At 36.6% G+C, this 243,510-nt stretch overlaps 5 protein-coding genes across 12 annotated transcripts in view; 4 read left to right on the top strand and 1 right to left on the bottom strand.

Annotated features, from left to right (window-relative positions):
* si:ch211-207e14.4 (interleukin-17 receptor D) overlaps window positions 1-6,682 on the top strand; it is a 34,647-nt gene extending 27,965 nt beyond the window's left edge. The window contains exons 8-12 of the mRNA XM_059333469.1: window positions 1-22; window positions 1,011-1,077; window positions 1,934-2,080; window positions 2,851-3,023; window positions 5,979-6,682. The exon at window positions 1-22 is cut by the window's left edge and continues 53 nt beyond it. Coding sequence (XP_059189452.1) covers window positions 1-22; window positions 1,011-1,077; window positions 1,934-2,080; window positions 2,851-3,023; window positions 5,979-6,515 — 946 coding nt within the window. The 3' untranslated portion in view covers window positions 6,516-6,682. The remainder of the gene's footprint in view (window positions 23-1,010; window positions 1,078-1,933; window positions 2,081-2,850; window positions 3,024-5,978) is intronic.
* A 3,334-nt stretch (window positions 6,683-10,016) lies between these two features.
* sars1 (seryl-tRNA synthetase 1) lies at window positions 10,017-27,664 on the top strand. Its single transcript, XM_059333198.1, has 11 exons — window positions 10,017-10,182; window positions 11,824-11,894; window positions 14,771-14,851; window positions 14,978-15,136; window positions 18,510-18,653; window positions 20,006-20,161; window positions 21,141-21,362; window positions 22,337-22,466; window positions 22,742-22,899; window positions 23,671-23,800; window positions 26,724-27,664. Exons 1-11 carry the CDS (start codon window positions 10,047-10,049, stop codon window positions 26,888-26,890), a joined length of 1,554 nt encoding a protein of 517 aa, XP_059189181.1. The 5' UTR covers window positions 10,017-10,046; the 3' UTR covers window positions 26,891-27,664.
* Window positions 27,665-30,862: 3,198 nt separating this feature from the next.
* LOC131971665 (PTB domain-containing engulfment adapter protein 1-like) lies at window positions 30,863-38,485 on the top strand. Of its 2 annotated transcripts, XM_059333202.1 has the most exons (6): window positions 30,863-30,944; window positions 31,891-31,962; window positions 34,735-34,833; window positions 34,943-35,080; window positions 36,622-36,726; window positions 36,897-38,485. In XM_059333202.1, the coding sequence occupies exons 1-6, from the start codon at window positions 30,900-30,902 to the stop codon at window positions 36,957-36,959; spliced, it is 522 nt and encodes a 173-aa protein (XP_059189185.1). In that variant the 5' UTR covers window positions 30,863-30,899; the 3' UTR covers window positions 36,960-38,485. The 2 variants fall into 2 exon arrangements, with proteins under 2 accessions (XP_059189185.1, XP_059189184.1); XM_059333201.1 differs by having other exon boundaries at window positions 36,622-38,485.
* A 1,956-nt stretch (window positions 38,486-40,441) lies between these two features.
* On the top strand, window positions 40,442-51,940 carry tmem106c (transmembrane protein 106C). The gene is made up of 8 exons (XM_059333199.1): window positions 40,442-40,545; window positions 41,077-41,345; window positions 43,096-43,159; window positions 44,623-44,782; window positions 45,545-45,685; window positions 49,018-49,067; window positions 50,016-50,069; window positions 51,576-51,940. The coding sequence occupies exons 2-8, from the start codon at window positions 41,132-41,134 to the stop codon at window positions 51,739-51,741; spliced, it is 849 nt and encodes a 282-aa protein (XP_059189182.1). The 5' UTR covers window positions 40,442-40,545; window positions 41,077-41,131; the 3' UTR covers window positions 51,742-51,940.
* A 6,005-nt stretch (window positions 51,941-57,945) lies between these two features.
* Window positions 57,946-173,950, bottom strand: tns2a (tensin 2a). 7 transcript variants are annotated; one of them, XM_059333193.1, is made up of 28 exons: window positions 173,755-173,950; window positions 141,193-141,298; window positions 138,565-138,602; window positions 101,734-101,772; window positions 101,283-101,324; window positions 98,189-98,238; window positions 94,963-95,146; window positions 93,401-93,451; window positions 93,168-93,290; window positions 87,382-87,446; window positions 86,878-86,961; window positions 84,470-84,582; window positions 82,477-82,537; window positions 80,566-80,641; window positions 79,336-79,465; window positions 77,498-77,563; window positions 76,477-76,593; window positions 74,355-75,941; window positions 73,902-74,067; window positions 71,449-72,716; window positions 69,747-69,878; window positions 68,058-68,153; window positions 67,864-67,941; window positions 65,905-65,982; window positions 65,654-65,822; window positions 63,935-64,003; window positions 63,600-63,629; window positions 57,946-62,306 (listed from the first exon to the last, which is right to left on the bottom strand). In XM_059333193.1, exons 1-28 carry the CDS (start codon window positions 173,881-173,883, stop codon window positions 62,168-62,170), a joined length of 5,286 nt encoding a protein of 1,761 aa, XP_059189176.1. In that variant the 5' UTR covers window positions 173,884-173,950; the 3' UTR covers window positions 57,946-62,167. The 7 variants fall into 7 exon arrangements, 5 of the variants coding, with proteins under 5 accessions (XP_059189176.1, XP_059189177.1, XP_059189180.1 ...); XM_059333194.1 differs by having other exon boundaries at window positions 101,283-101,321; XM_059333197.1 differs by lacking the exon at window positions 173,755-173,950 and adding an exon at window positions 161,062-161,133.
* Window positions 173,951-243,510: the final 69,560 nt, after the last annotated feature.

The following is a 243,510-nucleotide window of genomic DNA, read 5'->3' as shown; positions in this document are numbered from 1 at the left end:
GGGAACCAACTACACCTGTGAGGTAATATAAAAATTATAATTGTTCTATAATTGGCACTGCTTACATGATATAAACATACTACATTTCAACAGAAACTCAGGGGACTTTGTGTTTAAGTGATCATTCAATACCAGTCTGAAATAAATATATGATATACGGGCTGTGCTTAGTGATATATATATATATTTTTTTAATTCTTTCATTGTCTTGAAAAATTATATCTTGTAGTTTGACGAAATAATCTTAATTGTCGGTTCACTTAGCTTTTCACCACATTTTATGGACATCCGTGTTTGCTCAGTTGTCATGGAGATGGGCAGGTTGTCATTATTTCACCTAAGTGCGGAACATTATGAGATGTGGTTGAAAAGCTACAGAAAAAAGCAAGTAAGTAGCAACTACAGTAAAATTAACTCTTACTTTGTGTTGATTTTGGCCACCCCTGTGGTCAAAGGTGGTATTGTTTCCTTGAGCTCCACCGCCTAGTGTTGTAAAGGTCTTGATTGCCTGGCGGTCATCACACTAATAATCACAGAAGCTCATATGTGTCGTTATGGGAGCTATTGACAAACGATCTATTCTGTCGTTTGGGTTTGGAGATCTTGTTGTACTGTGACACTCTGTCAATGCTGTGTTTAAAGCATAGACTGTATAAATAATGGACGTAGTGACCATGACGTCACCCACTGGTTTGTTGACTGCCTGTTTGAGGCATCGAATTCAGTATTACACTCGTCGCCAACTGGCGTCGCCATCTAGCTCTTAGCCAATCGTATCAGTTATACCAAATGACGTATGTAGAGAGACAGAAATTGATGTTTACATAGCCAGACCAGCCCATCTCTACTTTGAGACTAAAATGAGGTTGCCGCCTGGTTTCTAGCTTGCTGTGCTGCCCCCAAGTGGCCAAAATAATGTATTAATGCCGGGTTCAGAATATTTTGTCAAACAACAATTTCGAAGGTCAAACTCATTCATTCATTTTTATGTTTAACATCTTCTGTCACAGATTGCAGCCAATGAAGTGGATGCAGTCAGGAAAACATTCAATGTTCAGGTCTTGCACATTAAAAAAGGTAGGAGAAGTCGTTTTGTTGCTGTTTATCCACCTGATGTAGAAGTTTTATTGTTGTGGAGATGCGGAAATAAAGTGAAAGAAATAAAAAATGCATATTTCTTACGTTTATGTCCCACAAAAAGTCTGACCTCTGCTATTGCTAGTGATGTCCAAATAGATCTTCATTAACTATTAGTTCTTCTACTATTTGTTGACCCCACTAGATGGAGCCTGTTAGTTAAAAACAAACAAACAAAGAATGGCAACTCAATGTGCTTTCAACCCTTTGGGGGAACAGAGCATCATCTATTGGGCTCAGAAAATGAAGAAAATTAGAAAAAAGACTCATCTGTAGCTCAAACATGTTGGGCTGAACTAGAAGCTGATACTACCCCAGCAGTCTACAGATCAGGAGCTGCTTGCACTTCTGCAAATCTAGAATTTATCAATTCTGCACATATTCCATGAATCAGAGAGTGTTATTACATATTTTTAAACAAGCCTGGAGAAGGGACTTAAAGTCATACTATGAAATGTTGCGAAATATTTTAATTAGCTTTCCTTTCAGGAGTTAGATGAGAAAGATTCATTCTAATTACTAAGCGGGTGCCAGGAGGCAAACATCTGTCTGCTCTCTCTCTCAAAAAGTAAAAATGACACCTACCAACACTGCTCAATAATAAACAGTATCTCATTTGCATAATCCATGCTCAGATATAAATATAAAAAGGACAGTTTGTGGTTTTACAGGAAGTTATGTGGTATAACTATTTCTTGACATCCAGGATAAATGTTCTTTACTCTCTGCAGTAAAGCAAATAAGCCCAAAATGTCACCGCCTGAATCATCATGTAATTACACCTTCCCATCCCCAGGAGGTTCCCCGCCAGCGTCCTCCGCTCCATCATTGGCTCTGCTGCTTCCTCTGGGTCTGGCTGTGGGAGCCATACTTATATTCTCACTGGCTGCTCTCACCAGGAGAAGGTCCCGGTTGCAGACGAAGAAACTGGACATAAAACCAGGTGCAAAGTCAATCCAAGTACTTTATGTAATTCACTGTTTGCATTCTTTACCCGGAAACAGGTTTTGGAAGAAGTGAAGACCAGCCAAAATGTCCCCACACCCAAAAAAAGTCCTCACTCTGTTGATTAAAAACTTATTCCAGTCCCCTCTATGTAGGAAGTACAAGGAAACACACACACACACACACACACACACATAAACACACACACAATAATTTGAGTTCACAGAGTGAAATGCTTCAGGGTGCGTTTTAACCCTCTGGAGTCCCTGAGGATGACTTCTTCATGACGTCAAAAAAAGACACAAAAAGACAAAAAAAGACACAAAATAACTAAAAAAAGACACAACAACAGAAACATAATGACCAAAAAAGACACAACAACAGACACAAAATGACCAAAAAAGACACAAAATGACAAAAAAGACAAAATAACTAAAAAAAGACAACAAAAAAAAGACACAAAAAAGACAAAATAACAACAAAAAAAGACACAACAACAGACACAAAATGACCAAAAAAGACACAAAAAGGCATGAAAAGGATTCAAAAATGGACAAAATAGAAGTAGAAGTTAAAGCTTTCAACTCTATTTACGGTGCATATACTTTTGTCTTCATATATCTTTCAGTCAGACATAAAAGCTAATCCATAGAAAATCATTTTATGTTTTTACATAATTAGACAAATAACTGTTCTTTTGCCTCCGATCTGCCTCTTTCTCTTCATCAACATCCTGTGAAACCAGATATCTTTTTGTTATCCATTCAGATATTTTGAAGCAGCATCAAGAAAGCGGAACTCAAGAGGAAGTGACGCCATTGCCCAGAAACAGAGTGACCCCTCCTCGTCTTCTTATTTGCTACAGCAGCTATGACGGCCCTGCTCATGTCAAAGCCGTGATGCAGTTAGGGGTCTTCATACAACAGCACATGGCGACTCAGGTACACTGCAAAAAAAGAAAAGTTGGGTGAACTCAAAATTTCAAGGCAACAAACTTTGATAAAATTTTAAGTTGGACAATTAAACGAAATATTTTAAGTTTTGTTTTTTGAGTTTGCTCAAATATAAGTTTTTTGTCAACACTATCACGGTTTGCTGAGCAAGGTGCATCCATAATTCACTGATATTAATTGGGATGTAAATTTTGGCCAGGGTAAAACAGGCTTAAAACAACATATACTTACCAAAAAAAAGAGCAACCAACTCCTTGGAGTGTCTTTAATGTTCATGAACAAAAGTTTAAAATTTTAGGTGTACACAATGCTGTGGGTACAATTTGCTCTATCCTGATTGATAAGTCATACAGTATTTTATCATTATTTTACTCTAAAAGGGAGCATAATTTATTAAATAAGTATCATGCTGTATTGAAGAAGACTTTACATTAGTGATTGAAGCTGTGAACTTGTCATAGAAAAGTTTAATGGCATAACAAATCCAATGAAAAGAAGGCTCATTTTCACATTGACATTAGGTTGCCCCCTGCTGGCAGCTGCTCAGTTAGTCACTCAAATTAATTTATGTAGCACATTTCATACGGCAGGTGTAAACTCAATGTGCTTAAAGTAAAAATCATACATGACAGAAATATACAATATACATACACTAAACATTGCATTAACATATATATATATAAAACAGATAAAATAAACCATAAAATAATGTGACATACATGAAAACATATAATGCAGCGTAAAAAATGAGGGTAGAGTAGGGTAAGAGGTATTGTCATGTTAAAAGAAACAACAATAGTAGTGCTTTTAAAATATCTTTTTCTCAAGCTTTGAGTTAGGTAAAGGGTAAAAGGCTGTGTTTTTAGTCTGCTTTTAACCGAAGACACTGTTGTAACAGACCTGAGTTCATGTGGTAAAGAATTCCAGAGAGTAGGACCAGAATGACCGAAGGCACCATGAGCTGCTTTAGTGTTTATTCTGGGTTTGGTGAGGAAACCTTTATTTTTACAATACAATATTTTACAATATAATGAAATGGACAGACAGACAAATAGTGCAATAATACAATACAGTGACTTAGACAGTCAGGGGGTGAATATTAAACAACAATAATGGTACCCCTGTGTGTGTGTCTGTGTGTGTGTGTGTGTGTGCGTGTGTGTGTGTGTGTGCGTGTGCGTGTTTCAGTTATAGATCTAGTAGTTAAGTATTAATATATGATAATAAATATTATGTATCATTATTAGGCAGAGAAAGCGGTACTACTAAAATGTAAATAGAATAAATAAAATAAAATAAAAAACATATATATACAATAAAACATAAATATATACGTAGTATTATTATTATTATTATTATTATATATAATATAATATAATATATTAGTATTTAATAATATATATTAACATAACATATATATATATATATATATATATATATAAATTAGCAGCAAAGACAATAACAATAATTACAAACATAATTACAGGAGACCTTTATTTGATGATCTCAAGGATCTGTCTGGCGTGTATTCAGAGAGCATGTCAACAACATAAGAGGCAGCGAGGCCATTCGTAGCTTTTGTAAAGCTTTTTGTAGCTTTTGTAAAGCTACGAATGGCGAAAAAACGAATACGAAAAAACGTATTGATTGCCCTCTAGGGTGCCCCTTTATGCAATAAATTATGATGATGTGCCCTCTAGAAATTCTATAATACGGTATCACCTAACTGTGAATAATGTTATGTGAGATTTTTGCTCTCATTTAGCTCTCAAAGTGCACAAAATAGATGCATTTTACTTAAAAATGTAAAAATTTTCTCCCGGGGGGGCCATGCCCCCAGACCCCCCTAGATGGTTTGGTTAGATGGTTTTTGTCAGTACCATATCATTAATTACTTTGATCTGGATCTCCTTTTAACTTAATGCTAATATTTCATCATACATGATGCATCATAGCTTTTTGCTGCTGGTGGGGCCCCATGTTGTGCAGAATGTTTTTATTTTTGTCGCCCCTGCCCTTCAAACAGTCTGAGTCCGCCACTGTGTTCACACCTTCTGGTTTGGGTTAAAACTCTGGCAGTAGCATTCTGAATAAGCTTAAGCAGTTGTGACACTTGTTAGAAAAATTGCATGAGGAAACCTTGAAAATTGATAATCTGTCACCAACAGAAAAAACCTCACCATTTTTCTGCACATTCGTTGATGGGGAAATGAAGAGCTGGAGACGTCCAAGTTCTCAGTTTAACAAAAGTTTTATTACAATACGTCAAAAAATGTGCACTTTACAGAGATCTCCGGGTTCAAAAACTCATGTCCCTGAATACAAACAGACGTGTTTCAGTTCGTGAAGTCTGAACCACGACTCTCTCCCTGGAACCCATTAAAATAACCTTACAATTGTTTACAAAACATGCTGGTCGATTTCCTCCAGGAAGTCCCGCCCTCTTGATCGCTGATTCGCCAGTTTTAATTAATACAACGGCACGTCAATGCCAGCTGGGCATACGATCTTGCTGCCCCGGACAAGGCCATCCTGGCCTCTTCTCCAGAACATTCAACAAAAAACATTCTGTCTTGTTATTGTGTCTCACAAAGATAGTATGTCTACAGAGTCAAAGGAATTTCACTATCTCACATAGATTCTAAAAGTCTAAAAAATATGAAACAGACAATGAAATATATGTAGTCAAAGTTTCTAAGCCAAAATTAACACACAAACATAATCATTGTATCAAATCATATTGACTGACTTAATATAAATGCACAGAGATATTTATTACACTCAAGGTTTGACCTTTGATAGTGACCTGCGTCACTCACAGAGACAGAGAACAGAGACAGACCACAGAGAGTCAAACAGAGAAGCAGAAATCAAGCATAAAATAATTTACCAATATAGAAAATAATCAATTATTTTAACACACTATTATCTCTTTCTTCCCAGGTGGTCCTGGACCTGTGGGACTCTCTGAGCGTAGCTGAGGAGGGCAGTATGGCCTGGCACTGCCGGCAGATCCGGGATTGTGACTTCATCTTGGTGATGTGTTCTCGGGGCCTCAACCACAGACCTAAGCCTCCTCACAAAGACGAGGAGGAGGACAGATTGCTGAGCTTCGGCTCCAACATCTTCAGCTCTGTCGCAGTTGTCCAACTTATTGGAGAGGAGGTGGGCCGAGCCAAAGCCAGGGGCCAGGACCTATCCAAATACATGGCGGCCATGTTTGAGTATTGTGAAGAAACAGACATCCCCACAGAGCTGAGGTTGGTATCTCACTACAGGCTAACCAGAGACTTACAGCTGCTCTTCTCCCATCTCCATGGAGTGGCTCTGCACAGGCCAGGGCATTACCTGCAGATCAACAATATCTCAGAGGAAGGTTTTACTCAGTTACCAGCCGGTGCAGCTCTGCAGTGGGCTATCTATGAGGCTCAGATGGCAATGTCGGAAAAAAGGCAACATTCTATGGAAGGAAGGGACTAAAAAAGGAATCCATACACCCTGACATAATGGCACTTCTCATCGGGGGGGAGGGGCTAAAGTGCCCTCAAGAGTGGTGAAAACGAGAGGAAGTGATGCCTTATTGGCTGCCCTTTACACATGCAAAAAATGATATTGGTGCCCTCTAGGGTGCTCCTTCATATAATAAATTATGATGATGTGCCCTCAAGAGCAAGAAAATTTGATAACGTGCCTTAATGAGTTCCCTTCTAGTGCCTTTCTGGTGCCTCCATGGTTGAAAAGGTGTTGCTAAAGTGCCCTCTAGATGGGGAAAACTGGAGAAAGTGCCTTATTGGCTGCCCTTTATACATGAAAAAAATTATAGGGTGCCCCTTCATACAATTAATTATGATGATGTGCCCTCTAGAGCAAGAATAAGGCAAACTGAAAAAACATGTTGTGGTTAGCTAATGAGGTGCAGACGTTCCCGTCTTTGGTAGCCGCCGAACGGGGAATGCCTCTGGACCCCCCTACATGGTTTGGTTCAATGGTTTTAATTGTCAGTACCATATCATTAATTACTTTGATCTGGATCTCCTTTAACCTAATGCTAATCGTATTCAAGGATGAGGACTATTTCATCATACATCATGCATCATAGCTTTTTGCTGCTAGTGGGCCCCATGTTGTGCAGATTGTGCCCTTTTTTCCCCGCCCCTGCCCTTCAAATAGTCTGAGTCTGACTGCGACCTGGTATAATAGAAAGGTTGGCCTGATGATGATGATGGCCACAAACTTCCAGACAAACTGGCCAAACAGGAGAAGCTGTTTGACTCATACATCTTCAATCTCTTCATGTGCCCTGAAGCAATCAACCAGCTAACCACTTGTGCCTCAATTGTGCTGCAAATGCAGCGTTCGTGCACTTTAACCTCTAAAAGTTGTGTTTACATGATATATACATGTGTGTACAGGAAGGATTTGTAAGGAAAAAAACAATAATGTCCAGTAATATGTGTAATAGTGTTGAGAAATGCATTAAGGAAACCTTTAAAATTAAGTTATCTGACTCCAACACAAAATCCTCATCTATTTCTCTGCTCCGATCGTTTGATGGGGAATGATGAGCAGGAGACGGCTGACTTCTCACTTTAACTTAATTTTATAACAATATGTCAAGAAATGTGCAGTTACAGAGTCTCTGGGTTCAATCTACACGTCCCTGACATCACATTAGGCTACCTTCCCTTGAACCCTTTTTTATATTCTAACAGAGGTTTAATAAGAATGGAGGTAGAACTCTCCAGAAGTCGCCTCCTCGATCCGTTGATTTGTCAGTTTATTTCATACGTGGACACGTCATATCACCAAGCAGAGAAGACAGTTATATTTCTGTTCAGCACATCATGTCCGTGACCTGACCTGTTAACAAAACTTTCAAAACACAAACTCCTGCCTTGATAGGACTTGCAGAGATATTATTGGTGACACAGATTTTGCAACAAAACAAACATAAAATATATATTTTTGTGATTATAGAATCTTACTCTAAATAGGCCAGATGAAGTTTTAGCAGATGCAGTACATTTATTTAGTTTAATCATAGTTTTAAAACAATATTAGCACATGATAATTGTATCAAAGCATCTTGCATGCATAGACACACACATATAGTGAATTACGCATGCATAGATAGTGATGTTCGTCACACAGAGACAGACAACAGAGACAGAATCACAGATTATTCTAACAATGGTCAATAAAGTTATCTTACAAATGTATATGGCAAACGTGAATTAGTAATATAAACATTGTACATAACTATAATATCATACATGAGTTATTGAAGTTACTGGAATAATGTTTGCATGAAGTACACATTTTTTTACATGTATGTTTACAGTCTTGCTACTTAAAAAGTATGTATGCATGTGCATATCTCATATACATAGGAATTGATTGAGAGGTCTTATCATTTTTAATGCTGATGTGAGCATTTTTAATCATTTTTCTGTCATATAAATGTTCTATCTATTCTATTATCTAATCATCTAATAAAATAACAATTTAAACAACAAGTGTTCTTTGGTTCATCAAATATATTCGATTAATTCATGACTTTTATGCAGGGCCGGCTCGAGGCAAAGGCCACATAGGCGGCCGCCTAGAGCGCCATTTGCTGGAGGGGCGCCGCCAGTCAATTTTCGATGCCCATTGTCGCCCGACCTTCGTGTTTTGTCTTGACTATAATAAATATTAACAAAAATAAAGAAACAGATAAACAATGACGTTTTCTCACTTGTGGTGCTGAGTCATGTGACGTGTGGTCATTGCCTTGCCCCCCTTTAGACGGTCAGACCTGGGTCACAGAGGTCAGGTCACGTCAAGTGACAGACACGTTATGTTTTGATAAATCTTGCAAAATGAAATGTTTTATTTGTATTAGCTTGCTAGCTAGGTTGAAATAAAGCAACGTTAGCTTAACACAGTTAAGTAAATTTTTTGCACAGTTTGCACTTTCGTTGTTTCTAACTTTGTTAACGGTCTCCAGTTGTGCTTCTTTGCAAATTTACTTGTAAGTTACTAATTATATATATATATATATATATATATATATATATATATATATATATATATATATATATATACACTACTGGTCAAAAGTTTTAGAACACACCAACTTTTCCAGAATTTAATTGAAAATGATGCAGTTTAATGTCTCAGTGTACTCTGAAATGAATGCACATTTGGAACATTTAAAATTCTTTATTGAGCATGATAGTGTTTTGAAAGTAAAAAAAAGATTCAAAATCACATTTTATGTTGAACTAAAGGACTAAAAAAGACACAAAATGACAAAAAAGACACAGAATGACAAAAAAGACACAAAAATGACTAAAAAAAGACACAAAATGACAAAAAAGACACCAAAAGACACAAAATGACTAAAAAAAGACACAAAATGACCAAAAAAAGACACCAAATGACTTACAAAGACATGAAAAGAATTCAAAAATGGACAAAATAGCCCAAGACTCCATAGAGTTACTTGTATAATTCTGAAATGTACGTTATATTTTACCTTTTTTTATTTACCTCTGGAAGTTCACCACTTACCTTTGTACCCTTTCAAGCTGTTCATTTGACTTGAACTGCTTCATTTTCAATAAAAAAAATGGAAAAATCGGGGTGTTCTAAAACTTTTGACCGGTAGTGTATATATACAGTATATATATATATATATATATAGCTTTTATGTGTGATTCTGTTGATCAGTGAATGAGATGTGCAGGTATTGCGGACGCTGTAGGTTGCCAGGTTGGTTGGAAACCTCCAATCTTTTGTATATTAAAAAAACTTAAAAACTGATCAACCTAATCTGAATACAGTTGAATTAGTTGCGTGCCACTGCCAGTGATTGTTTTGTTAATAATAAACCATTCGTGTATGTATCAGTAACCACTCAAGTTATTTTTTACGGTTTAGGGGCTTGAGCAACAGGACCTGGCAACCCGGGTGGAGGAGTCGCCGCTGTGAGCCCCGTCAGCTCTCTCTGACAGACAGCGTGGAAAGATGGTGCTCGATCTGGACCAGTTTCGCACAGACAAGGGTGGAGACCCAGAAGTCATCCGCGAGACCCAAAGGAAGAGATTTAAAGATGTAACACTCGTTGATAAACTGGTGGCCGCAGATACAGAGTGGAGAAAATGTAAGAGCCTCTTCATTTCTCTTCTTTCACTCAGCGGCGCTAAGGTTAGCGCGGCGGCTAAAGATGCTAATGTCGGCTAGCAGCTCACGCCCAACTCCATCCAAAAATATGGACTTTTATTGTTAGCATGCGAATGCTGCTTTCGCTTTCATCCTATCTGGAAAATTGAATGGTTTTACATATTTTCAGGACAATGTCTTATATTCGGCACTTTAAAATACAGAAATCAGTTGAGAATAATGTCTTTTAACAATGAATTTGCTAATAACTCAGCGCTGGGTGACCGCAGTAACATCTCGGTAAACGACAGCTAACAACACCGCAGTGGACTGCGGATCATCTCACAAACTTAACTACTGTAACATTTAACATGTAGCTTGGTGTATTATATTAATGCCGAATTCACCAGTGGATGTTAGTTTAACAGAATTCACCCTGTACAAGACGTGAGTGCTTGGTGTTGTATTTTGCAACAGTTTATAGCCAGATTTGAATGAACTCTTGTATGATGTTCACCAGAGGAGGAGACTAGCCCGCAGAGGCGCTAATGTTAGCATTAACATTTAGCCAACCCAAATGAGCCATATGGTTGATCTCCACGTAGTGAACGAGCTACTTATTATAAGTTTTAATATAAAGATACCAAGCTCTAGTTATTTACCCATTTTCATGGTTTTATTGGCATATATTAAGGAAGTTGGTTAGTGCTGTGTTAGCTTAGCGATGCCGGTAATAACGTGCAATCTGATGCAATCCCAGTCAAGCCAGCATGACAAGTCAGCCAACCCGCCCTGCAGTGAAGCTGAGACAAAGTCACTCTGACCCAGACTATCATAACCATAACCATGATAGTTTTTCCTCCAGTAGATTGTTGCTACTGTTTAAATTAAAACTGCCTATTCCCTGTGATGACAATTTCCCTGTTCAATCTATTGTATTGTATTGTTGTTAATTCTGTGTATTTATTGTTGTTTCTTTTTCTATCTTTTTGTACTGTGTCCTTGAGTGCCAAGAAATGCGCCTTCCAAATAAAATGTATCATTATTATTAATAAATGGCAGCAGTAGAGTGTTTACATTGTTACCATTGCTTTTCATCCCATGGGAATGAGTTGCTGACAGCAACACCTGTGACCAGGTTACTGCTGCTGCAGCACACACACACACACACACGCATGCACGCACGTGCACACACACATCACATAGCCTACACAATTCACTCACACTGGGGCTCTTCACATTACAGGGGAAGGGTACCTGACCTGCCTATAACGCAAGCTATTGCAATAAGTGCAATAAACAGCTGCAGGATGTTGATCAGTGAGACTGTTGCAGTGCTGTGTGCTGTCTGTCTTTATGCATATTATCTACAGCTGCAGGTAAACAAAACTACTCACAATAAAGTAGTTCAATGCAATATGATACAGTACAATGACACTGATACAGCACATCTAATAAATAGTTATCCACATTTTTACACTTTGACTTGCTGCATTTTGTCTTACAGCTCCATATTTCTGTTGCACTCACATCACCAACAAACTTTTTTTTTTCCCAGGTTGTGGAACTGTGATTGAATCAGAATCGTTTTTTCATTGCCAATGTCCACTGTACTGATCAGCTGTGATTTCCCTCTTAACAGGTCGCTTCACTGCAGACAACCTGAATAAAGCAAAGAACCTCTGCAGCAAGAGCATTGGGGAGAAAATGAAGGTACAGAAAAGTTAATTTATTACAGCATTTGCATAAAAAAGGAGTTTGAAATGGGCATATGCCAATTTCAAAGCATAGATTGGGATTTACAAAAGACAAAAAATTGAAACTCTGATCAATGCATACGCACATTAAGGAGACAGGGAAAACTGCTGACATAACTGACACAACTGCTGACAGATGCTGAAGTGCAAGGAATTATACATCTAGAGCAGTGGTTCTCAAATGGGGGTACGTGTACCCCTGGGGGTACGTGAAGGCACTCCAGGGGGAACGTGAGATTTTAAAATATACATTTAAATGGTAGCATCCATGCAAAAATCTTTAAAAATAATTATTTAATAAGTATTTTAGGAAAATGTAAGTATAAGTTCATAAAATGAATTTTATATTCAGTAGGCTATTCAATTTAATTCTCCTAAAAACCCAGAGTGTCCCCCATACCAGGATGGTTGGACCCAACCTGTCATATGCCACCTGGCATCACCTGTCAATCACCTGAAAACTCAAAGATGGAGTCGTGGTTGAAGCGTAGCAGTTATAGTTTTAAATGTTTATATGCTCACTGTTTTTACTACATTAGTTTCAATCACTACATTTTAGTGATGAGAAATATTTGCAATAAATGTAGTCATGGATTATTAACATTTAAAATGTTTGAAATTGTTTTTTTTTTTTTTTTTCAAATGTTTGAATTTTGTATGTGTTTTATCAGTTCCAAAGTTTAATAAATCAGACACTGATGATACAGCGCTCTGTTTTTAAGGCTTTTTTTTTTTTCAACCAACAATGCTTTGCCCTGGTTAGGGGGTACTTGGCTGAAAAAATATTTCACAGGAGGTACATCACTGAAAAAAGGTTGAGAACCACTGATCTAAAGAGCCCTCCTACACATTTAGTTTAACTTGCTATCACATTAATTATAGATCCAATTTATCATAAACATTCAAACAAGTAGTGTCATTTGTGCTTGTGCTCGTTAGCCATAACCATTCAATAAAAACCTTTTTAACTGCAAAAATTAAATTAAATCAGAGTCAACCTAATATTAAATCATTGCTGTATCGGCCAGACTGTACCATAACTAATTGAGAAATCATATCAAATAGAATAAAATAATTGTAGAACAGAGCATCAATAGTTTTTAATATGTGTTGTATTCTCAGGGTTTGAAAAGTGCTTGGATTCTGGATAAAGTGCTTGAAAATGCTTGAAATTCTTACTGTATTTCTCGTGCAATCTAAAACCATCGCTGTTGGTAAGGTTGAGTGAAATTCCCCCTTTTAGCATCTAAGTACTCAACAAAAACATGCAACTTACAACTGTTAAAAGGTCCTGGAAAAGCTTGAAAATGGACCTTAAAAGTCCTTGAAAAGTGCTTGAATTTGACCACTCAAAAAGTGTACGAACCTTGAATAATGTCTTCCAAAACCGTGCTTACATCTCAGAGTATGATTCAGTTCAGCTTTTTTTTAAATTTCGAACATGTGTGCGAGTAACACAACAAAGTAAACTCAAAAACAAACAAATCCAATAATAATCAAAACAAAAAATAGCAGTAGTCAAAACAAAAACTAAAATGTTAACGCAACATGTCCGAAAAGGAGTAGAATGATGCATAATATGCTTATTTAAACCTTCTCCACTACTCAATTAACACACTTTTTCCCCCCTAAACATACATATTTACATAATACATATTTACAAAAAAATAAAAAAAATAAATAGATTAAATAAACAAATACATGAATAATAGTAATTTCTCATTTATGAAAACACCCGGTTGTTAAAGCCCATAGTTTTCATATAGTTTTTGTGTGTAAACTCAATGCAAACTAGTAAATGTTAAATGGAAAAGGGGGAAAAAAATAAATGGGGTTCACCGATCCAACTTCCATCCTCAAATGCTTTCCCAGTGTGGGGGAACTACGGATTATCTTAATGTTTAAATCAATCCGTCTGATTGATTTAAACATACTAATGCTGTGGTGACACTAATGCTTTGTGATGGATGCGCTGTCATTTGTGGCATATTCACCTTAATGAACCATTGATCTGTAGGCTAATTCCTCATGCATCAGCACTCATGAGGCATGTTTATATTATTTATGGTTGAATGTTGACATGTAGAGGGTGGCTTATGAGACTGATCCAAGTTCATTTGGGATTTACAAAGAGAGAATTGTGTTGTGGCTTTATAAGTTATTTTTTGTGTATATAAATGTCTCCAATTGTGCATACCAAGGTTATAATAGTTTTGGATTTATATGAGTTTTTAGAGCGAGTTTGCTAGTTTTAATTCGTTTTTATTTTTTGGAAAATGCTTAGTTTTAGTTTTTATTAGTTTTAGTGTTTTTTTGTAATGGGGTATTTGTTGGGTGCCAGATTCAAAAAAGGTCAGCATAAATGTTTCCTTTATTTCCTTTGTCTGATCCATCTCAGCCCCAATAAGTTTATTAAGTCATAAAACCAGATAGATGAAATAGATTTCATATCAACCAAAAAGATTTACGCATGAAAAAAGTTGACAAAGACGAAAACGAAGGACATTTTCACTATAATTTTAGTTAGTTTTGTAACCACAAAATACAGTTTCAGTTAGATATCGTCTTTTAAAAACTCTCGTTTTTATTTTTACTTCTGTTAACAAAAATGTTTTTTCAATTCTAGTTTTCGTTATTTGGTTAGTTTTCATTAACTATAATAACCCTGGTGCATACACAAGCATTTAGTGTGGATTCTATGTAGAGTTGAATAAATGAGGCCCCTAAATGTCTTAACATTTCAGTGTCATTTTAGACTGGGACATGAGAAAAAAAAGTGTCAGTTTAAACTAGTTTTGCCTTCTTTTATATCTTTATTGGTTGTGAATTCAGAGGAAGGAACCCGTCGGGGAGGACGAGTCTGTACCTGAAGAAACACAGAACCTGGAGTCCCTAACAGCTGAAGCACTATCGGTATGACTGTCTTTGGCTCTAATCTCACCTGTCTGGCACTGTTATTGCATGTTGTTACACAAATATTTGAAGACGGAGCCAACAAATTACTTCTTCTCACCTGTATACTTTATTATTCTGCACCAGGCCCTGACGGTAACCCAGATCAAGAAGGTGCGTTTGTTGGTGGACGAGGCGGTGGAGAAATGTGACGGTGAGAGGATAAAACTGGAGGCAGAACGCTTCGAGTACCTGAGGGAGATCGGCAACCTCCTCCACCCCTCTGTACCCATCAGCAATGATGAGGTGAGTGCTTTGCTACAGGCTGGTTATAACAAGTGCTGATTATCCTCAAATAAAAACATAAAATACCTTTTTCAGAATCAGAATCACTTTATTAGTCCCTTGAAGGGAGATTATAGTCAGGTGTCTTAGCTAAATAAAGGGGACACGTCGGACAAAAGCACCACATTTTTTCCACATACTCTCTATCACCATAGGTTTAAATTTTTGGTAGGAGCCACTTCATCAAGATTACAGATTGGAGATGGCAGCCATATAAAATCTATGAGAACCAGTATATCTTCCAAGTCACTTAGAAGGTCAATCTGGGTGTCAAAATCTACATTTTCTGGGTCCAGGAATCATTTAAAGCTATTGAGAATATCGCTAGATGATTATTTGATCAAATAGATATGTTCGTTTTTACCCAGACTGGTAGGTCTTCAAGTGCTGCAACAGGGAATCCTGAGTTGAAAATGTTTGAAATCTATGTTCACGGGAGAGTGAGGATTAGCTGCCATGTACACTGCTCAAAAAAATCAAGGTAAAGCTTTCATCTCATGTCAGATCTTGTAGATACATTTTTCCCAACAGAAAATGTAGATTTTGACACCAAGATTGACCTTCTAAGTGGCTTTGAAGATATATTGGTTCTCATAGATTTTATATGGCTGCCATCTCCGATCCACAATCTTGATGAAGTGGCTCCTACCAAAAATGGAAACTTATGGTGACAGAGAGCATGTAGAAAAAATGCGGTGCTTTTGTCCGACGTGTCCCCTTTCTTCTTAAATCTGGTCCTAAACCGCCTGACTACCGTACTTTCCGCACTATAAGGCGCACCGGAGTATAAGCTGCAGCAGCTAAATTGAATGATGTGTACATATATAAGCCGCACTGGACTATAAGCCGCAGGTGTTTTAATGTTTAATTACCATATGTAAGGGTTCGTGCACAGAGGGGAAATTTTCGGGAAAGAGATGGCTGCTTGAGGAAGCTTCTTTTACAGACAGATTGACTGTCTTTAACTTAAAAGCTGCATCATATGCATTTCTACGTTTGTTTTCCATAATGAGGGTTTGTGCATGAAAACTTCCTTTGCACAAACTATCTCTCTCTCGTAATGTCGGTCTGTCTCTCGTACCACTCTTGGTTTCACTTTTACTTTTGCGCACTGCCTGTTTCACTCTTTTCCGGCGCCCTGCCAGATTGGCTCGGGGTCCTTCGTCTGCCGCTTATTACGTTTCACAAAACGCTACGGCACGGCGACTCCGACAAACTAAGTAGCTTTCGACACAAATACACAAGTGATTTTTCAAGTGAAAAATAGCTTAAAAGTATATGAAGGACCCCGAGCCGATCTGGCAGCCGAGCCGATCTGGTACGTACACCTGCCTCCAGCTTTTCCTGCTGGAGCCCGCCGCTCCTCGCGGACCGGTCATAGAGCCCATAGAGTTAAAGTTGGTGGACTGTAACCTGTAAAATCCATAGATTTAGGAGGTAACCTAGTGGCCGTTAGCTGTAAAAATCTATAGATTAGCCGCACCGTTATATAAGCCGCAGAATCGAAAAATGGGGGAAAAGGCGTGGCTTATAGTCCGAAAAATTACGGTATTAGTTTTGCAGCAGGACACACAAGACAAGGTACACAACTATAATAGAATAAGACCCAATAAAAGTCTAATAAACACAGTCAAAGAAACGCCATAGGCATATATAAAATCACTGACACATTTACATTACAGAGCTAATACCCCTAAATGGAGAGTTAATACCTGGTATAGGCGAAAAGTGCAATGTAAAGATGTGCAAAAAGCAGACTTGTGAAGATGAGCAATTTGGGGGCTACTTTCTATTAGTTAAATAAATGGCAGTTAAATAAATGGCAGTTGGTATAAATGAGACCTGGAGTCTTTTAGTCCTCCACCTAGGGGCCCTAAGACAACGGCCTGAGGGCAGAGCTCAAATTCATTCTGAAGAGGGTGATCAGGACAATCCATAATGGCGTTAGCCTTCCTCAGGACCTGTCTGTTATAGAGACATAACACCTTCCTGCCCACTTCCTGAAATCCTTCCAGCAGTATTGACCAGCCTACCAAGGCCATTCTTGTTGGACAATTTCAGGTTTCCAAACCATGCCACAATACAAAAGGTTAAAACGGATTCAATAAAACTTCTGTAAAAGAGAGTCATCATCTCAGAGGAGACAGTTTGGCACACTGAGTGTAGCTGCAAAAAAAAGCTATAACAAGGAAATGGCTTAAGCCAGACAGCCCATCTATAGACGAGTGGTATGACATCATCTATGAAATTTTTGTAATGGAAAGAATCACTTTCTCTGTGAGGCTTCAGAAAGTCAAATTTGAGGAAATTATGTAACTTTCATTTTTTTATTTTTTTATCTGTTTTATTGCTTGCTGTAGATGGAATCACCCCCAAGTTCTGTTCGTTTGTTTATAACTAGATAAAAATCTGAAAATATGGATCACAATGCCAATTATCATAACGGTGATGACTGTTGTAATGTGCTATTGAAATGTGATTCTAAATAGAGTTAAATGTAAAAAAAATTTAAAAAAAAAGTACTGATTATATTACTTGGATTGATTTAATCCATTTGAAGGAGCTCTAAATCCATTTCATATCGATTGACATTTTCAACAAAAAAAGCTCATGAGATGACACATGATCCAGCTATTTTGAGAGCAAACCGTGCTCAAATTTTAATGTATTTGCCAGTTATTTTTAAGAACTCCAAATTGGAAGGAAGAAAAACTAAACTAATGCACTCTTAGTAATAAAATTAAATAAAAAATAAAACTATCTAACTAACTAACTAACTTTCATTCCAGCTCAAAAGAAAAATGACTACAGGTGCATCTTAATAAATTAGAATAATCATAGAAAAGATTATTTATGTCAATAATTCAATTAAAAAAATGTGAAATAACACATTATATAGATCCATTACACGCAGAATCAAACATTTCATGTCTTATTTATTTAATTTCTTCTAATTATAATGATTATGGCTTACATTTAATGAAGACCTGAAATTCCCTTTTTAAAAAAAATTGAAGATTACAAAAGCCTTACTTTAAAAAGCATGTTTAATGTGTGAACATGTAAATGTTGTCTCTGAAAAGTATGTCATCTATATGACTCAATACTTGGTTGAGGCTGTTTGACTTGAACTACTGGAAATTGACTTTTCCAGCATATTCTAATGTATTGAGATGCTCCTGTATATCGCCCGACATCAAAGTTATTGATTAATTTTCCCCCTCTAAAATCAGTAGGGGCATCCGTCTCAAAAATCCCATATTGCTCAGGCTCTCTATTTTTCAGTCAGTGGTGGTCAGTGGACCATTCATGTTGATGTTAAACTTGCTGACAGGATGCAGACAACAAGGTGGAGCGTACCTGGGGCGACTGCAGCGTCCAGAAGAAGTACTCCCACGTTGACCTGGTGGTGATGATCGATGGCTTTGAGGGAGAGAAGGGAGCTATTGTGGCTGGGAGCAGAGGGTACTTTCTGAAGGTGAGTCCAAATATAATGTCCAACACATATATAACACATTATATATATATATATATATATATATATATATATATATATATGTAACGCATGCACCACATAAACAAGTCAATCACTGCAGACAGAATAGGGCTGGGCGGTATATCCATATAAAAGATATATCGATTTATTTTTAAAAGTTAGACCATTTTGCATATATTGATATAGTTCAGTATTTTTTCTTTCTTTATATATAAATGTTACCCTTACTAGGGTTTGTCATATTTAGTTCTTTTGTAATGTTTGTTATTCTTTTCCCATATAAATATATTTACTTCAGAAAAAGATTGGTCTATTTTATTTCATTGGTTATTTTTCTTTAAGATATTTGTTTTATTTGAATGTGCACCTTTTGGAGCTTTGATTTAAAAAACAAAACAAAAAAACAGGTACTCCTGTTGTTAGACAGCATGGGTCTCAAACTCGCGGCCCGCGGGCCAATTGTGGCCCTCGTGACGATATTTTGTGGCCCCCACCTTGATATGAAAGTTTAATGTGAGTTTTATATGAATGTGTCTTTACCGTGTTGTGTGTGGAAGGTCCCTTTATTGCTCCAGCTGGAGCTTTGTTTCACTTGTTTCTATGACAACGTTAACAAAAAGAAAGGCAGCTGCTACCGGACCGTTGTGTTGTTGTTACCGAAAGGAGTGGAAATGTTATGTAATGTAATTTTGTAACTTTTTAAAATAATTTTGTCTCTTTTTTTTTTAAGTAATTTTGTGTCTTTTTTTGGTAATTTTGTGTCTTTTTCTAATAATTTTGTGTCTTTTTTAGTAATTGTGTATATTTTTTGGGTCATGTTGTGTCTTTTGTTGGTCATTTTGTGTCGTTTTTAAGTAATTTAGTGTTTTTTCAGTCATTTTTTGTCTTTTTTTTGGTCATTTTGTGTGTCTTTTTTAAAATAATTTTGTGTCTTTTTTTTGTCATTTTGATACTGCCTCCAGCGGCCTTCAAGTAATTTGAGTTTGAGACCCCTGTTATACAGTATTTATGTTCACTTAAATTTACGGTTTCAATAAACTACTTGTGACATGTCATATTTGACTTTGAACATTTGCTCTCACTTTGCGATAAAAATATCAGGATATATATCGTATATCCATATGCAGCCTAAATTTATTGGGATATGACTTTTGGTCCATATTGCCCAGCCCTAAGACAGACCAACCCTCTTTTTCCCTTTTAAGCCTTTTTTCCTACCAAAACAAGACATTTAATTTACAGACACAGAGCAACCGTGACTGGCCTTTTGCTTCCTGACCCTCAAATCAAGAAACCAGCTGTTAAGTTGTTTTCCTCTCTTATGTTGTGTTCAGGGACCGCTGGTGTTCCTGGAGCAGGCTCTGATCAATTACGCCTTAAGGATCCTCTACAGCAAGAAGTACACCATGCTCTACACGCCCTTCTTCATGAGGAAAGAGGTCATGCAGGAAGTGGCCCAGCTCAGCCAGTTTGACGAAGAGCTCTACAAGGTACAGAAGCTTTTACTGGATTCCTCAACTTTTTCTCCTAACTTGTATTTAACTTAAAGTGTTGTTATGGAACGTAAACTGTGAGATATTCTGACCTGCATAGTGCAACACTGAGCAGTATAACAATTAGATTACTTCATTTAATGTAGTCTGAACATCAGACTGTAAATAATAAAAGAATCAAATCCAGAATTCAAAGTTCTTTTTACAAAACAAAAGTTTATCAGGTTCTCTAAACCGACCTGCCAGGGTAGGGTTAGGATTTTGAGTTTATATATGATGCTTCATTTGAAAGGCTTCTTCTTCCAGTTTCTGCAATTGCAGTTATTAATTAGCATGTGGTTAAACACAACAGAGAATACACCAGTTGAAAATAAGCTTTTGGGGTCTACCCTACCTTTAACCAACGGCAGCATTTATATATACATATAAAAAGAAAAAATATTGGAACTATTTCAAGATATGCGATAAGGTCTAATTCCATGTCTCGCATGGCACATGACCGGAGTAGAGCTGCAACAATTATTCGATTAATCGATTATTAAATTAATCGTCAACTATTTTGATAATGGAATATTTGGTTTCAGCCGTTTTTTTAAAGACAATAATTCCAAATTCTCTGATTTCAGCTTCTTCAATGTGAATATTTCTCGTTTCTTTTTTCCTTTATGACAATAAACTGAATATCTCTTTGGTTTGTGGACAAAACAAGAGATTTGAGGACGTCATCTTGTGGTTTGGAAACACTCATTGATATTTTAACAACTACCCGATTAATCGTTTAAATAATCAACGGATTAATGATAAATGATAAATGAATAATGAAAATAATCGTGAGTTGCAGCCCTAGACCGGAGTATAATTGATACCTTTGCAATTACAAAATCGCGTTCTATCATATTGTGATATAATTAGATTAATGGTTCAGCCCTAGTGCAGTCCATTCCCCCTTCCCAACCGCTGCATGTCTCTACACCAGGTCATCGGTAAAAGCAGTGAGAAGTCAGACGACAGCTCCGTAGATGAGAAGTACCTCATCGCCACCTCGGAGCAGCCCATCGCAGCCTTCCTGAGGGACGAGTGGCTCAAACCCGAGGACCTGCCCATCCGCTACGCCGGCTTCTCCACCTGCTTCAGACAGGAAGTGGGCTCCCATGGCCGAGACACCCGCGGGATCTTCAGGGTGCACCAGTTTGAGAAGGTCAGTTATGGAAGTAATGTGTTTTTGTATTATTTTCAGGGCCGGGACTTTAACGCGTTAATTAAGATTAATTAATTACACAAAAATTAACGCGTTAAAAAAGTTGACGCACTTTAATCGCACTTAGTTTTGCACCGTGGAACGTTTCTCACTGGATGAGTTTCAGGAGGACCGATTATACTGGAGCACCAACTAGCGTTGATGAGTTGAGACAACAACAAACCACAGTGAACATGAAGGAAGAAGCTGATGAGACCTTTGGTTGGCCCCGTGGATGATGGGACATTTAGTTACTAAAAACCAACGGATGGAAGCGTCCATAAGAGCATGGTTGTGTTGCTAGGCAACAAGGAATTCACATATCACCGCAGCACATCGAGCCTCAAGTATCACCTCAATGCTAAACATATAGCAGCTAGCGGCTAGTGTGCTAGCTAGCTTGGATTGTGTTTTACTTCAAAAACCAAAGTATTCTAGTTTACAGAAGGTCTACCTACCTATAGGCTACCTGGATTTATGAAATGTACTATATTTATAAATATGCTATTGCTACACTTAATGACAAAAATTGCACTGGTCTGTTGGACTTGAACAAAAATAAACAATATTTTTGTTGCTTAAGCTTATGTATTCAGTCATTATTCAATGGTATACTAAAAATCCATGTGAAAAATATTACTTCTCACTGTTCTCAGGTCAAATATTTATATGCGATTAAAATGCGATTAATTAATTACAAAGCCTCTAATTAATTAGATTAATTTTTTTTAATCGAGTCCCAGCCGTAATTATTTTTCATTGTCAATACATAAATAAATATCCCCTTTTTGTAATCGAACACTAAAGTAGTTTGAATGAGAGTCATGATTAGTATACAAACTAACTGTCTATCACGGTTTGGGATACATGATTGATTATCCTTTTTTGTTTTTTTTGGCATGTGTGTTAAAAGTGTGATGACATTTCCTTTGCAGATTGAGCAGTTTGTCTATGCCTCCCCACATGATGGCAAATCATGGGAGATGTTTGATGAGATGATCGGGACGGCAGAAGAGTTCTACCAGTCACTAGGAATCCCTTACCGCATCGTCAACATCGTCTCCGGTAAGTCCCATTCTCACACTCGTACAGCAGTCCCACCACCAAGTCCTGAGAATTACAAACTAAAGACGTACTCCAGAAATAGAAGTTTCTAATGCATTCACATAGGGCTGGGCAATATGGACCAAAAGTCATATCCCAATATATTTAGGCTGAATATCGATATACGATATATATCCTGATATTTTTATTTCAAAGTGAGAGCAAATGTTCAGTGAAAGCCAAGTATGACATGACATTTTGAATTTTGAATTTGCCTTGCTGCTCTGTCATCACAGGTGCCCTAAACCATGCAGCCAGTAAGAAGCTGGATCTGGAGGCCTGGTTCCCTGGCTCCGGAGCCTTCAGAGAGCTGGTCTCCTGCTCAAACTGCACCGACTACCAGGCCAGACGCCTCCGCATCCGCTACGGACAGACCAAGAAGATGATGGACAAGGTGAGTGCTCTGTTCCAACACAGCTGAGCAGCTGAAAGCAACCTCGCCTGATGTTCCACAGCTCAGCTATTCTCAACCTTGGGGTCCCGACCCCAATTGGGGTCACGAGATGATTTCTGGGGCTCGCCAAATCATTTTGGAAGTCAGCTCTGTCTCCACTGTGTTAAAGTGTTCATGTGTGAATGTGTTTTAGTCTTTTTGGTCATTTAATGTCTTTTTTTTTTGTCATTTTGTGTCTTTTTTTGGTCTATTTGTGTATTTGTGTGGTCATTTTTTGTCATTTTGTGGTCAATTTGAGTCCCTTTTTGCTTAATTTTATGTCATTTTTTGGATATTTTCTGTCTTTTTGTGGTCATTTTTTTTCATTTTGTGGTCAGTTTGATTATTTTTGGGGTATTTTGTGTCTTTTCTGACAAATCCCAAATTAGCAAGTTTTTACTTTCCAAGGAGTCTCTGGCTTACACTCAGGAGGTCAGAATGGAATTTTAAACTTATAGAAAAGGACTTAAAAGTAACAATAAAATATAAAAAAATATATAACGCACATAGTTGTTGTCTACTTCATTATTTGTCCAAAATTCAGCTAAATATCAGCTGAGTTTGTATGATCTGAACTGTGCGTGTGAGATTGTGTTCAGTGAGCGGGGGTCGCGGACAACATGCATGTTAAATTGGGGGTCGCGACTCAAAAAGGTTGAGAACTACTGCCATAGCTTATATACGACAGATGTTTTTTCCCTTCTGTAACTTCCTCTTCTGTATGTTTGGCAGGCTGACTTTGTGCACATGTTGAACGCGACCATGTGCGCCACCACTCGTGTGATGTGTGCCATCTTGGAGAATTACCAGACAGAAGAGGGCATCGTTATTCCAGAGAAGCTCAGGGACTTCATGCCTCCTGGTGAGCTGTGCTAAATGCTTTCACATCTGGGCATCCAAAAACCAAACAGACCACCCTTGTTTTCTTCAGTTTCTTGTCCATTTTAATGCCTGATTCAACTAAAGGTACATTAGTTCAGACAAATTCAATGATAGCAATACAAATAGCTCATAAGAGTTTAATTTAAGAGCTGATATCTACACATTTTCAATGGTTTTCTTGATAATGAGTTTGGTTATTTTCCAGAAAAAAATGTCTAGATATCAGCTATAAACTCAAAATTTTTTCCATGACTATATAAACTCCAAGGTGATCACATGCAAATATTAGACTAAAAAAATGACTGTGCATGAAGCAAATACACAATATTAATTACAGCTCTGCCAGGCCGCTACATCAGCCAATATTAATTTCTTGCAAAGATATCTTATCAATGTATATCTTGGTTGATTACAAACAAGGAATTGCAGAACACGGATACAAAACTAGCTTAGAACGGGTGTCACCATGACATTGGTGATTTTGACATAAAATGACCCACTCTGTGAATATCTTGATCACAATTAATTAATTTTAAGTCACAAACATTACATGCAATAGGAAAAATATTGGGAAAAAAAAGTAATCCTTCAGGAAATAATCATTGGACTAGATCACCATTGTAACCTCTGTCGCCTTTGTGTTTACGTGTTCGATTGCAAACCCTTTAGCAGCGTTATGCAACTCAGTTCAGACATTAAATATGATAAAAAGATTGTAATGACTTTATACTCTTAACTGATCATTAACTGTTAGCGATAAGAACAGTGGCTTGCATGCAGGGATGCTGTGGTTGAATAACGATAAACACAATAACCACAAGAAACACTCGAAGTATTTACTAAAATCCCTTACTAAAGGAAAAGTACCAATACTACACTGTGAAATTACTCCACAACAAAGTCCTGCATTTCAAAAGTAAAAGTACTCAGTATGCAGAACAGCCCCACTCAGATTGTTATATATTTTCTAGGGCCGAGACTCGATTAAAAAAATGAATCTAATTAATTAGAGGCTTTGTAATTAATTTATTGAAATTAATCGCATTTTAATCGCATATAAATATTTGACCTGAGAACAGTGAGAAGTAATTTTTTTCACATGGATTTTTAGTATACCATTGAATAATGACTGAATACATAAGCTTAAGCAAGAAAAATATTGTTTATTTTTGCTCAAGTCCAACAGACAATTTTCGACGCTTCTATCCATTGGTTTTTAGTAACTAAATGTCCCATCATCCACGGGGCCAACCAAAGGTCTCATCAGCTTCTTCCTTCATGTTCACTGTGGTTTGTTGTTGTCTCAACTCATCAACGCTAGTTGGTGCTCCAGTATAATCGGTCCTCCTGAAACTCATCCAGTGAGAAACTTTCTGCGGTGCAAAAATGCAAAAAAAAAAGTGCGATTAAAATGCATCAATTTTTTTAACGCATTAATTTTTGTGTATTTAATTCATGTTAATTAACACGTTAAAGTCCCGGACCTGATATTTTCTAAATATATTACTGGATAATGTACTTGATCAGGGTTGCAGCTGGGTTTTATAAAGTATTAAAAGGTAGTAAATTAAATTAGCCAAAAATAAGGCCATTAAAAAGTATTAAAAAGTAATAAACGTCATCTGGTATTACATTTTTCCTGCAGCAGCACCGTCCAAAAGACCTCAACGGGAGACAGCAAAGTTTGTGCGCAGCTTCAACATTGCGAGCTGAGCTCATTCCAGAGTTTCCACCACATTCATTGTGTTCAGCACTATGTTATGCCAGACAAACACTTGAGATGTCATAACAGCCGTAACAGCGCTAGCACTCTCTTAGCATTACTCCAGGTTCTGAGTGAGGTCAGACTGCCTGTTAGAACGAATGACTAGATAACGTTACTGGAAGAGAACAAAGCACACTGCAGTCAGTCAGCCTCCACTTGTTTTCCCGGTGCTTTTATTTACTAAGCGTTACGGTAAGAGCTTGTTAGACCCGCCTTCAAAATAAAAGCAAACACATGTAGCTTTCAAAATAAGAGCACATGGATGTGTTAACAGAGTCCACCACAGAATTTACAAGAAAGACTGTCAAAATAATATGCCTTGAAAAAAACCATAAAAAAATAATTCATTTAAATATGCTATCATTAAGATGGAATAGCTGCATTACAATGTGTGAGAGGCCAACAAATTTAGGCTTTCAGGGTAGGGAGCACTCCCCTACTTTGTTCGCGTCCCCCCATTATAGTCTCAGAAAATCCTGTGGGAAACACTGGTTCTAAAGCTTCTTTTGGGTCAGTGCTGCTATTAAAGCAAAACGTATCAAGTAACTGCATTATTACACTTACTTACTCAGAAAAGAAAAATACAGTACTCAGTTACTTTATAATTAGTTACCCCCAACACTGCAGTTAAAAAGCTTGCAGCTACAGTTGCAGATCAATGTTGTGTTGGTATTAAAAAATATTCTGAAGGTATTAAAAAAAGGTATTAAAATGTATTAAAGTCAACTTTCTGTATATACCCTGTTGATGCATTTATGTAAGTAGCTTTTTTACATTTTGTAAAGGTAATAAGCTAATTTAAACTGCTTAATATGCGGTTATGAAGTTTAATCAAAATTTTATGTAGAATCCTGACCAGAAAAGTGAGCTGACAGCTAAATGTAGTGGAGTAAAAGATAAAATATTTGCCTCAAAATTGTACTAAAACTAAAAGTACCTGAGTAAATGTGCTTTGTTACATTCCACCAATACCGTCCCCCTTCTGTCAACCAATCAGAGGCTGAGTTTTTAACTTGTCGACCAATCAGAAGCTGTATAGCCTATTTTTCTTTTACCAGGCAACAAACTTTTCTTAATGTTGCTTTTTGTTTGTTGTATTTATTCGTCTGAAAGCTTAAATGCATCTTTTCACCTCCAGGTTTGACAGAGATGATTAAGTTTGTGAAGCCCGCTCCCATTGACGAGGAGATGTCCAAGAAATCAAAGAAACAGCAGGAGGGAGGCAAGAAGAAGAAGAAGCAGGGAGGAGGAGGAGACCAGAACCTGCCCGGCGACATGGAGAACATGTCCGTCAACGACTCGTAGACCTGCAGGACGCCACCACCGAGTCTCTCCACCAACCGATCAGATAGACCCTGATTGAATAGAGCCTCATGTGTCATGATTGGGGGTCAGCTTTTTGGTTTAGTCACTTTGTTAATGAAAACGGGCTCTTTCCCATGTGTTTCTATCTGAACGGACGGTGTTGTTCATCTCAGCTGTTCTTCCCATATTCACATTAAGTCCATTGAAAAAGGGATCTTTCTGTGCTCTCATCTGCAGTTACCTTCAGAGTAAACTGACCACCTGTCTGTCTGTCTGTCTGTCTGTCTGTCTGTCTGTCTGTCTTTTTCTCACATCTGCAGCAACACTGAGCCTAAAACAAACAGATACGACTACTTGAGCTAAATAAACCAAACATGTTTGTCTCTAGGGATCTGTAATTGGAATTAAAAGGCTAAAAGGTTATTTTTTCTACAGCTGATATCTTCATTCATCTAATTTTTGTCGAGAACAAATTCTGCGGTTAAACGTGATTTATTACTTCATGTTTGAAATGGTTTAAAGTTGATCTAACTTCTATTATTCAGAAATCAGTGTTGTTAACATGACGAAGTGTTTGAACTGTCTGTTTTGGGCTTGTCTTTATATCTTTTCTGACCACAATCACCATCTCCGACCATCATTGTAATGCTTTTCACTGGCTTATGATTGAGACATTGACATTGGATGATCTCGCTAATATACAAATATATATATATGATTGAGCATTGATGAAGTGGCACTCTGTAAACACATTAAATACAGTTGATATGGAAATTCTTTGTGCGTTTGTTTTGTTAGTTAGTGCAGATCAACAGTTTATTGCTTGACGTCTGTACACAAAAAAGGACACTGAAATATGTATCTCAGTATGAGAATGAACTTGCCAATAACCCTGAAAACCCATACAGCTCTAATGTATAAATCTATTTCACCAAGTGAAGCATCAAACTGCCTGAACAGTGACTTTTTGTTACTGTACTACATCTGATTACCGCCTTAATCATCAAAATGAAAACAAAAACAAGGCCTGGAATATATCATTTTATGTCTATTGAATCTAGAATATATTAAAATTCCACTTGAATCAAATTACAGAAAAAAAACTTCCATGATATTACATTTTTTAAAGATGTACCTGCTGCACAGGGAATTGTGGGTCAGGATAGCGAACGTGTCATTCTTGGCATACAACTTACTAAATAGTAGTGTTGGGACAATGAGACTTTGTGAAGCTTTTGCCTTTTTTTTGACCCCACTAGATGGCGGACTTGGTTTAAAAAAAGGCTTTAGCATTGATAATTGAGTGTGCTTTTAGTAGTGTTGGGACAGCAAAGCTTCATGAAGCGTTTGCTTTATTTAAGGAGCCCACTAGATCAGTAGTTCTCAACCTTTTTGAGTCGCGACCCCCAATTTAACATGCATGTTGTCCGCGACCCCCGCTCACTGAACACAATCTCACACGCACAGTTCAGATCACCCTAAAAACAGACAAAATGACCAAAAAAAGTAAACAAAATGACCAAAAAAGACACAAAATGACCAAAAAAAGACACAAAATAACCCAAACAAGAAAAAAAAAGACACAAAATGACCAAAAAAAGAAAACAAAATGACCAAAAAAGACACAAAATGAACAAAAAAAGAAACAAAATAACCCAAAAAAGAAAAAAAATTACCTAAAAAACCCCACAAAATTACCAAAAAAAGAAACAAAATAACCCAAAAAAGAAAATAAATTACCTAAAAAACCCCACAAAATTACCAGGGGCGGACCCCAATTGGGGTCCCGACCCCAAGGCTGAGAACAGCTGCACTAGATGGCGCTCTTTTTTTAACAAAGGGCTGAAAACACTCAATTATCAATGCTGAAGCCTTTTTTGTTCAGTGTAAAATAGATGTGAGTGGTAGCTGCTGACCTTTAGGCTCTGAACGGCTTCAGATAGGACCTGTAGTCCATCAGGGCGGACCACCTCCACTCGGCCCAGAAACTATGGTCAGAAAAGGAAAAACACACCAACATGCTGCACATAATGTATAGATAATATATATCAGAGAGAGGAGCCGTCCACTGCTGTTTTTTTGGTCCATAAAGGTTTTGTGTAGCAGATGATCTGGGTATTTCAGGATGGCCTCCAACATGTTGACAGGTCATCTCTCCACCACCTCCTCCAGTGTGTCCAACCTGGCTCCAACCACAGAACCAGCTCTTTAGACCAGTCTGATCATCTCTGTGTGTGATGCTGCCTCCCCAGCAGACTGCAGCATAAAACAACACACTACCACCACAGACTGATAAAACATCTGCAGCATCGCACTACATATGTCCAGAGATCTGAGCTTCAAGAAGAAAAAGAGGAGGCTCCGCCCCTTTTTGTAGAGAGCGTCTGTGTTTAGGGACCAGTCCAACTTATTATCCAGGTATACACCTAGATACTTAGAACTTGGCACCACCTCCATGTCCACCCCACAGGTATTCACTGGCTGAAGAGGGGCTTGAACCTGCAGAAATCTCTGATCATTCCTCAGTCTTTGAGGTGTTCAGTAGGAGATAGTTCTTGTGACTCCAGTCACTGAAGGCTTTTATCAGATCCCTACATTCAGATTGCTGTCCATTCCTGATACACGCCACAATAGCAGTGTTGTCTGAGTACTTCTGGATGTGGCAGGACTCAGAGTTGTATTTGAAGTCCGCTGTGTACAGTGTGAACAGGAGTGGAGCCAGTACAGTGCCTTGTGGAGCCCCTGTGCTGCTCATTAATGTCCCAGAAACACAGTTCCCAAACCTGACATACTGTGGTCTTCCTGTCAGGTAATCTGTGATCCAGGAGATGAAGGACAGATCCACTCCCATCTCTGTGAGCTTGTTTTTCAGTATGTTGGGTTGGATGGTGTTGAATGCGCTTGAAAAATCAAAGAACATGATTCTCACCTAAGCACCAATTTCCTCCAGATGAGCAAGGACACGGTGAAGCATGTAGAGGACAGCATCGTTCACTCCAATGTGTTATATGGTAATATATGTTAATGAGGTTTGAATATGGTCCGAGGTCTCTTTGCTGCATGTCTTCCCCTCTGTCTCCCATTTCCATTCTCTCTGTCACTATTGATAAAGCATGAAGGGGATATGGAACCACAGTGTTTAGGCCTTATATTGGTGAAAGAACCCTAAATTGCCCAAATGCTGTCTCCAGTCACAGTATCAGGGGGAACTCATCAAACACCATGTTAACCTTTAACCCTCTGGAGTCCACGAAAGCGCCGGAGCACGACACAAAAGACAAAAAAAAGACACAAAATGACTAGAAAAACATATACACAATGAGACCATAAGAGACACAGAAGACAAAATGACAAAAAAAGAGACAAAATGACCAAAAAAGACACAAAATAACTAAAAAAAAGACACAACAGACACATAATGTCCAAAAAAGACACAACAGACACAAAATGACAAAAACAGACACAAAATAACTAAAAAAAGACAACAACAGACACAAAAAAGACATGAAAAGGATTCGAATGGACAAAATAGTCTAAGACTCCATAGCGTTAAATTCATGCAATCTTTAGACATGTAATGCAGAAATGTTTTTCATAGATAATATAGCAAGATAGTCAACTAAATGAGTCATTAGTTAAGAGTCTAAAAATCAACGCACATACTATTAAACTAAAGACAAGAGGATGATTTTAAATGTTGACAGCCTTGTCCTGATGTTGATGAATCATGGCGTGTTTCCGGAACATTTCCAGGACGTCTGATAAAGACCAATAAGGAAGACATGACAGTTACTCATTAACTCCAATAGACTTTACACCCATCCACTGGTAATGCAATAAGAAGCCCATACACTCTGGGGAAGTACATTTACACAAAGGTAAGATGAATTTACTGTTGTTGTTTTTTTTTTCCAATAATTCAAACATTAAATGTCCCTGAATGTCTCTAGACTCATCTTCATCTTCTTTGTCAGTCTGCAGGGTTTAGTTTGGCACCAGAAGAGTTAAAATGAGTGACACTGAGGATGATAATGAGATCTCCTTTCCTGTAAAGGTAAATACTGACTTCTCCCTTTGTCCAAGGTCTCTGGATTGAGATTTGTAACTTTATTGCAAGCAATATTAACCCTTTGATGCACAACATATTGACCCCCCTTCTAATGCACAACATGGGTCAAAAATGACCCGCATTCATATATCATGTTATTTAATGCTGCTGTGTGTTTCTGTGCTCTATCTTTTGATATCAACTTATTTTATGATTGAATATTCCAAGTATTCTTTAAATATCTTGTTTTTGATAACAACAGATCATTATTTCCATTTTGCTTCTCATACTTTATGAAAAAAAAGTTTTTGTATTATTACATTGCTAACTATTTGACTAAGTAGCTAGCTATTTAGCCAAGAAGTTAGCTAAGTATTTAGCTAAGCAAGCTACTTAGCTAAAAAATGGGTCATTTTTGACCCATGTTGTGCATTAGAAGAGAAATGACACAAAAAGGAATATTATTTAAAAAATAATGAAGGAAAACATGAAAATTAGGATGTATGATGATCATAACAAACTAATTGAGGAAAACCTGGAATTCTGAATGATGAAAATAATTTATTGCAAAGATATAGAACATAAAAACTCTGTCGGGTCACTTTAGACCCATGTTGTGCATCAAAGGGTTAATAAAGATTTTAAGTTGTTTTGGAGGGATGTACTATTTGGGCTCTTTGACAAAAATAAAGAAAAACTCAACGAAATATTTATTATAAACCTGATCATACTGATGGCGAAATTTCATATTCATAAATGCAAATTTGTTCGAAGAAAACCATCTTTTGTTGCCTTTCACCATGAGCTCAGGCAGTACATCGCCTCTATTAAATTGTCCAAAAACCAAAAAGCTATTAAAACAGTTGATATTTGTGAACTATTAAATATTATTATTATTATTATTACACATTATGTGCAGCATGTTGGTGTGTTTTTGCTTTTCTGACCATAGTTTCTGGGCCGAGTGGAGGTGGTCCGCCCTGATGGACTACAGGTCCTATCTGAAGCCGTTCAGAGCCTAAAGGTCAGCAGCTACCACTCACATCTATTTTACACTGTACAAAAAGGGCTTTAGCATTGATAATTGAGCCCTTTGTTAAACAAAGCGCGCCATCTAGTGGGGTCAAAAACAAGGCAAATGCTTCACAAAGCCTCATTGTCCCAACACCATTTAGTATGTAGAATGACACATTCACTATTCTGACCCACAATTCTCTGTGCAGCAGGTACATCTTTAAAAAATTGAATATCATGGAAAAAAATTTTTGTTTTCTGTAATTTGATTCAAGTGGAATTTTAATCTATTCTAGATTCCTTAGACATAAAATGATATATTTCAGGCCTCGTTTTTGTTTTCATTTTGATGATTAAAGCGGTAATCAGATGTAGTACGGTAACAAAAAGTCACTGTTCAGGCTGTTTGATGCTTCTCTTCGTGAAATAGATTTATACATTAGAGCTGTATGGGTCACAGGGTTATTGGTAAGTTCATTCTCATACTGAGATCATGACTGAGATACATATTTCAGTGTCCTTTTTTGTGTACAGACGTCAGCAGCTACCACTCATATCCTATTTCAGACTGGACACTAGAACATGCACTGCTCAGTCTTTAGGCTATTCTGCCCTACAGAGTCTAACAGCAGTAACTATGGAAAGAGTAAAACTGAGAAAAACTGCTTTAGAGGGTTTTAATGTTTTTTTTTTTACTGCACTGCAAAAAAGGTGTGCCTAAAAACAAGATAAAAACACTAAATCTGAGGGAAATGATCTTGCTGCATGGACAGATAATTTCACTTGACAAGGTTTCTTAAATTAAGATGATTAAATCTAGAAATAAGCATGTTGAACACTTAAAATAAGAAATTAACTCTTAAACAAGAATTATACATTTTTTAAATTGAAAGCTCGCTGATAAAATATATTTTTATTTTTAATTTTTTTGAGCTTTATTGCCTTTATGCACATTAACAGGCAATTGACATCACAGAGAAAAACAAATCAAAACATCTTGAGATTGGGTCTCATCTGTCACACAAATAGCATTGTAAAGGGTATTGCACATATTTTATCTGGTTCAGTATTAAAAAAAAAAAGGGAGTCTTAAGCGATATATAGTGGGTAACTGGGTCCACCTTCTCATAAAAACAGCTACTTTTAGCTGTAATTAGTCAGTCATATATTCCATCATGTAGACATGTTTTACTTTCTGTAACCACTGAGTGATCATGGGGGGTCAGTCTTCATCCAATTTATAGTAATTATTTTTCTTGCAATCATCAACAAAATGTGTAATATATAACATTGTTCTGTGGTAAACAGGTGGTCTTTCCAGTTCTTCTTTGACATTTTTCCAAAATGTTTGTATTTTCGGGCAGTCCCAAAATATATGAGTATGGTCACCGACCATGCCACAGTTCCTCCAACATTTGTTGCTGGGATTGTTCTTGGAAACAAAGGTTGTTTAAAATATATCAATTATTATTGATATATTTAAATATATCATATAATATATATATAATATATATAATATATCATATTAAACATCAAATTCTCTACTCATATCACTAAACGAGAGGGGTCAGAAGATCATAAATGTAAAAAATATATATTAGAAAAAAAAAATATATATATATATATATATATGTAAAAAATAAAATTGAAAGCGAGCTGATAAAAGTTACAGTGCAGTAAAGGTGGTGGCAAACAGAAAAGTCTTTAGTCTTGATTTTATTTTTATTTTTTATTTTATTTTATTTTATTTTATTTTATTTTTATTTTATTTTATTTTATTTTATTTTATTATTTATTTATTTTTTATTTGTGAGCAGGATAGTTTGTTTTTAATTAATTATATATTTTTTCACAATTAATCAACAGGTTACAGAGGATATGGACAGAAATCCAACCCCCACAACTCATATTCCCTCACATAGGGTAAATCAAAATAGATCTAATAATATGCACAGAAAAACAAACTTGCCAAAGTCAAAAACTTATTAGAGAAAGCAACCCTCAACACACAACAGACATTGTTACACAGCATAAATAAGGAACAAATAAAACAGATGAGAAAAAAAGAACAGATGAGAACAAAAAAAACAAACAAACAAACAAACAAAACACAACAACACAAACTATTACACTCAAATTTTGCCATTTCTACTACGCCTTATATTGACCCAGAGTGCTCTTAAAGTCAAATTCCATATGAGATTGCCAAATTTTTAAAAGTCTTGATTTTAAAGAGTTGAGAGTTGCAGAATCATCAGAAATGTATTTCGGCCCAAGAGCATTCAGTGCTTTGTAGACCAGGGATGGGCAACTGGAGGCCCAGGGGCCACATACGGCCCGCTCCCTCACTTCATTTTACTTCTACATGCATTTTAGCATGAAATCTTAAAAGTTCAGTGTAAAAATGCACAAAATGACTTCTTGTAATTAATGTTGGTCTGCTGTTCTTGCACTGAAAAAAAAAAGAAATCACAGAAAGTGGTTATTTTTTATTTGCTTCAAACCTTTTGTATTCCTATTTATACTGTTAAACATGCATTTGAGCATGAAATATGTGAAGTTCCTGCACTGTAAACATATTTAAAATTGCAGTTTCATCATATCTGGTCAAGTGTACGCTCCTATATGTGGCCCTGTGGTAGTGAACATGAAAAATTGTGGCCCCCTGCAGCATTTAAGTTGTAGACCAACAATAGTAAAGTAACCAGTTGTTTGCAAAGCAATGCTTTCAAAGTAGCTTCCCAAAAGTGCTGACATGTATTCCCTCCACTCTCTTCTCTAGACACCAGATACATTCTCCTCAGAAAAAGCAGCAAGGAAGAGCAAAGTCCATCTCTTCCTGTCGCTGGGCGGGATAGACATTTTGGAAAACAAAACTAAGGTGTGTGAGTGTTCTAGTTATGATACCAGCCCTAGTATGTGTAAGATTTAATACTCTCTCTGGTCTTGAATTTTCAATATGAATCTTCTCGTTGTCTTTCCCACAACAGTTTTTGTTGTACTCGTGTCCTCTGTCCACCATCTCCTTCTGTGCCGTCATGCCGTCTTCACCCAAAGTCTTTGGATTTGTGGCCAAACACCCTGCGGCTGACATGAACCACTGCTATCTGTTCCAGAGCAAGACTTTTGTGAGCATCTCACTTCATGCATTCCCTAAAGCAGTGGTCTCAAACTCAAATTACCTGGAGGCCGCTGGAGGCAGTATCAAAATGACCAAAAAAAGACAAAATTACAAAAAAAGACACAAAATGACCAAAGAAAGACACAAAATGATCAAAAAAAGACACAAAATGACCAGAAAGACACAAAATGACTGAAAAAACACTAATTTACTTTAAAAAGGCACAAAATGACCAAAAAAGACACAAAATGACAAAAAAAGACACAAAATGACAAAAAAAGACACAAAATGACCAACAAATACACAAAATGACAAAAAAAAGACACAAAATGACCAACAAATACACAAAATGACTGAAATAGCACTAACTTTCTTTAAAAAAAGACACAAAATTATTTTAAAAAAGACACAAAATTATTTTTAAAAAGTAATTAAAGGGACCTTCCACACACAACGTGGTTAAGTGCCAACAAAGACACAAGATGACTGAAAAAACACAAAATTACTTAAAACAGACACAAAATGACCAAAAGAAATACACAATATTACTAAAAGAAAGACACAAAATGACCAAAAAAGATACAAAATGACTGAAAAACACTAAATTACTTTAAAAAGACACAAAATTACCAAAAAATACACAAAATTACCAACAAAGACACAAAATGACTGAAAAAACACAAAATTACTTAAAAAAGACACAAAATTACTTAAAAAAAGACACAAAATGACCAAAAAAAAGACACAAAATTACTGAAAAAACAATGAATTACTTAAAACAGACACAAAATGAACAAAAAGACACAAAATTACTAAAAGAAAGACACAAAATGACCAAAAAAAAGACTAAATGACAAAAAGACACAAAATCACTGAAAAAACACTAAATTACTTAAAAAAGGCACAAAATGACCAAAAAAAGACACAAAATGACTAAAACAAAGACACAAAATGACCAAAAAAGACACAAAATGACTGAAAAAAAGAAACAACATGACCAAAAAATACACAGAATTACTAAAAGAATGACACAAAATGACCAAAAAAGACACAACATGACTGAAAAACAATAAATTACTTAAAACAGACACAAAATTACCAAAAAAGACACAAAATGACTGAAAAACACTAAAGTTCTTAAAACAGACACAAAATGACTGAAAAAACAATAAATTACTTAAAACAGACACAAAATGACCAAAAAAGACACAAAAATGACTGAAAAAAAGACACAACATTATTTTAAAAAAGACACAAAATGACCAACAAAGACAAAATGACTGAAAAAACACTGAATTACTTTAAAAAAGACACAAAGTGACAAAAAAAGACACAAATTTTTTAAAAAAGTAATTAAAGGGACCTTCCACACACAGCATGGTTAAGTGCCATTCGTATAAAACTCACATTAAACTTTCATGTAAAGGTGAGGGCCACAAAATAGCCGCGAGTTTGAGACCCATGCCCTAAAGGAACAATATCATGATTTGTTGTTGTTATTTATGCTTAAAAATCCCTGATATTAACATTGTAAATATGGATTTCCAGTCCCACGTGCTGGTGTCAGTGATCGGTGAAGCCTTCAGAGCTTCTAAGAAGGAGGAGAACATCCGGGGAGGAAGAGACCTGATAGTGGAAGCTCTCAGACATAAGGTCAGCTCTACTTGGCATTTTCTGCTCAGTTCAGGTCTTTCCATTTACTTTGTCATAATGTTGAATTGATTTTATTTCATGTTTCTCAGTTTCCCTTCATGGCAGAACTGAAAGAGTGTTGAGCAGTGAATGGTGCCGCGTCTTTTTCATTCATTTCTTTTTATTTTCAGAATAAAATGCTGCAAAGAGAGAACGATGAGCTGAAGAGGAGGCTTGCAGGACAGATAAACTGATGAACTCTACCAATATTTGTGGTTGCACTTATGCACACATTGTATATGTGCACAACATTTATAACACGGAAACTACTGTCCTGTTATACACGCTTTACTGTTAAATGTTCCAGCAGGATGAGGAAGGAAGGATGTAAATGAATAAAACACTAAATTACTTTAAAAAGACACTAAATTACTAAAAGAAAGACACAAAATTACCAAAAAAAAAGACACAAAATGACTGAAAAAACACTAAATTACATTAGAAATACACAAAATGACAGAAAAAAGACACAACATGACCACAAAATACACAGAATTACAAAAAAATGACACAAAATGACCAAAAAGACACAAAGTGACTGAAAAAACACGTAAACTACTGTCCTGTTATACACGCTTTACTGTTAAATGTTCCAGCAGGATGAGGAAGGAAGGATGTAAATGAATGCACACACACACTTCTGAAAATAATAATAATAATAATAATAATAATAATAATAATATAAATGTCCTAATTTTATAATTATACAGGTGCATCTCAATACATTAGTCAAGTCAAGTCAAAGTTTATTTATAGAGCACATTTAAAAACAACCTCAGTTGACCAAAGTGCTGTACAGATATTAAAATACAATAAAAATCATACACAAATATAGTTATAAATAAAAACAATGAAAACAATAAAATACTAAAAACAGTAAAACAATAAAATGGTAATACAAACGCAATCTAAAAAAAAAAAGAGTTAAAAAAGAAAATAAAAGAGTCAAATAAATAAAATAAATAAAATAATGACCTAAGCGCTCTGGAAGTACTGTGGGGTTTTAAAATCTCTGACAAATAAGACAGTCCCAGACCATTTAAACACTTAAAAACAATTAATAAAACCTTAAACTGAACCCTAAAATTTACAGGTAGCCAGTGCATTAGAATATGATGAAAAAGTCAATTTCCTGCAGTTCAAGTCAAAGAGCCCCAACCAAGCATTGAGTCATATAGATGACATACTTTTCAGAAACCAAAATTTCCATATTAAACATACTTTTTAAAATTGGTCTTTTGTAATATTCAATTTTTTTTTGAGACACTGAATTTTAGGTCTTCATTAAATGTAAGCCATAATCATTATAATTAGAAGAAATTAAATAAACTAAGACATGAAATGTTTGATTCTGTGTGTAATGGATCTATATAATGTGTTATTTCGACTTTTTGAATTGAATTACTGACATAAATAAACTTTTCTATGCTATTCTAATTAATTGAGATGGATCTGTACCTTTAAATTGTAAATGCGCATCCATACCAGCAGAGGGCAGCAGTAAGAAACCAAGAACTACATGGTGAGTTCAAATGCTGTCGGGAATATTAATGTAATTATTTTTGCCTTCGTGAAGAACCAGTCTTTTCATATGACAGTCGACTTTTGCTGTTTGACTTGTAATAGCTCTTAAGAACTGTGAATTTATTTCAGAAAGTAATGAGAGAATAATTATTGTAACTGTTCAGCAACTGGACAATAAATCAATAAATCAAACCTGCATGCCTGGTTATCTGTATTTTATTGCTTGTAGTAGTGGTTCTAGAGCAATTTTACTGTGAGGGCCAAGGAGGGGCCAATGTTTAATCAGAGGGGCACATTAAAGAACGGCAAAGATGATATTTAAGCATTCAAAACCTTTATTTTAGCTTATTTAAAAATTTTATTTAAGTATATTTGGAAGACACAAAAACATTGATTGAAACAATGAGACTTACCAACAATAACAACTATTTTTGTACAACAATGGCATTTGTCATTTTTGTGCAAAATTACTTTTTTATTTTGAAAGTGCAGTACAGTCAGAATGATCTTTATATATATATATATATATATGTGTGTGTGTGTGTGTGTGTGTGTGTGTGTGTGTATATTATAGCATAGCATATCAGCATATAATCAGCACATAATAGCATTATAGCATATTATAGCATTATATATATATATGTGTGTGTGTGTATATATATATATATATATATTATAGCATAGCATATCAGCATATAATCAGCACATAGGGTATAAGGTGCTTACTTTTATACTATTTTGTGGTTTGTGGTGGAAAATAAGCTTTTCAATTGTAGCAGAGTGTGTTCACATTTCTTATTTGACATCAACTCTAAAGTCTCCATACAATTTCAATTCTATTGTAAAAACACTAAAGTTAGGGAGGGATTTGGAAAACTTCATCTCATGGATGTGAAACTTACCCATCAGAGCATAAGATTTGTTATAAAGCATACTGTTTTGTTATTAGATTCAAATGTTGAGATAATATCTTTAGGTTGAAAGAAAAATGATGGGCTGTCCAGTCTTATTGAGTATGAATTTTTCCATTTCCCTCCAAAATATAGATGACAATGGGCCAAGGTTATTATAGTTAATGAAAACTAACGAAACAGCCAGATAACAGTTTTGTCAGACCACAGGACATTTCTCCAAAAATGAAGGTCTTTTTGTCCCTGTGTGCATTTGCAAACTGTAATCTGGCTGTTTTATGTTTCTTTTGGAGTAATGTCTTCTTCCTGGCAGAGTGGCCTCCAGCCCATGTCTCAGGACTCGTTTCACTGTGGATAATGACACACTCTTACCAGCATCAGCCAGCATCTTCACAAGGTCTTTTGCTTTTGTTCTTGGATTGATATGCACATTTTGGACCAAAGCACGTTCATCTCTGGGACACAGAGCCCGTCTCCTTCCTGAGCGGTATGATGGCTGGACATTCCCATGGTGTTTATACTTGGGTATAATTATTAATGTGGAACCTGCAGGCATCTGGAAATTGCACCCAAGGATGAACCAGACTTGTGCAAGTCCACAATTCTCTTCCTGGTATCGTGGTTGATTTCTTTTGACTTTCCCATGATGTTACACAAAGAAGCAGTGTGTGTCAGGTGTGCCTTAAAATACATCCACAGGTGTGTCTCTCATTAACTCTAATGTTGTCAATAAACCTATCAGAAGCTTCCAAAGACATGACAGCATCATCTGGGCTTTCCCAAATTGTTTCAAGGCATAATAATGTTAGTGCATGTAAACTTCTGACTTTGAAGAAAGTAATAAAAAAATGTCTGAAAAAATCCTTCTCTCATTATTCTGGCATTTAGCAAATAGAAATAATTTTGGTAATCCTAACGGACCTAAAACAGGAAAAGTGATTGTCTGATTTCATGTCAGACAGTGAGAAAAAAAGCATTTGTGTCTTTTTATATAGTGTATGTAAACTTCTGGTTTCAACTGTACATCATTACACAATCTACTAACACATAATACATATCATATTGTATATACATTTATTCTACAGCATATACATTATAATAACACATATCATATATCTATAGAAATATGCTACATACATATAAATATACCATGTTTCTCACTTTTGACCCCAGGAGGAGGCAGTAATGCGACGTTCAGGATGCTAAAAGCCCCGGGAAAATGTTACGCAGGGTACGTGAAGGCACCACAGCATGAACACAAACTTTAGTGTGACAGCAGACAGAGACAGCTCGCTGGTGTAACACTGACTCTGGGATGGCGACGTTGAGTTGTTTAGTCTAAAAGGTAAGTAAAAGGTACAGTTTGTGCAATGGCGCTAGCTAATGTTACACATGCTACAGTCTCTGGAAGCTAAAGCTAAGCTGCTACAGACAGCCGTGTTAGCAAACAGCTAGCTCAGAGACGCCACGCCTGACAACACTGAGTCCTTCTAACGTGTTTTTGGACTCTGTCAGCAGATTTCTCTTTATTACCGAGATGGTCCCGGTTATTACCGGCGGACACAGTGGCAGTCTTTGTAACACAGCCGATCTATGGCTCCTGAGTCACCCACTTGGTTTGCTGGCATGCTGTTTTTTGGCTGTGAATGGCTGCTTCTCATCCACCGGCAGACCCGGTGTTATGGTTCAACTGGTGACCGAGTTAACTGGTGACCACCGCCAAATGAACCTGTGGTTAAAAACACACTTAATCTTTTTTATGTACACTGTTTTATGAATACTCCAGAGATAACATTTTACTTTGTAATAAAAATACCTAGATAAGGACACCACGTGTTCTGTTTTTGTTTCTAACGGCTGCCCTCCCTGTCACCAGTTAAACCGGTCACCAGTTGGACCGTAACACCGGCAGCGGTCGGAGCTGAGCCGCCATGGGGACTCGGTGGTCCCGCAGCGACAGCAGCCTGTCGCTGCTCCCGGAGAGGGAGAACCCTGAGCGGCGAGGAGAGGACAGAGACTCCGATAACGACTCTTTGGACGGGCTGGTCAGACGGGAGGACATAGCTCAGTTTCCCTACGTGGAGTTCACCGGCAGGGACAGCATAACATGTCCAACATGCCAAGGCACTGGAAGAATCCCCTCAGGTGAGTAAAACAACTTTACCCCACTGGAGATGGACTCTAGCTAGGGCTGGGCGACATGGACCAAAAATCATATCCAGATATATTTAGGCTGAGAAGAAAGGGGACACGCCGGACAAAAGCACCAAAATTTTTCCACATGCTTTCTATCACCATAGGTTTCAATTTTTGGTAGAAGCCACTTCATCAAGATTGCGGATCGGAGATGGCAGCCATATAAAGTCTATGAGAAACAATAAATCTTCCAAGCCACTTAGAAGGTCAATCTTGGTGTCAAAATCTACATTTTCTGGGTCAAGGAATCATTTAAAGCTATTGAAAATATCACTAGATGACTCACTTTAAATAATGTGTTGATCAAGATCTGACATGAGATGAAAGCGTTCCCTCAGTTTTTTTGAGCAGTGTACATGGCAGCTAATCCACACTCTCCCGTGAACATAGATTCCAAACATTTTCAACTCAGGATTCCCTGCTGCAGCACTTGAAGACCTACCAGTCTGGGTGAAAATGAACATATCTATTTGATCAAATAATCATCTAGTGATGTTCTCAATAGCTTTAAATTATTTCTTGACCCAGAAAATGTAGAATTTGACACCAAGATTGACCTTCTAAGTGGCTTGGAAGATATAGCATTTCTCATAGACTTTATATGGCTGCCATCTCCGATCCGCAATCTTGATGAAGTGGCTCCTACCAAAAATTGAAACCTATGGTGATAGAGAGTATGTGGAAAAAATTTGGTGCTTTTGTCCGGCGTGACCCCTTTATTTAGCTAAGCCGCCTGACTAATATGTATCCTGATATTTTTATTGCAAAGTAAGCGCAAATGTTTAGCCAAAGTCAAATATAACATGTCACAATTAGAGTTATTGTAACCATTTATTTAAGTGAACATAAATACTGTATAACAACAGGAGTACTTTTTTTTTTTTTAAATCAAAGCTCCATAAAGTGCACATTTAAATAAATAAAAACATAAAATAAAAAAGCCTATGAAATAAAAGGGTCTATCTTTTTCTGAAATAAATATATTTATATGAGAAAAGAATAACGAACATTACAAAAAAAACTAAATATGACAAACGTACGTATGACGCTAGTAAGGGCAGCATTTATATGTAAAAGAAAAAAATTGAACTATATCGATATATGCAATATGGTTTAATTCCATATCACATTTTAAGATATATCGATACATTTTTAATATATCAATATATCGCCCAGCTCTAACTCCAGCCTGGAAAAGGTTTGGTAAACAAACTTAGACGAAGCCCTAAAACATTATCACAGTTAAAACATGTTTAATAAATATACGTTTAAGAATGCATGCAATCACTTTGACCAATATAGACATCGATTTTAGAGAGTAAAAAACATTACGACATGACATGGCAGCTAATATAATGTATTTTTGAGAATGAAAATGGATGTTTTCTTTGTAGATATTTGCACTCTTTGCTTTATGATGACTATGCACAGGTGTATTTCTTTAACACATAACTTTATTAAAGAATATTTACCATTGTTGTACAAAATTATATAGTAGGTCAACCAACTATAGAAATGGAAAAAATGATAATAAATAAAGTAAACCATTCAATATTAGTCAGTTGATGACCATTTCAATAAGGAGTGACCAAATAAAATGAAAAAGGCATTTGACACCATTTCTAAATCCCCCCCCAAACATTGTGTATTGGTTATTCTAATCAATATGTTGCATAACCTGTTATCTCTTCCCTGATAGAGCAAGTGAATGAACTGGTGGCATTGATCCCATACAGCGACCAAAGGCTGCGGCCTCAAAGAACGTAAGCAAGCTCACTAGTAGTTTGTGCTTGGATTGTGCTTCTCTACCCACTGTACATGTATTACTGTAGTATAGTCTAGACGGATTTCAGAATAAAGGCCTCCTATAAGAAGTGAGGAGCATTTATGGGTACAAGTCAGGAACCGGCCTACCTTACATATCTCAAGGGTGCTGAGTCCAAAAAAAAAAGGTTCCCAAGCGAAATTTTGAGTTTTTGACCTTCTAATTTGTATATCAAATGGCCAGTTGCCCATCTTGCACAGTCATTGGACCATTTCCCCTTAGTTTTTTTGTAAGTAGGCAATCAAGATGAGGAAATTAAGTTTCTGGATCTATAGTCTAGGGTCAGAGCAAGGATATAGTGGAGGCTCGGTGCCTTTTTTATGTATATATATGTATGCAAAATACCAACTGGAACATTTAAAAGTGATATTGATTGAATATTTATGTCGGCCTTAAAAAAACACAAATATTGCTTAATTTCACCTTAAAAGTTGGTATTTTGCATACATATATATACATAAAAAAAGGCACTGAGCCTCCACTATATCCTTGCTCTGACCCTAGACTATAGATCTAGAAAACTTAATTTCCTCATCTTTGATTGCCTACTGACGCCTGGATTCCACTGGATGCGTAACGGCTGCAGATCCGTCGTCGGAGCCGTTACGCACCCATTATAATCAATGTGTGAGATTCCACCGACTGCAGATCCACTGTGTAATGAGTCCGACAACGCATGGCCATCCGACAGCCCTCGCAACACTTGCGCAGAGCTTCTATTTTTGTCAGACGACGGAGCACTACGCATAAATTCAGCACAGAGCAGATCGTTCGGGACAGGAAGTCTTGCACAGACACAAAATAAAACACCGGTATATTTTCAAAATAAAATACCTCGGGTTCGCTAAGGAGGTCGGCCGGCTCGTTAACAAGGCGGCCGACCTCGTTAGCGCTTGTTAAGACGGAGTCGCTGGATTTGTCTCCAGTCATTAACGAGGAGATGTTGATTATCTTCCAGTTATATCAATTGATTAGGCGTGAATTCGCGAGATCTCGTGCGTCCTCGGGACTCTGCTGTCCGCAACAGCTCCGACACAGACGGATCCGGTGGGTGTTGACGGACTGCGTAGATACGCAGCCGTTGCGGACAGACCCCTGTCGGAGTCGTTACGCATCCAGTGGAATCCAGGCGTTACAAAACATGGGGAAAATGGTCCAACAACTGAGCCAGATGGGCAATTTGGCCGCCATATTGATATGCAAATGAGAAGGTAAAAAACTCAAAATTTCGCTTGGGAACCATTTTTTTTGGATTCAGCACCCTTGAAATAAGTAAAGTAGGCCGGTGCCTGACTTGTACCCATAAATGCTCCTCACTTTCACTTTTTGGACAATTCCGTATAGACTAGTACTCAAAGTGGTATTTATATGCTGTTAAGACACTAATCTTGTGTGTGGTAGGAAGCTGTATGTGGTCCTGTCGGTTGTGTTGTGCCTCCTGGCTTCTTCACTCGTGGCCTTCTTCCTCTTCCCTCGCTCCGTGGTTGTGGTGGATGATGGGATACACTCAGTGTCTGTACGCTTCGACAACTACAACATGAAGGTCTTAATGAACATGACGGTAGGTTTTCTCTCATTATACAAACTTGTACTCAGTTGCCAATTTATTAGCTAACACAGTGTAATACAACGCAACTGCAATTTAGTTTATAAATTATTATATATATATATATACACACAAATTTCCACACTGGAGTGGAAATTGGTTTCACAATAGACATTTCTCAAAACAACAGAATAAATAGTAAAACAATAAAGAAAAAACATTTCGAGGATGGAAAAAATATAAAATAGCCTACAGCTATAACTGTACTTCTCTCATCACGCATTCAAGTACAACATTTTATAAAAGTATGTATGTATGTATGTATATATATGTGTATATATATATATATATATATATATATATATATATATATATATATATACACATACATAAGTAGAAAATAGCTAAATATACAGACATAACAAATACTAAAAAATAATTTTGCACACTATTGTACAAATAAGCAGCAGGTCATATCTGACAGGCCCTGGTCATAAGGTCTGTATGGATAAATTATGATTGCCATGTTCACATATTATTTGACTGAGCAATCAGTTGATTTAATCTAAAAGACGAACAAAGAAAATAATTATTAGTTGCAGCCCTAATCTAAATGCAGACCAAGACAAATGCAGACCGATACAATTCTTTTAATGTATTTTGAACCTGTTATCCAATTCAGTACTGCTGAAAGACATGTTTCCTTTTGTGAAGCTTCTCTGTGGTTTGTTTCATTGTGTGTCTTTTCTAATACATATCAACTTTCTATTTTCTCAGAGCACTCTGAACTTGAGCAACCCAAACTTCTTCTCGGTGCTGGTGCAGAGCGTGAGCAGCCAGGTCCTCTACATGAAGACTGTGGTGGGAATCCTGCAGCTCGACAACGTCACCACCATTCTTCCTCTCAGCCAGAGTCAGGTAAAGCTCTCATTCAAAGTAAATGCATGTCAACAAGTAAGACAACGTTCAGTCTATGTCATTCATATGGAATGTTTTTACTTATTTTATAATAAGACATTTGTTAAAGCCCTTTGCAAATACTGCTTTGTGTACATTTTGCATATTAATAAACATTATCAGTGGTTGGTGCAGACGGGTTTCCTGGTGCAAAGTTCAGTATGCAAACAAAGCTGTCATGCTGGAGGCGTGCCTGCTGCAGGATGTGGTCTCTGTTTGATACTGTTTTGAACCCAGGCATGGCTCTACCACACCAACACTGCTGCTAAAAGTGAAAACAGTAGTGTCCCTGTACTGTCACTGACAGACTAATGATTAGAAAGATTAGACACAGTTTTTGAGGCTGAAATTTGGCATGGAGATCAATCAAAAATTAATCAAAATTACTTAATTTATCCCCAAGGGTAAATTCAGTTAGTCTGGTAGAATCTCTGTTAGAATGAGACAGCCTGATGAGAGAGAGAGTTTTTATTTTTTTTGGTCCATAAAGGTTTTGTGCAGCACAGCTATTCTCAACCTTGGGGTCGGGACCCGATTTCTGGGGGTCGCCAAATCATTTTGGAAGTCAGCTCTGTCTCCACTGTGTTAAAGTGTTCATGTGTTTTAGTCTTTTTGGTCACTTAATGTCATTTTGTGTCTTTTTTTGATAATTTTGTGGTCAATTTGTGTCTTTTTGGGTAATTTTGTTTCCTTTTTTTGGTCATTTTGTGTCTTTGTTGGTCATTTTGTGTCTTTTCTGGTCATTTTGTGTCTTTTTTGGGTGATCTGAACTGTGCGTGTGAGATTGTGTTCAGTGAGCGGGGGTCGCAGACAACATGCATGTTAAATTGGGGGTCGCGATTTAAAAAGGTTGAGAACTACTGGTGTAGCAGATGATCTGGTATTTCAGGATGGACTGGAACATGTTGACAGGTCATCTCTCCACCACCTCCTCCAGTGTGTCCAACCTGGCTAAAGTGTTTGTGTTTGTGAAGGCATGAACATATGGATGCACATCTGTACACTATCGTAGCTGTAGCTAGTTCATGCTTGTTTTGAATTGATCCAATGGACACAACCCTGCTGCCACAAATACTACTTGGATAATAAAGTACATCTGCAAAATTGGCTTACTGTTTGATAAATACTGTAGTTCCCAGCTGTTTTAGGAAGTTTTCTCATTTAAAGAACAAATCATAGTATATGTTTGTGGCCCTTTTTTTAAGATGCACATCTTTATTAGCATTAGAAGTCAGCTACAAATTGTTTCTCTGTTTCCAACGGCTAAACCAAATGCGTTTATTGTTGTCGTAGTTCGTCAGTAGCCAGTTGACACATGTATTAATCCGTAACAAAGGCTAACTAAAACCCGTTTCATAGTGGCAAATGCCCCACTGTATTGCCAGAAAGATCTTTTTGCCTTAGGTTGTTCAAAGTGATTCCGCCAAGACGCGATATTTGTGCCCATTCAGTGCAGTCTGCCGTCGCAGAACGAGGTGGGAGGATAGTGGGAGGAGACGATAGTGGGAGGAGACGATAGTGACGTTGGACAGAGCAGCAGCAATGCTGCGCAGTAGCACAGTGCTAACAGGCTAACAGTTAGCTCTGTAGCAGTACAGTGTGTATGTGCTGCAGCAGAATGTGTTCACTTAGCGACCGCCGTTTGTTTACAACAACCACCAGACAATCTGTGCACAGTAAGCGATGCCGGTTTGTTTACGATCAGCGGCGGACACTACGTGTACAGTTAGCATGCAGGTTTGTTTACAATAAGCGATGGACAATGAGCTAAGGTAGCAAAGGCGTTTTAGTCTTTTTGGTCATTTGGTGTCTTTTTTTTGTGGTCATTTTGTTTCTTTTTTTCTCATTTTGTGGTCAATTTGTGTCTTTTGTGTCATTTTGTTTCTTTATGGGGTCTTTTTTGGTCAAATTGTGTCTTCTTTTGGTCATTTTGTTTATTTTTTGGGTCATTTTGTGTCTTTTTTGTTTATTTTTGTCTTTTGTGGTCAAATTGATTCTTTTTTGGGATAATTTTGTGTCTTTTCTGACAAATCCCAAAGTATTAAGTTATTACTTTCCAAGGAGTCACTGTCTTGAAGCTGACTGTTACACACTCAGGAGGTCAGAATGGATCTTTAAACTGATAGCAAAGCACTTAGATTAAAAGTAACAATAGAATATAAAAAAATATATAAATGCACAGACAGAGAGATGTGTTAGTTGTTGTCTGCTTCATTATTTGTCCAAAATTCGTCGTATCAACTGAGTCTGTAAGATCTGAACTGTGCGTGGAGACGGACAACGTGCATGTTAAATTGGGGGTCGAGACTCAAAAAGGTTGAGAATAGCTGCCCCTAGTCTAACAGACTGGGGTCTGTTGGTGAGGAAGTCCAGAACCCAGTTGAAGAGGGAAGTGTTGATACCCAGGTGGTGGAGTTAGGTGATGATGGTATTGAAAGCTGAACTGAAGTCGATGAACAGCATTCTCACATAGGTGTTGTTATTGTTCAGGTGAGAAAGGGTGGAGTGTGGTGCTGTAAATGGTAAATGGACCTGCAATAGCGCTTTTTCTAGTCACTTTTGCGACCACTCACTTTACACTACAGACTGTGCTCATTCACCCGTTCACACACACATTCATACTGGTGGCAGAGGCTACCCTAAACTGTGCCACCTGCCACCATTGGGAATTCATTCACACACCGATGAACGCAGCATCAGGAGCAATTTGGGGTTCAGTATCTTGCTCAAGGATACTTCGACATGTAGGCTGCCATGGTCAGGGATCGAACCACCAACCCTTCGGTTGGGGGCCAACCAACTCTCCCAACTGAGCCACAGCCGCCCCTAGATTAGCTGTGGAGAGTAGTTTGCAGATTGGTTCTCATAACAGGTTGTGTGGGTGTGTATTGAAAAACCCTTCTCCACCCAAGCCTGCCCAACCTTAGTCTTCAGGAATTTAGTTCAGCTGGACAAATTTGAAATCTTTTGTCATGTGTCATGCTCTCAGAAGACAGAGGAAAAAATAATGTCATATCTTTTCTGTTGGGATACATTCAAATATGCATACAGATATGTAAAGTGAATGGAACATGCCTCCTGCTGATAAAGCACTTTGAGAGTGTTTGGTTTTATTGGCATGCAAGTTTCATGAAGTATTTTAACATTGATCAAAGTTAGCATATAGACAGACCTTTATACACAGTACACCACCTCAACTCATTGTCACGCTGATAGAATGTGTTTACATACCATTAAGTTACTTGTTCATCAGCTCCAGAGAACATGTTGTGTAACATATTTGTCTTCTGCAGGTCAACTACACTGTGAGGGTGGAGATTGGCAGCAGTGCACCGTATGTCTAGTAAGTGTTTCTGCCTAAACCTTCCTAAACTGTCCAAACAGCTTGTCAGCATCACTGTGAAAAACTACATTTTCTAAAAGTCTATTTAGAGCAGTAAAGTCTCACTAGCTTAAAGGGGAACTCCAGCAATTTAAGTATAGACTGTCATAAAGTGAGCGGACCTGAGAGAGATCTAGTTAATAAAAGAAGTCCATAGGATGTATATATCGATATAAAACATATATTGATATATTTTTAAATGTGGTATTGAATTAGACCATATCGCAAATATCGATATAGTTCAAAAAATGTCTTTATATTGAAATGCTGCCCTTACTGGGCTTTGTCATATTTAGTTATTTTGTAATTCTTCTTTAGTAATGTCCGTTATTCTTTTCTCATATATATATATATATATATATATATATATATATTTATTTCAGAAAAAGATTGGCGTACTTAATATAATAGGCTATTTTTATTTAAGATATTTTTTTTATTTAAATGTGCACTTTATGGAGCTTTGATTAAAAAAAAAAAAAAAAACTTTAACCACCTAAACAAAGGTCCAGCCTGACAACATTTTACCTGTTTATGTCAATGCTTTATTTAGAATACATCCACTTTTTTTTTTTTCTGCTGCTTTCCACATCGGTTTCATTTGGCACTACTTTTTTCAGCCGTAGAACTCAACTGTGTTCTTGCACATTCTTACAAAGATATGCTTCGTACACTGTAAGTAAGTAATTAAGTTATCTAATCCAGCTTTCTATCCAGTCAATGGTTTAGATATTATCCAAAGTCGTACTTCTCATCACAGGTAAACTTGTATGTAAAATGAGTGGAGTGCCCCTTTAACTTAAGGCAACTGATTACAGCTTTTTTTTCAGTTACACAAAGAGAAGAAAGGGTAGAATAATGTTTCTAGTGAGTGTTGTAATCCTTTGTCTGCTTTTGTTTCTTTTTCAGTGCCTTCTGCACCATGCCCAGCATTAAGGTCCACAACATTGTTGTATTTATGCAGTAAGTATGTCTTTCCCTTTTCATCGTCACAGGGGTGGAAGAAGGTAAAAATACTGACACAATAGTGTGAACATATTGTGTGTCATGTTAAGTAACACTATGAGACAGTATTACAACATAAACCACTTCCTCATGGTCATTGCTAGGGTGTTTGTGGTTCACCATTACTTGCTCCTTTTAAAAAAAAAAAAAAACATTTTTTTAGCTCTTGTTGCTTTATAGTTTAGATCAGTAGTTCTCAACCTTTTTGGGTCGCGACCCCCAATTTAACATGCATGTTGTCCACGACCCCCGCTCACTGAACAGAATCTCACACGCACAGTTCAGATCATACAAACTCAGTTGATATGACAAATTTTGGACAAATAATGAAGCAGACAACAACTAAAACACCTCTCAGACCAAAATGACCAAAAAAGTACATAAAATTAAGCAAGAAATGACTCAAATTGACCAGAAAAAGACACAAAATGGCCCTAAAAAGAAAAAAATGACCAAAAAGGCAAAAAAAGACTAAAAAAAGACATAAAATGATCAAAAAAAGGAAACAAAATGACCACAAAAGACCCAAATTGACCACAAAATGACAAAAAATGATCACAAAAAGACACAAATTGATCAAAAAAGACACAAAATGATCAAAGAAGACACTAAACGACTAAAAACCCCCCACAAAGTGACCAAAAAAAGACAAAATGACAAAAAAGACTAAAACACATTAACACATGAACACTTTAACACAGTGGAGACAGAGCTGACTTCAAAATGATTTGGCGACCCCCAGAAATCATCTCGCGACCCCAATTGGGGTCCCGATCCCAAGGTTGAGAATAACTGGTTTAGACAAGATAGCCATCACTGTTATAAGAATTTTTCTTAGACTGACCTTTCAATAAAGACAGTCGGATTCAGAGTATCAAAGTTGAATTTAATATTTTTGTACAAGAAGGAGCGTTTCACAGTGCAACACAACAAGTGAGGCTACAGAGAAAGAGCCTGAGCAGTTAGTTTATATGCTTCTTACAATGGGTCATTTCTGATGGAATTCCACATAATTCAATCATGCGTTTACTCAGATGTTAATCAGTTATCCCTCATAGCTTTTTTGTCCGAAACCAGGGGGAAACCTCTTAGCCCATCTCTGACCCCAAAGATGTCATGTGTGCCTCCCTTCTCCACAAAGTTTGACCCTTATCTGAACCAGCCAGCTTAACAGAGAAAGTGTCAGTGGAGCACTGAAGCCTTATCTCAGACATATACAGTTGTGTTCAAAATAATAGCAGTCCAATGTGACTAACCAGATTAATCCAGGTTTTCAGTATATTTTTTATTGCTACATGGCAAACAAGGTACCAGTAGGTGCAGTAGATTCTCAGAAAACCAACAAGAGCCAGCATTCATGATATGCAGCTCTTAAGGCTGTGACATTGGGCAATTAGTTGAAAGGGATAAATCTAGAGAGTTGGCTATTGATCATGGTTTCTGTACTGTCTTGCTTGTTTCCAGAACCTCAGTGAAAACCTCCTACATGGTGCGAACCTCCCAGAACAGCCTGGAGGCCTACCGCTACATAGACTGTGGTTCCAACACCACCCGCCACCACACCGCCAGGCAGCGCTGGCACCTCTCGGCCCACCCACCAGCCACGTCCCTCAGCCCCCCTCTGCTGTGAGGACACACACCTCTTCTCAACATCATCACACACTCCTGGAGGGATTAGCACAAAAAACCCACCAGCCGCCTAAAACCAAAACGGTGCTTTTTTTTTCTAAGCTCAAACAGAATGAGTAACATCAAGTAGCTATTCACTTGTGCCATCGAATGATGAAGCTGGAAAACAGGGCTGTGGGTGTTTTAGTCTAGATACAAGTCAGGAACCGGCCTACCTTACATATCTCAAGGGTGCTGAGTCCAAAAAAATGGTTCCCAAGCGAAATTTTGAGTTTTTGACCTTCTAATTTGTATATCAAATGGCCAATTGCCCATCTTGCTCAGTCGTTGGACCATTTCCTCTTAGTTTTTTTGTAAGTAGGCAATCAAGATGAGGAAATTAAGTTTCTGGATCTATAGTCTAGGGTCAGAGCAAGAATATAGTGGAGGCTCAGTGTCTTTTTTATGTATATGTATATATGCAAAATACCAACTGGAACATTTAAAAGTGATATTGATTGGCCTTGAAAAAAACAATGCTTTATTTCACCTTAAAAGTTGGTATTTTGCATATATATAAATATACATAAAAAAGACACTGAGCCTCCACTATATCCTTGCTCTGACCCTAGACTATAGATCTAGAAACTTAATTTCCTCATCTTTGATTGCCTACTTACAAAAAAACTTGGGAAAATGGTCCAACAACTGAGCAAGATGGGCAATTTGGCCGCCATATTGATATGCAAATGAGAAGGTCAAAAACTAAAAATTTCGCTTGGGAACCATTTTTTTGGATTCAGCACCCTTGAAATAAGTAAAGTAGGCCGGTTCCTGACTTGTACCCCATAAATGCTCCTCACTTTCACTTTTGGACAATTCTGTCTAGACTATTTACAGGGCTTTTCATTCATCAGCCCAGAGGGAACAGATCCAGCTTTTGGTTTTACTTTAATCCGTGGAAGTGGAGCTTCCTGAACTCATCATGTCGAACATACAAGTTTAAAAAAAAAAAGTCAGTTTTGCTATTTTAAACTTGCTGACACAATGCGTCACATGCTCTATTGGTGAAATGGAGTGAGCAGTCATTGACAGCACAGAGTCTGTGGCTGCTGTCTGCAAACAGGACAAAGGTCACAGAAAGCTCTTTTCTTTAAGGCAGGGGTGGGCAACCTGAGGCTCTGGGGCCACATGAGGCCCTTCAGGCCGTCTGCAGGGGCTCCAAGTGGCTGTGACAAAATAATTATACCAAATGAATACTGATTTCTCTCCAGTTTTATTTTTATTTATCGGCCCATTGGAATTAGTATTCTTCAATTGTAAAAAATGTGCAGCTAATATGTGGCATGGCATTAAAAAGTCAACTATAATCTGCATCATAGCTTACGAAACTTCAAGTCTAGTTTTGAGTTTTTCTAGCTCGGCGAGCTTTCGATTCCAAATTTTTTTTCCTGAGATCTTTCTTCGGTGTCCAGCCTCTTATTTGCACTTTGGCCTTTGTTGCATTCTTCATATTAATAAACGCTCATTATGGCATATTAGTCATGTTGATAGGCGAATTTAGACTTAGTAAGGCTGTTTTATCCTTAATGTTCGGCTCAAAATAAGTTTTGCGGTTCCATTCTGACATTTTTTCTCTTTTTTCGGCCTCTTTTCTTAGTAAAGGTTGCAGACCCCTGCTGTAAGGGAATGGAGATATAGTGCCAGTGAGTGCGTTTTTGCGATAGCTTGAATTAACGCTGCACACCTCTGCTGCTGTTGTAACATCAGGAGAGAATTCTTCAGCCTGGCTTGATTGACTCTTGGTATTGTAACACTGTGTTGGACTGAAGGCTGCTGACTGTTTGAGGGAACTGGTCTGCTGTTTCTATGTAGGAGGGACAATTTAATGATTGTTTTTGCACTTTGAACCCGGGAAATACTGTTCAACATATTGCTTTTGCTGTGTTATTTAACTGTTTGGAAATTGAAATTCTGCATTTACACATTGAACCTCTCAGATGTTTTTAAATGAACGGATAAGTTATTTTTTGGTACCAAGTCTATGCACACACTGTAATTAATAACTAATTCTTCCTTTTCAATACAACAAAGATTTGTGCAAAAAGTCATTTTAACCTAGAATATTGAGTCAAATAGCAAGATTCATTTGAGTTAACTCCATTGTCTTTGTTGTCTTGACATAAAATTGTTTTGCAACATCGACATTCAAATATTTAAGTTGAAACAACAAGTTGGATTTTACAGTGCACTGATTTTAGATTCAGGGTTTATGTCCATGTAAGTCACAAAGAGGAAAACTGTTCTCATGATTTTCTATTAAGTATCAGTGTTGATATTAACTAATATACTATGGAGGGAATTACAATATCAGTGAGTTCTTTATCATTTACACTCCTGACTAAGCTGCTGGAAGGAATATAATATGCATTGTTGAACATATGTATCCAGTATCCTCTCCACTACGGCCTGATAAATCCAGATGTGCAACAGCATTTCAACACCACGGCTGAAAGCTTGTGTGTATTATAACAGTGTTATTTTGGTTTGCTTATTCTTCATCTGTATGTTTTAATCAATCCTTTGTCTTGCATCAGTCAAACATTTCATCTCTGTGGATCATTTCAGAAACTTTACACATCACACAACATTCTTAAATGACTTTTGTCACAGGATCTGTTCTGTATTGACGTCTTTGTCATAAGGTTGTTTTTTTTTCTTTTCTTTTTTTTTTTTTAAAAGGGACCCTTGTTTGTAAATTTGTGATTGAAAGATTTTACCAGGCTTTTAAAAAAAACGACAGTATATACTGTCATGGTTAAAAAGATATTAAAGGGATGTGTTAATAAATAAAACTTGTAATGAACAACAAAGTGCTGAACCTGTTCTTCCAGTTTCTGTGGATTTGCTGCTGATTTCCATTTTTATTCTATTTTTTCCCATTTAATCTTTATGCCTCACTTTAGACCAGAAGTTCTCAACCTTTTTGAGTCACGACCCCCAATTTAACATGCATGTTGTCCGTGACCCCCGCTCACTGAACACAATCTCACATGGACAGTTCAGATCATACAAAAAAGAAACAAAATGACCAAAAAAAGGAAACAAAATGACTAAAATAGACACAAAATGACCAAAACAGACACAAAATGACAAAAAAGGGAGACAAAATGACCAAAAAGACACAAAATGACAAAAAAAAGACAAAATTACCAAAAAAGACACAAAATGATTTAAAAAAAAGACAAAATTACCAAAAAAGACACAAAATGATTTTAAAAAAAGACATTAAGTGACCAAAAAGACTAAAACACATTAAGACATGAACACTTTAACACAGTGGAGACAGAGCTGACTTCCAAAATGATTTGGCGACCCCCAGAAATGCTTTCATTTTGGAAATCATTTTGGAAGTCAGTTGTTTTAGTCTTTTTGGTCACTTAATGTCTTTTTTTTTTTGGGTCATTTTGTGTCTTTTTTGGTCATTTTGTTTCCTTTTTTGGTCATTTTCTCTCTTTTTTTTAGTCATTTTGTGTCTTTTTGGTAATTTTGTCTTTTTTTTGGTAATTTTGTGTCTTTTTGGTGATTTTGTGTCTTTTTTATCATTTTGTGTCTTTTTTATCATTTTGTGGTCAATTTTGTCTTTTTTTTGGTAATTTTGTGTCTTTTTGGTGATTTTGTGTCTTTTTTATCATTTTGTGTCTTTTTTATCATTTTGTGGTCAATTTATGTCTTTTTTTGGTAATTTTGTTTCTTTTTTGTATGATCTGAACTGTGCGTGTGAGATTGTGTTCAGTGAGCGGGGGTCGCGGACAACATGCATGTTAAATTGGGGGTCGCGACTCAAAAAGGTTGAGAACTACTGGTCTAGATAGTGATTAAGTAAGAAAAAAGTGAGTTTGAATTATATTAAAACTAAAATATAACATTACTTTATAATTTTAAGTCCAAAATACACAAATCTTTGAATAGAGTTGTTAAGCTCTTTTAAATACATTTATAACAAATCAATTTGAAAATATAAAAGCTTGCAGTAACTACATTTTTGGGGTCAAAGGAGCATAAATATTACATCATCAACACAAGTAGAAATAAGTGTCATATCACTTATCTACATATAACCCATTTGGCTGACCATTTAAAAAAAATGTTAAAAAACTTTAAAGCAGTTTTTCTCAGTTTAACCCTTGGAGTAGTTACTGCAGTTAGACTTTGTAGGACAGAATAGTTCTGATCAAAATTGTAAACATTTACATGCCTGTTTGTTTACATCAGCTGTTCTCAACCTTGGGGTCGGGACCCCAATTGGGGGTCGCCAAATCATTTTGGAAGTCAGCTCTGTCTCCACTGTGTTAAAGTGTTCATGTGTTTTAGTCTTTTCGGTCACTTAATGTCTTTTTTGGTCATTTTGTGTCTTGTTTGGTCATTTTGTGTATTTTTTTTTGGTCATTTTGTGGTCAATTTGTGTCTTTTTTGGTCAGTTTGTTTCCTTTTTTTTGACATTTTGTGTCCTTTTTGGTCAGTTTGTGTCTTTTTTGCTCATTTTTGTCTTTTTTGCTAATTTTGTGGTCAATTTTTGTCTTTTTTGCTCATTTTGTTTCCTTTTTTTGGTCATTTTGTTTCTTTTTTTGGGTGATCTGAACTGTGCGTGTGAGATTGTGTTCAGTGAGCGGGGGTCGCGGACAACATGCATGTTAAATTGGGGGTCGCGACTCAAAAAAGGTTGAGAACTACTGGTTTACATAATGCCATTTTGTTTCTGAAAAAAAGAGAGTTGTATATACCATGTAGATGGTGGGAGAATGTTTCCACAGTCTGGGTTATATCAGTGATTATCAGCAGTATAGCAGCAGCACGCCCTAGTGGAAACTAGAAAAATAGCATGTATTTCATTTTCAGAATGGACTTTTTTATTACTAATAAAATAAAGAGGGACTTAATTTCCGAATACTAAATGCTATTGCAATTTTTTCCCCAACAAATTGGGATATATTTTAGTAAATATCAATACAGCAGCAGTAACTAGTCGAAACCAGGAAAATAGATTTTTTTTTTGCTTTTAAGGGCAAACATGATAACAATCTGGTGAAAAATAGTAAAAAAAAATAATTAAATTAAAAAAGGGGGGTTTTGAAGCTAGGACTGAAAGCCTGATGGAACCGAACGCATGACTTCATGCTGAAATGGCCGTGCGATAAAGAATTATGTTTTCAATGTGTTTCAGTTTTCATCCTTAAGGGGTTGAGTGTCTGTATTCTGGCTAAACAGTTCACTATAGACAAAAAGAATTTACTTCTAAAAAAAAAAAAAAATTTAAAGCAAGAAAATGCACATAGTAAGTCAGCGTTAATATTATATGACAGCGGGATATTCATTGCAAATAATATTTATTAGCGATTATTTACCCAAAATGCTTCACTGTGCCCTTGCTCATCTGGAGGAAACTGGTTTGATTTTTCAAGCCCATTCAACACCATCCAACCCAACATACTCAAAAACAAGCTGACAGAGATGGAGTGGATCTTTCCTTCATCTCCTGGATCACAGATTACCTGACAGGAAGACCACAGTATGTCAGGTTGGGGAACTGTGTTTCTGGGACATTAATGAGCAGCACAGGGGCTCCACAAGGAACTGTTCTGGCTCCATTCCTGTTCACACTGTACACAGCGGACTTCAAATACAACTCTGAGTCCTGCCACATCCAGAAGTACTCCGATGACACTGCTATTGTTGCGTGTATCAGGAATGGACAGGAATCTGATAATAGGGATCTGATAAAAGCCTTCAGTGACTGGAGTCACAAGAACTATCTCCTACTGAACACCTCAAAGACTAAGGAAATGATTAGAGATTTCTGCAGGTTCAAGCCCCCCTTCAGCCAGTGAATACCTGTGGGGTGGACATGGAGGTGGTGCCAAGTTCTAAGTATCTAGGTGTATACCTGGATAATAAGTTGGACTGGTCCCTAAACACAGACGCTCTCTACAAAAAGGGGCAGAGCCGCCTCTTTTTCTTCTTGAAGCTCAGATCTCTGGACATGTGTAGTAAGATGCTGCAGATGTTTTATCAGTCTGTGGTGGTAGTGTGTTGTTTTACAGCCATCAGACTGTCTCATTCTTCAAGAGAATCTACCAGACTAACTGAATTTACCCTCTGGGATAAATAAAGTAATTTTGATTCGATTTTTGTTTTGATTTGAAAATAACCAGTGACACAAAAGCACTTTAGGTACCACATCATTTCAGTTTATTCTTCATTTTTTTTGCATACAAAATAGCATCATGTCCTTTTCAAACAAACAAATGTTTCCTTTTTTATGTCTCATACACTGTCCTATAGCTGCATGTGAAAATATATTACTACATAATATAGAGATCAACAAGAAAACAGACCACAATATATTATCGCTGTAATACAAGTAGTGTTTTTCTATGTTTTTTTTTTTTTTTTTTTTACCAAACAAGGCAACACACTAAATAAATGCATAGTCAAAACACAAGAAGCAATAAGTACAAAAATATAGTTGGATAAACAGCTTATTAATACAAGAGTGCTTCGTCTTTGGTTAGGTTCGTCTGTCTTTAGGCCACTGCTTTGCTCGTGTGTGTTTACCGGTCTTAACTTAATATAGAATGAATTTCACAATCACAACATGTGAAGCAGTGAATGAACACCAAACGTTTCACAGCAACAGTGTGCTTGAACACTGTACGTCCTTCTCAATCTAGCTTTTTCCCCGTTTCACATACATGTCTTTTAAAATGGACGTTAACAATACCTTACCCAACGTATTAACCTAAATACCCTCAACACACACACATACGGTGGCCCTGAGAGCTCACATCGCTGCAATTTAAGAAAACACATGCACTACTCAAAACACAAGCAAACTGAGAAAACATCTTCATCAATTTGACAACACAAGCGCAACATTTAGAAAACGCTGCAAAGACCACAACACAACAGAAGTGTTTCCAGAGGACACTTAAAAGTGATGCACACCTCTGGACACACTTGTGATATTATCACATTATTTCAAGAAAATGATAATTTCACGTTCTGACATTATAACGTGAAATGATCACGTTATTTCATGATAACTTCATAATAACTTCATGATATTTTCACGTTATAACGTGATATATAGCGTTAGCCCGCTAGCGTTAGCCCACTAGCCCGTATCAATCACATTGCAGTTAAACAAATCAAATAAATGAACGATACACATTTTAGTTGGTCGCTTTCAGCGGCACCGAGTTGGTCTTGCTAGCCCGCTAACACTAGCACGCTATTGATTGCTGACTAACGTTAGCACGCTATGACTGTTATAAAAATGTAAACAAAAGTTACAAAATTATCATTATCTTGAAATAACACGATAATATTACAAGCATGTCCAGATGTGTGCATCACTTTTAAGTGTCCTCTGGAAACACTTCTGTTGTGTTGTGGTCTTTGTTATCTAAATGCTGCGCTTGTGTTGTCAAATTGATGATGTTTTCTCAATTTGCTTGTGTTTTGTTTATTTGCATGTGTTTTCTTAAGCTGCAGTGCTGTGAGCTCTGAGGGCCACCATACACACACACAAACACACACACCAAGGCCACTCCCTCCCTCTCTCTTTCTCTCTCACACACACACACACATATTCGTTAAAAGTTAGAAACCTCACTTTCATGTTTACTTTCATCAGAGAGTTAAGTCTCTCGCTCGATCCGTTTATTAAATGTACGTGAGTGAAAAAAAACATGATTGTCGATTATGATAAAATGTGTTACACTCAAAAAGGTGCTGTTGTAGGGTTGAAGGCAAGAGTGGCTGTAAATATGCTGTACATACATCTGGATACCTGAACATCTCTACATATAGAAACTAAATTACATCACCAGGGCTTTGGCCATTTCTTTACACAAAGAAAAATAAGGTTTTTTGTCAGAAAATATAAACACCTGCTGTTTATGAATGCAGTTATTATGTCGAAGTGTTGAACATTATAGGGCTTTGGTGCCCAGAAACAGTGCAAGGGAAGGCCCTCTTAACCCAGTCTGCTTTAATACTGAACACCAGTCTGAGCCAGTCCATAACGTTGTATTTAGCCATCATTTAACCAGGGACCTGTCTCATGAGTTGAGTTTAACTCAGTCTGGTTACTGGTATCATGAAGCTGTAACAGAATCAGAACCTTGAGTTACATACTTGAAGCTCCTGAAAACTTAGATTAGCAGCATCAAATAGTATTTATTTATTAAAAATAAATATATATATATACACTACCGTTCAAAAGTTTTAGAACACCCCAATTTTTCCAGTTTTTTATTGAAATTCAAGCAGTTCAAGTCAAATGAACAGCTTGAAAGGGTACAAAGGTAAGTAGTGAACTGCCAGAGGTAAATAAAAAAAGGTAAGGTTAACCAAAACTGAAAAATAATGTACATTTCAGAATTATACAAGTAGGCCTTTTTCAGGGAACAATAAATGGGTTAACAACTTAACTCTATGGAGTCTTGGGCTATTTTTTCCTTTTTTGAATTATTTTCATGTCTTTATAAGTCATTTTGTGTCTTTTTTTGGTCATTTTGTGTCTTTTTTAGTCATTTTGTGTCTTTTGGTGTCTTTTTTAGTCATTTTGTGTCTTTTTTTGGTCATTTTGTGTCTTTTTTTAGTCCTTTAGTCCAACATAAAATGTGATTTTGAATCTTTCTTTACTTTCAAAACACTATCATGCTCAATAAAGAATTTTAAAAGTTGCAAATGTGCATTAACTTCAGAGTACACTGAGACATTAAACTGCATCATTTTCAATTAAATTCTGGAAAAGTTGGTGTGTTCTAAAACTTTTGACCAGTAGTGTATATATATATATATATATATATATATATATATATGAAGCATAACATGATCATTAATAATAGTAGTTAATGTGAAATTTTGATATAATCTTAGCCAAAAGGTGTCTGATATGTGATACTGTTACGTAACCTGTATTCATGTGGTTTGGTTCAAATATTCCACCAACTGTCATCTGATTCTTAATCCCATACCTGTTTTGTTCTACCCATTTTGAATAAGTGAAAAATCTCTTTTTGAAGCCAGAAGTGACCATATTTAAATGAGGGTGAGAGCTACCAGCTGAAGCTAACCATGGCTAGCTACTCGGTCAGCAAGGTGCCTCCTTAATTCCTGTTTACTGTGATATTCATTAGGATGCTAATTATAGCAAACAAAAGCAGGCTTAAAACATGTAATGTTGCTATGGTTGCGAGTTGTCATTCAAAAGTTAGCTACATCCTAAAGCACACTCTGCTTTATTGTCTATTTGACTCTAAATGGGACCATACTTTACAAAATGAACATCATGCTGTATTAAAGAAGACTTTAAATTAGTGATTGAGACCATAAACTTCTTCTTCACAGACGATGAATGACGGAACAATTCTTACCTATTTTTTCTTCAAACAATATCTCATTGTACACAAAAGGAACCCAAAATGTGTACATTGTGTAGTTAAATAAAAGCAATAAAAGCTTGTGTATATTAAAAAAAAATGATAATTCTCACTGTACTGCACTTTCAAAACAAAAAAAAGTAATTGTGCACAAAGATGAGAAATACCGTTGTCGTACAAAAATAACTGTTCTTGTTGGAAAGTCTCATTGTTTCAATCAATGTATTTGTATCTTCCAAAAATACTAAATAATAAGGTAAAATAAAGGTTTTGAATGCTTAAATATCATCTTTGCCGTTTTTAAATAAGCCCCTCTGATTAACCCTTTATCAGGCAAATAACTATATTTGGTAACTTCAGATAATATTTACAGAAAAAAAGCTGCAGATTTAAGAGATTTAAAGAGGCAAATCTGCACGAAAACAGTCGCAGATTTACGAGAAAAAAGTGGGGGAAAAAAGAACTTTTTTCTCCCGGATTCACCACTTTAAATCTTATAAATCTGCACATTTTTTTTTTTGTTGATTTGCCACTTTAATCTCGTAAACTTTTTTTCTCAAAATATTATTTTCGTATGTTTTTTTAAACATTCTGGCTGTATGTAATATCCTCCAATATTCTCTAGGGTTGAAATTTGGAATTTGCAAGTATTTCAATGAGTTTCCTATTAAGGGTTAAACACTGGCCCCTCCTTGGCCCCCACAGCAAAATTGGTCTAGAACCGCCACTGGCCAGCTTCATGACACCATTAAACCTGAGTTATGCCCAAAGAAAGCTGGACGGCCCACTAACCTTTCTCATGACATAGACCCCGGGTAGATGTACAAGACTGGTTCATTCTTGGAAAGCAACTGTGGAAGTTTCCTCTGAAGCATCCTTGTCCTTAGTATTAACACAATTAACATGGCTTTATTTGAACACATTTGTTTTCCTCCAACACTATTTAACTGTATTATAAAATGAAGTGTTTGGGGTCAAAGGGGGGCTGGCTGTCTCCCTCTATCGGCGCTGTGACAACATGACTTTGTTGATAAAGTTGACGATGGCAGAAGCAGGTTGTTCGGGGTCCAACTCAGCAAACAGGTGGCAAACGTTCTCTGCCAAGCTGCCCGGCTTCTTGGCTACGAAACCAAACACCCTGAGGAGAGAGGATGTGAAGAAACACGTTAGTGAGCATGAGAGGAAGCGAGAGAGGTAATGACGCACATATTTTGTTCTAGTAGTACTCTCTGTACCAGCCTACAGGGTTAACTACTATGGAAGAATTAGTGTTATGTAACATGGGGTCATGTGAGACTTGATTTTCATTGTTAAATCATGTTTGCTGGAGGCTCACACGCAATCTGAGGCCATGCAGAGGTTCTAATGTCACTGACTGACTCCTCAGCCTTTTAAAATACACACAAGATACATGCACACACCTTTACTTTGTCTCAGTCATCACTAGGCTTGTCACCATAATCAATATATCGACTTATTGTTCCATAAACAAAAATGGACACGATCGTTTTTCCAGACTCAATAAATTGTCGTTTACATCCGTGTTTGTCCGATGTAAATAATGATATTTTGAAAAATGAATTCAAAAATCTTCAAAATCGAGGATGCACACGGTCAGAGAGATATGCCCCCCACACACACACACACACACTCTTGTACTTCTATCTTTGTGAGGACCCTCATTGGAACAGTGAATTCCCTATCAAGGTTATAATAGTTTTTAATTTTTCATTAGTTTTAGTTTTAATTGAGTTGTGAATTTTTGTTTTCAAATTCAGTTAGTTTTAATGAGTTTTTAGAATGAGTTTGCTAGTTTTAGTTTAGTATTTATTTGTTTTAGTTTTTTGTAATGGGGTATTTGTTGGGTGGGAGATTAAAAGAGGTCACAGTGAATTTTGCCTTTATTTCCTTTGTCTTATCCATCTTCATTATGTATGAAAAAAGTTGACAAAGACAAAAACAAAGGACATTTTCACTATAATTTTAGTTCGTTTTGTAACCACACAATACAGTTTCAGTTAATTATCATTATCATGTAACCTTTAACCCTTAAAACAAAGTCTGAAATCTCAAAAAAAAAGCCTTTAAAGAAGTGAGGACCAGCCGAAATGTCCTCACTTTGCAAAAATGTCCTCACTCTGTAGGAAGTACAAGAACACATACACACACACACACACACACTTGCTTTTAATTAATTTTGACTTTTGATAGGCAGTCGTTCCAGCATTTCAATGCCAATGTTCAATATTCTTGAGAATTAAAAGTGAATTGCTCTTAAAATTATTATGCTCTAATATCATTATATCAGCGGCATAAAAAAACCCCATCAACAATACTATCGTTTATCGTCATAGTTTCTGAGAAAATATACCGTCCTAAAAAGTGTGTTATGGTGACAGGCCTAGTCATCACACGCAAACAGAGCACTTACTTTACATTGGTGTTGTCTGAGTTAGTCCACCTACAGCAGAGAGAGAGAGACACCAGACTCAGACAGACACACAGAGGCAGAGCAGCCAAACAGGCCGATGCAGCTGCAGCCTCAGCCACAGCCAGCATGCTCACAGGACACTGTTCCCTCATGCACACTAACCAAACACGCAGCTCCATGCCAGAGTTCACAGCCACAAATGCAGTGAATGATCTTGGGTGCATTGAGTGATTGATTGTGGTGATGTGTGTATGATTTCTGCAGATCTGAGGTTAGTTTTGGTTCAAACTACAGCCGCAGAAAAAAAAGCTTTTTATTGTCTTTAAGCTGCCTACCGCCTGTCTTTAGGGTCGATGCTGCTGAAGGTTACGCTGTTCACTGGGTAGTGTCTCCTGAAGAAAACCCTAGAAGAAGAAAGAGTGAGATAGGAGAGAAGAGATAATAAAATTAAAATGCATATTAGCCTTCTTGACAAAAACTTCCCCTTCTTAAAACTGCCACAATAATACTAATATTAGTTTCCACCTTCAATTAAAAGCAACAAACATCAGTTCTGACCATTTCTAGGCAGTAGGGCTGGGCGAAATATCGATATAAAAAATATATTGATATATTTTTAAATCTATCCATCCATCCATCCATCCATCCATCCATCCATCCATCCATCCATCCATCCATCCATCCATCCATCCATCATCCATCCATCCATCCATCCATCCATCCATCCATCCTCCATCCATCCATCCATCCAACCATCCATCCATCCATCATCCATCCATCCATCTATCCATCCTCCATCCATCCATCCATCCATCCATCATCCATCCATCCATTCATCATCCATCCATCCATCCATCCATTTTCTTCCGCTTATCCGGGGCCGGGTCGCGGGGGCAGCAGGCTAAGTGGGGCACTCCAGGCGCCCCTCTCCCCGGCCACAACGTCCAGCTCATATCGCATATATATCGATGTAGTTCAATTTTTTTTGCTTTTTTCAAATATATATATAAATGCTGCCCTTACTAGGGTTTGTCATATTAAGTTCTTTTGTAATGTTCGTTATTCTTTTCTCATATAAATATAAACATTTCTGGCCATATGATGCTCTAATATGTTCCAGAAGACTATAATTCAACTTTTTTCTGAAAGGGTCATTTTTGGACAACCCATAATACGATGTTTTCTGTCATTTCTGGCCATATTATTCTCTAATGCAGCTATTCTCAACCTTGGGGTCCCGACCCCAATTGGGGTCACGAGATGATTTCTGGGGGTCGCCAAATCATTTTGGGAGTCAGCTCTGTCTCCACTGTGTTAAAGTGTTCATGTGTTAATGTGTTTTAGTCTTTTTGGTCATTTAGTGTCTTTTAGGGTAATTTTGTGTCTTTTTTGGGTAATTTTGTGTCTTTTTTGGGTCATTTTTTGTCTTTTTGGGTCATTGTGTGTCTTTTTTGGTCATTTTATGTATTTTCTGGTCATTTTGTGTCTCTTTTGGTCATTTTGTGTCTTTTTTTGTCAATTTGTGTCTTTTTGTGGTCATTTTTTGTCATTTTGTGGTCAATTTGAGTCCTTTTTTGCTTAATTTTATGTAATGTTTTGGTCATTTTGTTAAAAGTAACAATAAAATATAAAAAATATATATAAATGCACAGACAGAGAGATGTTTTAGTTGTTGTCTGCTTCATTATTTGTCCAAAATTCATCGTATCAGAAAAAAATGGACTTCTGTTGTTATACAGTATTTATGTTCATGTAAATAAAAAGTTTCAATAAAACTACTTGTGACATGTCAGATTTGGCTTTGACTGAACATTTGCTCTCACTTTGCAATAAAAATATCAGGATATATATCGTATATCGATATCCAGCCTAAATATATGGGGCTATGACTTTAGGTCCATATCGCCCAGCCCTAATAGGCAGGCATAAGAAGTGTAAACTTTTTACTAGACTTTATATTAGATAAAATGAATGTGATCCCTACAGGCAAACTGTTTCATTTAACAAAAATAATGACGTCACAGTAGTAGTACCTGATCCAGGTAATGTCTTACCTGCGCTGGCTGTCGGTCAGTGTGATGCCCTGTGATGTCACCTTGAACTGGACCACGGTGGCAGCGGGACGCGGGCTCCGACCCAGGGAAGCATCTGTTGCCTTGGCGATGGCCTGGGGGCCGGTTAGAGACTCTGTTTCCACAGAGTTCAGGTAGAGGACGTTACAGGCTGTGGGACGAGGGACAGACAGAGACAGGTGAGTTACTGAACACACCTAAGAGTTTCTCTGTGTTTTAGAAAGAGACGTCACCTGCTCCTTGTTTCAGCAGGTCGGCAGCCGTGCTGATGTTATTCACTGGTAGAACCTCCGGCACTTCTCCGATCAGATCTGAGAGAAATAAAATCATAATCAGGGTTTTTTTTTTACATGCATTTCATGCTCTAGGGCAGCAGAGAATGTTAATATTGTATAAAAACAAACTCAAGAACTGTCTTATTAATCTTGCTTTAAATTGAGCTGTATTTATTTACCTTTTTTTTTTTAAATTGTATTTTACCTTTTTAGTCTGATCTTTAATTGAGCTTCATTTATTTACCTATTTTATTTATTTATTTATTTTATTGTATTTTACCTTTTTAGTCAGGCCTTAAATTGAGCTTTATTTTTTTATTTACCTATTTTATTTTAATTTTTATTGTATTTTACCTTTTAAGTCTGACCAGTAATTGAGCTTTATTTATTTACCTATTTTATTAATTTATTTATTTAATTGGATTTTCCCTTTTTTAGTCTGATCTTTAATTGAGCTTTATTTATTTACCTATTTTATTTATTTATTTATTTTAATGGATTTTACCTTTTTAGTCAGGCCTTAAATTGAGCTTTATTTTTTTATTTACCTATTTTATTTTAATTTTTATCTTTTAAGTCCGACCAGTAATTGAGCTTTAGCAGTAATTTATTTACCTATTTTATTTTTTCATTTCTTTTATTGTATTTTATCTTTTTAGTCCAGCCTTTATTCATTAACCTAGTTTATTTATTATTATAATTGATTGTATTTTACCTTTTAAGTCAGGCCTTAAATTGAGCTTTATTTTTTTATTTACATATTTTATTTTAATTTTTTATTGTATTTTACCTTTTAAGTCTGACCAGTAATTGAGCTTTATTTATTTATCTATTTTATTAATTCATTTATTTAATTGGATTTTCCCTTTTTTAGTCTGATCTTTAATTGAGCTTCATTTATTTACCTATTTTATTTTTTTATTTATTTTATTGTATTTTACCTTTTTAGTCTGGCCTAAATTGAGCTTTACTTATTTATTTACCTATTTTATTTATTTATTTAATTTTATTTTAAATTTTTTAGTCAGGCCTTAAATTGAGCTTTATTTTTTTATTTACCTATTTTATTTTAATTTTTATTGTATCTTACCTTTTAAGTCTGATCTTTAATTGAGCTTCATTCATTTACCTATTTTATTTATTTATTTTATTGTATTTTACCTTTTTAGTCTGGCCTAAATTGAGCTTTATTTATTTATTTACCTATTTTATTTATTTATTTAACTGTATTTTAAATTTTTTAGTCAGGCCTTAAATTGAGCTTTATTTTTTTATTTACCTGTTTTATTTTAATTTTTATTGTATTTTACCCTTTAAGTCTGACCAGTAATTGAGCTTTAGCAGTAATTTATTTACTTATTTTATTTTTTCATTTCTTTTATTGTATTTTACCTTTTTAGTCCAGCCTTTATTCATTAACCTAGTTTATTTATTATTTTAATTGATTGTATTTTACCTTTTAAGTCTGATGTTTAATTAAGCTTTATTTATTTGCCTATTTTATTTTATGTATTTATTTTATTGGATTTTACCTTTTTTAGTCTGATCTTTAATTGAGCTTTATTTATTTACCTATTTTATTAATTTATTTATTTAATTGGATTTTCCCTTTTTAGTCCAGCCTTAATTGAGCTTTATTTGTATGTATCTGTATATTACAAAGCACTTTGTGTTACAGTTTATTTGTATGGAAAATGCAATGTAAATAAAGTCTGATTGATTGATTGATCAATCTGTTTGCTCATTCAATTAGTGGCTCAACAGAAAATTAAAAATCCAATATTTCAACAATTGTTTTTTAAGCAATAATGTATACATTTATAGACAAAAGTTTCATCAAGAACATAACCAGGACATTAATTGTTTATGGAAATATTAATAGTTGAAACCTCTTCAGAAAATCTAAGGACTACCAACCTTTTTCAGGGATCTTGAGAGCGCAGGGCAGAGAGATGGGAGTGATGGAGTGTTGGTACACTAATGCAGACAGACTCCCTGAGGAGGACACAGAACATCTCTTACATTTCCTACAGATAATGATCTTAATGATACAAATAATCCTTGACAGGCAGACATGAGAAGCATCCTGCAGCTGGACGAGGAGAACTCACCAAAGTAAGGCTCATTCTGACATCCTTTAATCTTGACTCCTCTTGGGCCTGTTTCTATCAGGAAGTGTCTGACCAGCTGCTCCAGAGGGTCACTCACTGGAACAGCAGAGATTTACTGTCAACAAGCTGCAAGTATCGTTGTCTACCAAAGGAAAAATCAACTGCTTATAGGGGTGTGACGATACTCTCAGCTCACGAGACGAGGCGAGACCAGATTTTAAGAATACGACAATGACACAATATATGACTGGACCAACAGACTTATATTTAACAGAGTTGCACATGCATTTTGAAATGTTTTATTTTTACTCTTTACATACATGATGTAAGCATGAGCTTTTAATAAACTTCTTCTTCCACAAATTTAAACTAAAACTAACATTTATAAAAGTTAAAATAAGATTTAAAAAAATAAAAAAATAGAATCCCCCAGAGGGATTAATGAGACTCCGGAGGTGACGTATGCATGTACGTATGTATGATCACATACACAATGGATTAAACACGGGAGACGCAACTGTGGCCTCCGTCGCTAACTGCACAACATCAGCGGCTGATCAAAACAAAGCAGCATGGCTAATTATCATAAACATAGCTTCTTGAATTAACCGGCTTCGCTAACTGTGCAGTATCCAGTGCTTGTTGTAAACAAACAGAGATCGCTAAGTGAACACCTCCTGCAGCAGCAGCACATACACACTGTACTACTACAGAGCTAACTGTTAGCCTGTTAGCACATACACACTGTACTGCTACAGAGCTAACTGTTAGCCTGTTAGCACATACACACTGTACTGCTACAGAGCTAACTGTTAGCCTGTGAGCACATACACACTGTACTGCTACAGAGCTAACTGTTAGCCTGTGAGCACATACACACTGTACTGCTACAGAGCTAACTGTTAGCCTGTTAGCACATACACACTGTACTACTACAGAGCTAACTGTTAGCCTGTTGGCACATACACACTGTACTGCTACAGAGCTAACTGTTAGCCTGTTAGCACATACACACTGTACTGCTACAGAGCTAACTGTTAGCCTATTAACACATACACACTGTACTGCTACAGAGCTAACTGTTAGCCTATTAGCACATACACACTTTACTGCTACAGAGCTAACTGTTAGCCTATTAGCAGGACTGCGCTTCGATTCGTTCTTACCTATTTATTCTCCTTGGCGTTCAGTCCCAGCTAGGCAAGCATCCTTGGCTTTCTTTCTACTTTTTTTTACCCTTTTATTTGTCTTTTTTATCTCTAACTCTGTTTTGGATTGAGTTTTTATCACTATTTTATTGTTTTACTGTTTTAAGTATTTTATTGTTTCATTGTTTTTATTTATACCTGTTTGTGTGTGATTTATTCTATTTTAATAACTGTACAGCACTTTGGTCAACTGAGGTTGTTTTTAAATGTGCTCTATAAATAAACATTGACTTGACTTGACTCTTCTTAACGAGCCCCTGCGATGTCATTCTGGCTGCTTGCTGCTTCCCCTCCTTCTCCTCCTCTTCTTCTTTTCATTCTACTGCCCCCACAGGTCACAAATAGTTTGGATAACTCACCAATCTCGCGAGACTGATTTTAACAACGAGAAATATCGCGGCGTTTAATCTCGCGAGATCTCGTCACACCCCTAACTGCTTAATAAGTCAAATGTCAGAAACATTTCAATAGTCATTCTAACCTTTGCCGCTGTGGTTGTTGACATTGACAGGAGGTGTAGCCACCTTCAGGGCGAGGCCGTAGGCTCCCTGGAAGGAGTTACTGTCCCTGATCAGGAAGGTTCCCGGCTCTCTTTCCTTTAGCGCTGCGATAGCTACAGCCAAACACAACCAACATGTCAGGGCATTGTCAGAGGTGGAAGAAGTATTTAGATCTCTTACTTCAGTAAAAGTACTAATACCACACTGTGAAATGACTCCACTACAGTAAAAGTCCTGCATTCAAAACTTACTGAAGTAAAAGTACAAAAGTATCAGCATCAAAATGTAAAGTATCAAAAGTAAAAGTACTTGTTATGCAGAATGGATCAGATTGTTTTATCTCAGACTAGCCTATCCCTAATATATTCATCCATCCATCCATCCATCCATCCATTTTCTTCCGCTTATCCGGGGCCGGGTCACGGGGGCATTATTATTATTATTATTATTATTATTATTATTATTATTATTATATATTTTAAATATATTATTAGATTATATGTATGTATTCATGCATTTATGTAAGCAGCATTTTAATTTAGTAAAGATAGGACTCATTGTTAAATCTGGACTGTAAGTAACTAAAGCTGTGAGCTAAATGTAGTGGAGTAAAAAGTACAATATCTGCCTAAAAATGTAGTTAAGTAGAAGTATAAAGTTACATAAAACGGAAATACTCCAGTAAAGTACAAGTACCTCAAATCTATATAATGTGTTATTTTCACATAATAACCCAGACCTATTTATCCCTGAAAGAAAATTATGCGGGATATACCACAGACCAAGTGAACCACATAGAACACATTTATGATTTAAAAAAAAAAATACTATCCCTAAATGTCAAAGATCTGTGATGTGACATATATGTGGTTTATGGTATTTATTTTTTATAATATTTCTTATTTTAATATAAATAAACGTGACACCTTTTCTGCTTACAGAAACTCAAATTTGCCTTTTTCTCTGCATCTCAACAACATTTATCAAAATTATGATATTAAATGTGCTGTTTAACAACAACGCCTTTTTCAGACTTGTTTTTAAGTAACAAAAATATAATAAATTCATAATAAATAAAAACAAATAAACTCTAATAGGGATAAATGCAATAAAGGGCACCCTACTTAATGAGTTAAGGTGAAGCATAAAGCTATATATGGGAGATTATAGAACATTTAAAGTGTTTGTTACACCATGGGTTATTTAGGTCAGCTATTCTCAACCTTGGGGTTACGACCCCAATTGGGGTCGCGAGATGATTTCTGGGGGTCACCAAATCATTTTGGACGTCAGTTCTGTCTCCACTGTGTTAAAGTGTTCATGTGTTAATGTGTTTTTGGTCATTTAATGTCTTTTTTTTTGGTAATTTTGTGTCTTTTTTAGTCATTTTGTGTCTTTTTTTGGTCATTTTGTTTCTTTTTTGGGTGAACTGTGCGTGTGAGATTCTGTTCAGTGAGCGGGGGTCGCGGACAACATGCATGTTAAATTGGGGGTCGCGACTCAAAAAGGTTGAGAACTACTGATTTAGGTCAATTGAATTACTGACAAAAATAAACTTTTCTATGATATTCTTATCTACTGAGAGCAACCTGTATGTACTGACATTATGTTTGATCACAGCGAACAATAATTTTCATTAAAATTAGGCGGGGAAAAAAAACATCAAAGGGATTTAAAACATACCTTGCTCTCTGGAGATGCCAGGTTTATACCAGAACCTTGAACTGTCCTGGACAAACTTCACACTGACCCGCGTCCCATTCTCAGCCTCCACAGATGCCACTTCGTCATTTTTGCCTGCTGGTGGTGCAATTTCCCCCACGGTGGGAGAGAAGGTGACATGGTGCTGATGTTGGGCGGGGCTGGCGTTGGAGGCGGGCACATGGCCCACTGCTGCTCTCAGAGCCCCCAACCCATCGTTGGGTGACCCTGGCTGCACCGGCGGGTGGCGCTTCTCCGGCAGCGGCGGCTGGGGGTGAGGGAGGGGGATGGAGATGGTGGAGTAGTTGGAGTAGGAGGATGGGTGGAGCTGAGGAGTGTGAGCGGAGTAGCAGGGCCTCTTGTTAGCGTCTGGAGCAGAAGTGTGCTCCATGTTTCCTGGGTAGTGGTGGTGGTGGGGGGCTCCGTGCTGCTGGATGTGGTTTGGATGATTGGGGTCAGACCCGCCCCCCAACATCAACCTCCTACCCAAAGTGGCAAAGCCAGGAACTGGGGTATCAGAGACCGGGGAGCCCTCCATGCTGCTGGAGGCCGGCTGGGGGGATAACGGTGAAGCTGGGGAGGGGGATGCTGGGGCGGAGGTGGTGTTGGGGCTGGGGGTGGGTTTGGTGGTTTCTGGGTTAGCTCCCCTGGTTGGAGAAGATGGGGTTGTAATCCCGGCAGCTTGGGTTTGGCTCTGGCTCTGAGGCTGGGGCAGTGCTGGTGCCACAATGGACGGCAGAGCAGCAGCCTCTGAATGGTGGGGGGTCTGGAGGGGGACAGGGCCGGGCTGGTGGGGGGTCTGGAGGGGGACAAGGCCGGGCTGGTGGGGGGTTTCTGGAGCAGCTCTGATGGGGGAGGAAGGAGCCTGGCAGAATCCCTGGTTTGATGTGGCTGGTGTTGCAGAGTCAAAAGAAGCGTTCTGCGTTGTGGGAGCTGACGGTGTATGTGGGCTACAGTGCTGCTGTTGGGGGGCCGGGGGGGGCAGGGCTGGTGGAGCAGTGCAGTGGTTGTGGGCTTCTGTTTGTACAGGTGTGGTTGCATGTGAATGCGTATGTCTGGCTGTTTGTGGCACAGATGGAGGCTCTGTGCTGCTTCTTTGGCTTTCCAGGGATTCCTGGGCAATCACATCAACACGGTAGTGCTGGTCCTGGTCCTGGTCCTGGTCCTGGTCCTGGGGCTGCGAAGCCTCGTAGTCACTGCTGAGGATGTCTGTGGTCCGGATCTCGTACTCTCTGCCTCCTGGACTGGGACTGAAATGGACAAACATGAGTGTTACTGGCACAGACTGGCTTGTGTCAAAGAGAAAAGTTTATCAATACTATACTAACTTATTGAATATATATATATATATATATATATATATATATATACATATATATATATATATATATATATATATATGTATATATATATATATATATATATATATAGGGCAGCATGATTATGGCCAAAAACAAAATTACTCATTGACTTTGGAAACATCCTTCATTCATTTCACTCAACTTTTTCTTTAACTTCTTCTTGAGATAAATCCAACAATTTTTCATATTTATTACTATATTTGTGTATAATTTTATTGTATTTTAATAACTGTACAGCACTTTGGTCAACTGAGGTTGCTTTTGAATAAACTTTGACTTGACTTGATTTGACTAATATATTTCCCTCTATGGTACGGTGTTGCCCTCAGGCAACATACCCATTTTTCAAAATTTCAAAATGTTTTTGAGTGATGCAATACTTTAAAAAAGAGGGAGGAGTATAGGGAACCAATAGCAATGCTTTAATTTGTCACATGACCTCCAGGAGGCCATATTGATATTTTGCAGCCTTTTACAAAGGAAACAGCTTTGCCATTTTTGCACCACAAAAAATCACTCAAAATGTCATTTTCTGGCTTTTTTCCATCTGGAAAAAAAAATATTCCTACTGATAGGTGAGTAAACCTTCTTTTTTGATAATTTCATACACTGTTCAAGACATTAATTTCAATGGGTCGTTGGTTCAATGATGCCTACATGCAAAATTCATACAAGAAACCGGTTAAAAATGTTCCTTTTATAACGTTATTAAATTTAAAATGTTATGTATTGTACCCTGTTGAAGCTACTGAATCTTTTACACATGTTTATTAAATAAATTATGTAAAAATTAAAAAAAACTTTATTTTTCACTTGTGCACCGATATGGTACAATGTTGCCTCTGGACAACAAACCCCAATAACTTCCAAAAATAAAAAAATTATATCATTTCTTCAGATTATGTTTATTTAGGACAAAGATTTTATTTTAAGACAAACACTCCAAACATTTTTTTCCTAACTGGCATCATAATGCGTACCACAGAGGGATATACGCACACAACCGTCGACCATCAACCTCAGCCTAACCCCTAACCATTATATTAGATATATTGTATTTTAAGAGTGGAATACCTCTCCTGTGTACGCAGGGGGCTGCTGGTGTGGACAGGAGTGGACGGTCCAGACATGTCAGATGGCGTGGAGCATGCAGCATGGGCGTCTCTGTGGACCCTCTTAAAGGAACCATGTGTAATGTGATCCCTCCAGGCAACACTTTCACCAGAGCTCCGAAGGCCATCTGAAAAGGAAATAAACATTTAGTTAAACATAAGCTCAGTTAAGAAATATCAGCTGGTCAAAGTATATCCTTTGCTGCCAATGTTTACTTAAAATTCAATGTTTGCTTTTTTGCCGTCAAGTCATAAAAACATCAAGAAATGGTGGCAAGACGTGACAATTTGTGAGTATTGTGGAAGGCATCCGTCTAGTTAAGCATAAATAATTTGGTGCATGCTGTTGCTGATTATGGATAATTCATACAAGTTGCTGAGGGGAAACACATGTCTCTGTTTTAACGTGACTCACCAGTGTGTGAGTCAGAGCCGTATGACTGCTGAGAGTCTGGATGGTGATGGTGGTGGTTGTGGTTATGCTCCACTGGGCCGTTGCTATGGCTGCAGGGCCCTGTCATGGAGGAAGCCGGGGGCAGCGGGGACGTGGACTCGGACTGGTAGCCAGAGGCGTAGCCTCTGCTTTCAGATGGCGAGGGCTGGTAAGGCGAGCAGGGGCACGCCTGGCGGGGCGTCTGGTAACCGCTGCTGCTGCTGCTGTACTTCAGGTCCAGGTGGGAATGAGCATGGGACCTTGAGGCCTCTGGGTAAGCTGGGTGACCCGATGGCAAGGGGTCGAATGTGAAGGCTGGGAGATCGTGACCCTGTGGGCCATAGGAGGCTACGGTGGCCCTCCTGTGCCAATATTCAGCCTCTCGGTCCCTCTCCCACTGCAGCTCAACCTCCCTGTCTCTCTCCCAGTGGAGGGACAACTCTCTGCCTCGTCTCAACCCAGGATCCCTCTCCCAGTGGAGCTCCGACCCTCTGGGTAACTCTGCCTCCCTGCTTCTCCTAAGCCCCACCTCCCTCTGCTGAAGCTCCGCCTCTCTATCCCAGTGGAAACCATCACCTTGGTCCAGCCTCAGGCTGTGATAGGCCGCCGAGTCTTCTCTCCTGATGCTGCAGTCTCTGCAGGGGCAGCCAGGGGGCGGCAGACCATCCATCAGCATTATATCATGGTAGGTGGGGCTGGTGGAGGGTTTGGGGTGGTGTGGGTGGGGATGGTGGTGGCTGTGAGGTGGAGGAGGGTGATGATAGGGACCGTAGTCGTCTTCTCTACAGCAGAGGCGAGGCGGGGCAGACAGAGGGTGGTGATGTGGGTGGTTGTGAGGGTGAGGGGTGAGGTCTGGTGATGGGTATGGGCAGATATGTCGAGGTGTGGGAGCCTCGGAGCAGGAGCGGTGCAGGTAGTGCGGAGGGCCACTCTGGCGGTCCCAAACCAGATCTGGAGGTGGAAGGGACTGGTGGGAGTGGGGGGTGTAGTGCTGGCACAGATCCATGTGTGACGGAGGAGCAGCTGGGTTGGGGCTGGCAGAAGGGGTCGCCCCATGGTGCCCGTTGGTGCCTGGGGCCCGGTCCAGGCAGTAACCATTGGGCATGAGGAGGGTGCGGTCACAGCCAGGCTCGGCACAACGCTGGGACCGGTAACCATCCCGGCAGGAACAGGAGCGACTCAGCCTCAGTGTCCCGGTCCTCTCGGAGGGCAAAGAATCTCCATCGTCCAAGATGGCGGTCTCTCGCTCTCCATCCCGGTTTCCCTCTATACCTCCAAGAAGACGTTCAAGCTCCTCTCTCTCCTGTCTGGTTGGGGGCATTGGGCGAATGGCTTCCTCCTGGCGCTCAGGATTGGTAGATGATTGGTTTAAATGGGCAGAATGGCCAGAATGGGCTGACAGGGCGGAGTCAGAACCTTGAATGATGTGATGATCCGGCCTATCTTCTACAAGGCCTGCCCCTGGGCTGCTGCCATTGGTTGAGGTGAGGGAACCAGAGCCGGGACCTCTGCGCTTCTTTATCTGAGCATAAAGACTGCCATCTAGAGGACCTCTGGTGTGGGCAATATCTAAAAGAAAAAAACAGAAATAAGATCAGCTTTCAAACTGTATTCATTGAGTTTTACACCTCGAGAATGGACAAAAATACCTTCAAAATACCACACGAAGACACCAAGAACTTGAGGAAGACCATTTAAAATCAATGCTTTGATTTGCTATCAAACAGTTTCTCTTAACTGCTGAGCCATATGTCCTCTGAATGCTCTAAGTCTCTAGTTTGTGGTTGTAAAGTTTCATGAGGCCGCTCCTGCTCCTGCCTAGAGGTCACAAAAGTTATTTTTATACCGTGAGGTCAAGTTTCTTATTGAATCCACAAGCCAAACCAAATGTATGCAATTCAAATACTGTTCAGGGACTCCAGTATGCAGAAATATTCAATACAACAGGGGAAAATACCACATCCATACTGCATGAGAAAAACGGCATGGTTTTTGAAAAAAAAAATGCATTGCATTAGCAAAAAGTGGGCATGTCTGTCAGACTCTTCTTCTACCATCTTGTTGTAATTAACCCTATATATGAAGAGAAGTGTTAGTGTGTTACCCTCCAGGCTGTCCTGGTATCGCTGGTTAAAGTTCTCATAGGAGTCCCAGCGGACCACTGGATCAGCAGTGTTGTAGTCGACTGTGACAGCTGGGTCGTTCTTCTGGTACTCACGGCCTGAGGAAGGGAAATATAGGTTAATTTGCATTTATTGAGTATTTTTGGTTTTTGAAAGCTTTATTGCCCAGTTTATTTGCAGAGGGACAGCCCAGCATTTACAGATTTTTTTCTTTTTCCCATTTGACAATGATGAACTCAACTAGAGCTTCCTAAAGAAATTTTGAGTGTGCTTGACTCTGGCCCATGACTCTCACCCATACATTAGATTACAATTTGAACTTTATGCCCAAACTATAACTCTGACAGATTTAGCAGACCAATGTCAGTGAGAAGACCAATTTTCCTAAGTTTCTATGTATAAATTATTTCTGTAGAGTGGCATCTGCGGCCTCAAGCGCAGTTTCCAAATTAATTTTTCAACAAATTTTTCTTTCCCTCCTCCCTCTAGCTATGATGTCATCCACTCTTGCCTCTCCATAAGGTAACATTGGGGTGATTTTTTTGGCGTTTTTGCCAAATAATTTAAAAACTGTTAGAAACCCTTAGAAGAGTCATAGCATACTTGTCATGGCCGAGCCGGTCGATTTGATACCTTTTTAGTGTATGTGCGACCAAAACTCTGGGAGGAGTAGTCGACCGAAAGAAAACACGGAACAAACGGAAGAGTAATAAAATTAGTAAAAAGCCCGGTGAATAATATATAGTAGTGTTATGACAACAAAGCTTTGTGAAGCATTTGCTTTATTTACTGAGCCCAAGAGATGGTGCTTTTTGTTCAATGAAGTTCTGAAAACACATTCAATCACCACTACTCAAGCCCTTTTTTTAAGCCAAGACTGCCATCTAGTGGGGTCAAAAGATAATGCAATTGCTTCATGAAGCTTCGTTGTGCCTTCATTACTATAAATTGTTCTTTTTCAAGCACACTCAATTACTAGAATTTCAAGTAAAGGGAACCAACCTTTGATTTTCTCAGGTCCAGAGGAGAAGACAAACTCAACTGTGGCATCAGACGGGAAACGCTCATCTATGGAGAAGAAAAGGAAAAAAAAATATACGAGGAAAAACATGTTAAGATCATGGCAGATTTACAGATAAAAATACACTTATGTAAGTTTTCAATTATCTCTACAACATTACAGTCTTCCACAGCTAAAGTAATCTCGCTATGAGACTATGACAGCATGTGCTTCACTGATGTGGGGAACACCCTGAAAGGAATCATTTCTGCTCCAATATATCAAATATACTAATACCTTCCCCAGATGTGTTCTGAGTTGCATGAACCCACAATGCTGTGTTTATGTACACTTGTGTTGCCTCATTTAGTGCAATTGAATGACGACCACAGACACAACAGACCTTCTCAGCTATGTATTCTGTCATTTCAGAGAAAGTGAAACCAAACAGGAAATTAGCTAATGAGCATATTCATTATGGAGTGAAGAAACAGACCAGTCCTTATTTGGCCTCTTATGCTCTCTCTGAGGGATAGTAAGAGACACTGAAAAAAAGACACAAAAATGACCAGAAAGACACAAAAATTACCAAAAAAAGACATACAATTACCAAGAGACATAATATAACAAAGAAAATACATAAAATGACCAAAAATAGATGCAAAAATGACCCAAAAAGAGACACAAATTACCAACTGTGGACTCCAAAATTGAACTTTTTCCACAATATTCTAATTTTCTGAGACACTGAGTTTTGTGTTTTCATTAGGATAGTAAGAGACACTGGCTCACTCCATGCAGTACAAGTCATTCTCAATATATTCACCTCCAGGGAGCTGTTATTATGTCCAGGTTGGGGATTATGCTCCTACTATTAAAGGATTCATTCAACCACAGTATTATTAAGCTATTCTAGATAGCAAACAATACATTCCCACAATGCTACATCTTAAAGTTTATGTCGGTTAGTTGTATGTGAGAATTTCCCTGCAACAATTAATTGTGCCTGAATGAAAATTTAAGTACCTGAAGAAACAAAATCAGGCAAAATCCAGTTCGAGTGACACTGCTTCTTTTTTGCCTCAGCTTTTGAAATAAGTAAGTGTAAATAATGGCCCCATTTAGAAGAAAATAGAAGATAAAGAATCGTATGATTTGGGGCGGGGCTACCTTTGATTGATAGGTGGCTAACAAGGCAAGCTGTCACCAGGAAAGAAGCAGAACAATGTGTACCCACGGCAACGTGTCAATAATGTTATATATAACATTATATAGACGTTTACCGATTTGGTCTCAGTATGTAGATAATAATTTCCCTATCAAATAAACTTATAATTTTCTATTATTCTTGTCTTCACTATTCAACACAATGAAGAAATACAAGACTACACTGTATCAAAGTCAAATCAGACCGTGGTAAGTGAACTTACTGTGGTCTGCTTTGGTTTTGAGTTGGATTTTGTAGTTACTGCAATTTTAATATAATTATTTCTTTGCAATAGAGCGAAATTGAAATCTAAAACTTTGTCACAAGATAAAACAGACATCAATGAGTTCATTTCTAGTTATAACTCAATTTTGACCAAAAATGTAGTTAGGCTTTGTAGAGCAGTACAGACCTAACCATTTATTTTAAAAACAGTCTGTATAAAGTTAAGTGGAGCTGGATGATAGTAGTCGTATAAAACATGCTGATTAAGGAGATATTGATACACATATAACTATTGTACGTGCCCCATACGACACAGTGTTCCTGCTCTCCTGGACTTCCCTGAGGAAATGCGTCAGAACCAACAGGCACAAGATTCAGAAATGCTCTATACCACCTAAATAAACTTACCAGCACAAGCTTCGTCCAACTCCCCTTTGCCAAACCACAGCTGGGACCCGTGGATGGTGCAGGTGTGGAACTGCAGCCTGAACACAGTGTCTCTGTCAGCGCTCTGGGCTCGCCTGTGGTAGCATTTGACCTGCAGAGGGCAGCAGAGAGGGGAGAAGGCACACGGTTCAGGATGCATGTGGGATGATGACTGGGTTTGTGTCCAAACTGAGTGAAACCTACACTTTCCAAATGACTGACTGCACACAACGGACAAATTAGGATTCCTTGTTAACAAAGTGACAAAAGCTTTTTCCAGACCAAAATGTGTATCTTAGAGACAAAATATGGCAATTGTAAATATGCAAGTATATTACAGTATATATATACTATTTATTAGTTACAGGAACACCCCAAAAAATTAGTATAACGTAAAAAAGTTCAATATTTTTAAGTGTTTAAGTGTATATTATATAGATTCATTACACATAGAGTGAAATATTTCAAGCCTGTTTTTCTTGTAATTTTGATGATTCTGGCTTAGAGATAATGAAAACACAAAACTCCGTCTCAGAATATTACATAAGATCAATTAAAAAAAAGGATATTTAAACACTAATGTCATGCTTCTGAAAAGTCTGTTCATTTCTATCCATCAATACTTGGTTGGGCTCCTTTTGAATCATGAATTACTGCATTAATACTTGGTGTCATGGAGGAGATCAGCCTACAGCACCATGTTGCTTTTATAGCAGCCTTCAGCTCATCTGGTGTCTCTCACCTTCCTCTTGGCAACAGCCCATAGACTCCTATGGGCTTCAGGTCAGCCCAGTTATGTGGCCAGTCCAGCCCAGTAACACCATGGTCACTGAAGCAGGCCCCAAACCACCACTGACCCAGGACCAGCACATTACACTGACCAGCAATATTCTACTTGTATACTGACACACTGAGTTGGTGTTTTCATTATCTCTAAGCCAGAATCATCATTTAAAATTACAAGAAAAACAGGCTTGAAATATTTCACTCTATGTATAATGAATCTATATAATGTATGAGTTTCACTTTATGAAATGATTGACAAAAAATATTGAACTTTTTCATGATATTCTAATGTTTTGAGATGTACCTGTTAGTGTTACTTCTTTCTGTTGAAGATAAAAAGTTTTTAGATCTGGTTACCTATAAGCCCACCTATACCCATCACATGGCCCCTCTATTTGTCATTTGTCCGTTGCCATGGTAACTCACCATGATGTCACCCTTTAGCAGCAGTGCTGGTTCGATGGTCACACACAGCCGCCTGCCTCCAGTGCCCTGAAGGTCGCTGTAGAAAACACCAAGTACACAAACAAGCCTGTTAGATAACCAAATGATAAAAAGAACGCAAGCAGACAAGTTGGACAAAGTGACGAATTGTGAAAGACTGATCTGTTTGTGTCATGTCACAGCTTCATGCTGGCTTTATCACATATATTAACCCTGAATAGGGCACTGAAATACTTGCAAATTCCAAATTTCAACCCTAGAGAACATTGGAGTTTACGAGATCAAAGTGGCAAATCTACGAGAAAAAAATGTGCAGAATTATGAGGTTTAAAGTGGTGAATCTGCAAGAAAATAGTTGCCTTTTTCCACTTTTTTCCTTGTAAATCTGTGACTTTTTTCATGCAGATTTGTCACTTTAAAGCTCGTAAATCTGCAACTTTTTTTCTTGTAGATTTGCCACTTTAATCTAGTAAATTTGCAACTTTTTTCTCGAAATATAACCTCTAATATACCGTCATATTCAAGTTCTCCTCGTGCAAGTCACTGAAGAATAACTCTGTTTGTACGACTGTTTGTTGCAGATTTTCTTTTTTAATTTCAATTTTTACATCGGAGGTCAAGGGCAATAAAGTTGGTTGGTTGGTTTTTAAATACTTTTCATTCTGCACAACCATACCTATATGACCTGATTATATTTTTTTCACTTTGACTTAATGGATAAACATTTTGAACCCAAAAAAAAGTTACAAAAGTGAACACAGTTTGCGATTATTACATATAAGAGATAAAATGAGGATAACATCTAGTTCCATACTTTTATGCTAAATATATTGCCCCTTCTCTGGTTTTAATTGGCCTATCATCAAACAAGCTGGCAGGGAGTTTCGAGCCACTTCTTTACAAGAAAGTTGACGGCAGAGGTCAACGTTGCTTCATTTTTACGCATGGCTTTATGAAGAAGACATGTTATTTGATTACGCTGGTGTCATCGTGGACTCCAGAGGGTTAACTTCAGTTGAAAAAAGCCTTGAGGTGAACAATTAAGTTTCGAGGATAAGTGAAAAAAAAAGATGCTGTGGGGACTTAACTGTAGTTTCTGTAAAAACAACCGGAGACTCCTTTTCTTCGTTTTAACTTTTACTGAACAAACGTGCAGTATTACAGAGGAAAAAATGAACGGCATAACACGACTGAAAACATTGTTTTTTCTGACTTCTTCTCCAAAAACAACACTTCTTCTTAACCTTTTACTCCAGAGTAGAACGCTACTGCCACCTTGTGGTCTGTATGAGTCACTGTACACAGTATTTTAACTTGCGTAAACATTAATGAAATGAATGACTCCTCGTAAATATTTTATCCCTTTTTAATCTTTTTAACTAACACATGAATTACTCATTGATGAACTATTAAATTAATAACTATATCAATGAAATAAATAAAATAATTGATATGTGCAAAACACTCAATTTACCTCATGTATAAATTATAGCATTTTAAGTAGCCATTTATTTATTTTTATACTTATTTATTACATCACATGTCCTTGTTCTTGTTTTTGTCCTTGTTTAGCTCGGTATTTTTTAAAATGTTTTTACTCATGTTGTTTTGTGTTATGATTGTCATAACTATGCACCTTATGCAGTGGCACTTTCAATTTCGTTGTATAGTGAACTATATAATGACAATAAAGACTATTTGATTTGATTTGATTTGATTTGATTTGATTAAAGATACAACAGATGCTCTTTGTGCTCCTGTCTCTTTAATTACCCTGTGACAGTGTTGAAACATCAGCTCATGAAAGAAAACACCCCGGAGCAAGAGAAATACGTCTGGCCTTATCTGTGTATCAGCTTATCAGTTGGCCATATGACAGCAGGAGAGACTCACTATATGCCGGACGTGTAGACCAACTGCATGGACTGGTAGATCTTCAAGAAGGGGTAGTAACCTAAGAGGAGGAGGAGGAGGAGTGATATTCAGACATAGCGAACATTATCAACATGAAGATAGAGGAATGTGCTGTCTGCCACCCCCTCCTGCTCTACTTGATCAGCAGATTAAAGATAAACAGAGTAGTTTGTGTGGGTGGAGGGTGAATGTGAGCGCTCATGAGAGTTGTGCAGTCAGCAACATTGCTGTGATGCAGTAGGAAAGCCTGTTAGAGGACCACTGCATGTACATTTTTATCTGCACAGTCAGATCAGACCAAAGCCAGAGGGTACATCTTGATTCACTTAATAGTGTTCATGTCTCCCTTTGTCATGTCTTTCCACTGAAGACATCTTAAGACCAAATGTGAAGTAAGTAATGCCACAATTCCACTTAAAATCCATCCGCACATGTAGGCCTGTCGCGATAATTACTATATCGACTCATTGTTCAATATATGAAAATGGACACGATAGTTTCTGTGGACTCTGTAATAGTTGTTTACATAAACCATCAACAGTTTTGCCGGTCGTGCGGCTTTAGCTGAAGCATAGTGATTGTGTTACTCGAAGTTAAGTTTCCCGACGGCTGCACAACTCCAGAAAGTTTGGTGGAATAAATGGAATTGGTGCCAAAGCCAGAGTGGTGTAGGAACATTTCCTATTTTACTGTAGCCGCCATCGCTAACTGCACGGCATCTGCCGCTTAAATGGTAAATGGAGCACTTGGGGGCGGCTGTGGCTCAGTTGGTAGAGCGGGTCTATCCCTGACCAAGGCAGCCTACATGTGAATGAATTCCCAATGGTGGCAGGTGGGACCGTTTAGGGTAGCCTCTGCCACCAGTATGAATGTGTGTGTGAAAGGGTGAATGAGTCAGTCTGTAGTGTAAAGCGCTTTGAGTGGTCGCAAACGACTAGAAAAAAGCTAAATATAAGTGTAGGTTCCATTACCACTTTTATCCAAAGAGACTGCGCTCATTCACCCGTTCACACACATATTCATACTGGTGGCAGAGGCTACCCTAAACAGTGCCACCTGCCACCATTGGGAATTCATTCACACACCGATGAACGCAGCATCAGGAGCAATTTGGGGTCAGTATCTTGCTCAAGGATACTTCGACATGTAGGCTGCCATGGTCAGGGATCAAACCACCGGCCTTCCAATCAGTAGGTAACCACTCTACAAACTGTGCCACAGCCGCCCGCTTATCGTAAACAAACCAGCAGACTAACTATACATGTGGTGTCTGCTGATGATCATAAACAAACCGGCATCGATAACTGTACACAGAGTGTCCAGAGTGTATTGTAAAAAAAAACAGCATCGCTAACTGTGTCCAGTGCTTGTTGTAAACAAACGGATGTCGCTAAGTGAAACATACTGCTGCAGCACATACACACTGTACTGCTACAGAGCTAACTGTTAGCCTGTTAGCACTGACTGGCCAGCCTCTTAAAGGAGCCACGCCTCTCATACAGTGGACGCATTATAACGCAGACTTTTTGAAATATTTAAGTAATACTGCAAATGTTTTACAGGCAGTAGGAATTGCCAAAAAAAAAATCTTTGAAACAGCTGGTTATATATTATTTATAATATATTATAATATCATATTTATCTCAGTGCAATTTCTGTTAAAAGAGCTAGAGAATCTATTTTATTTGTTTTGATTGCAGTTTATTTATTTATGTTTTATTTATCTAGGATCAAATATTAATTAATTATCAAATATTTACCACATTTCAATTCCAATGTTGTAATATTCTTGAGATTTAATAATTCCTTGCTGTGGAAAAGGATGTACTCCAAAATACTATTGTTTATCGTCATAGTTTCAGGGAAAAATATATCGTCCTAAAAAGTTGTTATCGTGACAGGCCTACACACATGATTTAAAAACTTTTTAAAAATTCTTATACTGGCTAAAAAGGCAACAAAACAAACACACCTCCTTCACCCTGGAAGTTGGGGAGCGATGGAATGAGGACTTGGTGGAGGAAGAGAGGGCTGCTGTTCATCTTGATGGCACCGGACAGAAGGCCCCCAAAGTAATAGATATACCTGAAACAGACAGATTGTTGGGATATGAGTGAGATAAAAATCGGCGAATAACAATAACAGATGGAGCCTTGAGATCATGAACAAGTGTCTTTAAAAGAGAGGAGAAAAATGCAAACAGCCCCGAAGCAGACGATGCTGTTGTCAGATAGCCAGCCAACAGTGGTTTCTTCAAAGGAGGAAGAGAGGCAGGTAAAGAGAAAAGAAAACATATTTTCCAGAGTCTAAATATTTCATTCAACGATTTGCCCGTTGGTTAAAATATTTCTTGTCTGTCGCAGTTGAACTTGATTTAGGAACGCTCTTGAGTCAGCTTTCATTTTCTTGACACAGCTTTATATAAGTCTTAAATATATAATAATACATTTCAGGCAGCTTTCCGTCTTCATGCTAAGCTAAGCTAACTCTGCTAGCTGCATATTTAGCCAAGTGGATCTGAAAAGAAAAGCTAATACAGAAGTGCCTTGAAATTGCATTTTTCTAATGGCCAGCAGGGGGCGACTCCACTGCCACTGCCACTCCACTTGCAAAAAGAAGTCTGATTGCATAGAAGTCTATGAAAAAATCACCCTACTTCTCACTTGATTGATTATTTCAAATTTAACGCTTTCCTAATGAGTTTATGGTCTCAATGACTAGTTTCAAATCTTAGTCAGTATAGTATGATGTATTATTATGGTCCAATTTAAAGTAAAATAGTGAAAAAGGCATAAAGGTATGCTTTAGGGCATAATGTTAAAACAATGTTTGAGAATATAAATGTATTGTTGTGTATCATTCTCTCTAGTCTACATCAACTGGACATGTTTTTGCAGTGAATAAAACAAGGATGGCTTTGTCAGAGCTACGAGCTTACTTTTAACTTCATTACATTTTGTCATTATTTTTATTATGCATTAATATTTTCTTTACACTCAAGGATTTAAAAAAATCACAAAGCTTCACAAGCAAAAATAACTTATTAACTTATTAACACTTGAAATGATGAAGGCACTTGCAAATGACAAGGTAGTACAATATGTGAACCGCACTTTGATGTTTCATTTTCTCTTAATCTTAATCTTTCATTAAACATATATATATATTTTTTTTACAAAAATTAACCAAAACACTGACAAACGAGGGATATCTTGGGTCGATAATAATGACAATAAATATGAGACAAAAAAAGCTTGTTTATATAAGATATTTTGTTGATGCTGATCAATGGATGAAGCCATAAAGTGCATGGGAAAAACAACAGTGGATGGAAATTCGATTGACTCTCCCAGCCCATAAAGAATTTATAAACAGTTTGGGTTAGCTTACATTAGTTTTTGGACGGTTTTAAATGCTGATTAGCGATGATTACAACCACAAACAAACAAAACAATCTGTTTTTCACCAGTTTTTGAGGCTTAAGTCACTTGGTAAAATTATCTTTTTTTCCCACCTGTTTAACCCTCTGAAATCTTCGGCTATTATTAGCAGCTAAATGGAATTTATCCATCATTAATCTTATTATTTACACCTACACTACAAAAAAAGAAAAGTTGGGTGAACTCAAAATGTCAAGGCAACAAACTTCGATGAAATTTTAAGTTGGACAATTAAACTAAATATTTTGAGTTTTGTTTTTTGAGTTTGCTCAAGTCAGATTTTTGTCAACTCAACTGTAAGTTGTACTAACTTCTAATTTTACATTGTAATAACTTTTAATCCTTACTTCTGCTAACTTCTGCAATGTGCTGAATTGGCACGATTGTAACGCCGCTATGAAATGTCAGCTAATGTTGCGACTAAAATTTTGAGTTAGCATTGATACGCTAATGGCTACGCTTGTAGCTGTAACAAGCAGCGTCGCTAGCATCAGTTAGCAGCTAGCATTTGCTAATGACCGAATTTCACCGCTTTCCTGCATTTCACAACAAAGAAATAAGAGTTAGCAGAACTATTGTCCCTTGTTTTGAACCCCAACTTAAAGATATAAGTAACAACAACTCACTAACTTGTTTTTGAGCAGACAACTGGCTTCCTTTGTTGTGCTAACTTACATTATTTATTACCTAAATGTCAATAATTTATATTTCCAAGTTTTACCAACATAAATCACTGTTTAAGGCCAAAAAATACAAGTTGGCTTTTTTGCAGTGTACTGTGACATGTCACAATGTCTGATGTAGAAATAAAGAAGCAGTTTTCTCTTCCCCTTGAATAGGATGCATTGAATAAACTCTGCTATGATGTGGGACTCCCTCAACCCCTCCCCCACTCTACACCCCCTGCCAATTTCCCCTCATGTCATCCCGTGGCCTCTACCTGTTTTGCGACGGCTGGAGGGAAGAGGACACCTTATCTTCACAGAACTTCCTCATGGCGAGAGTACTGAGAGCCTGGTCCGCCCTGCACGCACACACACACATTCAGACACAGATATATATGCCTTGAGCCAACTATTTCCATCATGGGACTTGCACCAGAGCCTCTAGATGCCAGAAAGTACATGGAGAGGATACAGCTGGCATTGGCCACAGGATAAACCAGTTTCCAGTGTTCCTGTGCAAAATCCTCTGGGCTTAATTTATCAAACGACTTATCAACAAAGCCAAATGGAAATCATTGAGCTACATATACTTGAATTACAACCCACCAGATATACTGGTGCAATAAGTTTTTATATTTGGCATGCACATGTGAACACTTGAATTTCCAATATGTATTTTCAAGTCAAGTTCAATAATTTTTAATATGTTCCATGTGTGGATATTCTGATGAACAAAATAAAAGTCAAATTATGGCTTTGGATGTCTCACAGACACTCACCCTGCAGAGATCTTGCTGTAGTGCATGTAGGCTGCAATAATCACGCCTGTTTTACCTTTATTGCCCTGTAGGGGGAGAGGAGCACAAAGGCAGAGTCATGAGTGCAATGGGACAGATCATTTTCACAGATTATAATACATGACATTATAAATTATATTCTTTTGATGCAAGGTTTTTGATAGAGAGACCGTAGCGGTATCAATAGCACATGCTTTACTAGCAGTGCATACTAATTCAGCCAAAATGTATGTAGGATGCAATCACTGCAAGAAAGGTGTGTCTAAAAACAAGATAAAACAGTAAATCTGAGGGAAATGATCTTGTTGCATGGACAGATAATTTACCTTGACAAGATTTCTTAAATTAAGATTATTAAATCTAGAAATAAGCATGTTGAATGCTTAAAATAAGAAATTAACTCTTAAAACAAGATAAATTATCAAACATTTCTAAATCTAAAGTTTTTTTTATCTTGGTAAGAAACAAATAATTGTCAGGTCACTCTGCTCGGGCCAGTTCATCGCTGCTTGGAGCTTTAATTTATCTTGTTTTAAGTGTGGTATTAGTACTTTTACTGAAGTAAAGGATCTGAATACTTCTTCCACCACTGAATGTATCCCTCTTTTTATTTCTATATCAGCTCTTTGAAGGTGCCACAATGGAGAACTAGATTCAATCTTTGAACTCGACTGAGACTCAACCTTTATGACTTGTGACTCGGACTTGAACTCAGGTCATGATGACTTAACTTTGACTTGACTCAGGCTCTTCTCTGGTGACTTGGACTCAAACACTGGGGACTCGAGATTGACTAGGACTTGAGATGTTTGTGACTGGACTACAACACTGGCAGAGAGAAGGGATGGTGACAAACCAGGGACAGAGAGATGTGGACAAGCAGTCTGAATCCAAATTAAAAAACTCCCTGTGGTGTTTTTTTCACACCGGCTGCTCCGTACTTCCTGACACATTCCAAAGACATTCCACCCTCGAATTCCTAATGCGACCCCTCCAGATACCAAGAAGGAGGCTGCACCTCCGCACTGAGCACAAATTAACCCTCTATGGTACAGTGTTGCCCTCAGGCAACATCCCCCTTTCTGGCCTGTCAAATTTCTACAATGCATCTTTTTGAGTGATGCAATACTTTAAATACAGCTTTGCCATTTTGCGCCACAAGAAAATCACTCAAAACGTCATTACCTGGCCCTTTTCCATCTGGAAAAAAAAATATTCCTACTAAAAGGAGAGTAAATGCTAATGATAAATGGACTTATATATCGCTTTTCTAGTCGATTTGCGACCACTGAAAGCGATTTACACTACAGACTGCGCTCATTAACCCACACATTCATACTGGTGGCAGAAGCTACCCTAAACGGTGCCACCTGCCACCATCAGGAGCAGTTTGGGGTTCAGTATCTTGCTCAAGGATACTTTGATATCTAGGCTGCCATTGTCAGGGATCGAACCACCAACCCTCCGATCGGTGGGTAACCACACTACCAACTGAGCCACAGCTGCCCCCCCAAACCTTAATTTCCTTCAACCTTCAATTTATTTTCTAATTAAATAATGGAAACTTGTCAAAATGCAACTGTTGCCCTGAGGCAACAACGTACCGTTCGAAGATTTACACTTGCTGCTCAAGACTTTAATTTTAATGAGTTGTTGGTTCAATGGTACAATGATTCCTACAGGCAACATTCTGACCAAAAAAAAAACTGTTAAAAAAGTTCCTTCCTATGATGTTTTTAAATTTACATTTTTTTGTAGTGTACCCTATTGAAGCTACTGAATCTTTTACATATGTTTATTAGGGCCTTGGGGCAATCGCACCGAGCACTACTGTTATACTGTGGATTTTTTCTTATTCCTCTTCCGGACGCAATTTCGTCCCGCTACTAGTCCTACAACTTAAAGAGTTGCAGGACAAATTATATATCAAAACGCGCGGTTTGATTGGGATCGGTATGCTATTACTTTTCTCTACAGAATACGAATTTTTCGCGACATAAGTCGGAATGTTCGTGTCAGAGTGTGTGATGTCATCGCTCAGAGTGTAGAGGGAGAGGTAAAACTGTCAAAAAATACATTTGAAAACTGGGCTCCAGGCCGCAAATTCCACTCTACAGAAATAATTTATACATAGAAACGTAGGAAAATTTGTCTTCTCACTCACAATGCTCTGGTAAAGCTGTCAGAGTTATAGTTTGGGCGTAAGACGCAGAGATGATCCACCAACACGCACCAACAGCCTCATTGGCTCCCATATTAAAAACGCATGAAGATTTCGGAAAAAGGGAAAAAAAAAGTTTTTTTAGATCGCTCTAACAAAGCTATTTTTTCATTTTTCTTTAAAAAAAAACATATTTAGACGTTCAGGAAGAACTCAGGACGCTCAAAGTGAAGTCGGATCAATGATAGGTATTATGGTTTTGCCAAAAATGCTTTCTGTTCGAGGCCACAAATTTCAGGCCACCTCTGGCTGCTGTCACTCTTTCATTAACAGGTGTCAGTTAATTCTGTTGATTGCTTTGATCTGATTGCCTTTGATCTTTAATGTGATTACAGTTACAGATACACACACACATGCGCGTAAACACGCACACTCCTCACACATGCATACACATGCTTCAAACACACACACGTAACTTTATATAATTACACACACACACACACACACACACGTAGCTTTATGTGATTTTAATTACACACACACACACACACACACATACACACACACACACACACACACACACACACACACATTTTGAGGTTAAAGGGCATAGTTTGAAATCTCTGAAGAATCTCATCATAGTGTACACACACCGGCAGTAGCCCCCGTGGCCCTTTCAGAATTTCCCCAGAGGGAATTTTCTAGTTAAATAAATGATGTTCAAATTGAAACAAAAACTCTCTTTTTCACTTTTACAGCCAACGAACCCCAAAAACTTCCAAAAAAAAAAGATTTATACAATTTCTTCAATTATGTTTATTTAGTCTATTTTAAGACAAAAAAACACTCCAAACACTTTTTCCCTAACTGGCATCATAATGCGTAGCATGGAGGGTTAAAGCCTGTTTGTGCTCTGTGTGTCTCTCACTGGAAAACTCTACGTTCACGAGAACTTTACTCAGTGGCGCTTCTTCACAGGGGCCTCCAGGGGCCACTGCCCCTGTGAAGAAGCCTTTGGCCCCTGCTGTGGCCCCTGTGTCAAATTAATAATAAAATGATCAATTTATAACGATGAACAATGGAACAATTCTAACCTTTTTTTTTGTTCAAACAATATCTCATTGTACACAAAAGGAACCCATAATGTTACATTGTATAATAGTTTAACTCTATGGAGTCTTATTGGGCTATTTTGCCCATTTTTGAATCCTTTTCATGTCTTTACATGTCTTTGTAAGTCATTTTGTGTCTTTTTTTTTTGTAATTTATGTCTTTTTTGGTTATTTTGTATTTTTTTTTTGTGATTTTGTGTCTTTTTTTGTCATTGGTGTCTGTTGTGTCGTTTTCAGTTATTTTGTGTCTTTTTTTGGTAATTTTATGTCTTTTTGTGTCTTTTTTTGGTCTGCTTTGTTTTTACTGCACTTTCAAAATAAAAAAGTGATTGTGCACAAAAATGAGAAATGTCATTGTCATACAAAAAAAACTGTTACTGTTGGTGAGTCTCATTATTTAAATCAATGTATTTGTATCTTCCAAATATACTTAAATGAGATGTTTAAATAAGCTAAAATAAAGATTTTGAATGCTTAAATATCATCTTTGCCATTTGTTAATGTGCTAATGTGCCCCTCTGATTAAACACTGGCCCCTCCTTGGCCCCCACAGTAAAATTGGTCTAGAACCGTCACTGACTTTACTTATTCCCGTCCTTGATGTGATGTGCAACTGGGAAAGAAAAGCCTCTAGCTAGAATGTTCTAGGAAAGTCAGCAGACCACAGAAGTAGTCTGGTTTTAGTATTTAAATTCTCCTCACCAAAACCAATAAATAAAACATCCAGACAAGCCGTGGGAGCTCGGTCGGCCCTCGCTGTTAGCTGGTCACTGTTTGGCAGAGGTGGAAAAGTTCACATTGCCACTACTTTCCTGAAAAGGACGATGTGAATGAATCACTGAATGTTGTGGAAGTTTAAACATGGAGTTGACAGAGTTTGATGTAGATTGTAGGGTTAATTTTCTGGCTTATTGAATTATATGGTGCACTCTGCAATTTTGGTTTTAGTCAAGTTATATTTTAACTGCAATATCTAACTGAATTTATAACACTTTACTCTAGAATAAAAAGGCTGAATAAACGTACAAACAAGTGAAGGAAATTGTAAGTGACATACTTTACATTTTATGATAGCAGTTGCAGCATGTTATCATAAATAAGCATTCAGTTGGTTAGACGTTTATTTCTGTAACATTCCATCATAATCCATCCTGCGTTATGAGCCTTTTCAGCTCTGCAGCAGTGGTGAAATGCAACTAAGTAGTATTTAGCGTACTGAGGTATAAATTTAATGTATTTTTCATGTGTATGTCCATTGCTGCCCTCCAAGGTTATAATAGTTTTGGATTTTTCATTAGTTTTATTTTAAATTTTGTTGTCAATTTTTGTTTTCAAATTCAGTTAGTTTTAATTAGTTTTTAGAGTGAGTTTGCTAGTTTTAACCCTCTGGAGTCTATGAAACCACCTGCACATGACTTCTTCATGACGTGAAGAATGAAGCAACATGGAGTCTTGCCATCAGCTTCCTTCTAAAGTTCTGGCTTGAAACTCCATGCCAGATTTTTCTTTAAATGATATTCGGCCAAGTAAAGCCAGAGATAATGTCAAATATATTTAGTATAAAAATATAGAACTAGATATTATCCTCATTTTACCTGTTATATGTTATATTTGCATATATTTTAATATATGCAACATGCACATTTCTGTGTGTGTGAAACATTTTCAACGTCAGATTTTATGTTTTCCTTTGTTTCTTTTGCGTTCAAAATTTTGATCAAGTAAGTCAAAGTTAAAAATTAACTATCAGGACATATAGGTGAGGTAACGCTAAAAAATCTGATACCAATATGGCATGGTGAAGATCTTTTAACGGATTTTTAATGGACATAATAGCCCAAGATTTCAGAGGGTTAATTATTTTTAATTTTTTGGAAAACGCTTAGTTTTAGTGTAGTTTTTATTAGTTTTAGTTTTTTGTAATGAGGTATTTGTTGGGTACCAGATTAAAAAAATAAAATGTATATAAATGTAAAATAAATGTATATACAATAAAGAAAATGTTCAATTTTTGCGATTCATTTTAAAATATCTAACACTATTTCTTTTCTGTTTTTTTTTTTTTTTTAATTAACGCAAAATAAAATATAATATAAAATGATATTTTGTTCAGAATGGGTTTAAATAACACCAAAATGTGACAATATTTTGTTGAAGTAAAACTGGGTCTGAATGAAAATGGTTTCCATGGTAACCCAGAAGGCTTCGCTTTACAGACAAAAAAGCATTTAATTGTGATTAATCACAGAAAAGTGTGCGATTAATTTGCTAGTATTTTTTAACGATTGACATCCCCAATTTGACCTAATCTTTAGAAAATACACAGGATTTAAATGTGGATAAAGAATTTGAATGTCAACGTAAAGAATGAAGCTTTCAGCTCTTCCGTTCAATGTCGCTACAGCTCATTACTACATTCCGATACTTGTTTCAAAGCCTGGGAAACAGTGGGACATCCGTCTGTTAAAACCCCTGGTTGCCCCCTGACCTCTAACCTTGCAGTGCAGGACCACCACGTGTTGGGGGTCAGAGGTCAGCCACGTCTCCATGGCCTTACATATGGCACAGATCTTATCCAGCGGCGGGGCGTGGAGGTCAGGCCAGCCAAAGTCATGAACCTGGTGGTTGGGATGGAGAGAAAGATCATGTGGTTCAGGGAGATTAAAGTCAAAGCTGTGAACTTGGTTCCCAACACAGTTTGGAGAGTAAAAAAGGAGGTAAATTCTACCTTTGTATTTAGTCGGGTGATGTCGTGGCGCCTCTCAGAGAGATTCAGGAGCTGAAAAACAAAACAAAAATGTTTGACATTGTGATGAGGGCTGGGCGATATATCAATATAAAAAATAGATCAATATATTTTTAGGGTCGGGACTCGAAAAAAAAAATGAATCTAATTAATTAGAGGCTTTGTAATTCATTAATCGAAATTAATCGCATTTTAATCGCATAAAAATATTTGACCTGAGAACAGTGAGAAGTTATTTTTTTCACATGGATTTTTAGTATACCATTGAATAGTGACTGAATACATAAGCTTAAGCAACAGAAATATTTTTTTTCAAGTCCAATCCAATCCAATCCACTTTATTTGTATAGCACGTTTAAACAACCAAAACGTCTCCAAAGTGCTGTACATAGAATCAACAAAAAAACAAACATTTCCATATAACAATCAGCAATAAATAATAAGTGTATAAATCTAAAATGATGCTATAAATAAAACAATTAATTCAAACAGATAAACATAGTGAAATAAATAAAAGACGCAGTTCAAAGTAGTAAAATAAATAAAATGAATAAAAGACACAGGGGACCACAAAACTCACGCAAAGTAAAAAAAAAAAAAACCAACAGACCAGTGCAATTTTTGCCATTAAGTGTAGCAAGTGTACCACACTAGCGCCCATGCTAGCTGCTATATGTTTAGCATTGAGGTGATACTTGAGGCTGGATGTGCTGCGGTGATATGTGAATTCCTTGTTGCCTAGCAACACAACCATGCTCTTATGGACGCTTCCATCCGTTGGTTTTTTAGTAACTAAATGTCCCATCATCCACGGGGCCAACCAAAGGTCTCATCAGCTTCTTCCTTCATGTTCACTGTGGTTTGTTGTTGCTCCAGTATAATCGGTCCTCCTGAAACTCATCCAGTGAGAAACGTTCCGTGGTGCAAAAATAAGTGTGATTAAAATGCGTCAATTTTTTTGACGCGTTAATTTTTGTGTACTTAATTAATCTTAATTAACGCGTTAAAGTCCCTGCCCTAGTTATTTTTAAATGTGATATGGAGTAAGATCATATCGGATTTATATATATAGTTCCAAAAAATGTTTTCTTTATTTATAAATGCTGCCCTTACTAGGGTTTGTCATATCTAGTTCTTTTGTAATGTTCGTTATTTTTTTCTCATATAAATATATTCATTTCACAAAAAGATTTTATTTCTTAGGCTGTTGTTCTTATGTTCTATTTAGCTTTGGCTTTGACTGAACATTTGCTCTCACTTTGCGATAAAAATATCAGGATATATATCGTATATCGACATTCAGCCTAAAAATGACTATATGACTTTTGGTCCATATCGCCCAGCCCTACGTTGTAGTCAGTTTCAGTTGTTGTGGGCGTGACAGAGAGAAACAAACACTGCTAATTTGTGGGTTGCTCAGTGTATTTTGCGGCATCCCGTGTCAAAACATATCGTCTCTTTTGTGGAATCTTCAGCTGAATGAGCTCTAACAAACATCACAGACAAACTATGTGGCATCTTGTGTTGTATTTCTGTTCCCTCACCAGAAACTTGTCCTGGTGTTTGGACTTGAGCATGGCAGCCACCTCCTTCAGGTTCACACGGTATCTCTGCTCCTCCAGCTTTGGCGGGAAGAACACGGAGATGATCCTCTCGGTGATGTAGGTCAGGTCGAAGTCGTAGTGGCGCTCCATCACTCTCTCCATGACACGGTCCACGCTGAAGCTCCTGGAGGAAAGGAGAAGGAAAAAAATGGAGGAGGAGAAAGTCACAACATGGAAAGACAATGAGAGGATGGTGGACATGAGTCAAAATGTTGTTGGTTGTTTACTTCACATTTTAATTACCACTCAGTTTAATGCTAGGTTTGTAGTAATGTTTTTTAATTTAAAAGTATTTAATAACAACAAAAAAATCAGTCTTTACTGTGTATTCCATATGATAATTCATTGTCTTTAAATGGAATTGTATCATGATGCATAATCATGTTGTCTGAATTAAAAAAAACAAGCACATAATAACTCAAATTTCCAAAATATTAAGTGTTTAAATTTTGAGATTGAGGTTTTGGTTTTACTTCACATTTAATTACCACTCAGTTTAATGCTAGGTTTGTAGTAATGTTTTTTAATTTAAAAGTATTTAATAACAACAAAAAAATAGTCTTTACTGTGTGGCCATTTCTTAGACTATTTGTTTATTAAATTACCACACAACCTGCTTTATTTTGATATATATATGGTTATTGAAATATAAAGTTACCTATACTGGGATAGAAGATTTTGGCCATATATCCCAGCACTAATTTGTCTACAGTTAGATTAAGATAAAAAAAAGTAAAGAGGGAGTAGAGAGGAGTGGTACAAATAATAAAGCAAAAATGTAATATTATTTTTAAGGTTTTCTGACTGATAAAAATGTATGTCGTTGGTTGTTTATGGCAGCTCCTCTAGACTAGGCCTGTCACCATAATCAATATATCGACTTATCGTTTGCTTAACAAAAATGGACACGATAGTTTTTCCAGACTCAATAAATTGTCGTTTACAATCTTGTTTGTTTACATAAGTCATCAACATTCAGTCATGCTTCTTTCCCTCTCCTGTCAGTCAACCTGTGGGGAGGCGGGGCTCATACACACACACACACACACACACACACATCCTTGTACTTCTATCTTTGTGAGGACCCTCATTGGAATAATGTATTCCTTAGCCCCTTGCCCTAACCCTTAACCTAACCTTCACCATCACAACTAAATGCCCAACCCTAACCCTAACATAAACCTAATTGTAACCCTAACCCTAAAACAAAGTCTGAACTCTCCAACAAGCCTTTAAAGAAGTGAGGACCGGCCAAAATGTCCTCACTTCACAAAAATGTCCTCACTCTGTTGGTAAAAACGTGTTACCATCCTCACTATGTAGGAAGTACAAGAACACACACACACACACACACACACACTCCTCCAGATACACGTTTCACACACACACACACACACACACACACACACACACACACACACACACACACACACACTCCTCCAGATACACGTTTCACACACACACACACACACACACACACACACACACACACACACTCCTCCAGATACACGTTTCATACACACACACCCACACACACACACACACACACACACACACACACACACACACACACAGAGTGTCATAAATTAATCAGTTCCAGTCTGATGCCACAGCCGTGTGGGAACATTTTGGATTCAAGCCTGATGAACACAGAGAGCCCGCTAACATCAACAAGCCCGTATGTCAAATCTGTATGAAGATAGTCGCAAATTCTCGCAATAAAAAGTGGCAACACAAGAAACCTCAAAGTTCATTTAAAACACACCATCCATCCAGTTTCTTCAGAAAACAGGGCTGGACATGGAGCCCTCCACTAACCCACAACTTGTGATTAAGGGTACCTTTGCCAAAAAATGCAAATATAAACGTGACAGCACAAAATGGTGCACGCTCACAGATGCCGTTACTGGCTTTATAGTGAAAGACATGCAGCCATTCAACACTTTGGAGAAACCACACTGCAAAAAAAGTCTAAAAACAAGATAGAAACACTAAATCTGAGGGAAATGATCTTGCTGCATGGACAGATAATTTCACTTGACAAGATTTCTTAGATTAAGATTGTTAAATCTAGAAATAAGCATGTTGAATGCTTAAAATAAGAAATTAACTCTTAAAACAAGATAAATTATCTAACACTTCTAATCTAAATTTTTCTTTTTTATCTTGGTAAGAAACAAATAATTGTCAGGTCACTCTGCTCGGGCCAGTTCATCGCTGCTTGCAGCTTGTGTCTTTTTTGTGTCTTTTATTGGTCTTTTTGTGTCTTTTTAGTGTCTTTTTTTGTCTTTTTGTGTCTTCTTTTGTGTCTTCTTTTGTGTCTTATTTGTGTCTTTTTTGTGTGTTTTTGTGTCTTTTTTTGGACATTTTGTGTCTTTTTACATCTTCTTTTGGTCACAAAATGACCAATGCTGCATGTTGAATGCTTAAAATAAGACATTAAACTCTTAAAAGAAGATAAATTAAAGCTGCAAGCAGTGATGAACTGGCCCAAGCAGAGTACACTGACAATTATTTGTTTCTTACCAAGATTCAAAAACTCTAGATTTAGAAGTGTTAGATAATTTATCAGTGCAGCGTTTAGAGAAATGCTGCAGACTTTTGATAGGCAGGACGAATTGCCTAAAAAAAGTTACATTTCCCAAACAGCCATTCCATAAAAGTTATTTGCTCTTAAAAAGGATGTACTTGAATTATTATGCTCTAATATTATATCAGCGGCATAAAAAACAACAACAACATCAGCAATACTGTCATTTATTGTCATAGTTTCTGGGAAAAAACAATGTTGTATACAACAACAATGTAAACAATGTTTTATCGTGACAGGCCTAGTCATGACACAGTGTGATGAAACTCGCGGTTGGATGGATAGAGAGAAAAATAGAGGATGAAAGGAAAGGCAGTAACTGGATACTGTGTGTGACATGTAGACCAGTTCAAAAGCCAACTTGTTCCACCGCATGATTGACGCTAAATCTTCCTGAAAGAATGAAGGAGGGGTCTAAGGAGCAAGTGAAAGAGGACAGCAGAATATAAAAAGACAGAGTGCAGAGCAGGGCAGATGTGGAAACTCATTATTTTATTGTGGAAAATCCCTCTTTGGAGCAGAGGAACAGGCACTTCAATAACATGTATTTTAAGAAAGGAGTGAAATGACCTTTACCTTGGCAGGGTGTTTCTCTGTTTGGCGTAGGTCAGAGACTTGGTGGACCCCTGTGGAAAAACAGAACAAAGACACGGTTGGTTAATGAGGCCTACCACAACCCAAACACATGCTCCAGTCAAGTTCACATGCTTTTATTTCATTTCCACATAACCAACCAATAAATGAGATTGTCTTAGTGGGAGACGATTCCATATGATAATTTATTGTCTTTAACCCATAAGAACCAAGACCCAGTAATCCTTAAAGGAAAGTTATGGGGGATATACCACACGTTTTCTTACATAACCAAATTGTCAGATGTGATCAGGTTCATTCTTATGTGACAAGGTCAGCTAATGGTGGTCAGATGATGTTACCATGTCCAAAATCAAATGCCTTAAAGAGAACAGTTATTTATCGTGCTATCAGTTATTGGAATAATTGCCCACTGAATATACATGAACTGAATAGTAAAGTATCTTTTAATTATTACTTGAGAATGCACTATTTAAATTTGTTTAAATAGTATAATTAATCTTAATTAACGTGTTAAAGTCCCGGCCCTAGTTTATATATATATCTACGGTCCCTGCATCCAGCAGCCAATGGCACGTTCCCGCATGACCTGAGACATCTGAGGCATGATGACTTATGACAAAATTTTGTGATGGCCTTTATGTCTAGGTATCTAGGAGTGTCTGCTCATTCTGTCTGATCACCGTCTGGAAATGCCACACACATGTACTGAGGGAAATCACTGCATCACTGAGCAAATGCTCACTGACAGAGAGATGGATTTAAAATGTTACACAGATCAAGAGAAATAATCCTATTGTTCAAGTAAAAGTCATTCAACACTGTTGAGAAACCACACTGCAAAAAAGGTGTGTCTAAAAACAAGATAAAAACACTAAATCTGAGGGAAATGATCTTGCTGCATGGACAGATAATTTCACTAGACAAGATTTATTAAATTAAGATTATTAAATCTAGAAATAAGCAAGTTGAACACTTAAAATAAGATAAAAAAACATAAGATTTAGAAGTGTTAGATAATTTATCAGTGCAGTGTTTAGAGAAATGCTGCAGACTTTTGATAGGCAGGACGAATTGACTAAAAAACATACATTTCCCAAACAGCCATTCCAGCATTTCAATGCCAATGTTCAAAATTCTTGAGAATTAAAAGTGAATTGCTCTTAAAAAGGATGTACTTGAATTATTATGGTTTAATATCATTATATCAGCGGCATAAAAAAACCCAACAACATGAACAATACTATCGTTTATCGTCACAGTTTCTGGAAAAATATATCGTCCTAAAAATGTTTTATCGTAACAGGCCTCGGAGCAAATGCTCACTGACAGAGAGATGGATTTAAAATGTTACACAGATCAAGAGAAATAATAAAGTCAGCATATGTTCACTTAGAGTTGTTGCTATATATTTGACATGGCGCGTTTATATTTTTGTGATGAAGCCTTTCCTTTTGGCTGACATATCAGCTCTAAGATGTCTCACTATGTAGGCAGATTCCTGTGACACCACCATCAGAACACATTTTTATAATGCTTTCCTGTTATAGCATGTAATGAATATTGCAGCCTTTAATAAACACAAGGTTTGTGTATTATTTTCACAGTCTCTTACTGTATCTGGCATTGCTCTCTCTTTGGTTTGTTCGGTATGTTCTAAATCAAATTCAATGAACCACAAACGGGTTTCCCCTGACAAGTTTGGAAATTTCCAAGACAGATAGCATGACACTGGGGACATGGGGGGGAGACAGAGGAAAAGGAAGTATGCAGAGAGAAAAGCATGGGGTGAGGAGGACAAGAAGAGAGAATGAGAGGTATATTAACCCTCTAGATCAGTGGTTCCCAACCTTTTTCTTGAGGGAGGCACATTTTTACCATTGTAAACTTTGGCGACCCCCCCATTGTCCATTGCTTCTATGAAGCCGAACTCAATGTGACTTTCATGGTACCCTCTCTTTTTCTTTTTGAGATATTCAGCATTTTCGTCTCCCTGACGCTTCACCATTTTTCCATTAGCTCTGTGTTTCTGTTGTTAGGTGAGGTTACCGCTAGGTGAGGTTACTGCTAGGTGAGGTTACCGCTAGGTGAGGTTACCACTAGGTGAGGTTACCGCTAGGTGAGGTTACCACTAGGTGAGGTTACCGCTAGGTGAGGTTACTGCTAGGTGAGGTTACCGCTAGGTGAGGTTACCACTAGGTGAGGTTACCGCTAGGTGAGGTTACCACTAGGTGAGGTTACCGCTAGGTGAGGTTACCGCTAGGTGAGGTTACCACTAGGTGAGGTTACCGCTAGGTGAGGTTACCGCTAGGTGAGGTTACCTCTAGGTGAGGTTACCACTAGGTGAGGTTACCGCTAGGTGAGGTTACCACTAGGTGAGGTTACTGCTAGGTGAGGCTAGGTGAGGTTAATGAATGATTAAACGTTTTATGTAGCCCTTATTTAGTTGTTTTTGTCCCATGAATTAAATGCTGACTCATCGAAATTTAACACATTAGATATATTACATCCCTTAAAATCAAGAGGGCTTCACGACCCCCCGTGGATCCTTAGTGCCCCACTGGGGGGGTCAGGCCCCCCTGTTGGGAATCACTGCTCTAGAGTCCATGAAAGCACCGGCACATGACTTCTTCATGACGTGAAGACATAAAAATGAAGCAACGTGGAGTCTAATTGCCATCAGCTTCCCTCTAAAGTTCTGGCTTGAAACTCCATGCTAGATTTTTTTTGGATTATATTCGGCCAAGTAAAACTGGAGATAATGTCAAATATATTTAGTATAAAAATATAGAACTAGAGATTATCCTCATTTTACCTGTTATATGTAATATTTGCAACCTGTATTCATATTTGCAACATTTAAAATTCTATGTATTGAAATATAATTTTCAAGATCAGATTTGATGTTTTCCTTTGGGTTCAACATTTTGATCAACTAAGTCAAAGTTAAAAATTAATTATCAGGACAGGTGAGGTAACGCTGAAAAACCTGATACCAACATGGCATGGTGAAGATTTTTCACAGATTTTTAAAGGACATAATAGCCGAAGATATCAGAGGGTTAAGTGCGCTCACCAGGTGCTGGATGTGTCGAGAAGGAGCGGTCCCTCTACGCTGCTGGATGCAAGGAAGGAGTGGTGACAGGAGGAGAAGGGTGTGAAGGGAAGGATGGTAAGAGGAAGTGGGGTAAAGGGAGGAGGTCGAAGAGAGGAGAGAAGAGAAGAGGAGGGGGAGACAGAGGAAGGAAAGGAGAGTTAATTAAACAAACAGACTCTTTAATGGATAAACATTACTACTTCCTGTGGCAACATCAACTATTTTTTTCTCCTAGACTGGAATCCTTCAGTGCTCCGGGAATGAACCGAACTCAAACTGAGTTGAGGGCTCGGCTTCCCAAAAGGAATTCAGCAGGAGGAAACCATACGGTGGTTTTGGGAAGCCATATTTGTAACTATGGCCAGACAAAGAGGGAAAACCAGTCTTGTAAACAGAATGCTGCTGAGGAAAAGAAACGAAGGAGACTCACCAAATCATTGGATGGAGCTGGGATGCATGCCGAGGTCACCTGGAACACACAGAGACAACCACATGTCAATACAGCGTTCACACACACACACACACACACACACACACACACACACACACACACACACACACACAGGAAAAAACAAACAAGCATCCTTTTTGCCTCAGGACAGAGGGAATAAGTCAGAGTTGTGTTCAACATTGTGGAAAATATGCTTATTATCTTTCTTGCTATGAGTGAGCTGAAAAGATTGATACCACTCTTGTATTTTAACTTTTAATATGCTGAAGACAGGAGACAGTTATAGAGAGTGTATCCCAAATTGGACACACCTACAATGCCGCACTTTCCGGTGTTTCCACGATCATTTCGAATAAGATCTCCACATCAGTGTAGGTAGAATTGATTTATACATAATTAACAATCTACGTGTGAAATTTAATTTATGTACATGTAGGTTTACATGTCTAATTACAATATGAAAGTAACTCTGATGAGAGAAAGCAGTAAGGAGACGCTTGGGAGACAGTTACTGTTTTTTGTTGATTTATGGTCCAAAATTATTTTCTCTGTATTGTTGCATACAAACATTTTTTCTTTACTGTATCTGAATTTGTCAACTACTGCTGGGAACCTAAGTTTATGATACTATTTCACCTCTATCAGTGCAAGGGAAGAACACACAAGGACATTTTTAAGAGCTACATGATGATGAATGGAGCACAAACACTGTCTGTGAAACTACTTAAGACGAACTCAAGTGCCACGTAAATACAAGTACAGCTGATGTTTGAGAGCATGTTTATAAAATGTAAAGTATGTCCAAATCTGAAGTCAAATATACGGCTCCACAGCTGGAGGAGCACTGGGACAGAAACACACACACACACACACACACACACACACACACACACACACACACACACACACACACACACACACATTCTTGTACTTCTATCTTTGTGAGGACCCTTATTGTAACAGTGAATTCCCTTGCAAGGTTATAATAGTTTTGGATTTTTCATCAGTTTTAGCTTTAATTTTGTTGTGAATTTTTGTTTTCAAATTCATTTAGTTTTAATGAGTTCTTAGAGTGAGTTTGCTAGTTTTAATTTAGTATTTATTAGTTTTAGTGTTAGTTGTAGTGTTTTGTAATGGGGCATTTGTTGGGTGGGAGATTAAAAGGGGTCACAGTAAATTTTGCCTTTATTTCCTTTGTCTGATCCATCTTCATTATGTATAAAACAAGTTGACAAAGACGAAAATGAAGGACATTTTCACTGTAATTTAGTTAGTTAGTTTTGTAACCACACAATACAGTTTCAGTTAATTATCATTATCATGTAACCTTTAACCCTTAAAACAAAGTCTGAAATCTCAAAAAAGCTTTTAAAGAAGTGAGGACCGGCCAAAATGACCTCACTTGCAAAAATGTCCTCACTCTGTTGGTTAAAAACGTGTCCTGGTCCTCACTATGTAGGAAGTACAAGAACACACACACAAACACACACACAGACACACACACAGACACACACACACACACACACACACACACACACACACACACACACACACACACACACAGAGTGACACATCCAACTCAGTCTGTTATGGGCCTACAGGTCAATGAACTGTGACCAAAGGCTGAAGGAGCTGAACAGCAGCCCTAATGAAGGGGGCTGAGGGCCACAGTCATACTTACGCAACACATGGACACACACGTGCACACACACGTGCACACACACACACACACACACACACACACACACACACACACACACATATAAAGCAGTGTTCCCGCTACATAGCCCTTTTTGGACTGTTTATTTGGACACAGGAAAAGGGCAAGGGCCTGTGTATATCTCATTGTGCACAGAAGGGAAGTTACACAGGCCCTGAACCTGTGGGTGTGTCACCACAGTGTGTGTGTGTGTGTGTGTGTGTGTGTGTGTGTGTTGTACAGTTTGTGTTAATCTTTCTCTTTTCCCTTCTTTCTCAAGCATCAGTCTCTTACTGTTGCTTATACGTAACTACAGACATCAACAGGAAAGCAGAGGAACAGATAATGAGCTAAAACGAGACTTGCCTTGTTTGACAGAAGTCACAGGAAACAGGTTCAGGTTCGGCTATCAAATGACTAACTGGACAATGTTCCTGTATGACTCACTCTGAGAATTCATTTTTTCCCCACCTCCGTAGGGAAATTAATCTCAAATCTTTATCCTGTGTTGTGGTTGTGCCTTTTTTATTCCCAGCCTGAACCCAATTCATCACCAGAAATGTTTTGAGCCAGGTCAGGCTCTAATTTCTCTGAGCTCCCTCTGGCTGATGCAGATCAGTTTCATTCTATTTTTCAGTTGTTGTTTTTTTTCTTAAATCAGAGCATGGGAAACAATGCATTGTGTTTAGAAAGCACATCTAAAAGTCCCTTTTTAAAAAGACAGGGAGTTTGCTTCTGCAGTGACATATGAAACTCATCTGCCAGGAGAAAAACTTGTTTTTCAATCAATCGCCTTTTACATGTTGCACCCTAACTATCCTGCTAAACTAATTCTATGGTATGACTGCTCTGTTTAACATGGTGAAATAGTTACTTGCTACTTATTATTGTCAAGCAAAACTACACAGTTATTTTCAGGCATATTTTCAGTTATAATAACTAAACTGAGTCTTCGTTGCACTACGACACAAATACTGGTCTCCAGGGAGAGAGTCCTGTGTTTGTTTGACCCTACACAGACTTTGCTGGTCTTTATCAGGCGGCAACCTCCGGGTCTGAGCAGGGAGGCAAACCAGGAAGTGCCTTAAGCTGCATTCTACCGAAAATTCCAGCAGGGGGCGCTAAATTTTGCTGCAAAAACATTTTTGTCCATTCATTTCAATCCAAAAAGAGAAAACTTCTCACTTGATTCATTACCTCAAAAATTTTTTTTAGAACAACACTATGGTCTCAATCACTTGTAAAAAATCTTCTTCAAGACAATTTAATGTTAATAGTGTAAATAATGGCCCCATTTAGAAGAAAATAGAAGATAAAGAATCGTATGATTTGGGGCGTGGCTACCTTTGATTGACAGGTCACTAACAAGGTGAGCCGTCATCAGGAGAGAAGCAGAACAATGCGTATCCACGGCAACGTGCCCAAAAAATGATATATAATGTTATATAGATATAAAAAAAGAACATTTAGCGGTTTGGTCTCATAACTTTGACCCTTTCATTGTATTTTCACTTAATGACAGTTTATTTGAATGTTTTGTTCAGTAAAAATGTCTTGTTCAGCGTTTGGTTGGACTAACAGACACTCCAAGGAGTCGCTGCTCAGTTTTCTGAGGTTAGTAACATACATTTAGTTTTTGTTTTTAGCTAGCCAAAACTAACATCCCAGTTAATGCTCCAGCTAATGCTAACATGAATTAGCAGCAGCTTCTCTCAGTCAGGTTGAGGTGTAGAGAGGCTGTAGTCAGTGATCAGATCCCTCTCCTCCTCCACAGTCCAGATATGGTCTGCTTCCCGTTTTCAGAAAGAAAAGATGGCGACACAAGATGCCGACGAGTGTAACGATGTCACCAATGGGGGACGTCACGGTGACTATGTCCAGTATTTATATACAGTCTATGGTCTTTATACTCTGTCACCTGGCTTCCTATTTTGTTTCTGTCATTATTACTACAATCACTCGAGTTGCCGCCTCACAGAAAACAAAGTATGGTTTGTAATAACTTGGGTGAAGAAGGTCTGTGTATGTATTGAAACACAGAAACTTCTCCAAACCCTGTCAATGCTGTCATGTAACAGTTATATAATCTGACCTTGTAGATATTTTAGTAATACAACTGGAACAACTATTCACTTCATCTGTGTTGCCAAACATCTTTTTTAGATTAAAGTGAAGGAAGCAGAGTGCAGAATCTGGTGATGGTTCAACAAGTGGTTTCATCCAACATGTACATTAATACTGAATCAGAGGAGCAGCAACGATTGTTCCACTTATACGAGATTAATCAAATCTTATGAATAATAAGTAACATCAGTATCCAAGCTTGTTCGCAATCAAGTCACACCAGCATACTGTACGTACAGTCATGGAAAAAAAATATTAGACCATTGTTTTCTTCCATTTCTTGTTAATTTTAATGTCTGGTACAACTAAAGGTACATTTGTTTGGATAAATATAATGATAACAACAAAAATGGCTCATAAGAGTTTAATTTAAGAGCTGATATCTAGACATTTTACATGGTTTTCTTTAAAATAACCAAAATCATGATCAAGAAAACCATGGAAAATGTCTAGATATCAGCTCTTAAATTAAACTCTTATGAGCTATTTTTGTGGCTATCATTATATTTGTCCAAACAAATGTACCTTTAGTTCTACCAGGTATTAAAATTAACAAGAAATTAAGGAAAACAAGGGTGGTCTCATATTTTTTTCCATGACTGTTCCTTCTTAAAAATGTCTGGATTCAGCATTTATGATCTACATTCCTGTTTCCCTAACAAAACCATTGTTTTATCAATCAAATGGGTGAATCTGCATGTGTACTTATTGTAATGATGGAATAGTTTTGAGGAGATCTATCCCAGCAGGACACCAAGAGGACAATGAAAATTGGGAAAGTCTACAGAAAACTGGGAGGTTTGGCAAGTAACGTACGTCACCCGGTCAGCAAACGCCTCATTCCTGCTTTGTGGGGTTTGATGTGCCATGCCACAAAACTCATAATGAAATCTGGTGGTGTCGTTGGAAAATTCAAGCAATTCAACTACATTTTAACAAGAAAAATGAAAACCTTCTGGATTCATCCACTGGTTCCAGCTTCTCAATCTTGGAAGTTGTCCATGCTGTCCACATTGTTTCTGGTTGTTATGACTAGAGTTACCCCTAAAGCCTCCCTCCAGTGTATTTTGGCCTTTTTATGATTTTTCATAATTTACTTACTAACAATGGTGATGAGCACACACACCACACCCCCATTGTCTCTTTGAGAGAAATACTGGATGCTGGAGGGGTCTTTAACTGCTCTTATTTCTAAATGCAGCCTGAATGAGGCATTACCTAGGCCAGCTAGTCTATTCCCAGCTATTCTCAACCTTGGGGTTGTGACCCCAATTGGGGTCGCGAGATGATTTCTGGGGGTCACCAAATCATTTTGGAAGTCAGCTCTGCCTCCACTGTGTTAAAGTGTTCATGTGTTAATGTGTTTTAGTCTTTTTGGTCATTTCGGGGGGTTTTTGGTCATTTTGTGTCTTTTTTTGGTCATTTTGTCTTTTTTTTGGTCATTTTGTGTCTGTTTTGGTCATTTTGTGTCTTTTATTGGTCAATTTGTGTCTTTTTTGTTCATTTTGTTTCCCTTTTTGGTCATTTTGTGTCTTTTTTAGTCATTTTGTCTTTTTTTGGTCTTTTTGTTTCTTTTCTGTGTCATTTTGTGTCTTTTTTTAGTCATTTTGTCTTTTTTTGGTCTTTTTGTTTCTTTTCTGTGTCATTTTGTGTCTTTTTTGTCATTTTGTGTGTTTTTTGGTAATTTTGTGTCTTTTTTGATCATTTTGTGCTCAATTTGTGTCTTTTTTGGTCATTTTGTGTATTTTTTTGGTCATTTTGTTTCCTTTTTTTTGGTCATTTTGTGTATTTTTTTGGCCATTTTGTTTGTTTTTTGGGTGATCTGAACTGTGCATGTGAGATTCTGTTCAGTGAGTGGGGGTCGCGGACAACATGCATGCTAAATTGGGGGTCGCGACTCAAAAAGGTTGAGAACTACTGACCTAGGCCACCTTTACTAACTAAAGAGCCATTGTTGGCCAAAAAAAGAGACAAATATCATAATGGAGCCGCATACCTTATGAAGATGAAACAGCCTACTAAGTCTAAATGAACCTACCCATAATACTAATAGGCCATAATGTAGTGAATATACATAAGCTGAATAGCAAAATATCTTTCAAGTACCATTTGAGAATGCGCTATTTAAATTAGTGGGTAGGGAATTGACTGTATGAATGTAATAATGAATGTGATACTTGTGAATTTGACAATTTATTTGAGTAATTTCTGATGCTTTTTAATGATGTCTACAATGTTTCATTGTTTTTACATTATCATTGTTAAGTGATTTATTTTTTTTGGACCCCAGGAAGACTAGCTCCTCCCATTTTGGTGACAGCTAATGGGGATCCTTTTAACAATTAACAATAAACAATAATGAGCATTTATTAGTATGATTTTGTCAGAATGCAGCCAGGACCCAAGTGCAAATGAGAAGCTGGACACCAAAAATATCTCAGGAGATTTGAAATTGAAGGAAAAACTCAAAACTAGGCTCGATGTTGGCTAAATTCAGAGGTTAAGATCCTGAGCCGTAGACTTTATTACTATATGGTCACATTTTAGTTGACTAAAATGTAAAATTAACATAAAATGTCATGCCGTATATAAGCAACACATTTTGAATATTCAGGAATACAAATTGCTTTGGGCCTACACCAACAATCAATGAAAATGTAAATGTAAAGAGAATAGAAAAATAGAAAATAGAATAGAAAGTTTCATTTTGTATAATTTTTTTTGTTGCAGCCACATGGAGCCACACTGCAAAAAAAGATAAGTTGGGTGAACTCAAAATTTCAAGGCAACAAACCTCAATTTTAAATTGGACAATTAAACTAAATATTTTAAGTTTTGTTTTTGAGTTTGCTCAACTCTGAATTCAGGTTTTTGTCAACTCAACTGTAAGTTGTACTAACTTATAATTTTACATTGTAATAACTTTTAATCCTTACTCCTGCTAACTTCTGCAATGTGCTGAATTGGCATGATTGTAACGGCGCTCTGAAATAAATGTCAGCTAATGTTGCGACCACAATGTTGAGTTAGCATTGATACGCTAATGGCTACTCTTGTAGCTGTAACAAGCAGCGCCGCTAGCATCAGTTAGCCGCTAGCATCAGTTAGCTGCTAGCATCAGTTAGCTGCTAGCATCAGCTAGCCGCTAGCATCAGTTAGCCACTAGCTTTCGCTAATGACCAAATTTCACAACAAAGAAATAAGACTTAGCAGAACTATTGTCCCTTGTTGTGAACCCCAACTTAAAGATATAAGTAACAACAACTCACCAACTTGTTTTTGAGCAGACAACTGGCTTCCTTTGTTGTGCTAACTTACATTATTGCCCTAAATGTCAGTAATTTATATTTCCAAGTTTTACCAACATAAATCACTGTTTTAGGCCAAAAAAAAACAGTCTGCAGTGCACTGCAGACGGCCTGAAGAGCCACATGTGGCCTCCTCCTGACCTGGGCTGACACTTTTCACACTGCTCATTGACCCGTTCATCCTTCTTATTCTTTCTAGTCTTTCCCTCTGCTCCTCCATGTATTCCCCTCCATCCCTCTCTCCCAGTGCCCAGTGAAGGGGCCTGCTGAGGGTAAACCAGAACAAACACCACACCAGATTCCATCTCCCCAGGCCAACACTGACGCACAAACTTCCTGCTAGTAGACCTCCACCCATCTCATCTCGCTCCCTCCATTTTTCATCCCTAATCACTCTTTGCTTTTTACATTTTGTGTTTCTACACTGCAAAAAAGGTGTGTTTTAAAACAAGATAAAAAAACTAAATCTGAGGGAACAGATTGGACATATAATTTGGACAGATAATTAATAAGATAAGATAAGATAAACATGGACAGATAATTTAGCTTGACAAGATTTCTTAAATTAAGATTTTTAAATCTAGAAATAAGCATGTTGAACGCCTAAAATAAGAAATTAACTCTTAAAACAAGATTAATTATCTAACACTTCTAAATCTAAATTTTTTTTTTATCTTGGTAAGAAACAAATAATTGTCAGGTCACTCTGCTCGGGCCAGTTCATCCATGCTTGCAGGTTTAATTTTATCTCTTTTGTACATTTTTTGGTCACAAAATGACCAAAAGAAGATGTAAAAAGACACAAAATGACGAAAAAAGACACAAAAAAGACCAAAAAGACACAAATAAGACACAAAAGAAGACAAAAAAAGACAAAAAAGACACTAAAAAGACATAAAAAGTAAAATGACCAAAAAAGAAAAACAAAAGACGTAAAATAACAAAAAAAAAAAACACAAACAAAAGACGTAAAATCACCAAAAAAAATCTTGGTAAGAAACAAATAATTGTCAGTGCACTCTGCTTGGGCCAATTCATCGCTGCTTGCAGCTTTAATTTTTTCTCTTTTGTACATTTTTTGTCTTTTTTGGTCATTTTGTGACCAAAAGAAGATGTAAAAAGACACAAAAAGACACAAAGAAGACCAAAAAGACACAAAAGAAGACAAAAAAAGACACAAAAAGACACAAAAAGACACTAAAAAGACACTAAAAAGACATAAAAAGTAAAATGACCAAAAAAGAAAAACAAAAGACGTAAAACCACCAAAAAAAAAGACTTGGTAAGAAACAAATAATCATCAGGTCACTCTGCTCGGCCAGTTCATCACTGCTGGCAGCTTTAATTTATCTTGTTTTAAGAGTTAATTCATTATTTTAAGCGTTCAACATGCTTATTTCTAGATTTAATAATCTTAATTTAAGAAATCTTGTCAAGGTGAATTATCTGTCCATGCAGCAAGATCATTTCCCTCAGATTCACTGTTTTTATCTTGTTTTTAGACACACCTTTTTTGCAGTGTGCTTCTTCAGTTATGTCATATTTTGTTCCAAACTCTGTATGTCCTTGTACCTCTGCTGTCCAGGTCCTCACTCACCACCCTCTCTCTTCCTTTGTTTACCCTCTCCCCCTCCTCTTCCCTCTCCCAGCTCAGTACTTCCTTCCCCTTTCTTTTCCTTTTTTAATTGATTTCTAACAAACACCTTCCTGTTTGTCTTGCTCTCACCTTTTCCGCCTTCCTATCTATAGCTTTCTTCACATCTTTTCACTCATTGCACCTTCCTTTTAAACCTCAGCTGTTGTTCTTATGTCTCTGTGGTCCCCGGTCTTGAAGTGTCTTAAAACTTTAAGGTCACAGGTTTGATCCCCAGTAACCAAATATCCTTGAAAAAAGGACAAAGACCCATGATCAGCTTGTTCTAACTTGCTCAGGATTCAAGTCTTGGTTCCATGCCTAAAATGTTCCTAATAAATACTGCCCTACAGAGTCTAACTGCAGTAGCTGCGCAAAGGATGAAACTGAGAAAAACTGCTTTAACCCTTGATAGGGCACTCATTGAAATACTTGCAAATTCCTCTTTGTCAAATAACCAAAAGAATGTGATTTGTTTTGTGACACTGTTAGCGAATATGAATGATATAATGAAACATTTGCAGTTAGAAAAAATAAAATTCACCCTGAGAGGTAAGATAAATACCTTTTACACAATATGGCAGCCATTTATGGATTATTATACTAAATATAACCCAGTGAAAAATTAACAAATGTAAATTTTGGAAAACCTGACATCCTCCGAGTTGTATTATTAATATTTAAATCTATTTTATTTGTAAACCTTATTTTTGTTTTGATATTTGATTTGACTCCACCTAGGTTTATCTTTATTTTTTATTTTTTTTATTTTTTTTTGTTTTTTTTTTATTGCTTTTATTTTTCTACTAAAAACATTCTACATTCTGCTCTTTCGTGTTGATTTTAAGCATAAATGAACATGTACATTCTTTATTTTTGTATGTGAACGAAAGAAAAAAACCCAATAAAGAGAAGTTTGAAATACTTGCAAATTCCAAATTTCAACCCTAGAGAATATTGAAGGATATTACAAACAGCCAGAATGTGTAAGAAAAACAAACATACGGACCTGGGGGAGGGGGGTAATATTTTGAGAAATTTTTTTACGAGATTAAAGTGGCAAATCTGCAAGAAAAATAAGTTTTTTTTTTTTACTTTTTTCTTGTAAATCTGCGACTTTTTTCGAGCCGATTTGCCACTTTAAATCTCTTAAATCTGCAACTTTTTTCTTGTAGATTTGCCACTTTAATCTAGTAAATTTGCAACTTTTTTCTCTAAATATTACAAATCCATGTGGTTCTACGACCTCACAGAGAGACATGGGGACCCCATTTTGATATCCACTGAAGTTACCAAATATAGTTCTTCGCCTGGTAAAGGGTTAAAGTTTTTTAATGTTTTATATATATATATAGATATATGCAAAATACCAACTTTTAAGGTGAAATTAAGCATTATTTGCGTCATTTTTTAAGGCCGACATAAATATTCAATCAATATCACTTTTAAATGTTCCAGTTGGTGTTTTGCATATATATAAATGTCAGCTAATGTTGCGACCACAATGTTGAGTTAGCATTGATACGCTAATGGCTACTCTTGTTGCTGTAACAAGCAGCGCCGCTAGCATCAGTTAGCCGCTAGCATTAGTTAGCTGCTAGCATCAGTTAGCCGCTAGCATTAGTTGGCTGCTAGCATCAGCTAGCCGCTAGCATCAGTTAGCCACTAGCTAATATATATATACAAAAAAAAGACACTGAGCCTCCACTATATCCTTGCTCTGATCCTAGACTATAGATCCATAAACTTAATTTCCTCATCTTGATTGCCTACTTACAAAAAAACCAAGGGGAAATGGTCCAACGACCAAGATGGGCAATTTGGTGGCCATTTGATAAACAAATTAGAAGGTCAAAAACTCAAAATTTCGCTTGGGAATTTTTTTTGGACTCAGCACCCTTGAGATATGTAAGGTAGGCCAGTTCCTGACTTGTACCCATAAATGCTCCTCCCTTCTTATAGAAGGCCTTTATTCTGAAATCCGTCTAGACTATAGGGCTGAGCGATATGGACCAAAAGTCATATCGATACTGATATATATTTAGGCTGAATATCGATAAACAATATATATCCCAATATATAAGTTCAACGCTGGCCTCAGCTGCCTCCTGTCAGGTAGGTCCAGCTGGTGGATCTCAGAGAACCCTGACCCCCATCACCCTCTCCACCTCCCTCGCTCCACCCCTTCCCCTGCCCTCTTCCTTCCATCTCCGCCTGCCAGCCGTCTGTCCTCTTCCCTCTCCGTCCGTTTTGTTTTGCTGCAGTGGCCCTGGCTCCTCCAGCTCTTTACATGCTCTTTGATCCATCAAAGGCAGAAGAAGCATAGCTAATGGATAATGCACAGCTCTCTGCTCTCAACGCATGGCTTCAGAGCTGTGGGCTGTGAGAGGGATAACTAGGGTGAGCTAGCAGCCTTGGTATGTTATTAGTGTGAGAACCGGTGTGTTTGTGAGAGCCTGCGACAGGAAGTTTGAGAGTTATTCAGTGAGTGTGTGTGAATACAGTATGCCGATACACTGTAAAAAATGTCTAATAAAAATTTTAAAGTGAAAAACTGCTAAACCATGACAGTAAAAGACGTAAAATGATAAATGGGTTAATTCAGTTTCAGTAACAATGAAACACCGTAAATGTAGATATCAGCCAAAACACTATTTTTATGTTTAAAAAAAAAAGTTAAAAAACTAGCATCCATGCAAAAATCCTTTAAAAATAATTATTAATACATATTTTAGGAAAATATAAGTATAAGTTCATAAAATTAATTTTATATTCAGTAGGCTATTCAATGTAATTCTCCTAAAAACCCAGAGTCCCCCATACCAGGATGGTTGGACCCAACCTGTCATATGCCACCTGGCATCACCTGTCAATCAAAACTCAAAGATGGATTCGTGGTTGAAGCGTAGCAGTTATAGTTTTAAATGGTTATATGCTCACTGTTACTGTTTACTACATTAGTTTGAATCGCTACATTTTAGTTGAGTTTTTTTAGTTTAGTTGAGAAATATCTGCAATACATTTAGTCATGGATTATTAACATTAACATTAAAATGTTTGAAATAGTTTTTTTTTTCAAATGTTTGAATTTTGTATGTGTTTATCAGTTCCAAAGTTTAATAAATCAAACACTGATGGCACAGCGCTCTGTTTTTAACTCTTTTTTTTTCCAACCAAAAATGCTTTGCCCTGGTTAGGGGGTACTTGGCTGAAAAAATATTTCACAGGTGGAACATCACTGAAAAAAGGTTGAGAACCACTGTGTTAAAGTATGAATGAGTGGGTCACTTTTCAATTACATAACAAAATGTTCTACAATGACCAATATGGGCAAAACAACAAACTGTTGCACAATTAAAGTACATCTGCACTAGGCATTCATAGTTCACCACGCAGATACTAAGATGGGAAAAAAAAGGAAATTGTTGCAACGTAAATTGTTGTAACCAGTCCAGATCCTGATCAAACCATATCTGCATCTGCTCCTTAGTTACATATGAATGCAGCACTCATACAGCATTTCCTTTGATGTTAGCCTTAGGCTTAATAGTCCCCCATTACTGAAGCTCTCCTGGGAGAGCCAATCAGAGAGCAGTGATGAAAGCTGCAACGAATCAGCAGAGAAAGCCGTTGCTGGCTGTGACCTTGTGAGCTTTCATCACGACCATCATCAGCGTAGAAGATAGAGAAGAATACAAGAGGCCCTGAACACAACACAATGATGTCTAACAGATGTCTTTTTCAATAGTTTTAGTTTTAATTTCGTTGTCAATTTTTGTTTTCAAATTCAGTTAGTTTTAATGAGTTTTAAGAGTGAGTTTTCTAGTTTTAATTTGTTTTTATTTTTTGTTTATTTATGTTTATTTATTTTTTGGTAAATTAAGACAACATAGAATTAGGATTAAGACGATCCCATAACATATTTGCTAAATGCGATCCAGAAATATGGCAGTTTGCTAATAACATAAAGATCCAATAGTGAGATATTTTTTGAGCATAAGGACAGTATTTTTGACTATATTAACCATGCTGTTTGATTAGTATAGTTATATTTTTGTACTAAAACAGCAATGTTTATTCTTGACATATGTCACTTAAATTTCAATGTACTGATGATCAAGAATTTTGCATATTTGTTTCTTGCAACAAATAAAAAACTAACTTAGTGATCAGGAAGTCACATGGTGTTACATGGTTTGCATTATTTAAGGGTTTCATACCAAACAATATTATGGTATTCTGGAAATTATAATGTTAAATATATTTACATTAGTATAGGTGATGCATGTTCCAAGGTTATAATAGTTTTTGATTTGTCATTAGTTTTAATTTAATTTTAATTTCGTTGTGATTTGTTTTCAAATTCGATTAGTTTTAATTTGTTTTTAGAGTGAGTTTGTTCATTTTAATCAGTTTTTATTTTTTGGAAAATGCTTAGTTTTAGTTTAGTTTTTATTGGTTTTAGTGTTAATTTTAGTTTTTTTGTAATGGGGTATTTGTTGGGTGCGAGATTTTAAAAAGGTCACAATAAATGTTTCCTTTATTTCCTTTGTCTGATCCATCTCAGCCCCAATAAGTTTATTAAGTCATAAAACCAGATAGATGAAATAGATTTCATATCAACCAAAAAGACTTAAGTATGAAAAAGAGTTGACAAAGAAGAAAACGAACATTTTCACTATAATTTTAGTTCGTTTTAGTTAGTTTTGTAACCACACAATACAGTTTCAGTTTGTTAAATAAAAACTCTCGTTTTTATTTTTATTTCAGTTAACAGAAATGTGTTTTTTCAATTCTTGTTTTGGTTATTTCGTTAGTTTATTAACTATAATAACCTTGCGATGCATCAATGAAGCGTCTACAGACAACTGACCCAGCAAAGTAGTACAGACACATAAGATTACAAAAAAAGAAAATTCACCAACTAATGCTATGCTAATTTGATAAGTCAAACATGTTGTAATAACAGTTGCTTACACACTATCAAGCATGATTTCTGGAGTTCTAACTACACATCCCAGTACCAACACACAGTCCTATAGCTGCTATCTTCAAGGATGTAGTGCTCTAGCTTGTCTGGAGTTTAGCAATATGGTACATCTTTATGTCTTACACCTGTTTTCTGTCATAGTTCAGATTCCAAACAGATGAGAAGGAATGTATGTTAGAAGCTGTCTGAGCCAATTCAAATCATCCTCTACGGGAGGAAAAAAGGAGCGAGTAATGTTACTGTTTGTTGGGACTGGGAGTTAGAAATCACATGCTCTATTTCTGGACTATTTCACAAATGTCTACCTGCTGGCTAAAGCCCTCACAGTTCACGTGGGTAGAAGTCCTTACTTACTACAGTTGAACTGGAATGTCGCCCAAGGAAAAATTGATTGGAATGGTTTTATATGTAAGCTACTATATGCAGGCTGAGGGAGGACTTTTAGTCAGACAGTTTATCACACTGTTGAAATTAAAGACTCTCTTACTTGAAAGTCAAGTTTTGAACCTTGCTAACATGTTCATACAGGGTTTTTATATGCTACAAGGCATATTAAGAGCAAATAAGCAGTAATAAGCAGTCAGTGCCATTGCTGGGGCTTGGTCAGTGGCCCTGGCCTTCAGATATGGACGCACAAGGTTTCCTTTAGCAGCTCTATGAGATGCACCAGGCTTTCAAGTAACTCCAATGTACAACCACGTCATTATTAGATCCTCTTAGATGCTGCACTGTAAAAAATGTCTGTAAATTTTACGGTGAAAAACTGCTAAACTATGACAGTAAAAGACGAGAAATGATAAATGGGTTAATTCAGTTTCAGTGACAATGAAACACCATAAATGAAGATATCAGCCAAAACACTATTTTTTACATTTTTGTTTTTTGAAAAATACTTTACTCCACTGTAATATACACTGTAATATGTATTTAATGTAATATATATACAAACCACCACTGTAATTTTTGCATTTATCTTTTGTAAAAAAATACTTTTTCTCACTGCTAAGTGTACTAAACACCATATTTCTAACAAAAATATACTGTATATTTAATGGTAAAATCTTTAATTCATGTATTTTCATTTATAAAGTATTTTCTTGTCAATTATATGGCAGAACAGCATTTCTTTTGGTGGAAAACATTTTATTTATACGGTAAAATGGAATAAAATGGCAATCTTAAATGTGAAATCAACAGTGCCAATATTTTTTTACCGTAATATTAAAAGTGCTACCGTATTTATCACGGTAAAGTTCTGGCAACCACAGCTGCCGTTCTTTAACCATAAACACAACAGGTTTTTTTTGCAGTATGAGGGGTACTGGATAGGGATGTCCCGATCCGATCACGTGATTAGAAATTGGGGCCGATCATGTGGTTTCAGACTCGATCAGAATCGGGAATCTGGTCTCACAGGAATCCGTAAAATAGCCACGGATTCACTTAACTCAAATTTCCGTGGAATAGCCACGGAATCACTCAAATTTCCATGAAACTGACACAGATTTCGCTACAATGCAAATTAATGACAGTCATATCCCGTGATGTGAATGTGTTCTTGTATGGCTGAGTGTGTGCGATGTTTCCCTGAATGCTAACCCTCTTGATGTGCACTACTCCGTCAACCTAGCACAGTGTAAGATAGGGCCCAGGGCCAGATCCAGAATTTCTCAATGAGGAGGAAAGAGTAGGCATGTTTCCATTTTTTTTTATTTTTTTTTATGTGTGAAAACTATGTCAAACATATTATTGGTCGTGGCGGAGTATTTTAACACACTTTAAAACGTGTCTGGAAGAAGTATCTCTGTTTTGCGTCCCAGTTCCAGAAGTCTGGCTATAGGAATATAAATAGTTTTCAGACTAAAGTTTTCATGTATGTCTGGCAGTCAAAAATGCAGATGGTCTCTCTGCTGCACTAACCTGCAGGACTCATTTTATGGCAGGTTTGAGAGTTACCTGGCTTAGCTTCATGACTATCCTTCAAATGCACCCCACATGTCTAATGCCTCTTAATCATGACAAGGTGGACTACATGAGAAAACTAGAAAGCACCCAGCCTAGAACAAGGGGACTTCAAGGCCCCGGCTAAGCAAAAGCAACAGCGATCAGTCAAACACTTCTATCCTCTGGACTCAAGAGTTCCGGATCACTGTTTCACTGCTTTTCTGTACAAAGCGTTTATCTGTGTTTTCTTTCTTTTTGGTTTTTCTCCCTGTTCAGCACATGTTTCCCTCTCACTCTTTGTCTCTCGTTCCCACACTTTCTTATGACCCCAAAGAGAAAGAAAGGGGTCTCTGTCTCGAGCTGTTTCGTTTTCGCTCCGAGCAGCTGAGAGGGAGGCCGAAGATATCACAGGTCACATGGGTCCCTGTGGTGGAGCTGTAATGACCGAGGAGGATGCAACTCCCTGTTATGGAGCTTGGGGGAGTCAACACTTTGACTAAACACACACACTGATTCTCATGAAGCTATGCAGATGGAAAACACAAACAGTAGTGCACACCAAGGTTATTATAGTTAACAAAAACTAAGAAAATAACAAAAGCTAAAATTGAAAAGACATTTTTGTTAACTGAAATAAAAATAAAAATAGTTTTTTTAAAACGATAACTAACTGAAACTGAATTTTGTGGTTACAAAACTAACTAAAACTAACTAAAATTATAGTGAAAATCTCCTTCGTTTTCGTCTTTGTCAACTTTTTTCATACGTAAACCTTTTTGGTTGATATTAAATCTATTTCATCTATCTGTTTTCTTGACTTAATAAACTTATTGGGGCTGAGATGGATCAGACAAAGGAAATAAAGGAAACATTTATTGTGACTTTTTTTAATCTGGCACCCAACAAATACCCCATTACAAAAAAAACTAAAACTAACACTAAAACTAATAAAAACTAAACTAAAACTAAGCATTTTAGCATTTTAGCATAAAGTTTTACGTCTTTTGTTTTTCTTTTTTGGTCATTTTGTATTTTTTTGTCCTTTTATTGGGTCTTTTGGGGTCTTTTATTGGTCTTTTTAGGTTCTTTTTTGTCTTTTTTTGGGTCTTATTTGTGTCTTTTTCTGGCCATTTTGTGTCTTTTTACATCTTCTTTTGGTCATTTTGTGACCAAAAAATGTACAAAAGAGATAAAATTAAAGCTGCAAGCATCGATGAACTGGCCCGAGCAGAGTGACCTGACAATTATTTGTTTCTTACCAAGATAAAAAAAACCTTTAGATTTTAAGAGTTCAACATGCTTATTTCTAGATTTAATAATCTTAATTCAAGAAATCTTGTCAAGTGAAATTATCTGTCCATGCAGCAAGATCATTTCCCTCAGATTTAGTGTTTTTATCTTGTTTTTAGACACACCTTTTTTTGCAGTGCATGCCAGCATTCCCTTTAAAATTTTTTCCTAAAAAAAAAAAGCAATGGTACCAATGGATTGCTTTGGTTGTCTGATTTTATATGATACCATATCCTCACTCTTTTAAACCGATCCCCCTCCAGCCTGTGAAAGACACTTATATTGGTCAGGATTCGGTTAGGGGGGGCCACGTTTAACATTACAGCCTTTGCCCACCTTTGCTTTTATGGAGGGTTTTTGAGTACATGTAGAAGGACGGAGCACATAAATACCACAGCAGTGTTCTCATCCACCCATCTTTACCCTCCTCTCCAATCAAACACAGGCTAAAAGCTCTCAGCCGGACAAAAATAAACGTGGGTAAATAAACAAAACAGGAAGACATGGGTTGGGATGAGATTGGGAGAGATCAACAATGGAAAAATCTCCTGTGAACCAACCACCACAGGGCATTATTACAGATCTTCAGTCTGTGGTTGAGCTTCCCTCTGCTGCTTCTCTGTCACTCATCCTGTTGATAATAACACAACTCCCAAGAGCACAGAGTGGGCTCCATTTCAGCCTAAACACTGTTTACTATATGCATTAAAATGCATTCACATCACTCAGACAGACATTGTGCTTTATCATCAGATAGCTCTGTGGAGAAAGTCTTAATTTTCTTGCAGGGCTGTAGTCTAGGGCAGTAGTTCTCAACCTTTTTGAGTCGCGACCCTCAATTTAACATGCATGATGTCCGCGACCCCTGCTCACTGAACAGAATCTCACAAGCACAGTTCAGATCACCCAAAAAAGAAACAAAATGACCAAAAAAAGACACAAAATGACCAAAAAAGACACAAAATGACCAACAAAATGACCAAAAAAGACACAAAATGACCAACAAAATGACCAAAAAAGGCACAAAATGACGATAAGACACAAATTGACCAGAAAAAGACACAAAATTACCAAAAGACACAAATTGACCAGAAAAAGACACAAAATTACCAAAAAATGATTAAAAAAAAGACACAAAATTACCAAAAAAAGACACAAAATGACCAGAAAAGACACAAAATAACCAAAAAAACCACAAAATAACCAAAAAAACCACAAAATTACCAATAAGACATTAAGTGACCAAAAACACTAAAACACATTAACACATGAACACTTTAACACAGTGGAGACAGAGCTGACTTCCAAAATGATTTGGCGACCCCCAGAAATCATCTTGCGACCCCAATTTGTGTCCCGACCCCAAGGTTGAGAATAGCTGGTCTAGGGTTGGTTCATTGAGCACATATATCACCTATTGGTGATAGGGCTGATTTTGATCATTTGATGATCTGTCTCTAGATAGCACACTGCAAAAAAAAAGAAAAGTTGGGTGAACTCAAAATTTCAAGGCAACAAACTTCAATAAAATTTTAAGTTGAACAATTAAACTAAATATTTTAAGTTTTGTTTTTGAGTTTGCTCAACTCTGAATTACAATTTACGATTGTAGCGCTGCTATGAAATGTCAGCTAATGTTGTGACCACAATTTTGAGTTAGCATTGATAAGCTAATGGCTACTCTTGTAGCTGTAACAAGCAGCGCCGCTAGCATCAGTTAGCCGCTAGCATCAGTTAGCCGCTAGCATCAGCTTTCGCTAATGACCGAATTTCACAACAAAGAAATAAGAGTTAGCAGAACTATTGTCCCTTGTTGTGAACCCCAACTTAAAGGTATAAGTAACAACAACTCACCAACTTGTTTTTGAGCAGACAACTGGCTTCCTTTGTTGTGCTAACTTACATTATTGCCCTAAATGTCAGTAATTTATATTTCCAAGTTATACCAAATTAAATCACTGTTTTAGGCCAAAAAATACAAGTTGGCTAAGGTCTGAGTGGCTCACAAACACCTGAAGAACAACATTGTTAGATGTTGATTGCTGGGAAAAAGGTGTGTCTAAAAACAAGATAAAAACAGTAAATCTGAGGGAAATTATCTTGCTGCATGGACAGATAATTTACCTTGACAAGATTTCTTCAATTGAGATGATTACATCTAGAAATAAGCATGTTGAACACTTAAAATAAGAAATTAAGCCTTAAAACAAGATAACTTAAAGCTGCAAGCAGCGATAAACTGGCCCAAGCAGAGTGACCTGACAATTATTTGTTTCTTACCAAGATAAAAAAAAACTTTGAATTTTAAGTGTAACATAATTTGTCTTGTTTTAAGAGTTAATCTCTTATTTTAAGTGTTCAACATGCTTATTTCTAGATTTAATAATCTTAATCTGAGGGAAATTATCTAGCTGCATGGACAGATAATTTCACTTGACAAGATATCTTAAATTTAGTGTTTTTATCTTGTTTGTAGACACACCTTTTTTGCAGTGTGCAGTCTCGACCAAATAAATCAAGCCTAAATCAAATCCAAGACCAGGTCCAGTCAAGTCCAGGTTGAAACCAAGTAAAAAAGCCGCCCATACCAAATCTAAATCCAGACCAAATTAAATCCTGTTCAAGACCATAATAGGCAATATTGTCTTTCCAGTGCCAATACTGATTGAAGAGTTTGGATGGTCTTTAAACAAGACTGATCCATCTTTTAACATCAATCTAATGTGATGCATCATGTCTGTAGAATCAGTCAATCAACCAGGAACAAACTGACCAAAAGTCACACTGCAAAAAAGGTGTGTTGAAAAACAAGACAAAAAAACTAAATCTGAGGGAAATGATCTTGCTGCATGGACAGATAATTTACCTTGACAAGATTTCTTAAATTAAGATTATTAAATCTAGAAATAAGCATGTTGAACCCTTAAAATAAGAAATTAACTCTTAAAACAAGATAAATTGTCTAACACTTGTAAATCCAAAGGGTTTTATTTTTATTTTTATCTTGGTAAGAAACAAATAATTTGCAGTGCAGAGTCTGAGAAGCCACAAACCAAAGTGCAACACTTGTTGAGACTCAAGTACGAGAGCCTCATCTTCCTGTCGTTCATTTGTTTATCATCTGAGGAGGTGGATTTAGACAGACAGGACACAAGACAAGAAGGCACAAAGACAGGAATGAAATGCCAGTACAAACTGTTATAATGGATATCGCTAAAAATCTGTGACTCACGTCCTGCACCGGTGCGGGCGTCAATATTTAAAGTCCAGCAGAAACAGAGATATCCAAATGGTCTCTTCCTGTAAGATTCAAGACATGCCAAACCCACTGGCCAATTAGTGCGGCTTACGCCCCCCCCCCACACACACACACACATTCTTGTACTTCTATCTTTGTGAGGACCCTCATTGGAACAGTGAATTCCCTACCAAGGTTCTAATAGTTTTGGAATTTTCATTAGTTTTAGTTTTAATTTTGTTGTGAATTTTTGTTTTCAAATTCAGTTAGTTTTAATGAGTATTTTTAGTTTCGTATTTTCTTTAAGAATGCTTTAGTTTTAGTTTAGTTTTTATTAGTTTTAGTTTTTTGTAATGGGGTATTTGTTGGGTGGGAGATTAAAAGAGGTCACAGTAAATTCTGCCTTTATTTCCTTTGTCTGATCCATCGTCATTATGTATGAAAAAAGTTGACAAAGACGAAAACGAAGGACATTTTCACTATAATTTTAGTACGTTTTGTAACCACACAATACAGTTTCAGTTAATTATCATTATCATGTAACCTTTAACCCTTAAAACAAAGTCTGAAATCTCAAAAAAGCCTTTAAAGAAGTGAGGAAAAATGTCCTCACTTTGCAAAAATGTCCTCACTCTGTTGGTTAAAAACGTGTTGTGGTCCTCACAATGTAGGAAGTACAAGAACACACACACACACACACACACACACACACACACACACACACACACTCACTGTGGACTGGCAGGAACCCAACTTGGCTAACTTAGCTGTCATGCTTATGGTTTTAACTCTCATCAACATCGCTCACTAAGTTGTTTCATTCCCTTGCTCTGCCACACACACACACACACACACACACACACACACACACACACACACACACACACACACACACACACACAGGGCTCTAACTCAAAACATGCCAGCCTATCTCAGCAATTACCAGAGCTGTCTGTGATAAAGTGGTGACTCCTTTAGTCGGAGCAGACAGTCATAGTCTCTGTAATGTTAAAGCGAAACCGTTGGATCCTGTTATCCTGAATGACTCACACTGACTACATGAATATTTGGTGAAGTACAGAGCCTGCAGGAGGGAAACCAGAGGCCTGGGCTCAAGGCCACAGAACTCTAACCAGAGATTACTCACTTATTGATTTCACCTCAAACTCAAAGTCTGTAAAGAGTTCGAGAAACGAAAATCAAAAACATGCCTGGGTCAATTTTGAGAATTTGGACATTGTCTTTTCCATAGCATATCTTCTTTCAGGTTAGCATTAGATAATGCCTCATTTGCATATTTCAACATAACATTTCAGAAAAAAAACAGCAAAAATGAATTGTCTTATTGTCAGTAATCAACTGGGAACTTTGATAGTGATATCCATTTGTTAACATTTTTGCAGAATTTACCTTGAAATAATTCATGAGTTGCTTACTCTTACTTACTAGTTGTGTTTCCATTTACAGATTTCGATGCGCATTTTGAAGATTTGCATGAGAAAAGATTGATAGAAACACCAAAATTGGATAAAAACGTTCAATAGTTAATGCACTAAATGGGAGTTGAAAATGCTTTTTCCCCAATAAAATCTGACTTAGCGAACATTTAAGTCATGATTGATCAGCTGTTCTTATTTTTCTACTAGGTCTGGGCGATATATCGTCTAAAAAAATATATATCGATATATTTTTAGATGTGATTTGAAATTAGACCATATTGCAGATATCAATAGAGTTCAGGTGTTTTTCTTTCTTTATATATAAATGCTGCCCTTACTAGGGTTTGTCATATTAAGTTCTTTTGTAATGTTCGTTATTCTTTTCTCTTATGAATATATTTATATCAGAAAAAGATTGACCTGTTTTTTTTATTTAAATGTGCACTTTATGGAGCTTTGATTTAAAAAAAAAGGTACTCCTGTTGTTATACAGTATTTATGTTAACTTAAACAACCGGTTTCAATAAAACCACTTGTGACATGTCACAAGCTTAAGTTCCAAAAAAATTAGGAGTTGCTCCTGAATGCACCATGAAGTCCCTGTCGGCGCCCACATGCTTTACTATTATATACGTGTTTATGCCCAATGCACAAGCTGAACGAACAATAAATATGAAGAAAAATAATTAAATGCATCCTTGAAGTGGCAATTTTATATCGCACTCTGGGCTGACTTTGTACATATTTGCGTACATCCGTTTTTGCATCTGTTGCATCAAAGGAGAAAAACAAGCTACCATTGAGGCTGAATTTATGTTAACTTAAATAACCAGTTTCAATAAAACTACCTGTGACATGTCATATTTGGCTTTGACTTTGACTGAAACATTTGCTCTCACTTTGCGATAAAAATATTCCGATATATATCATATATCGATATACATCCTAAATATATCAGGATATGACTTTTGGTCCATGTCGCCCAGCCCTATTTTCTACAGTTTTTCTCTCGGGCAATCTCTACTTCTTCTACTGTGCCTTAACTTTTTTGCTTTTTGAACCTTACAGCCTTGGCACGGAAAAACATTAAACACCAACATGTGGCTGACATGTTTGAACAGCAGTGAGTGGCATATTCCTATAGTAACATCACTGCAACAACCAATGGGTTTCCATTTGACAGGAAGTGTGTAGGGTGAGGGGGATGTTGGGTCAGGTGGGACGTTGGGCTGCATGTTGGGAAAACATGGACTACGGTGCACTTTTTGTGCCATTACTCCATCATTCCATCTCCTCATCACTTCCTTCTTTTTATTTCTGTTAGCCAGACAAAAATATAAGTACTTTCCTTCAGCAAAGAAGAACTTAAAGAGTATCAGGGAAAGAAAAAGTAGTTTGCGGACTGTTTCCTCTACTGTTGCTCTTTCATCTAGAATACATTTGCTTTACTAAAAATAAAGACGGGCTGGGGAGCACGACTCCAACCACAACTGTCCTGATGAAAGGCTTCTATGTCAGAGAAACATCAGGGGGTTATGTTGCTCTTCCTCTCATCCCTACATCCTCCCCCATATCCGCTCTATCTATCTGGACTTGATTGTACATCCTCTTCTTGTAAAGAGGAGCAGGCAGTAAAAACAGTTCTTTGCCTAGTCTAATGTACAGTGTATTTGGACATGTTCAGTGGATAAGGACGAGAGACAAGAGGGAATCCTGATACATAGACGGGAAGCAGGGATTGTAATTACTGCGATACACTGCTCTGCTCTGCCAACATACACCATCTGTAGGATGGTTTATCAGTCAAACATTTTTCCAGTCAGCACTATTAAAGTTTAAGTTTGTCATTAAAGTAAAGATCCATTCTAGTTGTCTGTCAGGCAGTCAGTAAAATAAATAGTAAAATAAAGTCAACTGAAAGGTTGAAACAACAATGTGAATTCATAAAGGTAATGTTTTCAGGTTTGATTGTCTCTCCGTCAACAGGATTATTAAATGGTAAATGGGGTGCACTTATATAGCGCTTTTATCCAAAACGCTTTACACTCATTCACCCGTTCACCCACACATTCATACTGGTGTTAGGGGCTACCAGGGCACACTGGTGTCACCTGCCACCATCGGGAATTCATTCATTTACCGATGAACGCAGCATCAGGAGCAATTTGGGGTTCAGTATCTTGCTCAAGGATATTTCGACATGTAGGCTGCCATGGTCAGGGATCGAACCACCAACCCTCCAATCAGAAGACGACCTCTCTACCAACTAAGCCACAGCCATTTGGTACATATATAGCTTAATATATTTGGAAAAAGACTGGATATTGAGCCATCGCATATAGCGGGATTCATTTTTAACCAAATAATAATAATAACCAAAATCATTATCAAGAAAACCATGTTAAATGTCTAGATATCAGCTCTTATATTAAACTCTTATGAGCTATTTCTCCAAACAAATGTGCCTTTAGTTGTACCAGGCATTAAAATGAACAAGAAATTGGTTGGATAGAGGTTTCTTTTTGACAGGAAGTGTGTAGGGTGAGGGGGATGTTGGGTCAACTGGGACATTGGGCTACGGTGCACTGTTTGTGCCATTACAACATCATTCCATCTCCTCATCACTTACATTTCTGTTAGCAGGGACAAAAATATAAGGCTACTTGTCAACCAGCCAATTAGACTCCAAGGGTTTCAGTCTTACAGTCATATAGTGAACCAGTCTGTGTGATTTCTCTTGTGTTTGTGAGCTGAGCGGATAGTCTGTCAAACAGTCGGCCAGTCAGAGTTTTTCCCTGACCAGCGGAAATGCCTCTTCTTGCCTAATTAGACAGACAGAGCAGTCAACTCGTCATGGGCTGTATTTCACTAATTTTAATCCTTCTAACCTCCCCCCTTTCCCCAACCTTCCCTCCATCTCTCTGCCCCTGGGCCCCACTTCCCTGTGGACCACATTTTCCACTTGGGATCAAAGATAAGGAGGAACTGTTCTCTGAAACAAGAACATGCCCAAATAAAACTGTTTTTGGCCTTCTGTTTGTGTGTGTGTGTGTGTGTGTGTGTGTGTGTGTGAGAGAGAGAGCCTCTGTGTGTTTTAAATAGAATCGAGATGGGTCAGCTGGAGGCTGTTGACCTTGTGAGCAAAAGTATGGAGCACGGTGATACAAGAGAACAGGAGAAAAACAAGAAAACATGAACTATGACTAAGAAAGTGAAGTGAGGTTTTTTCCGGAGAACTGGAGCAGTCCCTCTGACGCGATACGTTACGGTGCGGTAATGAGTTGCTTTGTCACCAAGCTTATGGATGAAGATGTAAATAGAAGCCTGAGGAGAACAGGATGGCTTCCAGATTACAGACCTCCAGATGTGAGAGTGCACGTAAACACACACAAAGATGGTTAATATGCTCATGGAGGCGGCTTATTCATACACAAGGTTAGAGGTAATAACTGCCAAATGTGAATGAGGTACAAGTGAGGAAACACCTTGAACTAATAAGACTTTTAACACAGGTTATTATAGTTAACAAAAACCGACAAAATAACAAAAACTAGAATTGAAAAACCATTTTACGATAACTAACTGAAACTGTATTTTGTGGTTACAAAACTAACTAAAATTACAGTGAAAATGTTCTTCCTTTTCGTCTTTGTCAACTTTTTTCATACATAATCTAGTGTTTCTATTTCTCCACCGCTGAGTGTGTGTATTCCTGCTTTGTGGGGCTTCCAGGAGAAGCGAGAGTGAAATTACCGTAATGACATCATATTAGCTGTAAAGAGCAACTTCTCAGCTTTCAGAAAACATTGGAATTTTACCGATAGCGCAAACCGTTTAGTTATTATGGTAATCTGAAGTGCGCTTGCACGAACATGTTGCCGGCGCAACAAGGTTATCGGGGCAACACTTCATAATCCTTTCTGTTTGATATGAAATGTATTTATTTAACTCCAACTAAAAAGCTGCTGGTTAGTGAACATGCAGGAACACATGGTAAATATGTTGACTGAGACTGGGATGTCTACACTCCAACCAAACTTCAAAACACCTGGAACTGTAAGAGTTAATAACCTTATTGGGGCTGAGATGGATAATAAAAGGAAGTAAAGGCAAAATGTATTATGACCTCTTTGAATCTTGCACCCAACACATAGCCCGTTACAAAAAAAACTAAAACTAATAAAAACTAATCTAAAACTAAGCATTTTCAAAAATGAAAGCTAAACTAAAACTAGCAAATTCACTCTAAAAACTAGCTAAAACTAATTGAATTTGAAAACAAAAATTCCCAACGAAATTACACTGAAAAAAGAAAATAGTTGAACCAACTTAATTGAATTGTTTCATTTGGTAACACCTAAATGAATTAAGTTCTTTCAAATTAATTTAATGAGTTAGATTAACACAATTCATTTAAATTTAAAATTTGAAAGAACTTAATTCATTTAGGTGTTACCAAATGAAACAATTCAATTAAGTTGGTTCTTTTTTCAGTGTAAAACTAAGACTAATAAAAAATCCCAAACTATTATAACCTCGTTGAGAACAGCTGTTTAGCACAAAACAGGTCGTTCTCTATCTAGAAGGAAGGCTAAGGCTAATCAGCTAGGCATCAGACAGCTGGGATGTGTTATTTTTATGGATAACTGTCTCAAAATAATTCTGTATTTTAGGATGAACAGTATGGCAGCTCCATCCTGCCTTTAGGTTCCCCCTACACACGAGGTTAGATAAGAGCTGAGATGGACCCAGCAGCCAGATCTCCTCCCCTGCCTTATCTGACCTCTCCCTTCCTGGGCAGCAGCGATGGATATCTCTGTCTAACATCCAGTTAACAACAGCACATCACACAGTCACAGTCAGGCTAATAAACAACAGCCTTCTCCTTTCTGGAATGAATCTTGGCAACGAATTAAGTTTAAATCCTTTTCTTCATCTTCTCTTGCTGTTTCACAATCTGCTCGATGGCAAGATTTCTTTCCAACAGGAAATATCAATATGAAATGTGAGATGTTCTGATAATGGCCTTTTAGTGACTCAACATTGTTTTTGTTTTTTTTACCATTTAACCCTTTGATGCACAACATATGGACAACACTTCTAATGCACAACATGGGTCAAAAATGACTCATTCATCCAAATTTGATTTAAAATTAAATGACCTAATACTACAATAATAGTAATTTGTTTCAAATAGTTACTTTCCACACTCATATATTTAATATATTTAACTTGTTTATGTATCATTTTGTCACACATACAGTGTATCTGGAAGGTTTTCACAGCGCTTCACTTTTTCCAAATTTTTTTATGTTTCAGCCTGATTCCAAAATTGATTAAATTCATTTTTCCTTAATAATATACACACAATACCCCCATAATGACATTTTTTTGACCCATGTTGTGGATTAGAAGCGTAGTGATACAAAAAGGGTTTTTATTCAAAAAGTAAGAAATGAAAAACAAAATGGATGTATGATGATCAAAAACAAGTTGATTGAGGAAAACCTGGAATACTGAATGATGAAATTCATTTATTGCAAAAATATAGAAAAATAAAACCTCAGTCGGGTCACTTTAGACCCATGTTGTGCATCAAAGGGTTAAAATAATAAAATTTAACAATAAATCTGAATAATGGAATTTTTTCGGCACTCTGTCCCGGCAGTTCCACCACCCTTACCACTCTGAAGGTTATGATAGTTAACGAAAAAACTAACATAAAAACAAAAACTAGAATTGAAAAAACATTTCTGTTAACTGAAATAAAATAAAAAAACAATAACTAACTTAATCTGTATTTTGTGGTTACAAAACTAACTAAAATTATAGTGAAAATGTCCTATTTTCATATGTAAACCTTTTTGGTTGATATGAAATCTATTTCATCTATCTGGTTTTATGACTTAATAACCTTATTGGGGCTGAGATGGATCAGACAAAGGGAATAAAGGAAACATTTATTGTGACCTTATTGAATCTTGCGCCCAACAAATACCCCATTACAAAAAAACTACAACTAACACTAAAACTAATAAAAACTAAACTAAAACTAAGCATTTTCCAAAAAATAAAAACTGATTAAAATGAACAAACTCACTCTAAAAACAAATGAAAACTAATCGAATTTGAAAACAAATCACAACGAAATTAAAACTAAAACTAATGAAAAATCAAAAACTATTATAACCTTGGAACATGCATCACCTATACTAATGTAAATATATTTAACATTATAATTTCCAGAATACCATAATATTGTTTGGTATGAAACCCTTAAATAATGTAAACCATGTAACACCATGTGACTTCCTGATCACTAAGTTAGTTTTTTATTTGTTGCAAGAAACAAATATGCAAAATTCTTGATCATCAATACATTGAAATTTAAGTGACATATGTCAAGAATAAACATTGCTGTTTTAGTACAAAAACATAACTATACTAATCAAACAGCATGGTTAATATAGACAAAAATATTGCCCTTATGCTCAAAAATATCTCACTATTGGATCTTTATGTTATTAGCAAACTGCCATGTTTCTGGATCGCATTTAGCAAATATGTCATGGGATCGTCTTAATCCTAATTCTATGTTGTCTTAATTTACAAAAAAAAAAGAGCTAGAAAGAAATCTACTCTTCTTCTGCAAATATTCTTCTACACAACTGACATGCAGGAGAAGGAAACCCTTTAGGGGGAGATAGCAGGTCAAGAAGTGGCTATTTATAAGATGGGAAAACTGAAAATTATTTTTGGATGCAGTTCAGTACGCCGTGTCAAGTTTTCTAACAATATTTAACATTTTTGGAGGTTTCTGTTAGAACATTTTTCTGCAATTGGATGACAAGCACTTCTGCTCTGGAAACTCCTGAGAAATCCCCTTATTGTCAATATACATAATAAAGCAACACATACTCTGCATGCAACAGCTACATAGTTTGTGGTTGTAAAGCTTCATGAAGCTGTGATTATCCTACAGGGCACAACAGGTCACAACAGGAAAAACTGCAAGGTTTTTGACCAAAACTGCATGGATAAGCATAGTAGTCTATACGGAATTGTCCAAAAAGTGAAAGTGAGGAGCATTTATGGGTACAAGTCAGGAACCGGCCTACTTTACTTATTTCAAGGGTGCTGAATAAAAAAAAAATCCCAAGCGAAATTTTGAGTTTTTGACCTTCTCATTTGCATATCAATATGGCGGCCAAATTGCCCATCTGGCTCAGTTGTTGGACCATTTTCCCCTTTCCCCACCATTTTTTGTAAGTAGGCAATCAAGATGAGGAAATTAAGTTTCTGGATCTATAGTCTAGGGTCCGAGCAAGAATATAGTGGAGGCTCAGTGTCTTTTTTATATGTGCAAAATACCAACTATTAAGGTGAAATTAAGCATTATTTGTGTGTTTTTTTTAAGGCCGACATAAATATTCAATCAATATCACTTTTAAATGTTCCAGTTGGTATTTTGCATACATATATATACATAAAAAAGGCACTGAGCCTCCACTATATCCTTGCTCTGACCCTAGACTATAGATCCAGAAACTTAATTTCCTCATCTTGATTGTCTACTTACAAAAAAACTAAGGGGGGATGGCCCAATGACTGTGCAAGTTGGGCAATTGGCCATTTGATAAACAAAATTGGAAGGTCAAAAACTTAAAATTTCCCTTGGGAACCATTTTTTTGGACTCAGCACCCTTGAGATATGTAAAGTAGGCCGGTTCCTGACTTGTACCCATAAATGCTCCTCACTTCTTATAGGAGGCCTTTATTCTGAAATCCGTCTAGACTATAGGGCTGAGCGATATGGACCAAAAGTCATATCGATACTGATATATATTTAGGCTGAATATCGATAAACAATATATATCCCAATATTTTTATCACAAAGTGAGAGCAAATGTCCAGTCAAAGTCAAAGCAGTTTTATTGTCACCGTTTATTTAAGTGAACATAAATACTGTATAACAACAGGATAACTTTTTTTTAAATCAAAGTTCCATAAAGTGCACATTTAAATAAAATCTTAAATAAAAATAGCCTATGAAATAAAATATTTTTCTGAAATAAATATATTTCTATGAGAAAAGAATAACGAACATTACAAAATAACTAAATATGACAAACCCTAGTAAGGGCAGCATTTATATATTAAAAAAAAGAAGAAAAAAAGAACTATATTGATATATGTTATATGGTCTAATTCCATATGACATTTAAAAATATATCAAGATATATTTTATATCAATATATCGCTCAGCCCTAGATAAGCATAGTGGGCATGTCTGTCAAGGGGAGACTCATCACTGTAAAACCCAATGTTGCTTTTTTGTTATCATAACTAATTTTTCCTTTTTAATATAATAATGATTTGTGCATATAGTCATTGAACTTAAAATTAGAGCCGGGACTTTAACGCGTTAATTAAGATGAATTAATTATACAAAAATGAACGCATTAAAAAAATTGAGGCATTTTAATCACACTTATTTTTGCACCGCGGAACGTTTCTCACTGGATCAGTTTCAGGCAGACCGATTATACTGGAGCACCAACTAGCGTTGATGAGTTCAGACAAACAAACAACAACAAACCACAGAGAACATGAAGGAAGTAGCTGATGAGACCTTTGGTTGGCCCCGTGGATGATGGGACATTTAGTTACTAAAAACCAACGGATGGAAGCGTCCATAAGAGCATGGTTGTGTTGCTAGGCAACAAGGAATTCACATATCACCGCAGCACATCCAGCCTCAAGTATCACCTCAATGCTAAACATATAGCAGCTAGCGGCTAGTGTGCTAGCTAGCGTGGATTGTGTTTTACTTAAAAAACCAAAGTATTGTAGTTTACAGAAGGTCTACCTACCTATAGGCTACCTGGATTTATGAAATGTACTATATTTATAAATATGCTATTGCTACACTTAATGGCAAAAATTGCACTGATCTGTTGGACTTGAACTAAAATAAACAATATTTTTGTTGCTTAAGCTTATGTATTCAGTCATTATTCAATGGTATACTAAAAATCCATGTGAAAAAAATTACTTCTCACTGTTCTCAAGTCAAATATTTATATGCGATTAAAATGCGATTAATTTCGATTAATTAATTACAAAGTCTCTAATTAATTAGATACATTTTTTTAATCGAGTCCCGACCCTACTTAAAATATTGAATCCAAATAGCAAGATTTATTTGAGTTTTCTTTGTTGTCCTGACATAAAATTAGTGCATGGACACTCAAATATTTAAGTTGAAACAACAAGTTGGGTTTTACAGTGCATATAAGTCATTTTATTCAAATATCTAAGGTGATTCCTCGTTTCTTCTTGTTTCATATGATACCAGCCCACCACAGCCTCTGAAAGAGATAAAGTTGACCGAGGATGCCGGTCTCCGTGCGGACAGAGGGGAAGAATAATAGAAGATACAGCATGTCATACAATATAAAACAAAACTAAGAATGCCTCTCTTACTTTATGTCGACATAAGGCGAACATGCCCAGAAGCAAACCTACTTGTAAACTCTCTTTATAACTTGGGTTGTTTCAAAGCCAGCCTTTCATGTGTGAGCTGAGCCTCAGGGTCCTCTGCTCAGATAAAAGACAAGAGGACGGTGTGATGCTGGAGGAATGAGGCTCCACTCTGCCACATGCCTTGGCCCTTGGCTTTCCCTCCTTCGCCTGCTGCCTGCCAAGGCTCCCTGCTGAAGCCTCTGCCCCCTCTTCATCACTCTGGCCATGGCTGGCATTCTCCCCCTCTGCATCCCTCTGTCTATTCATTACCCCATCCCCTCCATCAATGATCCTTTCACAGAGGCAGCAGTGTGGGGTTGGAGCGAGGCTCGAAGCTCTTTCTGAGGAATGCAACTTTATGGCCCTCATATTAGCAGAGATCTCGAGACTTCTGCCCCCGTAGAGTCAATATCATCATGTGTCTTTTCACACCTCACTTAGCCTGGGTATACCCAGACTGCCTTGCACGCTGAATTTCATTTCAAACTGCGAAAGGGTCTGGAAACTACGGCTGTTTCTTAGCCCTGTTTTAGGGATCCAATCACAGAACGGGGAGGGACGGCAAGACGATGACGTTTACTATTAGACAGATGGAAGCTTGTAGTTTTGTAGTTTTCTTACGGATCCAACGTGGCTGCAGCTGACGTGAAGCTCTCCTTTGATCTAGCTGTAGATGGCGTTTTAAATAGTTTAGAGCGAAAGTTTATTTTAAATGAAGAACAACATTTAACTTTACACTCCTTTCACCACCAAAAAGTATGTTTTAGCCTTGCTTCTGACAGGATTTGGTAAAAGCCTAATCTACCAACTAGCCCCGCTACCGCTCGCTGCTGTAACCACTGTGATCTGGCTACGATCCGAGGGACAGCGGAGCCCCCAGAGACCCCCAGCAGCTCGTCTGTTGACCATAAAATCAGTTGATGTGTGTGGCTGAATGACAGAGGGCGCTCACGTTTGTGCGACCTGGGAGCAGCTGAGCGTCGTGGTCATTGCGTTGAATTGTCTGTTCTTAAACACGTTTTTAGCACTTGGAGCTTGGTGGAAACTTTTAATGATGAGGTGCATCTACTTAGGCATCCTTGTGGCGCTTTGGACTCTTTTTAGTCGGTTTGCCTGGGGATTAAATGTTGACGGCGGCGTGGCTGGCTACAGGATCACCTACAGCCGGGAGATACTGCTTTACCTGCGACCACAGACAGCAGGCACCGCAATTCCGCCCATTCCCCATTCGCTACGGAGCAATACCCTGGCTGCAACAAGTGGAATATCGTCCAAAAAGCACCGGAGAAAGAGAGGGAAGAGAGGAGGTGTCCAACGTAGACTAAGGAAATATGGGCTGGATAATCGACGCCGGCTTCCACCGCTCCCGACTATCCTTCTCTCTAACGTTCAATCCATCTGGAATAAAATGGACGAACTAGAGGCTTACGCTAGATGTATGCGTGATTTTAGAGACACATGTCTGCTGGCCTTTACAGAGACGTGGCTGAAAGCCTCGGACATCAATGAGGATTTACACATCAGCGGCTTTGGGCACCCTGTCCGAATGGACCGGTCGCCTCTCATAACGAATAAAACCTGCGGAGGCGGAGTATGTTTTTACATAAATGAGAGGTACTGTAATAATGTCACAGTTCGGGAGGAAATATGCACCCCCGACCTTGAGCTTTTATCCATTTCACTTCGGCCCTTTTATCTGCCAAGGGAGTTTCCCCAGCTTTTCTTCACCATTGTTTACATACACCCGAGGGCCAGCATCCCGGCAGCCACCCAGCTGATCGCGGATGTAACCAATAGACTCGACGCTATCTCACCTGACGCACCTAAATTTATTCTTGGAGACTTTAATCAGTGTCAGATTCACAGGACTCTGAAGACGTATGAGCAATATGTCACCTGCACAACAACCCTAAAAAACCCCACTATTGACTTGTGTTATGTCCTGCTGATGCCGATCTACAAACCCATCTGCAGGAAGCAAGTGCATTTAGTAAAAACAGTAAGATGTTGGACAGAGGAAAGCATTGCCACCTTACAAGCATGCTTCGAGCTGACAGATTGGGAGGTCTTTTATAGTTCATGTGGGGATTTAAATGAACAGACACTAACTGTTTCCTCTTATATTTCTTTTTGTGTGGATTCTAACATTCCCTGTAAGGAAATTACCATATTTTCCAACAATAAACCGTGGGTCACCAAGGAACTAAAAGCTGTCATAAACATGAAGAAACGCATCTTCTACACAGGGGGCATGCAGGAAAGGAAAGAAATTAACAGAGTGGTAAGGAGCGAGATAAGGAAAACCAAAAGAGTTTATAGGGATAAGGTGGAACACAAATATACGAGTGGAGATCTTCGGGCAGCTTGGAAAGGAATAAAGGCAATGACCTCCATCTCTCAGGGAAGTTGTGGGAATGACAGGAATCCTATCAAAATTGAGGGTATAAATATGTCTGACCTTCCAAATGCATTCAATAGTTTTTATTCTCGCTTTGAAATTAATGACTTTTCTGATAATATTTCCCTCCTCAGAGAGTCTCTTATCTCCGACTCAAACATTATTATTGAGCAGGAGCATGTTAGAAATCTTTTAAAACAGGTCAACATAAGGAAGGCCCCTGGTCCAGACCTTATTTGTGGACGCACGCTCCACTATTGTGCTGACCAACTCTGCAGTGCCCTCCAGCATATCTTTCAAATGTCACTTGACTGTAACCAGATTCCTGGCATGTGGAAATCCTCTACTGTGATTCCTATCCCGAAGACAACTAATTCTAATTCTAAGCAACTCAGCGATTTCAGACCAGTTGCATTAACATCATTAATAATGAAAATCTTTGAGAAAATTGTTCAAGGTCTGGTCATGTCTTCTATAGAGGGATTTGACCCACTACAATTCGCCTATCAAGCAGGGAGAGGTGTAGATGACGCAAAACTTTTCATACTCAACCACCTCTATAAACACTTAGAGAAGCCACAAACCCATGCCAGGCTCCTATTCGCTGATTTTTCTTCAGCATTTAATACAATGCAGCCACATCTTTTAATAGAGAGGCTTGTGTCTAAATTTGAATTGTCTCACCAGGTTGTGTTATAGATCTTAGACTTTTTAACTGGCAGGGAGCAAAGAGTCTCTGTTAATGTCTCTCTGACTCGGTAACCATCTTCACGGGTTCACCCCAAGGATGCGTCCTTTCACCCTTACTTTTTATTATGTATACTGATGAATGCAGGAGCAGGCAGGAGGAATGCTATCTGATTAAATTCTCTGATGACACTGCACTGCTGTCCCTCCTCTATGGTTCAGAATCTAAGCATGAGAGCGCCCTAACTGATTTTATTTCCTGGTGTGACTGTAACTTTTTGGATTTAAATGTATCCAAAACCAAAGAATTAATTATAGATTTTAGACGTAAGAAGGAAATTCCTACTGACTGCATTATACATAACAAAAAAGTTGAAATTGTTTCATCATACAAATACTTGGGGACCTTTTTTGACGACCATCTCAAATTTGATGTGAACACAGATTTTTTAGTAAAGCGAGGACAACAGAGAATTCATCTTCTCAGGAAACTAAATTCTTTCTCTGTCAGGCCTGTTATACTCTGTCGTTTTTTGTTTTTTTTTAAAGATTATTTTTTTGGGCATTTTACATGCTTTATTGAAAGCGAGAGACAGATAGAAAGGGGGTGACAGAGGGGAGGACATGCGGTAAAGGGAGATCAGGCCGGATTCGAACCCGGCTCCACCGCAGCGAGGACTGTAGCCTCTATACATGGGGCGCCTGTGTAACCCACTACGCTAGGGACCACCTACTCTGTCGTTTTTATCAAGCATTTGTTGAGAGTCTTTTCTGTTTTTCCTTTATCTGTTGGTTTCATTGTCTTTCAGTCAAAGACAGAAACAGCCTGACTAGTATTGTGAAGTCATGCTCTAAGATTACCAGAGTAAAACTAAGAGACTTAAGTTCCTTTTGCAACCAGCAAATCCTCCGTAAAGCTGAGTGCATTTTAGCCTCCCCGAGCCATGCCCTTGCGGGTGAATTCTCTCTGTTGCCTTCAGGGCACCGTTATGCCCTTCCTAGGTGTAAAACAAATTGCTTCTCCAAATCATTCGTCCCCCTTGCACTAAGACTTTTAAATTATTCATAGGGTTTTTATTTTATTTTTTATCTATTTAATATTTCCAATGTGTTCATTCTAAGCTCCATGTTGTCTGATGTGTGTTGTGTCGACTATTTATGTATTGACTATTTGTTGCTGGCCATGTGGGCCGTATGAACCACGACAACCTGCTGCTCAAAATGAATTGCCCCTTGTGGGATTAATAAAGTAGTTTGAATTGAATTGAATTGAATTGAATAGAATTGAATAAGGCGTAAAAATAAATAATCTTGCAGAAAGCGAGAACTGGAGAAGCAAAGCAACAAGCAACACTCTCTCACAGACACACACACACACACACACACACACACACACACACAGACACCAACACTGCCGGTAGACTGTGAGACGCCAGAATCAGAACATTGCTGCAGAAAAACGTTGCAGAAGCAGAATTGAGCATTTTAGTCTCAAAGTAGAGATGGGCTAGTCTGGCTACATAAACATCAATTTCTGTTGCTCTACATATGTCATCTGGTATAACTGATACGATTGGCTAAGAGCTACCTACAGACGCTTTTGATAGACATTCTAAGCGCCCAATAAACGGCTCTGGTGGATCGTAAACCACACCTCCTCTACGGAGAAATGAATAGCAGGTTTCCAGACTAATCTCATTTGTGATTAGTCTGGTGTTAGCCAGGCTACACCTCACTGGCAATATATAGTCCAGTGCACTCAAACGAATATACAAACAAGGATGACTATCTGTCCAATTAAGTAAGATTATTGGGTCAGCACCTGATAATGGATGTTTATATATATGTATGTACTGTGGCAAGGTTTACCGGAATGTGAAACTGAAACAACAACACAATAAGTTCACTGTTTATTTATATTTATAGATTTATTCCTTTCATACCTTACATCTTTTCAGTTATGTCTTATATTTCTTATATTTATCCAGTTATTCTTCAGATAGAACCATTGTGCAATCTACTTAAAAAGGATAAGTCGCCAATTTTCAACCGTATTTTATTTCTCTCATATTTATCCAATTACTCTGAAGATAAAACCATAATACATGTTGTGTGTTTGCAGATGAACAGTATTTGGTTTCCCTTGGTGGTGCCTGTGCTCCGCACAGAGCTGGTTGAAAATCCGCAAAGTTTCCCTTTAACATCTTGTGTATTTGGCAACATTACGTTTATAGGTGTTTACAGTTTCCTTCATCACACGTATAACTTCAGGTTTCTATTCTAATGTAGCGCAAATTTGAACCGAATTTACAGAAAAAATATCACAATAAAATGTGAATGGATGTCTCTTGGTTCCATTGCACTTTGTTGCATTTTTTAAAATTAATTTTTATTGCATCAACTTTTATACCGCATGAAAAAAGCTGAAACAATTTAACATAAATTTCAAATTTCGGTGTCCATGTCTCAGTCACAATTCACTGTCTTTTTCATTTCAAGACTCTAAGAAGTGGAGTGTGTGAGGTGGATTCTTACCTTGGCCTCGCACTTCCTGTGGGCAGCTGTCTTGCATACTACGAGGAATGGTAGTAGGGAAGGAGGAAAGAAAGAAACAAGATGACAAAATGAGTATAAAGCATGATTTTAGTCTGAATATGAAGTACAGATGCATCTCAATGAATTAGAATATCATAGAAAAGTTTATTTATGTCAGTAATTCAATTCAAAAAATGAATTATATAGATCCATTACACACAGAATGAAAAATTTCATGTCTTAATTTATTTAATTTATTCTAATTATAATGATTGTGACTTACTTTTAATGAAGACCTAAAATTCAGTGTCTCAAAAAATGCTTTCAATCATTTTGTGTCTTTTTTGTCATTTTGTGTCTTTTTGGTAAATTTGTGTAATTTATTTGTGATTGTTTTTTTGGTCATTTTGTGTCTTTATCTCATTATTCTGTGTCTTTATGTCATTTTGTGTCTTTTTTGGTCTTTTTGATTTTGATTTTGATTTGCTATTACAAAAGACCAATTTTAAAAAGTATATTTATTATGGAAATGTCTCTGAAAAGTATGTCCATCTATATGACTCAATACTTGGTTGGGGCTGTTTGACTTGAACTACTGTAAATTGACTTTTCCATCATATTGTAATGTATTGAGATGCACCTGTATAAGTATAAAGTCAACCTGCTTTCGATCTGTCTAGGCCAGCTATTCTCAACCTTGGGGTCGGGACCCCAATTGGGGTCGCAAGATGATTTCTGGGGGTCGCCAAATCATTTTGGAAGTCAGCTCTGTCTCCACTGTGTTAAAGTGTTCATGTGTTTAAGTCTTTTTGGTCATTTTGTGTCTTTTTTGGTCATTTTGCGTCTTTTTTTTTACTTTGTGTCTTTTTGGTCATTTTGTGTCTTTTTGTTGGTCATTTTGTGTCTTTTTTGGGCATTTTGCGTCTTTTTTTGTTATTTTGTGTCTTTTTGGTCATTTTCTGTCTTTTTTTTGGTCATTTTCTGTCTTTCTTGGTCATTTTGTGTCTTTTTTCTGTCATTTTGTTTCCTTTTTTTGGTCATTTTGTGTCTTTTTTGGTCAATTTATGTCTGTTTTTTGTTATTTTGTGTCTTTTTGTTGGTCATTTTGTGTCTTTCTTGGTCATTTTGTGTCTTTTTTTGGTCATTTTGTGTCTTTTTTGATCACTTTGTTCCTTTTTTTAGTCATTTTGTGTCTTTTTTTGGTCAATTTGTGTCTTTTTTTTAGTCATTTTGTGTCTTTTTTTTAGTCATTTTGTGTCTTTTTGTGGTCATTTTGTTTCCTTTTTTTGGGTGATCTGAACTGTGCGTGTGAGATTGTGCTAAGTGAGCGGGGGTCGTGGACAACATGCATGTTAAATTGGGGGTCGCCACTCAAAAAGGTTGAGAACTACTGGTCTAGGCAACTAATATCTAGATTTGATTTTATTGCATGTCAAGTTTTACAGCAGGAGTAAAAGTCTTCAGATCATCCTGCTGTACATTTCTCAGTCCTGTTTTACATCCTGAAGGCAAACACACACCAAGATTATGACACGTGTCAAAACACCAGTCCTTTTTCTTTGCATGTGGGCTTAAAACGTAGACACGTCAGGATATGCAGCTGTCGTAGTCTGCTGAAAAGACTCCTGTACTATTATTCTCAGAATGCTACAGGGATCAAATAACACAACACTACGTGACCCAGCTGGTGTGTGCTGCCCTTGATTCATTCATACAGGACACATCCTACGTCCTGCTAATATAGTTAATGAAAACTAACAAAATAACAACAAAAAAAGATTTGAAATTTAGATTTTCGTTAACTGAAATAAAAATTAAAACGAGAGTTAAAAAAAAAAAAAAAAAACGATATCTAACTGAAACTGTATTTTGTGGTTACAAAACTAACTAAAACTAACTATATTTGGGCAAGAAGATGGATGCAGTACAAGATTGTTATAGTTAAAGAAAACTAACAAAATAACAAAAACTAGAATTGAAAATGTTTTTTTATTTGAAATACAAATAAAAACAAGAGTTTTAAAAAAACGATATCTAGCTGAAACTGTATTTTTTGGTTACAAAACTAACTAAAACTAACTAAATTATAGTGAAAATGTCCTTCGTTTTCGTCTTTGTCAACTTTTTTCATAGGTAAACCTTTTTGGTTGATATGAAACTTATTTCATCTATCTGGCTTTATAAACTTATTGGGGCTGAGATGGATCAGACAAAGGAAATAAAGGAAACATTTATTGTGACCTTATTGAATCTCACAACCAACAAAATAACCCATTACAAAAAAGCTAAAACTAACACTAAAGCTAATAAAAACTAAACTAAAACTAAAAATTCCCAAAAATAAAAATGAACTAAAACTAGCAAACTCACTCTAAAAACTCATTAAAACTAACACTAACGAACAAATGAACAAACGAACAAATGAACTAACGAACTAACTAACTAACTAAAAAATAAATAAATAAATAAAAAATGAATAAAAAATAAATAAATACATAAAAAATAAATAAATACATAAAAAATAAATAAATAACTTTCTTTAAAACAAAAATTGACAACAAAATTAAAACTAAAACTAATGAAAAATCCCAAACTATTATAACCTTGCTTCAGAGTCTCTTTTTTTACCTCTGCAGAAGGAGCCGATGTTGTCGATGTTCTGCCGGCACACGCTGCACTGCCTCTTCTTCTTGAAGGTCTTTTCCTTGAAGACGTGGGGCTCTCCCTTCACCCCCTGCATACACACACACACACACACACACACACACACACACACAAAACAAGGGAAAATGAGATTAACATTGTGTTAGAAACTCGATACAGGACCAGACATGGCAACGCGGTCTGCGGAGCTGCTTAGAAACAATGCAAGAATCCTTGTTTGACCTCCATCCAAGAGCAGGACAGTATGAAAACAAGTGGTACAAAGAAATCCCCAACAACTCCTTTCACAAAAAGAACGGAAAAAACTTCAGCTTGTGAATTGGTGGACTGTAATAATGACAGGAGCTTAGAACTGTCAGTTGTGTGTATGACAGACCAGGGTGCATACTATGTGCAAAACCATGGCTACATCCATTCTCTACTCCCTTTTCTTGAACTTCTGTTCTGGTTGTGTAACTGTCTTCCAGTAATAATCCTTGTGGTTCCCGCCCATACCACACTATAATCCTTAGTGTGTGTGTGTGTGTGTGTGTGTGTGTGTGTATGTGTGTGAAGGTTTTGTGAAAGAGAAAAAAGAGCAAATGTCTTGTTCTTATTCTTAAAAAGAGAGCAAGGAAAGTGAAAGTAAAAAAAAAAATCTATATTTTTTCTCCCCATATTTGTCACATGTATAGCATGTTAAATAGTGTGTGTGTGTGTGTGTGTGTGTGTGTGTGTGTGTGTGTGTGTGTGTGTGTGTGTAGCCATTCCCGCCCAGTGCCTCTTTGTTTCCCAACATGGGATCACATCCACAGATGACTGGGCCTGACGTGACTCTGTGGAGGCTTTGAACATGAGAACACTAACAACCCAGGGCTAAGTATGGGGATTGCGAAGCATGTTTTCTTGCAAGGATACATAGCAGGAGGAGGAAAATAAGTGTGGGGGTGTTGGTGGGCATGTGAACAAACAGTATGTGCAATGTAATGCTGAGAGGCGGCAGACATATTCTGGAAACTGGCAGGCATCCAGTCCAAAGTGTAGGATTTGTGGCATTTCTCTATTCACTCATCTGAGAGCAAACACACCATCAATATCAACTGGTATGCTGCTCCGTGTCAGTGGTGGATTCAGGCTGTCTGAGGGGCACGGGCCAAAAAATAAAAAGGGCACCAGCTGCTTACCATGGGGTACTCCACTATTTTATTCCTTGGCTTTTAACCATGCATGAGACTCTGCTCTTGTTTTAGTGTTTTTATGGTTTGTCTTTATTTATTGTTTTTTAAATTGTTTTTTTAAAAAGCAATGAAACTATGTATTTAAGTGTTTATTTCCTGTTTTATTTATTTTCTTGTTTCTTGTTTGCTTGTTTATGTACAGCACTTTGTTGCGGCTGTTGTTGTTTTCAACCCTCTATGGTACGCATTATGATGCCAGTTAGAAAAAAATGTTTGGAGTGTTTTTTTGTCTTAAAATAGACTAAATAGACATAATGTGAAGAAATTTTATAATTCTTTTTTTTTTTTTTTTAAGTTTTTGGGGTTTGTTGCCCGTAAGCAACATTGTACCATTACGGTGCACATGTGAAAAAGAACGTTTTAAAAATAATTTTAACATAATTTATTTAATAAACATGTGTAAAAGATTCAGTAGCTTCAACAGGGTACAATACATAACATTTTAAATTTAAAAACATTAGAAAAGGAACTTTTTTAACCGGTAGGCAACATTGCCTGTAGGCAACATTTTGCCATTGAACCAACGACTCATTGAAATTATTTTCTTGAACAGTCTAAGTGTATGAAACCATCAAAAATGAAGGATTACTCACCTATCAGTAGGAATATATTTTTTCCAGATGAAAAAGGTCCACGAAATTAAGTTTTGAGTGATTTTTTGGGGCGCAAAATGGCAAAGCTGTTTCCTTTGGAAAAGTCTGCAATATAGTGTTTGAATATGGCCTCCTGGAGGTCATGTGACAAATTAAATCATTGCTAGTGGTTTCCTATACTCTTCTCTCTTTTTTAAAGTATCGCATCACTCAAAAACATGACCTGTAGAAATTTGACAGGCAAAAAATGGGTATGTTGCCTGAGGGCAACACTGCACAATAGAGGGTTACAGTGGTTGACAAATAAAGTTGAGTTGAGTTGAGAGTCATCTTGTTTTCTTCACTCTAAGGGCCCTGCATCACATTTTCCCCATTGAAGGGCACGCATTAGTACGGCTACTTAATGTATTATGTCTGCATCAAAATAAAGACAGAGTCATACCAGGCGGCAACCTCCGGGTCTGAGCAGTGAAGCAAAGTGCCTTAAACCTGCATTCTACCAAAATCCCCAACAGGGGTCACTGATGGCAGTTGCAGAAGCATTTTGGTCCGATCTATCTCAATACAAAATGAGAAAACTTCTCACTTGATTTACTACCTCAGAATTTTTTTTAGGACAACACTATGGTCTCAATCACTAGTAAAAAATCAATAGTTCTAATAATGGCCCCACTTAGAAGAAAATAGAAGATAAAGAATCACATGATTTGGGGCGGGGCTACCTTTGATTGACAGGTCGCTAACAAGGCGGGCCGTCGTCAGGAGAGAAGCAGAACAATGCGTATCCACGGCAACATGTCAATAAAGTTACGATATATAGATGTAAAAAAGGACATTTACCGGTTTGGTCTCATAACTTTGACCCTTTCACTGTATTTCTACTTAATGACAGTTTATTTGATTTATGAGGGACCGAGCACTGAAAGTGCATGGACCCTATTGTAATTGAAGGAATTATTATTATTATTATTATTATTATTATTACGAAAAATAAATCGCCTTTTTGGGGCCTTTCTCATATTCCAAAACCCACCATATCTGGAATATACGTCATTCTCCGGTGAAATTAACGTATTCTAGTTTAGTTTATTATTTATTTATATACATTATTGACATTGGGGAAAAAAGTCTTCAGAGTAAAAAGTCATTATTCAGCTCTATCTCTATGAAGATGCCCTCCCCTAAAAAATCCCACCAAAAAATTTAAAATTATTCATTATTTCCAAAAAAGAGCTATTTGAGTATTCTGGTGAAAATGTCTGTATTTTTTCATTGCGCAATATACACTTGTCAAAAGTTTTAGAACACCCCAATTTTTCCATTTTTTTATTGAAATTCAAGCAGTTCAAGTCAAATGAACAGCTTGAAAGGGTACGAAGGTAAGTGGTGAACTGCCAGAGGTAAATAAAAAAAGGTAAGCTTAACCAAAACTGAAAAATAATGTACATTTCAGAATTATACAAGTAGGCCTTTTTCAGGGAACAAGAAGTGGGTTAACAACTTAACTCTATGGAGTCTTGGGCTATTTTGTCAATTTTTGAATTCTTTTCATGTCTTTGTAAGTCATTTTGTGACTTTTTTTGATCATTTTGCATCTTTTTTTAGTCATTTTGTGTCTTTTGGTGTCTTTTTTTTGGTCATTTTTTAGTCCTTTAGTCCAACATAAAATGTGATTTTGAATCTTTTTTTTACTTTCAAAACACTATCATGCTCAATCAAGAATTTTAAATGTTGCAAATGTGCATTCATTTCAGAGTACACTGAGACATTAAACTGCATAATTTTCAATTCAATTCTGGAAAAGTTGGTGTGTTCTAAAACTTTTGACCGGTAGTGTATATACCAGAAAAAATAATTCACAATGTCCAGCATGAAGGGGGGCAGTCCATCAGTGCTCAGTGTCCATGTTTCCATAGCTTTAGCTAATTAACCCGATACAAACACATAAAGGCTTTTTTGTTTCCTCTGTGTGTGCTTTTCCTCCTTGGTAACAAAAAAGGCGGCTGTTTACACACTTTTTTCCATTATCCTGCCGCTCTGACTCTGTTCTGGGGACTGGACAGTGTTTGGACAGCTGCCGGCCTGGCATCACCCTCTGCCAGCAATGTCAAGCGGCTGCTGGCCTGCTCCAGTACAAGTGTACTACAACCGCAGCACCATGGATGGTGGAGGTGGGTGGCTTAGGGGCTGTGGTGAGCCCTTATGTAATATAGTGCGGTAAGGAGATTGACGTCCCACTTTAAAACTGTGTAGTCATTGCTTTTGGAAATGGAATATTTCTTATGTTTTCATTATTTTCTTTTTGGCCTAGTCCCGTTTATACTTTCCTCACAGTGTAAAACCAAAATTCACACAGACTTCATTAAAGTATTGTGTGTGTTTTTTAATCTTATCTTGATCCTGTTTTGATGAATCCTTGATTTGGCAGTTTTCCTTACTTTACATTGCAAAAAAGGTGTGTCTAAAAACAAGATAAAAACACTAAATCTGAGGGAAATGATCTTGCTGCATGGACAGATAATTTACCTTGACAGGTTTTCTTGAATTAAGATTGTTAAATCTAGAAATAAGCATGTACACTTAAAATGAGAAATTAACTCTTAAAACAAGATAAATTAAAGCTGCAAGCAGCGATGAACTGGCCCGAGTAGAGTGACCTGATTTTTTTTACCAAGATAAATCAAGTCCACCCTTTCCTGAACCCTAAACATAACAAATGCTGCTTCGCCTCATGACCAATTCAACCACCTCATGTATGCCTTGCTCATTAGCTCGGTCTTGACATTTACACAGGCTGACCACACGCTAGATACAAACTTTGACACACACAGTCTCTAAAGCAGTAGTTCTCAACCTTTTTGAGTCACGACCCCCAATTTAACATGCATGTTGTCCGCGACCCCCGCTCACTGAACAGAATCTCACACGCACAGTTCAGATCACCCAAAAAAGAAACAAAATGACCAAAAAAAGGAAACAAAATGACCAAAAAAGACACAAAATGACCAAAGAAAGACACAAAATGACCAAAAAAGACACAAAATGACCAAAGAAAGACACAAAATGACCCAAATAAAGAAACAAAATGACCAAAAAAAGACGCAAATGACTAAAAAAAGACACAAAATGACCAAAAAAAGAAACAAAATGACCAAAAAAGACACAAATTGACCACAAAATGATCAAAAAAAGACACAAAAAACACACACAAAATGACCAAAAAAAGGACATTAAGTGACCAAAAAGAGTAAAACACATTAACACACGAACACTTTAACACAGTGGAGACAGAGCTGACTTACAAAATGATTTGGCGACCCCCAGAAATCATCTCGCGACCCAAATTGGGGTCCCGACCCCAAGGTTGAGAATAGCTGCTCTAAAGGACACCAAACTACTTATTTTACATCCAGTCTATATGTCCTCATTATGAACTTAAGCCATAATCTTGAGAAGTATGTGTGTATAGGCATGCATGAGTATACACATGAGGCCCACGGTGAATTTAAAAAAGCAACCAGTTACAGTCAGCTAAGCCACAGTGGTGATGTGGGCTGAGAGATAAACACATAGATGGGAGGTTGGCAGCATTCTTCCTGTTTCAGACACAATCAAGACCACTATATGGCCCAACCACAGGCAATCATGGTCAGACAGTCATACATACTCAGCTACTGAATGCTGTAAGAGCTCTCATATGGATTGACACCAATATAAGCTGGTTCATGTAAGGGGACTGATGGTAAGTCTTCACTGATGGAACCACTTTATATTTCATGCAGCTGACAACAGTTGGTGTTGTGTGGTGCCCTGGTGGCCCAGAGGTTATAAGGTACTGAGCAGGAACCACAAAGTCTTTGTTGCATGACATCCCCCATCTCTCTTTCTCCTTCATTTCCTGACACCACTCTATGTGGCTATCCAATATGCTGACAGAAATAACTATATTAAATGGGTACAAGTCAGGAACCGGCCTCCCTTACATATCTCAAGGGTGCTGAGTCCAAAAAAAATGGTTCCCAAGCGAAATTTTGAGTTTTTGACCTTCTACTCTGTATATCAAATGGCTAATTGCCCATCTTGCTCAGTCATTGGACCATTTCCCCTTAGTTTTTTTGTAAGTAGGCAATCAAGATGAGGAAATTAAGTTTCTGGATCTATAGTCTAGGGTCAGAGCAAGGATATAGTGGAGGCTCAGTGCCTTTTTTATGTATATATATGTATGCAAAATACCAACTGGAACATTTAAAAGTGATATTGATTGAATATTTATGTCAGCCTTAAAAAAAACACACAAATAATGCTTAATTTCACCTTAAAAGTTGGTATTTTGCATATATATAAATATACATAAAAAAGACACTGAGCCTCCACTTTATTCTTGCTCTGACCCTAGACTATAGATCTAGAAACTTAATTTACTCATCTTTGATTGCCTACTCATAAAAAAACTTGGGGAAAATGGTCCAACAACTGAGCAAGATGGGCAATTTGGCTGCCATATTGATATGCAAATGAGAAGGTCAAAAACTCAAAATTTCGCTTGGGAACCATTTTTTTTGGATTCAGCACCCTTGAAATAAGTAAAGTAGGCCGGTTCCTGACTTGTACCCATAAATGCTCCTCACTTTCACTTTTTGGACAATTCCGTCTAGACTATAGGGGGGGAAAGCGGCTAACAGGAAAGTCTCAGGCCACACCCTCTCAAAAGTCTGCTCACTCTACAATTCTACAATGTCATTTAGCAGACGCTTATCCAAAGCGACGTACAAATGAGAGTAATACAACACAAGCAAGGATGAAGTCAAGAAACATAGCAAGAGTAAGTGTAGTGAGTAAGTGCCGTGGGTTAAGTTTGAGTCCATTAGTACACAAGTGCTTTATAGGTCCCAAGAGCAGTCAGTGATACTTGTCTTGGTCGTCAGTGTAGTGTCATCCGACTACAAGTTATTCCCCAGGGGGATTTAGAGACTCTGGAGGTGACGTATGGTTTTCGCCGTTGCTAACTGTGCACAACGTCAGCAGCTGAAAGCAGCATGGCTAATTATGCACAGAGTCTCCACTGATCATTAACATAGTGATTGTGAATTAACGGCATCACTAACTGTGCACAGAGTGTCCGGTGCTTGTTGTAAACAAACAGAGATCGCTAAGTGAACACCTCCTGCAGCAGCAGCACATACACACTGTACTGCTACAGAGCTAACTGTAGCTAATTGCTCGTTAGCGGCTCATTAAGAAGAGTTAGAAGGAGTCGCTGGATTTGTCTCCAGTCGCTTTCTTGAAAAATAGTCGCTAAGAGGGTCTGAAAAGTCGCTAAATTTAGCAACAAAGTCGCTAAGTTGGGAACACTGCTTTGCCGGCTTTTACAAATGGTGTGTGTTGTTGTGTAGTGTACTACGTCACATCCTGCTTAGTGATCTATCCAATCAGTAACCAGGCTGTTTTCAGGGGAGAAAAAAAGACCCTGCTCTTCTACAGGGACTAAAAAAGAACCGACAAAAGCCGGCTGGTATTCAAATTCGGGGCGTTTCGGCGAGTGAGACCCGCTTCATTCCAGGTATTACCCGGTAGTGGACACAGCCCTAATGTGATATGTTAGTTCAGTGGATTGTGTGACCACTGATTTGTCCAAAAGGCTGCAGGTTTGATCTCTCTTGAGATCTCTTGCAACAACCAAGTTCAGAGAGAGCATATTTACAAACCAATACAAGATCAAAAATATAAAAATGTAAGTAAATTTAACAAAAATGTTAATTTTTTAGGATGATATTGTAGAGGTTTAAGGGTAATTGTTTACCTTGGAAAGAGTAGGTCCATCTAAGAGGACAAACTAACAGCCATGACAAGAGGGAAAAGTCATGTCATGTAGGCTAATGGCCCCACAACAGCTTCCAAATGGACTTTGAAAGTCAACTGTATTTATTTTATCTGCAATGGTTAAGTCTGGCACATAACAGATACCAAATTTCTGACTCACAATATTCTGTACTAAGATTTGTGACCAGTTTTTATTGTTGCCGTTTTTTTTTTTTTGTTATTTTTGTAGTTGGTTCATTCAGAAGGGGAGCAAGATGGGAAAAAACTACAAAAAAGTTAAGGGATTCAAAAAGAATGCATTTTCTTTGGACAAATAAAACAGCATTTGTTGATAAAATCTGCAACTAGCTGTTTAAATGACCAATCTGTTGTGTTAGCCACCACTTGCCTTAGCTTACAAAAAACTCATGTTACACAATTCATCAAACACAAGCTCTTTACGAGTCAAACTATTTTGCTTCTAAACCTGTAGTGGTGTTGTTGCCTAAACCTAAACTCAAATGTTTCACAACCTTAATCTATCATTTAAAGCATTGCCATGCCATTGTTCCAACAGCCCAATAGTCCATGCATGAACTTTCTCTTATAGTCTAGACGGAATTGTCCAAAAAGTGAAAGTGAGGAGCATTTATGGGTACAAGTCAGGAACCGGCCTACTTTACTTATTTCAAGGGTGCTGAATCAAAAAAAATGGTTCCCAAGTGAAATTTTGAGTTTTTGACCTTCTCATTTGCATATCAATATGGTGGCCAAATTGCCCATCTTGCTCAGCTGTTGGACCATTTTCCCCACCATTTTTTGTAAGTAGGCAATCAAAGATGAGTAAATTAAGTTTCTAGATCTATAGTCTAGGGTCAGAGCAAGGATATAGTGGAGGCTCAGTGTCTTTTTTATGTATATTTATATAAATGCAAAATACCAACTTTTAAGGTGAAATTAAGCATTATTTGTCTGTGGTTTTTTTTAAGGCCGACATAAATATTCAATCAATATCACTTTTAAATGTTCCATTTGGGATTTTGCATACACATATATACATAAAAAAGGCACTGAGCCTCCAGTATATCCTTGCTCTGACCCTAGACTATAGATCCAGAAACTTAATTTCCTCATCTTGATTGCCAACTTACAAAAAAACTAGGGGAAAATGGTCCAATCACTGTGCAAGATGGGCAATTGGCCATTTGATATACAAATTAGAAGGTCAAAAACTCAAAATTTCGCTTGGGAACCATTTTTTTTGGACTCAGCACCCTTGAAATATGTAAGGTAGGCCGGTTCCTGACTTGTACCCATAAATGCTCCTCACTTCTTATAGGAGGCCCTTTATCTGAAATCCGTCTAGACTATTACTCTAACCAAGTGATTTTGTATGTTTAACCTAGCCATTCTTTAACCATTCTTTAATCTTTCTCTTATTGTTTTTTTAAGAAGTGCATTTGCAGACAATTGACTCCAGTGTGTATTTTATGACCATTTGGCTGTCGGACACATATATCTGATGCGTTGGACTAATGGGATTTCGGAACAATAAGCAACCAATAAAGGAGAAAATATGTTTCCATGAAAACATAGTTCAGAATGCAATTTTGTTGTATGGGAACATAATTTGTAGAACGGGGTTAGAGACAGAGGTAAGAAAACACAACTTTCAGACAGAACTTCCAACAATGGGACACAAACACTGGTCATCTGGGGGTCTGACCCATCCACCACCCCTCCTACCGTCCCAACAGAAGACCTAAATGACGTTTACCATTACATTGCTCAGTCACAAGTCCAAATTCTGTGGGAAACCCAACAAATCCAATGCATTACTTCTCATAGAAAATCATGTGCACTGCAAAAAAGGAGTGTTTAAAAACAAGACAAAAACACAAAATCGGAGGGAAATGATCTTGCTGCATGGACAGATAATTTCACTTGGCAAGATTTCTTAAATTAAGATTGTTAAATCTAGAAATAAGTGTGCTGAACACTTAAGAAATTAACTCTTAAAACAAGATAAATTATCTAACACTTCGAAATCTAAAGTTTTTTTTTATCTTGGTAAGAAACAAATAATCGTCAGTGCACTCTGCTCGGGCCAGTTCATTGATGCTTGCAGCTTTAATTTGATCTCTTTTGTACATTTTTTGTCTTTTTTGGTCATTTTGTGACCAAAAGAAGATGTAAAAAGACACAAAATGACCAAAAAAAGACCCAAAAAGACCCAAAAAAGACCAAAAAAGACACAAATAAGACACAAAAGAAGACAAAAAAAGACACTAAATGTCTAAAAAAAAGTTTTATCTTGATAAGAAACAAATGTTTTGCAGTGCACTCTGCTTGGGTTCAACATGCTTATTTCTAGATTTAATAATCTTAATTTAAGAAATCTTGTCAAGTGAAATTATCTGTCCATGCAGCAAGATCATTTCTCTCAGATTTAGTGTTTTTATCTTGTTTTTAGAAACACCTTTTTTGCAGTGTGCATCCTGCATCATGGCCAAATTCCCACCAGTACTAATTCATGATCACCTTAATTAAGGAAACCAACTGGGTAAACTCCCATATCTTTTGAGACTATCCATCTGCTCAACTTGGGAGTCCAGAAAAGGAAACGTCAGTGAGGGAGGTTTACAACTTTGAGGAGCATTACAACAGAGGAAGCAGAAAGCAGCTGGAAGAGCCTGAGTGTATAAAAAACAACCTGTGATGCTGAGCCCGGTCCCCAGGATAGTAATTACCGTCACCACTGTAATGGATAAAAAACCTCTTCCCTTGGTAGAACATGTGTTATTCAGTATTGAGTGATCTAATAAAGATACTGGTTCTGCTGCCTGGAAACAAGAGCTGAATATGAAATGTTGAAAGTTAGAAAACAATTATTACCTTTTTTAACCAGAAATTAACAAATCAACCACGTTGGTTAACCAAATTGTCAGATGGATCCAATTGACAAAGAGTGGTGGACAAATCTTTGCAAACATACAATACACACCATATTGTTGTTTTGCAGTCAGTGACAAAAAAGGGTTGGCAAGATGTCAAATGGTGTTACCACAAAAAAATGATAAATATTAAATACTTCATCCACCTACATTGTATTAAAGTGGACTTATACATATAATTACTTAATTTTAAAAAACATCAAATTAATTTTTTTTTGTATTTCTACATTTACACATTTATGTCAAATTTAAACAGAACATATTCTAAATACAAATATTTTTTCAAAAGTTTTGACAACTGATGTAAACATTTGTTATATATCATAGTGTTGCAATGTAAATGTGGACTGTATTTTTTTCTAATTTTAGTTCACATTTATTTTCCTGTATATAATCAGATTTTGATGGTAAAAAAATGACACTGACACTGGGTTAGATCACGTCGTTGACCCATGTATGCAGAAAGGATCAGGACCTGGAATTATGCTACGTCATCAACTAGTGCTAACAGCTGATTCCCAGAGTGTCAAATTTTCTTTGAATCTAAACTGAAATTACGACTCATGGGTCTGTCACGTGATGCCCAAAAAAGGTCCCAAAAATATTCTTTTTTAAACTTAAATTGGGCAAAGAGATGTCTGTAAATCAACAACTTAATTTTTTGGAATGTCACAACCCTGGCAAATTACTTGTTTTACTTGTCTGAAAGAGCAGTACAATAACATTTTTTATTCCCATTAAAGTTAGTGGATTGCCAAACCAGAAGTAGCCACCTCTGCCTTCAGAAATCTGGTATGTTTGCTCTACGGGCCCCCGAGTATGGAAAAGCCATAGAATATCTTGGTATCCTTTATCCACAGAAGACTAGCTCTTTTAGCTTCATTTGTCACTTGGCAACTTTCATAGGAATGAACGAGGCCCTGCCTCCAATGCTGTAACCAGTTCTCTTTATACATCCATGCCATGAAATAGGTGCTAAAACAGCATTCTCAACACTATGATCATTAGAATTACTAAAAAGTTCTTCTGGTCCCAAAACACCCAATGTTTGTTGTTTCACAGGTTTTCCCAGAAAAACTGTTTTTTGAAATCACAAGCTCCCATTCCAATCTGATCAACAAATCAACCACGCTGGTTAACCAAATTGTCAGATGGATCCAATTGACAAACTGTGATGGACAAACCTTTGCAAACATACAATACATGTGACGACAAAGCCTGCACCAGCTGGGACCTGCCTACATTTCAAAAGAAGTGACATAAGTAGTAAACAGCTACCTGAAACCTCAGGAAGAAAAACTCTACACACACACACACACACACACACACACTCACGTGTAGACGTGTATCCCTGCAGACAGTCCTTGGAAAGAGACAGCCTTCCCCTTTCCTCTTCCCGTCCCCGTGTCCCCCCTTATGCCGGGACAGACCCCACCTCCCTGACAACATCTGCTACGCACAACAAGCTCCTTTTTCTAATATTTTTAGCTTTCTGGCAGAAAAGGGAAGCAGAGGTTTCTGGAGTCAAAGAAATGCTTTCTAACCAGAACTCCCTCCCCTTCCTCGCTGCACGTCTGCCAGCCGTCACAGAACAGTAGCTGGATTGAACGAGGGAGGGGTTGGACACTTATACAAGAGATGCACACATGGGCAGAGATTGATGCATACAAATGTAAAAACAAATAGGCAGAAACCATTGGTGCACACACACATCCCTGGAAACTCTCTGGCTGCTTCCATCTTCTTTCTCTCTAAAAATAGTCTTGATATTTAGACAATGTTGGGCATTGTGTGGGAGTGGTACATTAGTGACTAGAGGCCGGCACACTGTGACCTCAGCTTCAGCTGCAGATGGTCAGTGAGGGCACACATTGAAAGAAGGCTTGAGGGGAAACTCCTCTTACTGATTTTGTCATTAGAATCTGTGACGGTCAATCATAATGGAACTTTGTCTTCAGGACTTTAGATCATCATTTTCAGGCCAAGCACAGTCAGAACCACAAGTCTGATCATTTGATCATGCTGACCTATTTTTTATGTAATTCATTTTCTTTTGGTTGAATTTGATTCTCTCTGGCTCCATGGCCGCCAGGTCAAACTGCATGAAATGAAAATGTTTTCACTGTTTCCTCATGGCATCTCACTGATAACGAATCGGTTACAAAACCCATAATGAATCAGTTACACAATTGGAGTGACCCAAATACATAAGCTTACAAAATTGGATTAAAAGGGTACTCTACTCAGTACGTTTACATGACACTTGAAAAAAACGAATTATAGCCATAATCTGACTATAACTGGACAACTGAAGTGCATGTAAACATGTTAGTCCGACTGATGTCGGAGTTGTCCAACTCTGATAATGTGATTGGAAATGGATGTTCGGTGGCATTTATGACAAAACAACGCATGTGCGTATGCTCCCATGCTCCATCCCCGTGCTGGCGTATGACCCCGGGAACAAAAACAAGCCGGTCACGTTAGCTGGTTGCGTGAGCCGGTCGTGTTAGCTGGTCACGTTAGCCAGTCATACATTAGCTGCTCACGTTAGCCAGTCATACATTAGCTGCTCAGGTTAGCTGGTCATACAATAGCTGCTCACGTGAGCCGGGCATACATTAGCCGGTCACGTTAGCCGGTCACGTTAGCCGGTCATACGTTAGCCGGTCACGTTAGCCGGTCGTGTTAGCCGGTCATACATTAGCTGGTCGCGTAAGCCGGTCGTGTTAGCTGGTCACGTTAGCCAGTCACGTTAGCCGGTCATACATTAGCCAGTCATACATTAGCTGGTCGTGTTTGCTGGTCACGTTAGCCGGTCACGTTAGCCGGTCGAGTTAGCCGGTCATACATAAGCCGGTCATATTAGCCGGTCATGTTAGCCGGTCGCATTAGCCGGTCGCATTAGCCAGTCAGTAGCGACGGCACACAGTGTCAAACTGAGGTCAACAGAAAGAGCGCCATATTAACCCACTGAAACCTCACATATCGCCACCCAGTGTTGAGGAGGAGGACACGTTCCTGTCAGTTATTTAGTTTTCTCAGTTTCATGTAAACTGGGACAAGGACAGAAGTCCAATTAGACGCCAAATCAATTTTTAAGCATAGCTCGTCTAAACTGTGCATGTAAACGCACCGACTGATTTAGCATTATACTTTTTGAGTCATGGTGAACAATTCAAAATTGATTTTGCAGAAGCAGAGACATGGTAGTGCCAAAGCATCTACAAGTCAGTTAAACCTTCAATTTTAAGGTCAAAATATCGATTCAATGCCATTGTCTGACTATCAGGTCTTGATTCGTAAAGATGAACAGATCTTTGGTTTTATGCCCTGACAGCTGTCATTTTACATTTTCTTTGAAAAGATAGGCTACATGGTAGTGTGGCATGACTGCAAAAGGTATTTTGGAATGTGGTTGGAATTGATTAATAGAAAACTTATTTCAAAATAGAAAATGTTACATGCCATAACAAATTGTATTCATAATACAAACTAAGTCTGGGTCTACATTTACTCGCCATTGGGTTCAGATGTGGACCTTCGTCTGGATTTTGAGAAACCCTGTTATTAATGGAGCAAGGATTTCACACAGGTTACTCAAGAGATGTATTTTTAACATCCCAAAACTGTTTGCCAGGTCAAATCGCATCTGGCGTGCAAATGCTGAGTGTAAAACACTTTTTCCCTCAATGACAATCACACAGAATTTACACACTTGACCCTCAGTTTCAGTGGAAATACCCCAAGTCTCCTTTTTTATGACAGGAACATTTAATATCCATCAGAAATGGACATTAAGTTTGTAATGTCTGCTTATAACAGTGTATGTTTTATGCATTAAAACACGCCCAGACATTCAGTGGTGTGTTTGGGACTTGTTGTGTACTTAAATCCCACCCTCCATTCAGAGTGCTTCACATGGGTCTGGCTACCCGTGTTCCTGCATCATTTGTTGGCATCAAGGCCAGCATGTGTGTTAATAAATGTGTGTCAATTCATTTGTATGTGAGTGTAGACTTGTGTGTCCAAAGGGTGGGACAGGCAGTGGAAGGAACAGGGACTGCCTGTTCCCGAGGTGAGGTCAGCATGCTGCCATGATACACTTCCGTTCACCAGGCCTCCTGCTGCTCACACACACATACAGAATGTCTTATTGCTCCAGCAGCAGCACCAACACCCCCTGCTGCAGTTGTTGATATTTACTGGCAAAATGCACCATCTGTTTCAAATGTTACCCCTGCACTGTGAAGTGGCCTCAGTAAGTGGATGACATCATCCAGGGGAGATGATTAAGTGATGGTTAAGTGTGTTAGTTAGGACCAGATCTAATCCAACTGTAGCCTCACACACATGAAATCCAGTTCTAGCAGCATCAGATCCATCCAACAAGAACACAATATCCCTTCCTGATGGCTGTCTCCCCACTAGATAACACAGGAATTAATCCTTAGAAGTCTAAGCATTCACATTACTTAACCCTTTGGAGTTTCGGGCAATTTTGTCGGTTTTGGGTTCCTTTTCATTCTGCCTGTATAAACCACTTAAAAATCTTTACCATGACGTGTTGGTATCATTGTTTTCAAGACAACTACACCTATATGACCTCGTTATTTTTTTCATTTTGACTTACAGGATCAACATTTTGAACACAAAAAAAACACACAAAATTTTTTACAAAAAACACACATAAATCATAAAAAACATACCAAAAACCCACACAAAACTCAAAGCACACCAAAAACATATTCAAATAAAAAAAAAACACAAAAATTACAAAAAACACAGATAAAAACCACAAGAAAAACACAAAGAAATTACAAAAAAACAAACAGTAAACACAAAAGTTTGCATTACAAATGCTAAATGCACAAAGCTAAATTAGAAAAATCTCTGCAAAAAAAAGTAAAATCATGTTATTACACTTCAAGGTGTTTTTTTACCGTTGCTAAAAAAGGGTTGATGCATTAAATTGGACATGGAAACTTCTGGAAAAGCCAAAACTTTAGAGTTCAGCTGACAGCAGGGCTCCATGCTGCTTACGTTTTTACGTCGTGATGTCATGAAGAAGTCGTGCTCCGGCGCTTTGGTGGACTCCAGAGGGTTAAGACATATTTAGTTTCATGTGTCAAACTTTTCCTGTGCATAAGTGAGATGATGAATGCTAACTCTATTAATGCTGGCACAACTGCTTTGCTCAAAATGGCACTGGCTGACCTGAACGTAGTGAAATACACTTTGGTGCAATTCAATGTGCATCACACCATGGGGTTTGAATGTATGGATCAACCACTTTCTTACCAGTTACTGTTGGTGTGATGGGCGTGGCCCTCAATAGCGCTGTGCTCATTACAGAGGAGAGCTGTTCTTGGACACTGGGGAGTTCAGCGAACTCAGACACTGATAGAGCATAACTAGGCTCATGAGATATTTTCTGCAGCTCTCCAGTGTCAGAGCTCCTTGTTCCAATGCCAATGACAACGATGCACTGCTGTTTGAGAGCAGAGGCTGGGGTATCTACGTTGTCATAAGACCTTCCGCCATTTAGCAGGATCAACATCTGTGGTACACCTTGCAGGCGTCTACTCCCGGAGGAGTTTGTAAAGACGTGATGGTTAAGTGTGTTAGTTAGGACCAGATCTAATCCAACTGTAGCCAGCTGCAGACACATGACTCACAGACGTTCAGTTCCAAGGAAACCTGTTGCAGCTCCTGCTGGACCTGATGTGAACCCCTTGCATCCACTCTGTTTTACTGCTGCAGGATTTTCCAGGTGAGAGTGAATGACTGCTACTGTAGATCTGAACTCAGTGTAACTACATCTGGCACAAGGGAATGTGAACCAGGCTCTGTTTCAGGCCTTCTGGGCCTGGCACTGAACAGTAAACACAGTCATCATGGACCATTTCTGGACCATCAAACCTCTCAGTTACACCCAACAATTACAAATATACACTGAACACTGTACACCAAATACAACAACACTATTGTACTGCTTAATACTGAGCATCTCCAGTGGAGTACCTCAGTGCCAAGTTTTCAAACCAAACAGTTCTTGGGACTTCCTGAGAGGAAGGCCCATTGGGGAGTTCGGCCCAGAACTACATACTTTCAGGGACTTTTTCCTGTTTGCATTTGACCGTTTTTATCTTGGTTTATGGCCATCACCATATTGTTGTTTTGCAACCAGCATGTATGCAGAAAGGATCAGGACCTGGAATTATGCTACATCATCAGCTAGTGCTAACAGCTGACTCCGAGAGTGTCTAATTTTCTTTGTATCTAAACTATGAAATTACGACTCATGGGTCTGTCATGTGATGCCATAGGTCCCAAAAATACTTTTTTTTAAACTGAAATTGGGCAAAGAGATATCTGTAAATCAACAGCTTAATTTTTTTTGGAATGTCACTACCGTGCCAAATTACTTGTTTTACTAGTCTATGGCCCCGTTTAAAATCTGAAACCACCCTCCAGAGTGTAAAACTGTAATCCGCTTCGCCGTAGAGTGTCCGTCTACACTGCCAAGACACAAAACTCTGCTCAGATCTGCTCACGTCACGTACACGTTTAGGTCACATCCATGCTCGAGTACAGGGAAATAAACAAACCGATTGCACCGATTGGTGGGAGGCGAGCCAGACGGCTTTGGACGAGACCTGGGAGATCTAGTGGATGGTGGATAACTTTGTGGAAGGAGTAGCTGATGAAAATGTGTGGCGTGAAAACTTCCACATGCCCAAAGATGCTCTTATCGCTTTAAGTGATGCTGCCTGGCATGCATACCCAATCCAATTCCACACACTTTAGCGTCACCGTATAAACGCAGATTTCCTTCCGAAAATGCTCGTCTAAACGCAGAATAAAAAGTGAAGACGCGACGCCACTTTTGCATCTACAATTACATTTTTTATTCCCATTAAAGTTAGTGGATTGCCAAACCAGAAGTAGCCACCTCTGCCTTCAGAAATCTGGTATGTTTGCTCTTCGGGCCCCCGAGTATGGAAAAGCAGTAGAATATCTTGGTATCCTTTATCCACAGAAGACTAGCTCTTTTAGCTTCCTTTGTCACTTGGCAACGTTCATAGGAATGAACGAGGCCCTGCCTCCAATGCTGTAACCAGTTCTCTTTATACACCCATGCCCTGAAATAGGTGCTAAAGCATCACTCTAAAAACTATGATCATGAGAACTACCAAAAAGTTCTTCTGGTCCCAAAACACCCAATGTTTGTTGTTTCACAGGTTTTCACAGAAAAACTGTTTTTTGAAATCACAAGCTCCCATTCCAATCTGATCAGCTGCCAGCTCACCACCGCCTATCTACATAACATATGGTTCACGTAGGAGAAAAATTACCAATGTACACAGTGTTATCAGTAAAGGAAAGGTTGGAGAGGTTGGACAATGTTATCTTGTTGTTAATGCTTTGCTGTTTTCCTCATGTCCCAAAGCAGGATAGGGACTCTGACAAGGCATCATGATGGAGCCGACACTAATTGTCGGATGCAAGAACCATGCAACAGCCATTAATCAGTGTAGGCATTTATACACATACACATACAGTATGATGTATGGACTACTACATCAAGTATGATCATGCACACATGACACACTTTTGTTCAGAGCATCCTTTTAGTCAACTTGTGCCCTTGGGAAAACTTTACACTACACACACATGCAACTATAGCTTGTCATCACCATCTTCAGAGGCTAGGAGCAACAAATGGCTCAAGCCTACTTTTCTTTAATTTGGAGTTGAGTGTGAATGTGCAAATTGTATATTGAATAAGGTGGGAACTTTGTGTCTCCATCACTGCACAATGGTGAATTTATGAGCAGTGGTGAAGGGTAACAAAGTATATTTATTCACGTCACTGTAAAAAAAAAAAAAAAAAGTTTTTTATGGTAATAAAAACGGCAGCTGTGTTTGCCAGAACTTTACCGTAATAAATATGGTGCAACTTTTTCTAATATTACGGTAAAATGATATTAGCACTGTTGATTTCACGTTTAAGACTGCCATTTTTGTACATATTTTACCGTAAAAAGTAAAACGTTTGTCCATCAAATATAAATATATAATACACAGCCACATTTTGGATAAGTCACTTCTTGTCACAGTCACACAGCCTTGCTAAGGGACTTAATGAGTTAATGTGAAGCATAAAGCTGAATATGGGAGATTATAGAACATTTAAAGTGTTTGTTACACGCATGTCACCATGGGTTCTTATGGGTTAACAAATGTTCCAAATACTTTAAAAAAATTTTTTTTTTAACTAATACATAACTTTTATAGCTGCATTTTATTGTGAAAAACAACAACCTGTCACCAGGTCATCTTCCGTGAAAACCTTGCACGCGCACACGCGCTCGTGAGAAACATGCCTTATTTTTTCTCCCTGTTGAAAACATAGACTGTTGAACATGACTTTAACATTAACAGTAAGTGAGTGGCTATGACGCAGTAACAGTGGGGCGGGGGGCTGCTTAATGCATCATATGACTCTATTCAGAACATTTATGTCACAATAATGAAGTGCGACGCTTCGAGAAACTTCTCAGACAACACGTCTTTCTCTCTAAGTCTCCATTATATTCACTAGCTGTTATCTTTCTCATAACAGCTAATGAAATAATTAGAGTTATCAAAAAGATATATTCAGTACATACGTTAAGGTCGCATTAAATAACCTATTGAAGACAGGCTATCTATCAACATATCTCTTAAATGAGCCACCTCCAAATATATGTGTGTGTACCTTTAAATAAGCAACTCATACAGGCAAAACTTGTGATTTTAAAGTTATGGTTTCCCTTCAGGAGTCCGCAGCTGCACAGCCAACACATGAAACTCAGCATCATACTTTAAACTAACAGGAAGAGTGGTCACAGAATCTACTTTACCTCCAGATTTAGAAACTTTGAGTCTCCATGTTTCTCATAACAGCTAGTGAAATAACAGTATGTATGTAACAATACATAGGTTAAGGTCGCATTAAATAACCTATTGAAGACAGTCTATCTATCAACATATCTCTTAAAAGGAGCCACCTCCAAAAATCTGTGTGTGTACCTTTAAATCGGCAACTCATACAGGCAAAACTTCTCATTTCAAAGTTCTGGCTTCCCCTCAGAAGTGCGCAGCTGCACAGCCAACACATGAAACTCAGCATCATACAAAATACAAAACCCTGACTTTAAACTAACAGGGAGAGTGATCACAGAATCTACTTTATCTCTAGGCTTAGAAACTTTGAGATCTTACCTTGTTCATTTTCCCGCTAATCATATTCCCTGGTTTACCAGCTGCCCTTCATTCTCAGGAAGACCATCAATAATCTGGCCTGCCACTGAGATCACTTGTTTTCTTTACTCCGGTCCTCCCTCCGTACAGGGCTGCTGGGCGGAGCTACACGCAGCTAAAGCATGTGTGGAGTACTATTTCTCGAATTTCAGCCCCTGATTGGCCAGTTTCCTGAGGGAGCGTAGGGATACTGGATCTTGATTGGTTGGATTAAACACTGTAATATTCTAGGTGTGATTGAGGTGATGAATATGGAATGTGTTTCATTCTATCGTCCCTCTTCTTTTATTTTTTTTTAAAAACTTTGTTTATTAATTTTTTTCACAATACAACACATACATACAGGAACACTCAGAGCAGAATCCCCACCCCAAAAAGTAAAAATAAATAAATAGATAGATAGATAGATAGATAAATAATAATAATAATAATAATAATAATAATAATAATCAATAGATGAATAAATCTAAGACAATATAAGTTAAGTATGTTGTAAAAGAGGACATATATAAACATAAAAAGGAGAGAATTTTACTGGAAAAAAACAAGCAAAAAACATTAGAAACTACAGTATATACTGAATAGTATTTTAAACGGGTTGTCATCTAAGCACAATGAAATCTGTGGTTGTCCTAATTAACTTGAGTCATGCAGCTCTGATTTCTCTTCCACATATCTCATAAAAGGTTGCCAAATCTTATTGAATTTGCCAGCTGAACCTCAAAGCTTTTCTAATTTCATATAATATAAAGTACTTCTGATCCAAAGTGTATGGGATGGAGGGATCTATCATTCCTCTTCATAGTATTTATTGTATCACTACAGTAGGCCTAAATACATTAATGATGTGGCTGTGCAATAGTATAGTCTTTTATGTGGTTTAAAAAAATGTAATAACTGTAATTAAATAACCACAGAATCAGCCCTATCCTCCACAACAAGGTCAAAATGATGGTATGGTACAGTAGGTTGATCTGGGTGTGACTTTTTAAAAAATGTAAGGCATTTGAAATCTAGCATGTAAACAAACATGTAGCTATGTAGCTCACACACATACACATGCTGAGGCGTTTTAATTAATATGCTACAGAAAGACTGGAAACTAACTGACTTAATTTCTTTGAGCACTTTTAAATCCAAACTGAGAGTTATTGAGGCCAATTCAACAATATGCACTTGTTTCTCATAACACGTTTAAGGTCTGTGTCTTATGTAAATATGGAACTGTATTTTGTCTTTGCTGCCTCTTGGCCAGGGCTAAATAAAGGTTAAATAAAAAAATAAAAATTAGAATAGAATAGAATGGAATAGAGTCTTTATTGTTAGCACAACGAAATTGAGGCCCAGCTCTCCCGTCAGAGCAAAAAAGATAAATATCAAATAAATAACCAAACAAGGCATGCACCTATCAAACAAACAAACAAACAAACAAAAAAAGGACACTACATACAAATCACAAAGTAAGGGACTGTAAACAGAGCTGCAAATGATTGCGAACATTGCACACATACATTGCGCACAAAACATTGCACTTCTGATCAGGAAAAAAGAAAAGAAAAGGAAAGACCTATTGCACATGTCACACAGAGAAAAAGCTTATTGCACATTTTATACAGTAAAAAAAAGCCTGTTGCACATGTCATACATGAATGTGAAACGACGTGGCTGAATTATGAGCCCCATGTGCACGAGGTGGCTCCTTCTACTGATCACACATCACCATTATTGTTACGTGTGTAACAGACAAGTTTATTTCAACCGTCTGAATGGAAAGAGTTTTAGTCAAGGCACTCAGGGGTTCTGAATTCTTCTTTGTATGTTGGAGCAGGTACTTTATCACCACCACTCCTCATGTGGTAAATGTGTTAATTTAAACTAGTTTTAAAGGTGCCACATTGTTAAAAGTGAGACTTCCATGTCTTGTTATTAATAGGGCGGGTCTAGGTGCTATATATATGCTGTCAAAGTTTGAAAAGACTCAGTTCAGGGAGAAATGCACACAGCATGTATTCAGAAACCTTAAAACGTGCCGTCCGGACTGTCGGGTCGTGATGTTCCAACTGTACTATACTGCAGTAGTTCTCAACCTTTTTTGAGTCGCGACCCCCAATTTAACTTGAATGTTGTCCGCGACCCCCGCTCACTGAACAGAATCTCACATGCACAGTTCAGATCACCCAAAAAACAAACAAAATGACCACAAAAAGACACAAAATGACCAAAAAAGGAAACAAAACGACCAAAAAAGACACAAAATTACCAAAAAAGACTCAAAATGACCAAAAAAGACACAAGATGACCAAAAAAAAGACACACAATTACGCAGAAAAGAAACAAAATGACTAAGAAAAGGAAACAAAATTACCAAAAAAGACACAAATTGACCACAAAATGATCAAAAAAGACACAAAATTACCAAAAAAAAAAAAAAATTACCAAAAAAGACACAAAATGACCAAAAAAAAGACACAAAATGACCAAAACCCCCCCCGAAATGATTAAAAAAAAGACACAAAATGACTAAAAAAAGACATGAAATTACCAAAAAGACTAAAACACATTAACACATGAACACTTTAACACAGTGGAGACAGAGCTGACTTCCAAAATGATTTGGCGACCCCCAGAAATCATCTCGCGACCCCAATTGGGGTCCCGACCCCAAGGTTGAGAATAGCTGCTATACTGCTTTGAAGCTTTGAAGCTAATGTCCATTTCATTATGCTACTTGGCCCAAAAACACTTTTTCCAAGATACTTATTATGGAAACGTTTGTCTTTTTATACCTCATTTTAAGTTTAGAATTAGATTAATTCAGTCAAATTACATTTGCAAAGTCTAGAAATGTGCTTTTATACACAGAACTTTTTAAAAATTCATATACCACTGAGCAACTTTCATTGGAATGAACAGGGGCCCACCTCTATCGCTGTATCCGGTTCTTTTTTTAAATACCCATGCTATATATAAAGTGTAGCTCCACTGCTGTTACAGTCATTCCCCAGCTTTTTAACAAGTAGGATTTAAAGAAACAGAGCGTTTCAGATGCATTCTGGGAGAATACAGGTACGTCCAGATAGACAGTATGAGAATAATAACACATTTTTTTAAACATTAAAACATGTTCTAGTAAAAACAAAAAAAATAATACACATATTATCCTGAAAATGAGAAAAATATGTCTACTTTAAACTTAGTGTTAAACAATATTAATACAAGTAGAGATTGATAATATCAGGTCCTTTTTTTCTTTTTCTCAAGAGTTCAGTCAGGTTTCAATTTGTACTGCTACCACTTGGGAAGGCAGGGTTGGATGTTTCAAACATCCATCAATTCTTTTTTTGCTTTTCTAGAGACATGCTGACTATATTAGCCATGGGTTTGATGAATCAGCATCTCATCAGTTGGGTGTCATATTCATTTTTGTATTTTCCATGAAATTACTCCACAATCTGTCCATGCACCTACTTGTACCTGCACTAGTATGTTCAAGTGTACAAGTACCTTAGTTGTGAATCACTGTTCAAATGTCCCCACCTCATGTTGAGCCTCTGTCTAGACAGGTCCCCTAATATCTCACAGTATGTCCCCAACACTCAAACATGAAAGTGCTTCCATTAACATGTGCATTGATGCTGCTGCTGAGTGGTGGCTAGTGTGTCAGTAGCAGCACCTTGTGGTGAAATAAGAGAAGTGCACAAAGCGGGTTTTGTAACTTGGACATGCATGTCTTTTGATATAAAACACCCTTTAATGGCTCTTTGAAAATAACTTAGTCTGAAAACATGCAAGGCTGTTTGCATTTTCAAAAAAATGTGTTAAATCAGAACCAGTCTGAGCTGATTCACTATAATCAAAATAAGCAAAACATCAAACGTGGTGAAATACATTTTTGATTGCTTGCCAAACTATATGTGCATGCTTATGGTTGTGATTATACTCTATATATGCCCACATGTGCATAGAGCTTCATTCTTTTTGAGTTGACCGTCTTAAACTGTTAGCCCATAATATTCCCCAGCCTCAGACTCCTTAATGCACAGAGCATTATTTCTGTCTGCTGCCTCGATCTCTTAAGTCACTTCCATATGTGTTAGATAGACGTGCAGGTACTCTATATCCCCACCAATCAGGGTGAAACGTGACTGTGAGTCACGACGTATGCAGAATCCCCCGACTAAACAACACGTGCAGTAATGCAGTCCATTCCTTTCGCTCATAGCTTAAGAATTTCCGGCTCATGACAGAAAAAAAGGAGGACTGATAGATTTGGGGGGTCTTGGGAAGTTTAATTGTTTGTGGAGTTTTAAGGCTCCCTTTCTCTTGGATCGTGGCATGGTGTAAGGGGGGAAAAGGAGTAGGGGGAGAGAGATGAAGAAGCAGAGGAAAAGGCGAAAAAGGTAATAAAGAGGGGCGGGGAGGCCACATGTGAGACAAAAAAAATACTAAGGGACCATGAGAGACAGGAAGCTGGTGCTTGGGATTGGAATGAGGGGTTGACTTGGTGAGTAAAGTGGGGGAGGGTCATGTTGGAAGAAAGATGGAGATGAAGAAAAGGGGGACCCTTCTGCACACATATGGAATGAATTCTGAATCAACCTTTTTTTGCACTTAGAACAACACTGTTGATTTCGTGCAAGGTGCTTGATATTGCTAAACACCAGATATTGCAAAGATGCCAGGTGTGTATTTATTTCTAGTCCGTCTAGAACAAATAATTTAGAGTCTTGAGGAAGTTGAAGGACTTGGATCAAGCTTGGAGGTAAATGAGGAATAGGGGGGACAGAGTGGGAACCCTGGCCAAGAGGAAATGAGGGGAGGAGGAGGCTAGAAAAGGGGGCTGTAAAGCTTGACGAAGGATTGTGTAAGACAGCACTACGCCAAAGTCTGATAAGGTGCAGCTGTTGGAGGAGCGAAAGAGTGAGAAAACAGTGGGTGAGACGCAGAGATACTGATGATACACACTGTCAGAAACAATGGACGCTGTTTGTACACTGCAAAAAAAGGTGTGTCTAAAAACAAGATAAAAACACCAAATCTGAGGGAAATGATCTTGCTGCATGGACAGATAATTTCACTTGACAAGATTTCTTAAATGTTGGATGTTGAATGCTTAAAATAAGGGTTAGAAATTACAATAAATTATCTAATAGTTCTAAATCTAAAGTTGTTGTTTTTTAAAATCTTGGTAAGAAACAAATAATTGTCAGTGCACTCTGCTGGGGCCAGTTCATCGCTGCTTGCAGCTTTAATTTATCTTGTTTTAAGAGTTAATTTCTTATTTTAAGCGTTCAACATGCTTATTTCTAGATTTAATAATCTTAATTTAACACATAAGAACCCACGGTGACACGGGTGTCACAAACATTTTTTAAATGTTCTAGTAATGTTCATGTATGTTTTCTCAAGTACATAAGTGTGTTTTTCAGTATTCTACAGCTACAGTAGCTTGTTGAGACGCCGTCAAATGAGGCAGTGTTATTTTTCATTTATTTATTATTATCTTGTTACTTAAAAACAAATCTGAAATGGAATTTGTTGTTCAACAGCACTATTAATGTCACAATTTTTATATATGTGGTGGAGATGCAAAGAAAAAGGCAAATTTGTGTTTCTGTAAGCAGAAAATGTGTCTAGTTTATTCAATTAAAAATAAGAAATATCATAAACATAAATACTATAAACGCCCAATGTAACGTATATGTCACATTACAGATCTTTGTTATTTAGGGGTAGTATTTTTTATTTTTTTTTAACATCATAAATGTGTTCTATGTGGTCCACTTGTTCTGTGGTATATCCCCCATAATTTTCCTTATTAAGGATTACTGGGTCTGGGTTCTTATGGGTTAAGAAATCTTGTCACATGAAATTATCTGTCCATGCAGCAAGATCATTTCCCTCAGATTTAGTGTTTTATCTGGTTTTTAGACACACCTTTTTTGCAGTGTACCTATAGGGGTGCAACAACTTGTCACTGGGGCAGTCCCCTTGAAGATGCAACTGTTGTACCCTTGGCCTTGGCTTGGGAACATATATACCTTTTTGGTAGACAGAGTGTTCTGTCCCAGTGACAAGCCATTTTCCCCTAATGGTACAAGTTCAGCACATCATTTCTCTGAGTGCAGTTGAGCACATGTTCATATTTATTGTGCCGATGAGCTCAATAAAATCCTTTCTTTGAGCCAATGCTGCTCAGTCCCAAAGACACTTTTTGGGCAAACGACACACTCAACATTTTTGAGAGCAAGAAAAGAAAATATTTGGTGCATAGTTTGCTGTGAGGTGTTTCTTTTAAGGGTGGTGCTTGGATTTGGGTTTTTTTTTTCGACATACTGAGAGAGGAAGTGGTTTATGTCTTTCCCTTTTCCCTCGATCAGCTTTCATCTGCGCGACCGCTACACACAACAATACGTATTACTAAAATCCTGCTCTGAGTTTGGGACTGATCATTGTTTTTCAGGCCACAGGAATCTAGCCAGCCACCCATCGAGTCTTGGATTTATATTGGAATTCATCTGTTTTTCTGATGTGCAGGAGTGTGACAGATACTTCTGGTTCTGTTCTATTCTACTCTGTTTTATTCTGGATGTTGGAGGGGGTCTATATTTAACCCTAACCGGTCACTGTTCCTTCCTGTGTTGGGTGTGTGTTTGTAGTGAATGCCTGTGGCTCATGGCCTCAGTATTTGTCATGGCCAATCTAAGCTTTGTTGCTCATGAGAAATTACAGAGAAGCTGGACAAATACATATAAAACCACTGTCACAACGCCAGGTCTTCATGTATTTCCAGAGCCAACAACACTCACAAAAAAAAGCCAAAGTTGTGGTATGACGAATTTGACTTTGTATCCTTTTTCTGGATCTTTAGTTATATAAACAACCTCCAATAAACTTGGCAATCTGAGAAGCCACAACACTTGTAACGTTAGGAACAAGCAGTAATGTGTTACAGAAAAACAGATCAACACATCACCTCGAACTAAAGAACTGTATTAAAGGGGGAACGTTTGTTGGATGAAAACAAACCACCATGGATGCAACCTAATTAGGGGCCCTAAAATCATGCTGTATCAAATTAGACTTATTTGATTAATTAAGACTAATGACTGAGACTGTAAACTCATGGGGAAATGTTTACTGAGGTAATAAATCAAGTGAAAAGTAGGGGTCATTTCCAAAGGACCTTTATACCAACAGATTTCTTTTTAAAAACAGTGGAGTCGTCCTCTGCTGGCCATTAGATAGAATACAGGTTTAAGACATTGGCTTCCATTTTTCCAGGTTTTCCAGGTTTTTCAGGTTTCCTTTTGCTTAGAATTGAACTCCTTTGCACACAAAGTTCCTATTTTATGTTCATAATTGTCACACATTTCAAAATGAATACAGCCTCATGTTGTGACAATCATGTTTACACACCCAGTTACTGTAATTTTTCACATCTGTCAAAAGCCTTGAGAGAGTTGTTTGACCACTCAGAGCAACATGCGAAAGTCATCATCGGCGAGAATGGAAGTGCATTTCTACAGCAGCTGTGACACGGCAGTGATCTGGTGTACATAAATCATAATTGTCTTGATAAAAATGTGTCCAGAATGTGTAGAAAAGCAGCTGTGAAGAGATTTCAGTGTGGAGCAAGGTGTTGGAATCATGCTATCTCTAAAGCCCTACTGCTAACGTGGCTAAAAACCATCCTGGCAATGGAGGCTGTGAGAATACAGCCAATATAAAAATTCACTTTCAAAGTGATTCCAGAAATAATTCTCAGACATGAACCCTTGGCTGTGCATGTATGTGAATTAAATACACATTTATTGTGATGAAGGCCAAGACAATTTAACTTTCAATGCCAGTATGGCCTGTTTGTGATCATAACACACAAAAGGACTAATCAAAATTTGATTTCATAACAAGAATAAACCTCGAGGTGGCAGTCTCATTACTTCTACTATCATACTTTGATTTATCCCACATGAATTCTGCATCATTTGCCAGAGCTCAGGCCAGTGCAATATATTTAAAGAGAACCATATAATATATTGTGTCTGTTCACCAGAAACTGTTTATTTCAGGAATGCATTTTTAGGGGGCTGTTTATTTATGTTCAGCTACTCTCCATCAACAGCTGTCCAAGGCGGTTATGAATACAAAACCAGAAGGAGAGTATGAAATCATAAAAGGCTATTGGTGCGGTGACCAGACAACAAACCAACAAACCAATTTGGGACAAAGAGTATGTTTGTTGAGAGACAGTGCGGGACACGTTCATTTCAAAAGTTTTTTCTAGTCAACAAAAAAGGCAGGTGCTAGCTACTACTACAGTTTGCTGCCTGTGGGATTGGGAGTGCTGGAAACTGGCTGGAAACTGCTAGCATAGTTAAGCACAAAGAATCAAAGCAGGAGAAAATTCTAGCATAGCTTAGCACAAACACTCGAAGCAGGTGGAAACTGCTAGCGAAGCTTTTTGCAAAGCTACACTTAAACTTCCCCCTACTTTGAATCTTTGTACTAACAATCAAAGCAGGGGGAAACTGCTAGCAAAGCTGAGCACAAACACTTAAAGCAGGTGGAAACTGCTAGCAAAGCTTAGTACAAAGTTTGGAAGTAGGGGGCAGTTTTAGTATAGCTTAGCATAAAGACTGGAAAAAACTGGGAAACTGTTAGCATAGCTAAGCACAAAGAATCAAAGCAGGAGAAAATTCTAGCATAGCTTAGCACAAACACTCGAAGCAGGTGGAAACTGCTAGCAAAGCTTTGTGCGAAGCTACATTAAAACTTCTTCCTGCTGCCAATCTTTGTACTAATAATCAAAGCAGGTGGAAACTGCTAGCGTAGCTTAGTACAAAGATTGGAAGTAGGGGGCACTTTTAGTATAGCTTAGCATAAAGACTGGAAAAAAAAGGGAAACTGTCCTATGTTCCCCTGTAACAATACATACCGGGGAGCATAGGACCCTTTTTCTGAAAAAAAAAAAAAAGTCTGCACAAAGTCCAGAAGTAGTGGAACACACTACAATACACTAGTAAATGCTACATGTAGATATTTCACTTGCTGTCACCTTATCTGCCTGGCTATCATCTTTGGGTTTTAGTATTCATCAACATATCAGAACATAACCACCAGCAAGGGAAAAATGCAAAATCCATCCAATCCATTTGTTAAACAACACCAACACTCTCTAAACCATGACACAAAATAAAGACATTATTCTGAACTTTTTAAAAGATGTGTTTCACCCTCCCTCTATGTATAGCTCTTCAATACAAAACAGTAAATATACTGCAACGTATTACAATGTACAATTATATTATAATTTCTCAATGTTATATTTTTTAGTAAACAAACAAAATGGTCCATGAATAAAGTCAGATCATAGACTATAAAAAAACACCCATTTCCTGTATTCCTGACATAACAACAGAAATTATGTAATCATGCTTTGAGCAGCACATGGAGCATAATTTGCTGTTGCAAAATACTTCCAGTAAGTACTTGGCAATGAGTCTGACGAGTATATGTGTACCATATGCCAGGATATAATAAAGTGAGAACCAATCATGTTCAGGTTCTCAGCAGTAGCATCTTCACACACCTACGATTGTCTGCAGGTCCATGGGAAACAACCATTAAATTATAAAAAAAGAAGAAGTGAAAAACAAGTTGATAAAAAATGACCATAAATAGATGAATCATAATCGTCTCCTCTAGGATAATCAGTGAGATCCGACTGGTTCCCACACCCCTGTAGTGGGGTCGGTCACTGCAGGATGACGTCGTCCAGAGGGCTCCACATTCCCACGCTGCTCAGCATGTGATATGGAGCCAGTGGGACTGTGGTGCAACCAAGCATGCACACACACACACACATGGAAAACAAGCCCAGATGGAAGACGGCATGCATGCACTTTAGAAAAATGCACGCAAACATACTTAGATAATTCACATATTTGGAATCGAAAAGCCACAGAGACTGAAGTCTGTGTGTAAAGTTCTCAATGTTCTCGACAGCGAGCTAATCTGACTCTGGCTACATGATGGTGACTCCCTAGTAGTGCTGAGGCCGTCACAACAGTACCATTGTGTCCGCACAGATGTGACCTCAGCTCAGAGCTGCCATCGTCATCCACATCATCCTTTAAATCAAAGCCAAACAAAACACACACACGCTCCTTGTAAGAAAACAATCACTTATTTAAACTTCAGTCGTCCTGCACATGTTCATGAGACCAGCACAACACTTATATCACATTGAAATATAAAAATAAAGACGAGGTGTACCTATTTCCTGTCACTTTTCTATCAAACATGAATCTGATACTAATTGCCTACATGGTCTTGAGCAGACGCTGACCTTTGACCTCCCTTTGGAACAGGGCAGCAGGGACAAGAATTTCCCATCAAGTATCTAAAGTATAACATTAACACTGACTTCATTACTGAATCCTAGTTAATGTTTGTCTAATAAAAATGGAAAACATCCTTTTGTTCTAGCTCAAATAAATTAAGACAATCAAAATAAGCAGCATTACTACACCTTCTGTGGGAAGGCAACACAATGAAAAAAATCTATATACCCCTTATTATCTTTAATTTGCAATTGAATAGAACAATTTTTATTTTTAAAGACGACAAACAATTATGATACAGTTTACTGATATACTGTATGTTTTATGTGGTAATTATGGTTGATGTTTGTTTGTGTCTAGTTTAGTTTTAATGTTATTTAATGTGTTAAAGTTCTTATTTATTATTGTTGTTTTATTTATTTAGGTTGGTTTTGTGATTTTTTTGTTGTTGTTCTTTTTGCTTTGTTTTGTTTTGTTTTTTTCTTTTTTTTTTACTGTGTTTGTCCATTGGTGATTTATGTTGTGTTTTGTTTCAATTAATAAAAACAAACAAAAAACAACAACAATTATCATACATATTGGATTGACTGCAATACAGGTCCTTAAAATTGGATATGATTACTGATTTGCATTGATTAAGCACTGCACTTCTGCAACATTGGCAGATTCAGTGGAGAGTAAAAAGAAAGAAAAAAATCACATCAATGCACCGAAAACAGAGATATTGACTTTTTCTATTCCACGCCTTCTTCTTCCCTGTTATTGTTAGCGGGTCATTGTTTATGGTGGGATTAGCAATTTGAGACGCGAGAATAGAGTTTGAGAACCGATGTCTATGTCTAGCCTCAAGGCTATAAACAGATATATAAACATTAAGATATATATTTTTTTCTTTAAATGCTAAAAAAAAAAGCTTAATCACTGTTGGACATTAGCCAGTGGGTTCGTAGATTAGATTTCAGGCAATGCCTTCAAACTCTCCAACTCTCCAATGCCTTCCTACTCGCCTGCTCATGTGTGATTGGTCAACACCTCTCAGACTACACACGGACTACAAATGGAGACCAGAACACTTTGAATACCAAAACCTTGTCCTGTTGCCTACAGGATGCCATGCCATTGTTCTGACATCCCAATACTCCAAAGAAGTGATCTTTCTCTAATCCTAACCAAGTGGCTTTTGTGCCTAAACCTAAATATTCCTTAAAAACACAATTATTTTTAAGAAGCACAGCAGTAAGTGGATTATGGTATGCATTTTTAAGGCAATTGGGCCATTGGTACCCATATATACGTATGCTTTGGAGCAATGAGATGTTAAGTTTAGCCCAATTTGTTTTTTCCATTTTCAAACTTGTTGTTGTCATACCCATACTGACTCTAGTGACATCACTCGAGGCATTTATTAGACTTCTTCTGGAGCCACAAAAAGCTTTATACAACTTTTAAATACAACATAGGGCTGGGCGATATATGATATATTTTTAAACGTGATATGGAATGAGACCATATTGCATATATCGATATAGTTTAAATTTTCTTTCTTTCTTGATATATAATTGCTGCCCTTACTAGGGTTTGTCACATTTTGTTATTTTGTAATGTTTGTTATTCTTTTCTCATACAAATATATTTATTTTGGAAAAAGATTGGCCTATTTTATTTCATAGGCTAATTTTATTTAAGATATTTTTTAATTTAAATGTGCACTTTATGGAGCTTTGATTTTTTTTTAAATTAAAGTACTCCTGTTGTTATACAGTATTTGTGGTCACTTAAATAAACAGTTTAAAAAAACTACTTGTGGCATGTCATATTTGGCTTTGACTTTGAGTGAACATTTGCTCTTAATAAAATAAGATGAAAAAATATGGGGATATATATCGTATATATCGATATTCAGCCTAAATATATCAGGATATGACTTTTGGTCCATATCGCCCAGCCCTAATACAACATATGCAGAAGTACTATCAAACACCTGCAAACAGACTCAAACATCCATGCTGAGCTATTGATAGTAACTTCAGACAAACAAAAGAATACACATGCAATTAATATGTACATTAAAGTTACTGTACATTACATGATCAGCCAAATAATCAGATATTTTCCTGGTAATATACCTCTGATCAATAAACAACACACTCAGCCAAAACAATTGTATAGTGTGACATGTGATGACAAAGCTCTGACTACAAACACTCCTCATGGTGCCCAATGGGGTGCATTTGAAGGAATGCATGCCCGATTACAGCGAGCATGTTTACCAATAATGTCACCACGTGAACGCTGCATGCACACTGACCTTTGTCAGCCTCATCCTGCTGCTCTCACTCCTCTCCAGACTCCTTCTCTTCACAGACGAGCTTCTGACCACCGCCACTGGTTGCACCTCTTCCTCCCCACACCAGTCCGAACTCAGGACGCAACCCATATAGATGGACGGGTCCTGGACTCTGGACTTTTTCCACCTCCTCTCTCTCTCTCTTCTCTCTCCTTCTGTCCTCTCTCCCCCTCTCTGTCCTCTAAACAGGCTCCAGTCCCGGTTCCTGGGCAGCTGTTTTTGTCAGCTGGAGTCGAGGACAGGGAGGCCCTTCCCCTTTTCTTGGCTCTCGTTCAGCCCTGCTACAGGGACAGAGGAAAGGATACACTCTGCATGCTCTCACTGCCCCCCTCCTTCTTTCTATACTCACTTTAAAAACACCTCTCTCTCCACATGTGGACTCCCCATTTTTGTACCTCCTCCCCCTCTCACTACTGCTCTTTGTTTCACCCACACTTCACAAACACCCAAACTTTCTTAGACACCCTTACTTTACTTTTCCTCTCTGTTTTTTGTCAGTCTATCACCCTCACTACATCCCAGTTCCCTGGACTCACACATAACCCTCGACTCAATGCTCTCGGATCCTTCTTCTTTCTGTCTCTCCTCTTGTTGCTTCTCTTCCTCCCATCCCAAGAACACGGCTCTCCCTTCCTTCTCTCTTCCTTTCCTCCTGCCTCTACCTCTCCACTGGACTTGCCTCACTCTTACATATACAATTACCTCTCTGTTCTCACCCCCACCCACCTCTCCTCTCCTCTGCGGTTTCCTGCTCCCAGATACAGGCAGTCTCTCCTTAGCTCTGGCAACACATTGTTGGTATTGTCTAGAAAACAACCAAGAAAACCAAACAGTGAGGGCAGCTGTTAGGATGCTGGGCAAACCAGTGATTCAGAGTGGACTGAGCCTTGGTTGCACTGAGCCTTCCCTTGTTTACAATGCAATAGCCTGTTTGTTGCAATTGTGGAACAAGGTCTCTTTCACAGCAGAATCCATACCTAGCATATAACAAAGGATGTGAGACATTGTATGAAGGAATGTCAGATGCATCCTTGTCATTGTTTTGATGATTTCTGCCTGGATACTGAGGGACAATTCAAGCACAAAGAAGTCACATGCTTTTTTAACGGGACAGTTCATCCCAAAATCAAAAATGCATATTTTTTCTTTTACCTGTAGTGCTATTTATCAGTCAAAATTGTTTTAGGTTCAGTAACTTAGTGTTGGTGATATCGGCAGTAGAGATTTCTGCCACCTCTTGAATATAATGGAACTAAAAGTGGAACTCAAAATGTAAAAAACAGAAAGGGACAGAAATGTCCATGTAGTAAGAGTTTTCTTTCTACCAAACTATACCCTCCAACTGTATCACTGCGCAGAAGGAAAACATGGCTAGAAAGGATCCACCTTGTGTAAAACTCTTGCGATAGTTAGGTGTCAGGAATGAGATTGGTTAAGGTTAGGGTAAGAATATCATGGTAAGCCAATCAGAATGTGTGGGACTGTGACATCATATTCGGATCCTTATCTATAACCATGGACTCGTGCTTGTGATAGTGCTGGATTTAAACATTATAGGTGCAATATGAAATATTTGGCCAGATCAATGGTTTAAAATGTTCTGTAAATGAACAAAACTGCAAGTGGCGAGGAGAAGGTCTCTGACTGCTGTTTGTGCTTATGCACCGAACAGCAGTTCAGAGTACCCGGCCTTCTTGGAGTCTCTGAGTGGTGTCCTGGAAGGAGTACCGCCTGGAGACTCTGTTGTTCTTCTGGGAGACTTCAACGCTAATGTGGGCGACGATATGGATGGATGGATGTAAATGAACAAAAATGATCAACAGAATGTGAAGAAAATACACCATTGACGTTAAGTCAAAGACGTCATCTATGTGTTGAGTTGCAGAGATATCTATTCTGTTAGCATTCCAACCTGCTAGCCCCAGCATGTCCTGTCTTTTAACATCACTTGTGCCACAAGAGGCGATAGTGAGTCACTGTAGCATCCAGTCTGCCCTCAGAGAAGAAGAAGGAGTAAACAAAGCAACACTGTTAGCGCTGCAGCAGCTAGTAGCTTTAGTTTACAACTTCAACAAAAATTAAGACCCACAAGCTGATATTCTGTGTTCAAGAGACTGATGCAATAGTCCTCAAAGTGTTAAGCTGCAGAGCTGGCAGAGAGGAAGTGGAAATAAGGGAGACGAGGTTAACGCTAAGAGCAGTCCTGCATAATACTCTTTCTCGCCAACACTCCCTCTCTTATCAACAAGCTGGATGACATAAGACTGCAGACTACAGGACCACACAGACAGCTTCGTTATGGTGATATCAGAGACCAGCCTGCAAGAAAATATAGCTTTGCAGTGGAGCTAACAAGCATCCATACACCCGACTCTGCATCGCATCTGCCTGTGCCTCCTCTCTGCTGGGCTGTTGCTCTCTTTGCTCTCCACTGAGCAAGTTATTCTCCTGCGATGGAGTTAGACTCTTCGGCCACCTGTCCATAACAGTTTCTTAAACTCAGAACATCAGGTTGGGTGTAGGTCTTAATCTTAGTCTGGAAAAGTCTACTGCTGATATCTCCAACATTCAGTAACTCACAAAAAATCAGTCCAGATTTCTAAAAATGTATTTTTGACTTTTTGGTGAACTGCCCCTTTATTATCTCTAAAGCGAGAAAAAACATTAGCATTGCTCATGTTTCTTTTCCTCACAGTCTCTTTGCTGTTGTTTATTTCTTCTCCCTAGAGTGTTTTGGCTGCTACGCAAGAGCTCACAAGGCTTGGAAGAGTGAGACTGTACCCCTTAAAAGGCAAATTCTTGATGCTCCTCCAAAAGCCCCCCTCCCCTTCTTTGTATTTACTCTCTACATTCTCCCTTTCTTCTCATTTGTTTTCTTCTTCTTTCTCTCTGTCTCCCTCATCTTTCTCTTCAGACAGAAACCAGTGGTGGGGCACTCTTGTTGTTGCAGGCAATTTGCCCCAGACAAGCCTTCCAGGTGTCCTTCCTTTTCCTCCCTTCCTATACCCTAACACCCATCCCTCCATCCCTCCATCCACTCACCCTCTCCCCAGTCATGTTTCTTTTAAGCCCCCTTCCAATTGACCCCAGCCCCTCCTTTTCCTCTGCCTCTCCGTGCTATGTATGTCTTTTCAGGAAGGTCTCAGACATGAGCTCAGGCTGCAGACAGCGTTTACAACAAGCCTCCCCCCTCCTGGTTTTACATGCCATGAAATTAACTCCTTCTAATCAACTCAGGTCCTGCCAAAATCCTGCTTTTGCATCTGGAAAATATGGAGAAAGACGGGAGGTAGTTTGCAGACTGAGCCATTATCTACTGCATATTTCAAAGCCATAAGACACATCTAAATTGAATCTGATTAAAAATATGGTTCTAATTTATTGAACTGATACTGATATAGAAACTAAAAGCACAGTTGTGATCTCCAATACTGAGTCTTTTTAAAATATGTGGCCACCTTCCGTTGCAGCATACTTGGCACTTGTTAGGAGTCTTGGCAGAAGTCAGTTTCTGTCTGGATCAGTGAAGATTAACAACAGATTTCTAGGAGGTTTTGATGAGGACAAAAGGAGGGAGAAAGGGATAATATCTAAGAGAAGAGGTTAGAAAGACAAGATAAACCAAGCCCAAATATGGAGAAGCAGAGAGAAAGAGAAGGGATTGTAATCTGAAGAAACAAAAGCTGAAGAAACAAAGGAGCACAGAAATAGACAGAGTTGTGATGATGTCAGAGATGACGCTACCCGACCCTTCCTCCATATCAGAGCATCTTTGACTGAAGATTTCACATCTCCAGCTGATGACCTCTATCATTGTCAGTCCTGTTTTTGTGTCCAAGAATCTGTTTCTGTGGGCCAGTCTAGAACTACACCATGACTTTAAATGTGCACAGCAATAACATAGTTGTTAGGCCACAGACCGAGGACATCCATGCCAAGGGTGTGTGCGCTGGTTTAGCTTACATCTCATCAAGCAGGAGACCTACAGGATCGAAAGGACAGGACAGCTATTGTAATATACAGACACTTGCTACAGTCAGTACTTGAAAAAAAAATGATTGCCTTAATCTGACTATAACTGGACAACTGAAGTGCATGTAAACGTATTAGGTCGCATAAGCCGGTCACAGTAGCGGATCGCATATTTAATGTGTATAAGTTTACTGGATTCCAAAATTGTAAATCAAGGAGGAAATATCATGTGGTCCGCACTATTAAAGCAACTGAAAACAGCAACGACAACTGAGACTCTTAACTATCAGCATCCCCACCATATATGACTGCACTGTTTAAATTAACATTTATTGTTTCCCACAGTACTTGTTTTTTTTTTTTTTAACGTAACTTTTCCTCATGCCATTACGTAACATGGTTGGTTTTTATTTCAAAGTCTCAACAACAAGCTTCAGACTAGACTTCTGAGTACAGAAAAAAAGGAAAACCAACTGGCATAACTTAAAATATCATGGTATCAGAACAGTCACAAATAATGATTGCACATCAAATAAAACGTTAAGTGGTCTATCGCGATTTTAAATCACAAGGCTAAAATAGGCTACACACACTGCTCAATGGCTGAAATTACATTTCCCCGCTGACACAATCTTTTTTACATCAGGCTTTGCCGCTGTCAGACTTATGCGCAAAGAGTCCTGGTTGGACAGTCGGCTCCTCTCGTGTGTTTTTATCGAGTTCATCTTGGAGAACGCAGCCTCGCATGTGTATGTTGAACCGAACATAGTGAGCACATATACAGCCAGCGTCTTTAGGCCTCGTTCAGACTGCCAGCCAAAATCCGATTTTTTAGCCCATCCAGATTGGAACTGGATGGCTCTTTTGAAGTCTGAACAGTCACAAATCACATGAAATCCGATTTTTGCGAACCGGATCGAAACCACCTTCGGGAGGTAGTTTCAGATCGCATTTGGACAGATGTGTCTCAGTCTGAACCTCCAAACACTTTTGACTGTCCGTGACGTCACTCTACGCGGAGACGAGGTGTCCACCAGCAGCCGCGCCCGACTCATGAGGCCTGACGGGGGCGTCCATCCGCCCGGTTTCTCCCCTGGTGCGTCTGAGATGTTCTGCTCCTCTACTGAACAGTGATAAGGCCAATATACTGAGGTGACCTGCCTCCATCATATTTGTTGTTGTTGTTCTTGTTGCCGTCGCAATTATATGATGTCAGATGCTCCGACGCCGTTACTACTGTATAGCAACCTGTCAGATCAGTCAATAATGTGGCCCAGTCTGAACAGAGCCACAAGATTTTTTTTGTTTGTTTGTTTTCTTTGTGGGAGTAATATGAATTCTCAGATCTAAGTTGTTTGATATACTATGGTTGACTAATAAGAAAATAAGTAAATAAATAATATTAATAATAATAATAATAATAATAACAATACATATTTATTTAGCATTAAGTGGCTATATATAGAGATACAATTTCTTATTTTTGAAGTGTTGAGTATCAGGGGAGAGGCCTAGATAAGTATTTTATACTTCAGCCTACTCCCTTTTTTTTCTAACCAAAATTTTATAAGGAAATGCGTATTGAATATTAAGTTAAGTTAACTTATTTCTGTCTTATTACTTAAACGGGGCAGATGCATGTATATGTATAGGGCTTTATATACTGTATGTGTGTAAATGTTTATATGTTTATGTACATCTGTTTAATGGTGGCTATGTGAGTATGTGTATGAATATGTATATGCATCTAGCCTACGCCGTTGTAGTTTATGTTGTTTTGTTTTTTTCGGTTCGAAAAGAAGAATTAATAAAATGAAAATGAAAAATATCCGATTTGGACACTTGCTAAAAACAGTGTGGACAGTCAGCCCTAAAAATCTGATTTGAGTAGGAATCTGATTTGAATCAGATTCGCCTGCAGTCTGAACGCGGCCTTTATGTGCCGTAGTCCTCGGGACAGGACACCTAAAATACGCACAGGCTTTCAGCACCACGGAGAGCAGCCTGGATTTCAGCCAGCTCGCTCTGAATGGCCGCCTCGTCCATCGGCAGCATTAAGAGTGTTAAGAGGCCTTTTCCTTCAACTGAAACTGTATTGAAGCCAAATGAAGCCAGTGATGATCCTATCGAGGCTTTGTTTGTTTTTCAAGTGCTCGATAAATAAAGTTTACTTGAATTGAGTAAAGGCAAAATATCTCTAGCGCCTCCTAGTGGTTGACTGTGGTATAAGTGATAGGGGCCTGACTCCTAAAGGCTAAAAATGCCTTCAGTTTTGTAATGACATGAAAAAATATAAACATTAAATAATAATGTTGCATACTTTTGCAGTATTTATATATTTATTCAATCAATCAAGAAGATATGAAAATCTCTACAATATGGGACTATATATTAATTATATCTATCTATCAGCCCACTCCATTATATATATATACATTACTGGTCAAAAGTTTTAGAACACACCAACTTTTCCAGAATTTAATTGAAAATGATGCAGTTTAATGTCTCAGTGTACTCTGAAATGAATGCACATTTGCAACATTTAAAATTCTTTATTGAGCATGATAGTGTTTTGAAAGTAAAAAAAAAGATTCAAAATCAAATTTCATGTTGGACTAAAGGACTAAAAAAGACACAAAATGACCAAAAAAAGACACAAAATGACAAAAAAGACACAAAATGACCAAAAAAAGACACAAAATGACAAAAAAGACACAAAATGACTTACAAAGACATGAAAAGAATTAAAAAAATGTACATTATTTTTTAGTTTTGGTTAACCTTACCTTTTTTTATTTACTTCTGGCAGTTCACCACTTTACAAGCAGAATACTCGAAGTTGAGTCCTAATTAAACAGGGAAAAAAAAGTCTGCACAGGACATGATTGCAATCATGGGGTTATGGGATCAAGTTCAACAGGATGTACATTTCACACCTGTGTTGCCTCTTTGGCACCAAAATCACACAGACAGTAAAGAACAAAAACAGGGTCCATAATAATTAAAGGGAAAAAACCCAAGAAGCCAAAGGATCTTGCAAAAATAACGGTCTCCCATAAAGTTGGAATAACATGTGTTTTACGTGACATTTTTTGTGACAACGTGATTTATTCTTGACAGATTAAGTGTATATCTTCTCAAAACTTTATTAATCAATCTCTTCCAAACATATCGCAATGAAAATGAAACCACAATTTACAGAGGATTGTGTCTGAAAACAAAATTAGCAGCTAACTTCTTTTTGGATTGACGTCAGACATGACACAGAGCACACAGTGAATACAAAAGCCGGAAACTGAGTGTCTAGGTCGGAAAAGATTCCAGCTTAGTCATCACGGAAAATATGGGAGGAAACAGATATAAAGTTAAGCTGATTTGGATGATCCTACTGATAGAAAATAGTGTCTGCATTGTGTAATATTAGAAGTGTCCTCCAGTAAAAGTGAAACAAGCACTGTAACTGTACAGCAGGTCACAGTATTATATTGTTATTCTGCCACGAGGAGATTACTGCTGTTCAGATTAATACACTTCAATGTCTGAAACTCATTGCCAGTTTGAACATAAACAAGCTCTATTTTTTACAAGTTAAAAAAGATCTGGACCTCCAGTATTCTGCCCTACTAAGTCTAACTGCAGTAACTAGATTTTGGTTGAAATTGAGTTATAACTATAAATAAACTCCTTGATGTCTGTTTTATCTTGTGACAAATTTTTAAATTTCAATTTTGCTTTATTTCAGAGAAATTATTATATAAAAATTGCAGTAACTAGAAAATCCTTCTCAAAACCAAAGCAGACCACAGTAACTTCACTTTGACTGTGATACAGTGCAGCCTTGTATTTCTTCATTGTGTTGAATAGTCAAGAATAATATAAATTATAAGTTTATTTCATAGGGAAATTATTATCTAGATAGTGATTAAGTAAAAAAAAAAAAGAGATAAAATTATATTAAGACTAAAATATAACATTACTTTATAATATTAAGTCTAAAATACACAAATATTTTTCAAAAAAAGAGTTGTTAAAGACGTTTAAATATATTTATAACAAAATCAATTTGAAAATGTTTATTCACTGAAAACGAAATATAAAAGCTGAGAGAAGACGACAACATTGTAGTTACTGCATTACTATTAGAGCCTTTTACAGCAAAACCAGAGTACAGTAACTACATTTTTGGGGACAAAGTTCAAATAAATTGTCATGATTTTTGAGCATAAATATTACATCATCAATACATGTAGAAATAAGTGTCATATCACTTATCTACATGTAACCCATTTGGCTGGCCAGTTAAAAAACATTTTAAAAAAGCAGTTTTTCTCAGTTTAACCCTTTTGCGTCCACTGTAAAAAATGTTTGTAGAAATTACAGTAAAACACCGTTTTCAAATTACATCAGAAATAGGGCGTACAATTAAAAATTGTATATCACTGTAGAGGACACTTTTAATGACTGTGAAACAAAGAATAGCACAAAACCGTTTTACTGCCATTAACTGTAGAAAACATACAGTTTTGCTGTAAAATTTTCATGTAAAATTAATGGAGAAATACCATGATTACACAGTGACACAATAACCCTCAAAATAACGGGATCTTTCAGTCTAAATTACAGTTTTTGCTGATATTTACATTTAGATTGACTGTAGAAAACTCACAGTATTTTTTACGGTGAAATTCTTGCAACCACAGCTGCCGGGATTTTACCGTAAATTAAACACTTTTTTTTTTTACAGTTTAGTTATTGGAGTTAGGCTTTGTAGGGCAGTTTAGCCTGCTACCTGCTTCACCATCTTAAAATCACTGCTGTCATCATGCTTCACATAAACTGGTTACCCAGGGAGACACAACAGAAACTCACATCAGTACAGTATGAATGGACAGTGAGTCTTTACAAGAAGACAGAGTTACTGCACAGTTTATAGAACTCAATAACAGAGCTTTTGTGAGTTTTAGCACATCTGCTACAGGTGATTCTAGAGTCTGTTGGGGCCCCTCGGCAAAAACCAACAGGGGGCCCCTCAAACCATTATTTATTACCATTATATTATAAATAATCTGACACCAACAAAAATTGCAAAATGTAAGGGTTTTTAAATTTCAAAAGTCAACGTTATTTTCAAAATATGAATATTAAGATTTAAAAATGTTTAGAGACTTGAAGATTATCCATCGCAATGAACACTAATTAACACCATCCGTCCGTCACCAAAGTCACAAACAACTCCTATTCCCTCTGAGACAAAGACAAGGAAGTGTACATGAATAATGCCATGAATAACTATATCAATAAATATCCATAATAACTATGACAATAAAATAAATCCTGAAATGAATAAATATGTAAAGGAGACAATAAATGACTTGACACTGAATTATTTTTGCTGTTGTTCTGGTTTGAATCTGTGAGATAACCACACCCTTTTCACTGGAATATAACATATATAAATAAAAAGAAGTGGGAATTAAATGTTGCAATTATAAATTTACATTTGTTTTCACACAGTTAAATATCCATCCATCCATCCATCCAATAATAATAATAATAATACATTGAATTTATATAGTGATTTTTTAAAACTATCTATCTATCCATCCATCCATCCATCCATCCATCTATTATCTATCCATCCATCCATCATCCAAACCATCCATCCATCCGTTCATCCATCCATCCATCCGTCCATCCATCCACCCATCGTCCATCCAGCCAGCCACCCACCCAGCCGTCCATCCATCATCTATCCATCCATCCATCCATCCATCCATCCATCCATCCATCATCTATCCATCCATCCATCCATCATCTATCCATCCATCCATCATCCATCCATCCACCCAGCCGTCCATCCATCATCTATCATCCATCCACCCACCCATCCATCCACCCACCCATCCATCCACCCACCCACCCATCCATCCATCCATCCATCCATCCATCCATCCATCCATCCATCCACCCATCTATCCATACAAAATACTATTTCTTGTGTTTAGAAAACAGTGAAGGTCTGTCACAATATGTGAAACAAGAGAAAGGAGAGTAGAGTCTGGGAGAATAGAGTACATGCAGTTAGTCAGAGAAAGAATGAGTGATTGAAAGCAGGAAGAGAGAACGCTCTAACAATGATTTGTCCAGGATGTGACTCTCTGCTGTCACCGCCTTAACTGCTGCAAGGATATATTACAAGCACTGAAAATCTTGCTATCATGGAAATGGAACCACATGCCTGCATGAACTAAAAAGTTCAACTGTGGTTTATAACTGACTTCTGAAGAGTAGAGCTGACTGAACTGTGTCATACAGCCTTTCATTCAGTGGATGAGGGAGTAATACATTCCTCACATCCATTCTGGTGAACACAGACCACTGTAACCAGCATCATGAGCTGGTTCAGAGGATTTCACTCTGAAATACTCATAGCTGTCTAGTGGTATGAGAAAAATGCATTCTTATGAACAGTGGTGGAAAGTAACTAAGTACATTTACTCAAGTACTGTACTTAAGTACAGTTTTGAGGTACTTGTACTTTACTTGAGTATTTCTATTTTATGTAACTTTATACTTCTACTTCACTACATTTTGAGGCAAATATTGTACTTTTTACTTTTAAATGAAAATTAAAACTCAACAATGTATTAAGTAGCTAAAATGAGCCTCAATTTTTAAATGATCTTTTTTTTTTTAATTTTTAAACACTTCTTACACAAATGCATCAATACAAATAATCTAATAATAATTTGGAATATATTAAACAATCTGAGTGGGTTCATTCTGCATAGGGAATACTTTTATTTTGATACTTTAAGTACATTTTGATGCTGATACTTTTGTACTTTTACTTCAGTAATTTTTGAATACAGGACTTTACTTGTACTGGAGTCATTTCACAGTGTGGTGTTAGTACTTTTACTGAAGTAAAGGATCTGAATACTTCTTCCACCACTTCTTATGAACATAACAGACAATTAGGGAACACTGGAGTATATGTTGTTAACATCTAAATGCACTAGAGCCAAAGCTCCCATTAAAAGCTCAGAGAAGCAGCCGCGCTGGTTAACCAGACCTCCATTAGTCAAACCAACCAGTTTGTCATCACCCTTGAATTATTTTCTCTTGCAAAACTGAAAAATCCTTCAGATAAAACAGAAATGAAAAGACTGTAGAGTTTGGCCTTAGTGTAGCCTGTCCTCTCTCCAGGTTTAAAGTCAGAGAGAACGTCATGTGGATCAAGTTCCACCTGGAAGCTGCTTTACATCCTCCTGATGTATCCATTTTATTCATATATGTTCCTTGGAAAACACTCTTTATTAAATTATTATAACTTTATAATAATAATAATAATAATAATAATAATAATATATAATGTAAATAATTATATCATAATTATAGAAATAATTCATTTTAGTCACATAGTTATGCTGTTTTACATATATACATATTTGTACATATCTCTATTTACTTCGCTTTATTTAATTATTTCCACATTTCTATTTTTTTCAGTCACATCAAAGGTCTGGAGAAGGTGGCTATTTGGATACAAAAAAAGATACAAAATTACTAAAAAAAAGACACAAAATGACCAAAAAAAGACACAACATGAGAAGACAAAATTACCAAAAAAACCCCACAGAAGTCACAAAATGACCAAAAAAAAAAAAAGACACAAAATAACTCAAAAAGACACAACAAAAAGCAACAAAAGTCAGAATAATAATAAATTATTATACTGAAAAAAATATGTACCAACATGGCATTTACATTTTTTTAAGTGGTGTATACAGGCAGGATGAAAAGGATTCAAAAATGGACAAAATAGCACAAAACTCCATAGAGTTAATATGATGATTATGTAATGCTACTTTCTCCTCATGCTTTTTGCACATCAGATGCAGTATGATAGGGCAAATGTTTGTCTTCATTCTCTTGTAGATAGTGAATGATGGCACAGGAAGTGCTGTGTTAAGAGAGTTCACAAGACCCTTTTTTTGTTTTTTGCATTTGGATGCTGCATAATGCATGACACTTAAATACTAGAACCAAGTCAGTAACCAATAAACACATTCCTATATATTCCAGAACTATGAAGTAAGGAAAGACCACCACCATGTGGTAGAAAGAGTTCTCTACACCAGTAGTTCTCAACCTTTTTGAGTCACGACCCCCAATTTAACATGCATGTTGTCCGTGACCCCCGCTCACTGACCACAATCTCACACGCACAGTTCAGATCACCCAAAAAAGAAACAAAATGACCAAAAAAGACACAAATTGACCACAAAATGATCAAAAAAAGACACAAAATGACCAAAAAAGACACAAATTGAGCAGAAAAGACACAAAATGACCAAAGAAAAGACACAAATTGACCAAAAAAGACACATAATGACAAAAAAAAGACACAAAATTACCAAAAAAAAAACTCCACAATGACCAATAAAAGACATTAAGTGACCAAAAAGACTAAAACACATTAACACATGAACACTTTAACACAGTGGAGACAGAGCTGACTTCCAAAATGATTTGGCGACCCCCAGAAATCATCTCACGACCCCAATTGGGGTCCCGACCCCAAGGTTGAGAATAGCTGCTCTACACACTGTAGTCAAGCTCACATTGTTCTTGACAGCTACTGAGTAGGAGGGACACCAGGCCTTACAGAGTGTATATGCTCTACTGAATGTGGGTTTTGAAAACAAAGTCAAATAAGATGAAAATGAAAACATTTGGATTTCAATTTAGCTAAACACCATAGACACCATCTCACTCAAAACTAACCCTAACCAAGTACTTTTTGTGCCTCATCCTAACTCAGGGGTTAGCAACCTTTACTAACTAAAGAGCCATTGTTGGCCAGAAAAACAGAAAAAAAGTTGGAATAGAGCCACAATCCTTATTTTGGGCCTTACAATGAAGATAAAACAGCCTACTAAGTCTAAATTAGCCTACCAATATTACTAAGGAGCATTTATTAATATGATTTTGTCAGAATGCAGCAAGGACCTGAGTGAAAATTAAACCTCTGGAGTCCATCTATTTATTGAAAATACACGTTTTATTTACAGTAATAACTTTATTTATGTAATATGTAGACAAGCTGAGAAAGCCAGTTAAAGTTCAATCATAGGAGCTTTCCACAGTTTTTAGACCATTTTTAAAATGTGAATTTTCTTTCTACAATGAAAACTATTACTGTTTTTAATTTACATGCACATAGACTGTTTTGTAGTTTTATTATTTATTATTTTTCTGCTGTTTTTGTGTGTATAAATTGTTTTAAAAAGGTACATTTCCATAGAAACCTGTGTCTTTTGTTTGTATTTTGGGTTCCTGGCAGCTTTATACTTTGTAAATTAAAAAAAAACTGATTGATAACCAAGTTTGTGTGGAGAATAAGGAGCCATGCATGTGATGTAAGGACAGATTGAAAGATGCTGAACAGACAGAAATGAATGCATAGGAAGTTGACAAATTTGAACCAAAATCTCCTGGACTTCAGAGGTTTAAAGGCTGCACACCAAAGATTTAGAATCCAAAGGGAAACACAAAACCAGACATGAATTAGACAAAATTTAGAGGTAAAGGGACCAGGTCTAGACATTTGTAAGCTATGATCCACATTTTAGTTGTTGAAACATTTAATGCTGTATACAGGCTACACATTTTTACAATTGTAGAATACAAATTGCTTTGAGCCTACGCCAATGATGAATGAAAATTAAAATGTAAGGAATTAATTAATTTCATTTATTCATTAACTTCATTTCATATAACTTCTTTTTCACAGCCACAGGGAGCCACTGCAGACCCCTGTCCTAACCAGACCTGAACCAAAACCCACTAATGTATATTACAGTTTTTCTCCATTGGTTTGGCTCATTTCTTGAAACAGAAATGACATTCTCTAAATCACATCGACAAACACAAGCACAGGCAGCAGCACAGGCAGCAGCAGCCACCATCCACCAGGCCCAGGCTTAGGCAGCAGCCAATATCCACCAGGCCCAGGCAGCAGTAGCCACCATCCACCATCCACCAGGCCCAGGCTCAGGCAGCAGCCAATATCCACCAGGCCCAGGCCAGGCATCAGCAGCCACCATCCACCAGGCCCAGGCATCAGCAGCCACCATCCACCAGGCCCAGGCAGCAGTAGCCACCATCCACCAGGCCCAGGCTCAGGCAGCAGCCAATATCCACCAGGCCCAGGCATCTAGCCACCAGGCCCAGCCAGGCAGCAGCAGCCACCATCCACCAGGCCCAGGCTCAGGCAGCAGCCAATATCCACCAGGCCCAGGCATCTAGCCACCAGGCCCAGGCCAGGCAGCAGCATCCACCAGGCCCAGGCATCAGCAGCCACCATCCACCAGGCCCAGGCTCAGGCAGCAGCCAATATCCACCAGGCCCAGGCATCTAGCCACCAGGCCCAGGTCAGGCAGCAGCAGCCACCATCCACCAGGCCCAGGCATCAGCAGCCACCATCGCCCAGGCCCAGGCATCAGCAGCCACCATCCACCAGGCCCAGGCATCAGCAGCCACCATCCACCAGGCCCAGGCAGCAGTAGCCACCATCCACCAGGCCCAGGCCCAGGCATCAGCAACCACCATCCACCAGGCCCAGGCAGCAGTAACCACCATCCACCAGGCCCAGTATATCAGGCAACCACCAGGAATAAGGCTATCTTTAGCTCAGCCTCAAGCCAGCTCCAAGCTACCAAGTCATCAAACAGGACAAGGCTACTACACTAGTAGCTGCTGCAGTGGAAGGTTTGATTTTCTAGGTTGACATTCTCTAAATCACATCGACAAACACAAGCACAGGCAGCAGCAGCCACCATCCACCAGGCCCAGGCTTAGGCAGCAGCCAATATCCACCAGGCCCAGGCAGCAGTAGCCACCATCCACCATCCACCAGGCCCAGGCTCAGGCAGCAGCCAATATCCACCAGGCCCAGGCCAGGCATCAGCAGCCACCATCCACCAGGCCCAGGCATCAGCAGCCACCATCCACCAGGCCCAGGCAGCAGTAGCCACCATCCACCAGGCCCAGGCTCAGGCAGCAGCCAATATCCACCAGGCCCAGGCATCTAGCCACCAGGCCCAGGCCAGGCAGCAGCAGCCACCAGGCCCAGGCATCAGCAGCCACCATCGCCCAGGCCCAGGCATCAGCAGCCACCATCCACCAGGCCCAGGCAGCAGTAGCCACCATCCACCAGGCCCAGGCATCAGCAGCCACCATCCACCAGGCCCAGGCAGCAGTAGCCACCATCCACCAGGCCCAGGCCCAGGCATCAGCAGCCACCATCTACCAGGCCCAGGCAGCAGTAACCACCATCCACCAGGCCCAGTATATCAGGCAACCACCAGGAATAAGGCTATCTTTAGCTCAGCCTCAAGCCAGCTCCAAGCTACCAAGTCATCAAACAGGACAAGGCTACTACACTAGTAGCTGGTAGGTTTGATTTTCTAGTATTTTAGGTGCTTACTTATCTTTATTCTTCTCTTTATTCCTTATTTAAATCATTTAAAATGCCACCTAAGAAAAGTGAAGAAGACCTCATTTCTCTCTCATTTGTTCGTGAGCTTTTGGACCAGCAAAAGTCCTACTACAAAGACCTTATCCTGCAACAAGAGAACAGTTTCAAGGGTTTTGTGCAAATGATTAATGATTCAAGCAATAAGCGTTATGATGATTTGTCTAGAGAAATGCAGGAGGTCAAAAGGAGCCTTGAATACTCTCAAAGGGAAGTGGATGAGTTGATGGCCACTCTCAAATCTGTGACAACTGGTGCTATTAAAAATCTCCAATCCAACATTGAGGCTCTTCAAGCTGATAACAAACACTGGTTGGCCAAAGTCGAGCATCTAGAAAATCAGTCTAGAAGAAACAATATTGTCATTGACGGTATCCCAGAATCACCTGACGAAAATTGGGCTGACTCTGAAAAGATATTTAGAGAAATTTTAAGTGAAAAAATGAAAATGGATCAAAAACATATAGAAATAGAAAGAGCACACCGTATTGGAAAGCCATCGACCGTTGATGAGGCCAGAAGGCCAAGATCAATGATTGTGAAGTTATTCAGGCACAAAGACAGACAGGCAATCCTTTCTAAAGCCAACTATCTAAAGGGTACCAACATTTATATGAATGAAGACTTCACGGATGCTGTGCGCCAAAAGCGCAAAGAACTGTTACCGGAGATGAGAGCTGCAAGAGCAAGGGGAGAATGTGCCTATCTGAAATATGATAGACTCATTGTGCAACCCAGGAGAGAACAGCAGAATAGTTCTAGCAAGTAGAATGGAGTATTAATGTCACCCAAGACTTTTGTAAACCACGTATCCATTTGCTTCAGAGAGTTTATGTCTGCACAACCCCAGTGTCTATTCGTTGAAAGGGATCTTAGCTCAGGTTATGCCCAGTCCAATGCACCAATTAATGATTTTTATTCACTGCAACAAGGTGATGACAAGATCTACAATACTTCATTTAATCCTGATTTATTTTTGTCTTTAAATAATATATCCACAAATGATGATTTGTATGGTTTTGCTCATTGTCCATCCTCATGTGAGTATTTTTCTGAAATTAATTTTAATTATTTTATTTCAAAATACAGTGAGTCCATCATCTTTTCTACTCTACATCTAAATATAAGAAGTCTCTCTAAAAACTATGACAATTTCTATCATTATCTTTCATCATTGAACCATGTTTTCTCAATTATTGCATTAACTGAAACATGGCTTACAGAGGATATTAGCTCACTATTTAAAATAGCTGACTATACAGTCACACATAGATGTAGAGGAGGTAGAGGTGGTGGAGTTTCTCTCTATGTCCAAAAGGGTTTTGATTTCAAACAAAGGGAAGATCTTGAAGTGAAGTTTCAAGAATCTAACAGTGAAGTTGTTTTTCTAGAGGTTCAAATTGTTGTTCAGAATCTGAAAAAAAGAGTGATGGTAGGTTGTATATATCGCCCTCCAAATACTGATATCAACAAATTCAAAGAAGGTTTATTAGATGTGTTAGAACATGTTGATAATGAGAGGAAACCATGTTATTTACTAGGGGATTTTAATATCAACCTTCTAAATGAGGAAATCAAACATCACATTTCTGACCTCACAAACATACTGTCCTCCTATTACTTTTATCCTCTAATTAACAAGCCCACAAGAATAACTAGTAAATCCTCTACATTGATAGATAATATTTTTACGAATTAATTTTTTAATGTTATAAAATCTGGTATTCTTTATACGGATATCTCAGATCATATGCCTGTTTTTCAACTTTCTGTTTTGCACGGTAAATCAAGTATGTCCGAACCAAAGAGGTCTTTATTTCGAAGGTTCAATGACAAGAATATTAACATTTTCAGAGATGTTGGCAAAATTATCTTGGGAAGCCATATATGAGGTGTTGAATGTTAACACAGCTTATGATTATTTTTTTACCAAGTTCTATTCTGTTTTTGACCAATGTTTTCCTCTGATAAATAACAGTATAAAAAAAACGCAAGCCTGAATAAACCATGGTTTACTACTGAACTTAGGAAATCTGCTCTGAAGAAAAATAAATTATATAAAAAATATCTTCAAAGTCCTACTCCTTTAAATTATGCTATGTACAAATCATTTAGGAATAAATACAACCATCTTGTTAGAAATACTAAACGGGAATATTATAGTGACCAATTTAACAGCTCTAAAAATAACATTAAATCTACATGGGACACTCTGAAAAAATTGCTCAATATGAGACATGCTTCTTCGCCATCCCCGTCTGAATTTCAGGATGGCCAAGTAAAGATTACAGAGCCATCCCAAATTGCAAATCAATTAAATGATTTCTTTGTTAATGTGGGACCACATCTTGCAAATAATATTGGCAGTGTTTTTGGTTCTCCCACTGATTATATAAGTAAAGAGTATGCTTCCCTAAATGTAAATGTTTTTGAGCCTGCAAAGTCTTCAGAAGTTCTTGATATTATCATGAGTCTTAAAAACTCTTCTCCTGGCCATGATGAAATTCCAGCCTCTTTGATCAAAAAAGTAGCTGCTTTAATTATTGAGCCCTTAACATTCATTTTTTCCATGTCCCTTGAATCAGGTACTATCCCTCAAGCCTTCAAAATTGCCAAAGTTATTCCGCTCTTTAAATCTGATGATCCATCTGCAGGGCATGAAATTGGCACCCGCCCACACGCCAAATGCGGGTAAATTTTGTGATTGGCGGGTGAAACTGTCAATCAACCTGCCACGTTGGCGTTTAGCCGATAAGACAACACAACACTGAGCAAGTGTTGTGTGTTGTTGACCAATCAGGTAGCCTGTTGTTGTTGCTAAACAAGCCCTGCCATTTTCTTGGATTTAAAAAAAAAAAAAAAAAAAAAAAAAAAAGGTGCCGGCATATTGCTGGCGTGAAGAGGCCGCTGGCTGTAACAGAACAAAAAGAGGATGAGGAAGACATTTCAAAGAAAAAAAGAAAACCTGCCACAGTGGCTCTTGGCCCAAAAAGTTAACTTCAGGCCCTGTCCATCTGTATTTTCAAACTATCGTCTTATATCAATACTTCCTTGTTTTTCTAAAATTCTTGAAAAGCTGGTATACAGTAGAATCATGAAACACCTAGATATTAATAATATTTTGTTCAAACATCAATATGGGTTCAGAAAAAATTATTCTACATATATGGCTCTTTTACATCTCAGAGAAAACATTACGGCTGCTCTGGAGAAAAATGAATACACCTTAGGCATTTTTTTTAGATTTATCAAAGGCTTTTGATACGGTGAATCATGAAATTTTGCTATCAAAAATGTTGTGTTACGGTTTCAAAAAATTGGTTTTACAATGGGTAGAAAATTACTTAAATAGAAGAGAGCAATTTGTTGTTTTTAATGGTAATCGATCACAGAAGACTGTACTAAAATGTGGTGTCCCACAAGGGTCCATTTTAGGACCTTTGTTGTTTTTGATATATGTTAATGATCTTGCCAACGCTTCAAGTTTATTGTCACCTATAGTATTCGCTGATGACACAAACCTTTTTGTTACTGACAAGAACTTTGATTCCGTTATTGTTAAAGCAAATGCTGGACTCATCCATTTTTCTTATTGGTTCAAGTTAAATAAGTTATCAATCAATGTCAAGAAATCTAACTTTATTACTTTTAGAAATAAGAACAAGATTTATAATGCAGAGAGAGCCAAAATATATATCAATGACAGTGCACTTGCACAAGTTTCATCAGTAAAATTCTTAGGTGTCTACATTGATGAAAAACTCTGTTTTAAGAATCATTGTGAACTTGTCTGTAAAAAGGTCTCAAAATCGTTGGGCATTATAAAAAGGGTTAAACACCATTTGAAAAAGAGCACACTTCTAACATTGTGTTACAGTTTAATTTATCCTTACATATCTTACTGTAATATAATTTGGGCGAGCACTTACCATTCTTATTTACAGGCAGTTCCTAGATTTCAGAAATTCTTTGTAAGAATTGCCACTAACTCTTCTTATTTAGCCCCAACTAAACCATTATTTAAACAATTGCAACTACTTACAATTTATGAGGTCAATAAGTATCAAACAGGGGTTCTTATGTATAAAGTAATTTGCCTTCCTGCATCTTTACCTAACTTTTTTCATAGTTACTTTGAGTTTAATTCTCATTATCATGCACATCTTACAAGCAGAAAGAATGATTTACATATTCCTTTCTGTAGGACCTCTGTTGCCAAATTCTCATTTGTTTATCAAGGTGCAGTGCTGTGGAATGACATAAAACATCTAACAGAATCATGTTCCTCTTTAAATACTTTTAAGACCAAGCTCAAAAAATCCCTATAGATGTTTTACACCTTTGTATTTGTTTTGTTTGTATTTTGTTTGTATTTTTTTATTTTCATCTAGCTATGTAATTTAAGTAAAGTATAGTTATTTATAGGTTTAAGAGGGAGGGTCGCGTATAAGCCCTTTGGGCTTTTTGATCTTTCCTGCATTTTCTTTTACTGTTTCTTGTACTGTTATTTCCTAACAATTGTATGTTTTTTAAGTGCAAACAACAATAAATAAAAAAACAACAACCTCCAAACCACTTGGCAAACAAAAGGTAAGGTCAAACTTTAATGTCCCCAAGGGGCAATTTGATTTACAGACAGTAATATAAGGCAAAAGACATAAGATACAGGTACAACATACACACAAGTGCAATAATACAAACAACATAGTTCCAAATTGTCCCTCACTGTTAAATCTAGTAGGATTATAGAAGCATAATGTCCTGACATCATTGATTGTGTAGAGTTACAATAGCAGATGGGACTAAATAGAACCTGATGCTGCATGTAGGGAAACTAAACCTATTTAAAAGTCTGATTTTAGACCAATCAGAAGACAGTCTTATACATTCCTTTAATGACAGATGTTAGTTAGGTGTATGTTAGCAGTCAGAGGCATTCATTTAAATCCATGAGACAACAGTGCGTTTGAACAAACATCACTATGAAGTGTAGTGGTAGCAAATCATCTGATGTCAACATCATGCCAGAGAAGAAATGAGAAGTTTTGTTTTGAAACAAAATTTTGAACTGAGCCATGTTGGTTTTGAAAAAGCTGACTCTTCAGAATGAAACAGACCACTTTTCACACACTTAATTACATTTCTCATTCATTTCATTAAATTGCAAATGTCTTTGAACTTAATCATCTTCACAAATGATTAGGTATAGGTAGCCTCCAGTTAGCACAGTTGCAATTAATGTTGGTCTGCTGTTCTTGCACTGAAAAAAAAAAAGAAATCACAGTAAGTGGTTATTTTTTATTTGCTTCAAACCTTTTGTATTCCTATTTATACTGTTCTACATGCATTTGAGCATGAAAAATGTTAAGTTACTGCACTGTAAACATATTTAAAATTGCAGTTTCATCATATCTGCTTAAGTGCACGCTCCTAAATGTGGCCCTGTTTTTGAGTTGTAGGACTAGTAGCGGGACAAAATTGTGTCCGGAAGAGGAAGAAGAAAAAATCAACAGTATAACAGTAGTGCTCGGTGCGATTGCCCCGTGGTCCTAAAGATATATATATATATATATATATATATATATATATATTTCAATATTTCAATTTCATATATTTCAATTATAATACATTTGCAGAGATTTATACTTTTTTTTTTACTCTCTAATCCATTTTTAATTGTCTGTACAAAAAGGGAATGCAGTATAGCTAGCAATGGATGGCTTGGCATACCTTAATCCTTCTCTCTCCCTCACTGTCTTTCAGCTTTCTTTCTCTCCTTGGCATTCTGTAGTAATAGGCTAGCCCAATGCTAACACCACTCTTAGGTTAGCTTTAGTTAGAGTTTTTTTTTTGCAGAACAGATGAGAGGAGAGTAAAATACTTTTGAATATTTATTTAAGACAATAATGAAAGAGTGAATGATGTACATCGACCTTCTCTGTTCAGAAATCACAAGCTGCTAAGCAGTTAGCTGTAACCACCTCCCAGAAAAGGAGACCTAACTTACTTTTACACAGAGTTTTATAATGTGAATGTGTGACTATCTGATTGGTCAAAAACTGTTGGGGCAGCACCATGGTTTAGACTCGGTCCGCCCATTACGTTGGCATGCAGGCTAGTCCTAGCCTCTTGGTGCTTCAGCTTCCGGTCAGCGCCCTGTGGAAGAAAAAAAAACCCCAACAGCACACTTCTGTATCTTGTCTAGTGTTTGTCAGTGCCTGTCTCCACCTGGGCCCGTGGCCTTGAATTGTTGCACAAAGAGTGATTCAGTGTTTCATCTGCCCTCAAATTTGTGGTTTTGTGCAAAGCGTTATCAGTATATCCTTTCTGTTGATACTCCTTATTTCTGTGTGCTGTGCCTGGCATATAAAATGTGTGTTTTATGCTTTACTAAATACATTTCTAAAACTAACTTACTAAAACTTACTAAATAACATTACATTTAATTTAATTTAAACACATATTATGACACCTCTCTCCAATGGACAAGTAAAAGCTCCAAAAAAGTTTAGTACAATTGAAGTTTTTCCAAGGCTTACAAGTGTCTTGACAGTGAAAATGACATACATTTCAAAAACACCAATGAAACAAAAACATAAAAAATTTAATTAAAACACATTATGACAACTCTCTCCAATGGACTAATAAAAGCTCAAAAAAGAAAGTAAATGGAATTGGATTGTCTTTGAATCGCTCTTAGTCTGTCACCTGCCCTGGGACCACTTTGCCTTGGGAGACCCTACCAGGAGCTATTGGTCCCGACAACACAGCTCCCAGGGTCACTGGGGCTCACAAACTCCTCCACCCCGTTAATGTGATGATTCTTGAGTTAAGATATAATAAAATTAAAAGACATTTGACACGTCTCTCTAGTGGGCAAATAAAAGCTCCAAAAAATGGAATGGAATGGGATTTTTCTTTGGGAAGATGAACACAAGAAAAAAACGTTTTTGTCATTTTTACTTTTTTATCATGATTTCAACTTTGGTCATTTTGACTTTTTTTCATCATGATTTCAACTTTGGTCATTTTGACTCTTTTTCATCATGATTTCAACTTTGGTCATTTTGACTTTTTTTCATCATGATTTCAACTTTGGTCATTTTGACTCTTTTTCATCATGATTTCAAATTTGGTCATTTTGACTCTTTTTCATCATGATTCCAACTTTGGTCATTTTGACTTTTTTTCATCATGATTTCAACTTTGGTCATTTTGACTCTTTTTCATCATGATTTCAACTTTTTATCATGATTTCAACTTTTTATCATGATTTCAACTTTGGTCATTTTGACTCTTTTTCATCATGATTTCAACTTTGGTCATTCTGACTCTTTTTCATCATGATTTCAACTTTGGTCATTTTGACTCTTTTTCATCATGATTTCAACTTTGGTCATTTTGACTCTTTTTCATCATGATTTCAACTTTTTCACCATGATTTCAACTTTTTATCATGATTTCAACTTTGGTCATTTTGACTCTTTTTCATCATGATTTCAACTTTGGTCATTCTGACTCTTTTTCATCATGATTTCAACTTTGGTGATTTTGACTCTTTTTCATCATGATTTCAACTTTTTATCATGATTTCAACTTTGGTCATTTTGACTCTTTTTCATCATGATTTCAACTTTGGTCATTTTGACTCTTTTTCATCATGATTTCAACTTTGGTCATTTTGACTCTTTTTCATCATGATTTCAAATTTTTATCATGATTTCAACTTTGGTCATTTTTACTCTTTTTCACCATGATTTCAACTTTTTATCATGATTTCAACTTTGGTCATTTTGACTCTTTTTCATCATGGTTTCAACTTTGGTCATTTTGACTGTTTTTCATCATGATTTCAACTTTGGTCATTTTGACTCTTTCATCATGATTTCAACTTTTTATCATGATTTCAACTTTGGTCATTTTGACTCTTTTTCATCATGATTTCAACTTTTTCATCATGATTTCAACTTTGGTCATTTTGACTCTTTTTCATCATGATTTCAACTTTTTATCATGATTTCAACTTTGGTCATTTTGACTCTTTTTCATCATGATTTCAACTTTGGTCATTTTGACTCTTTTTCATCATGATTTCAACTTTGGTCATTTTGACTCTTTTTCATCATGATTTCAACTTTTTATCATGATTTCAACTTTGGTCATTTTGAGTCTTTTTCATCATGATTTCAACTTTGTATCATGATTTCAACTTTGGTCATTTTGGTCATTCTGACTCTTTTTCATCATGATTTCAACTTTGGTCATTTTGACTCTTTTTCATCATGATTTCAACTTTGGTCATTTTGACTCTTTTTCATCATGATTTCAACTTTGGTCATTTTGACTCTTTTTCATCATGATTTCAACTTTGGTCATTTTGACTCTTTTTCATCATGATTTCAACTTTTTATCATGATTTCAACTTTGGTCATTTTGACTCTTTTTCATCATGATTTCAACTTTGGTCATTTTGACTCTTTTTCATCATGATTTCAACTTTTTATCATGATTTCAACTTTGGTCATTTTGACTCTCTTTCATCATGATTTCAACTTTGGTCATTTTGACTCTTTTTCATCATGATTTCAACTTTGGTCATTTTGACTCTTTTTCATCATGATTTCAACTTTTTACCATGATTTCAACTTTTTTCATGATTTCAACTTTGGTCATTTTGACTCTCTTTCATCATGATTTCAACTTTGGTCATTTTGACTCTTTTTCATCATGATTTCAACTTTGGTCATTTTGACTCTTTTTCATCATGATTTCAACTTTGGTCATTTTGACTCTTTTTCATCATGATTTCAACTTTGGTCATTTTGACTCTTTTTCATCATGATTTCAACTTTGGTCATTTTGACTCTTTTTCATCATGATTTCAACTTTGGTCATTTTGACTCTTTTTCATCATGATTTCAACTTTTTTTCATGATTTCAACTTTGGTCATTTTGACTCTTTCATCATGATTTCAACTTTTTATCATGATTTCAACTTTGGTCATTTTGACTCTTTTTCATCATGATTTCAACTTTGGTCATTTTGACTCTTTTTCATCATGATTTCAACTTTTTATCATGATTTCAACTTTGGTCATTTTGACTCTTTTTCATCATGATTTCAACTTTTTATCATGATTTCAACTTTGGTCATTTTGACTCTTTTTCATCATGATTTCAACTTTGGTCATTTTGACTCTTTTTCATCATGATTTCAACTTTGGTCATTTTGACTCTTTTTCACCATGATTTCAACTTTTTATCATGATTTCAACTTTGGTCATTTTGACTCTTTTTCATCATGATTTCAACTTTGGTCATTTTGACTCTTTTTCACCATGATTTCAACTTTTTATCATGATTTCAACTTTGGTCATTTTGACTCTTTTTCATCATGATTTCAACTTTGGTCATTCTGACTCTTTTTCATCATGATTTCAACTTTGGTCATTTTGACTATTTTTCATCATGATTTCAACTTTGGTCATTTTGACTCTTTTTCATCATGATTTCAACTTTTTTTCATGATTTCAACTTTGGTCATTTTGACTCTTTCATCATGATTTCAACTTTTTATCATGATTTCAACTTTGGTCATTTTGACTCTTTTTCATCATGATTTCAACTTTGGTCATTTTGACTCTTTTTCATCATGATTTCAACTTTTTATCATGATTTCAACTTTGGTCATTTTGACTCTTTTTCATCATGATTTCAACTTTTTATCATGATTTCAACTTTGGTCATTTTGACTCTTTTTCATCATGATTTCAACTTTGGTCATTTTGACTCTTTTTCACAATGATTTCAACTTTTTATCATGATTTCAACTTTGGTCATTTTGACTCTTTTTCATCATGATTTCAACTTTTTCATCATGATTTCAACTTTGGTCATTTTGACTCTTTTTCATCATGATTTCAACTTTTTATCATGATTTCAACTTTGGTCATTTTGACTCTTTTTCATCATGATTTCAACTTTTTATCATGATTTCAACTTTTTTTCATGATTTCAACTTTGGTCATTTTGACTCTTTTTTATCATGATTTCAACTTTTTTTCATGATTTCAACTTTGGTCATTTTGACTCTTTTTCATCATGATTTCAACTTTGGTCATTTTGACTCTTTTTCATCATGATTTCAACTTTGGTCATTTTGACTCTTTTTCATCATGATTTCAACTTTGGTCATTTTGACTCTTTTTCATCATGATTTCAACTTTGGTCATTTTGACTCTTTTTCATCATGATTTCAACTTTGGTCATTTTGACTCTTTTTCATCATGATTTCAACTTTGGTCATTTTGACTCTTTTTCATCATGATTTCAACTTTGGTCATTTTGACTCTTTTTCATCATGATTTCAACTTTTTATCATGATTTCAACTTTGGTCATTCTGACTCTTTTTCATCATGATTTCAACTTTGGTCATTTTGACTCTTTTTCATCATGATTTCAACTTTGGTCATTTTGACTCTTTTTCACAATGATTTCAACTTTTTATCATGATTTCAACTTTGGTCATTTTGACTCTTTTTCATCATGATTTCAACTTTTTCATCATGATTTCAACTTTGGTCATTTTGACTCTTTTTCATCATGATTTCAACTTTTTATCATGATTTCAACTTTGGTCATTTTGACTCTTTTTCATCATGATTTCAACTTTTTATCATGATTTCAACTTTTTTTCATGATTTCAACTTTGGTCATTTTGACTCTTTTTTATCATGATTTCAACTTTTTTTCATGATTTCAACTTTGGTCATTTTGACTCTTTTTCATCATGATTTCAACTTTGGTCATTTTGACTCTTTTTCATCATGATTTCAACTTTGGTCATTTTGACTCTTTTTCATCATGATTTCAACTTTGGTCATTTTGACTCTTTTTCATCATGATTTCAACTTTGGTCATTTTGACTCTTTTTCATCATGATTTCAACTTTGGTCATTTTGACTCTTTTTCATCATGATTTCAACTTTGGTCATTTTGACTCTTTTTCATCATGATTTCAACTTTGGTCATTTTGACTCTTTTTCATCATGATTTCAACTTTTTATCATGATTTCAACTTTTTATCATGATTTCAACTTTTTTTCATGATTTCAACTTTGGTCATTTTGACTCTTTTTTATCATGATTTCAACTTTTTTTCATGATTTCAACTTTGGTCATTTTGACTCTTTTTCATCATGATTTCAACTTTGTACATTTTGACTCTTTTTCATCATGATTTCAACTTTGGTCATTTTGACTCTTTTTCATCATGATTTCAACTTTGGTCATTTTGACTCTTTTTCATCATGATTTCAACTTTGGTCATTTTGACTCTTTTTCATCATGATTTCAACTTTGGTCATTTTGACTCTTTTTCATCATGATTTCAACTTTTTATCATGATTTCAACTTTGGTCATTTTGACTCTTTTTCATCATGATTTCAACTTTGGTCATTTTGACTCTTTTTCATCATGATTTCAACTTTGGTCATTTTGACTCTTTTTCATCATGATTTCAACTTTGGTCACTTTGACTCTTTTTCATCATGATTTCAACTTTGGTCATTTTGACTCGTTTTCATCATGATTTCAACTTTGGTCATTTTGACTCTTTTTCATCATGATTTCAACTTTTTTTCATGATTTCAACTTTGGTCATTTTGACTCTTTTTCATCATGATTTCAACTTTTTATCATGATTTCAACTTTGGTCATTTTGACTCTTTTTCATCATGATTTCAACTTTGGTCATTTTGACTCTTTTTCATCATGATTTCAACTTTGGTCATTTTGACTCTTTTTCATCATGATTTCAACTTTGGTCATTTTGACTCTTTTTCATCATGATTTCAACTTTTTATCATGATTTCAACTTTGGTCACTTTGACTCTTTTTCATCATGATTTCAACTTGGGTCATTTTGACTCTTTTTCATCATGATTTCAACTTTGGTCATTTTGACTCTTTTTCATCATGATTTCAACTTTGGTCATCATGACTCTTTTTCATCATGATTTCAACTTTGGTCATTTTGACTCTTTTTCATCATGATTTCAACTTTGGTCATTTTGACTCTTTTTCATCATGGTTTCAACTTTTTATCATGATTTCAACTTTTTATCATGATTTCAACTTTTTATCATGATTTCAACTTTGGTCATTTTGACTCTTTTTCATCATGATTTCAACTTTGGTCATTCTGACTCTTTTTCATCATGATTTCAACTTTGGTCATTTTGACTCTTTTTCATCATGATTTCAACTTTGGTCATTTTGACTCTTTTTCATCATGATTTCAACTTTTTATCATGATTTCAACTTTTTATCATGATTTCAACTTTGGTCATTTTGACTCTTTTTCATCATGATTTCAACTTTTTATCATGATTTCAACTTTGGTCATTTTGACTCTTTTTCATCATGATTTCAACTTTTGTCATTTTGACTCTTTTTCATCATGATTTCAACTTTTTATCATGATTTCAACTTTGGTCACTTTGACTCTTTTTCATCATGATTTCAACTTTGGTCATTTTGACTCTTTTTCATCATGATTTCAACTTTGGTCATCATGACTCTTTTTCATCATGATTTCAACTTTGGTCATTTTGACTCTTTTTCATCATGATTTCAACTTTGGTCATTTTGACTCTTTTTCATCATGGTTACAACTTTTTATCATGATTTCAACTTTTTATCATGATTTCAACTTTTTATCATGATTTCAACTTTGGTCATTTTGACTCTTTTTCATCATGATTTCAACTTTGGTCATTTTGACTCTTTTTCATCATGATTTCAACTTTGGTCATTTTGACTATTTTTCATCATGGTTTCAACTTTTTATCATGATTTCAACTTTTTATCATGATTTCAACTTTTTATCATGATTTCAACTTTGGTCATTTTGACTCTTTTTCATCATGATTTCAACTTTGGTCATTCTGACTCTTTTTCATCATGATTTCAACTTTGGTCATTTTGACTCTTTTTCATCATGATTTCAACTTTGGTCATTTTGACTCTTTTTCATCATGGTTTCAACTTTTTATCATGATTTCAACTTTTTATAATGATTTCAACTTTTTATCATGATTTCAACTTTGGTCATTTTGACTCTTTTTCATCATGATTTCAACTTTGGTCATTTTGACTCTTTTTCATCATGATTTCAACTTTTTCATCATGATTTCAACTTTGGTCATTTTGACTCTTTTTCATCATGATTTCAACTTTTTATCATGATTTCAACTTTGGTCATTTTGACTCTTTTTCATCATGATTTCAACTTTTTATCATGATTTCAACTTTTTTTCATGATTTCAACTTTGGTCATTTTGACTCTTTTTTATCATGATTTCAACTTTTTTTCATGATTTCAACTTTGGTCATTTTGACTCTTTTTCATCATGATTTCAACTTTGGTCATTTTGACTCTTTTTCATCATGATTTCAACTTTGGTCATTTTGACTCTTTTTCATCATGATTTCAACTTTGGTCATTTTGACTCTTTTTCATCATGATTTCAACTTTGGTCATTTTGACTCTTTTTCATCATGATTTCAACTTTTTATCATGATTTCAACTTTGGTCATTTTGAGTCTTTTTCATCATGATTTCAACTTTGTATCATGATTTCAACTTTGGTCATTTTGACTCTTTTTCATCATGATTTCAACTTTGGTCATTTTGACTCTTTTTCATCATGATTTCAACTTTGGTCATTTTGACTCTTTTTCATCATGATTTCAACTTTGGTCATTTTGACTCTTTTTCATCATGATTTCAACTTTGGTCATTTTGACTCTTTTTCATCATGATTTCAACTTTTTATCATGATTTCAACTTTGGTCATTCTGACTCTTTTTCATCATGATTTCAACTTTGGTCATTTTGACTCTTTTTCATCATGATTTCAACTTTTTATCATGATTTCAACTTTGGTCATTTTGACTCTTTTTCATCATGATTTCAACTTTGTACATTTTGACTCTTTTTCATCATGATTTCAACTTTGGTCATTTTGACTCTTTTTCATCATGATTTCAACTTTGGTCATTTTGACTCTTTTTCATCATGATTTCAACTTTGGTCATTTTGACTCTTTTTCATCATGATTTCAACTTTTTATCATGATTTCAATTTTGGTCATTTTGACTCTTTTTCATCATGATTTCAACTTTGGTCATTTTGACTCTTTTTCATCATGATTTCAACTTTGGTCATTTTGACTCTTTTTCATCATGATTTCAACTTTGGTCACTTTGACTCTTTTTCATCATGATTTCAACTTTGGTCATTTTGACTCGTTTTCATCATGATTTCAACTTTGGTCATTTTGACTCTTTTTCATCATGATTTCAACTTTTTTTCATGATTTCAACTTTGGTCATTTTGACTCTTTTTCATCATGATTTCAACTTTTTATCATGATTTCAACTTTGGTCATTTTGACTCTTTTTCATCATGATTTCAACTTTGGTCATTTTGACTCTTTTTCATCATGATTTCAACTTTGGTCATTTTGACTCTTTTTCATCATGATTTCAACTTTGGTCATTTTGACTCTTTTTCATCATGATTTCAACTTTTTATCATGATTTCAACTTTGGTCACTTTGACTCTTTTTCATCATGATTTCAACTTGGGTCATTTTGACTCTTTTTCATCATGATTTCAACTTTGGTCATTTTGACTCTTTTTCATCATGATTTCAACTTTGGTCATCATGACTCTTTTTCATCATGATTTCAACTTTGGTCATTTTGACTCTTTTTCATCATGATTTCAACTTTGGTCATTTTGACTCTTTTTCATCATGGTTTCAACTTTTTATCATGATTTCAACTTTTTATCATGATTTCAACTTTTTATCATGATTTCAACTTTGGTCATTTTGACTCTTTTTCATCATGATTTCAACTTTGGTCATTCTGACTCTTTTTCATCATGATTTCAACTTTGGTCATTTTGACTCTTTTTCATCATGATTTCAACTTTGGTCATTTTGACTCTTTTTCATCATGATTTCAACTTTTTATCATGATTTCAACTTTTTATCATGATTTCAACTTTGGTCATTTTGACTCTTTTTCATCATGATTTCAACTTTTTATCATGATTTCAACTTTGGTCATTTTGACTCTTTTTCATCATGATTTCAACTTTTGTCATTTTGACTCTTTTTCATCATGATTTCAACTTTTTATCATGATTTCAACTTTGGTCACTTTGACTCTTTTTCATCATGATTTCAACTTTGGTCATTTTGACTCTTTTTCATCATGATTTCAACTTTGGTCATCATGACTCTTTTTCATCATGATTTCAACTTTGGTCATTTTGACTCTTTTTCATCATGATTTCAACTTTGGTCATTTTGACTCTTTTTCATCATGGTTTCAACTTTTTATCATGATTTCAACTTTTTATCATGATTTCAACTTTTTATCATGATTTCAACTTTGGTCATTTTGACTCTTTTTCATCATGATTTCAACTTTGGTCATTCTGACTCTTTTTCATCATGATTTCAACTTTGGTCATTTTGACTCTTTTTCATCATGATTTCAACTTTGGTCATTTTGACTCTTTTTCATCATGATTTCAACTTTTTATCATGATTTCAACTTTTTATCATGATTTCAACTTTGGTCATTTTGACTCTTTTTCATCATGATTTCAACTTTTTATCATGATTTCAACTTTGGTCATTTTGACTCTTTTTCATCATGATTTCAACTTTTGTCATTTTGACTCTTTTTCATCATGATTTCAACTTTTTATCATGATTTCAACTTTGGTCACTTTGACTCTTTTTCATCATGATTTCAACTTTGGTCATTTTGACTCTTTTTCATCATGATTTCAACTTTGGTCATCATGACTCTTTTTCATCATGATTTCAACTTTGGTCATTTTGACTCTTTTTCATCATGATTTCAACTTTGGTCATTTTGACTCTTTTTCATCATGATTTCAACTTTGGTCATTTTGACTCTTTTTCATCATGATTTCAACTTTTTATCATGATTTCAACTTTGGTCATTTTGACTCTTTTTCATCATGATTTCAACTTTGGTCATTTTGACTCTTTTTCATCATGATTTCAACTTTTTATCATGATTTCAACTTTGGTCATTTTGACTCTTTTTCATCATGATTTCAACTTTGGTCATTTTGACTCTTTTTCATGATGATTTCAACTTTGGTCATTTTGATTCTTTTTCATCATGATTTCAACTTTGGTCACTTTGACTCTTTTTCATCATGATTTCAACTTTGGTCATTTTGACTCTTTTTCATCATGATTTCAACTTTGGTCATTTTGACTCTTTTTCATCATGATTTCAACTTTGGTCATTTTGACTCTTTTTCATCATGATTTCAACTTTGGTCATTTTGACTCTTTTTCATCATGGTTTCAACTTTTTATCATGATTTCAACTTTGGTCATTTTGACTCTTTTTCATCATGATTTCAACTTTGGTCATTTTGACTCTTTTTCATCATGATTTCAACTTTGGTCATTTTGACTCTTTTTCATCATGATTTCAACTTTGGTCATTTTGACTCTTTTTCATCATGATTTCAACTTTTTATCATGATTTCAACTTTTTATCATGATTTCAACTTTGGTCATTTTGAGTCTTTTTCATCATGATTTCAACTTTTTATCATGATTTCAACTTTGGTCATTTTGACTCTTTTTCATCATGATTTCAACTTTGGTCATTTTGACTCTTTTTCATCATGATTTCAACTTTGGTCATTCTGACTCTTTTTCATCATGATTTCAACTTTGGTCATTTTGACTCTTTTTCATCATGATTTCAACTTTGGTCATTTTGACTCTTTTTCATCATGGTTTCAACTTTTTATCATGAGTTCAACTTTTTATCATGATTTCAACTTTGGTCATTTTGACTCTTTTTCATCATGATTTCAACTTTGGTCATTTTGACTCTTTTTCATCATGGTTTCAACTTTTTATCATGATTTCAACTTTTTATCATGATTTCAACTTTTTATCATGATTTCAACTTTGGTCATTTTGACTCTTTTTCATCATGATTTCAACTTTGGTCATTCTGACTCTTTTTCATCATGATTTCAACTTTGGTCATTTTGACTCTTTTTCATCATGATTTCAACTTTGGTCATTTTGACTCTTTTTCATCATGATTTCAACTTTTTATCATGATTTCAACTTTTTATCATGATTTCAACTTTGGTCATTTTGACTCTTTTTCATCATGATTTCAACTTTTTATCATGATTTCAACTTTGGTCATTTTGACTCTTTTTCATCATGATTTCAACTTTTGTCATTTTGACTCTTTTTCATCATGATTTCAACTTTTTATCATGATTTCAACTTTGGTCACTTTGACTCTTTTTCATCATGATTTCAACTTTGGTCATTTTGACTCTTTTTCATCATGATTTCAACTTTGGTCATCATGACTCTTTTTCATCATGATTTCAACTTTGGTCATTTTGACTCTTTTTCATCATGATTTCAACTTTGGTCATTTTGACTCTTTTTCATCATGGTTTCAACTTTTTATCATGATTTCAACTTTTTATCATGATTTCAACTTTTTATCATGATTTCAACTTTGGTCATTTTGACTCTTTTTCATCATGATTTCAACTTTGGTCATTCTGACTCTTTTTCATCATGATTTCAACTTTGGTCATTTTGACTCTTTTTCATCATGATTTCAACTTTGGTCATTTTGACTCTTTTTCATCATGATTTCAACTTTTTATCATGATTTCAACTTTTTATCATGATTTCAACTTTGGTCATTTTGACTCTTTTTCATCATGATTTCAACTTTTTATCATGATTTCAACTTTGGTCATTTTGACTCTTTTTCATCATGATTTCAACTTTTGTCATTTTGACTCTTTTTCATCATGATTTCAACTTTTTATCATGATTTCAACTTTGGTCACTTTGACTCTTTTTCATCATGATTTCAACTTTGGTCATTTTGACTCTTTTTCATCATGATTTCAACTTTGGTCATCATGACTCTTTTTCATCATGATTTCAACTTTGGTCATTTTGACTCTTTTTCATCATGATTTCAACTTTGGTCATTTTGACTCTTTTTCATCATGATTTCAACTTTGGTCATTTTGACTCTTTTTCATCATGATTTCAACTTTTTATCATGATTTCAACTTTGGTCATTTTGACTCTTTTTCATCATGATTTCAACTTTGGTCATTTTGACTCTTTTTCATCATGATTTCAACTTTTTATCATGATTTCAACTTTGGTCATTTTGACTCTTTTTCATCATGATTTCAACTTTGGTCATTTTGACTCTTTTTCATGATGATTTCAACTTTGGTCATTTTGATTCTTTTTCATCATGATTTCAACTTTGGTCACTTTGACTCTTTTTCATCATGATTTCAACTTTGGTCATTTTGACTCTTTTTCATCATGATTTCAACTTTGGTCATTTTGACTCTTTTTCATCATGATTTCAACTTTGGTCATTTTGACTCTTTTTCATCATGATTTCAACTTTGGTCATTTTGACTCTTTTTCATCATGGTTTCAACTTTTTATCATGATTTCAACTTTGGTCATTTTGACTCTTTTTCATCATGATTTCAACTTTGGTCATTTTGACTCTTTTTCATCATGATTTCAACTTTGGTCATTTTGACTCTTTTTCATCATGATTTCAACTTTGGTCATTTTGACTCTTTTTCATCATGATTTCAACTTTTTATCATGATTTCAACTTTTTATCATGATTTCAACTTTGGTCATTTTGAGTCTTTTTCATCATGATTTCAACTTTTTATCATGATTTCAACTTTGGTCATTTTGACTCTTTTTCATCATGATTTCAACTTTGGTCATTTTGACTCTTTTTCATCATGATTTCAACTTTGGTCATTCTGACTCTTTTTCATCATGATTTCAACTTTGGTCATTTTGACTCTTTTTCATCATGATTTCAACTTTGGTCATTTTGACTCTTTTTCATCATGGTTTCAACTTTTTATCATGAGTTCAACTTTTTATCATGATTTCAACTTTGGTCATTTTGACTCTTTTTCATCATGATTTCAACTTTGGTCATTTTGACTCTTTTTCATCATGATTTCAAATTTTTTTCATGATTTCAACTTTGGTCATTTTGACTCTTTCATCATGATTTCAACTTTTTATCATGATTTCAACTTTGGTCATTTTGACTCTTTTTCATCATGATTTCAACTTTGGTCATTCTGACTCTTTTTCATCATGATTTCAACTTTGGTCATTTTGACTCTTTTTCATCATGATTTCAACTTTGGTCATTTTGACTCTTTTTCATCATGATTTCAACTTTTTATCATGATTTCAACTTTTTATCATGATTTCAACTTTGGTCATTTTGACTCTTTTTCATCATGATTTCAACTTTTTATCATGATTTCAACTTTGGTCATTTTGACTCTTTTTCATCATGATTTCAACTTTGGTCATTTTGACTCTTTTTCATCATGATTTCAACTTTGGTCATTCTGACTCTTTTTCATCATGATTTCAACTTTGGTCATTTTGACTCTTTTTCATCATGATTTCAACTTTGGTCATTTTGACTCTTTTTCATCATGATTTCAACTTTTTATCATGATTTCAACTTTGGTCATTTTGACTCTTTTTCATCATGATTTCAACTTTGGTCATTTTGACTCTTTTTCATCATGATTTCAACTTTTTATCATGATTTCAACTTTGGTCATTTTGACTCTTTTTCATCATGATTTCAACTTTGGTCATTTTGACTCTTTTTCATCATGATTTCAACTTTTTTTCATGATTTCAACTTTGGTCATTTTGACTCTTTCATCATGATTTCAACTTTTTATCATGATTTCAACTTTGGTCATTTTGACTCTTTTTCATCATGATTTCAACTTTTTATCATGATTTCAACTTTGGTCATTTTGACTCTTTTTCATCATGATTTCAACTTTTTATCATGATTTCAACTTTTTATCATGATTTCAACTTTGGTCATTTTGACTCTTTTTCATCATGATTTCAACTTTGGTCAGTTTGACTCTTTTTCATCATGATTTCAACTTTTTTTCATGATTTCAACTTTGGTCATTTTGACTCTTTCATCATGATTTCAACTTTTTATCATGATTTCAACTTTGGTCATTTTGACTCTTTTTCATCATGATTTCAACTTTGGTCATTTTGACTCTTTTTCATCATGATTTCAACTTTGGTCATTTTGACTCTTTTTCATCATGGTTTCAACTTTTTATCATGATTTCAACTTTTTATCATGATTTCAACTTTTTATCATGATTTCAACTTTGGTCATTTTGACTCTTTTTCATCATGATTTCAACTTTGGTCATTCTGACTCTTTTTCATCATGATTTCAACTTTTTATCATGATTTCAACTTTTTATCATGATTTCAACTTTGGTCATTTTGACTCTTTTTCATCATGATTTCAACTTTTTATCATGATTTCAACTTTGGTCATTTTGACTCTTTTTCATCATGATTTCAACTTTGGTCATTTTGACTCTTTTTCATCATGATTTCAACTTTTTATCATGATTTCAACTTTGGTCATTTTGACTCTTTTTCATCATGATTTCAACTTTTTATCATGATTTCAACTTTGGTCATTTTGACTCTCTTTCATCATGATTTCAACTTTGGTCATTTTGACTCTTTTTCATCATGATTTCAACTTTGGTCATTTTGACTCTTTTTCATCATGATTTCAACTTTTTATCATGATTTCAACTTTTTTTCATGATTTCAACTTTGGTCATTTTGACTCTCTTTCATCATGATTTCAACTTTGGTCATTTTGACTCTTTTTCATCATGATTTCAACTTTGGTCATTTTGACTCTTTTTCATCATGATTTCAACTTTGGTCATTTTGACTCTTTTTCATCATGATTTCAACTTTTTATCATGATTTCAACTTTGGTCATTTTGACTCTTTTTCATCATGATTTCAACTTTGGTCATTTTGACTCTTTTTCATCATGATTTCAACTTTGGTCATTTTGACTCTTTTTCATCATGATTTCAACTTTGGTCATTTTGACTCTTTTTCATCATGATTTCAACTTTTTATCATGATTTCAACTTTGGTCATTTTGACTCTTTTTCATCATGATTTCAACTTTGGTCATTTTGACTCTTTTTCATCATGATTTCAACTTTGGTCATTTTGACTCTTTTTCATCATGATTTCAACTTTTTATCATGATTTCAACTTTGGTCATTTTGACTCTTTTTCATCATGATTTCAACTTTGGTCATTTTGACTCTTTTTCATCATGATTTCAACTTTTTATCATGATTTCAACTTTGGTCATTTTGACTCTTTTTCATCATGATTTCAACTTTTTATCATGATTTCAACTTTGGTCATTTTGACTCTCTTTCATCATGATTTCAACTTTGGTCATTTTGACTCTTTTTCATCATGATTTCAACTTTGGTCATTTTGACTCTTTTTCATCATGATTTCAACTTTGGTCATTTTGACTCTTTTTCATCATGATTTCAACTTTGGTCATTTTGACTCTTTTTCATCATGATTTCAACTTTGGTCACTTTGACTCTTTTTCATCATGATTTCAACTTTGGTCATTTTGACTCGTTTTCATCATGATTTCAACTTTGGTCATTTTGACTCTTTTTCATCATGATTTCAACTTTTTTTCATGATTTCAACTTTGGTCATTTTGACTCTTTTTCATCATGATTTCAACTTTTTATCATGATTTCAACTTTGGTCATTTTGACTCTTTTTCATCATGATTTCAACTTTGGTCATTCTGACTCTTTTTCATCATGATTTCAACTTTGGTCATTTTGACTCTTTTTCATCATGATTTCAACTTTTTATCATGATTTCAACTTTGGTCATTTTGACTCTTTTTCATCATGATTTCAACTTTGGTCATTTTGACTCTTTTTCATCATGATTTCAACTTTTTATCATGATTTCAACTTTGGTCATTTTGACTCTTTTTCATCATGATTTCAACTTTGGTCATTTTGACTCTTTTTCATCATGATTTCAACTTTGGTCATTCTGACTCTTTTTCATCATGATTTCAACTTTGGTCATTTTGACTCTTTTTCATCATGATTTCAACTTTGGTCATTTTGACTCTTTTTCATCATGATTTCAACTTTTTATCATGATTTCAACTTTTTATCATGATTTCAACTTTGGTCATTCTGACTCTTTTTCATCATGATTTCAACTTTGGTCATTTTGACTCTTTTTCATCATGATTTCAACTTTGGTCATTTTGACTCTTTTTCATCATGATTTCAACTTTTCATCATGATTTCAACTTTGGTCATTTTGACTCTTTTTCATCATGATTTCAACTTTTTATCATGATTTCAACTTTGGTCATTTTGACTCTTTTTCATCATGATTTCAACTTTGGTCATTTTGACTCTTTTTCATCATGATTTCAACTTTGGTCATTTTGATTCTTTTTCATCATGATTTCAACTTTGGTCACTTTGACTCTTTTTCATCATGATTTCAACTTTGGTCATTTTGACTCTTTTTCATCATGATTTCAACTTTTTATCATGATTTCAACTTTGGTCATTTTGACTCTTTTTCATCATGATTTCAACTTTGGTCATTTTGACTCTTTTTCATCATGATTTCAACTTTGGTCATTTTGATTCTTTTTCATCATGATTTCAACTTTGGTCACTTTGACTCTTTTTCATCATGATTTCAACTTTGGTCATTTTGACTCTTTTTCATCATGATTTCAACTTTGGTCATTTTGACTCTTTTTCATCATGATTTCAACTTTGGTCATTTTGACTCTTTTTCATCATGGTTTCAACTTTTTATCATGATTTCAACTTTTTATCATGATTTCAACTTTGGTCATTTTGACTCTTTTTCATCATGATTTCAACTTTTTATCATGATTTCAACTTTGGTCATTTTGACTCTTTTTCATCATGATTTCAACTTTTTATCATGATTTCAACTTTGGTCATTTTGACTCTTTTTCATCATGATTTCAACTTTGGTCATTTTGACTCTTTTTCATCATGATTTCAACTTTTTATCATGATTTCAACTTTGGTCATTTTGACTCTTTTTCATCATGATTTCAACTTTGGTCATTTTGACTCTTTTTCATCATGATTTCAACTTTGGTCATTTTGACTCTTTTTCATCATGATTTCAACTTTGGTCATTCTGACTCTTTTTCATCATGATTTCAACTTTGGTCATTTTGACTCTTTTTCATCATGATTTCAACTTTGGTCATTCTGACTCTTTTTCATCATGATTTCAACTTTGGTCATTTTGACTCTTTTTCATCATGATTTCAACTTTGGTCATTTTGACTCTTTTTCATCATGATTTCAACTTTTTATCATGATTTCAACTTTGGTCATTTTGACTCTTTTTCATCATGATTTCAACTTTGGTCATTTTGACTCTTTTTCATCATGGTTTCAACTTTTTATCATGATTTCAACTTTTTATCATGATTTCAACTTTTTATCATGATTTCAACTTTGGTCATTTTGACTCTTTTTCATCATGATTTCAACTTTGGTCATTCTGACTCTTTTTCATCATGATTTCAACTTTGGTCATTTTGACTCTTTTTCATCATGATTTCAACTTTGGTCATTTTGACTCTTTTTCATCATGATTTCAACTTTTTATCATGATTTCAACTTTGGTCATTTTGACTCTTTTTCATCATGATTTCAACTTTTTATCATGATTTCAACTTTGGTCATTTTGACTCTTTTTCATCATGATTTCAACTTTGGTCATTTTGACTCTTTTTCATCATGGTTTCAACTTTTTATCATGATTTCAACTTTGGTCATTTTGACTCTTTTTCATCATGATTTCAACTTTGGTCATTTTGACTCTTTTTCATCATGATTTCAACTTTTTTTCATGATTTCAACTTTGGTCATTTTGACTCTCTTTCATCATGATTTCAACTTTGGTCATTTTGACTCTTTTTCATCATGATTTCAACTTTGGTCATTTTGACTCTTTTTCATCATGATTTCAACTTTGGTCATTTTGACTCTTTTTCATCATGATTTCAACTTTGGTCATTCTGACTCTTTTTCATCATGATTTCAACTTTTTATCATGATTTCAACTTTGGTCATTTTGACTCTTTTTCATCATGATTTCAACTTTGGTCATTTTGACTCTTTTTCATCATGATTTCAACTTTTTATCATGATTTCAACTTTTTATCATGATTTCAACTTTGGTCATTTTGACTCTTTTTCATCATGATTTCAACTTTTTATCATGATTTCAACTTTGGTCATTTTGACTCTTTTTCATCATGATTTCAACTTTGGTCATTTTGACTCTTTTTCATCATGATTTCAACTTTTTATCATGATTTCAACTTTGGTCATTTTGACTCTTTTTCATCATGATTTCAACTTTGGTCATTTTGACTCTTTTTCATCATGATTTCAACTTTTTTTCATGATTTCAACTTTGGTCATTTTGACTCTTTCATCATGATTTCAACTTTTTATCATGATTTCAACTTTGGTCATTTTGACTCTTTTTCATCATGATTTCAACTTTGGTCATTTTGACTCTTTTTCATCATGATTTCAACTTTTTATCATGATTTCAACTTTGGTCATTTTGACTCTTTTTCATCATGATTTCAACTTTGGTCATTTTGACTCTTTTTCATCATGATTTCAACTTTTTATCATGATTTCAACTTTTTACCATGATTTCAACTTTGGTCATTTTGACTCTTTTTCATCATGATTTCAACTTTTTTTCATGATTTCAACTTTGGTCATTTTGACTCTCTTTCATCATGATTTCAACTTTGGTCATTTTGACTCTTTTTCATCATGATTTCAACTTTGGTCATTTTGACTCTTTTTCATCATGATTTCAACTTTGGTCATTTTGACTCTTTTTCATCATGATTTCAACTTTGGTCATTCTGACTCTTTTTCATCATGATTTCAACTTTGGTCATTTTGACTCTTTTTCATCATGATTTCAACTTTGGTCATTTTGACTCTTTTTCATCATGATTTCAACTTTGGTCATTCTGACTCTTTTTCATCATGATTTCAACTTTGGTCATTTTGACTCTTTTTCATCATGATTTCAACTTTGGTCATTTTGACTCTTTTTCATCATGATTTCAACTTTTTATCATGATTTCAACTTTGGTCATTTTGACTCTTTTTCATCATGATTTCAACTTTGGTCATTTTGACTCTTTTTCATCATGATTTCAACTTTGGTCATTTTGATTCTTTTTCATCATGATTTCAACTTTGGTCACTTTGACTCTTTTTCATCATGATTTCAACTTTGGTCATTTTGACTCTTTTTCATCATGATTTCAACTTTGGTCATTTTGACTCTTTTTCATCATGATTTCAACTTTGGTCATTTTGACTCTTTTTCATCATGGTTTCAACTTTTTATCATGATTTCAACTTTTTATCATGATTTCAACTTTGGTCATTTTGACTCTTTTTCATCATGATTTCAACTTTTTATCATGATTTCAACTTTGGTCATTTTGACTCTTTTTCATCATGATTTCAACTTTTTATCATGATTTCAACTTTGGTCATTTTGACTCTTTTTCATCATGATTTCAACTTTGGTCATTTTGACTCTTTTTCATTATGATTTCAACTTTTTATCATGATTTCAACTTTGGTCATTTTGACTCTTTTTCATCATGATTTCAACTTTGGTCATTTTGACTCTTTTTCATCATGATTTCAACTTTGGTCATTTTGACTCTTTTTCATCATGATTTCAACTTTGGTCATTTTGACTCTTTTTCATCATGATTTCAACTTTTTATCATGATTTCAACTTTGGTCATTTTGACTCTTTTTCATCATGATTTCAACTTTGGTCATTTTGACTCTTTTTCATCATGGTTTCAACTTTTTATCATGATTTCAACTTTTTATCATGATTTCAACTTTTTATCATGATTTCAACTTTGGTCATTTTGACTCTTTTTCATCATGATTTCAACTTTGGTCATTCTGACTCTTTTTCATCATGATTTCAACTTTGGTCATTTTGACTCTTTTTCATCATGATTTCAACTTTGGTCATTTTGACTCTTTTTCATCATGATTTCAACTTTTTATCATGATTTCAACTTTTTATCATGATTTCAACTTTGGTCATTTTGACTCTTTTTCATCATGATTTCAACTTTTTATCATGATTTCAACTTTGGTCATTTTGACTCTTTTTCATCATGATTTCAACTTTGGTCATTTTGACTCTTTTTCATCATGATTTCAACTTTTTATCATGATTTCAACTTTGGTCATTTTGACTCTTTTTCATCATGATTTCAACTTTGGTCATTTTGACTCTTTTTCATCATGATTTCAACTTTTTTTCATGATTTCAACTTTGGTCATTTTGACTCTTTCATCATGATTTCAACTTTTTATCATGATTTCAACTTTGGTCATTTTGACTCTTTTTCATCATGATTTCAACTTTGGTCATTTTGACTCTTTTTCATCATGATTTCAACTTTTTATCATGATTTCAACTTTGGTCATTTTGACTCTTTTTCATCATGATTTCAACTTTGGTCATTTTGACTCTTTTTCATCATGATTTCAACTTTTTTTCATGATTTCAACTTTGGTCATTTTGACTCTCTTTCATCATGATTTCAACTTTGGTCATTTTGACTCTTTTTCATCATGATTTCAACTTTGGTCATTTTGACTCTTTTTCATCATGATTTCAACTTTGGTCATTTTGACTCTTTTTCATCATGATTTCAACTTTGGTCATTTTGACTCTTTTTCATCATGATTTCAACTTTGGTCATTTTGACTCTTTTTCATCATGATTTCAACTTTGGTCATTTTGACTCTTTTTCATCATGATTTCAACTTTTTATCATGATTTCAACTTTGGTCATTTTGACTCTTTTTCATCATGATTTCAACTTTGGTCATTTTGACTCTTTTTCATCATGATTTCAACTTTTTTTCATGATTTCAACTTTGGTCATTTTGACTCTCTTTCATCATGATTTCAACTTTGGTCATTTTGACTCTTTTTCATCATGATTTCAACTTTGGTCATTTTGACTCTTTTTCATCATGATTTCAACTTTGGTCATTTTGACTCTTTTTCATCATGATTTCAACTTTGGTCATTCTGACTCTTTTTCATCATGATTTCAACTTTGGTCATTTTGACTCTTTTTCATCATGATTTCAACTTTGGTCATTTTGACTCTTTTTCATCATGATTTCAACTTTGGTCATTTTGACTCTTTTTCATCATGATTTCAACTTTGGTCATTTTGACTCTTTTTCATCATGATTTCAACTTTTTATCATGATTTCAACTTTTTATCATGATTTCAACTTTGGTCATTTTGACTCTTTTTCATCATGATTTCAACTTTTTATCATGATTTCAACTTTGGTCATTTTGACTCTTTTTCATCATGATTTCAACTTTGGTCATTTTGACTCTTTTTCATCATGATTTCAACTTTTTATCATGATTTCAACTTTGGTCATTTTGACTCTTTTTCATCATGATTTCAACTTTGGTCATTTTGACTCTTTTTCATCATGATTTCAACTTTTTTTCATGATTTCAACTTTGGTCATTTTGACTCTTTCATCATGATTTCAACTTTTTATCATGATTTCAACTTTGGTCATTTTGACTCTTTTTCATCATGATTTCAACTTTGGTCATTTTGACTCTTTTTCATCATGATTTCAACTTTTTATCATGATTTCAACTTTGGTCATTTTGACTCTTTTTCATCATGATTTCAACTTTGGTCATTTTGACTCTTTTTCATCATGATTTCAACTTTTTATCATGATTTCAACTTTTTACCATGATTTCAACTTTGGTCATTTTGACTCTTTTTCATCATGATTTCAACTTTTTTTCATGATTTCAACTTTGGTCATTTTGACTCTCTTTCATCATGATTTCAACTTTGGTCATTTTGACTCTTTTTCATCATGATTTCAACTTTGGTCATTTTGACTCTTTTTCATCATGATTTCAACTTTGGTCATTTTGACTCTTTTTCATCATGATTTCAACTTTGGTCATTCTGACTCTTTTTCATCATGATTTCAACTTTGGTCATTTTGACTCTTTTTCATCATGATTTCAACTTTGGTCATTTTGACTCTTTTTCATCATGATTTCAACTTTGGTCATTTTGACTCTTTTTCATCATGATTTCAACTTTGGTCATTTTGACTCTTTTTCATCATGATTTCAACTTTTTATCATGATTTCAACTTTGGTCATTTTGACTCTTTTTCATCATGATTTCAACTTTGGTCATTTTGACTCTTTTTCATCATGATTTCAACTTTTTATCATGATTTCAACTTTGGTCATTTTGACTCTCTTTCATCATGATTTCAACTTTGGTCATTTTGACTCTTTTTCATCATGATTTCAACTTTGGTCATTTTGACTCTTTTTCATCATGATTTCAACTTTTTACCATGATTTCAACTTTTTTCATGATTTCAACTTTGGTCATTTTGACTCTCTTTCATCATGATTTCAACTTTGGTCATTTTGACTCTTTTTCATCATGATTTCAACTTTGGTCATTTTGACTCTTTTTCATCATGATTTCAACTTTGGTCATTTTGACTCTTTTTCATCATGATTTCAACTTTGGTCATTTTGACTCTTTTTCATCATGATTTCAACTTTGGTCATTTTGACTCTTTTTCATCATGATTTCAACTTTTTATCATGATTTCAACTTTGGTCATTTTGACTCTTTTTCATCATGATTTCAACTTTGGTCATTTTGACTTTTTTTCATTATGATTTAATCCATCCCTATATATATATATGTACATATGTACATATATATACATATACATATATATGTACATATATATACATATACATATATATGTACATATATATACATATTTCCATATATACGGGGATGGATAAGATCCTGATGAAAAAAAGTCAAAATGACCAAAGTACACACACACACACACACACACACACACACACACACACACACGTATGTATGTATGTATGTATGTATGTATGTATGTATGTATGTATGTATGTATGTATAACAAGTAGCATATTATGACACCTCTCTCCAATGGACAAGGAAAAGCTCCAAAAACAGTTTAGTACAATTGAAGTTTTCCTTGGGAAGATAAACATAAGAGAATCCTTCTTCCAAGGCTTACAAGTGTCTTATTAATATATATTTTGATTATTCTTCCATCCATCCATTCACTTTTCTTTTTTTTTGATAAAAATATTATCAATTCTGTTTTTGAATGCATTCTTAATTTAAAGCATTTTTTCACACCTGCCTAAAACTGACCTTGTTAACAATATCACAAAAACAAACTTCCTAAAAGTGACTGTCACTTTAGCAAGAAACAAAATCCTCTAATGAGGAATCTAAACAGCACAAGGTGGTCTCTGCAGTTCTTGGTGAGCAGATAAATAAAGATCCCTCACTATGTTAAACTCTTAGTGGGCTTCAGGAGAGGACATACACCATCACCAAACAAATTCAGAGACAGCAACCTTGCACTGCAATACAGTAACCAAAATATGACATAACTTAGTGTGAGCACGTGGATCCCTACCTCTTTCAACGTTATATTCAGGACTCTGCACAGGGCTCTGGCAACATGCAGGAAAAAGGCTTCCACTTTCCCCTTGTGTGTCCTTCATCCACAGGTTTCACAAAGTTAAAAAAAATCTACTTAACATGTAAAAACTCTGAATAGTATTTCTAATCCAAGCAGCTCCACAGTGTGTCTGCCCAGTGATCTGTCCAGTCTGTGGAGAGCTCACACTCTAAATAGACTCTAATAGACTTCAACTGTGTTTAAACACACTGTCTGTGTGTTCTGTGTTCTAATTTATGTGCAGACATAGAACACAGAACACATGGAACCCTGAGACACAAAAACACACACTTTATCATTTCAAATCATAACATCATTGAGAAATATGTTTTGAAAGATTCATTTTATGTGTGTGTGTGTATATATATATATATATATACAGTTCTGTGCAAAAGCCTTAGGCAGTATGAACAAATGCCTAGAAGAATTGATTCTGATTTGAAGGCAAATGGTGGTCACATCAAATATTGATATTGATTTTTCTTCCGTTCACTCACTTTGCGTTTTGTTTTTGATAAAAAATTCATCAATTCGATTTTTGAAATGATTTAATCCATCCCCATATATATATATATATATATATATATATATATATATATATATATATATATATACAGGGATGGATTAAATCATGATGAAAAAAAGTCAAAATGACCAAAGTACACACACACACACACACACACACACACACGTATGTATGTATGTATGTATGTATGTACGTATGTATGTACGTATAACAAGTAGCATATTATGACACCTCTCTCCAATGGACAAGGAAAAGCTCCAAAAACAGTTTAGTACAATTGAAGTTTTCCTTGGGAAGATAAACACAAGAGAGACCTTCTTCCAAGACTTACAAGTGTCTTATATATATATATATATATATATATACATATTTTTTTTTTTATTATTCTTCCATTCATTCACTTTTCTTTTTTTTGATAAAAATATTGTCATTTCTGTTTTTGGATGCATTCTTAATTTAAAGCATTTTTTCCACACCTGCCTAAAACTGACCTTGTTAACAATATCACAAAAACAAACTTCCTAAAAGTGACTGTCACTATAGCAAGAAACAAAATCCTCTAATGAGGAATCTAAACAGCACAAGGTGGTCTCTGTAGTTCATAGTGAGCAGATAAATAAAGATCCCTCACTATGTTAAACTCTTAGTGGGCTTCAGGAGAGGACATACACAATCACCAAACTAATTCAGAGACAGCAACCTTGAACTGCAATACAGTAACCAAAATATGACATAACTTAGTGTGAGCATGTGGATCCCTACCTCTTTCAGCGTTATATTCAGGACTCTGCACAGGGCTCTGGCAACATGCAGGAAAAAGGCTTCCACTTTCCCCTTGTGTCTCCTTCATCCACAGGTTTCACAAAGTTAAAAAAAATCTACTTAACATGTAAAAACTCTGAATGATATTTCTAATCCAAGCAGCTCCACAGTGTGTCTGCCCAGTGATCTGTCCAGTCTGTGGAGAGCTCACACTCTAAATAGACTCTAATAGACTTCAACTGTGTTTAAACACACTGTCTGTGTGTTCTGTGTTCAAATTTATGTGCAGACATCAGAACACAGAACACATGGAACCCAGAGACACAAAAACACACACTTTATTATTTCAAATCATAACATCATTGAGAAATATGTTTTGAAAGATTCATTTTATATGTCAAGGTGGATTTTCATTTTGAAAAATAATCTCTTGCAATCTGCATTGCATTCTTTCAATACTTATATATATATATATATATACACACACACTGCACACACACACACACACACACACACATATATATATATATATATATATATATATATATACATATATATATATATATATATATATTATATGCACGTTTTAGGCAGTGTGAACAAATGCCTGGAAGAATTGATGCTGATTTGAAGGCAAAGGGTGGTCACATTAAATATTGATATTGATGTTTGTTCCGTTCACTCACTTTGCATTTTGTTTTTGATAAAAAGTTTTAGGCAGTGTGAACAAAAGATCCCTCACTATGTTAAACTCTTAGTGGGCTTCAGGAGAGGACATACACCATCACCAAACGAATTCAGAGACAGCAACCTTGAACTGCAATACAGTAACCAAAATATGACATAACTTAGTGTGAGCATGTGGATCCCTACCTCTTTCAGCGTTATATTCAGGACTCTGCACAGGGCTCTGGCAACATGCAGGAAAAAGGCTTCCACTTTCCCCTTGTGTCTCCTTCATCCACAGGTTTCACAAAGTTAAAAAAAATCTACTTAACATGTAAAAACTGAATAGTATTTCTAATCCAAGCAGCTCCACAGTGTGTCTGCCCAGTGATCTGTCCAGTCTGTGGAGAGCTCACACTCTAAATAAACTCTAATAGACTTCAACTGTGTTTAAACACACTGTCTGTGTGTTCTGTGTTCAAATTTATGTGCAGACATCAGAACACAGAACACACAGAACCCAGAGACACAAAAACACGCACTTTATTATTTCAAATCATAACATCATTGAGAAATATGTTTTGAAAGATTCATTTTATGTGTGTGTGTGTGTGTGTGTGTGTGTGTGTGTGTGTATATATATATATATATATATATATATATATATATATATACAGTTCTGTGCAAAAGTCTTAGGCAGTATGAACAAATGCCTAGAAGAATTGATTCTGATTTGAAGGCAAATGGTGGTCACATTAAATATTAATATTGATTTTTCTTCCGTTCACTCACTTTGCGTTTTGTTTTTGATAAAAAATTCATCAATTCGATTTTTGAAAAAAAAAGAAAAAGAAAAAATGACCAAAGTACACACACACACACACACACACACACGTATGTATGTATGTATGTATGTATGTACGTATAACAAGTAGCATATTATGACACCTCTCTCCAATGGACAAGGAAAAGCTCCAAAAACAGTTTAGTACAATTGAAGTTTTCCTTGGGAAGATAAACACAAGAGAGAACTTCTTCCAAGACTTACAAGTGTCTTATATATATATATATATATATATATATATATATATATATATATATATATTTTGATTATTCTTCCATTCATTCACTTTTCTTTTTTTTGATAAAAATATTGTCATTTCTGTTTTTGGATGCATTCTTAATTTAAAGCATTTCTTCCACACCTGCCTAAAACTGACCTTGTTAACAATATCACAAAAACAAACTTCCTAAAAGTGACTGTCACTATAGCAAGAAACAAAATCCTCTAATGAGGAATCTAAACAGCACAAGGTGGTCTCTGTAGTTCATAGTGAGCAGATAAATAAAGATCCCTCACTATGTTAAACTCTTAGTGGGCTTCAGGAGAGGACATACACCATCACCAAACTAATTCAGAGACAGCAACCTTGCACTGCAATACAGTAACCAAAATATGACATAACTTAGTGTGAGCATGTGGATCCCTACCTCTTTCAGCGTTATATTCAGGACTCTGCACAGGGCTCTGGCAACATGCAGGAAAAAGGCTTCCACTTTCCCCTTGTGTCTCCTTCATCCACAGGTTTCACAAAGTTAAAAAAAATCTACTTAACATGTAAAAACTCTGAATAGTATTTCTAATCCAAGCAGCTCCACAGTGTGTCTGCCCAGTGATCTGTCCAGTCTGTGGAGAGCTCACACTCTAAATAGACTCTAATAGACTTCAACTGTGTTTAAACACACTGTCTGTGTGTTCTGTGTTCTAATTTATGTGCAGACATCAGAACACAGAACACATGGAACCCAGAGACACAAAAACACGCACTTTATCATTTCAAATCATAACATCATTGAGAAATATGTTTTGAAAGATTCATTTTATATGTCAAGGTGGATTTTCATTGTGAAAAATAATCTCTTGCAATCTGCATTGCATTCTTTCATTACTTATACATATATATATATATATATATATACACACACACACACACACACACACACACATATATATATATATATATATATATATATATATATATATATATATATGCACGTTTTAGGCAGTGTGAACAAATGCCTGGAAGAATTGATGCTGATTTGAAGGCAAAGGGTGGTCACATTAAATATTGATATTGATGTTTCTTCCGTTCACTCACTTTGCATTTTGTTTTTGATAAAAAAAATCATCAATTTGATTTTTGAAAGCATTCTTATTTTACAGCATTTTTTTCCACACCTGCCTAAAACTTACCTTGTTAACAATATCACAAAAACAAACTTCCTAAAAGTGACTGTCACTTTAGCAAGAAACAAAATCCTCTAATGAGGAATCTAAACAGCACAAGGTGGTCTCTGCAGTTCTTGGTGAGCAGATAAATAAAGATCCCTCACTATGTTAAACTCTTAGTGGGCTTCAGGAGAGGACATACACCATCACCAAACGAATTCAGAGACAGCAACCTTGCACTGCAATACAGTAACCAAAATATGACATAACTTAGTGTGAGCACGTGGATCCCTACCTCTTTCAGCGTTATATTCAGGACTCTGCACAGGGCTCTGGCAACATGCAGGAAAAAGGCTTCCACTTTCCCCTTGTGTCTCCTTCATCCACAGGTTTCACAAAGTTAAAAAAAATCTACTTAACATGTAAAAACTCTGAATAGTATTTCTAATCCAAGCAGCTCCACAGTGTGTCTGCCCAGTGATCTGTCCAGTCTGTGGAGAGCTCACACTCTAATAGACTTCAACTGTGTTTAAACACACTGTCTGTGTGTTCTGTGTTCTAATTTATGTGCAGACATCAGAACACAGAACACACGGAACCCAGAGACACAAAAACACACACTTTATCATTTCAAATCATAACATCATTGAGAAATATGTTTTGAAAGATTCATTTTATATGTCAAGGTGGATTTTCATTGTGAAAAATAATCTCTTGCAATCTGCATTGCATTCTTTCAATACTTAGGTCAATAAATCCATCTGTTCAACCCATTAGGAGCCTCAGTACAATTTAAGTTTTCCTTGGGAAGATAAACACAAGAGAGACCTTCTTCCAAGGCTTACAAGTTTCTTGACAGTGAAAATGACATACATTTAAAAAACAACAATGAAATAAAACCATTAAAATTAAATAAGATTCAATTAAATTAAGGCAAAGGGTGGACACATTATATAATAATAATAATATTGATTATTCTTCCGTCCATTCACTTTGCATTTTGTTTTTTGATAAAAAATATTATCAATTCTATTTTTGAGACCATTCTTATTTTATAGCATTTTTTCACACCTGCCTAAAACTTTTGCACAGTACTGTACATTTCAACAAAAAACACAAAAATGAAACAAAAACTAAAACAACTATTGCTGTATGGGACCAGTGCTTGGTGCGATTGCCCCATGGCCCTAATAAAGAGATGTATCTATTTACTCATTTACCTATTAACGTGTGTGTGTGTGTGTGTGTGTGCAGTTTACAGTAGTATTACAGTCACTGTGCAGTGATGCACTTGAATTTTGATTGATTGATTGATTGATTGATTGATTGATTGATTGTCTTTATTTTGAACATGCAAGCAATAAAAAAAAAACAAGTTTAAATATTAATAGATTAATAAATAAAAAACAAAACAAAAAAGCAAAAAAATTGAAAAAACAGACACTTTCTGCAAGCTCGAAAGGGGGTAGGAAGAAGTAAAAAAACATATCTCGTCCTAACCCTTAACGGGTCATTTTTGGTTAAGCTACTGTAAGTAGAACAAAAATTCAATTACATTGGTAACTCATTCTGTGAGATATACATAAGGAACGGTAATACAGTATTGTCCTTTGACTTGTATGTCTAGGATTGGACGATAACCTCGTAAGGGCGGCAGAGGAAAACTCAGTGACCAACAGGAACAAGACATCCGTAACATGGTGATGACAAATAGTGCCATTACATTGAGACAGATCTGCACTGCAATCATCGAAGACAATTTAAGAGCTGATATCTAGACATTTTTCCAAGGAAAATATCTACATATCACCTCTTAAATTAAACTGTTATGAGCTATTTTTGTTGCTATCATTATATTTGACCAACCAAATGTACCTTTACTACAAAAAAGGTGTGTCTAAAAACAAGATAAAAACACTAAATCTGAGGGAAATGATCTTGCTGCATGGACAGATGATTTCACTTGACAAGATTTCTTAAATTAAGATTATTAAATCTAGAAATAAGCATATTGAATGCTTAAAATAAGAAATGAACTCTTAAAACAAGATAAATTGTGTAACACTTCTAAATCTAACGTTTTTTTTTAAATCTTGGTCAGAACCAAATAATTGTCAGGTCACTCTGCTCGGGCCAGTTCATCGCTGCTTGCAGCTTTAATTCATCTGGTTTTAAGACTTAATTTCTTATTTTAAGTGAAGGTAAATTATCTGTCCATGCAGCAAGATCATTTCCCTCAGATTTAGTGTTTTTATCTTGTTTTTAAATGAACAAGAAATCGAAGAAAGCAAGGGTGGTCTATATATATTATATGCTATAATATTTTTTTCCCCATGACTGTATGAGAAAGGAATTTAGTTTTGACACATGAGTGAACTGTTTTGGGAGAGATATGAGCTTTTGCAGGTGAACCATGGTGTTGTGCTGAACCATCCAGGTTATTTTGGCAAAAAGCACCAAGAATGTTGAGAACGTCCGGTCTGTTTCCAGAGATGGGCTGACGAAATTGTGAAAGATCTTTTGCATTTTGACTATTTATATGAGAAAGGAATGTAGTTTTGGAGCATGAGTGAATAGTTTTGGGAGAGAAATGAGCTTTTGCAAGTAAATGATGATGTTGTGATGAACTGTAAGACTGTTTTGCCGAATGATCTTAGAGTTTTGAGAATGTCCCATAGCAGTAAGTGTATGACAGTGACACCTTGTGGTTGAACTCAACATTACATCCCTCCACATCCTGTAATGTCAAACATTTCACTGAAACACCACTAGGGAGCAGTGCAGGCAAAGATATCAGAAGAGTTACTCTCCTATTTCTACTAATCCTCCAATATACTACATAATTAATAGTGTCCAATGATTTTTGTGTCTAAAACACATCAGTATCTGCACAATCCACTGTGCTGGAGGCTTTCTGTGGATCATCCATAGAGTTTTTTTCCTTCCCATCTCTAGTTATTTTGTCCTGTTTTGGAATTGTTTGGTCTCTTTGCTGACATTTTCTGTCACTTTGAAGCTGTTTTGTGTATCTTTGAAGTCATTGGTTGTGTCTTTGAAGTTGTTTTGATCTCCTTATTGTCCTTTTTTATCTCTTTGTAGCTGTTTTCTGTGTCTTTGTGGTCATTTTCTGTTATTTTTTTAAAAGTTATTTTGTGTCTCTTAGTCTTTTGTGTCTCTTTGCAGCTGTTTTGTATCTCTAAGCATTTTTTAATCTCATTGTAGTCCTTTTGTTTCTCTTTTTAGTCACTTTAGGCTTCTTTTGAGTCTCTTCTCTTGTTTGTGTAACATTATGGAGGTGAAGGCAAGAGCCCCAGACACTTTGGGCCCCTCGCCCTGTGCTTTATAGGCCCTTTCATGAATCCATCCAGGCTCACCACACTTGGTTTCCATTGTAGTCATGTGCTTGAAAAAGCACACTATATTTTATTCACCGGGCTTATTCTTATTCTTCCGGGGTTTTTTTCCGTCGACTACTTCTCCCAGAGTTTTGCACATACACTAAAAAGGTATCAAATTGACTGGCTCTGCCGTGACAAGTGTTTCGGCAAATCATTTTCCAATTATTTGGCAAAAACATGCAAAAGACCCCCCCATTGTTACCCTATGGAGAGGCTATAGTGATGACATCATTGCTAGAGTGCCGAGGGAGCGAAAATTTGTCAAAAGATACATTTGAAAACTGTGCTTGAGGCCGCAGATACGACTCGACAGAAATAATTTATACATAGAAACGTAGGAAAATGTGTCTTCTCCCCCACATTGGTCTGCTAAAGCTGTCAGAGTTATAGTTTGTTTATAGTTCAAATTGTAATCTAATGTATGAGTAGAGACACGGGTCAGAGTCAAGCACACTCAAAATTTCTTTAGAAATCGTCTAGTTTTATACTTACACTGTGCTCTGATTCTTATTTTGGTTGATATAGGAAAGCACGACACTTTGAACTTTAATGTACCCTGGGACTGAAGTGACAAGATTTCGTAAATTAGGATTATAAAATCATCATCATAAGAAATAAGATAAATTAAAGTAAGGATTAAAAGTGCGATATTCAATCAAAGATGGCCGACTTCCTGTACGTTTTCGGGTATGGGTTTTTGAGACTTTTTGGTGCGTCTTCCCTTGATACACATACATGTACCAAATTTCGTGTGTCTACGTGAAAAATCCTATATTGTGAGGCTGTTTTGAAAATTTCAAGGGGGCGCTAGTGAGTCATTTTGCAACCTCCATTGCCGCGAATACCAGAAAACGTAAATTTCACGAGAGATTTATGTATATTCCAAATTTGGTGAGTTTTTGAATATGATAAAGCCCCCAAAAAGGCGATTCATTTGCGAGAAGAATAATAATAAAAAACAGACCAATTTCAATAGGGTCCTCGCACCGTTAGTGCTCGGCCCCAAATTAAAGCTGCAAGCAGCGTTGAACTGGCCCGAGCAGAGTGCACTGCAAATTATTTGGTTCTTACCAAGATTTTAAAAAAACTTTAGATTTAGAAGTGTTACATAATTTATCTAGTTTTAAGAGTTAATTTCTTATTTTAAGCGTTCAACATGCTTATTTCTAGATTTAATCATCTTAATCTAAGAAATCTTGTCAAGTGAAATTATCTGTCCATGCAGCAAGATCATTTCCCTCAGATTTACTGTTTTTATCTTGTTTTTAGACACACCGTTTTGCAGGGTAACCACAACATCTTTGGCAACAGCTGTGTTCATGCAAACACATGTCTTATCTGAGCGGGGAAGTCTACAAAAGTGTGTTCATAGGGGCCAGAATCTGAGCGAACATGAGAGTAAACCTGAAACGGAGCTGGTGTTCTTTTCTTTCCTCTGAGATTTTCTTACTCCTCATGGATTTTTTCCTGCCGGTCATCAAAACCCAAGCCTGAAAGTCTTAGTAACTCCCAAACAGTTCAATCATTGTTTTGACAACAGTGACTCCCCCACACATTCCAGCAGTAGCTGCTGGACCTGAACTTCTGCAGACAGTTTGATATGGTTTTTCATTAATGTACCCTGACCAGACTGTGTTTGGTTCTCGCTCCTGGACAATACAGTTTCTGTCTGGCTAATCATACACTGGGCACGTCACCAGCCTTAAAAAAAGGAACTGTAATTTAACAGTGACTGAAATATGTTACTGTACTAAGAAAGAAATCCATTATTCACCCTGATGTGTGTCTGCAGTCACATGTACAGTACTTCCCATTCATTTTACACTGTCATGACAACGATTGAAAATGCAAATGTCAGTCTGACTCATCAGCGCCAGACAGGAAATAAGCTTGTATTACTTGTACAGGGAGAGAGATAGCACTTTGACACTAATATTAAAAAGTCTGTTTTTCATAGATCAAGACAAACTCATTAATTATCCTGACAATACTGTGATTTACACTGAACAGAAGGTGACTCTGTCAACGCTGGACTTTGGTCCCATTTCTATAACCAGTGTGTGTGTAAAGGTTTTGTTAGCACTTCTAGTGATAAAAGGCACTTGCTTCCAGTGGTGGAAGAAGTATTCAGATCTCTTGCTTAAGTAAAAGTACTAATACACACTGTGAAATGACTCCAATACAAGTAAAAGTCCTGCAATCAAAACTTACTGAAATAAAAGTAGAAAAGTATCAGCACCAAAATGTACTTAAAGTATCAACCCTTTATAGGGCAAAGAACCGTATTTGGTAACTTCAGTGGATATCTAAGAACCTGGTCTCACAGGAATCTGTGAAATAGCCACGGATTCGCTTAACTCAAAATCCGTGGAATAGCCACGGAATCACTCAAATTTCCGTGAAACTGACACGGATTTCGCTACAATGCAAGTTAATGACAGTCATATCCCGTGGCTATTCCATGGATATTTGTTCCTATTGGTTTGTTCCAAGTGACGTGACTTTTAAGGTACTGGCCAGAACAAAAAACATGGCGGACAGTTCTCTAATTTTTTGTGAAAAAATCAATATTTAGACTTAGTTTCTGCATAAAAATAGATTTTGATCACATTTCTAGCGAGAAATATATGTTTTATTTTCTAAATATTCACTCAGTGAATGTACATAATCACTTTGTATGTTGGAATAGCCACGGGATATGACTGTCATTAACTTGCATTGTAGCGAAATTCGTGTCAGCTTCACGGAAATTTAAGTGATTCCGTGGCTATTCCACGGTGTAATATTTCGACAAAAAAGTTGCAAATTTACTAGATTAAAGTGGCAAATCTACAAGAAAAAAAGTTGCAGATTTAAGAGATTTAAAGTGGCAAATCTGCGCAAAAAAAGTCACGGATTTATAAAAAAAAAGTCGGAAAAAAAGCAACTTTTTTCTCGCAGATTGCCCACTTTAAATCTCATAAATCTGCGCATTCTCGTAAACTTTTTTCTCAAAATATTACCCCTCTCCCATAGGTCCATCTGTTTTTTTTACACATTCCACAGTCACATTCTGGCTGTTTGTAATGTCCTCCAATAGGGTTGAAATTCGGAATTTGCAAGTATTTCAATGAGTGCCCTATTAAGGGTTAAAAGTAGAAGTTCTCGTTATGCAGAATGTTCCCATCGAGATTTTAAATGTTCTAAATATATTATTACATTATTTGTATTTATGCATTTATGTAAGGATATAAAAGAAGTGAACATATCCATGTTGACATCACCAATTGTTTTGTTGACTACTGTTTTGAAGCCTTGAGTTTGGCATTTTGGCCGGAGCCATGTTGTTTTTTGGGACCATCACATGCACAGAATGGATATTGTAGTAAGTAGGACACTATATTATCAGCTAATGCAATCACTAGCTTGGTTAGAAAGGTGCCTTTTAGCAATCAAATGCTGAACAAGACCTTTTAAATTGACCAAAATGTCTCATTTAAGTTTGAAGAAATGAAAACACACTGTGAAACAGTCAAAATTCTCAGAAACAGAAACAGAGGTGATATCAACAGTGGTGGAAGAAGTATTCACATCCTTTACTTCAGTAGAAGTACTAATACCACACTGTGAAATGACTCCACTACAGTAAAAGTCCTGTATTCAGAACTTACTGAAGTCAAAGTACAAAAGTATCAGCATCAAATGTACTTAAAGTATCAAAAGTAAAAGTACTCGTTATGCAGAATGGACCCACTCAGATTGTTTAATATATTCTAAGATTATTTGTATTGATGCATTTATGTAAGCAGCATTTTAATTTCCTCAAGATAAGGCTCATTTTAACTACTTAATATACTGTTATGAGGTTTAATAAAAAAAAAACATTTTATCACTTTAAATGTATTTTCATTTCAAAAGTAACTATAACTGTCAGCTAAATGTAGTGGAGTAAAAAGTTCAACATTTGCCTTAAAATGTAGTGAAGTAGAAGTATAAAGTACTCAAGTAAAGTACAAGTACCTCAACAATTTTACTTAAGTACAGTACTTGACCACCACTGCTTTCTTCAGTGCTGTGATGAGTAAGAGGATGTTAGCATTTTAACTCTGGTTGATCTTAAGTTTTTAATTAATTCCAAAGATGATTCTTTATGTGTCTTTACTCATCTGCCAGTAAGCCAAAAAACACATGGAGCTCGGAAAGACATACATTATTGTACTATGAATAGACCCTGTGTGTGTGTGTGTGTGTGTGTGGAGGCAATGTGTCTCCTTTTTAGTGGAAATTTTCCCAGAGTGGTTTTGACTCTGTCATTTTTTCCTCTGCTTTTTTCTTTCTCTAAATTTGAACTTTAGCAGAGGCCTGTCATGTAGTAATACCATAGACTGTATAAAAAAAAATCAGCTTTTGAGAGTAGAGGCATCGTTTCAACCAGGCAGTAAACATGTTTATTTCTACTGTGAAATCAGACATTTTAACATGAGGGTCAATCTAACTTGCTCCCTTCTGCAGCCTGCCTCAAGTGGCGAGTCGAGGAATTGCAGCTTGAGTAATACACATCCATAAAGCCTATTTAGATGAACCCTGACTACACTGAATGCTCTTTAACCCTCTGGAGTCCATCTATTTATTGGAAATACACATGTTTTATTTACTGTAGTAACTTTATTTATATATGACATGTAGACAAGCTGAGAAAGCGAGTTAAAAGTGCATCATAGGGGCTTTCACAGTGTGCCATTTATGTTTCTAGACCATTTTTAAAATGTGAATTTTGTTTCTACAATGAAAACTATTACTATTTTAATTTACATGTAAATAGACTGTTTTGTAGTTTTATTTATTTATTTTTTCTGCTGTTTTTGGGTGTATAAATGGTAAAAAAAAAAAAAAAAAATGGTAGTTTTCCATAGACACCTGTGTCTTTTGTTTGTATTTTGGGTTCCTGGCAGCTTTATACTTTGTTAACTAAAATAAAATGTAAAATCTGACTGATAGCCAAGTTTGTGTGGAGAAAAAGGAGCCATGCATGTGATGTAAGGACAGACTGAAAGATGCTAAACAGAGACAGAATGCATAGGAAGTTGACAAATTTGAACCAAAATCTCCTGGACTTCAGAGGTTTAAGGGACTAATAGTGATTCAGCTGCATTCATCACCTCCTAATTGAATTTTATTGTGACACTTTCACCAAGAGCTCATAATCACAGGCTCATATCAAACCTCATCAGTGTTGTATGGAGTAATCATGATCAGAATAAGAGAAGTGATGATGTGCTGAGGTGTGTTTGAGGTTATGGTGGCACAACTGTCAGCTCTTAGTAAACACACAGACTTTTTTCTAAAGCTGCACTCATCATCATTTTATTTGGACCAAATCATGTTTGCTCCTTGTGATGAACTCGTCAGATAATTTCTACCTGACCCTGCCCTTTCCACTTGAAAAGCAGAATAGATAGATAGATAGATAGATAGATAGATAGATAGATAGATAGATAGATAGATAGACAGATAGATAGATAGATGATAGATAGATAGATAGATAGATAGATAGATAGATAGATAGATAGATAGATGATAGATAGATAGATAGATAGATAGATAGATAGATAGGACTTTATTGTCCACCGTGGTGGAAATTTGTCTTTGGCTTCTCCAATATATAAAATACAAACATGACACACATAAAAACATACAATCTCTGAATAAACATAAATACACATAAGTCCATCCATCCATTCTCGTCCGCTTATCCGGGGCTGGGTCGCGTGGGCAGCAGGATAATAAATAAGTACACTAGCAATACACTATACACCAGTGAAAACATACAGCAACAAACAATTGTGCAAATGTGCATGAAACAGCAGCAGCAGGTGAACACATTTAAATACTGAGGTCTTCATCATTTGGTGTTCAGTGCCTGTATGGCCCTGGAGCCGATCCCAGGTGTCATTGGGCGAGAAGCATACACATAGAGACAGACAATCACACTCTCATTCACTCCTACGGGCAATTTAGAGTGTCCAAATTAGCCTAAGTGCATTTTGCTGGACGTGCAACTTTTTGTAATATTACGGTAAAATTATATTAGCACTCTTGATTTAACGTTTAAGATTGCCATTTTATTCCATAATTTACCATAAAAAATAAACTTTTTCCATCAAAAGAAACACTGTTCTGCCATATAATTGACCAGAAAATACTTTGTAAATGCTGCATGAATTAAAGATTTTACCATTAAATATTACAGCATTTCTGTTAGAGATATGGTGTTTAGTACATTTAACAGTTCGAAAAAGTATTTTTACAAAAAATAAGGGCAAAAATTATGGCTTCTATATATATTACAGTATATTTTTGCTACAAACACAGTGCCAGTGTATTTTACAGTGGAGTAATGTTTTTGTTTTTTAATGTAAAACATACTGTTTTGGCATATATTTACATATATACATAGATATATACATTTACAGTGTTTCATTGTTCCTGAAACTGAACTAACCCATTTATCATTTTATGGTCTTTTACTGTCATGGTTTAGCAATTTTTCACTGTAAAATATACAGACATTTTTTACAGTGTATGAGGCTGTGGGTGATGTTGGTGGATCATCTGTTTCTACGCCCAAACTATAACTCTGACAGCTTTACCAGAGGATTGTGAGTGAGAAGATCAATTTTCCTACGTTTCTATGTATAAATTATTTCTGTAGAGTGGTATCTGCTGCCTTGAGTGCATTTTCCAAATTTATTTTTTGACAAATTTTTCTCTCCTTCTCCACTCTAGTGATGATGATCCACTCTAGCCTCTCCATAAGGTAACATTGTGGGAATTTTTTGACCTGTTTTTGCTGAATTATTTGAAAACCGTGCCAAAATCCTTAGAAAAGTCACAGCACACTTGTCATGGCTGAGATGGTCGATTTTATACCTTTTTAGTGTATGTGCGACCAAAACACTGGGAGGAGCAGTCGACTGTTATGGCTGGCTGCCGTTCTTCATTTATTGTATTGTTTCTCTGCATTACTCTGCTATTTATGTAAATCCAGCTGTGAGGTTGCCCGGAGTTGATTGGACCTTCTGGAGCTGAGAGACCGCCTACTTCCTGGTTGCCTCTACTCATCTGTGATTGGTGCAGCGGAGATTCCTACGAGTCAGCCAATCAGGAATCTTCAATCAACAGGCTGCACCATATAAAAGGCTTGTGTGTCCACAGTTCATGGCCGCTGTGAGACAGTGAGCAGTCTGCATTTGTTGTTGTGCTCACATCAATTTATGTAATTAGGAGTCTTGTATTATTGTTTGTTGCAGCAGTATTGTTTGACTTTGTTTAAATTTTAGTTTGTTTTGTCTGTTTTCTGAAAGCTTATGGGTGCTGACCTCCTTTTGTTCCTTAGAGTTTTCTTTAAGCCAAGAGCTTGGTAGGTAATTTATTTTACTTTGTATATTGTATTGCCTAATTGTCAGCCCCAATACAGCCTCTTTTTGTTAAATTTTGTTGTATAAGAGCACACTCTTAAATAAACACCTGATTTAACCAGAACTGCCCAGTGTTGCGTTCCACCTCATTTCTATTCCCTTTCACGTGTTACGCTCTCAAAATCGAGCCGGGTCGTAACACGACCGAAAAAACAACACGGAAGAAACAGAATAATAATAAAATAAGGAATAAGCCCGGTGAATAGTATATAGTGTGCTTTTTCAAGCACACTCAATTACATGCAATGACAATCCTCTTTTGAGCAACTTGTTTACGGTATGGTTAAGGCCAGAAAGATTGTGGCTATGGCATATCAACTGTAGCTAATGCATGGTTATGGTTAGACAACAAAAACCCTTTGATAAGGGAAAGATTTTGGTTAATAAAGAATCTGATGTTAAGTGTGGGTTTTTAACGGGACATGAACTCCACTAACCTTTACTGGACACACTACCTGCTGCATTGGCATCCAGCTCTGACCGCATATGCCAGTGTTATGATCCCTCTGAGCTTGATTTGAGTCAGATCTTTGTGTGGCTCCTGGCAGATTCATCTCTTAGATTCCTCAGCCTGGAGATGCTTAGAAAGAATCTTTGCTGAACTTGAACTGAAGGGCTTTCACAAATTCAGATTCACCCAACCACACAACCCCCTTTCGCCAAGTCAGACTCCTCTGTGGCCAAGCAGTGAAAGAACTGTATTGTTTGCATCCCTTTACAGTACATTCTGAACAAATGAATCAGCAAAATTGTTCGAAAGTTTTTATTGAATATCTTGGTATTAGTGCTTGACTCCATAAATCAGATAATACAAAGACCCTACTGTATTTTTCCAACCAAACTCTATTAAATTTGCCCCTGGGAGGTTCTTAATGTCAAGCTTGCAACCAAACTTCCTGTGTGAATTTGGAGCTGTCCTATGCTTCTTAAAGATGGAGTTGTTTGCTGTAGAATCATTGTATGAAATCCTACAGAAGGCAGCATTACATAATAATAATACAATAATAATGTATTATTTATATTATTATTATAGCATTACATAAGGCAGCATGTTTGAGAGTTATCCTCTCAAACAGAAAAGGCAAACAAACCCGAGTGATTTATTACCACATAAAAATGACAGAAAGAGGCAATGGTAGGAGATGATTTTGCATTTGACTTGGAACATATATGCTTACATTTGCTAAGTTAAGAATACAATTCTAAGGACATCGGCTTAAAATAATGTCCTTGTGCTTATTTCAGTATTTCCACTTTTGCAGAAATTGTTTATTTGGCTTCTTGCTGAGTTAGAGGGGAAGATTCATACCACTGTCTTGTCTGTTTTGTAACTATGAAACAGGACCACTTTTAGACCACAGTTAGTGATGCTTGTTAATTCACGATCACTATGTTTATGATAATTAGCCATGCTGCTTTGTTTTGATCAGCTGCTGATGTTGCGCAGTTAGCGATGACGGCCACAGTTGCGTCTCCCGTGTTTAATCCATCGTGTATGTGATCACAGATCACGGTCGAAACTGTTGCTAAACGATTACACGACGATAGAAAACCAAACGTCACCTCTGGAGTCTCATTAATCCCTCTGGGGTTTTTTATTTTTTATTCTTTTTTATTTCAACTTTTATAAAAAAAATGTTAAAGATCATTTTTTTGCCATTTTACTGCTTTATTAGATAGTGACAGATAGAAAGGGGTAGACAGAGGGGAAGACATGCAGCAAAGGGACCTCAGGCCGGATTCGAACCCGGGTCCGCTGCAGCAAGGACACGGCCTTAATGGTACGCGCTCTACCAGTGTGAGCCACCAGGACGCCCCAACTTTTATAAATTTTAGTTTTAATTTCAATTTGTGGAAGAAGAAGTTTATTAAAAGCTCATGCTTACATCATGCATGTAAAGAGTAAAAATAAAACATTTCAAACTGGATGTGCAACTCTGTTAAATACAAGTCTGTTGGTCCAGTCATATATTGTGTCATTGTAGTTTTCTTAAAATCTCGTCTCGTCTCATTCTTGTGAACCCAATATCGTGTTTCATGTCGTCTCGTTAGCTGAATGTTTCGTCACACCACTAGAACCTTCACATGACAACATGCTCATATTGCTGATTGTCTTTACAGTGATTCCCTGCAGGGATGCAACTTGTTTGCCTGTTTATTCTGCATCATCTAAAGCGGTTCAAGTGAAAGGCTTACCATGGCACTAAATCATTTTAATTAACAGCTACCATAATTACATCTTCCACTATCTCAACACTCCCTTTCCTCCTCGCCTCTCTCACCTCTGTCTTCCACTCCGGACCTCTTTCACTGCTTTTTTTTTTTTTCATAAACTTGGCAAGCAAAGTGGTCTCATGAGGTTTTCCAGAGGTCTGGCTCACGGAAATGTCAGTTCAGTTCATATTGTGCTTAAAGTGAAGAAAGACATGAATCAGGGAAAGGAGGAACTAAATGTCCCATTTATAGCCTCACATTTATTTATCCTGGATTTGAGTCTAATACCAATTTATTTTGACTGTCCTTAAAAAACCTGGTCATAATAAACTACACATTCCTAAACCAGATAAAACATTCTATTATCCCCAAAAAGTTCAAGTCAAAAGTGGTAAGTCTAAATATTTTTACAGCTGATGAAAGCATTGCCATGTTTATGTGTTACATCACCTGTGGGTACATACCGTGTCAAGCCCTCCGGTCAAGAAAAGCCTGTGGGATTATGGTATCATCCAGTGATGTCACTGGGAGGAAGGGGGTGGTTTGTACAAACTGACATCATCATCTTGGAAGGATATCCAAAACATTCTTGTTATTGTTTCATTAACTGTCAAAACTAACCCTCTTTCTGAGACAGGTGTATGTCATGCAATCCCATTTTATTAACTGTGTGGGCACAGATAATCTCAGGAATTGTGGAGGATGAGGTTGTTTTTTGTTTTGTTTTTTTAATCTTTGTTTCTGGTTGGCCTGCCAACCCCCCACCCACTTTATTTTATTTAGGACAAGTTTATTTTTGTTTACAGAACAAGAAAAGGTCAAACAATTTAAGCAGGAAATAAGGTAAATAATCCAACAAAAATTAGATATTTACATACAAACACACCAGGGGCCTCATGTATCAACGCTGCGTACGCACAACAACATTGCGTACGCTGTTTATCCTGCACACGCCACATGTATGAAAAGCCAACTTGCCGTGATAATGTGCGGTGGCACCGCAAACTTTTGTTTGTCAGAAACTACTGTCTTTATGCTCTATTTAAAACGTGTTTCATGTCTAAACTCAAACTACACACAACTGGCATTGTGTTTACAGTTTATAGCTCTCGGAAAATGGAGGAAAATGCAGTTTTCCACCCTCAATAACCTGTTCTAAATATGAGGGGAAAGATTTTTTTTTTTTCATCTATTATCATATTTAAGATCTCAAATGCGTTGTGCTGTTTACTTGTGCAATGATAGTATGTTGAAGTCTATATGTTTTGATGTTAAGATTGTATTTTTTCTTAAGTCTATATATTTTGCTAGGCCTATTTCCACTATTTTTATATGTACCGAATTTCACCTATGTGTGTGTGAGTGTGTGAGTGTACACTGCAAAAAAGGTGTGTCAAAAAACAGGATAAAAACACTAAACCTGAGGGAAATGATCTTGCTGCATGGACAGATAATTTCACTTGACAAGATTTCTTAAATTAAGATTATTAAATCTAGAAACAAGCATGTTGAACGCTTAAAATAAGAAATTAACTCTTAAAAAAAGATAAATTAAAGCTGCAAGCAGCGATGAACTGGCCCGAGTAGAGTGACCTGATGATTATTTGTTTCTTACCAAGATAAAAAAAACTTTAGATTTAGAAGTGTTAGATAATTTATCTTGTTTTAAGAGTTATTTCTTGTTTTAAGCATTCAGCATGTTTATTTCTAGATTTAATAATCTTAATTTAAGAAATCTAAATCTGAGGGAAACTATCTTGCTGCATGGACAGATAATTTCACATGACAAGTGTTTTTATCTTGTTTTTAGACACACCTTTTTTGCAGTGTACGCGTACTTTGTATTTATAAGTGCTTGTATATATGTGTGGATATTTTAGGGAGAAAAAGAGATGTGTTGCAAAGTTCTGTGGAATTGACATCAGGCATTTGTAGAGGTGATTTTTTGAATAAATGTAGAAGTTTTGTTGAACTGTGATGAATTGATGCTGACATTTTCCCATTGAAATTTGATCTATTAACAAATTCTTCCAGTGTGATATTCAGTTTATTTCTTGTTTTCCAGTTTAGGAGGATTGTTTTCTTGGCAACAGTTAGGGCTGTAAACAGTGTAGTTATAATGTGATTATGTAATTATATTGATGACATGTCTCCTAAGATGCAGAGTTGAGGGGTTGTTGTTGTATTTTTTAATCTAAATCCTTAAATTGTTGCCATGACACACAGAAGTAAGACCCATTTAATTTTGTCCGATATCCCTTATTTGTTTAACGTGACAGTTTGTTGCCGTCTGACATGCCCAGGCTGAGGACAAGGTTTCTCCTCTGCTCTTTGGAGGCAGCAGACATGATCTCATTTCAAAGTTGGGTTGGTATAACCCAGCTCACAGCCTCCAGATTATACTGAGATTGGGCGAGGTCTCATAAAAATGTGTGTTTTAGGTTTAGACAAATGTCCTTTTGTCTCCACAATTCATGGGATATGGGAAAGCTGCAAGAAAGCAATTTTGGGATTTCCATGAGGGATGGACTGTTTTGAAAGAAATGTTCTTGGGATTATCCTGTCCAGTAATGGAGATGGATGAGAAAAACCCAGACATGGTGGTAATACCTATAACATAATGACACATAATGCATACTGACACAAGCAAGCAGAAATGGTTTAAGTGGCTCCTCACACTTACACTGTTTAAGTAAAACTCACTTCAACCTTGAGAAAGCATGCAACAGTTTGTTCTGCTTGTGTAGAGACTGTATCCCAAATCGGGATACAGTAACTCAAATTTACTAAGGGCATTTCACCAGTGTTACAACCCTTGTTGTTCACATTAGCATTAACTGGAGCATTAACTGGGATGTTAGTTTTGGCTAGCAAAAAACAAAAAACTGAGCAGCGACTCCTTGGAGTGTCTGTTAGTCCAATCTAACGCTGAACAATACATTTTTACTGAACAAAACGTTCAAATAAACTGTCATTAAGTGAAAATACAGTGAAAGGGTCAAAGTTATGAGAACAAATCGGAAACGTCCTTTCTTATATCTGTGTAACAATATACATTTCTTTATTGACACGTTGCCATGGATACGCATTGTTCTACTTCTCTCCTGATAGGTAGCCACGCCCCAAATCATATGATTGTTTTTCTTCTACTTTCTTCTAAATGGGGCCATTAATTTACACTATTAACATCAAAAGTTTTCTCATTTTGCATTGAAATGAATGGACAGAAATGCTTTTGCAGCCACACTTAGCGCCCCCTGTTGGAATTTTCGGCAGAATGCAGCTTAAGGCACTTCCTGGTTTGCCTCCCTGCTCAGACCCGGAGGTTGCCGCCTGGTCAGCATGCAACATACCAACAATGAGAATATGAATACGCTGATGGTTGATGAGGGTTACTATCATCACTGTTACTATCATCAGTGTTAGCATCCTAGCACTTGACATTAGCACTAAACACAAATCGTGTCGTAGCTGTCGAAATACTATTTTCACCTTAATAAAAAAAAAAGTCAAGCTCATGGTGGATCCAGATGGAGAGTCAGGGGACCAACAAAGTCATCAAGACTGATTCTTTGGGGACCATGATTTTCCCCAAATATCCAGTCAAGTAATCCATAAATTAAATACAGTCGCCCATAAAGTTGGAATAATTTTGTTTTCAGACACAATCCTCTGTTAATTGTGGTTTCATTTTCAATGTGATATGTTTGGAAGACATTGATTAATAAAGTTTTGAGAAGATGTACACAAGAATAAATCACATTGTCACAATCATTTCATGGAAAGAGGTAAAACATATTTTATTCCAACTTTATGAGCGACCATGTAAATAAGTTTGGAAAGTGGTACACCAACAGAATGGCCAAAACCCGAAGCAGTATTACTCTAATGTTTGGATATGTTCCCCCTTCCTTATTTTCTGTTTTGAATCACACATGTGGTTCTGGTTTTAGGGGGTTTCAAAAGCTTGAAATGGGTCAGATCATCTGTCAGTGAGCATCGAACCAGAACGTTGAAATATCAGCGCTGTCATATCTGTTTCACAAATGGAGTCACACTTTGCGTGAGTCGCAGACTAAACGCGAGGTTATTCCTCTCACACTCTCCCTGTTGAAAGCACCACTGAGCTGAACTCTCCGCTCTGATCTTATAAGGAAGACTTGTTGTCTACTTAGGCATCCTAAATTGAGCAAAGAGGATGTGATGACTTGTGGGTATGCAGCGTTGAGCCAAATCTCCAGAGGCTCACCAGATTAGGTGAAGTCAGGACAAAACATTAAAGGGTCAGTTTAGTGAGCTCACTTGACCAAGAAAAAAAAAGATGCCTTTAAAATGAGATCACTGCAGGAGTCCCCCTTACATAGCCTCATTCCTCTATGTGTCCAGAAGCACAAAGTTGGCCCCAAAGACTGCAGGAAGACCGGATCGCTATTTAGCCTGCTTACGTAAGAACACAGCTTTTGGCTAAGACTAAAAGTTCAATGCTCTTTTCGAGGCTGTGATCAGGCTGTCTCCTGCAATTTGAATTGTGTTTCATTCTCACACTCTTTTGTAGTTGTTCCTCATTATTTTAACCCTTTGATGCACAACATGGGTCTAAAGTGACATGACAGAATTTTTATGTTCTATATCTTTGCAATAAATAATTTTCATCATTGAGTATTCCAGGTTTTCCTCAATTAGTTTGTTTTTGATCATCATACATCCTAATTTTATGTTTTCCTTTATTCATTTTTTAATAAAATCCCTTTTTGTGTCACTACTCTTCTAACCCATTGAGGCCTGAAACGCCTGTGAAACCTCTGGGCGATTTTAAAATAAGCCCCTAAAATCTGAAGTTTTTCTGGAAATTCAACAGAAGTGTCAACGCCTCTACTAAATAATAGATTTTTCAGCCTCTGTAGCAGATAGAAATGAAATTCAAAAAGTATTTGAGAGCTTATACAAATACTACAAAACGACGTAGGCCTATCTGCTTTCAAGGCTTCAATGGGCTAATGCACAATATGGGTCAAAACGGACCCATATCCCTTTTTTTGCTTAGTAGCTTGCTAAGCTAAATACTTAGCTAGCTTCTTAGCTAAATATTTAGCTAATTAGCTTGCTAAGCTAACTATTTAGCTAAATTCTTGGTTAAGTATTTAGCTAAGTAGCTTGCTAAGCTATTTACTTCCCTAACTTCTTGGCTAAGTATTTAGCTAAGTAGCTTGCTAAGCTAACTACTTAGCTAACTTCTTGGCTAAGTATTTAGCTAAGTAGCTTGCTAAGCTATTTACTTTCCTAACTTCTTGGCTAAGTATTTAACTAAGTAGCTTGCTAAGCTAACTACTTAGCTAACTTCTTGGCTAAGTATTTAGCTAAGTAGCTTGCTAAGCTAACTACTTTGCTAACTTCTTGGCTAAGTAGTTAGCTTAGCAAGCTACTTAGCCAAGTAGTTAGCTGTGTAATAATACAAAAACGTTTTCCTCATAAAGTTCGAGAAGAAAAATGGAAATAATGATTTGTTGTTATCAAAAACACGATATTCAAAGAATACTTGGAATATTCAATCATAAAATAAGTTGTTATAAAAAAGATAGAGCACAAAAACACACAGCAGCATTAAATAACATGGAAATGAATGAGGGTCATTTTTGACCCATGTTGTGCATTAGAAGGGGGGTCAATATGTTGTGCATCAAAGGGTTAAGGACTTGTTTGCACAGTGTGATTAGAAAAGGCGTTGACCAGATAAGATCCGTGCTTGGTTTTAGCATTGAGCCCTAAACTCATCATGTGTTAAGGTTCATCCACTGTAGCTGTCATGCTAGGGTAATCTCTGGGGCTGTAAATGTGTGTCGGAACAGATAAAATAACTTGTTTTACAGTGTTTTTTGTTCGTGCATAGCTGCCCTCAGTGGGATATCAGTGGGATTAGGTGATGATTACCCAACCTGTGTTTAAGAGGACCGAAAGGTCTCATCGTTTACCTACCTGCTTTCAAAGGTCACATGCTCGCATTACGTGCACTTACAATGCAACCACTGTTACATTCATCCAACCAATCCCATCTCTCCCAATCCTCACAGTTCTTTCCACGGCTCCTGTGTTGACCTTCAGCAGCATTTTGCAACAGTCCAACTCCATGTGGGTGAGAGATAAAGACCGGATTCCCAGTAGCAGCGAGCAGTGAAAGACCTTTTTTGGTCATATCACAGCAATAGGAGGCCAAATAAGCCAGTTGCTGGGAAGAACTGTGTAGACTCAGCACTGAGCTGCATTATTACTGCTTGACCTACCACTGGCAAACTTCATCGGCATGCACCGACTGTCTGAGATTTGGATCAAGGAAATAGTTCAGATCCTAATGATTAAATTAGGATTTTAAAACAGTGGATTTTCTTCCCAGGGCATGACATCTTAAGAATTTTATTTGCTTTCTTGTGTCTTGTGTAATATCTTTGGCACATACTGGGAGACAGATATGACCAGGCTTTTGTGTTTCTTCTTGGAGCTCCAGACACAAGGGGGGAGTGAAGTGCTAATAATTACAAATGACAAATAACAATGTAAACCGGTGTTTGACTACAATACATGATTATTCGTGTATTAACTGTCCATCATCTGTCTTAAAGCCATGTCTGAGAAGAACGTATAGCCCTGTAACACTTATGTTCCTACTTACAGAATAAAGGAACAGATTGTGGCACTTCCTCTCTGTTAGTCATTGCTAAAAGTACTCCCTCAGGGACAACACTTCCACTGGAGAGGATGTGCTAAAGAATAGGGGAAAGGGTGGACATTTAGCACATGACGTTGATGGATGTTAATATTTGACCCAGCTGAGGTAGTCCCACGCAAGTCACACAAATCTAGACTACAATCTCACATCAAGCGCTAATATAAAACAGTGAACCATGGATGGATTACTGAATGTGCCAACCCGGCCTTCACATGCAATGTGTCAGTAAAAGAGACACGTACCAACTAGGAGAAGACTCAAAGTATGAAATATAAAATGACTCAAAGAGATTCAAATAAAATATGAAGAGACTCAAAATTACTGAAAGAACTTTTTTTTTTATGATTTCAAGTTTTTTTTTTATTTTGACTTTTTTCTTGTGACTTTGACCTTTTTCTTCTTATTTTGACTTTGTTTTCGCGACTTCAACTTTTTTTTTCATTTTGACTTTTTTCTCATT

The sequence above is a fragment of the Centropristis striata genome, chromosome 5, assembly GCF_030273125.1.
Source record: "Centropristis striata isolate RG_2023a ecotype Rhode Island chromosome 5, C.striata_1.0, whole genome shotgun sequence".
Taxonomy (NCBI): domain Eukaryota; kingdom Metazoa; phylum Chordata; class Actinopteri; order Perciformes; family Serranidae; genus Centropristis; species Centropristis striata.
The sequence above is the reverse complement of the archived record's forward strand: the minus strand, read 5'-3'. Positions and strand labels throughout refer to the sequence as shown.

Coding starts and splice junctions, on each gene's coding strand:
- LOC131971665 (XM_059333201.1), top strand. CDS start 30,900: ATGAGTGACACTGAGGATGATAATGAGATCTCCTTTCCTGTAAAG. Junction 31,963..34,734: donor AAGCCGTTCAGAGCCTAAAG/GTCAGCAGCTAC, acceptor TCTCTTCTCTAG/ACACCAGATACATTCTCCTC. Junction 34,834..34,942: donor TTTTGGAAAACAAAACTAAG/GTGTGTGAGTGT, acceptor TTCCCACAACAG/TTTTTGTTGTACTCGTGTCC.
- tmem106c (XM_059333199.1), top strand. CDS start 41,132: ATGGGGACTCGGTGGTCCCGCAGCGACAGCAGCCTGTCGCTGCTCCCG. Junction 43,160..44,622: donor AGGCTGCGGCCTCAAAGAAC/GTAAGCAAGCTC, acceptor TGTGTGTGGTAG/GAAGCTGTATGTGGTCCTGT. Junction 50,070..51,575: donor AACATTGTTGTATTTATGCA/GTAAGTATGTCT, acceptor GCTTGTTTCCAG/AACCTCAGTGAAAACCTCCT.
- sars1 (XM_059333198.1), top strand. CDS start 10,047: ATGGTGCTCGATCTGGACCAGTTTCGCACAGACAAGGGTGGAGACCCA. Junction 20,162..21,140: donor TTGACGAAGAGCTCTACAAG/GTACAGAAGCTT, acceptor TCTCTACACCAG/GTCATCGGTAAAAGCAGTGA. Junction 22,900..23,670: donor CCAAGAAGATGATGGACAAG/GTGAGTGCTCTG, acceptor TATGTTTGGCAG/GCTGACTTTGTGCACATGTT.
- tns2a (XM_059333193.1), bottom strand. CDS start 173,883: ATGGGTTGCGTCCTGAGTTCGGACTGGTGTGGGGAGGAAGAGGTGCAA. Junction 93,291..93,400: donor TCACCCGACTAAATACAAAG/GTAGAATTTACC, acceptor CCCAACCACCAG/GTTCATGACTTTGGCTGGCC. Junction 80,642..82,476: donor GTCTACACGTCCGGCATATA/GTGAGTCTCTCC, acceptor TGTTTTCTACAG/CGACCTTCAGGGCACTGGAG.